The sequence below is a fragment of the Citrus sinensis genome, chromosome 4 (assembly GCF_022201045.2).
Source record: "Citrus sinensis cultivar Valencia sweet orange chromosome 4, DVS_A1.0, whole genome shotgun sequence".
NCBI lineage: Eukaryota > Viridiplantae > Streptophyta > Magnoliopsida > Sapindales > Rutaceae > Citrus > Citrus sinensis.
The window spans coordinates 21392624-21680981 of NC_068559.1; the positions used below are offsets into that span (position 1 = coordinate 21392624).

Sequence of the window (288358 nt, forward strand, 5' to 3'; positions counted from 1 at the left end):
ATTAATATAGGAAGGAAAGTTCCTTCATTTTAATGCCATAATCTCATATTTAATTATGCAACCTTTTGTTTAGTATCTTTTGGTTTCTTCAAACTCTATAAATATTAAGTATTTAAGATTTGTTATGTTTGTTTGTTTTTTTTATTATTTAACCAACATACTATTTAGAAATGTTCTTGTGTTTTTATTTTTTGACTTATTTGAATTTTTAGTATTGTGTGCTTCATGAAATATTCTTTTCTTCATGAGTTGAATATCAAGAAGAATAGAGAATTGATTAGTGTGAACATAATTTTTATTGATAAAAATGTTGTGTACACTTAACTATACACATTAATATATATTTTTAAAGTTAACAAAAAAATAATTAACTTTCATAAATAACATTAGTTTTATAAGGTTGCGTCATTTTTATTAATTCATATTTTTTATCAGTTTCATCAAGTACAAAGTAAAAAAAAAAAAGATAATACTAAATTCTTTTTTTAAAACTGCGCGAAGCGCGGGTCTATTTCCTAGTATATATATAAAGCTGAGACTTGAGGAGATGATGTGGCATCACCATTTCTCATCTTTGTATATTTTCTATTATCTAATAAATAGAAAGCTGAGACTTGAGGAGTTGATGTGGCATCACCATTTTTCATCTTTGTATATTTTCTATTATGTAATAAATAAAGAAATTTTCTTTTAGATTTAATTTTTCATATTCTCATAATTAATTTAATTGTTATTACACTATAACAATTATGTAAAGATTTTAATGAGGCATATTATTTGTAATGAACATCCAAGGGGCAGTGTTATAGTGTTATGAATTTTTAAAATAAATGTAGATGTTCATAACATATATCTTTTAGTCTCCCCACTATCTCTCATTAGCAATATTTAGCTTCCCTATAACTCCCACTATCTCACAAGGAATTATGATCTGTAATTTTTCATTAATTTCATGGAGTGATTATGTAACTATAAAAGGAGAGCTCATCTTTTTGTTTTGTACACACACAATTGGAATGAATAAAATCACTCTATAATATATTTTCTCATTTTTTTCTTTATCTTGCGTTGCTTCTTTATTTGTATTGCTGACTAATAGTTTTTTTTTTTGTTTTTTATAAGATTGCCTCATCTTAAAAAAAATCAATTCATATTTTTTATCAGTTTCATCAAATATAAAGTAAAAAAAAATGATAATACTAAATTTTTTTTTCAAAACCGCGTGAAACGCAATTCTATTTTCTAGGTTTTAATAAGTGAACACTATCAATGAAAAATGGGAACCATTCTCATTCGCTAATTCAGGAAGTAAACACCGTAAGTTTCGTAGCATTTGTCAAGTGTGTTCAATTGTTGTTCGCTTATTATCTTGTAGAGAACAATTGAATCGGGCCTGCCGTTGGCTAGTCCAGCCCGTTTCAATATTTAAACGGCCCAGGCGGACCCATAACTACCTGCCTTAGAAAATGAAAGTAGCAGCAGTTCTCTGCAGCCTCTTCTACACTTCTTAACTAACAATGGCCACCAAGACTCTGATATCGCGTCCGTACATTTTCTCGTCGTCATCGAGAAGCCTTTCTTGTTTCTTTATCCATCCGAAGAGATCCTTCGTTTCTCAAACCAGGACCTTTCTTAATGGAAGCCAAGCACAAACAAGCTCGTCGTTGTTGTCGTCTTGTAATAGCGGCAACAGAACCAAGCTACCAATCCAAAGTGACGGCCAATCGCGGTTTGGACGCGTGGGTCATCGTAGATTCTCCACTGGAGCCACCCATGTCAACGACGCTGGCTCTATTGACCCGTCTCGCATGGCATCCATGGAGAATAAGGTATGAATTTTTTAACTGGGTTAATAACATACATGCCCCTCTTTTTCATAATTTCTAACTTAAGGACCTCCTTTGTACATTTGGTATCGAATAGGTCCCTAATCTTACGTTTTAAATTACAATGTCAGCATTCGATAGTACAACGGTGAATAATAATCCTGTTTAATTTTGAGAATCATATTAACAGTTAAGACTTTGTTGAAGTGAGCTAAGGAATTGTATTTTGTTAATGCAAGTTCTGTTAATTTTATTAAAATAGTAAATAAGAATATGAAAAGAATTTTAGAAGGAAAACAACTTAATATTAAAAACTCGAATGGTTTTCTTATGATGAGATATATTTTTCAAGCTTCCGGTTCCGAACCTTAGTTGGTAAAGAAAATACTTTGGATGTATAGTAATGTTGGAGGAACAGGCTCCAAGCTTATTATCGTTTTTCATGTGCTATCGCATATGGTTTATGTTCTGTAACCTGTTTTTAAGTTCACAATGAAAGAGACCTTTGGTTTGTACTGATACATTATGAGCTCTTTGGTGCTTTTGTTAGCATGACTAAGAAACAAGTTTATCTAGTATAGTGTTTCCTTATTTTAGATAACTAGTTTTATATTGTTGCTAATATATATTGTTAATAGATGTATTTTCTAGGGATCTTTATTTCCCTTAACTAATGTTGAGTAGAAAGAGAATCTGTCTCCAATATGCAATCAGTGGTAGCTTATCTGATGACAGAAAGAGATTTAGATGAAGTTGATCGACGAGCAACCAATGAAATTTGAGGTCGAAAAGCTGTTCTAAACATAATTCCTATATTTGGGGAACAAGTCTTAAGCCTTACTGTTTGTTCTTTTGCATCTTGTCAGACTCACACAGTCCGACCTTCAAGAAAGCAATTAATATAGGGCTTTCATGGTCATGTTTGGGGAATAAATGTAGTGTTTATTTTCATTTCTTTGTGCATTTTGTTTATTAGATGGAGAAACATATTTTGGTTTGAGTAATAAGAAATAGTTGTAGTGCTGATCATTTCTGGCCATGTTTCTCTAGTGGATTGGGAGCACTTCTGTTGATGCCATATTATTGGAATTAAACACTTTTGCTAGTACTTGGATATATGCTCTTATTGAAATGTCTATCCCCTTTGTTATTTTCTTTCAATTTGCTTTAACAGATCAAGGAGCATCTCAATGCAGAGTCAGTAACAGTTAAAGATGCTTATGGGGATGGTCGCCATGTTAGGTGAGCTCGTATTATGTTCTCACAGAGATGTTTGTTCGTAGGTTAAAAATGGAGAAATTTATATTGCCTTCTAGGTTGGTTGTCTTTGTTTTTATTATTTTATCTGTGCTTTCTTCTTTAATAATAAAAAAGAATAGCCTAAATAGATTGTTCGTGATGGTTTTTGTTTATTTCTGTTACCTATATGTCTCATTTCCAAGGTGGGGGTTTGGAGATAAAAATGAGAGATTTTCATAAAGGAGTTTAGAGGCCCCTTGAAGTCATAATTGTTGTAATTTATCTTTTCTGAATCCTTCAAAGAGAAAGAAAGTCTAATGAGTTAAATTAATCTGTCACCCTTAGTGAAGAATGCCTGAATGCATATGGCTCAGGTCATCTTTAAGCATTGGTAGGCAGAAAAAGAATTTATGGGCTATCAAGATGAGATTAAAGCACATTTTGCATTTTTGCTGTTGCAAATGTTGCTGCTACTCTTTTCGACTATTTTATTGCATTTTCGACCTGTAACTGCATCATCCCTTAATATTTTCTTAGACTCAGAATCTATTTAGATGATAATTAGAAATCTTGCTGGACATCCAGGCCACGAATAAATATCTGTGGCATGTTTGGTAGTACTAAGACATGCCCACATTTTTTAGCCTTGTAGTTCTCTAAATTTTGATTCTTGATTGAGACTTTCTGCCACGTGTATTCAGTATTGATGTGATCGCTTCAGCCTTTGAGGGACAATCCGCAGTGAATAGGCAAAGGATGGTGTACAAAGCCATATGGGAGGAGCTTCAAAGTACAGTGCATGCGGTCGACTCGATGACCACCAAGACTCCTGCTGAAGCAGATGTCAAAAAGTGATTAAGCAGTCTTCAATAAGAACACAAACTCCTTTACCTTCTTTGTTCCATGTCTTACTTTTAACCAGTTCTTATCTGTAAGTTTTCTTCCCTCACAAGTATGGCCGGCCATCGGATGTTCGTAATTTATTGTTTGCGTTTTCCTAGAGGAAATGAAAGAAATTTGCCCCATTGCTACATGCTATATATCTGGTTTGATTTGTTGTGTGCGGATTCATCTAAACAATCACAACAGTATGAATTCAGCAAGGCCATAGCTTTCCATTCATGTTGGCTAATCCTATTATGGAATTTATTTCATTTTGACACTACAATAAATTAATAACCTAGAAGAACGTTCCTAATGTTACCAGGAAAGAAGCAGGGTTGTTTTGGAAAACTCGGTTGAGCTCAATTTTGTTTTATTCGTGGGTTCGAGGTTGGGATTTTTTATTCGAAGATTTAAATTAGCTATACCTTTTTCTTTTTTAGTTCTTTCTCCATTGTTAAAAGAACAATGTAAATGGTCGTGTCGTTGAGAAAACACAAGTCTAAAATTTATCTGATTCAGGAAAACTTAAAAAGGAAAAAAAGATAATGATTGAAGGGAGTTTTGCCTTGTTTCTTTAGAACTCTGTTCATTAAGATAAAGTGAAAAAGAAATTGGATACTCGTTGAGCCATTGATTGAAAAGGAATCAATGATCTGGTTGGTCCAAAGCATGAAAAGGGTTGAAAACTAAAAATTCGGACTGTGCTTGCTTGTGCCAAATTAAGGAGCTTCATTTCTTGACTTTGTTACTTTCATTTATAGCACAAATAGATAAAAGTTATCCCTTGTACAAAACGCAACCTAAAATAATTGGCACCTACGTATTCGTGCTTCAATAACTTTTAATATATGTTGAATTACAAATTCATCTAGGCTTAAAAGTTGTTGCAAGTGTTTATCAAATATTATATAGTTGTAACTTTTAAGCTACAACTCTGTAACAATAGTATCAAACAGACGTGAAATCTTGAACACAATCGAGTCGCTCACATAAGAAATGTAAAAGATGAATAAGCAAGAATCAAGTTGAGAGAGGAACATAAAACACAAGGAACTATCATGTCTTCATTTTGTAGGCACCCTAGCAGACCAAAACCCACAATATCTTGCTTCATCACCTCACTTATATATAATCTTATTTGTTCATTCATGGCTAGGCTTTATCACCATCCTTGGCTGAGCCTTCCGGAGCGCCGTGTTTGGAGTGGTTGACGTTGCCTCTTCCCGATGGTCCTGAAGGTGGGATTGGTGCTCCTTTTGTCAGCAGAAAGCCACCCATGTTATGCTTGCTTTTGTAGTGAAGGCTTAAGAAACTATGGCTTCTATAATTTGCTGCAATGCAACGAGCAGGAAGAAGCGGAAGGGAAAGAAACAAGAGGAAAGTGATCAAAATGTTTTTCGGAGCCATGAAGGAAAAGCAAGTTCCAAGAAAATTGTGTTTTCTGTTTGAGCTTTTCTTCTGCTTGGGTTATTATATATAGGATGGATAGTCTCTGGAGTGGAGCGGACGTTTGTTCAGAAAATAAGTTTTAGGTTACATTTTACAAGATTAAGACAGTTTAGTTTATGTATATAATTAAAATTATTTGTTGCTTGTCTCAGGGAAGTCAAAAGAGAGGTTGGCTCATTAATTAGGGTTTTCATTTAATTGGAGGCATGCATGAAGAAAATAATAAGTGAGAGTGAAAAAAAAAGGTAAAGTCATCAAAGAGTAGCACTAATAGACAAGGAGAATGTCAGAGTTGAAGTGTAACGGATGCCTAAAGAGAAATAATATAAGGAAACTGTTTGCGTTAACTGAGTTTTGAGTCCAGTAATAAGAGACAAATTAATGTCGTGCATTAAATCATTGCATGCTCTTTTTCACTTGATGTAAATGACTATTATTACATACTAAATTATTACTATATGCGTATATACTTGTACATTTCTATATATCTATCTTTATATACGTATAGTTACATTTGATATGTGTCGTATGTGTTGTGTTTGATCATTGAAAAGAGGCAACTTGTAAACTCTTTGCTAAAGTTTCCTGTTTCCTTATCCCTGGTGAAGAGCAAAAGCTCTGTTTCTTTTTACTTTAGAATATGGCTACAGCAACTCAGCAAGTTATCAATTTGGGTTTCTTTTATCTACCATCTTTAAAAATTAATTAACATTCTATGTTATATACTTTTGCATTTTCTGTGAAATTAGGAATATCCAAACATGGTTGGCTTATGATATTAGTGTAAAATGTACCCCCAAGCAAAGTTACACTTGGCCGGATTAAGTGCGTAAACTCGACCAGGGTTAAACTATTCTAACTTAAGTGCGCCATTGATTTTTGGAAATCTAATGGTGGATGAATAACCATCATCATTAAATATTATTTTCACTTTTAATATCCACCATTATATTTAGATTTTATGTTAACCTAATCTTGCGGTGAGCAAAATACAAGGTTACGTTCATTCGTGGTTATTAACGTGACTCATCAAATTCGTTATCAAAAGGGAAAAATCCGAATAATCTAAGTGATAAAACAATGCCTTCAAGCAAATAGCCTCAAGCCCGACGGACATGGGAAGGAGATTCAAGCAAGAAAGGCTGGATAATGTACATTTTTTAAAGAGGTCAGGCTATAAATCCCAAAAAGAAAATGAAAAGACTAAAAAAAAAAAAAAATCAATTTAGTTGTGCCAAATTTAGGAGCTTGATTCCGTAACTTGGTAATTGTTCTACCATATATATACATATATAGATCATATATATTTTCCAAAGAGATCATATGGGCTGGCAAGCACAAATGTGTCTGCGTCCCTTGTTTAAGACGCAACTTTTAATATATGGCATATTGGTATTCATCTTAGAGCCAAACGTTGCTTGAAAATATATGTTTGTTTATATTCAGAAAATTTAATTGAGATTTAGATAAATAATAAAACAGAAATGATATGTGTGTATAATGGGGTAAAATAAATAGAAAAAGGACAAGTGTACCTAAAAAATAAAATTAATTAAAGCAAGTAGTTTGCAGTTCTTTCAATTTCGAAAGCAAGAAAATGAAATCTTAGGCACAATTGTATCATGGACGAAGAGAAGATAAGAAAAACTTAATGAGATTATTTTTATATTGAAGGCAAGAAATCATTCCTTCATGATTTAGGTAAAAAATGAATTATATGAGTTGTTTCCATTATAAATGAAGAAAATTTTAAACTAAACAAAATACTTTAAGTACCTTGTTACCAAGCTTATGTTAAGTCAATTTTTTTTTTATTACCAAAACAATCACATGTATCACATATATATAGAATTAAAAAGCTAGGGGGGAAGGGATAAAGTTTTTATGTGGGATTGCAACTTCCAATCGGTGAAAGTTCATCAATTTCACAACACTCCCCCTTGAACTTCATAGTTACCTATCTAAGTGTGCTTAATACTATCTCGTTAAAATCTTCCTAGCAAAATGAAGTGGGACAAAAGCTAATTGAAGGAAAAACAAAAGAGTATATATTTGTCTAATATAGCTGCAAAGACTCTTATCTTCAAAATATGCTCCACTTAATGAAATATCTCCTCAAATGTCATGTATTAATTTGATAATTTTTTTAGTTGACGCATGTCAATATTATGGACTAACTTTTCAAATGTCCATGTGGCAAAACTTTAGTAAAAGATCAACAAAACTATCAGTAGAGCATATTTGCTTGATATCAATTTTTTTTACCTACAATAACTCATGAAGTGTAAAAGAACTTTGAGGAGATATGCTTGGTTTTATCTCCCTTGATGTATCCTCCTCTAATTTGAACAATGTAAGCAGCATTGCCTTTATATATAATTTGTTAGAATATCAATTCCGGAACTTAAATTGCACGTGCTTTAAATAAGATGGATAATACACCGTAGCCAAACACACTCTCTGTTTACTTCATGTAATACATGGATCTCAGAATGATTCGCGGAGGTGGCAAAAAGTCTACTTAGTAGATCGCCATGAACTTATTGTGCCATTGTAATTAAAAACATATCCAGTTTGGAACGGGCCTTGTAGGAATCAGAGATATAGCCTGCGTCTACATAACTGATAAGACCATGATTCTCTATTGGTTGACTTGAATCAAATAACCCCAAGTCCATCGTTCTGCAAAGATATCAAAAGAGATATTTGATGCTATTCCAATGTCGTCATGTTGGTGCTTAGTTAAATCTCACCAACAAATTCACAGAGAATGCAATGTCTGGTTTGGTACACTGAGCTAGATACAATAAATTTAGATATGACACTTATGGACCAAGTATCTTTTTGTCATCCTCTTTGGGTTAGAATGAATTTTTTTTAGGATCGAGAGATCGAACAACCATGGTAGTGCTTAACGAATGAGCATTATCTATGTTCAACCACTTTAAGATTTTTTAAACATAAGATAATTGATGGATAAGCACTTCATTGGTTTTATGTTCGATCTGTAAGCTGAAACGATATTTTATTTTCCCTAAATCTTCATTTCAATTTTTTTTAAATATTAAGCAATTTTTAAGACTTCTTCTAAAGTTCCAATGAACTACTACAATTGAAAATCTAGATTCAAATTTTCTAATGAATATGTATTAATATATTAGATCATTTTTGTACCTTTCTTTAACCAAATATTTACTCAAAGGATTGTACCGCGTGCATCTAGATTGTTCCAATCCATACAAGGACTATTGTAGCTTGATTGAACACAAATATGATCCTTTAATTTAAATGCTTTAGGTATTTTGAATTCTTCAGAGATTTTGATGTAAATATTAGTGTTGAGTGATCCATACAGATAAGTAATCACTACATCCATGAGATGCATGTCAAGATTTATTTTTTTTCAAGATTGCTAAGCTGATTAAAAATCTAAACGTAATAGCATCCATCACTAGAGAATACGTATCCTCATAATCAATACCAAATCCCTATGAGAAACATTGTGCAAGTAGTCAAGCTTTCTATCTAGTGACTTCATCATGCTTTTACGTTTCCTCATGAATACCCATTTGTATTCAACGGGTTTGACATTTTCAAGTCCCTGGAATACATATCTAAAAACTTTACATTTAGCTAGAATAAGTCAATTATGCTTGAATTGCTTTTTTCCATTGAGGCCAGTCATGTCTTTGTCTACATTTATCGACAATTTCAGGCTCAAAATTATTTGTAATTTCATTAGCTACTATGAATAAAATACACTTTGGATGTTTGTTTCAATATGATCCAACATTTCCCTCATATAAGTATAATTTGTAGACTTTTTTCTCATTTTTATGTTTTCGTACCTCTTCAATAGTTACTGTCTCTTTAGGGACCATCAGTTTTTTTGGAACTGGTAATTCAAGTAATTTGGGTACATTTATAACTCAAGCATTATTTTCAACAAGATCTTGATCTTTCATTCTTCTCTTCAATGGAGTAGTCTTTGGAACTAAGTGTTCTATCACATTTTTGACATATAACAGATAACTCATTGGCTGCTTTCGCACTTGATTGTTCAGTAGGAATAACCACCTGAGTTGGTGCATTGGCAGCTGGAATGTGTGCTTAGCTAGCTTTACAGCATCTGTAAATGCATCTTGTAATTGATTTGTAATTTGTTGTACTATTCTTCGTACTTCATTTTCACATTGAATGATATGAGGATTTAAAATGGGACAAGGTGAGAACTTTTCAAGAAAATTTATGCCTTACTATAAAACGCTTTTCATTCTCTAATGATGGAAGAATTGTCTCATAAAAATGATAATATGCAAAATGTGTGGTGAAAAGATCATCAATCAGAGGTTTGAGGTATCTTATAATTAAAGGTGAGTTGAAACCCACATAAATCCCTAAACGATGTTGATGTCTTATCTTTGTATGCTGAGGAGGTGATATAAAAACATGCGTAGCACAACCAGAAGTACCTAGATGAGAGATGTTAGGTTATTGACCAAGTACAAGATATAATGAAGAATATTGATGATAAGCAGTGGGTCTAAGACAAACCAATACCACAATGTGCAAAATAGCATGACCCCGTGCAGATGTTGGTAACTTTGTATGCATAAGTAAAGTTCTTGCAATTATTTACAATTGCTTAATCAACGATTATACCAATTCATTTTGTGTATTTATATGTGTAATTGAATGCTCAAAGTTGATGTCCAATAGTCATCAAATGTTTTAGATATAAACTCATCAGTATTATTTAGACATGTGGTTTTAATTGGATAATTTAGAAATTGTGCCCTTAATCTTATAATTCGGGCAAGTAATCTTGCAAATGCAACATTGGATGTGGACACTAAACAAACATGTGACCACCATGTAGATGCATCATCAAAATCACAAAGTAATGAAATGGTTCAATAAGGGGTGGATTGGTCTATATATTTTTTCTTGAACTCTTTGCAGAAACAATGGAAATTCACGATCAACCTTAGAAGGGGATGGCTTAACCTTATATTTAATGGATGCTTGTGAGAGTTTTCAATAATTCTACGCATCATTGTTGATCCAAGATGTCCAAGGCAATTATGCCACAACATAAACATTTTTGGATCTCTGAACTTATGGTTCATCACTGCTAGCTTTCAATCGCATTTATGATTGTGTAATATAATCCTGATGTGGATGTTGGGAGATTTTCTAATATGTATTTTTTTCCCTAAGACATTTTTAATAATGTAGAGATATTATGCATTATTTTTTTTAAAGTCTCAATATAATATCCATTTCGGCGGATATCTTTAAAGTTAAATAAATTTCTTTTTTATTTTGCTGAATACAAGTATTTTGGATTATTAATTTTATTCCACTTGCCAACAAGAGTATGACTCTTCCAGACCCTTTTATCAGGTCTACAGGATCAGATATAATATTTATTTTTCCTTCAAGTAATTTTATTTTGAACAAATATTTTTTTATCTTGAAGAATAGTATGTATGGTTACATTGTCAACCAAGCATACATCCACATCTTTCATTTCCAAAAAGGATAATTTCTTTCTAAAATTTATAACCTTACATTAAATAAAGGGAAAATATCCACCGTCCACCCATTTTTTACACCTTTTTCAAAAATACACAATTCCTTTATTTTTTGTCTGGAATCCACCTAAAGTTACATTTTTTTTCACTTTTCCACTTCCGTTTGGAATCCGTTAAGAAAACTAACGGAAACTTAAAAAAATGACTATTTTACCCCCAAAACAAAAATTACAATTTCACCTTAAAAATTACAAAAAATAATTAGATTAAATCTAATTATTTTCCCCATCGGTTAATAAATAAATTAATTCCACAACCATCAAATGCAGGTTTTTTTTTAAATATGTCTGTAATTAGAATGCTAAATTATAACAGTAGTATTAAAAATAGCCCAATCTCACAAATCATCAATTGAATTTAAGATAACTAGAATTTTATTATTAATTGAGTTATAATCTCTAGTAGTTAAGATTTTTTTGTACTTCATTAAAGTACCAATAATGATATTCATCATTAAATCTTATTATTTTTGGTATTTTTTAAGGTGAAATTGTAATTTTCGTTTTAGGGGTAAAATGGTCATTTTTTTAAGTTTCCGTTAGTTTTCTTAACGGATTCCAAACGGAAGTGGAAAAGTGAAAAAAAATGTAACTTTAGGTGGATTCCAGCCAAAAAATGAAAGAATTGTGTATTTTTGAAAAAGGTGTAAAAAACGGGTGGACGGTGGATATTTTCCCTTAAATAAAACTTCACTTTAGTCATTAGGATTGGATAAAAACATTAAGTACATAAGATGAAACTACAAAAAAAAAACACACACACAAAAAAAACATATTAATAACTTAATAATTATGGCATAATCTTGAGAGCTTATTAATGTGGATATTTCCATCGCTAACTAAGTGATCTTTTTCCTCTTTGTGTCTTCAAATAAATCAGAGACATCGAGATGAGTTAGATCAAAAGGATATGAGCTATCGATTAAATTAGTCTTAATTTTTCTTTTCCTCTTCCTGGATGCATGGTAGAGGTCTACCAAATATTTGTCCATATCATCTATGTGCTTGTGGCATATTTTAGAAAGTCAAAAGAGAGAATATATTGGATCATTTGGGGCTTGATTTATTTTGGAAATGAACAAAAGAAAGGGCAAAGTAGTCATCTAAGACTATGCATTAATGATGGAGATATGTCAGAGGTTTGAGATGTAACGGATGATGAATTAAAAGAGGAGCATCATTAAAGAAAGAGTTTAATCATCTTATAGAAATCATACATATTAGTTCATAGAGTGGTGATATGGTGCGTAAATGCATGCGTATCAAACTATCATTCATGGGAACGTGAATCTCACAACACAGCTCCACCAATGATAGTGCATTAAGGGTACGTTTGAAATTAAGGTGTTATACTTTTTAAGTTACATCTATTATTAAAAAACAATTATAACAGTTAGTAAAATATAGTAAATGTAAATTTTAAATAATAATTTTAATAAAATTATTAAATATATAATAGATTTTTCAGTATACATGTGAAAAATTATATCAACATAACTTTCAAGTTACAGCAGCTAGTGTTTACCAAACACTTTAGTACTATAATTTTTAAGTTATAACTGTCCAATCTCAATCTCAAACGCACCCTAAATCATTGTTTTTAGATTGTATACAGAAATTATTTGCTGAGTGAGGTCGCCTATATTAGATTAATTAGATGACTTTATGTGATGATAGTATTATACCTTTCATCATAACAAGACCAATATTGCCTACTAATCGTGACTCTGTATACATATACGTGTACGTCGAAAGTGCAAGAAGATCAAGAAACAAAAAGGATTAAGACAGACAATAGCATATCTGATTTATAGAATCAAATAATGAAGACAAGAAATCGTGTCTTCACTTGGTTGACACACTAACATATTCTGCATGCAACAGTACATGTTTAAAATAAGCTGAAAGACTGACACAGCCTACATCTTTTTCTTTCTTTTCGCCTTCGCGCCTCTTATTTATGTATCGTGTCTGCGTTTAGAGTCATGGCTAGGCTATATCACTATCCCTGGCTGAGCCAACCGGACCGCCGACTTTTGGCTGCTTGTCGTGTCCTTTTGATGGTCCTGAAGGTGGAATTGGTGCCCGGTTTGTCAGCAGAAAAGCAGCCATTTTAATCTTATGCTTGTGTTGGCTGTCAAGGCTTGAACTATGGCTTCCATGAATTGCTGCATTGCGATTAGCAGGAAGAAGCTGAAGGGAAATAAACAAGAGAAAAATTATCAGAATGTGTTTTAAAGCGATGAAGTAAAAGAAAATTTCGAATTATCCAAATGGGTTCGTTTGTTTTTTTGTTTTTAATTATTATTATTATTATTTTAGTTTTCCTTTCTGCTTTGGTTATTATATAAACGTTTAGCCTCAAATGAGCCGTTTTTATTTTGTTAGATGAGTGTGACTGCACTTGGAAAAATCTAATCATGTATCATAGAAGTCAGAGGGAGATTGACTCATTTGGGTTTGATTTAATTTTGGGACATGAATCAAAGGAAAAGCTAAGCGAAAGAAAAAGTCACATGAGGACTAAGCATTAATGGATGAAGAAAATGCCTGAGATTCGAAGTGTAACAGATGATAAAATCGGAGGAAAAAGAGAGAGATAAAGATATAGTTTATTTAATTAATAAGTTATTTAGTCTGGTAATTAGATAAGTTATTGCCTTATCGGTTGCATTAATGATAGGCAAGGAGTAGCCAAGAAGAAAACCACTTTTCCAGTTTTTGGTTGAATCTCTCATTGAATTCTTTGTTACTTGATTTGACCAAGTAAACACTACATAATTATTCTCCAATGCGAATGTTTTCTTAAATACTGATGTGTTTACATATTTTTAATGTCACAATCTAATTTCTGTTCTTATAATAAAATATATGTAATCCCACTAATATTTAGTATCTATTCTATTCATATTTGCAAGAGAGATTATTTGTTCCTGTCCAATTAAAAGGAAAATAGAGTCTGAAACCCCAGCCATAAGTTAGGACTCGAACTTACACCCCTCAAGTTTGCCCAGTAGCCCAATATGAATGCTCACCCATTATAAAATTCAGATTTATTCCACACAAATACAAGAGCCATAAATCACTATGAAATTAAATTTAAATGTTATAACATGGAGATATCTGTACTAAAGGAGTTTAATATAATTTTCAAAGATATATAACACAGAATATAATTTTTCAGTATTTGCTCATAATATTATGTAAAATGCAGAACATACCGCCCTGCAAGTAAAGTTACCTTAAGTCTTAATTAAGATTTGGTAGTTTCCTGATCCGAAGAATGTTAAGCTTTCATGTCTACATTAGCTTTCTTACAGAATCAATTCATTCAACAAAATCAATGGTTTCGCATCTAAGAGAGCAGTGAGTTCAAAATATTACTGCAACACTGGTTAATAAACCTCATGACAAGTTGGGAACCTCCCAAATGAACCAAATCATGAGATTAAATCATTCAAGATTAGTTTCCTATGAGATTAACAAAGAAAACACGAACCAAAACCTGAATTCTTATTACACATAATCTGAAGAATTAGCAATGCAATTTTCAGTAGCAAGGATGGCAAATTGCCAAATTTGCAATAGCAGTAAAAATACCTGAGTGGACGCTACATTCTACAATCTTTCAACATTAGTTACAGACAGAGCAATCATTTGAGATTAGCGTATAATATAATTGCAACAATTTTTTTTCTTTTTCATTTGTATCGTATCAAAATCAGAACGTATAATCTGTGTAGTTTATATACAAATCCATATTCGACGGTCAATGCATTTACGAACGACTTTTTTCTGTTGAAAAAATGAAGGTGGGGCTGTACATAAATTGATGCAGAAGCAGATGCTGAGAAGAAAATAGGACAAGAATCTACATTACTGAAGTCCTCCCAAACAATCACTGCCTAAGAAAGAAATAGTAAGTTACCAAATTGATCTGCTTAAGCTTTTGTTAACTGATTGATGGCAACATTGGGTCCATGCCAAGTCCAGATCCACCAAACGAACCAGGTTCGGCATGCTTCACCCTACCAAAATAACGGATATGACGCAAGAGTCTGGCCAGGAAGGTATTGTGGCATATTGTTGAGCTGTCGCACACAACTGCTACATGTTTGCATGCTCTTGTTATGGCAACATTCATTCGCCTACTATCCCCAAGAAAGCCAACAGCTCCCAAAGTGTTTGACCGGACCTTAAAATTGAAAGAAAAAACATTTTACATTGATATATGAAAGTTCAATTAAAGTTAGCAATAATGCAGCAGAATATCAGATGAAACCTGAACTCAAGTACTGAAATTTCAATGAAAACGATTTTACATTGTTGTGCACAAAGTGTAGGATTGAGAATATGTGAGGGTACAGACTCAGAAAAAGTACATGCCTAAGAAACACATTACTTGGTAATTAAATTTTTATGCATGACACAGAAGACTGTATGTGGTGCCCGCACTGAACTACTTTGACTTTGAGCTGTCTTGATTTGTTTTTTTCATCCTTCCTGTTTAGTGAGTATCTGCGTGGTTAACTTCATCTTCAAAAGGGTCTACAGTATGGTTCATATATGATCCCGAAAAATTGTGATAAAAAACCGTCCAGGGGAAGAAAAGTAAGACACTATACAAGAAGAAATAATTTTGTGACTCAGAAGCTGTATACGATGGTAAAGACATTAGTTGGTATGGACTGTTGTGATCAACCAACAAGCCAAAGACCTTCATAAGTAGTTATCGAACAGGTTCTAGTTTTTATATGCTCCAAGAAGCAATTCGTGCCTTTTATAGTACCAATCAGGTATGAAGAACACAAAAAATATTAGGACAGGATTTTCAAGCTTAATGAGAAATATGAGCTGTTATGTGATACATAAAACTGTCAACCTACTGTAGGAACATACCATTGATATAATCACTGCATCAGCCTCCCGGCCTTGAAAGCTATCAATAGTTGCTACCTCAACACCTGCAGCCTCTGGAAGCTCATCAAGCCTTTCTCTCAGGAGTTGTACCTGAGCAACGTAAGGTGATTGCACTGCAATTGCTGATGGGCTGACACCTGCATAGTGGATTTGAAAAGAAAAATGATTACCTACTTTGTCAATTATTGGATTTTGTATGAACTGTAAATTCAACCAATTCTTTTAAGACCGATCCAACTAGACAAGCATAAAATCATTTCTTCTGATAATGGTTTCAAAATGGAAATAATCATATACTGTTACAGGACCCAAACCAATCAAATCGTCACATATCATTACATGAAACAAAATATACAATACATATGGATATACAATATGGTTGTCACTTATGAAAACCCAATTATGTTTGATTGTCAGCATCAAGGTGGCTATCTTTTATCAGTAATTCTTATGACAATAAAGGGGAACCCAATTACTGAGCACAAAAGTATATGAAGCCCACAACAGAAAGTACATACATCATTAATTAATTATGCATCAAGCATGACTTCGGATTCGTGGGGGTTTCTACAACAAGAAGTATGGCACAAAAATTATGCAAAAAGAGGTATTGTTAACATAGCAAAACGAGATTCCTACAGTTTTAATCGATTTAATCAAATTATCCGGTCAAATTGATAGGGTTTTTCTATAATAATAATATATTGCATATAGATGTGTTTGCCATATTTATAATTCTCAAACTCAACTTCTTACTGAAATGCACAGCTTGTGTGTCGAAATTGATTCATGATTCAGTTTAGTTTTTATTAAGACAACAATGAAATTTCAAGAATGAGTTCACACGTAAGTCTATAATTACCTGCACAAATCAAGGAGAAAACATGATGCACAACAATTTCTGCTTCCCCTTCATTGTAGAATGAGCCTGTGCCAGCTAGATCTAGATGCTCTTCACAACCAAGTGATAAACTTCCGTATGGCAGCCTTGTATCAAGCAACAACAATGGGCACTGTGTTATCCATGTGGGCTGCAAAGATCGGCGGGAACTTTTTCAAGTGATGCCTTGACAATCTCAGGTAAGAAGATTAAGATATTATAAACAAAACTAAAGTAGGAAGTAAAGGACTATCTAAACATGCTTCACCGACCCACCCTACCTTGACAAATGGAGTATCAACAAGAAGATGACTAGCAACAGTAGAAGACGAGATTAATGATCCACCATACATCTCTTTTGAGGCCCAGCTTGCAATTGCATCATTCATACGATACTGGGTTGTTAACTTAGTAGCAAGAACCCCTTCATGCAAAGTTGCAGCTCTCTCCAATAGGGATACTCCAAGCCCACCCTCCAAAGCTTTCCTAGAAAGAATCACCGGAGCAAGCTGGCATTGATCACCGGCAAGAATACAGCGTTTTCCCTGCAATATGGGGATCAAGCAAGAAGGTTCAATTGCCTGTGCTGCTTCATCAATAACAACTAGGTCAAATGTATCTAGCCTTCGTATCAATGGATCAGCTGCTCCAGTGTTTGTGGCAAGCACCACCTGAGCACTTGATAGAACTTCCTTCACAGTCTCTTTCTCCTTCTTCTTCAGTGTCTTTCCAAGCTGTTTTAAAAGTTGACGTATGCCAGCAGCTAATGAATCATCCTTCAAACACTGTCTCAGATCTTTTCTAAGATCTGACTTCTTCCTTTCAAACTCAGCCACAAAACTTGCAAGCTTTGACTTGACAATTTCACCCAAAGACTTTGATGCTACAGCTGGAGATATGCGTGCTGGGTTTCCAACCCGCACAATATTTAATCCAACGTCTGAAAGTTTTTCAACCATGTTGTCAACAGCTGCATTTGTAGGCGCTGTTACTAGTACCCTTTCACCTTGTTGGACAGCACGAGCTATAATTTCCTTAAGCAAACCTGTCTTACCGGTACCAGGAGGTCCTTGGATTATCAGCAGTGGCCGCTTCTTATTTAAACCCAAGGCAATAGCCTTTTTCTGCGAGTCATCAAAAGTTTTGCCCATTATTCCATCCAATTTCACTTCAGACCAATCTGCTAAATCATTCTCTTCAAGCCATGTAACATCTTCCTTGTCTCCAAATAATGTAACTACTGCAGCAATAGAAGGATTTCTCTTGTGCAAACCATTCTTTTGAAGGAGCATCAACGCCTCACAATTGCGCTGCAAAAGAGAAACACAACATGTTAGTGATTAAGAAAAGTGCAAAGTCACTATCCAAAGAAAAACCTTAATTGCAACAGCTACAAAACATGTGGCTTTGAGGTCCTATGCCCTACCGTAAGTGGCATAATGATACAACTATACCTATATAACCTTGTATAACCCAGTAAATTAGGAAGTTGATCCAAAGGCAAAAAACTTAACCTGACTCGAGGAATGTCATCTGTACTGCACTGCCTTTATAGCGTGATCCGTTTTATTTTTTACACTACACTAATTTCATCAGGATTAGAGCATGGATGGCTTCAGCTTTAATGCCATTCAACAGAGCATCACTAACATTTTGTGGACTAGGTGGATGTGGTGATTTAGTGAGGTAAATCCAGATAAAATTGAAAAAAGAGGAAAAATGAACTTGCCAAAATGTTTTGAATGGTGCAGGTCTTTTATATTGAGGAATAATTCTTGATTTAATCAACTGTTAGAAGTTCAAATATGAGAACAGGCTGTGGCAAGGAAGACAGAAGTAATTACAACAGGCCATATGGTTTACGAAATGGAATATAGAAATTCTGAAATAAAATGGGAAACTCAATCAAAGTATGATGAGAAATATGCAGAGTGAGAAACTCTCAAAAAAAGGAAAAACAGATGAAGAGTGTCAGTGATTTGATTCAATAAAAGAATGAATTTCCAGCCACTTTCATCCCATTGCCATCTCTACTAGAGGTGAATATTGCACACTTTTATAGCATTCTGAACACAACCAAAAGATAGCAAAATGTGTGCAAATCCAAGATAATGGGAACACGTAAGAATACCCACAAGCAAGGGCTTGGGGTACTCAAGCCGAATTTTGAATGCAACATAAGAAGAACTTGGGCTGCAACACTAAAATATTTGTCCCCATACAATGTATAGCATGATTAATTGAGAAAAATCATTCCCTCCAAAACAAGGATAACTGAAAAGTATCCATACCTCATAAGTTAGAGTGTCCGCCAATCCTTGGATACGGTCAATGCGCACACTCTTGCCAAAGAGCTTAGAGAATGTGGGATCGCCATGGCGAGATTCCAGAGCCACACTGATGGTGCAACCATCCTCCCCAAGATTGTGAACAAACCCCTGTATGCAAGAAGTGGCACATGCACCCCTACTGTCACAAATCCTCACACAAACCATGTCTCCAGGAGAAAGGGTTGTAGGTGGCAGTCGATGATTTCCTTCAACCCTAAACAATACCAAATGCATTCCTCCTAGTCCTGTGGACACATCCCAATCCCAATATATTACTAAACCAAATTGAAATTAAGGAAGGTAACACACAATTCGAAAAAATAAATAAATAAGAGATATCCAAAAAAAATCAAAGGTTAATCAATGTCACATTCAAGAAAACTACTAATCAAGGTGAAGATAAATTGCTACATAACCTGTAGAGGTGCTGACTACAAACAAGTTGCAGATGGTATCACATAGTTCTTGTGGAGCCCGTCCATGGCTAACCAAAAACTCGATCGGCTTCGATGAATCAGAATTCTCGTCAGGGGTTGGAACAGCATTCAACTCCTCCTGAGTGAACTCCAACTCAGCATCCCTCTCTATACGAAGCAATTCTGACATCCGTTGCGTAAACTCATCAAGCCTGCTCTGTATAGTCTTAACCCTTTCCAAATCCATTCCTAAAACACCTTGCACAGGCTTTGGCTGGGTAACCTTGCGCACAATAGCCCGGTGCTGGGCTGCAAATGCACCAAAATCAATTTACAGATTGATTAACTTGTACTATAAGCAAAACTTGTACTATGAACAACCAATAAATGTGGTCTTCAACAATGATTTTCCCCAGAAGATACTGTGCTGTCTTAGAGATCAAATCTCAGTTTGTCTACATGAAAAATGTAATGAAAAACATAGTGTCAGCAAGAGAGAAGAACCTGAATTAGCAAGCTCTTTGAGCAGCTTCCAAGACTCAGTCTCGTGCCAATCTTGAACCAATAATTTCTGCTGCAATTCCTGAAGAACATCACGCAATTCCCTCTGAAAGTGATCAAACAGAGTCGGATAATGAGTGCCTGCCTTCAAACAAACGGCCTCCAGCCCCACCGGCATAGGAATGGCATTCAAATAAGGCTGCGCTTCTATAACAAACGTAAGACCAGGCCCCATCCGCTGCCTCAGCTCAGAAAATTCTCCTTGAATCTCAGCAGAAGCAAAATCTGAAGCCATTGCTCGCATTCCCTGGCATATCCACCTCACAACACCCTTACCAAGTTCTCTTCTACCCAAAGGGTTCCCATTTTGAGACAAAGCTTGCACATTGACTGCATTATCACTCTTCTTAGGCTGCTCCTGTTGCTTCTCACCACTTGATTTCTCAACTACACTGCTAACATTGGCCTTAGTAGAACTGTTAGGACCAGATAAAGTTTTAGTCTTTTGGATTTTGGATTTGGAAAAACCACTGCTTTTTCTTCTAGGCTTTTTCTTAAAGGTAGTACTAGACTTAGTGCTACTGCTGCTGCTGCTGCTATTGTAAGGAACAAATTGCTGGGGTTGAAAAAATTCAAACGAAGAACTTGACTTGTATCCAATAAACAAACAAATGGATCTAACAGATGAACAAACAGAAAACTTCAATGGAGCTGGATGCCAAACACTAGAATTAAACCTTCTGACATTCAAAGCTAAAGTTTTCCTTGTAGTTACAGGCACACTCCGGCTTCCACAGAACACACAAGAGGCAGAGGCAGAGGCAAGGGCAACCCCCACTTCCATTTCAGTAAAAACGACGACAACAACAACCCAGTTCTTGATTTTGACAACAAAACACAAAACGCATTACTTCATCATGACCCAGATGCCAAAAACATTAAAAAAAAAAAAAAAAGAGGTTGCAAATTTGAGCCTCAAATGGTAATCTGAGGCCAGGGGAGAAGTGGGATATTTGTGTATATATTGATAAAATCTTGCATATTAGTCCCAAATTTATATAAGAAAGAATCAGTTTCTGAGTAAGAGAGGCTTTGACACTTGAAAGTGAACAAAAGTCGTTATCGAAGGTTAAAGTGGGGAAGAGGAGATCGACAAGTTGCGTTATGATTGGTTGAGTGAGATTCTGTGGCACGGGATGGTCTGTGCAGTGAGCTACGTGTTCTATTTGCCGTCCAATGATCCTTTTGTTTATGCGACTTCAATTTGTGTGGTCAGTGACGCGTTTTTTAACTACGGCTCTCTGTTGTTTGAGAAAACGTGTTTCGTTTTTGAACATGAAATTACCTATTTTTAATGAAATGAAATTATTAACTTTTTTTTTTTTTTTTTGAGAAGGAAATGAAATTATTAACTTATTATTGTGGGAGAAGGAAGAATTTAGAGTTTAGAAGCTTCCAAGTTCATTCTCAGAAATATCTTAATAATCTTTTTGAGAATAGTATCTTTTGCATTTGGGTGATATCTCTAATACAATATTCGGAACTTCGGTGCATAAAATAATTTCTTTAATTATTACATAAAAGGTATATTATAGTCTAGAGTCTTATAGGGGCTCAATTGGCACCCTCAGTAATTTACTAGCTCGAAAAAGCTATGTCTTGAGCCGTTGAGCGAAGACACCCACCCAGCGTTGAATTTTTAACATAAATTATTTGTTGAATGAGGTCAACTATGCTCTCCCATCAAAAAATTTTGTTTCAAATACAACATACACTATTTTCATTTTATTATGTCACGCGGTTCCTTTCTCGAACTTTTGAAATAATTGGTATAATTTTTTAAATAGAACTTTTATTAATAAAATTTTTATAATTAAAATTTTTACTAAAAGAAAATTTAATTATTTAGTTGTCAATAAGAGTTTTTATTAAAAATTTATAAAATTATTTTAATAGACAAGTTTTTAAATTTTTTTTATTTTAAACCACCAAGTGATGAGAGTTAGACAGGACCCCTATCTGTGATATAAATCAATGATGAAGAAGTACAAAAGGAGGGGGATATAAGTCAAAACCTCTCCAAGTAAATACAAATACATAAGAATATAGAAGGCAAAAGTATAAAGCAGCAACATAATAGAAAAAGCAATCATATCGTCTGATATGAGGAATCTCCTCAGCATCCAAATGAAGAATGCTAGATAGGCCAGTGAGAATATCCCGAGAAGACAAAAAACGTCGGCTAACCTGATGAGTGCAAGCTTAATTAGCCAAAAAATCAGCAGCAGAAGTAGCCTCCCTGAGTACATGTCTTAGCACAATAGGGAACGAAGATGTCAAATCACACACTCTACGCAACGAGTAACCATAGTCCCAACGAACAGGACTCTATGAATGAATCCAAGAAACCATAGTGGTGGAGTCTGACTCTACTTCTAACACAGAATGTCCAAGTTGAACTGTGAGATCTAATCCCTCATAGATAGCCATAAGCTCAGCATAAAGTATTGGTTGGTGACCAAGAAAAGATCCAAAAGCAGCCAAAAATTCCCCCCGATGATCACGGAGAATACCACCTGAGGCAGCCATCCCAGGATTGCCCCTAAAGCAACCATCCACGGTCAGTTTCACAACTCCCAAAGGCAAGTTTTTTAAAGTTATATTATATAAAAAAAAAAGATTATCAAATAACTAGACAATTTATTAGATATTTTAACATTTAAAAAGAGTTTTTTAACCTCTACTTCTAAAAGCGCAAAATTTGAGTTTTTGTTAGTTGAGGTAAAATATCTTATTTGAGCTTTAAAGACTTTATTAGAAAACAATCAAACGAAAAAAAAATTATGATAATAATTTATGAGATAAAATAAACACTTACGGCCATTAAATAAGGCATACCAAACAAGCACTTAGGTGTCATTTATTATTATTATTTTTTGTCTGAAATCTGAATAAACCTGAATTAGTTTGAATTCTAAATAAATCTGAAAGTCTGAATCTGAATAATATGTTTATTTTTTCGTCTGAATCTCGGAAAATAAGTATTAAGTTATTTTTCGTTTAACTTAAAAAGCTGAAAATATATATTTTTACATTTGTATCCTTATTAAATTTGAATGTCAAATAAATAATATATTAAATACCACAATATTTTAACATTTATAAGTAAAACTATATTCAAGTGAATACATAATTATTTTAGAATTTTAATATATAAAATACCATAAATTTCAAATTTTATCGTATATAATAAAGAAAGAAAAAATAAAGATATTTTTATGTGGGGTAAATGTCTATAGGTGAGTTTTGGGATAGACATGAAAAATAAATTATAAAGTATGGATATTTTTTACATTAGTAAGTAATTGATTTAATTCAGATTTCTCCATTAAGTAAAAAGCCAAAAAAAATGGCTTAACTTAATTAATTAAGTTAAGTCACTTTAAGTCATTAAGTTAAAAATCAAACGTCACCTTAGTCTAATCGTAGTCTTGATATAATACTTAGGCTTCGTTTGGTACATCTTTTCAAGTGGTACAACTTTTCAAGTAGAGCTTTTGACAGTAAAACTTTAACAAATAGAACTTTTACCTAAGAAATTTTAGTTGATTGATTTTCAATAAGAGCTTTTATTAAAAATCTAAAAAATTACTTTAATAGGCAAATTTTTTTAAGTTATGTTATGAAAAGAATAAAATAAAATTGTCAAATAAGTAGATGATATTTTAATATTAAAAAAACTTTTTAACCTTTACTCTCAAAAATTCAAAATTTGAGTTTTTTCTAGTAAATGCAAAATAACTTATTTAAACTATAAAAGCTTTACTAAAAAAAACAAACAACAATAAAAATTATGATAAAAGCTTATAAGATTAAATAAGTACTTATGACCATTAGATATGTCATAACAAACAGACACTTATTTTATGTGCTTTTAAAGGCTATGTGTCCCTAAAAGTGCAATCGAATAATTTTTAAGTAGTTCTATTTAGTTAATTAATAGAGTTCAAAATTTAAGAAAGATAAAAGTAGGGGTGGGCATGGTTCGATTCGGATCGAAATAAAACAAAATCGATTTAAATCGATTATTTTATAAAAAGAACCGAATAAGAACTGAGCTCAATAAAAACAGAATATGAACGGATCTTTTCGGATCGGTTCGGTTTTGTTTGGTTTTTTCGATTCTTGGCCTATTGGGCCTCATGAATAGAATAATTTTTTTCATCAATCAATTCATCATATTTTCATTGCAAATTCTAACAATAAACACAAAGTATTCAAAACACATTTATCACTAATGTCTTACTAACTACTAATAAGGTACTCTTAAAATATGAAATATTAAGATTTCAAAATTCAAAACCAAACTCCAATATTTTATCTACATAAACAAAATGTTGTAAAGACAAATAAAAATAACAACAGTTACAACTTACAACACAAAATTAAAAAAAAATTGCAAACAAACGCCCACAATTTTCTCCCATCTTCATCAATATCATGATCAACTTTTGGCATTTTCCAGCTCAATATTTGGATCTATAAAAAAAATTACATAATAAATAATTAAATAAACAATCTATATAACAAGATACTAGTATTTTTTTTCAAAAAAATAAAACAAACTTACTAGTCAAAAACATTAATCAACTATCATTTGCTCCTCAACTACTTGTTGTTGTTGAGATAGCATTGGCCTAAAAAAATCTTTAAGAAATTGAAACAATTATATTAAAATCATTAATTCTAATAAATAAAATGTTATAAGTGAGATCACAAAAATTACATAATAAATAACAATATTACATGTTTCAACTAATTCATAGAATTCAGCTTCCTCCTAACTTGGTTGTATTGTGTGCTCTCTTAATAGAGTTGAACGAAGCCAATTTTAAGTACAGATCAATGACTCGACTGTTTTTTAGTTAAAGAACTCCTAAAAGGATTAAGAATGCGCCCTCATGTGCTAAATTTGATTTAGAAGCCATAATAGACACTAGACTTGTCAAACCATCTTTGGCAATTTGAGACAAAATCATATACCGAGGCCCATTCAATTTCCACTAAGTCAAATATCAAAATAGGGATTACTAGCACTTTCACAAGTCTCTGACAATTATTTTTTAAATCATTTTTTTCACTAATGTCGTCTTTGAACTTTCTTTCCTCTTTCTAAATTGTGTAAAATGATCAAATGACCTATAACTACTATTAGCACCATCATACACAACACTATTTCTCTCACCTCTGTTTGGATTACTCTCACCACTATAGCTTTCAAAAAGCTTCAACAGCAAATCTTTAATGTTAACTCTCAATTCATCAACCTTTATAGTATCATACAAGCTACTAAAACATCGTGTAACAAAGTCAAGTTTGCAACGAGAATCAAACACATTTGCCATAATCAACAACATGTTAACCTTTCCAAAAGAATGACTTCAATATTTGACAAACTTTTACTCCATCTTGCAACCTATTTGATTTAACAAAAAATCATTAGAATCAAAAAGTGACTTCACATGAATATAAACTTTCCACATTTCATTCAAATAATTATTGGAAGTGACAGTTAGAGAATAACTAATTTTTAAAGTCACATGATAAAAAAACTGAAAGACACTTGACTAACCTCTTTGCATTTTCCCAATCCTCGTCAATCAGTGGCCGCACCCTCCTTTTCTCACTCTCATCCTCATCATACCAGTTTGTATAATGGTCATCATCTTCCTTTAGCCTATCAAATGCTTTCTTAAATGCTACCACTTTTCCTAATATTAAATACGTTGAATTTCATAGAGTCGGCACATCTAACATCATAAGCCCTCTACATGAGATTTTCTCCCTATCAACACATGTTTTGAACTTTTGTAATCTTGTCGAGGAGGATCTAACATATTTCGTTGTATTTCAGATACTAGCTATTGATTGATTTACCTGTGACAACCTATCTTGCACAATTAAGTTGATTATATGCGCCAAACACCCCACATGCATATACAAACCATTCAAAACCATCAAATTTCCACTCTAATTTGACAACTTCTTCTTCACATAAGATATTGCAAGTGTATTAGCTCTTACATTATCCATTGTAATTGTGAACAACCTTTCAATCCCCAATCAATCAAACAATTTTCAATTAGCTTCTTTTTTTATGATTAGATATAGGTGTAAAAGTGAGAATACTCTTATGCAAAGCCCACTCTTCGTCAATAAAGTGATCTATAATTATCATAAAGTTTGACATTTGAATTGAAGTCCATGTATTAGTAGTAATACACACTCTCTGTTTATCTGCACTCAAAACACTTTTCAGTAACCCCTTTTTCATTTTAATACATTTCAAGAATATCATTTGTAATTGTTCTTTGAGATGGTACCTCAATCTTCGGACAACAAGTTTCCATGAACTCCAAAAACCATTCAGCCTCTACAAATCTAAAAAGCAACTCATCTTTGATTATCACTTTTACAAATGTCATTCTACAAGACTCTCTATTGAATCATACGTGCATAAGTTTAGCAGTACCATCATCTGTACCTTTACCACGAACTAATGTCTGTTGTTTTGCATCATTTGCAGCCTTCAATTTTTTGCGCACTTTACATCTGTCCAAATGATTCTTCAAACCACTTGCTCTAGAATTAGTACTATGGGCTGCATAACTTTTGCTGCTATAATGACACTTAACTCTTTCTCCTCCAAGTAGCTTCGAAAAATATTTCCACACAAATGATCTCAACATAATTTTTCTTTTTTTACTCTTGCTGATCTCTTATTCATGACTGACTTGTTGTGCTTTATCATTAATTTCTTACACTTCATTTTTAGCCTCTTATACTTCACCAATATTGTCAACCATCCTACAAAATTAGAACAATCATAATGTCAAAATAAAACCTAAATATAGCCATTGTCCAACATATAATCGGAAGCCATATTATAAGGATAAACATCAGTCATATTTGTAAATTAGCAAATTTATAGCCACTGCCCAACATACACTCAGCAGCCATATTAAAAACATAATCGGTAGCCATTTTTGGAAATCATCTAATTTGATTTAAAGCCAGTGGCCAACATTTCTTGCCACATATACATATACATACACACATGTAGATTTATATTATAACTTATATATACATATATACATAAAACTAAATTATGCTTCGAATATAAACAAATCACAGTATCCTCTAAAAACTAAATCATGCATTCAAAACATAAAATAAATGATAGAATCATTTAAGCAAACACCTTGAGATTATATATATTTTCTTACATTTATTAAAACATATAATGATTAAAAAATCATGTATTAATTATAATTGTAGAAAATCGAAGAAGCAAGGCATGCAAAGTATATGTACTATTCCAGACATACCTAGTGGCGCACGGTAGTTGGCGAGTAGAGCAAAAGTTGTCGCATAGTGTTCGGTAAGTAGAGTAGAAACTATTGACGGTGGCCGGCGAGTAGAAACCATCTTGCGGTGAAAAGAAGTTATGGGCTTTCGTACGATGAGAAGAAGCTAATGGATGTCGCACGGTGGAAGAAGATGTTGCACGGTGGGTACAAGCTGTTCAACTGTGACAGTGTCACCGGTGGGCAGTGTCGGCTGTGATTGCAGTGCCTTTGGGTGGGTGATTTGATTTTGATTTTTTGTTTTGGGTGAAATTGTAACATATATATACCTATAATTGTGTGTGTGCATGCCTATTTTAGTTATTTTACACATCCAGTTAAAATTTAACACGTGTCAATTTAAATAAAATCTCAAAAATAACCCAGTTCTTCGGTTTAGTTTTTTTGTTTAGTTGAGTGAACTGAAAACCGAACCGGCATTCTTTTTTTTTACAAATCATATATTTTGGTTATTTTTAAAGATTAAAACCAATCCTAATTGGAACCAAACTGCCGGTTCGATTTGATTTTTTCAAGACCACAGCTTGTTTGCCCAATTCTAGATAAAAGTTAGAAAAAAAAATTAAAACTTTACCTTTCTCAAATTTTTTGTCCCCAAAAAACAATCTCAAATAATGTAATATTCATCGATTGATTAATAAAAAATATAATTAATTTAGTTAAATTTTATAAAAAAATTATTAACTATTTAATTAATAACTCACCATTTAAAATAAAAATTAAGATAAAAATATCTATTATTCCTATTCTATGTACATTTTTCGTCTGATTCACAAATTTTTTAACTCACTGAAACGGCGTGTGTATTCACGATAGCGCCATCTTTAACCAACGTCCATTTGTATTGTTCGAATTGGCTAATAACATCCAAGGTCCCTAAACTTATAAAAAAACGATTAAGGATACAGGTTGCATCGCTTTAGTATTTGAGTGACCTGTTTGCCATGACAAAAAAAATTCAGTAGTGCGGAGCAGAGGCAGAGCAAATGAAGCTATTTGATGCACACTGTCACCTTCAAGACCCAAGAATCTTTCACAAAGCACCTCAATTGATTGCCACCACGGTGAATTCTGGAGTACTTCATTTTGCTGTAAATGGCGTCTCCGAGGTAAGTGCTCATGGGTTTTCTTCTCTTCTTTTTTTCTTTTTTTTGAGGTTCCGGGCGGCGGGGGGGTGTTGGTGGTGGGCGTTGATGGGGTTGCGCTACAACTTATTTCTTATCATTCATTTTATGAATTATTTTCTTGTCATTGCAGGAAGATTGGAACTTGGTTAAAGATATGAGTGAACGCCATCCTTCTGTAATCCCCTGCTTCGGAGTTCATCCATGGTAAGAACTGAGAACACTCCTACTCGTTCTTATTGAGTTCTTGAAATATATTACTGATGGGCTTGATAAATATTTGTATATTATGGATTGGGTTTGTTTCATTTTTAGGTTTGTTCAAGAGAGGACTCCCAACTGGTTTAGTACTCTTAAGGAATTCTTTGAGACCACTCCTGCTGCTGCTGTTGGAGAGGTTAGATTCTTTTAGGTTTTAGGCTGCAATTTTTCTCTTTCCTTTTAATTTTTTTTTTTTTTTTGGGGGTTTCCCAACAATGGGAATATATTTGTACTTCGAACCTTTCTTGAAAACTAGAGTGAAATGTAGTTCCTGTAACTCTGATGGGCGAAATTATCGCATGTTTTTAAGGTTTTTTTTCCCCTTAGTTTCGGGAATTTAAGAAATGAAATGACAAGAAGGAAAATATAAGTGTGTATTCTATGTACTTTTGAAATTTTGGAAATGTGTGAAATTATCATGTTTGAGACCACATCTAACAGAAACATGCATATGAACTTCTGCAGATTGGTTTAGACAAAGGTTCAAAGGGAAGGGAGATTGACTTTATGGATCAGGTTTTACTATCCTTGCCTTTCCTTGCTTGATTTATACGTAACTTGTTACTGCGAACAAGCAACAATAATGATCTTTTTTTCTTTTTTCTTTTTTTGTGGGAATAATTCATTTCAATCTCTGGTGATGTCAAATGGAATTGGAAACCTAAATCTACTTGTTCCACTGCAACCTTAATCTTAGAATTTCTTTAGCATTCGTTATTCTGTTGATTATTTTCCATCATGAAGGCCGCACTGGGAGTATACCAATTTATTTTATATATACACTGAGTTAACTTTTCTTTCGTATGACAATCTTGGTAGTCGAAGCAATGTTCTGACAAGATTGTGTCTTTACACTAAACAAGAATACCTTATGGTTTTGTTATTTCAGTAGTGAGTTCCTTTCTCAATCCTATCACATGTTGCAGTGGCCTTCTTAAATGGCCTAAATCGTATTTTTATAATTCATGTTTTTCTCTTAGACTTTGACCTGTTTGCATATGCCAAAGAAACACATAAATCTAAATAATGTATAAGACATATATCTATGTATAATTAACAATATACTGTTTCTCAAAATATGTAAATAATATACTTTTTTTTTCAATTATTTAATTCTCAGACTTAGATAAATCCTGAATTTTCTTTTGTACACATGGTAAATCCTGAATTTTCTTTTGTACACATGGTGTTTTCTCATTCCAGGTTGGAGTATTCAGGCAACAGCTTGAACTGGCAAAAGAGTTGAAAAGACCAGCATCCATACACTGTGTTCGTGCATTTGGTGATCTGCTTGAGATAATGAAGTATGTTCTTTTTATGTTTCTATTTTCACTTAAATATTTTTATCCCAAAGTATTATAGAATGGACAATTGAAAATTATCCATTCTTGCTTCTTGGTTGAAATGGAAATTTTAGCAAGTTTAATATGGATTTGAATTGTTTTGTGTTCCAGCATTCGTGAATAAGATTGTTCAAAAGGGCTTTAGCCTTTTATTCTTTGTGCTACGCCACATGCTAATACATATAATCATTAAGTCATTCTGTTTATTCTTAGGCAAGCTTCTCTGTGAACCTTTTCAGGCAGCCAAATGTGATCAACCCTGCTATATTCTTAGTTTTTCTAGAGCTTCCCTTTCTAAGTTTGATGTTTTGCACAAATTCTGTGATGCTTATAGTTTCAAACATCTTTGAGAAGCCAGGAAACATGTAGTGCACAAGGTTTCTTTGTTTCTCTGCAGTACTAGTCTTGATGAAGGTTTTATGTGTTGGAGACTATAAATATGTACATATAACAAGATAATCGTATTAAAGTAGATCTTTTGGAGATTATATTGGTGTTCAGTGGGAGGATCATATTTGGAAACAAGTTTTTTCCTTTATAAATACGTCCGGTTGAACAATGGGCCAAGATTTACCACGAGGATTGGAACTCTCTTTCTTGGTGGCAACTGTTCAGTAGATGTTTGTAGTTAACCTGAAAAGCCACAATCTCTTCAAGTCATTGGGTGTGAAGGGATCATGGTTACTTAAACAGACAAGATGAATTAGAGGACCCTCTTAAGTTTTTTTTGACAAGTGAAGCTCCAAAAAAGTTTCCAATTGTCCATGGTTACTAAATCTAAGATGCATGTCACTCTGCTCAGATTTGTAGCTTAAAATGGATTACTCTTGACTCTCCAGATAGAACAACAGAAGAAAACATAGCATCTGTACAACTCTTTTGTTAATTAACCTCAGATGAATGTATCCACTATGCTATCTTCCATAAATAGCATGTTACAGTTCACCATGAAGTATGTGAATCAAGGTCTTTGATTTGCTTTTTGCAAGTATTTCTTTATGGTTTAACATCTCTTTTTCACACCATACCTTTACTACAATTGTGCTACTTGATACTGCCCTCTGGAGTGATGGCAAGAGGGCTAGTTCCCGAAAATGCTCATTCTGCTGTGGTTGGGGCTTACAATTCACCTTGTGTCCTGTTTATTGGATATTTTAAGTTTGGGCCACCACTTGCTTCTTAATGGCTTAATAGGCATGATGTATATTATTTACGTGCATTCTTACTATAACATTTTGTTTCCTCAGATCTGTGGGGCCTTTCCCTGATGGTGTCATTATTCATTCTTACCTGGGTTCTGCCGAGATGGTTCCTGAATTATCAAAGCTTGGCGCATACTTTTCATTCTCTGGATTTCTCATGTCCATGAAAGCACAAAAGGCAAAGAAAATGTTGAAAGTGGTAACATCAGTCACTGTCGGTTGTCTCTAAAATATTTTGAACTCTTTGGCATACTTAATTTCAAGCTTCTATTAGGTGCCTTCAGAAAGGATTCTATTGGAGACAGATGCACCTGATGCATTGCCAAAGGCAGAGTTAAATTCTCTCTTCTTGGTTGATGGAGACCCTTCCCTCCCTCAAGAGCTTTCTGCAAAGGAAGAGCATTCACCAAATGTTGGTAGTGCATCTGATAACCAGTTCCATGCTTCAAAAGATTCATCAACACTGCCAAGAGAAACACTTAATCACCCGGCAAACATCCATAACGTATGTTTCTTTGACTCTTGATCGATATTTCCTTAGCATTACATGAATAAATTTCTGACCTTTTACTTTCTCCACAATGCATTGTTTTGTTATTTTTGCTCTTCCCCTTTTCGACTGTATCTGGGTAATTTTCTCATAATAATTCCCATATCCGTCAGACAGGACACGCTTTTAGATCATGCTGGAGGAATTGTAACTCTATGCTTTAACATGTAACAAATCTTAATGACTTTGGTTTCAGGTTCTTGATTATGTGGCATCCTTGCTTGACATGACTAAAGAAGAACTTGCAGAACTAAGCTACAGAAATGCAATTCGCTTATTCTCTTATGAAGGTTCAAAAATACTAACAGAAAAGTAGTCCATTTCAGCACTCCTGGAAAGAAACTGGAGTTCAATACTTTGGCACCAGCCTTGTATATAAATGAATGCGGAAATGCAAGTCTTGTAATCCTTGTTAACTTCTTGTAGAGTAGCCTGCTACTGTTCTTGAAGATTTTTGTGCCAGAAAAGAATTAGTAAAATATGATGGGTATGGCTACAGCTATCCCTTCATTATCTTACTATACAGGGATCGTTTTTCTGAACGTCAACGATTTGATCATCTGGAGAGATAAAGTTACGATTCAACCATTCTTCGGTTATATTTCCTATAAACATGAGATCATGAGTCAAAACTTCATCATATACAAAAGAATTATATTTCTATTTTTCTTATTGTTATATTTTATTTGTATGAAAAAAGAATATAAAAAAACAAATTGTTACAAAGGACTACATATTAATTCTACATTCATAAATTCTCACTTTTCCATTCGGCAATTTCTTTCTCCATTTGCGTCAAAATAATTTTCTTTTTTAAAGGTTTAAATTGAGTCAAGTTGCGTTTAAAAGAAAAAGAGTTTGTATTTATGGGGTGTCAAAAGGATAAATTATATGAGGTTAAAGTGATATACTATACACAGGTCAATGAAATTTAAATATATATTTTTTTTAATTCAATCAGAATCCTAATTGAGATACGAAAGGAAGGTGGCACAAAAAATCTCATAAAATTAGGAGAATCTGATTTTTTGAACGTTGGTGGTTTTGTTTTGAAAGTTTCACACTGACCTCACTGGTATATCTCACTCTTTATGAGTAAAATGAATTAACAAAAATGACTTTGCGGTCTCTCTGATCCTATCGTGTGAGTTGTCTTCACTTTCTATTACTTACGAACACCCAACTTATTAAAGATCCATGATTATATTGTCATAGTGCTTCTCTGCTTCATTCTTCTTTTATGATATTGATGATCACAGTCACAGTGACAGATTGTTTAATTTGGCATATGTGTATATATATATATATATATATACACACACACACACACGCACACATATATATTTCATCAACAGGTTCTTACCATTATGGAGTGCTCAATTCATTAGTTTAAACTTTTAGAATCTGATTAGTGCCCAACTTAGTTTATATATATATATATATACACACACACACACACACACACACACGCACACATATATATTTCATCAACAGGTTCTTACCATTATGGAGTGCTCAATTCATTAGTTTAAACTTTTAGAATCTGATTAGTGCCGTCTTCTTATCTGTTTGTTTGTTTGTTTAGTGTAACATATGATGCATAAATTTTATCTTTTTAAATGGGGTGACTCCTAAAATTGATATCTTACTGCTGTTTTCTGGCATTATCAGAGTAAGAAACATCAACAGGAGTCGAAATATGGCCAATAGGCAAAGCACAAGGTAATAAACTATTTCTTCCCACACCCTTTTAGTTTTAGATTTTGAAAAGGTTGAGTTGTTTTACAAATTTGCTGGGTCATTTCAGGTTGCCAAAGTCTACAACCTTGACTGATGTGCAGCTCTATGTTAACGGCTTGCCTTTCATTTTGGACAGAGTGAGGAATAAGATTCCCTTCATTTTGTTTGTTTAAGTTGACACTTTGTCGTTTCAAAGTTTAAATATAATTGTTTCACAAATGCGTAGGAACTCCTTGCTTCAAAATCGGCCAAGGTTGCTGCTATACTGGATGAGAATCCCAATCAAGACCTCTCTTATTTCCTCCGAGACATTTCACCTGATACTGAAACTTTTGAGCTTGTTCTAAGATTCTGCCACGGCTTTGAACCCCAGATCTCCACTGAAAATGTGATACCCATCATTGGCCTCGCTGACTACTTGGAGATGACTGAAGCTCACTGCAGAAACAATCTGTTGAGGAGGGCTCTCATCTTCTTTGAACAGGAAGTTCTCCCCAGCTGGAATGAAACCATTAAGGCTCTCCGAGTAGCAGATGATTTCCTTCAACAGGCTGTACAGCTTGGCCTGGTTGATGCCTGTTTTAGGTCTCTCATTGAGAAGGCGGTGGCTGATCCCCACCTTCTCGGGGCTCCGATGAAGAATTTGAGTTGTGATGAAGATAGTGAGGACGCTGATGATGCATATAGGCCAAACGCGAGGAGAAAGCTCTTCGTTATTGATTGGAAATCAGAGGATTTAACCGTACTGTCTCTTCAGCTTTTCGATGCCATCATTCGTTCAATGAATCAGCATGGGGTGCCCCCAGAGTTTGTGGCCTCATCCGTTTGTCAGTACACAAAAAGATGGGTTCTATCAAGCACCGTTGGAGATGAAACAGTGTCAATTTACAAGAGGAAAACTCAGAGGGATGTACTTGAAGCCGTGGAAAAGCTCTTGCCTTATGAAAGAGGACTCGTTCCGTGCACATTGTTGTTTGAAATGCTTCGATACGCAATTGTTTTGGAAGCTAGCTCTGATTGCAGAACTGGATTTGAGATCAGAATTGGGAAACAGCTTGATCAGGCAACAGTAAGAGACCTCCTAATTCCATCTCAAGGCTATGCTAAAGAAGTTCAATATGATATCGAGTGTTTGAGGAGGATTTTGAGGAATTTCTGTGGCAGCTATTCTCCTTCATCTCAGTTTCCAGGATACATCAAAGTGGCAGAGCTGATTGAGAAATTCTTAGCAGAGATTGCGGCTGACATAGATTTGAAGGTGAATACGTTTCTTTCCATTGTGGAAATGTCAGCTGAAGTGCCCACAGTGACACAAAGAAACTCTGATGGAATTTACATGGCTATTGATATATACTTCCACAAGCACAGATACTTAACTGAATCAGAAAGAGAACAAGTATGTAGAGTTTTAGACTGCCGCAAGCTGTCCCTGGAAGCCTGCGAGCACGCGGCAAGAAATGAAAGATTGCCGTTGAGGGTGGTGGTGCAAGCATTGTTTGCGGCACAGTTGCACATAAGAGATACAATCACTAGAGAGGTGGCATTGTTTCCTGATGATAAAATGATCGTCAAGGAAGAAATGGAGGAGGAGGTGGTGGCGGAAGATGAAGCAATGGTGATTAAAGAAATGAAGATAATGAGCAACAAGGTGATGGAGCTTGAAAGAGAGTGCCTTGTGATGAGGAAAGAACTTCAGAAGAGTTGCAGCTTGCAGCAACATAATAATCATAATGATAAAAATAAACAGAAAAATGAGAAGCCTAGCATGTGGAAAGAGATGAAGAGGAAATTTGGGTGCATTACTTCAATTCATGATTGTAATTGTCAAGTCAAGAAGAAGAAGGTGCATCCATGATTTGGAGTTTGAATTTTTATGTTATAATCGTAAATTCGTAATGATTTTGCACCACTTAATTTGATTTTATATATATATGATTTGGCTTGTCTCATTCTTCTAGATTGTTCATTTACATGTCACTCTCAAATCTCAATTCATATGCATTGACGATAAATTTTTCACTTGTAAAAGAGTTGCTTAGTTATATCGACGAATTATTTATGATCAATTAATATTGCGTGATTGTCTTTGGAAAAATATGATAAATAAATATATAACATTGTGTAATATGTTAGCCAATGTTCCACGTAAATTTTTATTATCTATATCATCTTTCTAAATTTAGTGAAAGATGATCTTATTGAATTTTGAAATATTACTTGAGCTATTAGGTAAGCTATCAATAGAGCCAATTAAGATATTGGAGGATATTAAAATTAATAATACAATAATGAGATTTTTTAAAAATGAATTTAATTGTTCTACTAAAAAAATGGTTTTATTATTGGAATGAACGTTTTAAATGGTGTTGCTCGACAATATCTGCTAGTACTTGCTTAATGATGGTACCTAATATGGATTTTGAAGATTGGTATAATTGAGTTAGGGTCCGGCTATGTTGCAACTGTGGTACCGTGCCACAGTTGCAACTAGTCATTGGATTCACTTGGATGAAGGGTGCAATAGTGAATTCAAGTGGATCTAATGGTTGGTTGCAACTGTGGCACGATACCACAATTGCAACATAGCTAAGTCCATTGAGTTAAGAGATGTTTTTTTTATTTATTTAAAATTTTAACTTCTCTTACTCCGCTTGTAGAACTAAGGGGTTCATCTATGTTGCAACGGTTGTACCAAACCTCCGCTTTTGTTTTTTGTGATTTAACTAATGTTAAATTTCATTAAGCACCTTATACTCCCTTTTTATTCATAAGATATCAAGAAATATTATAGTATTTTCCACTCACATACACTGATAAAATTCTATTGAGTCGGCTTACACTCTTTATTTATTATTTTTTATAAATATTAAAGTATTTATTTGTTTACATCCAAGATGTATTAATAACCAAAAACACTAATATAAACAAAAAGACGACAATACCCTTAAATTTCTCTTTCCTCTCACTTTCGTCTCCATCATCATCACTCTTCACCTTCATCTTCCTCCATCATTATCATCTTCTCCTACATCTTCGCATATTTTAAGAAGAAGAAAATATTATTTTACTTTTAGAATTAAAATGCAAAACCCACAAAAAGAAGAAGAATACGATACTATTATGCTTTCGGATCCAAAATCAACAAAATTCCTAAAAAGAAAAAGAAGATACTATTGTATTTTTCGATCCAAAATCAGCAAAATCCCAAAAAAAAAAAAAAAAAACATGATCTTGAGGTTCAAACTAACATCAATAAACCCACTTCATGTTTCTTAACATAAATTATTTCTAGCCTCAAAAAAGCCGCACTACCAAAGAGCTAGCTTTATTCCAAAGTCTACCCATCAAATTCCACTTATCCAATCTCTTTCTCCCTACCTCGACAACAGTGGACTTTGTTTGCTAAAGTTGTTACCCTTCCATTGTTGCCGTGGCTTTTCATGAGCACAAAAGTACTTGAACTCTACACCTCATCAATTTTCTTCAACATTTGTTAGGAAGGATAATTCTGTCCATCTAAGATTTATAAACAAATTGTGAATGAAAAGAGAACAAGGTGCTGAAGTAAATTTGACAGTAGTTAAATCATAAAAGACAAAAGTTGGGGCACTGTATAACTGTTGCAACATAGGCGGATCTAGAACTGAGTTGTTACACAACTAAATTGTTACACAAGTCTTGTGTAACTTCACTATATATATTTTCTTCTTCTCAAAGTGATGGTCAAGTTATTGCATTTATTAAAATGATTACCTCTTTACGAACAATTTGCATAAAATCTTGAGAGCAATGATACAATCACAAATTTTTTTGTACAAATTGATGTAACATCACATATTAGTTGAATGAAAATTACTTATCCTGCATAATTTTTTTTTTTATTTTATATTGTCATCCAATCAATAAGATCATTTTCATATTAGTTTATACAAAATTTCTAACCATCACATTACTCAAAAACATTAATTTTTTGTCTCAAATTACAGCATACCATCGATCAAATTTCTCAAATTACAGAACTTAAATTTGATTAATACTGTCGAGCAGCATTGTGAACCATACGAATCGTAATTGTGAAGCAGTTACTGAGGTCAAGAGTAATTTTCATACAAACTATAGCATGTCACGAGCTCCCAATTTTTTACCATCCAAGTTGTTCGTAATATCCAAAATATGTGCAAACCAAATTTTCTATTAAAGAGTAAATATATGTATAATTTTAAAAGATAAAAAAAAAAACCCACCGTGCGAAATTTAAAAGATGGGAAATGTATTGCCAAATTTAAAGGGATCACACAATACAACAGTTACAAGGGAAAGGGTAGAGCTGTAGGTATCAACTTGTTCAATTGGCCGTACCTCAGAACTAAGAGCACAATTGATCTCAATTTTGAGGGTTAAAAGTAAAGTGTTACGAACATCAATTGCAAATCTGAAAATTCTGAAAATTTCGAACTGTAATTGACATTTGGAAAATACTTCACTTTATCCATTGGAAGCATCTGTTTTCTGATATGGGCTACTATACAGGTTTGTAAAGTGATATAACATTGAAAGAAGTAACAAATCACCATCATTTTGTATCTCATCTTTGGTGAATGAAGCTGCCATTTATATCACTAAAAGATCAGAGGAAAAAAAATGAAGGGAAATGAAAATAACAAGCCAACCTTAGCGAAAGCTTCAAAAAATTTGTGAAAGGACAAACGAGAGCAGCCATTTGCCCCAAGAGATTGTCAATTCAAAACCCAATGCTAATAGGCAACCACCCTCTTCCCTTTAGCTTTTGCCTCACCGTCCTCTTATCACTCATATGCACACACCATCATCACAAGCATAGAACATAGCATCCAACTCAAATCTTAACCAACAGCAGTGACAAACGAAATCGGAAACAAAAAGCTTCTCCTAGACTATTTTTCTCCTAAAAAATCACCAAACCACATCCTAAACCACCACCCAAAAAAAAAAAAAAAGGGGGGGATGGGGGAACAAAGGAAACAAAGAATACACAAAAACCTAAATTGTAACTACAAAATATTGGGAAGCTGGGAATCCAGTCTCTGCTGCAGCTCCTTGACTTTCATCGACAACTCTGTCTTCTGCTCCTTGTAGCTCTGCAACAAGTAGTCTTTCCCGTCTATCACTTCCTTCAATTCGCCGACTTCCTTCCTAAGCATCTCAATTTTTCCCCCATCTCCCCTACCCTTTTCCAGATTATCGTGATTATTCTCACCATCGATGTACCCATTTGCAAGGCCATTTCTTGCCTCAGTTGGCCAAATTGCGTGAGTCAGGGGCTTGTCGTTGGTACCCACATGTCCCACACAATGATCTGCAATAGCTTTCCTCAGCCTCTGGACTTCTCTCTCAGAATCAAACAAGTCTTTGTTTGCAGCATCAAGCTGTGACTGCAAATGAGTAGAGTGCTCAAGCTGAGCATTAAGAGAGTTCTGCAACTCAACAATTTGGTCTTGCATCTCAAGTATCATATCATCTCTCCTCTTCAACTGCTGCCTTAGCTTGCATATAACTTCTCGTTTGCTGAAGATATCGGAGCCAGATTCTGAGACACATGGTGAATCAGAGCAGTTTGAATGATGAAACGGCTTTGGAGGCACCTCAAGACGATCAGGAGATGATGCCCACAAAACCCCATTCTCCTTGCCAAATTCTGGGGCAGGAACTGTCACAAGTGCAAGAGGAACATCAGTTTCAGACAGAAGCGGGCCATTTGGCGGGTGCTTCATCTCCACCATGCCTTCATTTCCTGTTGCAAAACCAAATATCATATAAAACTAAATAAAATATTATAAGAACAACAAATATGTATTATCTTAACAAAGGAGTTCTGTAAAGTAATGCCAAATTAAGCAGGGGAAACAACTGGCATAGCAACAGCCAACTTATCACACACAAGAAATTCTAGCAGGAAAAAGCATATCATTCTGTATTAGCTAAAATCACGATGAGTACAGTAAGAGAGCAGAGCTCAAAACTTTCCGGAAAAATCATGTCCTCACTTGGAAAAATCATCCGTTACAAACTTTCCGGGAAAAAAAAAAAAAAGCACTTACTGTCAACACAAAGCTGAATTCTTAGAACAGCCAGTAACCTCCTGACTAAGAATTATCTGGACCTTGCATTCACACCCCCCCGCCAAAAGTAATTAAGTGGGACAAAAAAAAAAAGAACTATCAATATGTCAAAAAAGCTATTGCAGGAGCACTAACATTTGCTGTGCTTGATACCAGCAACCTTTAATCAATATACAGTTCAAACTACAATAAAACACAGAAGGAATTTCACACCTGAAACGCAGTTGAAGCAACTGCCGTTGTCTTGCGTAAAGGAATACATGTTTGTTTGCAAATGGCGAGCAGGTGACCTCCTCCTGCCAGAATGTGTTCCATTTCCTGCATGTACACAACGTATAAATGTTAAAAAAAAAATTATATTACATACAACTTCTTGATGCAATAAACATTATCTTACAAGACCTTTCAGAGCATTATTAGCATTTGCCTGTTGTTGCCTTGAGTCAAATGTCTGCTTCAGCTTATAACCGAGGCGAATTGATAACGTACTTAATAAGGCACCACCAGCAATAAGAATCCAATTTGGCCCCTCACCCTGTATATGCTTGGTCCTCTGGCCCCTAGATGCCCCATCAGTTCTTGGTATCATTTTAAGATCGAGCAAAATGTTGAAGTGAAAATTTCTGAATAATCCAAATATGACCTACACCGACAACGCACCAAATTTCCATTGCTATCTATATGACAGACAAATTAGATGAAATTACACATTTAACCTATCTCCAACTTCTTTTCAAGAGGGGAAAAAAGAATCAAGGGGGTTCTTTTCATTGTTGAATCTATTATAAACATTAAAATGATTTTTGATATTTTGGCCCATGATTAAGACTGTCTACATCATGTTCAGGATACACACACAAAAAACAAATATGTGGCAGATACAAGCCAGTCAATAACTAAATATTGATACATTTATCCTATAGCAATGTGTTCATGTCACTATAACCTTTCTGACTCCATATCTTTTAACATACATCACGTAATTTAAGGATTGTATATTTCTATCATTGTTGCTTTGGTTATCCATGTCTAAAACTATAAGTGCATTCTCGACAAGAAGTTGAAGGCATACTAGACATTGAAACTTGCACCTTTGCGTATCTCAAGTTGTAGAGTGATCAGGAATATGAAAAAAGTTCTATTTGGAAAGAAATTTTCAACGTGCAACCAGACTGAAAATCCAAAGTTAATAAAAAGTTTATTTTTTTTGTTCACCGGTAACAAAAGAAAATAAAAATATTCTCCATAGATTCATGTTTTTGTCCACATTAATAACTAGATACAGTAAAACCAGACCAAGCTTTCATATGTTTTCGATCTACATTAGGCCCAAAATACTGTTAACCAGGTAACAGAGAGCCTGTCTTGGCATTGAACATTCTAAAGATATAACCAAATGAGTTATGGAATGTTAAAAACGATGAAGACAAAAAGGGTTAGAGGAAGAGCTGTGGAATATTAAAGCCATAACATTTCAAAATTCTAATTATTTAATTTTCATTTGAAATTGGAGTTTAAATATGCCCAGCAGATAGCAACTTAGATAAAAACCCAAATTCATTTGTAAAATGCAAACAATGAATTCAGAGTTGAAGGATTGAATTCAATTTTCCAACTGCAAGCAAACAAAATAGACCTCAAAAAAATTAACACCTTTATCTAATCCCTTACTTTCCCTTATGAAAAAATTTGGGGTCTTCCCCAAAATTCCTACAAACCATGGCCAGGAACAAACGGTAAACAGTCATGGGTAGCCAACAGAAATCTAGGGGTCCCCCAATTAACACAATTATATATGAAGTAATTTAACTGCCAAAGAAGTCTGCTTATTGTACATCTTCCCACAAGAACATTCACATTAAATTCTCATGGAAAAACAATTGTTATAGTTAATTTTCTACCCAAACCACCAATCAGGCAATTAGAAATCAAACAAAATATTCAAGCACTAGTTAATTGAAAATAAAGAGGAGTTCTATCGCTTCACATGCAGCCTTACATATCAAAAACAACTATCTAGAGGGAAAAACGTGTTATCTGACAACAATTTTGCAAGGCCTTTGATTATCCGTTACCTAAACATATCCATAATAAGCATAAAATGAGACTATGAGATTACATTTGATTCCACATCAAAACGATTGCCTCCCCAATAATAACAGCTCAACGCATTCAAAAAGTGAATCCACCTAAAAAGTTAATACCACATAGAAGATTCCAGAACAAGAACGGTTCCAAGGGAAATGCAAATAAAGCCCACGATACAATCTAAAGTCTATTGTTACTACTGTCATAATAATTATTTTCTATAAAAAAGGAATTAATTGTTATTAAACCATAATTATTCATCTGAGAATCTTAATTGCTCTAATCAATACAATTTCCCGGCTAGTTACACAAAATCGATCAACAATATGACACCTTTAATCTTGCCTCAGCGTATTAGTAACTTAAAAATCAATCAACAAAACCAAATCATTTGTCGAACAAAATCACTCGTTATATCACATAAACACTAAACACAACAATCAGTAATAAAAAGACAAAAACCTAATCACCGAACCATCAAAAAGAATCGAAATAAAACGAAAACAACGAGGGATGGATATCGATGAGAACAAAGAAACCGTTTAGAAAAGTAAAGAAAAAACAAACCACATTCAATACTCAGGAATTGGATTCTGCCTCTCTCTCTCACTCTCTCTTTCTCTCCTTAAACTCGGTTACGATGTCGTTTTTGCGCGCGCTCTCTCTCCCTCTCTCTAAAACTGCCTCATTTCCTCCCTCTAAAACTCTGTGTCTCTTTCCTTTGCCTTTGTCTCTTTAAAAAAGACAATAAGGAATCACTCAGTAAAAATAACACCTGAGACGAGCGAAGCCAGGAGAAAAGAGGGTTTTGATGAAATGGCGGCTTTAAAGCTTTTAGCTGTGAGTTTTTATTTTTATAATTTTCTTCGTGGTAAATAAAATATATTAATCCAATAATATCTCTACAAAATAATTTATTTTTTGCCGCCACGTCAGTTGAACACGTGTTAAACATATGCCCTAGATGTAATTTTGGTCTATTGTCTCCTCTAAAGAATTTTTCTTTATTCCTTTTTTAGCAAATATCAAAAAAGGGAAAGTATTTGCCAACAACAGGGCAGTAAGATTTGGCTGCTTTAAGAAAAGAAAAAAAATAATAATTAAAAGAAAAAAAAAAGTAAAAAGAATAGTGTTTACTCATATGCTCTGAACATAAGAATCATGTTGAGGACGTGTTTGGTTGATCATTACTAACGCATTCCTTAACTTCGTTAAGAGCATTGAATAAAGGCCCTGTTATGTATCAAGATTATGCAATTATAATTTAAAAGTTATAATATTAAAGTGTTCAATAAACATTAACGAACTTAGTTCAACCCAAATATATTTTCTAAATACTAAGGCTTGACTTGAGCTTCACCTAAAAAGACGAGCTTGGCTCGAAAGCTTAATATATATATATATATATATATGAAGAAATTTTAGAAATCTAAGGTACCATGTCAGTTATACAACAACCAAATAATGTCATAACATATATATATTTATTTTAAAAAATCATCATGTAAGTGGTAGTTGAATTAAATTTAACTACACATATCAGTCATGCATCAATTAGTTGTAATACATATGAGATATTTTAAAATTTCTCATATATATGAATAGTTTTTCAATCAATGATTCCTGATTTTAATAAAATCAGAGATTAGCTAAAAGACAAAATAAACACATGCTCCAATGCACTGCATTTTGTCATGTAGTATATTAAAATTTAATTTTTTTTCTTTTAACTAATCCCTGACTTTATTAAAGTCGAGGATCCGTGATTAGAAAACTATTAATATATAGAGTGATGATACAGTCACAAACTCTTGTACAAATTGATGTAACATTAATTCATTGGTTGAATAAAAACATAAAATAATAAAAATAAATAATGTAACCCAAGAGATATTTAATTCAACCAATTTTATCATACCACATCAGTTTGTATAAAATAAATTTGTACAAGAGTTCGTGACTATATCATTACTCTAATAAATATATTAGATACACCTTTTAACATAGTTTAACCCACCTATAACATATGCTTCAAATTTTAAATCCTTTAAGCCCAACTTTTAAAACCTAATCTAACCTAAAAAAAATTATTAAAACATAATAAGAAGATATAGAATGTGAAATTAAGACATTTTAGTAACCTAATATTTTGTCATCCCAACACTAGATATTGTGCCTTAAAAGATAAATTGATTTGATCTCATATTTGTATGATAAAAAAAACCTATAATATCATTTTTATTTAAAAATAATATTTATTGCATACTATCTATTTTTTTCATCGATACAACTTTTTTTATTTCTATAGTAACTATAACTTTTAAATTTTAGTTCTACAGTAACTGTAACTTTTAGGTTATAACACCCTAATAATATACATGGTTTGAGTAATAAAATGATAAGGATTGCTTGCTATTGATTTGGGCTTTAATATTATGACAATTGAAGTTTTAATACACGGTTAGTTGAACCTTCGATAATTAGTTGATATTGATTAGTTGAACCGATTTGTTATAAACACTATTACATTACATTTTCAGGAAGGGTCCCGATGGATGCTTTTCTGAAAAGTGTGCTACTAAACAATGTCCTCATCACGGACACATGCTAATAATGTTTATGAATAATTATGACAATCTCAAGCAAAACAAACAGTGAATAATTGTCTGTGAAAATGCCAAGCAGGCTACAATTTCTATGTTGGATGGTTTCTCTGCTATCCCTTATTCACTTCAAGGAATCCACAAAAGAAAAGTAAAGAAAAACGAAAAATGTAAATTTGTGTGTGTGGGAAATACAATCATATTGCTGCTAAGTCCCGCTTATCGCTGCAGCATTCATGCCTCCATCAGTTAACGAGGCTTTCGACATGTAATGATGGCGAATTTAATAAGATTCTTCTGGTATCCTTCGATCATCAATGGCATTGCCAATGCTCCTTTTATGGTTTTTAATCCTGATTAACATGGCATTCAACCCATATCAACAAAATGGAGAAAAAGCCAAGTTTGTACTGATAGCAATCAGAATCTTTCCTTAAGTAAACCAATAGCTTTATCATCAAATCAACTTCCACTTAGTGCATTGGGAAAAACTTCCTCTATATGATTGCAAAATAAAACCTTTCTGCGTGTAAAGATTTCTAGCTTATCCATAAAGTAATGTTCAGCCTTTTTGCAAAAATATCAAGGTAATTATATGAAATCACATATAGGTTCCCGCAGCAAAGAATGCTAAGCTTACCAGTTCGCAGCAGTGATGTGAAGCCCTTCCATGTCAATGCTGAGCGTATCACTGCTGGCCAGAATGGTGCAACATTCTGAGACCAATCCTCTGCCTTTATATCCTGCCACAGCAGTTTGCAAATTCCACAATTAGTTATGTCGCCCAAAAATCAAGCTATTTATACACCAAGATGAAAATTGACAAATTAACTCCCGACTTTAAATATTGATCAGTACGTAAAAATGAAGATACCAATTTTCAAGTGGGTATTTTTCTCAGACAATAAATAACTCAATCTATTAAATCAAACAATAAAACAAATGTTTCACTCTGCTTTAAAAATGTTCAAGCTTAACAATATGAACATGAAGTTTTTACCTCAAGGGAAAGGGACTGAAGTAATTTGACATAATCAGCAGTAGAGCACCAAGCTGGCAGGTAATAAGCATCACATATCTTTTTCAAGAGCTCTTGCTCCCATGGCTGCAAAGACTCTTCGGAAGGTGCAAGATCCCTATGGCACCATGTTACTATTATTATAGTACCTGCTGGGGCAGTAACTCGAGCCAGCTCACTGACAAACTGCCAGTTTGAAGGAGTTAAGTAACAATGAGAACATTCAGGAATACATGCCATTATCCTATAGGATGAACAAGTGAAACTAAAAGAAATGGACCTCAATTGAATCTGAAGAATTTAGAGGAAGAAAAAACCTTTGATTTGTCAGGCATGTGTTCTCCACTCTCCATGGACCAAACTAGATCAAATTGCCCATCAGGAAACGGTTGCTGCAAAGCATCTCCAACTTGAAAGGAAACCTGTGGACATTTCACATTGTCATTTCTAACACTACTCCTTTACGGCAACATAAAAGGAAGCCAGTCCTTCTGAACATTGGCTCGCGCAGAGATAAGAACTATGTTCACCAACTGGATCCGTAAAAGATATCAACAGAGTGCAATTAAAAACAAATAAATAATGACTGGAAAAGATACAAAACAACTAAACACCTCATTTATGATAAATTAAAGAACACGGGAGGCTTTTATTCTATTTGAAAATAAGAAATATGGGCAAGATGTTAAGGTATCACTTCAGCAAATATATTAATGTCAGGAACCCCCATTAATTCATCAAATATAATTTGACTGTCCTAGGGAGCTCAGGAAAGCGGAGGAGTGTTGTGAACTAATATGAGAAACTTGTAATTTCCTTCAATGATGATGAACGAATGCAAAGCTTGAAATTTAAGAAACCAAAAAAATTGGACCAACCTTATCGGCTAAGCCTCGAGCAGCAGCAAGGGCATTAGCCCTCTGTGCTTGGACGGGACTGAGAGTGATGCCTTGGCATTTAGCGCCAAATTTCTTAGCCAAGTATCTAGAGCTGCCTCCTATCCCACAGCCAACATCCACAACATTCTTTGGCCTCTTCGTTGGGGCCTCTGAACCCAATTCACATATTAAAAAAATAATAAATAAATAAATAAATCAGTTGTCAAAAATATTCACCAACACGAAAACACAGTAACATAAATGAAAATAGAGAATTTTACAGTTCAATTATCAAAGCTATTCTGCAAGTTAAAAAAAAAAAAAAAAGAATAGGGTTGGAGATTGTGTCGAAAATAATAATTTTGTTAATAATTTAATTTCACATCGTTCTTATTTGATATTATCATTGTTGTTGTTGTTATTATTAACCCATTCTTATTATTGTTACTGTAGTTATTATCATAGGCTGATATATACAGAGTGAGAAAGAAGCTACATCACTGACCGGAAACGCCGGCGAAACGGAGCGTCTCTTCGATCATGCGGACCTGGGCGGCGCGGTGGTCGGAGACGGAGACGGAGGAATCCGGCTCGTAGAATCCGTGGTGCATGTGGTCGCCCCAAATGTCTTCCCAAAGACTAGACGACTCGTCGTAGAACTCAGCTATTCCTTCTTTCAGCTCACGTGCGGCAGCGTCACTCATCGTCGTCGTCGACGTCGTAGATGACGCTCGAGTTATTAGCTTCCTCGAGAAAGAGCTCACTCCAAAAAGCAGGGAACTTCGCCACGTAGGAGCCGGAGGAGGGGCTGGGAGGAGGGAAGGGCGGAGACACGCGGACATTTCTGATTGGATGTCGGAGAGCCTTTTTTCTTTTTTTATTCCAGAAAGAATGAAGAAGTGCGAGCGGTGGGTACACACTGTAAAGCGCTTACAACTATCGCAAACGTGGTGACTCTTCCAGTTTCGTAGAAAATTTAAAGAGGATTCAGAATCACCGATGTGGACAAATGTACCCTTCATAGTTATCAACTTATTATCATCATTCATTCGTTTACGAACAATTACTTGAATAACAAACAATAATCATATTTCATTTTTAGATATTAAGAGCTCTGGATTAAAGCATGATATAAACACGCTCTAGTGTTTGATTATACATTTTAATATTATAACTTATAAATTATATAATTTTTTAACTATAATACTAAACAAGACCTGAATTTATATTTATATATATATATATAAATATGTTTATGTAATTTTTTGCTTTGTATTCCGAACTTTCTTTTGAATCAAGATTTGTGACTTTTTTTTTGTCAAGTGCCTCAAATCATGTGTCTTTTGTGATTAATTATTTTATAAAAAAAATTGTGGCATGCCGATGATAACTGTTCAACGTTCAAGTCATTTTTTCACTTCATTTTTAGAGATAAAAAATCTAGAGCGAGATGGACAAGTTTTTGTACTCATATTATATATTTTTCATCTTATCTTTAAATGTGGGATGCTTGGCCTTTATATAGGCAACTTGAAGTATAAGGTGGAAGAGTTATTATGGCATATAGCATTATCATTGTGACATTTGTCCACAAAACCCATGCACGAGGACATCTATCAATATGTGTTCAAGACTTGTTCATGACAAGTTTTATGTGGAGACTTGTCTTGATTTTGTGAGAAACCAACGTAAGTGTCGAATTTAAACTCAAACCCATTTGTCTGTAAGCTAATTTTAAAAAGTTTTGCCCATAGCATATTCTGTATAATGTTTGTTAGCTTGTAGTCTCATTTTGTAAAATGTTTGCTATGTCATAAGCTCATTTCATAGAATATTTGTTAGCCCGTGGACTTATTCTAAGGAATGTTTGCTATCCCACATGCTTATTCCATGAAATGTTCTTTTTTTCGTAGGCGCATGCTATAAAATGTTTATTTAGCTCATAGGCTCATTCCATAGAATGTTTGTTTGCCCGTAATCTCATTCTGTTAATCTTATATTTTTTGATATGTGCATTTTCGTAGAATGTATATTTGCTTTTAGGCATATTCTTTTTTGTGAGTACTTAAATCAATTTTTTTTTTTTTGTAAAGAATGAACTTACAATCGTTCTTTATAAAAAGTAGACCTTTGTCATTTTTTGCAAAGAATAGACATAGGTCCTTCTTTATCGAATTATGTCTTTGACACTTTGTCAAAACTCATTCTTTGGGCATTTGAGTTAAGAATATTTTTTAAATATTTATATCATTCTTTATAAGGAATAAACTTATGCTGCGTTTACTAAATTGGAATCGGAATGAGCTGGAATCAAAATGGATAGGAATGAAAATGGGCTGAAATGGGAATAGGGAATGTGAATCAAAATAAGTTGTTTACTTAAACTGTAGGAATCGAAATCGGAATGAGCTAGATTGCCATTAATGTGTTTACTTTGTCTTGAAATCAAAATCACAATGAATTAAATTGTAACAAATTACTAAAAAGTACTTAATGGATTATTGTCATAATAATTATTAATTAATATATTAATTAATTGTAAATTTTTTAATTAGTTATAATAACTATAATAAAAATTATTGTATTAACTAATAATATTAATATTAATTACTTAATTAAAATAATATATTAATTATTGTGATTATTTATTCAAAAATTATAATTATTGTTAATAATATATTAATATATTAATTATTAGTAATAAATATATTATTTAATTAATAATAATATATGAATTAATTATAATAATAATAATTATAATAGTATATTAATTATTATTATTATTATTAATTATTGTGATTATTTATTCAGGAAACAATAATATATTAATTAATAGTAATAATTATATTAATTCATTAATAATAATATATAAATTAATTATATTAATAATTATTATATTAGTACATTAATTAATTAATTAAAATAACAACAATAATAATAAATTAATTATTGTGATTATTTATTCAATAACTATAATTTTTAATAATTATAGTTAATAATATATTTATTAATTAATCATAATATTATATTAATTAATTATAAAAGAGGACAAATTGGGTATTTTTAATTTTGGGGAGGGTAAAATGGTCAATCTCAGGAATGAGAGACTCATTCCCCTTCCCCATAAGAATCAATCTCTCATTCCTCATTCCCAAATAGTGATGGACCCCATCATTCCGATTCCTACTCTATATTTATGAAGTAAACACCATCAAATATTCCGATTCCGGATTTTGATTGCCCAATCCAGTAAGTAAACGCACCATTAAGTCGTTCCTTCTAAATAATAGATTTAGATCTTCTTTTTATATAGAATGAATTTAGGTTTTTCTTTATAAAATCACACCGTCGGTACTTTATTATATTTTGTATTTAAATACTTTACTTAAAATTCTAAATATTTAAGTAATTCTCATAAGGGACAAAAATGAGTTATTTCATGTAAAAAGTTTTTATTTGGGCCCATATTTATTTGGGGTTTTGAACCTTTCATATTAGTGATACGCAGAGAGAGATGCTGTGAAGGACAAAGTCAAAATAATGCAAACTTATAATAGATTATCGGAAGGACACATCACACAACTCCCAAGTCCGATTTATAAGATTAGAGCAAACAAAATTTTCAAGCTGTAAGGAGTGGGCACGTGGAAATCTGTGCCCCACAGATACGGAACCACGCCATGGCATCAAAAGGAAATAATGTAAATGCTAGTTCACTATAAAAACGATAATGGATTATTTAAGGCTAAAACCGAAAAACTTGGCCCAAATCCCCAAAATGCCCAACAACAATGTTCCCCCCGTATAAGATTTTTTTTTTATAATTTTGTGAAGAATGTTTTGAAATGGCTGTAAATAATTATCAGCGGCAGAGCTGGCATGGCAAAATCACACGTATAACGTCGGTGAACATAAAGTAATCTGCCTGGCCCAGCTTGTGAGATCGTGACTTTTGGTAATAGTTAATAGCCGTGCCCATCCGCCTTTTTGCTCACGATAATCTGCTCAACTGGCTTATGCAGTTTTGGCTTGGAGTCAACAATGAGCCATTTAAGGAAATAAATAAACTACATTCGTGCTCCAAATATATATCAGAAATGGGGGGGTGGGGAAGGCGTATGACTATTAACCTCTAGAATCTTGTCATATAGATGTTTTGTTTGTTTAGAGAAAAGGGAAAATGAAAGAAGAAAATAACTATATGACACTAGGCTGTTGTGATGTTGGCAAGTTGAACAGCAGCAAGAAAAATTCATTCCAGAGCAAAATTACTGAAAGCAACACTTAATCTTTGGAACTGAGCAAATTGAAAACCAACATGAATTGAGATGTTTGATTTTGGTTTCAAATGGTTTCCATTGAAGAACTAGAACAGGCTGAAGCTTTGCTTCAAATAGTGAATCAAAATACAGAAGAGGCTAGCAGCTAGCAGAAACTGATGTGATCAATCAGTTCAGTGTCACTAAAAGAATTGCTGCTATATAAATCGAGATGAACCATCAACTCGAAGACAGCAATAAAGAACAAGCAAGGGAATACATATATATATGTGTGTGCCTATATAGATATATATATATATATATATAGCTTTCACTAACTATCAATTGATATGAATTACAAGCGCTAAGGAGTGACAAAGTAAGAATTGACACTTATAAGTGGTTTTTTTAAACAAATTCAACATCACATATATATGTAAGGCATACGTATACCTGGAATGCCTATCTGATAACTACTGCAAAGGAAAATTCGACTCTCAACCAAGGAGTCAATAAATCTAGAATACAATGGTGAAATCAACCAAAAGATAATAGAATGGTAGACTTTACTAATAAAGCTGGACATCAAATACTACTAGTAAGCAGATGATCCTATCTATTTTTCAACTGTCTTGTTAGCTTCATTCTTGTACTCTTCCATCTCCTTCAACCAAAGATCGGCAAACTCACAGTGCTTCCAAGCTTCAAACCATGGCCCCCCACGAGTATAATGTATCGCTTTTGGGAATGTCGTGGGGTCATTCTCAACAACCATGTTGTGACCCTCAAGAAAGTTCCATACAAATGGGATTGACCCAATTTCTTCATCCTCAAGCCACTGGAACCTGTGAAGAAATGCACCTGTCTGCGTGTTCACAACCTCAGGTGTCAGTATCTTGTTCTTCGGATGCCCACAATTGTACAAAACCATAGATGACCAATTCTTCCTCGGGTACACGGTTTGCACCGCCCCGTCCATTTTTGTGGTCTCTTTAGGGGTATAATCATGATGGACACACATAATAGCATACTTATCATCAATCAAGTCACACAACTCCTTAATATCCGCCAAATAAAGAAAATCACAATCAACAAACACAGCCCACCCATCAAAACCAGCTAAGTAAGGGGTCAAGAACCGGGAAAATGAGAACTCAGTGCTCTCAGTTTGGCCTCTTTCACGCCAATAAAGGCCACTCTTGCGAAGATCTGATTGGACAATGGGTGTGATCTTCACAGGGATGGAGGATCTTTTCAAGATGGAACGATGGCAGACCCTATAAGCAAGATCTTCACGCGGATCATAGCCCACAAAGATCTTAAAGGGTTTGTTATCTTTTGTTTCCCTGTTGGCAGTCACCTCGCGCACACACAGAGACATTGCAGCTAGTAATAAATTGTTGAATACAACAGGATCTGCATGGTCATTGGAAAACGGTTAAGAATCAACAGCAAATAATTCAACCTCTTTTTTAGTTCCTATAAAAGAAATGGTAAGTGAAAATGAATCACTTATAAAGAAAGTTTTTTCAGCTCAAATAAGTGAAAAATACCAGATCTAAAATTCTGGGTTGTTATTATTTTTCTTGCCAAATGATATTTCTCTAGATTTATATCTCAACATATTCAAGAATATAACTCCAACAATTAAACAAAAGCAGACGAACAATCAAATGCATCAAATTTCAGTTCCATAATCAAATGAAAACAAGAAAAATTCTAAAATCAAATGTAAAACAATAATAATAATAATAATAAATAACAGATCAGCACCATTACATTGTTATAACTAAATCAAGAAACAGATAACAGAATAAATAAATAAAAAGAATGGTTACGAGAAAGAGAAGAGTACCTGAGCAAAATGAGATGTGGAAGATGAAGAAGAAGAATTATTAGGGCATTAGTAACTAAAAAAGAAAGAATTTTTATTTTTATTATTGTGGGTTTAGGACTTTGGACTTAGTTGGAAAATTATAAGACTAGAATTCAGTGTAAGAGCGAGGATTCAGGATTCAGCGGTGCCTATGACGCGTTGTTTTTGAGCCATAAGAGCCTGCCGTTTTTATAGATTCTATTTCCCATAGAAATAACGGATCCGCCTATGATGCATTATCCGCACCATGCAGCAAAATTCATAACCGCCGTTGGTTTATTATTTGTTACATATTTGGACGGTTGGGATAGCTTCGAAATGGCAAGGGAAAAGAACGGCAACCGGCAACTTGGGTAGTTACACTGGGACTTAGGGGCGTCAAAAAAGCCCGCCCGGACCGGACCCGGCCAATCCGGTCCGGGCAAAACCCGGACCGCATGCATATAAAAATCGGATCCGGGTTCAACACAAAAAACCCAGAACCCGGACCGGGCCCGATTTTTTAATAAATTTTAAAAAAATAAATATATTATATATAAATATATAATTATGAATTTATGATATATTGGATGTTATTTAAATTTATTGTGTAATTATTGTGTTGTTGAATTTAATTAATTTATTTTATATATAGATTGAATGAGTTTAAGTTAGAAATTGGATAAATTTAGGTATTAAAAAGTAGATTGAAATAATTTTTATTTATCATTTGTGTAAAATTTGTATTGTTAATGTGTTATATATTTGTATTTGACTATTTTCTTTTTTAAAATTTGAAATTGAATGAGTTTATTTGATTATTTTCTTTTTAAAAATTTGTATTGTTAGAGAAATTAAAAAAAAATTGAAAAAAAATTAAATTTATCACATGCTGGTTTAAAAAGCCTGGATCAAAACCCGGACCCGGAAGGTGCCGGGCTCAAGCCCGGACCGCACCCGGAAAAACCGGATTTTAACCCGGGTCCGGGTTTGCATTTCTCTCATCCGGTCCGGTCCCGGGCAACACCAAAACCCGGACCGGACCCGGATTTTGCCAAGCCTGCTGGGACTAATATGAAAAGAGTCTGAATAGTTTCAGCGAGGCGGATGTTACCGGAGCAGCAAGTCATCCATTGTAACATGTGTCAGCTCCTCGTCGATTGTCATGGGGAAATCATGTCCGCACGATGAAGATTATGCACCGTAGCGAGACCCACAAATAACAGGTTGCGTCGTTTTTGTTTAAAAAAAACCGCGGTAAATTGGTAATATTCCACTACACGTGACATTATTGAGCTGTGCTTTGCTGGACCAATGATTTTATTTTTTGTTTGACCCTCTCAAAGAACGAACTGCCCCTTATAGTTTATCAAAATTACAATACAAGCGGGAAGTTCCAAATCTGCTGGCTGCAGAAGAAAAGAATCATCAGCTGAAAATTAAAATCCATCTCACACGGGCCAAACACCGGTCCCCAAACATATCAAATAACGTGTGTATGTATTTTTGTCGTGATTGGCGATGTGATTTTTCTGCTGATAATAAAAATAAATCGGGATTGGTTAAGCCATATAATGAGCAACACGTATTACAATTCTGTGTCCTTTTAACAATTATTAATGTTTTCCAGCTTCCCGCCCATCGAGTATCGGCACCACAGGATTTGTGGAACCACAGACTTTTAGGATGTGGATTGTGTACAACTGTACATTCCTGACTCTTTGATGCCCTTTCTTGTGTTAAGAGAACGCGATTAGCTTTCCAAAAATGGGCCAAGCCTACTGTTTTTATTACGACGTTAGGACCCAGATACTCTTCGGCCTTTACAGCAAATATCTTCCACAGTGCCATCTCCCACCGACAGCTCCTTTGCACCTTGATATTCATACATAACGAAAAAGACAGCACATCATCTACTAAAAAGCACTTCAAAAATTAGAAGACAAGGAAAAAGAAAAAAGAAAAATTGACAACCCTGCTTTAAATTTACGTTCTTATTGGCTTGTGTCAAGAAAAATAATTACATTATTGCAGAAAAGATCAAAAATCAATTTGCAATATGCGTACATAAGGGACAGACACAACAGGCTTGACAAATGAATCAGACAGGATATTAAAGGTCATTTGCATTGCTTCATATCACAGACCAAAGGCCACTCTCTGTACAAAATCCGGTCGTCTTTTGGTAGGCATCCGAATCAGCCCCGTAATCTGGAGCTCTGTAACTGCCTTGCAAAACCGCGCTCTGTAGGAGACAAAGGTCAAGGATCTCCTAGAAAGTTCTTTATTTTCAGAAACAATCATTTATAGACACATGAGAATTTTGCCAAAATGCATCAAAGATTTAACAGTTGACAAATCTGCACACGTTATAAAATCAGTAGAGCTTATGATGGTCAATCTTGCAGCTCCACATCATGAAAGATGCCGAAGCTGGAGCAGATCTTTATTATAATAACTGGATGAAAGATAATGAGCTAGGTTGTTAATGAGATGATTTGCAGTCAAGAACAAGCAATATAAAATTAAAGGTTTAAAAAAAAAAAAAAAGAATGGCAAGCAGCAAACTTAAAAAGAATCACAATATGCAGGTATAGATGATACTTATATAGCATTTGAACATGTAAGAATAGCTGCCAGGCAGCAAATAGCTTTGCAGTATGATCTGTGTTTGCCAGAAAGCCAAAAGAATGGCAACTGGGTGAGTCTGGGAAAGATTGAAATTTGTATACTGGCAGCCGGAAAGAGGAGGATAACTCCAGACTTAGTTAATCAGAGATCCTATTTATATTTCCTGAGAAGTCGGAAGTATCTGCATATGATCCCTTCATAGCAATATCTATACCACTATGTTGTACGCCCATATGGACTCAACTTCAAAAATGAAAAGCAGAAAATATGAAGAATGATAAAGAAACCAAAGGATACTGAATTGAAGCTTCACATGGCTTATCAGGTTCATTCATATCTTTTCTTTTCTTTGGTAATGGGGACTGCTTTGATTTGTGTTTTCCTTTACTTCTTGAGCTACAAACTTTCGATTTGAATGACTGGTACCAGTCATGGAGGTTGATATGATCGCCATGTTCTTGAGCTAGGTTATACCTAAAAGTACAGATGATCAACAAACTGTCAACTTTCAAGAAACAGAAACTCTATAGGCATCTACAACTCTTGAAATAAATTCATAATGGATCAAGGTAAGAATGAAATGACAAACTGTTCTCTGCACCTATAGGGCACACTAGTTTCCTTTTAAGATTATATAAATAGATGCATAAGGGAAAACTATAAGCTTAGACATATTAGAAACATTCTGCTATCTCATAATCACACATTTCATCGAGGAGAAAGAAAGGCTCCACTCAAAAGCAGCAGAGAACTGAAATAATAATTACAAATTTCATAAAAATAAAAAACATAAATCAGACCACAGCTACAGTATTCCTAGTACATTTCATGATTTCATCACACCACAATTCTATTAATTCAAGAAGGATCAGGAAATACTTACAGAATTGATGTGTCATGCAATGATGGCAATAGGGAATGTCCACTCCTACTGCAGCAGCTACATCGGAGAATTTTGTAGGATTCCAGAAGATCAATTTGAATCCTTCTTCTAGGGTCTCCAATTAAAGCCTAAATAATTGAGAATATATGAATTACAAAGATAATTGGCAAGAATCAGAGACTTTAAATCTCAAGCTTCAAAAGGGCAATAAAATTACTTTCATGACGAAGAAGGGATAGGCAAAGCTTGGAAAGTTGGGACACAAAAAACGTTTTGTTATGCTAGATTGAAGCATTCCAAATGTTAATGAGCAGTTGGATGTACCTACATAGTAAAAGCAGGCTTTGTCTAATAACATTTTATCTAATACAATCAACAGATGCACCAGAACCGGACACAGAAACAAGATTGATTTCCCCTAGTATAACAAAAATCGCTCCAATTCATTTATTGTTGTCATAACAGGGCCATTATTGTATCCTCTAGTTGTCTTAAAAGATGTATTAATGTATCAAAATTTTACAAAAGAAACGAACTGAAAAAAGAAATTTGGCATGACTGACATTAAATTCCACTGGTAGCTGGAAAACTACATTTGGAAGTTTGAACAGATTATTTGGAATTGGGACCAAGAGCAAGGTTAAGTTACTAATTGTGTAGTCATTGCTTGGTTCAACCCATCCAAGAAAGAAGTAAAAGGTTAAGAAGTCCAGAGACTGTCTATCAAATTTCTCTCAAGTTTTCAGCTTTCGATTAACACCAATCAGAATTGAGAATATCCTTATTCAAAGAGCCAAATCTTCATTAAAAAGCAATCAGTTAGATCACTATCAATTTCGTGGCATAAGATAGTATGATCAAGATGACTAAACTGATGATAGAAAATGACTAGCAGAAATCAATTTTCTTGCTAGAGAACAGTAGAGCTTGTTTAAGTAGATTCATGATGGTACTATTCTTGGGATGCTTACCAATTGAAGTGTTTCAACATTCTTAAAGCAGACAATTTCATGCAAAGGTGAGCACTCAACCGGTTGCATATGATCCCTATTTAATAAATAAAGCATCTCATGTCAGAATAGTTATAGATAACAGTCAAGCATACTAAAGAAACAATAGCAGAAAAGAGGACCAAATTTGTTTACACAATGAATAGAGAAGCATAAAAATCTGGGATAAAACACGTGGTCCTTATTCTCATATGAAGACAAGAATTAAAGCCACTGGGTATATAACGATAGAAGCATGAAAACGGAAGGCAAAGACAGCTAGAATTAAGATGCACAGAATGAATTTCCATACCTAACCATGCACTCTATTAATGAAGCAGCTTTCTCATTGACCGCTCTGGATTCCTTTTCAATATTCAACTGACTCCGTGATACAGGTCTCCTGTCACAAAGATAATCAGATAAAACCACAATCACCTATTTTTCCACCATATCGAACTAAAATAACCACAATCACCTATTTTTCCACCATATTGAACTAAAATTGGATGTTTAGGTTCTGATTTAATAAAAACACAATTTGGAAGATTTTAAAATCACAAGGTATGCATGAAATGTGAAAGTTTACAAAACCAGAAATCAGAAATATTATGTAGTGTTGGAAAACTAGATGAATTCTTCAAAGGAACTTTATTTGAAAAGTAGACATAACATGCAGAGTTAGGTATATTAGATTGACAATAGCATGATAAAAAGGTTCAAGAAATATCCAGAAACTTACTTGGAAGAGTCAGCCATATCTTGTCTTGAACTCCTGCCATTTTCTAATTTTATTACATACAGCAACTCCTTCAATTTTGCATGGATCTGTAGAGAGGAAAAAAACCCAAAAAAAAAAAAAAATTCAGTTATCAATACTTTCATACATAATCAAGGTTTACAGTCATGTAAGGGTAACCAAGGTACCCTACATAATATCAAGCCAAAAGCCCACAAGCAAGCATAGACCAGATAACAGAAGGCTAAAAAGGCAAAGGTGCTGTTTAGGTTTTATGAAATTCAACATTTAGATTACTTAAATGTGACAAGTGTTATTGTTCAGTCCTTATGCAACCAGTGAAGTCCAAAAAAATAAGTCTTAGTGCTGATTGTAGTAAACAAGAATCCACCAAATAGCTAAAATGCTAAATGGGCTCATTTGAGCTTAAATTTGTTTGAAACATCATAAACAACAAATAATTACAGCAAGATCAACGGTCTATCAGTTTTTTATTTTTCTGTGGGTTATTATGGTAAAAAGAACAAAAAACACACACCCAAAGAAAAAAGGTGGGCAAACAAAAGCCTCTGAATATTATCTATTGCACAAGTATATTTTCCAGACAAGGAAGCAAAAATTTGAAGTGTATACTAAATCATGTTTCTCAACAGTTTTCAATAAGTAAAAATAAAGAATAAGGAATACAGCAGGAAATGATACAGAATGTGAAATGAGAAGTTATAGCGATATAATCATAATAAACAAGGATCAATAGTCTTTCCCAATACTTAAATTGTATACCTCATTGATATCCACAGTAAGCTCCTCCCATCTTTTAAGCAACTTATACAGCTGTGCTATTGGAAGATCCCTGATCAAAATTCAAAATTCAGTAGAATAGTGACATGAAATAAAATCATTGACCGAATTATTTATTACAAAAAAGGTGCTTAGAAGTAAGAATACAAGAGTAAGACCTAATAGTTTCTCAGCTTGAAAATTCGCACAGGAAAAGGCAATCATGAAATAGATGTCACAAAGTACAACATTATTAATTCCAAAGTTAACTTCTGGAAATAAACTTTGAGCATGCAAATTCTTTAATTAAAAAGCGTACATAGAACCCTCAAAGGAGGATTGTTGATTATTATATGTTTAAATATTGTCTCAGGTCTGCTGCTTCTTCAGCATTCCTATAAGGACATAAATAACATAAAGAGCGGATTATACATTGCCTCCTTGTGGTTAAGTCATTTTTTAATTTGTAAAGCAACAATTTGCTCCTTGAGATATGATCCCTTATATTTCCATAGAAATTGACAGTTTTTTTAAAATGCAATAAATTTCATACTAGAAAGAGATACCATTTTTGTCCTCAGAAACAAAATAATTAACTCAATTGTAGGAAATGCACATAGGAAAAGGATAAGAAGACCAGTCAGGATTGTAAAAATTGTGCTACTTACCTCACCTTCTGGACTGCCTGACAGATCAAACGACCCTTTCTCATTATAGGATGTTGTTGAACTGGAAAATTATTTGAAGGAGATACACCATGACCTTTGTCTACTTTTGTGCATGTACCCGAAGTCCTAGAGCTGTACAAAGCAGGATTAAGTGCCTCACATAATAAGTCCAATAGTTGAATTCTATGACCCTTTCCTGCTTCATAGAGGCACTGCACAAGATTAGATGAGCATAACAGAAAGATTTAGTTTCATTATATGACTATCAACCTTTCTGAAATTACACCATTCAGCCATCAAAGGAGCTTTAACTTAAAGGTAGAAGCAACAACCGCCGTTATAAATTTCAAAATTACAGCATAAATATATCAATTTTCTAGTGTGTGTGTGTTGGGGGGGGGGAACCCTAGTTATTATATTGGGGTGCAAGATAGAGAGAATTAGGAAACTCCACAAAACTGATGGTGGTAGCAGTTGGGGGGAGGGATGGCGTACTCAGAAGTGTATGCAAAGGGAATTAGAAAAGCCAGGCAATAAAGGCAAACAAATCATGGTAAAAAGACCGAACCTACAAATTTTACTTACTGAAACAGTTCTGGCATAGACAACCAATTCATCAGAGGAAGAATCAATATAAAGGACTTGAACGAACAGAGAAAGAAATACAAGATAGAACATGAAAGCCCTGATGATTGGCATGTAAAGTAAATTAAAAGATTGAAGCCTCACCAAAACCACAGTTCTCCACCGAGTCTGTGATCTCTTCAGTTCTGATAAACAATGAGCAAAGCTTTCAACATTCTCTTCCCCCATTTTATTCCTAGTCAACACATTTCATCACCTAAGTCAGCAAACATATTTCCTGCCAGCATGTTTGTGTACAATGGAGTACAGTTATGGTGAAATTTTCAGGTATTTGAAGTACCTTCCATAAGATGGTAAGTCAAAAGCATGTTTGAACATTGCTTGTAGCAACAATCCATCTTGTAACCCCTGCAACGACAAAACATAAATCAGAAAGAATAAAAGAATATAATAGTGAGCCAATCTGATAGATATAAAGGATGCAACTGCATGCAACTCCTAGCAAGGAAATTGAAAACAACCGATAAAAATATGGATAACCAAAGCTGGAATTAACAAAAACAAAGTTTATTTGCTGGTTGTGAACCTTATGAAATGATAATATGCAATGTAAAGCATATTTCATGCTAAAAGGAGAAAAAATGGCCAACGCAAAAGTAATTGCTACTTGATAGTCTTGCAACTTTGATCACACACTACAAATCCGAAAATCTTAAACTTATGATATGATAAGAATAGTATTTTTATTTAAGGTCCAACTCTTCCTCCCACCAGCAAAGAGGCTTAACTTGCTTTTTTATAATTTAACTACCAGAATTGGGTATTCCGACAAAAGACCTTTGGTAAACTTTGACTTTGAAACCATGTTGATTCACCATTAAACACAAAGCTTAGGCTTATATGCAAGAGCCCAATAATAGGATTTAAGCCCTAAAAATTTTGAACTTTACGCCAATGATTCCTTTTCCTTCTTTTTTCTGAAAGGATCAATGCTTCCCGATATTATAGATAATTAGAGGCAAATGAACTGATCTTCAAACTCAGGTTCTTAAGATAATCAACAAGAAAACATTGGTCTGTCATTCAGCCCTTACAAAGTACAAATCACGAGAAATAGACGTTTTCAATTTTTAGTGCATCAACAATCAAGCAAAGTAATTAAAAACAAATGTCACTGTAACAATAATGTATCATATTATATATGTCGTGCGTACACTGGAAAATGCCTAAAAGCAAATGAAGAGTATAACTGATTCATTGCTGACCTCTATGTTAAACCAAAAAAAAAATGACTAATAGGTTTTTGGAAAGGTAATCTCCAAACTATTAACACAGAATAAGGAAATCCAACCTGTCTATCCTCTTCAAGGAAAAACCCCTTCAGTATAATGCTTAAAGGTTCCATGGAGAAATGTTGAGAACAAGCTATCTGCAAATTACATTTCTGAATTTAACACAAGTACAGATATAATCATGTTCATCTGAAAAAAGCCACAACATTATAACAAGCTGAAAGTAGTTATAAAAATTCAAGGTGAGTTTAAATCACTAACCTTCAGAGCTCTGATAAAAGAGGTTATAGTTCCATCCTGTCTCACGAAGTAGTTTCTCATAAAAACTGCCACTTTGTGGCTAATACTAAACCCAGAACATTGCCTCACAAGAACAGCCTCAATAATGGCATCCATTCTCTCGCTTGGGGTTCCTAAAGTGAACATACAAGGGCACAGGCACTGAAGCACATTTGAAAGCAGTATGTTTCTTGGAGCATCAAGTGTTGTTGTAACTCCCATTATTAAGATAACTGGAATCTTCAGTACCCATTCACTGATAGAAATGAAAAAAGCTACTTACAAGATAAAACTTCATAAACTTCTAAAGCACATAACAAAAAAATTTACTGAGCTTGCTGATTATTCATTTTCTTAAATTGCAAAACTAATATGCAGGCAAACATTTCTCTTTGACTGGTTTGGAAAGCCAGTAGCATTAGGAGATAACTGCCTGGTAACCCGAAGTGTAAAGATAAAACAATTTTTTAAAATATTTGTTTGATTCTGAACGTAATGGGAAATGAAACAGAATACAAATCAGGAGTGGATTTGTCAGTGCTGATAATAGGACAGATCTTGCAGCCTCGTAAGTCTCAGAAATGGGTCAGTAAAACGTTAAGAAGTAGAAATGCTTCATAAGATATCAACTCATTCAAGCTCTTTAGTTTGTTGCATAGGTAGCATACATACAGGTTAAGAGCACAGAAATCTTAATAATAAGCAATAAATATATAAATGAAACAAATGGATGCGAGAGATTACAATGTAGAAATACCTGAACATAAGTATGAAATCAGACAATACAGAACCACAACATCGCTCAATATCATCAACAATTACAACAACTGGGTTATTGTAATTTCCTTGTTCTCTGTACCAAGATGCTAAGATGGATATATCAGCAGCCTGCTCAAAAGCAGCAAACGGAACAAGTAGGAATTACTAAGTTCTTGGAGAAGGAACCAAGTTCAATTTTCAAAGGCGTATTCAGGTTTCAAAACTCACATCCAAAGGAGCCACCAAGAATTGTCTCAACAAACTTCTTAGACAACCACCAATCCCACTCTTGGCCATAAAATCTAGCGAAGAAAGGTTAGCCACATGGCATCCTTGAGATTTTAAATGTCGACCAAGCTCTTCAAACGTCAAAAGATCATCGACAAACTCCATATTTTCTGCCAAATCATTACTTGATCAAGAATAAATTTTGGAGAAAAAGCTATTTATTTAATCTTATGAAAGAAGCTGTATGAGGACAGCCCGAAAAGAAGAAAAAAATACAAAATGAGAGAAAGAGAAGATAACATAGTATACAAAATCCAACCAAGGATGGATCGCTAAAAGCTCAGATACTTTGTTATCTTTAGTATGGAGGGGACTAGGGTTGGTCTGTGAGATAACATTGCCTGGATAAGTTGGAATAAAATGTTCTACCTATTATATGACAAAACAGTTATATTAGGTTTCATAAAAAATTATACCTTTACAGCTGAAATGAGGCCATACTAGCACTTGTCAGAAAATTATAGATTAATGTCAATCAAAAAGTTTGTGGTATAGAAAGGAATATAATCAGCACATAACCATAAAAAATGATGATCCGGTAGTTATTGAGTTTAGATTTTTCTTATTCAGACAGATTGGCTCTATCAACAGAATATTCAATTGAAGGAGCACTTACTGGTTAGAACAAGCCCAGTGAATAGTTGTTTAGATGAAGCATCTGTTACAATGGGAAAAGCTTGAGTTGCTTCACGAAACGTAAGCATCCCAAATGATCTAATTGTACTAAATGAATCACGAACCCATTGATGAATTTCATTGAAGACATTAGCATTGATATCCCTCAAAACATCCTGCAGTCAGGGATAGAAAATCTAAATTCTTTTGCACTTCTGACTCCATTTTGGTTATAGGAAATATGGACGTCAAATTAAACTAGATTTGGCCAAAGGAAACAAACTTTGATAGTTGACTCGATCTTCGACCACACAACCTCAAAAGCGTCCATACGCAGGTTCCCATATCCCTCGTCACCGCCCTCTTTAGCAATCTCAACATCTGGCTTCTCAACATTTTTAAGTTTTGATGGAGAAAAGTCAATCTTTTTCCTGGTTTTCACCGTTCCTGTTGAGGTTCTCTCAGGCTTCCGAGAAGAAGCTTCGTGAAGAACAAAGAATGGCTGTAAAAGAGAAAAACAAAGACATCTAAACCTTTCATTTCATGACTATCAATTAATACAAAATGAGATTATAATGTTGAACTATTAAGCAGGCAACCCATGGGACCTGACCCCCATACACCATATTTTTAACTATGTTAAAAAATGCATAATAAGCATGAAAAATACAAAATAAAATTTGATAAGAAAATTTCTTTATTTTCCAGCAAATTTTGTCGGGAAACAAACATGGTATAAAGTGCGCAAAAGCTACGTAGTAGAAGACAGAAGAGTTAAAACCTGCAGGTGATTCTCCGTGGTTTCCGAACTTGAAGGAGGCGAAGAATCGGCAGCTGCTGCAGATGGCGCCATCATTGAGAAATAGGGAATTAATCAATTTTATTTTGATTTAGGGTTGAGGCTGCTTCTTTTTTCACTCATCGTTCTGTGTCTCTCTTAATTTTGGCGGGAAAATGCTGGCCGCGGTCCCCGTGGATGTAAATTATTGGAGATTCGTCGTCGTGCGAACCTGGCGAGCCGGCCAGACCGAGCCGGACCGAATTGATATTCATTTCTGGCCGTTGGCCCAACTCTGTTTGGGCTTTTAGTCCATTTTCCTTAGCTTCATTCTTTAGTCTTTTGTCGTGAATGAAGCCCACAATTTACTTTATTACTGAAATCGAAGTATTAACTGAAAATTTTATGTGGAAAGGTCTCGTTGGTGGATTCGATCATTATAATTCTCTCATTATCTGACTTACTCTTAAAGTCTTAAATAAGATTCATTATATAATTGATAGTTAATAAATTAAAATATAAAAAGTAATTAAATTTTAATCATTCACTAATAGTAAATGACATGTATTACAAAATTTTTAAAAACTCATGAAAAATTAGATTAAGAGAGGATCTTACTCTCTCACTGGGACCATCCAATAAATACATATCATATGGGTTCATATTATTTTTTCTTTTATGATCGTTCAATTTTAAAATAATCATATTTATATAAAAATGTTACTGGATGGGCACACGAATGATGTGGTGTGTCAGTGTTGTGTAAGGTTTATTACTGGTTGAATAATAGGGATTTGTGTCTTTTTGTTTTTTTTTTTAAATTTACCCTAACGGACAATCCGATCTATTCTCTACCATGTGAGCAAGGATTGAATCACATACCTTTTTTTTTTTTTTAAAAAAAAAAAGAAGTTATCATCTCAATTATATGGCACCCCAAGTTTATGTTAGGCAAACATCATTTTCAAATAGATAAATTTAATGATTTTTAAGGATCCTGTTATGGTGGCGCTTTAACATCATGCCTATATTATGTCCCTTTCATATCATCTATTATTAACCATTAGGTTTAATGTAAAAGTAGTTCAATGACTTCGAAAGATTTACTGGGCTATTAACTTGATTATCTGTACTATTTGCATCCAAATAAAAAAAAATGAAAAAAGTTAGAATATTTTAACACGAAAGTCTAAATTATTTTAAATTTTTACACTTAATTGCATCGACTTAGTTTGACTATTTAAATAACTTATTTTAAATTAGCATTAATATATACTACTAATTAATTGCACATCAAAATAGAATGATATTTGCTGCTACTCCACTCTTGATATTTTGAAAAATCATTAGTCAATCCTCTTCCATTAGATTTCTATTAATTTAACCATTGACCCACTTTCACCATATAAAAATATAATTGCGCTCTTAATTTGCATGTTTAAATGATTGAAAACCCATTTTAGTTAAAAAGTGCCTAATTAATCTATAATAAATAATTTAAATATGTAATAAACTTATATTAAGTTACCAAGAATATTAATTCATTTTTTAAACAACATAAAATTTATTTTATATGCAATAAATAATTTTAAATATGTAATGAAAAATTAATTTACCAATAACATTAATATATGACTAAATAATAATGCCAAAAATTTAATAATAATCAAATATGGTATATAATCCAGCTGTCAATTATAGAAACATATACGACTTAGATATTAGAATTCTAAAGCCTCTAATATTTCAGCCAAAAAAAAAAGGGGGGGGACTGCAGTGTAATTAGTCAAAAACCATAGCTTTGTCCAATTTTTAATAACAATTAGTAATATTTAAATATATTAAAGTAAGTCATTTTTGTTATTTGGACATGGATAGTAATATAACAATTACATCCTAACTTGGTAAAGTAAGTCATTTTTATTATTTGGAAATGGATAGTTAAATTATGTAAAATTTTCAAAATAAAATAAAATTCTTTCCCAATGTGTTAGATAGCGACATTAACATGTTTGGTGGATAGTCAATTCCATGTTTCTTTAAATCAATTTTAATTTCTTTAAACTTGAGTTGGGTTCGAAATTGTTGTCATTTTCTGTACGAAAATTAATTCCTTTATTTGTGTATTGAAATTGTTCATATGAAACTGTTCTCATACTGCTTTTAGTAAGTTAAATCTCTAAAACAATTGCACCAAAATTTATTATACCAAACTCATGAACACAACTCACAACTACACATAAAATATAATAAATAATAATCAATAAACAAAAAAGACCATACACAATTACACCGATCCGGTAGTGAATACAAAAGTTGTCACATTCGTTGGCACAAGTTGCAGTCCCGAAGCTCTTACTATAGTTTTGGCATATTTTGAACCACTTGCCGTGTCACAAGTTGCACCAAATTATGCTTACATTTGGAATAAATGCTTTTCTTTTCTTTATTAAAAAAAAAGCGTAAAAGTACGATTTAGAAGATAAATATTCACCAAATTTAGGATATATGGTGTGTTTGAAAGTAAAGTGCTGTAACTTTTAAACTGCAGTTATTGTGAAATAAAAGTTAGGAAAAAAAAATTTACTAAGTTGTCAAATCCCAACTATAAGTGTTACCAAACACCTTAGTAGCTGAGTTTTGGCAGCCCAACTACCTCACCACACTCCCAAACAGGCTAATAATTAACAAATTATGCATTTAAGTTAATAATATACAAACAAAAGCTACATAAATACATAGTTTGTTAACCAAGTAACTCCAAAAGAAAGTAAATAGTCTATAAACTTTGGATTCTTTCACCTAAATAGATGATTTTAAGTGAATAAAATGTGCTTCATTATTGTTTATTCACATATCCATTTTTATTTTCAGGTTTTTATTAATGTAATATAAACTGAAACAAACAATCGTATATAAAATCAGCGACAAATTATTTTTTAGTTGATTTTTGGAAAATGAGCACCTCTTTATCTCATTTTTTAGAATTGAGATTACAGATTTAAGTATTTTCATATACGTATGAGAACATATATATATTTTTTTCTTAAGTTACTTAGTATTAGATTTTTCAGACCTCAACTTTAATAGATTATGGTAAGTTCTGACAGACATTAGGGTGGACTTAGGTCTGGATGACTTCTTTTGATGTATTTAATTTGTGTTATACTATGTATTGTAATATTAAAAAAATAAATAAATGCCAAAACTGGGGAGGGTATGCGCACTCAAAAGAGATAGGTGAAGGGTGCTAAATTCGAGAAGCATGGTTTTGTTTGTGTCTTGTGGTCCATACAGCTATAAATGACCATTAGGCCCAATAGTCCCACACAATACAATGATCAATTACAAAACCCCAAAATGTGGCAAAAGCTTTGGGCCCCACTCAGTCTCTCTTTTGGCGTTTGCTTTGAATGTGGTCCCCACATCGAATGTCGCCTGCTTTCCGGCAAGCGACCGGTTGCTTTCCCCGTGGATTACCGGCTATAGAAGGTTATTGAGCCCAACGGGCCCAGCCTCAGTCCAGCCCATCATGAGTGGTTGCTGTCAGGTAAATGGGTGGCAGTAGGTGGGTGAGGGGACAAATCAACTATGTCTCTTTTAAGGGCTTTGCTAAAATCACCAAGAGTGTACCAGATTGAAGTTCCCTCAATTATTGGGAATTGACACGTTTTCCGCATAATCCTTTTGGGACAACTGTAACAGACCACGCACGAGTCACGAGTCACCGACCCGATACGAATTTTGCCCCCATTCATTTCATATTAGATTTGTAAATTTGTAATTAATGGCCGTTTGGAATTGCTTTCAAATCTCTTAAAAGTAATTCTTAAAAATTAAAAGTTAATTTTAATAGTTAATGAGTTTTTTAAAAATTATTTTCAGTAAAATTACTCTATCCTATAATAAATTTTAGATAATAGAAAAAGAGTAGTATTTCATAATCTAATTATGAGATCAGTTTTACAATTTTATGTATATCCTCACAAATACTATAAAAATCCAACAGTATTTATTTAATTATAAAATAAAATCATTAAATTTAAAAAGATTATTATTGTCACCCATCATGGTGAGATACTAAATTAAAATAAGTTTAATAAGATGAAAATATTTTTCAACTATCAAATAAATTTTATTCAATATTAACTGTTCATGGGCATTATGGAGCAATCCTTTACGAAGGGGATACATTAGTTACATTTATATATGAAAAATCGAGATCTGGTGATATAACGCAGGGTCTTCCAAAAGTAGAACAGGTGTTAGAAGTGCGTTCGCTTGATTCAATATCGATGAACCTAGAAATGAGTACCCATTTTGGTCATTTATATTTTCATTGTAGTTTAATCAAAAGTTTTTTCAAATACTTATGACTGTTTTTAAACTTACAATACTTTTAAAAATCAAATTTTACCAAATGTTTATGCAATTGTATTTTTTGATTTTATGTAAAATACCTATGGATCAAGATTTAATGTTGTACTAAATTTTTACTGAGCAATGAAGTAATGGTCAAAATTATTTTTATTTTTTCTTACTAAATAATTGATTAAGTATTTAGCAAAAAAATTAACCTATTACTGAATCTTTATCATGCACAAAATTTTCTTCAGATTTGTGTTAAGTTATGAACTATCAATCTTTGCCCCCAAAATAATAATAATAATAAAATCATCAGATTATCAATTGGAATAACCAAATTGTTAAAGGTAGACATTTATTGATAAAGATGTTCTTTGTAGATATATCTCTAGTATAATATTAAACTCATTATTATATTATAGTGCCTATAAACCAATGTTGATTTATTTCTAAATTTTACAATATTGTAATTCGTGTTTGGTGCTTCAAAATATATACCGAGAAATGATAACTATAAATTCATGTACAAATTATTGTCACATAAGTTTATTGGTTAGATGATAATCTAAAATTGTAATTATTATGTGGATTAAGAGGTTGTTAATACAAATAATTGAAACAAACCATAATAATTTATATAAAATAAATTTATACATGAGTGTGTGTGTGTATATATATATGTTTTTTAAATCCTCCCTTTAGATTTTCACATTTTACGGACCTTTGCCCACATTTGATTGGTTGATAAAACACACGCATAACAATCACTTACACTTTGACAAACAACAAAACAACACCACCTCTTTCTCCTACGACAACGAAACACAACTCATGTCGGGCCAGGGCACCCACCAAAGATTTTTAACTTGAGTTGTGTGATACTCTCATTATCATCTGTATTATTATTTATTATTCATAAATATCAAAATACCTCAGAGCTTAAATGACTGTTGCACTTAAATGTAATCCTCACTAATTTAGCCACCCTCATTAATTGCAGCTAAGCAATTTGCATTAATAACTTATGCCAATGTCTTTATAGTCTTTAGCTTCCTTGACAAAATCAGACCAAAGCTGAAACCTTTACCTTGGCTTCGCTTAGCCGCTCATTGGCCTTTGCCTTGCCTCCGCTTTTGGACAACACAAACTGAGGGTTTAACTAATATTTCTGTATGTAAAACACTTAAATACAAAAGCTTCAGACACAATCTGATCCTATGATAATGCTTAGTGTCACTCTAGACCATGCTATTAGGCTATAGAAAAAAACAAGTATTTTTGCTTTTGTTTTGGTTTTTGGGTGGTGTTATAAATAGTAGTGACTGTTAGTACTAGTGGTGGCGGTGGAGATGAATAGCGGCAACGGCGGTGGCGGTGCTGGTGGGGCTGGTGGGTTGGGGATGATGGGAATGAGGGCATCACCTTTTACGGTATCACAATGGCAAGAACTGGAACATCAAGCTTTGATCTTTAAGTACATGGTGGCAGGTTTGCCTGTGCCACCTGATCTTGTACTCCCTATACAAAAGAGCTTTGAGTCTATTTCTCATAGGTTCTTTCATCACCCCACCAGTAAGCCTGCTTACTTCCTCAATCTTTTCTCGCTCTCTCTCTCTCTCTCTCTTTAAAGTGGGTGTGTTTGATTTTGTTTTAAAGAATCCCCTTTTTTTTGTGTTTTGTTGATATGCATAGATTAGCATTTCAGATTTTTTTTCTTCTTCTTTATCTTCTTCATCTTTTTGAGTTGTTGATAATGATGGATTTTGAAGAGATTATTCTTGTACAAAAATAATTTTTTTTTGTAATATTTCCTTTCATTGTTGACCTGAAAAGCAGTTGGGGTTTGTGGATTATGCTTAGTTGATGAGGTTAAATCACATGTCAGTGTCAAAGGTTCAAAATATATTTGTTTAAATTTGTGTAAGGGGAAGGTTTTTCATGCCCAAATTTCTATTTATTTTTTTCTAATAGTCTAATCAGAAACTTTTCTTGCTGACTTCATTGCCTTTCTCTTGGATTTTATTTATTCTTTAATTAGATTGTACAAGTAATTTAATAGTTAAGGATTTTCCTATTATTTCCCTCTGTTTGTGATTGTTTGCGTTTAAAGGCATATATTGCTGATGCCAAATCTTTTCTCCAGTCTTTCTTTGTTCATTCATGTGATGTTGTTAATGTCTTGACGATGAAGTGTTAGATCACTTTTAATAAGGTTTGTTTATTTGGATTCTGATGCTATTGGCTGTAAAGTTCCTTAGCATTCATAGTATAATACATTAGCTTTGTCTCCTTGCTGCAGATGATGCATTATTTTAGTTGAAGAAGCATAATTTAAGCTATATCTTATGTCATGCTTGTTCCATTCTGTAATGAAGAGTGTGATGCCTGATATTTTGGGTATGATTTTGCAGTGGGTTATTGTTCCTTCTATGGGAAAAAAGTTGATCCCGAACCAGGACGGTGCAGGAGGACTGACGGCAAAAAATGGCGGTGTTCCAAAGATGCATACCCAGACTCAAAGTACTGTGAGCGCCACATGCACCGCGGCCGCAACCGTTCAAGAAAGCCTGTGGAATCACAAACCATAACACAGTCATCATCCACTGTGACATCACTGACTGCCACTGGAAGCAGTGGTGGGACTGGAAGCTACCAGAACCTTCCATTACATGCCTTTGCTAATCCCCAAGGCACTACTTCTGGAACCAACCAATCCCATTATCATGTGGACTCCATTTCCTGTGGAATTCCCAACAAAGAATACAGGTATAATATTCCTGTTTCTAAAAGAATAAATTACTGTTGAACAATTTGGTTGCTGGTAAAAAGAATTTGTAAAGAAAAATGATTTTGGTTTTCTTTCTGCTTCAATGATTTGAGACCAGATTATCTTCATTGCATGGATTTTAATCTTTTAGGTGCTCTGCATCTGCTTTGTGATATGAATTTCCTTTTAGCTGCCATACCTGGTGTGAGATCCATAGTCGGTCCCATGATGATGAAACTCTATGGTAAGAACAAATTCGTGGATATCGGCCATGTGCTAACATATATAGTGCAGAAACTTTCCAAGTTTCTGTTCTGTTCAGCTCAGGTTTCTGGGCCCTGGTGTTCTGAAGGATGAACTCCATAGTGTCTTAACATAATTTTTTCTTGGCAGACAGCCTTCTCTTTTGGACCTTCTTTTTTCTCTGCAAAATTTGACATAGAAGTCTGACAACCATTACAAATTGTCATGAACATGTTTGTAGATATAACGATAATGAACTCTCTCCAGTGTGTCTGGTGGTTTAGTATGGGGTTATTGCTGAACTTTTTTTGTCCAACATTTGCCTGAGTCTATGGCGAGAAATGGAGCTGTCATTTTCTTTCTAAATTTGAGCCTCTCATTAGACACTTGCCTGCAGCCCTAACCTTCATCATTGTTCTTGCATCCTGCACCCAATAACCAATCACACTTACCTTTATAGCGGAAGCTTATAGTTTATTCTTCTGCTTAATAACGTTTAACTGCCTATGTTCTATTAAAGTTTCTATGTTCAAGAACATCATTTTTATAAACGAATTTTCAAAAGATTCAGTTAATAAACTTGTCACTGGTTCTATCCATTGTTGGACCCGTTGATGAAAGTGCTAGGTGTTATGTTGGTATACTACTGCCATCAGGGTTATGGATAAGTTGCTAGTTTTAATTTTCTTCAAGATCTATGCTTCTGGGCCCTGATGTCCACGATGATAGTCGTCAAACCCGTCTTTGCAGTCTTGATGTTCGGCTTTTTAGCTTTATGTCTCCTCTGTTAGATTCATTGCAAAAATCTGACAAGCAGCCTGCACTAGTTGTATATTACTGACCCTCAGCTCTCTCTGTCAAAAGGGAAAGGTGAAAACGGTACATAACTATTTACTTGCTGAGTTTGCAGATATGTTATGTTAAAAGGATTAATGCCTGTTAACTTTTGCAGCATGACTGGAGTTATAAGTTCATCCAGAGTTATGTAGTCTTACAGACAGCTGTACTGAGCAAAACACTTTCTGTTTTGCTCAGAGGCCTTGGACATTTTTCTACTGGATATTTTGAGTGAGCAAGCTTGTAGAGAATATACGTGCAGTTATTTTCTGGATGTTTTGACTTCAAGCTTGTAAATTACTTCTTTATCTTCCATTTGCCATCTACATGAAGTTGCATGATTTTGACATTTTTGGACAACTGAAATTTGTTTAGAATAACTTCAGTACCATTGTCATTGCTTTGTGCAAAACCACTCCGTGTGTCTGGTATGGTAATAATTGTCTGTTATTCCTTTTGACTTGTTCGTAGTTGTACTGATTTGCTAACATCAACATTTACTTAAAAGTTTTGGTCTAATTCCCAAAGACTAAATTTATTAAGTGGAACCAAGGGGACAAAAAGGACCACCCAATATGTATATAGATGTAGAAAAACATGCTATAATCAGTGAACTCATTCTAAAGTGTTGTTTAAGAAATTTAATTTAGTGCCCGATGAATAACTTTAAATATTATCTGTTTCCTTTATTCATGTGAACATATAGGTACCTTCAAGTTCAAGGACTTAAACCCGAGGTTGGAGAGCATAGTTTCTTCACTGAAGCTTCAGGAAGCAATAGGGGTCTCCAGATGGACTCACCAATTGACAGTGCATGGCCTCTGATGCAATCTAGAGTCTCCTCGCATCCCCAGTCGAAATCCAGCAACACCTCCATTTTGCAGAATGATTATCCTCAGCATTCACTTTTCAGTAGTGAATTCACCTCGGGTGAGCCTGTAAAACAGGAAGGTCAGTCTCTCCGACCTTTCTTTGATGAGTGGCCTAAGACAAGAGACTCATGGTCTGGTCTTGAAGACAAGAGATCCCACCAGACCTCATTCTCAACAACCAAGCTCTCTATATCCATCCCTATGGCCTCATCCGACTTCTCGGCAACGAGTTCTCGATCTCCTCATGGTGAGTTTCAAACTTAGGTACACTCATGTTCAGCAAATATTGTATTGATCCCCCTCTAAATCTTGCTTGCACTTCTGCTGCAGATAACTGAGAACACGTGTTAAGGATTTCCAGAGCCGGGACCATGCAAGTCACTGACGACGCAAGCTCGTTGACTCCCGTGCTTGAAGAATATCTGAACTGCATATTTATTGTGTAATGTACTGCCATTTCAGGTTCAGGTCATGAAATAAAGCGAAATCTAGCAGGTGCTCATGATTGAGAAGTCCAAAACTCTAAATTTGTATTAAAATGCAAGTGCAACAACTTTCCTGCTTGTTTTTGATCGATTGCCTCTTGGCATTATAAATAAAGTTTCCCTAGTTTCTTGAAACTAAAAGTTTGTGGAATTGTTAGGCCATTGCTGCTCATTCAAATCAATATGCTCTCAGCTCAAGAAATCAATGATGTTTTAAGGCAATTTGGTTTGTTAAATGATATGTCTTAAGACAAAAGGACTAACAATTGGACACCTGCAATTAATTATCATAGCAAAGCTGTACGTGAACTTATTACATGGAGTAATGAGTATGGACCACTCGCACTCTAGCTCATAACACGAGAGTCCGACTTTGATAAGATTCCCAATTAAAGCAGTGCTAGTAAAGCCTTTTTTTTAAATTAAAAAAAAAAAATCAAGGGCAGGACAGGTAAATCTATATTGATTTTTTAATCCGGTGATAAAAAATATATTTGAAAACTATTTAATCTAGCTTTTTAAGTCATTCATTCATTAAATTCCTGAAGAAAAAATAAAATATAATCATATGATTTTTAAAAAATTTACAATTTTTTTCCCAATAAATTTGATTCCAACCTTTTTGGTTTTTCCTTAAATAAAAGCATTATTGTCTATTTTTTTGGGGGGTTAAAGGACAGAGATAATTCGATGTCGGCAAGAGTGCATATTGGGAAAAGCGAGGGAGTGGCGTCATCCTCGTGCGTGGGGCCAACGGTGCCAGGCAGCTGGCGATGAGAGGCTGGGGGCTGTGTGGGGGTCTACCATCAAGTGGTCAGGCGCCTACCGTACACCTTCTTTTTGATATTGGTATTTGGTACTCACCGTTTTCAAATATGTGGCCCCTCCGCTGACGTCATGTTTGACGCCAGGTGCCCGGCTCAATGTTGCTTCCCTCTGTTCCGACAGCTGTATTTCTCCCTGCGAGTAGCGATTTGGAATTATCACTGGAGTTGTGGGCCTCCGGACACAGCTTTTAATATTAGTATTACCACGCGGGCAGCGGTGCACTTAATCGTTGTTATCTATAGGGGTGTGGATAAAAAAAGTTGATTAATCAAAAATTGAACCGAATTATTTGTTTTGATTCGGTTTTTATGTGTTTTTTTATATTTAAAAAATTGAATAAATAATATAATAAAAATAATAAAATTAGTCGGTTTGGTTTTCGGTTTAAAAAAAAAATTAAAAAATCGAACCGAGTATCAAATAAACCGAATAACAATCCGGCAAATCCCTAAAGTCTAAAGTCTAAACTAAACAAAACACCACTTCTGATCTTCGGCCGAAACCGAACTCGTGACCTTCAGCCGTTAGAATCTCGTCCTCGTTGCTCATTGTTGCCGCTGCTCGTCGCTGCTGCTCGTCGCGGCCGCTTGTCTCTACTATTGCCACTATCACTAGGGATGGCAAACAGTGGGCCTGGGCCGGGCTCAGGCTAGGCTTGGGCTTTATTTATTTATTTTAAAATTTTTAAATTATTGTAAATTTGAAATAAATTAATGATCAACAAATTATTACAATCATAGATAAATTAAAGAAAATCAATATTTTAAATTAAAATAATAAATAAAGCAAATAAAACTCACAACTTTAATTTTCTTTAATACTGAATTTTCTAATTCAAACGCTCTCTTAATTAATTGACATAAAAGAGAGAATTTAGTATCATAATTTTAGTTTTTTTTAATCATAATTGATTTATAAGTTAAGAATTTAAGTTTTTTTTTAAATTTTAATTATATTATTCTAATTTATAATTTTTTTTAAAAAAGTAGTGGGCTTGGGCTTTGTTTGAGCTTTTTTTTCTTGGGCCCTTGTCCAGACCCTCATGGGTGAGGGCCGGGCCTAAGCCCGTGGGCCTGGGCTGGGCCCGGGCGGGCTTGGACTGGCCTAGACTTTTTTGCCAACCCCAACTGTCACAAAAAACTCTCAGCAGAACAAAAAATCGAATGAAAAAAGGTTCAATTTTTCGTTTCAGTTTTATGAATTTGGTAGCTTGATTTTGTTATCCACGTCTTGAACTTTTCAAGTTATGATGTGTCAGGATTTGTTGCTAAACCATACAATTATGAAATTTTGCTACTCAATATTGTATTGTTGTATTTCTTTGCTTTCAATTTTCTAGATCAGAACAAACAGCATAAATAAATGATGCTATATTAAAAATAATTAAATTTCACTCGTGAAGAATAAACTTTTATCCATATGCTTTGTTAATGCACAATACTGTTGCAATTTCTTAGCAATTCTTCTCCATTTCTTAATCCTTTTATCCATATGCTTTGTTAATGCACAGTACTGTTGCAATTTCTTAGGCATTGCATCATAAACGAGGTCTGTACATGTGAAGAATAAACTTTGTATTCCTTTTATCAGTTTGTTCGAGATTAAAATTGGAGATAATAAAATGTTGTTTTGATTTCACTTGAGATGTTGTATTTAGCTTGAAACATTGACTTCATGACACTGATTGTGACACTTGATTTTCTGGTCGAATTTGGGAGTTGATTGATGTTTATTGCTTTTGTAGTTTTGTTAAAGTTTAAAAGACTTTTTGCTTATTTATTTTGATTTGAACTTATTATTTGAACATGTTATGTGTTCTTGAACATACTTTGAGACATATTTTGATTTTTTATTTGTTAACTTTTTATGTTTGTGGTAGATTTATTAATTTAAGGTTTTAAATTTAAAAAAGCCCAAAATAGGCCCAATAGGTTCATAATCGAAATAATCGAACCGAATCGAATTGAATTATTTCAATTAATCGAATATTTGATTATTTCGGTAATTTGATTAATCGCGATTATGATTTTAAAATAATCGTAATCAAACGATTATGAAAAATTTAGTAAAAAACCGAACTAAACCGAACCGCGCCCACCCCTAGTTATTTCCCCTTGATGAAAGGTCTAATTTAACTCTTCCTAGATTGTGAGTCTTTAAAATTAAGGTGGTATTTAGTTGGAAGAAGAGAATGAAGGAGAAAAAAGTAATTTGAATTATTATTTTTTATTGTCTAGTTTAACATAATGTATAAAAATTTCATTTTTGTTAGAATTTAATATTTATTATAATGTAGATTTTAAATTTTTTTTTTTGTTGGAAACCAAAACTTCCAAAATGACCCTTTTAGCTTTTTAACATGTTTAATGTTATCAAATAATTATTACTTATAATTTTATTTTATCAATTTAACATGTTCAATAATTTTATATTATTTAAATTTAATAATGATTTATATAGCTTAACAAAAATAAATTTATTTAATTAATTAACATGATAATATAGAAATATATATTTCACAATTGCCGGTGCACCACCGTCGACTCGTCGTCGCCGCTGCCGTCACTGGCCTGTGCAATCTCACCACCAATGCCTTTAAACTTGCTGGCTAACAAACAACATTAACACGTTCTTGCTGAGGTCAAAGTGAACATATGTTGTTCAAATCAAGTTCAATTTATTTGGAAATGTTTTAACTTCTAAAGATATGAACAAATTTCAAATTTTTTGGCTAAATGAGTTGATCAATTACAGAGATCATGAATCTTTGATCGTTTTCATGTCATTCACGAGTCTATACGTTATAGTGTGGTAGCGGCTTGAAACAGCCAGCGGCGATGTCAGATCTGGCGTATGGCGGCTCTATTTATTTTTGTTGATTTCTAAATGAAATTTTAAATTATAATATATTGATTAAGAAGTTATTTATATTATACAATAATTTATTTAGAAATAAATTAAATTAATTATTATTACTTAAATTAAAAACAAAATAAAATTATGTAAAAATTAAAATAAAATTTAATTATAAATATAAGTGTGTTGTTTAAAATAATTTCAAGAAATTATTTATGTAAATAAATTAAATAAATTTATTGTTTAATTTCTTGAATTATATTTATGATAGATATTGAAAGTTCAACAATTAAGGTTAAGATTGTCTAAACTAAAAATTAGAGATTTCTTTTTCTTTTTCTTTTATAATTTTGTAACGAACCAAATATTAGAAAAATATTCTCCTCTTCTCTCCGCTCATTTTCTCTATTTTCCTCCACTTTCTTTTCCTCTCATTTTCTCACATTTCATGAACCAAAACATCACCTAAGAGTGCACGCGACTACAGTACTTCATGAATATTGTACGTTATAATTAGGATATTGTTAAATTTAAAAGTTGATAAGATTAATGTATTACGATGTCCATGAAAAAATTACCATAATCACTCTTAAAATAAATTATATTATTTAGTCTGTATTGTGTCTTATTGCATATGAATTTCAATTTATGCTAATCGTGTAGATGATATTATGAAAGAGTATAAATAAATAAAGTAATTTATAAATCACTGTAGGTAAGGCTTTTGTTAATTTACAACAAAAGTAATTTATTACCTATAAAAAAAAACCATACAAAAACCTGTAGTATTGCAGTAGGTCCCGTAAATTTTTGGGAAATTTACAAAAATAGCCAAAAAAAATTAAGCGTTTTTCAACTTTAACCCCCCTAATTTTTTTCTATCAACATTAGCCAAATCACCAAATTGTGGACGAAATTGCCCTCCTCATTCTCACATTTCCCTCAAGCAAATTCCTCCCCCTCTCACCCAAAATTTCATCACCGGAATCCCGTATACATCGTCGGTGACATAGATCGGCAGCGGAGGAAGTTGTCGGCGGCTGAAACAACCTAAATCACGTTGAAAATCTTCAGAGATCTCCAAAATCAAAGGCAAAAATTGGAAACCCTAGGTAAGTTGTTATTGCCGTTGTTGTTGTTGTTGTTGTTGTTGTTGTTGATGTTGTTGTTGTTGTTGTTGTTTGGGTTGTTGTTGTTGTTGTTGATGGTGTTTAATGGCGGTGGTGGGTGAGATGCATGTGGGAAAGGGAAGAGAAGAGAAAGGGAAGAGAAATGGAAGGGAAAGGGAAGTGAAGGGGAGCATCCCGCATGCGAGGACTCGGCTGTCACGCGCAAGGATCCAGGATGAGCGTGTCGCGCGCATCTCGCATGCGACAGGCGCAGCCTAGCGCGCGAGATGCTCATGTAGCGCGAGCTGGCACTTGGCGCAGCTGTTGTGCAAATTTTATTGGACTCCCAAGTGCACGAATCTATTGTAGAATAGATTAATGGAGACGAGTGTCGATCCCACGAGGAGGTGGATTTTAATTATATGTAGAATTATTTTTCTATGAGAGTGGTTGGATTTATGGTGAAAATGATTTGGATTATCCTAAAATTCGAATTAAAATGGCAAGAGTAAATTGAAGTGAAAATCTATTAAATTGACGTACTTGGGTATCTGGATCCGTATCAACATGCACCATGGGCTAAATATTCCTTATTAATACAAATTAAATCATGAGGGGGGAATCCACACCTCATGAACCACACTCTAATCAATATGGTGCTAAGGGATTATCGTGCCAAATAATAATAACCTTGTACTAAAGAGCCGGTGAAACCAAGGCAGTATCTAGACAAGATTATTATTATTTGTCGACGAGAAGTCAAAATATTCACAAAAACTAGAGGAGAAGAGAAAATAAATTTACCAAATAAAGCCCATGACACATGTTGAGACTTCACCTTCAACCCAAGCTTGAAAGAAAATTAGCTACTCATAATTAAACTAGGGGCAAAACGTAAATTTATTAAAATATGTAGAAAATACAAGATGGAGAGAGAATTACAGAAAATTGAGTCCAAAAATGGATTCAGAGATATCCAATTAGGGGGGGGAGGCCCTTTTTTTATAGATACATTGAGTAAATCTTGGCTATCAGATTAAAAACAGTTTGGACGCTCAGGATTGCGCCACGTCATCAATCAACAGTACGCGGTTTGACCACGTGGGTGAACAGTAACACGGTTTGACCCGGGTTGAACAATGACGCGGTTTGGTTAAAAATAATCCTGTGTAATGCATGTACCGTACGCGAGATTTTTGGTCCACTGATATGTTGCCACGTCATCGATCAACAGTGCATAAGAATTTTAGTCCAACAGGATCGTGACACCTCATCAGTCAATGCCACATCATCGGTCAATGCCACATCATCAATCTGTCTATGTGAACAGTGTCGTGAACAGTAACGTAGACAATACCGTACATGTGAACAGTGTCATTTTCCTTTTATGCTCCTCCTAAGGTTTTCGACCGTCCTGAGTTCAAAAGTGATGTATGTTTTGCCGTCTGATCTCTCGTTCATTGTGAAATGACTATGATGCCCCTAAAATACATAAAATACTTAATTATAATACAACACACATAATTAAATGATAAGAAGTTTAAATACATAAAAGTAAGGGTGTTAGTAAAACTTGAAATGCAAAATGACGATTTTCTCTTTTATAAATATACATTTTCTAATACTCAACACACCCCTCAACCAGCTTATTGCTAGTCCCTAGCAAATAAAGCGAAAACAAAATTCAAAATCCAAAATGATTTTTTTTAAAAAAACAATCATATTTATTCAATCAGACTAATGATAGTAATCAAATAAAAATATAAGCATTATCTCCAGTCTAAAGAAACATCACACCCACATCAACCATCCATATGAATCAACCTAGTAGACTTTGTCACAGCTACTTTCAAGAATGATATGTTAAACCCCAAAATCTCACTGGAAATAGGGACACTCTCACAAAGAAATTAAACCCAATAAAAATAGTCACTCCAATGAATGGTAATTGAGAGAAAATAATAAAGAAGTGATATCACATGCTCTCACCAAAATGAAAGAAATATGCCCGCAGCTTACAAATAATACGATCTCAAGTCAAATAAAAATGCTAGTCAACCCAATTTATTTATTTATTATTTTTATGCACCACAACATCTTTTTAACCCATATAATTAGCTTCTACTTCAGACTATAGTTCCCTAAAATCAAGGACTTTTATTAGGACGTACCGACGTAACGTAGGTTAGGGACATGGCTAACAAAGAAGGGAAATAAGGAAAACAAAGTGTATGTTTGAGAAAATTGTAGAGGAATTTATTTTTTGAAAGTTGCAAGGTGGATTTCACCTATTTTTGTTATTTTTTTCTTTTTTTTAAACAACATTTTTTTTTTGCTTTTGTTGGGCATAACTTCACTATACAAAATATTTATTTACATTTTTCTCAAATATAAATAGGTGATGGAACTTATAAGATATTGGGTAATACTCCAAATCTGAGTGGGTCAAGATGATAAGTTTGACAAAATTTTTTTTTTTTTTTTAAAGGCTCAAAAGGGTTAACTATGGATATTTGATAAAAGGGATGGCTAGAAAGGCTCAAACGGATCAAAGATGACATTTCTATTGTTTTTTAGGGCTCTAAATAATCTTCCATATCTACTAGTTAGATGAGTCTCCATATGTAGCAACACACATTTTTTTTTTATTTTACAATTTTTTTTAAGGGTTAACTCAAAAGAAATCTAGAGATCATGTATACAATAATAAACTGCTAAGCTGTATAAAGAATGGGCAAAAGGGTTACTTTCCAAAAAAAATAATAGGCTCAATAACTCACTTGGTACTTATTATGACATGTTCATTCCTTCAAGCAACTCATATTTGTCTCCGATGTCAACATGTAGAGTAGCAAACATAGTGTAACATCACTTAAGACCAAATATAATACAAATACTAAAATTTGAAATTAATCATGTCATCCAATGTTAAAACAAATCACAATTTTTTTTTAAAACAATATCCTACCCCCCAACCTATTCTAAACATGAAAGGAAAATATGCATGCAGAAATGTGAAAATGATGAAGAAAAACTAATTAGAAAAGTTACACTTAAAATGATAGAAAACGAAAATGATTTTTTTTTATGACTTAAGAAGATGCGTTTCTAGAGGCACTACACTTCATATTCAGCCATCTTCGACTAAAAAAATTGAAAATGTATATTTATAAAGAAGAAATTAAAAAGAAGAAGAAAAATGAACATCAAAACATAATAAAGAAAAAGAAAATATCTGAAATATTTTTTTTCAAACGATGAAGATACGTTTCTAGAGTCACTACACTCCATATTCAGCCATCTTCAACAAAAAAAGTTAATAACAGTTAGTTTCTACAACAAAAAATCAGTAAACACTTAACCAAAATTCAACAATCGTCGACTATTCCCTCCCCCCAACCAAAACAAAACATTGTCCTCAATGTTTGAAAGGAAAGAAATAGAGTTTAGAAGACATCACCTGGGTGGTGCACCACAGAAGAAAATATTTACAAGCAGATAGTTAAATCTAATTTGTACTTCTTACTGCGGCTACTGTTACCATCATTATTCGGACGCTTCAACATAAAGGTCCAGGGGTCTGGCTCTGGTATATAAGCTTATAACAGATCAAGTAGCTTATTAGCAGTGTGAGCACAAATAAAAAGCTTTTTCGCATTGGAAGGAATGAAATAGTTTTTTATTGCATGGTTAAGAAATGCGATGAAGCCATCATAAAAGTTATTGACATTTAACAAACCGATGAGTTTCTGGTGAATGTGCATATGGGCCCAAGATGCTAGTGTGATAAGTGCCTATAGTGTTACAAGATCTCCTGGAAGGAAAATAAAAGCATCAGCATGATTAAGCATTTCAGTTATTCTTTCTTGCATACCTGAGACGACTAACTCTTTTCCAGTTGGTGAGTCAGACAAACTGCCCAAAGGTTTTATAACTCTTGGGATGATGCCTAACACTTGGCTTCCTTTGACAAAAGCAGCTTCTGAGACCAATTTTGATAACCCTCGGTTACCTCCTCCATACACCAAGTGTAATTTTCTCTCTGCAATGCTTCGACCAAGATCTATGGCTGCCTCAACGAACTCTTTATATTTGTCATAGTTAAATCCAGAAAGCACACAAATGTTCTTGAATTGTCTATTGGGAGTAGCTGCCATTGGAATATTTCTCAAAAATAATTTGTGAGTGCTTAACAAAAAGTCATATTTAAGAATCTTGGTGACAGCGAGTCACAGCTGTGTATGAGGTGGCATGTCAGTGTCAAATAACGTGTAAAGTACATGGCTCGTGAGTAAAAAAGAAAACAGTAAAAAAAATTATTAAAGAAAACAGTAAAAAAAAATTATTAAAGAAAATAACAGTGAAGTAAAAGGATATTTACAGGTAGTTGCGACTGTGGCTCACATCTTCCTCTGGTTTTACGTCCAGAAACGACTTGAACGCCCTCTATGGGTCGAGGATAGGCTTCCTATCCAGTTTTCTTATAAACTAGCAAACAAGGTTGTTTATAGTCAGATTCCCGAGACTATATCGTGCATGCTCTTTCTAGAATAATAGCCATAACTGGAGAATCGCTCATTGCACATATCCACTGGGATGCGTTTCAAGAGATAGAATGATATCATCCAATGACTCCTTATTCAAGCCATCCCTAATGAATTGAATCTTATCTTCCTTGTTATCAAACATCATTCCTAAAGAACATGAGTTTTTATCGCAACTCATTCTGGCACACTTATGACAAGCAACAGAAATTCTTCGAGCTCGTCGTTTTCTTGCATAATTTCCTTTACCACAACCAGGCATGTATGCAATAAATTTTAGAGGTAACTCACTTGCCAATCGTACTTTAGCCTCGATTAACCAATGGATGTCAGCATGTATATTATTCCTCATGAGCAATCGCATGCGTTCGGACCGAGCTTTATAGATTGTAAGGAGGGCATTTTGAGGAAGAGGAGGGAATCGATTGTGAAGCTTTCCTAAAATCTCGTTTCTGTCCATACCTTCGCCTTAGAATATCAGTTATTATGGGAAACTGAAGTAACCGACTTGATTGCCACGGAGTACCGTTATCCGCCACTTCACCGGGGTAACAAACTAAAGCACACAAACAGAAAAATAAATTAAAACACATAAAGAAAATTAAAATCATCCTCTTATTGAATTTACCTCAAGCTCCAACTGGATGTTGTAGACACCTCTCTCAATGTCTCTGAGTTGGCTTTCTAAATCCTTAACATAGGATACTAACTCTGGTGGTTGCAGAGCCCAGATACGATGTGTCTTACAAAATCGAATCTACCTTTTGAGATGAGATTTCACACGTTGAAGTGGTTTAAGAATGTTCAAGAGGAACTGTTTAGCTATGACACTCATGATTAACAATGATAAGAGAAAGCTTAATGGTTAAACAAACACACTCATGCAAAAAAAATTTCAATTAGCAAAAGAATAATAAAAAGAAAGAAAAAAAAATCAAATCACCGAAAAGAAAGAAAAACTCAATTCAAATCTGGTGGGTCACTCAAATTTATATCGATATCCTCTCCATGTGGTTGGAACTCTAGATATGGCTTTAATATTTGACGATTAACTTTAAATGTGACACCGTTCTTTAGGTCCTTAATTTCAATTGCCCCATATAGAAAAATAGCGTAAACAATAAAGAGGCCAGACCAACGAGAGCGTAACTTACCTGGGAATATGTGCAACCGAGAATTGAATAAAAGCACTTTCTGACCTGGAGTGAACGATTTTCTCATAATTTACATGTCATGGAAGACTTTCATTCATTGCTTGTAAATCTTGGCATTTTCGTATGCATCATTGCGAATTTCTTCAAGTTCTGCCAGCTGTAATCTTATTTTTGAGCTGATTTGCTACATGTCAAATTTGAATTTCTTGATGGCCCAATATGCACGATGCTCGAGTTCTACCGGTAGGTGGCAAGTTTTTCCATACGCTAGCCTGTAGGGTGACATCCCAATCGGGGTCTTGAAAGCCGTTCTATATGCCCATAATGCATCATCAAGTCTTAATGACCAATCTTTTCTGTCCGGCCTCACCTTCTTTTCTAATATGGGGTTGCCACTTTGTGAGTGATTGAATACTTTATTAAAAGAGCCTTGAATGCTTTATTACAAAAGTGGGCACCACCATCACTAATTATTGCTCGAGGGAATCCAAAGCGTGAAACAATGTTGCTTTTAAAAAATCATATCACCATCTTATGATCATTGGTTCTACATGGAATTGCTTCTACCCATTTTGATACGTAGTCAATAGCAACCAATATGTATTGATGGCCAAAAGAAGGGGGAAATGGTCCCATGAAGTCGATATCTCATACGTAAAAAATCTCAACGACTGAAATTGAATTTTGTGGCATCGTGTTCCTTCGTGTAATGCTCCTCATTCGTTGACACCTATCACATGAAGAACAGAAAGTGTAAGCGTCTCGAAATATAGTTGGCCAATAGAAACCACATTGTAAAACTTTAGTAGCTGTTTTCTTAGCACTGAAATGGCCTCCACAAGCTTGTTCATGGCAAAATGAAAGGATATTCTGAATTTCATTTTCTGGGACACATCGTCTAACAATTTGATTTGCACAATACTTGAACAAATATGGGTCATTCCAAAAGAAATTCTTTATTCTGCAAAGAATTTAGCCTTATCTTTCTTGGTCCAATTCTCTGGAAGTTGACTTGTAACAAGATAATTCACGATGTCAGCATACCACGGTAATACTTCTACACTCATCAATTGTTCATCTGGAAATGACTCATTCAATGGTAATGTTTCCATAATTGTGTCAAAATGGAGACGAGAGAGATGGTCTGCCACAACATTTTCTATACCTTTCTTATCTTTAAATTCAAAGTCAAATTCCTATAAAAGTAACACCCAACGAATTAGTCTAGCTTTTGCATCTTTTTTTGTGAGAAGATATTTAAGAGCAGCATGATCTGTTACTATAATTATTTTACAACCAATGAGATAAGATCGAAATTTTTTCAATGCAAACACTACTGCCAGTATTTCTTTTTCAGTAGTTAAATAGTTCAACTTTGCATCATTCAATGTCATACTAGCATAGTAAATAACATGGGGAATTCGATCAACTTTTTGTCCTAACACTGCTCCTACTGCATAATTAGATGCATCACACATGAGTTCAAATGGTAAGTTCCAGTTTGAGGGCTGAATGATGGGTGATGATGTCAACAACTGCTTTAATTTTTCAAATTCCACAAGACATGAATCATCAAAGAAAAAAGGTACATCCTTAGCAAGTAGATTGCATAAGTGTCTAGAAACTTTGCTAAAATCTTTAATGAAATGTCTATAAAAACCAACATGCCCAACGAAAGATCTTACTTCTCTGACTGTTTTGGGTGGAGGAAGATTAGAAATGAGATCCACCTTGACTTTGTCAACCTCAATACCTTTGCTCGAAATGATGTGACCGAGAACAATACCTTGTTTTACCATAAAATGACACTTCTCCCAATTTAAGACCAAGTTCTTTTCGATACATCTCTGCAGAACTAGTGTTAAATGATGTAAATATTGATTAAATGAATCACCAAAGATAGAAAAATCATCCATAAAGATTTCAAGGAATCGTTCAACCATATCAGAAAAAATGTTTAACATGCATCGTTGAAATGTGGCAGGTGCATTATATAATCCAAATGGCATCCTCCTATATGCAAAAGTGCTAAAAGGGCAAGTGAAAGTGGTTTCTCTTGATCTTTTGGTGCTATAGGAATCTGATTATATCCTGAGTAGCCATCTAAAAAGCAATAAAATTCATGACCTGCCAATCTATCAAGCATTTGGTCGATAAATAGTAAAAGGAAAATGGTCTTTACGTGTGACAGAATTCAACTTTCTATAATCAATGCATACACGTCATCCTGTAGTCACTCTAGTGGGTATCAATTCAATATCGGCATTCGTAACTACTATGACTTCTGACTTTTTGGGGACAACTTGTACAAGACTGACCCATTAACTATCAGAAATTGGGTAAATGATACATGCGTCTAATAACTTAAAGACTTAAGTTCTAACAACTTCTTTCATGTTAGGATTTAACCGACGTTGCATTTCCCTAGTAGATTTAGCATTTTCATTAAGGTGAATGTAATGTGTGCAGTCTACTGGGTTTATACCTTTAATGTCTGCTATGGTCCATCCTAATGCTCCTTTGTGCTCTTTTAAAACATCCAACAACTTACTTTTTTGTTCGTCATTTAGGGATGATGAGATGATTGCCGGTAGAGTACTTTCTTCTCTCAAAAATGCATATTCCAAAGTGTTGGGTAATGGTTTGAGCTCGAGTTTCGGTGGTGATTCTGATGATGGGATGAGTTTCTTTTCTAATGGTGCTAGTTGTTCAACTTTTGACTTCCATTTATTAGTGTCCATGGATGATGCTGAGTCAAGTAGGGCGTTGACCTCATCGACTGATCTGTCAATATCAAAATCCAAACCAAAGTGAGTTAAATATGTTTGTAAAGGGTCATCACTAAGGTTTGAAAGAAAAATGTCATCAATTAATACTTCAATTAAATCTACATAACAATTCCATTATATAGATTATGAGGTTGTTTGGCAATGTTGAAGATGTTCAACTCCATAGTCATGTTGCCAAATGAAAACTGCATATTTCCAATCCTGCATTGAATGTGAGCATCCGCAGTTGCCAAGAAAGGTCGGCCTAGAATAATGGGGATGTGCTTCCTTGAATCCTGTATTGGTTGAGTGTCAATAACAATGAAATCAACAGGAAAATAAAACTTGTCTATCTGGAAAAGCACATTCTCCATAATACCACAAGGTATTTTCGTGGACCGATCTGCAAGCTGTAACACTACTGGAGTTGGATGTAATTTCCCAAGTCCAAGTTTCACAAATACTAAATAAGGCAATAGATTTACACTAGCTCCTAAATCCAACAAAGCATTCTCAATTGTGTGGTTCCCTATACTACATGAGATAGTGAGGGAGCTTGGGTCTTTGTAATTTAGATGAATTTTATGTTGGAGGATAAAACTAACGTTTTCTGTTAAAAATGCCTTTTTTTGAACATGAATGTTTCTCTTTTTAGTACAAAGGTCTTTAAGAAACTTGGCATAAGATGGAACTTGTTTAATAGCATCAAGCAAAAGGATGTTAACACTTACCTGTTTGAAGATTTCAAAAATCTCACCTGCGGATTTTCCTTTCTTTCCTTTAGCTAACCTCTGAGGAAATGGGGCTTTGGGAATATATTCTCGTGGGTTAGTTTCTTCTTTCTCCTTCGATGGTGAGTCCTCAACATTCACAGGTACAATTTAATTTTCTTTTGTCACCGGCATCTCCACTTCGTTGTCGACTTTTTTGCCTTTTCACAAGGTCATGACTGCTTTGACCTTTCCATGCTGCTGTGGTGAACTGGTACTTGCTTCATGTACTCCTTTAGGATTAGGCACTTGTTAACTTGGAAACTTGCCTTTCTCAACAGTCATTGCCAAGGTCTGAATTGAAGAAGCAAGTTGTCCCACTATCTTCTCGAGGCTTGAAACTGATTGGGCATGTGAGTTGAAACATGCTCTTAACTCATTTCGTAGTCCATCAATGGTGCGGTTCTGTTACTCAATCGTGGAGTGAGTAAGATTCTTGAAATTCTGGAATGCATCCTCCCATGCTCTGAGTTAAGAGTAGTTCTGGTTCTGATTGTATGGTCTAAATGATGGCTGAGAGGCTTGAGGAACTTGAGGAATTGGTTGCATTGATGGAGCTGGAGTTGCTGGTCCATTTTGTTGGAATCCTTGAGACCATGAAAAATTGGGGTGATCTCTCCATCTAGGGTTATATGTGTTGGAGTATGGGTTGTAATTTGATGGTTTTCTCATTACACCTATGACATTGGCTTGATCTGAGTATGAGTCATGATCATGTGGCTCTGTTGATTTAGCAGTTGATAACGATGCTATTTATCGAGAGAGACCTTCAATTATCGCTTTGACTTCTTTAATTTCTGAACTTGACTCGCCAATGTGAACCTCATTCACTCCCTTAATTCTTCTAGTATTCCTGAGTGATCGACTCCGTTGTTGGGAATTATCCGCTTGTTGCTGGAAGAATTCCCAAATCTCTGATGCACTTTTTGACATTAACTCTCCTCCACTTGTTGCCATTAGCCATTCTTGCACATTCGACAATAATCCCTCCAGAAAGTATTGGCATTGGTGCCATTTCTCGTATCCATGATGTGGACACTTCAAGAGTAGCCCATTAAATCGCTTCTATGTTTCGAAAAATTGTTCGTCTTCTCTCTGGGTAAATTCTGAAATTTCCCTGCAAATAACATTGGTTTTATGCACCGGGAAATATTTATTCAAAAATTTCGTAACCATTTGTTCCCACGATGTAATGCTATTAGCAAGCAATGTATTGAGCCATGAACGAGCTCTATTTTTTAAAGAAAATGGGAATAGTCTAAGCTTAACACCATCATCTGAAAAATTCTCATATCTACATATTTGACAAACAGCATGAAAATCATTCAAATGATTATATGGGTCCTCATTTTCTAGGCCATAAAATGTTGGGAGACAATTTAGCACATTAGGTTTTAGTTCAAAACTCCTAACAACTACATTTGGGTATCTTATGCATGATGTGCTCAAATTAGCTAAAGGACTGAAGTAGTCCTTAAATGGCCTCTCATGTGGTTGCAAATCCATTTTATTTGTGTGTGCAAAGTATTTTCTCAAGTTCAAGGCCTATAGGTTCATGATTAGGTAATAATGACCTACGACCATGCATGCAAAAGAACAAAAAAAAAAAATGGGAACAAAACAAATAAAAAAAAAATGAGAAATTATAATACTAACCTTATTGCGCTATTACAACCTTATTATAAAAACACACAAAAATACGTAACTAAAAAAAAATTAGTAAGATAAACAAAAATTACAAAGAAGGAAAAAAAATAACTTGAAAATTAAATTACAGAATTTTAAAGAAGAAAAAAAGAAAAGACATACTAACCTCTAAATGTCGATTCACTTTTTTTTCTTTTTTTTATAAGAAAAAAATACAAGAAAACAAATAAAAGAAATTATTCTAAAAAATTAATTCTACAAATTAAAATAACTTACCTCTCCGGTAATGGTGCCAAAAACTTGTTGTGCAAATTTTATTGAACTCGCAAGTGCACAAATCTATTGTAGAATAGATTAATGGAGACGAGTGTCTATCCCACGAGGAGGTAGATTTTAACTATATGTAGAATTAATTTTCTATGAGGGTGGTTAGATTTATGGTGAAAATGATTTGGATTATCCTAAAATTTGAATTAAAATGGCAAGAGAAAATTGAAGTGAAAATCTATTAAATTGACGTACTTTGGTATCTGGATCTGTATCAACATGCACCATGGGCTAAATATTCTTTATTAATACCAATTAAATCATAAGGGGGGAATCCACACCTCATGAACCACACTCTAATCAATATGGTGCTAAGGGCTTATTGTGCCAAATAATAATAACATTGTACTAAAGAGCCGGTGAAACCAAGGCAATATCTAGACAAGATTATTATTATTTGTCGACGAAAAGTCAAAATATCCACAAAAACTAAAGGGGAAGAGAAAATAAATTTACCACATAAAGCCCATGACACATGTTGAGACTTCACCTTCAACCCAAGTTTGAAAGAAAATTAGCTACTCATAATTGAACTAGGGGCAAAAAGAAAATTTATTAAAATACATAGAAAATACAAGATGGAGAAGGAATTACAGAAAATTGAGTCCAAAAATGAATTCAGAGATATCCAATTAGGGGGGGAGGCCCCTTTTTTATAGATACATTGAGTAAATTGTGGCCATTAGATTAAAAATAGTTTGGACGCTCAGGATTGCGCCACGTCATCAGTCAACAGTACGCGGTTTGACCACGCGGGTGAACAGTAACACAGTTTGACTCGGGTTGAACAGTGACGCGGTTTGGTTGAAAATAATCCTGTGTAATGCATGTACCGTACGCGAGATTTTTGGTCCACTGATATGCTGTCACGTCATCGATTAACAGTGCATCGATTAACAGTGCATAAGAATTTTAGTCCAATAGGATCATGACACCTCATCAGTCAATGCCACATCATCAGTCAATGCCACGTCATCAATCCATCTATGTGAACAGTGTCGTGAACAGTAACATAGACAGTACCGTACATGTGAATAGTACCGTATATGTGAACAGTGCCATTTTCTTTTTATGCTCCTCCTAAGGTTTTCGACCGTCCTGATAAAAAAAGCGATGTCCGTTTTGCTATTTGATCTCTCGTTCATTGTGAAATGACTATGATGCCCCTAAAATACATAAAATACTTAATTATAATACAACACATATAATTAAATGACAAGAAGTTTAAATACATAAAAGTAAGGGTGTTAGTAAAACTTGAAATGTAAAATGACAATTTTCTCCTTTATAAATATACATTTTCTAACACTCAACAACAGCCTCTTGGTGTGACAGGCACCCCGTCGCACCAAGAGACAGCGCGATGTTTGGTGCTGCCTTTTTTGTGCTTTTGTTCATAATTTATTAACATATAATACTTTTAACTTGTACCAGATAATTGGGAAAATCAAAAATAGCATTGCATAACCCACCCGGACTGATGAAAGAACTGGGAATGATGAAGATACCTTATGCTAATCACTTTCCCGGGCGTATCACGAGTATGTGCAAATTAGATGTCGTTGTTAATGCCATCCGAGAAAAATTAATAATGCAACAGTTGCAACTGTTCAAAGACAATATATTTGGGCATTTCCTACAGTGCCGAAGCTATCCGTTCAGAGGCGTAATTGTACACAATATATTGTTTCGGCAAGTGTCCCATGACGCTGGAAATGAAAAGAATGAGTTATGGTTTCAAGTTGGCAACCATTTGATACGGCTATCGATTGGAGAGTGATGCCCAGTAATAGGACTTTTCTATAGCAAAAATGTCTTTTTGACGAAGCATAAAACAAGTCATTGGTTATTTAAAAAGTACTTTGGAGGCAGGAATCCCGGTATAAATCTTGGCCAGTTCGAGGAAATATTTATGAACTTAGACTTCAAGACTATGGATGACACCGATGCGCTAAAAATCGCCATGTTTTACTTTGCTGATAGAGTGCTAAATGGAAGAAAAGATCATTGTCAAATCAATTTCAAGTTGCTTAATGAGGTAGATGACATAAATCACTTTCAAAGTTGTCCGTGTGGTCGTTTGTCATGGGAAACAATATATAAAAGCATTGATAATGCATTGAACGGCAAAGCCAATAAATTTAAGAGGGCAAGCGCAGAAAATCCCTTGCATAGAATTGAGAAATACAATTTTTACGGCTTTATGTCTGCAATGTATGTGAGTGAAGAATTTTTTTTATAACTTAGTTTTATTATAATAATTATTTAAATGACACATTTTTTTACTTCGTATCTTTCCTTGTTGAAGGCATGGATTTTTGAAGCGATTGGAGGACTACCATCACAGTGGGCGGTGAAAATTAGGAGGAATAGTCCTCGGATCGTACGATGGAAGCCCGTGGCTTCTTCAAATATAAACTTCGGCGAAGTCTATTCATACCTCAATGAGCGTCTTGTAAGTCATTTATATGTATGTCTGTATATCGCTGTTAAATAATAGATGGTTATACTAATAGAAAATTTGGTATTCTTTATGACAGGATGGCACCATTTTTCAAACCCTCAAACCATATGCAAAGGAGAGAGCCACAAATTATTAGAAGAGTGTCGAGGATTACGTGCCATATTTGCCAAGTTGGGTCCGTAATGTGGGTATCCTTTACAGTATGATTGAAAACCGAATGCAAAGTCATTTATATGTTTGTTATTTTTTGTATTTACTGTTTTCTGTTTTAATTGGTGCAGCACCAGCCTTCAATCAACGTGCCATCCATTACAGGGCCAAACGAGGCGGATCATGACACCACGAACCAAATAGAACTACAGCAGAGTCCTGTTGAGGATGATTATGCTGCCGACGACCATTATGAATCCACACACGATTCAGATGGTAGAAATGAGCTGGAGGTAATTTATGTCGTCCTGAACATTTTGTTTCATCACATATACCTAATTTCAACACTTTGTCATTACTTTCTTATTTTGTAATAATAGGCAAGGACTAAGTTCCGCAATGATTATTTCGTTCAACGACTGGACAAAATAAAGTCTTCCATTCATGAGTTGAGGTCGGAACTTCATGCTGGACACAGTTCCATTAACGAACTTAAGTCAGAACTTCTTGAAGAACGCAGAGAAGCACAACAATATAAAGAAGCGGTCATGGGGTTTATGGCTTCGTTTGGCGCGGGTTCTTCAAAGGGCGCGTACGATGATTCTCTGTTTGGCCCCTCGCACACGGTGAGCAAGTTTCATATGCTTTTGTTATGTTATTATGATTTCAAACCCGAAATTATTTTAATATGTTCATCTCCTCGAAACAACAGGCCCCAGATGGCTCTGGTCTGAACGTTGATGCTGGCTACAGTACACTTACTTATGCTGGTAATGACGACGAGCACGCCCCCATGTCGTTGTACAGTCTATATGGGGACATAAGTGGTGACAATGTACAGATATTCACGGAGGCACCTCCCGGCATTAGTAAGTTTGGCCGTCCGTACCGACCGTCGTATATCTTTGGTAGTCCTTACTTCATTCCTCCTTTCAAGAGAGTTAGGAATGTCAGGCCTCTACCCGCACTCAATATTACGGACTATGAAATTGATGAAAGATCAAGTGTGGATATGAATCCGCTTAGGGGACTAGAAGATTCAAGGCTATGTGAGGAGTTTGATCAGTGGTTTACCGATAAATTTTTCGTGGATCGGCCCGTCCAACAGTCCCGAAATTTCTTTGAAATACTCGTGGGCAAAACTTCGATGAGGTGGCTTGGTGACGAGGTAAGTGTGTTTAATGGTCAGTACATTACAATATTGTTCATATTCCCGCTGGCATGGATTATGTTCTAAATTTTCTTGGTCTAATCCCTTCACAGCATATTCACACGTATTACTGCTTGATCAGCGAGAAGCAACGGCGGTTTCCAAACGCACTACCGCAGCGCGTCGCGCATACAGATATATACTTTTGGGCATGTTTACGAACTCTATAATCATTAACTATAATTTCGATGTTTTAAATATCTCGAAATGTTATTAATTTTCTACTCATCATGTAATAAGTGTTCCTAAAGTAATTATAGAACAATGGTAGTTGTGATATCTATTCATTACAATATGGCAGTAATTTGAACTGCTATATTGATGGGCGAGAAGATATCATGTCCAAACCGTTTACGGACGTCGATATGGTAAGAATTGTCACTCAATCTTATGGTAATTATGTATTAAATATACTAATTTAGCATTTTTTTATGGAGATATTCATCCTTGTGAATTTGGGAGGTGATCATTGGGTACTAGCTCGAGCGGACCTTTGCGCGAAGAGGGTGCGAATTTACGACTCGTTGGTTACCTTTCGCGATGGCAAAACATATTTGTATAAATTCAAACCTCTTCAGGTCGTCTTCCTTCAATTGCTTCAAAATGTTTGATTCTACAACATCCGACATGAGCTGCAGAGTGCCAACCCTTGGAAAGTAAGAATCGTTAAGGATGTGCCCCAACAAGAACCTAGAAGTGGTGATTGCGGTGTATTTATGTTGATGTTTACAATGTATTTGATGTTCAGGCTAAAACTTGATTTTGATAGTAGCCACGGGCATTACTTCAGGAAGAAAATTGCTGTAGATATATTCACGGGCAATATTGCCTTGTAAGTCATTATATTGTGTTCAGACTTGATGTATGGATGTAGATTATTTTTCTAATAGATATAAACTTTTGATATATTCATATATTTAGCTATAAGTAATTGTTGATCTACTTTAGTACTCATTATGCAAATGAATATAAAATAATATACCTTATTACATATAATTGTAAAATAAATTATAATAAGAGTTCAGAATCCATAATTAGTTACAATGATACAGTCAGTTTGGATTCGACACAATGAGATTTTTATATCTCTTGCGGTTATGACCTGGTTGGTTGCATCGACCGCATCTCACAGTTCTTCGGTTAACATCCTCACCGATAGAATGAATTCTTAACTCTGGACGACGACCAGGTGGTGGTGCTTCGATCGGTGGGTTAACTCTGATTTCTTGGATTTCTTCTGAAATGTCCCAATCTGTCATGTCACCAACCAGCTCCACTGGTTCTGCATATGCCATGACCAATGAATCTTTAGAGTAATAATAAAAGCAAAGACTTATGTAATCCACACGGACGATCAGACAAGCAGCAATTGCATGCGCACAAACAAGTTGATCGAGTTAGAATACTCTACAGGAGCAAGTTCTTTCATGAATGTCAATTATCTCTTCTTTCATACCTCCACCCAAAACATGAAATCGATGCTGAGACACAGGCCGAACGGTCATTCTTTCGGCACAAATTCTCCTTTCGCTGACTATTTCATCTACCTACGTCGTTAGCCGAGTGCTCATCGATTCAGCCATAATTTTCCTGTCATAAACCCATTGCTGTAGTGTTTTTCTAAAGTGATCAACAAGATAAGTTACATGTTCCACAGTTCCCTTGTTGAGTGTTAGAAAATGCATATTTATAAAGGAAAAAACTATCATTTTACATTTCAAGTTTTACTAACAACCCTTACTTTTATGTATTTAACATTCTTGTGATTTAATTACGTGTATTTTATTTTAATTAAGTAATTTATGTATTTTAGGGGCATTATAGTCATTTCACAATAAAGGAGAGATCAGACGGCAAAACGGACATCACTTTTGAACTCAGGACGGTCGAAAACCTTAGGAGGAGCATAAAAGGAAAAATGATACTATTCACATGTACAGTACTATTCACGGATACGATACTGTCTACGTTACTGTTCATGACACTGTTCACATAGACGGATCGATGACGTGGCATTGACCGATGACGTGGCATTGACTGATGAGGTGTCACGATCCTGTTGGACTAAAATTCTTATATACTGTTGATGGTGACGTGGCGGCATATTAGTGGACGAAAAATCTCGCGTACGGTGCATGCATCACACAGGATTATTTTCAATCAAACCGCGTTACTGTTCATCCGGGTCAAACCGTGTTACTATTCATCCGCGTGGTCAAACCGTGGACTGTTGACTGATGACATGGCGCAATCCTGAGCGTCCACACTGTTTTTAATCCGATGGCCATGATTTACTCCATGTATTTATAAAAAGGGGGTCTTTCCCCCCTAATTTGATATCTCTGAATCCATTTTTGGGATCCATTTTCTGTAATTCCTTTTCCATCTTGTATTTTCTTCGTATTTTAATAAATTTCCATTTTGCCCCTAGTTCAATTATGAGTGGCTAATTTTCTTTCAAGCTTGGGTTGAAGGTGAAGTCTCAACATGTGTCATGGGCTTAATTTGGTAAATTTATTTTCTCTTCCCCTCTAGTTTTTGTGGATGTTTTGACTTTTCGTCGACAAATAATACTAATCTTGTCTAGTACCGCCTTGGTTTCACCGGCCCTCTAGTACAAGGTTATTATTATTTGGCACGATAAGCCCTTAGCACCATATTGATTAGAGCGTGTTTCATGAGGTGTGGATTCCCCCCTCATGATTTAATTGGCATTAATAAGGAATATTTAGCCCATGATGCATGTTGATGCAGATCCTAATACTCAAGTACGTCATTTCAATAAAATTATCTTCAATTTATTATCGCCATTGCAATTCCAATTTTAGAATCTCAATTCCAATTTTAGGATAATTTAAATCACTTCCACCATAATTTCAACCACCCATTTACAAAATTAATTCTACATATAATTAAAATCCACCTCCTCGTGGGATCGACACTCGTCACCATTGATCTATACTACAATAGATTCGTGCGCTTGCGAGTACATTAAAATTTACACAACATCCCTCATTAAAGAATTCACGCTTTCCGCAATGTTGGTGGTAAGTATGATGTATCTCCTACCTTCAAATTCAGACCTTGCCCAATTACATGTACCCACATTATTCTCTAAGTAATCAGCCACGTCCGAGTAGAGCATCCACAACCCTTCAAGTTGTCTTTTAAATTCTTCGTGTCCATATGTCTTTGCTGCATTAATAAAGGCTGATTCAAATTGATCCCAAATAGCTTTAGACATCATGAATTTAGACTTAATATTGCCTTTGACATGGTAAAAACAAACTCCATGAGCAGCAATGTGAAATGCTTTTAAAACGGCTCTCTTGATGGCAGTGCATCGATCAGAGATAAATACTAACTTTGGCATATCGTTAATCACTCCATGTAACTTCGTCATAAACCATTCCCAAGCATAATTGTTTTCTGAATCCATGACCCCAATAGCTAACGGATACAATTGATTATTACCATCCAGACATGTTGCTACAAACATGCTTCCACGATATAGCCCCTTTAAATGAGTGTCATCTACAGCGATCACAAACCTAATGTACTGCGTGAAGCCCTTGATGGAAGATCCAAGCGCAACAAAGTAGTATAGGAAATTATTATCTCCATCCCACTGGAGGTGTGTCACGGTACCCTCATTTGCTTTGGTCAAAACGTGAGAGTATTTGGGAAGTAAGTTGTATGACTCAGCAGGGTTCCCTCGTACTATTTCAAGACCGACTTCTTTAGCCCGATATGCTTGCTGATATGTTAACTGGACCCCGTATTCTTACTGCATGTCTGCTCTAATGTCATTCGACTTGTATATCCGTTTATCCTGAATAAATTTATCCGCAATAAGATGGCCAACAACCCGACTCCTAACTTGACGGAGGCCACTAGGCAAAACCTCATTAGAGCATGTATGAACATTGTCCACTCTTCTCACTACCCAAGGAACATTCAGCTCATCTGAACCTCTCATTGCGCGAAGACACCAATTACATGATTCCGAAAGAACAGTGAGCCTCAAAGCGTGTCGTTGTGGACCATGCAATCTTGAAATCAAACTTTTCCCACAAGGCCACTTTGCACAATTCCAGTATTAACTCATTCTTCTCAGCGAACAACTTTTCCACACCAATGTCAGCAGAATTACAGTTTCTAGCTAAGTCTAGAGCAATCAAGTTTGAAGGCAAAACTGGAGCAAGACTCACTAAGGGATTAACTGTTGTCCTCCTCCTCGAACGGGCCATCGGAGGAATATGTCGGTTGTCTCTATTGTTAATAGGAATATCATACTGATGGTCATCCTCATCATTGATAGGAATATCGGAATTACCAATGCCCCTATCATCAACTTCAGTATTGGAGTTCTTGCCTTGCACACTATTGAACGGTTCCAAATAAGCATTATCAGCTTCTGTGTTGTTGGTGTCATAACCAGGATCATCATAACTGCGGAACTCATTATTGTGAAATGGAGAGTAATGTTGCTCTAACGATGTCCCTAATGGTAACACATTTTCTTCAACATCTGCTAACGTAATGCCATTATCATCAATAGTGTCATTGTTTTCATTGACTGGTGTGTAATGTTGCTGGAACGACATTTGTTGTAGTAACACCTCTTCCCCAATATCGGGGACAGACTCGGTTGCTCTAAATAAAGTTTCACTTTCCACAAGTGGCTCAGGATTTTTGGCTGGAACTCAAGGATATGTGGTGACAAATATAGGGAGGCATCCATAATTGACCACATCAGAGGCCATGTGCAGCACAACATTAACCATTTCATCATTAAATATGTCCATAGGTAGTGAACATGCACGATACATTGTGTTACTAGACCTCAAAATTGTCTTCATCGTCAAACCATATTAATTAGGATTTATCTGTAAAATTTCATACACCCTTGCCAGAAATTGCTCAAACATACAATTTTTCTGAACTAAAAATGTTGTATTCTTCACATTCACGTACTCCATACGACCATCTGCTAACGTCTCCCACCAACCGTCGTAACATAATTGAAGTACAACGGAATCCATTAAACCTAAAAATTATTAAAAAAAAACAAAAGAGATAAGATTCCACACTACAAAATCTAGTAAAGTGAATATACAGTACATTTATGTTGATGAAATGAAGTATACAATTTTGGGTTTGCTTCGTCTCATTGTAAGTTTCGAAACGATATATTATATGCCTAAAATGAACACATGTAGCCTAAGTTATTACTTTTGAAAAATAGCTCAAATTTAGTAAGACAGACAGTATGACAGGTGTCTGTCTCACATAAAACCAGTGGGAACAAGTGAGACAGGCACCTGTCCAATTTGCCTGTCTCACATAAAACCAGTGGGTTTATATGTGCGACAGGCGCCTGTCCCACTTGCCTGTCGCACATATTTTGGTGAGACAGGCAAGTGGGATAGGTGCATGTCTCACATAAATCTGCTGGTTTTATGTGAGACTGACGCTTGTCTCACTTGTTCTGGGTTTCTATTTTGCTCGATTTTTCAAGGGTTTCAATTATTGATTTTCATTTCTCAACTCAAACTAACTACTTTAACAAGTCACATTATTTTGTTAATGAAAAATAACAATGTTTGCAATAAAAACTCACTTCAATTTCGAACTCAAATGATAAAATCAATAGATTAAAAGTTAAGGTTATGGTAAGAATATAAACTAACCTTAAGAAGTTCTCCAATTGATAATTATATCTTCAATTATGTAATACTTGTTTGATGAAATTTGTTAATTTATTTAGAGTGATGAAGTTTGTTGAGTGATGGAGTTTGTTGAGTGATGGAGTTTGTTAAGTTGAAAAGAGAAAAATGGTGGAAGTGCAGGAATTGCTGGAATTGAAAAGGGAAAAGTGGCATGCTTTTGTAAATTTGATGAAAGTGATGAGGGTAATGTAGTCCAAGAATAGAGTGTTTGGCTAGTTATAATAGAAAAATTTTTGAAGGATTAAAGTTGAAAAACGCTTAATTTTTTTTGGCTATTTTTATAAATTTCCGTAAATTTTTGTATTCGCTGTAAGTAACTTTTATTGTAACTTGGCAGGATCATTTTTTATTATGAACTACTGAAAACTTGAGCGCACTATAGCGTGCATGGGTGCTACACCACTAAAATAGGCATATTTGTTCCAGAGTTAGGGAAGGTCACGACATTCAAATCATGGCAAATGCTATGTTACAATTAATGTAACATACACACTCAACAACAACCACACAAATTGTGTGGGTCCATTATTTGTGTGGTTGTTGTTGAGTGTGTATGTTACATTAATTGTAACATAGGGGCTCCCTCAAATCATTCCTAAATTGATGACGTTGTACTGAACTATTGGTGGGCTCTTTCTAAGATAGTTGAAAATGCTACGTGGCAAAAAGGCAGTGGTCCACTTAAGCAACAATGAAAGCTTATTGTGACTCACACGCCACCAATCCATTATAATCTGACAGCTGGACCGGGGCCAAAAGCCTGACGTGCACTTTAAGATGTTGGATTTATTTCTTAGGGATCAGCATTATTTGTTCTGATTATGTTATATTTCATAAGATTAATACGTGAGAAACTTCAAAATATTAAGGTGCAATCTTAATAAAGTCATTTATTAAATAATTAAATATTATATTAATGAGACTATATTTATATTGTTTTAATTTATATTGAGAAGATAATTTTATAGCAACACATAAAAGATTCATACATTCTGCCACAACATTTAAATAACTCTATTATGAATTTACTGTTCACAAAATTGGCACTAGCCAAGAATGTAGAGCACCGGCTCTCTCCCTCCCACTCTAGTTCTTGTGCTGGCGATGTGTATGAATGTGCGGTGGCTTCAAAGCCTGGTTTGCAGCGGTGATTTGTAGAGATCGGATCAAGGCAGCAGCGGCAGCAGCTAGTAGAAGCTTCAAAGTAAGCTTGAAAGCAGAGCCATGGCTAACCAAAGTAAAGACCCGAACTCATTTCCTTCCTCAAGCACGTGTTTAATGGGATTTGCAAAATCATATAGGCTTAGAATTATATTCAGCATAAGATGCTCGTTTCAAATTTCTCATATATAGCCTTTTGTTTTCACCAGCGCTTTTTTTAAATATTACATTACAAATAGACTAATATGACAATATCTATCCTAAATTTATTGATACATTCTAAATCAACTTTATAAGGATGCAATGTGAATATTTGGGTTCACAATGAAAATTACACAATTATAATAATTTGATAAATAAAATTAGGTAGTGGTTACAGTAGAGTTGTTTCATCGTAGAGTATTAATGATAACCGTTACATCATAACAATAAGTGCAGATTTAATATTTATCTTTATGATCTTATAATTATCATCAGTGCTCCACCGTGAAGCAATTCTAATATAACCAAACTTATAAAATTATAATTGAAGAAGTGAATGTAACACCTTTATCAAGAAGATAAATAAATAAATAAAAGCAACACAATACTCTTGGTCGCTAAGTTATATAATAATGTAATTTACAACCAAAAAAAAGTTTTTCCAAACAAGCCAAATGTAATTTACCTATTAACCACCTTTGGATTATTGGGCACATGGATGACTACTTTACAGATTCTATGAGATACGCCCACCCAAAATAAGTGAAATGGAGGTGGGCTCAAGTGAGCCATTCATAAGGATTAGAAACATATATGGCTTAAGGAATATGTAAGGTACCAAGCTCCTATTCGGCACAACTCGTGAATTGATATAAGTTACATTATTATATAACTCAAGGGTCATATTTGTAGATGCTATAGTGCTTTTTGACAAGACAACCTCATTTTTAGAGCATGGATTTGAATCTAATAATTGTTGAGACTCATTTTTTCTCCTAATTTAATTGTGTAGGGATGGATATCTCCTCTAATATAGGTCTTGTTATAATAAATTTGATCTAAATTATTCTCAATAAAGATTACAAATTGTAAAATTAAATATACTTTAAATTATAATATACATATGTATAAATAAAATCCCAATACATATGTCCCTTCTCTTGTAGACCTATTGGCAAGTAATGAAGTTGGGGCAGAGTCAATAATCGTAATTATTACTTTATTGACTACTTATTTTAATTATGGCTAAGGGCTTTACTATTAGTGCAAATTCGTCTCGCTTGCAGGGCTCAGCGGTTTTCTCATGCTTTTGAAGTTCAGCCCAACGCCCACCGCCCAGCTCGAACACTCCTTTTAGGTAGTGTTTATTTTCTGGAGTGGGAGTGTGGAGTGTGGATTTCTCCCACTCCAGTGTTTACTTACCTTAAAAAAGGGAGGAGTGAGAGTGGAAATCCGTGAGTCCCACTCAATTTTGGAGTGGGGAGTGGGATTCCCACTCCCATGGGGGGAGGTGGGAGTGGGAATCCACTCCCCCCTCTTCCCATTTTATTCTTATAAAAATAAATAAATAAATAATATTTAATAAAATAAATAATATCATATTTAATAAAATAAATAATATCATATTTATTAAAAATAATAATTATATCATATTTATTTTATTAAATTTAATAAAATAAAAATAAATAAATATTATATTTAAATTAATAATATTAAACATTAATATTATTAAAATATTAATTAATTATTTAATAATAATAAATATTTTATTCTAAAAAAATATTAATTTTGTACTATATTATCAATAATAATATTTCATTTGTGTTGCTATTATTAATAATTTTTATTCACATAATTTAAATTTAAATTAATAAAAAATTACGATTTACATAATTAAGAATATTAGTAATTATTATTAATTTATAAATATAATAAAATATTTATTTTATTTTCCAAATATATTTTTTATTAATTTTTTAATTACAAATTAGAATTCTATACATAAAGATAAAATTGTAATTTAAAACAATTTACTCCCAATCCAAGACAAAGTAAACAAATAATTAAGATTCTAATTGACAATCCATACTTTCATTTAGTCTAAGTAAACACCTTACTCTCACTCCCACTCCACACTCCTAATCCAAGGATTCTCACTCCAATCCAAAAAGTAAACGCAGCATTAATGTCTCATGACACCTACTTTTTCTTTTCATTTAGACTTCAAGTTTTTTAATACCATAAATACCCTTTGCTCTTAAGCCCTATCTACTATTAGTTCTTTTTCTTTTAAAGATTTCTCACTCATAAAACAAAATAAATTTCTCTTACAGTCTTGTTTATCTACCCTCCATACAACAAAATTTTCTGGCTAATAACTCCTATAATGCTAATCGTTAATTTAAAATAAACATATTTATATTTTAGTCTAAAAGTAGATTTTAATATGAGGATAATTAATTTTCTAAAAAAATAATGAAAGAAACAAAAATTATTTCAATAGAGCAATTAGATAGATGAAGATTGAAGACTCATAAACAGAAAAATAAATAATGACTTGTTGATATATTTAAAGAGAGAGGATTTGTGAAGAAAACCAATAATATATGGTGGGTTTTGAGGGGGGGGGGGGAAGAGAGAAAGAGTAAAAATATTTAATTAGAATTATATATTTATCGAGTTGGACTATTAACACTCCTCCAAAATCTTATTAAAATCCCATATTCAATTATACTAAATTTAATGCCAAAAGCATCAATCCCATATTCAATTATACTAAATTTAATGCCAAAAACACCCTGCTTTTTAAGAAACACAATTAATTTATGTATTTTAATTTTCTATTATCTTCTTGCTCCTAAAATTATTTTATAGTCTTATTACCTCAGCCTCCACACACAATTTCTATGCATGATAAACTTTTTAATACAAATCAATGAATTAAATTGAATATCTTTGAGATTATTGTTAAGAAGGTTTTAATATGAATATAAAATAAAAATCATATAATTAATTTGTCAAACCGGAGTTTGTTAATAATCAATAGATTGAATCAATTATTGAAGAAAGAAAAATATAGAGAACTTAAGAAAAAAAAATTGCAAAAGAGAGAGAGAGAAAGAAAACATACGTGATTTATAGTAGAGTTTTCGTCCCTAAATGTAATTATAATAGGAGAGGAAATTTAAGAGAATTTTGGAGAAGTGCCAACAGTTCAAGTTATAACTCATATCTATTTTTAGATGTAATTACATTGGGAAATGGGTGTTATAAGGATAATGAAGGTGTATATATATATATATATATATTATAATTAGAGCTCTACAAATATTTACAACGAAAACTACCCTTATTAAAATTAAAAAATAAAAAAAATTATTTTTTTTCCGGACGTCACCAATCCACCATCACGGTTTTGTTGCATTAGATGCTATCCATTGGTGGGGGGGGAATGGTGAAGAAACAATTAAGACTTGATGAGGTTGATTTTCATTTGGGTAATTTTTAAAAACCTCCCCTGAGGTTTGGGCTTGTTGCAAGTAGATGGCGAGAATTTGTTTATTTGTAAAAAACCCCCTACCGTCAGTTAATTTTAACATTAACCGTTAGTTGACCGTGCAAAGACAATATTACCCTTAACAATAGTTTGTAGACGGAAATAACTAAAAAAAAAATTAAAATTGTTGGCGCGAAAAGCACAAACCCTATTTTTTGACAATTTTATCCTTATCAATTCCAAAGATTTATAATATCATAGGTAAAGATTATAACTATTTCATTTTCAAGTTTTTAATTTTATCTTTTTTGTAAGAACTTTAAGAAAATATTAATAATTTAAAGAGGATTTTTTAAATTTTAAATTTTATTTTTTTGTAGGAACTTTAAGAAAATATCAATAATTTAAAGAGGGTAAAATAGCCAACAATTTTAATTTTTTTTTTAGTTATTTCCGTCTACAAACTATTGTTAAGGGTAATATTATCTTTGCACAGTCAACTAACGGTCAATGTTAAAGTTAACTGACAGTAGGGGGTTTTTTACAAATAAATAAATTCTCGTCATCTACTTGCAACAAGCCCAAACTTCAGGGGAGGTTTTTAAAAATTACCCATTTTCATTTTGTGTAATAATGATTGGCTTCTGATTCAGAAGCTGTCGTTTTCACTCATGAAAAAAGCTTTTGATTTACAAATAAAAGACGGCGAGGAGCGGCGACAATAGCAACGGTGAATGGCCGTGACTGCAGCGGTTGGTTTGAAGGTCACTAGGTGTTGATGTGGCTAGGTCTAGGTGAAGACTAAGAGCTACAATGGTGGATAACGCCTATCTTCATGAACGAATTAAGTATAAACTATATAACTTGAATGAATGTTCGAGAGAGAGAGAGAGAGAGAGCACTGATGAGAAATGAAAAAAAAGTTATTTTTAATTAAATTTTTATATTTAGTAAGAGCATATTTCAAAATAAATGAAACTAATTAGAAAGTGGGGACTGATGAGATAAATTGAGGATCAAAATATTAATTCTTATAACAACTCCGTATAATTTGTAAAAAACAAATTCATATATTAAAATTAACAATCTTCACATAAATTTTCACTCTAAAAACCGGTAGTTTTTTTAAGCTTTTATTATAAAATACATATAAATCTTAAAATTTTAAATTATTTTTTTTGTTAGATAATTTCTATCTCCATAATTCTAAACTCTTATAATTTTATTAAAAGAAATATTTTAATTGAAATTGAAATATAAATATAAATTATGAAATGGGTGTGTAAAAATTTTGTTAAAAAAATAATAAATTTAATTATTTAATTAAATTTTCATTCAAAAAGAAATGAATTAATTTACTTTTAGTTATTTAAATAATTTCAATTGAAAAAGAGATTTATGAGGAATTTTGAGGGGTGTCAAAAGCTTTACTCTTTTTATTTTTCAGTTACTTCGTGCAAGTCCCCTCTGTTTCTCACCCATCTCAAGTTTGGCCCAACTCACTGTAAGATGGTCTCAGAAGTTGGACTGTTTGGTTTTTGCATTTTGAGGCCCAAGTTTCATTTGCACTTTTACTCGAAAGGGTAGTTGATGTTGCAGTAGTTTTTATTTATTTATTATTATTATTATTATTATTATTATTATTATTATTATGTCTTAATTAAGTAATTCTTTTAACACTTTGTATACTTGAGGTTAGAGAAAAGAAAAAAGGAAAAAAGGTAGGAGTGGACAATTTAATCTTATCCTATTGTCAATATTACACTTAAAAAATGTCACATGAAGAAAAGGAAGAAAACAAAAATTATAAAGTAAAACTGTAAGAGCAAACATAAAACCTAAAAATTACTGACCACTCAACCCACGGATGGTTTGCTAATTTGTATTAAGTTATTAGATTATTGAAATAAAATAAATATAAGTTTATTTATTTTGCATTAGTAAATAACATTAAATTATTGTAAATTTATAATATTAAATTGGTAAGTAGTATCATTGAATTTTAAATATATAAATTATTATTCGGAAAAAAATAATTAAATGAAAATGATTTCAAATGTATTTAGGGGAAAAGAAAATCTTCATTATCTACATTTTAAAGCAGACCAAATGAAAAATGGGTTAATTTTGTCCTGCACCCAACTGTTTCAACATTTTTTGCCACGCACCCATATGTTTCGAAAATATTCACTCCACACCCAATTCCGTTAATTTGACCGTTTATTCTAACGGTCAAAGGGTAAATTTGGAAATTCATATCCTAAATATTATTTGATGTGATAAATTAAATTTATTTGATAATTTAATTGATGAAATTATTATTAATTACCTTTAAATAAAATTTTTTAATGTAAACATTAATTATTAAATTAACATTTTATCTCATTTTATTTTTCTCTAATTCAAGATAAGGGGTATTTCGGACATTTACTTAAATTTCAAATAGCTCCGTTAAACATAACGGTCAAATTAACGGAATTGGGTGTGGAGTGAGTATTTTCGAAACATATGGATGCGTGGTGAAAAATGTTGAAACAGTTGGGGGCAGGACAAAATTAACCCATGAAAAATATTTATTCGACTTCATTGGAGAACAAATTTATTAAAAAATGAAATAAAAGAAAGAAGAAGTAGAAGAAAAGAATTAATTATACTTAAAAAAAAAAAAAAAAAGGAGAGAAGAAGAAGAAGAAAAGAAAAACGTTTCATGAAAGCAACTGCCGAGATCACGAACAAAACCGTGACAACGCCACTGCAGAGAGATAGAGAGGGACACTGTAGAGATACAGCTAAACGTTTCGTTACTGTTGTTTTGTTGAAGAACCTTAAAAAGAAAATAAATAAAAAGGAAAAAGAAAATCAATGGGGTGGGGAATTGCGATCTACGAAGGAACGGTGGTGACTGGATCGTTGATACTATTGGGATGGGCAGGTCTCTGGTTCTTGAACATAAGATTATACAAAGAGTACGAAGAGAAGAGAGCGTTGGTTCAGATCATTTTCAGTGTCGTTTTTGCTTTCTCTTGCAATCTTCTCCAGCTCGTTCTCTTCGAAATCATCCCTATTCTCTCCAAAGAGTAAGCAACCTCTTCACCTTTCACTTGAGACTTTTTTATTTAGCTTCAGATCATTTGCTGTTTGGCAGCTGAGAAACGTGAAGAAATTAGATTTTGAATTTATTGATTCGGTAGCAGATATTAGGGGTTACTTTGAGTTGAGGGAGTGAGGTCGAGTCCGGGTACATTCGAGCTGTGGCTTTTAAGATATTAAAAATGTGGAATATATGTGTATTCTCCTTCACGTTTAATCAGGATACGTGATCATTTTTGTTCCTTCTTTAATGCATTTGGTCTGATATGGTTTTAGTTAACTCTGGATGTAGGGCAAGAGTGGTGAACTGGAAGGTGGACTTGTTTTGTTTGATATTGCTATTGGTTTTCATGCTCCCTTACTATCACTGCTACTTGATGCTTTGTAACAGCGGTATGTTGTTGTCTATATCAAGTCTCGTTAATCCATCGCTGTCCCTCTCTTGTGCTCCATTTTCTTGATTGACTATTTTGTTTTGGATTTCACATCGGGCCTCATTTTTAGGGCCAAACACATTATAACATCTCTACTGTTTCTCTTTCTTTTTTTGTCTACCTGTTGAGATATGACTGTAATTTCAGGTGTAAGGAAGGAGCGGGCTGCACTTGGAGCCATCCTGTTCTTGCTGGCATTTCTTTATGCTTTCTGGCGCATGGGCATTCACTTTCCTATGCCATCACCTGAAAAAGGTTTTGCTTTTCTGTTTGTTCTTTTGCATAACATGTGTCTTTTCTCGTGTAATTTTCTTTTGAAGCATTTCAAAAATCGTGTATTTAACCTTCTCATGATTTTGTTTTGCAGGTTTTTTCACCATCCCTCAGTTGGTTAGTAGAATTGGAGTCATTGGTGTCACTGTAATGGCTGTGCTAGCCGGTTTTGGAGCTGTAAATTTGCCATACAGTTATTTATCACTTTTCATCAGGTAATTGAATGATACTGTTTCATTATGTTTAAACTTATGACTGATAGGATAAGAATTTGCTTGATCCATAATTGTCGGTACCTTCTTTGAACTTGTTTCATCATTACACTTGATACGCATGACCCTGCACCCACATAATCCTAAACACTGGTATTTCCGTGTTTTTCATGAGATTATATCCAAAGAATATCCAGAAACTGCAATTCTTAGGTTATGGAGAATCATTATCAAAATCACATACCAAAAACCTCCTAAGTTTCTTTGCCATGTTTTGATTTCTGATTTCCTACTTTCTTATTACGATAGAGAGATTGATGAATCAGAAATCAAGGCCTTGGAAAGACAGCTGATGCAATCGATTGAGACTTGTATTGCCAAGAAAAAGAAGATCATTCTTTGTCAAATGGAGATGGATCGAATTCAAGGATCAGAAGAGGTTTGCTTTGTATTGCCATATTTATTATCCTGTTGTTTCCAAAACTAATATTGCTTTAGTCCTCAACCGTCATGGGGAAAGCTTTTAGAGGCAGCTGGTTCTTTATACTTGAGAGATTTGTTTGTGCAAGTAATTCATTGAGGTTTTAAATTCAAAGGTTCTGTGATCTCATTTTGAGCTTGTTTCTCTTTACTGCTTAGTATTTGGAATCCATATCTTGATATGTTAACTGGTTATTCTTAAAGCCAACACCTCCAAATTTAATCATTTCACATTTTCCTTTACTGTTGGATGTTTTCAAACCCAAATTGTTGTATACTTTGCAAATCTTTAGGACTAACTGTGCTTTCATCTCCCTTGGTGCTCATTAAAAGCTGTCTTTTTCAGAAACTAAAGGCTAGATCTTTTTTCAAGCGGATTGTGGGCACAGTTGTACGATCTGTTCAAGACGACCAAAAGGAGCAAGGTCATTATTTTCCCCGTGTTTCTTTGCAATTATGTTATTTTATATTTTAGCCTTTGCTTTCCTCAAATGATATCCTTTGATATGGTTTTTGTCTATTAAGATATTAAAATCATGGAAGCTGAGGTACAAGCTTTAGAGGAGCTCTCAAAGCAGTTATTCCTGGAAATCTATGAGCTTCGCCAGGCTAAGGTTCATTCTTTAAGATATTTTTTCAATCCTGCTATTTACTTAATTGGATTTTTGGAGCTACTATGCCCTTTTCAAATGTTGCCCTATGGATATCTTATTCTTAGTGATATACTCGGTCTTATTCTTATTTTGCAGGAGGCTGCTGCTTATTCTCGTACCTGGAGAGGCCACATGCAGAATCTGCTTGGCTACGCATTGTCTATCTATTGTGTTTATAAAATGATCAAGGTATGGCTGAGTTTCTTTTGATGGATTGTGTAAAGATTATTATTTTTTGTTTTGTTTATTCAAGTTTCGCTTGTAGTACAACTAATTAACCAGTTACTGGTAAGGTTCTATATTATATTGTCGTAAAAATTTCAAATTAAAATCAGGTTGCTTGTGTTTGGGGAACTGAAGTTGGGGTTTGGATTTCATCCCACAAACCTGACTTTCCAGTTTGACTAGGGTTTTAAACCTGATTCTGATTAGAAAATGTTTACAATCTAAATCCAAAATCTGTAGTAGTGTGCATTGTTATTGCTTTAATCCTTATTATGATGGATTTTAAGATTGAATAGGTTATTCAATTGTTAGTTTTCATCTGTCTGCGTAACTAATAGCTTTCTTGTCTTTTGTTGTTTCTGTTGATCTCTCTCCAATTCAGTGCCCGTAAACAACAGATTTTTTGTTCTTGTGTGGTCATTTCTTATAGTTTCAGTCATGAAGTATTATATAAATTTCATGGACTTTTATGCCACTCTAATATTTTATACTCATCAATTTTAACCTCTGTATCCATGCTAAACTCTTCCCAATTTAATTATGGGTGCTTAGAGAATCCAATTTTGACAGGAAGTTAAAAGATCATGATTAGACGTAAATGTTTTTGCTTTTTATTCACAATATTCAATTTTATCCTGAAATCTGACATTAAAAAAATAATAATAAAAATTAGAAAGAAAAATCCTGAAATCTGATATAGAATTTAGAGCTTTAAATTCCAAATTAACCATTAAGGCAATGGATTAGATTCTAAAAAATTTTCGATCGTGGTTTCTCCCTGTGTTTGGAAAAGTTACTTTCTGGAATATTGTGAACAATTTTGGGAATTCATGGCTCAGAAATCTTTTTTGATACCATTAGTTTAAATGATTTTCATTCAGCATTTAAGTTTTGATGAATTGAAACTTAGGTCTCTGATCAATCTAATTGTTATGTGCAGTCTTTACAGAGTGTTGTTTTCAAGGAGGTAACTTCTCTCTTGCTTAATGATCCTTTTCATTGATATGCTTATTTTTTGTTGATATGGTTTCAAATTTCAGAACCACTTTGCTTTGTCTTCTGAACACATTTACCTTCTCTTCTTTTACAGGCTGGTTCAGTTGATCCTGTGACAATGACAATTAGCATATTCTTGCAGTTCTTTGATATAGGAATCAATGCTCAATTATTATCACAGGTTAGTTGTCAATCCTGGCTACCTCAATCTGATGACAGATCTCATAATTTATGGTCCTTTAACTTTCCACCTTTTTCGGTGATTTAAAAGTGAACGATTGTTTCTCCTGTGTTTAATAAAATTTAACAACTTCCTGTCTTGTTAAAATCTTTGATATTTCTTATGAATAATCTTGTTTGTGAAACACAAAAGGTACTGAAATCTTTTGGGTTTTATATTTCACTTGTGCCGAACTTCTATGGACCTTGTAGGATGTAAAAATCAAATGGACTATAAAGTGCATAACTGCTAAAATTGTTACCTGCTTTGATAAATCTGTTGCTTGGGCTGACTGCTATCATCTATCTAATGCTGTTTATAATAGTTCTGCAGTATATCTCCCTTTTGTTTATTGGGATGCTGATCGTTATGTCGGTACGGGGTTTCTTAATGAACGTAATGAAGGTATTCCTGCGCTTTCCTTAGTTATTCGTGGTTAATCGTTTTGCTTATGCATGTTATGGAGGAATTATATATCAACTTGGTGATTGTCCTTAATTTTGAGCCTAAACCCTTGAAAAAATGCCCTATTGAGCATCACCATTCTGTATAGTCATTGAACTAGGAGCTTCTAACAACTCTCAAGTATCTAAACTTAAATTCTTCGTTTTGTATGGATAATCATACTGGTGGTTTTCTCATTCTTTTCAGATAGTTCTGGCATGGGCTTTGCATTTTAAAATGTCCAGGGTTGGTGCATGTCTAGGGCAGTGGATTAATAATCAGTATAAAATTTCCTTAGGAAGAAAGTGGCAAAGGCTTGATGGAATAGTTGTCCTAATTGCTTCGCTTACCCTACAGCTTAACTTCAAATTTTTTTGGCTGTGTGCAGTTTTTCTTTGCAGTCTCCAGAGTAGGGAGTGGATCTTCCAGCAATGTTGTACTTTTCCTGTCTGAAATTATGGGAATGTATTTTGTCTCTTCAATTCTTTTGATAAGAAAAAGTCTTGCCATTGAATACAGGTAAGCTTATTGTCGACGTATGATTTATGCATTTTATGTCAGATATTACAATAGGTACATTTTTGTGATTAAGAAGCAACTTACTGAAATGGTGATCAAGTGACAATAAGTGTTAATGTTTTATGCACTGCATAGTTTTGTGCCGCAAATCCTTTTTTCCGGTCAAGTTTTCATGTGAAATTTTCCTTCAAAATATGGATAGAAGATTTATAACTTTTTGAAGCCTTTCTGAACAGCTTGGAGCCATTATGAATTCTGAAATCAGCACATATTTTGATATGCATTGAATAGTGCGGCAGCTCCATGTATTTGTTTTTTGCCACGTTCATATGGTATTAGAACCCTGTTGGAGTTTCATGGCTGGTAATTCTTTGCAGGATTATCATAACAGAGGTATTGGGTGGGGAAATTCAATTTGACTTTTACCATCGGTGGTTTGATGCAATCTTTGTAGCCAGTGCTTTCCTCTCTCTTCTCTTGCTTTCTGCACATTATACATCTCGCCAGGCTGATAAGCACCCAATTGATTAACGTGTTCATATGTAAGTATGTGTTTAGTGACTCATTAATTATGAGTCGTTCTCAACAATTAGACATCCACTGATAGGATTCTTTCTTGTTCTGCAACAATTCACCTGCAGTATGTCTCATTAATCGCACATTAGGTTTCTGCAAACTATTCTCAATAATAGTTAGATTATTGGATGACTCGTTTGCTGCTTGCATTATTTATTTCTTGTTTTTCTATGAAAATGAATATTTCTTGCAAATTGCAGGTTTCAAATTACATAAATTACAGCGGTTTGTTGAAAGAAGATATTAAATACCTCCAGGCAAGAAATTGTTAACTCAGTTCTTGTACATGGAAGAAAAAATTAGTCAATGCTGTACGTGCAAGATTTTTTTGAACAAAATATCTCACTTGTAAGATTGGATTTTGTTAATTGATTAATTAAATTTACCATTCTTTGACCAGGTGCTACATCGTAGTCATAGAGCTATGAAATTATTTCTTACATTTGTTCCTTTTTTCTTTTGTTTCAAAAAGTCTTCAGTAATTGTGTTTCAACAGCAACCTCGCATGAGAAAGCAAAACGAAAAAAATCAGTGAACTGTTACTTCTAACATTCATGTTTTAACCGTCCATGCACTTCAAATTAACTCCAGTTTCTACCTTTATTCCCATTGATATTTGTTTCCCACAGCAATGCACACAATTTACCTTCACCCGAAGCCAAATCAACTGAGAATGAGTTATACACAGTAAGAAGACCATCAACAATCATCCTCAATCGCAAAGTAAACATAACTTCGTGTTCCTAACAAAATTCTCTGAGCATTCATGCTATCCTCGCAACAAATCACCAGGTAATGGAGAAATTGGGAGGAAGGAAGATGACACAATGCCAAATACTCAATTTCAAGCTACAGCATGTTTCTTCTTCTAGTACCACATGCTGGACCAGGCAAACTTACAATGATAAAACACAGCATATCATTAAAATATGTCTGCAGATAAATAGGGGCACAATCTCATCTCCTATTAATAGGCTTTCCAGGTTCTTAGACCTACTTGTTAAATTGTATTATTTCTATTGTAGGAGCCCTAGGATCATTTGTTTGTCTTGGGTATCAGTAAGAAAGCAGTAGCTTCTGAGGACTCTACGCATATTATTCTTTCACATGTATCAGATAGTGCACAGCAGGACATGAGAGAACATCCAAACCAAGTATTGGGGCCGAGAAATAGTAGATCAGTTGTGATCTTCTAAAAGCCCTAGAGACAAATAAGCACAACAAAATTTGGAAACAGAATTGTTACACGCTAACATATAAACTTTCACATAAATGATAACAGGAAAATTAATGTTGCCTCCAAATCAATGAAGCATTTTATTTGCCCCACTGGTGGATGGTTTGCACCAAAGACAAACAAGCCAAATCATTAACAACCCATTACCGCACAGTTGTATACAAAAGCGCCTGCTCGCTCCCTGACTGCAAGTTCATTCCATTGTGCTTCTCCGCTGTTTCCATCTGTTGGATCCCATGAGTGCAGAACAATTATTTCACCTTGAAGCTCTCTATGCCCTCCGATTACCAGTAAAGAGTTACCACATGCTTTAAATGCTAATCCCCATCCATTAAAAGAGTTAGCCCTCACTGGCAACCTCTTCACAACAGTCCATGAGTTATTAGTCTTATTATATTTCTTAACTACATTTGTCGCTTGATCAGCAGAATAAAGCTGATTATTTACAACAGCAACCAGAGGAGGTGAGCTCATTGCAGGATTAGATTGCGTACCTACATTGGAAGGGTACATGTTCTCTATTCTCTTCCATGTCCTTGTCTCAAGGTTATACTCTTCACCACAGGTTAAAGGGTCGGTGGGGCTTGACATGCCCCCAATGATATAAAATTTACCATCCATGAAGAAACCTGAACATAGCTTGCGCGGCAAGTTCATATCGGGCAAGGTTTCCCAAGTACCCAGTTCAGAGTTATAAAGCTCAGCAGATTTTAAAATACAGCCATTCTTGTCAGTTCCCCCAGCAACAATAGCAACTTCCCCAAGGCTGCTTGAGCCAAACAAACAACGAGGCAAGTTCATCTGAGGGCATTTAGACCAGCAATTTGCGATCAGGCTATACATCCAAATTGCAAAGCCTGACAGCTCACGACCAAAAACAAGCAGCTGAGTCCCAACCGCTAGAGACTCCTTGTCAGCAGAAGTAAAACATTCATCGCATTGCATCCTAGGTAATCTCATCCACCTCTGTCTTAGGGGATCGAAGGCTTCCCAAGGCATTAAAATACAGGCCAAATAAACCCAGTGTTCAACCATTCCAAGCTGACGCCTCAGCTTATATAAATATCCACTGGCGATTAAAGATTTAAATTTTCTGTTCAAACAAGATAGCGTTGGATAATCTGACCTACTACTCCAGGCCAGGATATCTAATGTTGCATCATCATGAAGACCTGGTAAGAAACTGTCATCTGATGCTTGACAATTATGTTTGTCTCCATTTTTTGTGATGACCACAGGGCATTTGTTCTTCAATCCTGCACGGTCTAAATTAGATATAAGCATCTCTTTGCTTATCAAATCTTCAATACCATCTTTTAAGCTGTTTCTCCTAGTGGAGAGAATATGAACCAACATCTGCAATTTTTCCTTTACGAATTTCAAGTCTTGACCAAAGTGTTTGGAAACATCTGTAATGACATGGTTTTGGAAATCAAACATGACAGATGATTCACAATCCCCTACCCCTCCGATCCTGGGCTCTTCTAAGGAATCTCTGAACACCATTTTGAATGAGAAGTGCAGTCCAGACACTATTTGATGATAGACAGCGGATAAAAGAAACAAAATCTGTCAATAAGTGATTTAGAGACTGTAGAACAAACAGTGCTGACAAGCAATTTAAAATGATACAATAATTTGAACAATGTAACGGTACACTTGCGATAGAGGTGCTGTGGCTTTTAATCGAGAACTGCTGTGGGATGAAATTATTACAATCACATACAAGTGATTGGGCGGTTAGTAAGAATTAGCTGGCAAGTGGAACTGTGAAAGCGAGTGTTTACCAAAAACTTTAGCTGTGCTTTCAAAATTAAGCCTCACGACAGTTACATCTGTATCCTACTTTTGACTTCAAGTCTTTGAAACAATATTGAAACACAACAAAATAATTTTTAACAGTAGATTCAATTTACCACTCATGATGTTTTGACAGAGATACAGCTTAATTAATCAGAAACCCCAGCTGAAATTCTGAAAGCTGACTAAATTTCCCCTAAAATTCAAAAAATAAGCAGTAAAAAGTAACATGTAATGTAAGCATTTTACGCCTTTACTTGAATTTCAAGACATTCACCGAAGACAATTAAAAATTCAAGTAATTGTTCATTGCAACAAGCCAAATCATGGACCTTTCAGTTCTCAGTTTCACACTTCAAAATTAGTAAAGCTATTTCTGTTTGTTCATTACACTCTCATACGAAAATTTGTAAAGCATTGGCAGCTCCAAATTAACCCCCTACCCCCCCCCCCCCCCAAACCACCCACAACAAAAGAAAAAAACAGAAGAAGAAGAAAACAAATTAATTCTTCAGCTGAAAAAACGAAACTTTTGTCAACCAATGAATTATTAATATAATTTTTTATTCAACGAACAAATCAAACCTAATAATAAGACCTAAAATCATGGCGTGATTTTCAGACAATGACAACAAAAGACAGACAGTACCTCAAAATCTCAAATCAATCACGGCCGTCGATTTCTAGAGAATGAATCAGATCACATGCAGATCGGGAAAGAGAGAGATAGCGTACTCCTTTCACCTCAGATCATAAAAAGGACATTTTTTTTGTTCACTGTCTTTGCATTTTCCTTCTTTCTTTTTTTATTTGGTTATAAAAAAAAATAATAATTCTTTTGTTATGTTTTTGTGCGTTCTGTAGCCATTAAATTTGATACAGTAATTTATTTATTTATTTATTTATTTATACACCGTTATATGTATTTTTAATTGTTTTTTTTTTTTCTCTCTGTTTGGCTAAAGTCAGTTTCTTTCTTCCTCCTTCTAAGTCTAAAGATTAGCATTCCTTTCGAGGCTTTAGCTGCTAGTTTCGTGTGACTCCTCGTGAACGCCACGTGCTTTTCGCTTTTGCATGCTTGTTTATCTTTTTCTTTCTCCAGAATACAGAAGGGTGCCTTTGTTATATGTAACTAAAGCTCTAACTAGAAGCAGTACCTACAAATATTGAGAAAAAACCCTTTTCATTCTTATAATTTTATGTAATAGTTTATTTTATTTTTATTTTTTAAATAATAGTTCAAAATATCCTTCCGTGAACTCACCGTTAGTTGAATATCATTTGCTAGTAATTCATTAAGGGTAAAAATTGATTTTCCATCAAAGAGAAAATCAAAAAAATAAATAAAAGTTGACATATAAATAAAAATAATTTTATCCAAACCCACTAAATAGAAAATACGGAAAAAATGAAAAACTTCTATTTCAAGCAATTATTTTTCACTTCTTTTTTTTTTACTTCTTTCTATTTTGACGGCATGAAATCCCTATAAACCCTAAATCTAAGTACCAAAAATATCACAATTTTCTTATTCATATAAGTATACTCTCTAAGTGCATTGTAAAATGACTTGAATTGAGTTGAAGATAAAGAAGATATTCAGCACATACATGCACATAAAAACTAGTGGTATTTTTGAGTTTTTCTTCCAATAATTTAAAGATATTGTGTAAATTACAATTTGTTCCTTATAGTAATTATTCAATGGCTATATCAAACTATATCATCGTTGATTTCATTTAAGAAAAAATTAATGAATTTTGCATACTTTATAATGTTATTTAATTGTGTAAAAAAATTATTTTAATATAGTTTGTATCACTTTAATGAAAAATCATATTTTGCTATCAATGAATTACTAGGTAACGACTTTACACTAATGGTGAGTTAACGAAAGGATATTTTAGACTATTGTTTGAAAAGTATGGATTAAATGAGCTATTGCATTAAACCCTAGGGATAAAAAGTGTTTTTTTCCCTACAAATATTTATTTGTATAGATATTTTGATTTGGCAAACAATTTAATGAACTACTGCCGCATATATAAATGATCAAGTAATACTAACAATTTAGTAAACAATCTTTATTTAGAATTCATCTTGTAAGAATATGTTCATGTAATCTATGAAATCATAGCTCCAAAGCATTAAAGTTTTTGGATCGTTTATATTGATCTCACTCTATGATAACTCAAATATATAATTCATGGCCACATGGCCTTTGGCCAAGTGGTGAACCACTACTCTCAAAATTAAGCACGACTATGAGGATAGTGGTTCGAGTTTCTATGGACTCAACCTCCCTAAATTAAGTATAATTGTGTGCAGATTATTTGTAAATCTTTATCCTTGCGAAATGTGAGTGAAGCAGATATATCCCCTGTCTTAATTGTCTATGATGGTTATTTGTTTGTGCATGTACTTTCATAGAATTTAATATAATAATGTAAGTCCCTGTTATATATCTAATTATAAATATTAGTATAATGATCTGCTGTCATAACAATTGTAAATATCTGTACAATACAGTAATATGATGTGTAATCAGTATTCAATATATATATATATATATATATATATATATATATATATATATATATATATTTATGTATGTATGTATGTATGTATGTATATATATATAAAATTCATGAATGTAAACTCATTACTTGCTAAGAAATAAGATTGATAGATAGCTTGTTAAGATTTTTGCGAACTATGATTAATAACATTTGTTAAACTGTTTCACAATAGTTTCGATATATATATGTATGTATATATATACTATAGAGGTAGAACATCTTATATAATGAAATGCTGGTTTTATTGATGAACGTAAACTATATTTTATTTATAAATAACTTGTGATTTATATATGTTTCAGAATTGACTCTTATGCCAAATACAAAATCGAATACTTTAATTATTTGCACAAAATAATTAATAAATAAATAAACTTCAGTTCACAAAAATAATATTTAATGGCATGCTTTTAGGTCATAAAAATAATAATAATAAGTCCAACAAGACCTACGTTTGGTGGGCCTCCACGTTGGAAAAAAAAAATCTTAAGACGCCGCAAATTAATATTTTAGCTCATTTATTCGAAATGTTTTTTTTTTGCCCCTTGTAATTTGCACAGGTTCGATTTTGGCCTCCTTAACTTTGTAATTTCTTCATTTAGGCCCCCATTAAATCAAAACCTTAATGATATTGTTACTATCGCTTCGTTATAGTTTGTGCGGAGGTTGCTTCGATCAGTTACAGGGTGGCCAGCGGATAGCTCCGATTCTAACTCTTGGCTCCCTTCGGCTCATGCTAAGTTACGATTGCAGTAACTTTCAGATGACCCCACCATATTTACCTGTATTAGGCTGCTATGCCATAAGTGACAATAACTATAACTTAGCAAAGCATTTACTTAAATGTTGTTTGTTGTTTTATTCATTTGTATAATTGTATTTCTTTGAATAGAAATCCAACAATGACTAATAATCAATAAAAAAAAAAACTAGAAAAGGAATTGCGTGATGCAATTTGATTGCGTGATAAAATTTAAATGTCATAATCAAATTATTTTAAAACATTTATCGTTATAAAATTTAGATTTTCTCCAATTCAATGTGTTTCACAACATCACAAATATTTTTTTGTATTTTTACAAAGCCTTAAATTAAAAAAATTAAAAACTGCATGATTTATTTTTATTATTTATATTTTCAATCGATCGCGATATGTTGTATAAGTTTAAATAAATTATTTATACAAATATTTATGGCTCGAGAATATTCTTCTAAATTAGGAACAAGTCTCATGAAAATTGCAAGATATGTGTTCCCCTTACAATAGGTTAATATTTTATCGTAAGTTGCTATTTATAATTTATAATTTATTTTTAATATTTATATAATTCGACTTCGATAATGATGGTGGCCGAACCCTAGTCCAGTACTCCACGATAGAGGATGCAATACGCCCAGGGGGCAAGATAGTAGTCATATCATACCGATAATCCATGTGTAAATTGCCTCACACGTGTAACATCACTCACCACGCTATTGTTGCCATAACCGCGTGTGTAAAGAGACACGCTCCTTATTGGCTTATATTCTCCGCAGCTTTTAACCAAAAAAAAGAAAAAGAAAAATAATAAATATAAAAAAAAAAGATAACAGAGAAAAAAAATATATAACAAAATAGCCTCAGAAATTAGAACACCTGACTCAAACTTGAATATAAAAGCCCAAATTTCGCAGAAAAATTAAAAAAATAAAAATAAAGAGTGAGAAAGCAAGAAAGATTTTTCTCTAATTCTAGAGAGAGAAACAGGTAATCAAGAGGCTTTACAAGCCAAGATTTTATTAGATCACAGAGAGAGAAACTGGGAAATTATATATTTATGTTTCCATCTGATATGCTGTTTGTGTTTTTGGAAATGACAAATAATTGTATCGAATTGAATCTGTGAAGCGCATGAAACTTGATATGAGAGTGACAATCTAGAGAGAGGAAGTTAGGGATTTTGTGATTGTAAAAATTAGGGCTAAATTTGGGGAGTTGAGGAGTTTGATGTTAGGGTTTGGTGGCGATCGAGTGGGAGCCAAGCGGAAGGAACGGGGGGTGGATGAGCTGTATAATGCAACGGATACAATTGATGAAGCAGAGGCAAGATGGATTTTTAATTAGGGTTTTTGTTTGTTTGATGATTAAGTAATTTTATTTTTATGTTTATACGTGTATTGGTTTCTTTAAGATTTGATTTTTAATTAAGTTTATTCTTGGATGGGTGGAAATTAATTTTTATGGTTTGGTATCAAGGTCTTTTTGATAGGATAATTTGTTAATTTTATTACTATGAGATTGGAATTTGATTGTTTGTTTGAAATTAGGGTTTTGTGTATTGCTGAAATGTTTCTACATTTTTTTTTTTTTTTTGGCTTTGGTGATGTTTCTTTTGATATATGCATCAGTTTCTCAGTAGCTGTGTTGGAGATAGTAATTCGCTATACTTCCACTAATTGATGTAATTTTTTTTTTTTTGGTGTCTTTTAGATCACATCAGTTTTGAGTGGGAGTTGTCACATGCAAGGACCGGCGGAGGAAAGAAATCTTGATACCCGGAAGAATATGGTGAGATAACAGGGTAATTTACATTTCGTGTTCCTATCTTTGAACCTTCCTTTTGTTTTCTTATAGGTTTTTCCTTTTTTTTTTTTATGTGGAAGAAATAAAAAACAAGTTTGTTCAGTATGTGTACATGTTTCGTATGATAAAAATGACGAGACTACTGTGATGTCTCCTTTTAGACAATAGTAGTATCAGTTCTATGCATGATGAATTGATGATATGGGACTGAATGTTTTTAGTGACCAGAAAACCTAGTCCCCCCCAACCCCCACATCTACATATTTTGTTTTGCCTTCTTTTTGGTATAGGAATATACAATTTTTCTTTTTCTTTTTCAAAACTTAAAGTAAAGATACTGAAATTATGTAAAGATTTTTTGTGCAGTTATAATATACCACAGTAACTAAACTTCCAAGAAATCCTAGAATTTAGGGAGGCTTCTAAGAAGTTGAAACAGACATCTCAGAAGTCTTTCATTATATATTGATATAAATGCTCATAGTTTTTATCCAAGAATAAAAAAAAAGGCTTTATTAAAAGTTTGGGATATCTTTTAGGAGAGGATGTAAAAAATGTCATGATGCACATAACTTCCACAAGTTCTGAACCTTACAGTGTAATGTTTTCTGAATCTCTTTGATTGTGAGACTTTTGCATGTGACTATTTGGCTGGTTTCTGCTTGTCATTTATTTTAGTGTTCTAAATTGCTGGAAAATATCATCTTGAGACTTGGTGACAGAGTCTGAGGCTTCATAACATGCTGCACCCACCTAACCGGTGTGAAAGGATATTGGGTTCAATTGATATGGGAAAATGATTCAGAATATTGTGCATTGTGAAAATATTAAAAGTAACATATCTATGCTGACAAATAAATATGATAGGAACAGGAATAGTAGTGGATTGGAGATAGAGGTGTTTAGAAATGATAATTTTTTTTTTGGCAGTATTTTGAGCTGAATATATTTGTAGCTTTGTGCTCAAGCCACGTGCTTTGTATTTAAGATGTTCTTAATTTCCATGTAAGGAAAGATGTAGTTCGGAGTCTGTTAACAGAATTGGGAGGCAAACTTAAGTTTCTGATGGCCTATGTTTATGGAATCTTTCAAGGAAGACCCACACATCAACTCTTGTGTATGCACTAAATAGGATTTGGACAAGCAATCTAAATTCATCATGGAGTCATTCTCTTGTAGCAATATAAGGGCGAAGGAATCTGAACACCATACTTTACATTTGGGCAATAGATAGTTTTTGGTTGATATTAAATTTGGCTTCAGTTGTGATCTTGGATTTTCATATTGAGGGTCTACTGATTTTATATCTAAGAACGCATGAATATAAATGAACAATTTCGAAGCATACTGAATTAGATGCTTTTTGGCTGAAGCTCAGTTTGACTATAGTATGTATACTTATATGGGCGCACCGGGCGTAAAATGAAAATTGCTTTTTGTAGATGATGAGGATGGGTCATATCAGTTGTAATGCATATTTTGAATGCTCTGTTTATGGATTGAGAACTGGAATCTTATGCTAAATAATATTACTACTTGCAAAAGGCCATTTCTATTGAGAGGTACTATAGTACTCAGAATGCGGGACCCAATTAAAGGGGAGGCATCTTAATGATGTGAATTTTGATGCTTGTATCAGATGTGTACTGTTATGATGCTTCGAAAGAAGCCTGGTCAATAAACTTACGGGTAGGTCATTGAGCGTATCATCTATGACATAGGAAGTTAAATAGGCAGTTGAAATTGAGGACCAAGTGGTGATGTGGTTGCAACTGTGCTTCCGTCCCATGAATGACGATAGGTGGAGGTTATTTCACAGTGTGAGACAGGATGCGGAGTTAGATTAACAGTTGTTGTGAATCTATCATTTCCCGAGCCAAATGATTGATTAGATTTTCTATTGACAATCAAATGGGTGGATAGATTTTCTTTTGATGAATAAATGAGTGGTTAAATATCTGGACAACAAAATGAACTGGAGGTTACTTTTTAGTTTCCTATTGTGATTGTTGGTTTGAGGATCTGGTTTTGTTTGAACATCTTTCAAAAGGTAAATTCATCTTTTGATAGTCCGTTTGAATGCACTGTTGCTTGGTGATTCCTTTTAAATTGTTTTATCACTTCATCCAATATTAAAGTTGTCTTTCTTGGTACGGCAGTGTTGCTAACTCACGATTTACTACAAGTTTTTGGGGATGGCGGAAGTAAATAATCTGTTATCTGGAAAGTGTTGTAGATTTTTCTGCTCTTGCCTGCTTATTAACTTTTGCTTTATGTTTAGTAGGTAACATCCCAGTCTGAAAGAAGATTTGGTAAGCGTTCCATGAGTCGAAAAAATCGTATGAGAGCAGAATCGGGGACTTGTAACGTGTGCTTCGCTCCTTGTTCATCTTGCATGCATCTTAACCTAGCTCTCATGGGATCCAAGACTGAGGAATTCTCTGATGAAACCTGTCGTGAGACTACTGGTAGTCAATATTCCATCAATGAAGCTGATGATTTACGTTCGTTTAAGCGTGGACCTTGTAACAAACTTCAACAAACAGCCAGTGAAGCAAGTAACCCGCTCAGCGTCAATTCAAGTCATGATTCTTTTTCCGTAAATGCTGAAAGTAAAGTAACTTTAAGGTCTTCTGAGATATCTGATGCTTCGGAAGATTTTGAGATTCATCCAAAGTTTTCTTCTAGGGGAGGTACTGCAGAGGGTCAGATATCTCCAAAACTAGAGATTGGTTTGGATCAGAGAATCTCCTTGAATAAGTATGACGATCCAAAAGGTGCAGAAGGCCTCGATGACAACATATCTTGTGTTAGTAGAGCCAATGATACAAGTACAGCTCTCAGTGAAAACAACAGAAACATGGACATTAAGAATTTATCTCATAGTTCAGCGTCAGTTTGTAGTTTAGGTCCAGAAGGCTTGGAGAAAGCACAATCTTCTGAGAAATTAGAGTTGTCTGAGATTCCTTCAGTAGAAAAGGTTGGTGCAAGTTGTGGCTCTCCAAAGGTGCGAAGTCCAGTGCCTGATTCTCAGAGTGATAAGCGTCTTGTTGAAAGCAGTTCTGATGTCTTGACTAAAGTCCATCAAAAGTCAGAAGCAGAAACTGACGGGGATAATGGGGAACCACCTGACGAAGCCTTAAAATGTTTAGATAAAGATAAAGAAGAATTGACGTCCACTCAGTTGGCTGAGTTGCCTGACGTACAACGTTTTCCAGCTGCATCGGGTGATGAAACTGATGAGTCAGACATCATGGAACAAGATGTAAGTAATTTGTTGTTGTTCTTCTTATTAATTTATGTTATATAGATAAGATATCTGAAAGCATTTACCGTTAACAGTAAGCTCATGATTCTTTTACTCTTATGTGTTAGAACTTATAATTGTTCACTAAATGTTCTCTGGTTGCCTTCAAATGTCTCTTGGTATAGTTTAAGGGTGGGAGTTACAACAAAGATTTGTTGTCTTTTTTTGGCTAAGAGGTCTTCTGTCTCAACTTGAGAGTTGATGGGACTATATGCTTATCTGTTTAGTATTATTCCTTTTCATTCTTTTGCAGGGATCCTTCTCTTTCCCCATGTATTTTTTTATTATTATAAATCTCAGTTTCTTATCTGGAGAATGAAAAATGCTTGCTGAGTACTTCCTTGGTATGAAACAGGTAAAAGTATGTGACATTTGTGGGGATGCAGGGCGGGAGGATTTGCTTGCAATTTGTAGCAGATGTAGTGATGGTGCAGAGCACACGTAAGACTATATAACCTCCTATCCAAGTGGCAAGGTTTTAGATTTTATGTTATTTTGTCAATATTCAGTGCGAGTCTTTGACATTGTTATTGGTCTTCATCACAGCTATTGCATGAAAGAAATGCTTCAAAAAGTTCCTGAAGGTGATTGGCTGTGTGAAGAATGCAAGTTTGCTGAGGAAACTGAAAAGCAAAAGCAAGGTAGGTAAAATGTTTGGGTGTGTTCTGTATGCCTATGTGCTTACACGCTAATGATTTTGGGACATTTTATTTTGAAGGCTCAGATATAGAGGGTAAACGAACAAACAAACAAAGTACAAGCACGCAAAGCTCAGGTAAGAGGCATGCAGAAAATCTGGACGCTGCACCAGCAGCAAAAAGGCAGGCCATTGAAACAAGCCCGGGGTATCCAAAACCATTGAGCCCCAGCAAAGCAGCTGCATTATCACGCGATAGTTCATTCAAGAGCTTAGATAAAGGAAAAGTAAGGCCAGTAACTTTTGGTAATAATTCCAGCAATGATGTTGTGGAAACTGCACGTTCTCCTGGTGGTCTGCTGCCTCAAACAACAAAGGGTATGTAGCTTTTCTGTTGGCTAAATCTGTTTTCTCCTATATCTGTCACTCCTTCCCATTTTATTTTTTTCTCACTACATGTACAAAAGTCAATGATGCTCTTTCTGCGGTGATCTGTTGGGTGTTATTTGAGCAACCAATCATTCTTTTTCTTTGATCAGGTACTCTATTAAAATCCAGTTCATTCAGCACCTTGAATTCCAAAGCAAAGGTGAAACTTGTTGATGAAGTTGTTCCTCAAAAGCAGAAAGCGACCAGAGACCAAGCATCCCTTGATGTAAAGGAAGGGCCTAGCAGAGTAATGGGCAAATCTATGTCATTCAAATCCACAAGTTCTGGACGTTCAAGTGCTGGTGAATCAAAACTTAGAGCACTTTCGCCTAGACCTTCCCGTCTTCACGATCTAAAAGGATTAAAACAAGTGAAAGAGCGAAATGCATTTGAGAGGAAAAGTTTATCTAGGTTGGATAGGTCTCTCACTGTTTCATCAATGGCAACCCCTGCCTCAACACCTAAGGCTGATCAGAAGCTCACACCTCGTGGTGAAGCTGTGTCGTTTTCATCCGCAAGCAACAACCGGGAGGCAAAGGTTGTGAAATCTGAAGGCAAAGGAAGTACCTTAACAAAATCAAACAGCACTCTACCTCGTAAAGGTTTAGAAGTTTCAGGGACTCCAGGTATGGCACTACTTAACAAAGTCAAACACATCAATGGTATTTATCTTGCTTTCATGCTCAATTGTACCATTTTTTGCTTGGCTAGATGTTTGTTACTTTTTCTTCTGCATTTGGGTCGAGTGAATCATGAGATTGTTTGTCTGTTTGAACAATGCAGTTGGAGCTTTGTCTACCAGTGCAATGTGCAGTTCGTCAGTTGAACAGAAGCCAAACCTTGTTAGCCCTAAAGAAGAGCCTTCTTCCAGTTCTTCTGAGAAGCCGTCTACTATTGTTAATGAACTTGTGCAAGATGGTTTACCTCGATCAGTGGAATCAACAAATCAGGGTGAAAAATCCAGTTCTTGTCGTTCAAGGCCTACTCTCACTGCAGGCTCAAAAGGTGTTTTATGTCAAAAATGTAAAGAAGTGGGTCATGATGTAGAAAGTTGCCCCCTTGGTAGTACGCAGGTTTCTGGTATTGATGTATCTGCTGGAAGGAACTGTAGGGAGGGGATGATCAAAGGTAATAAATTGAAAGCTGCAATTGAGGCAGCAATGCATAAGTTGCCTGGAACATATGGGAGGAACAAAGTAAATGATCAATTGGATGGATTGGGCATCACAAACATGGATTTGAATTGCGAGAGATCTTCTCAAGATCAATTTTCAGTCTCTAATAAAATGAAAGGAGCACAGGAAGTGCTAATAAATAAACAAACCACTATAAATCAGTTGAAGCCTGCCCTTTTGAAGATTTCAGCCGTCCCAGAGCATGAATACATCTGGCAGTAGGATTCTTTTCTTAGTAGTCTTTCTTCCTTTTGAGATTTTGCATTTTTATTCCCTTTTTACTTTCACAAGTTTCAGCTGGTGGCTGTGTCCTGTATCTGGATATTTCTTTAGTTTTGCTCACAATGCTTACATGCAGGGGTGGTTTTGAGGTGCATAGAGGGGAAAAACTTCCAAACTTATGTGATGGAATTCAAGCGCATCTATCTTCTTGTGCATCGTCTAAAGTTCTTGAAGTGGTGAGCAAGTTTCCCCAGAGAATTCGCTTAAAGGAAGTACCTCGAGTAAGCACATGGCCGACAATGTTTCATGAAAGCGGTGCTAAAGAAGAAAACATTGCTCTTTACTTCTTTGCCAAAGATTTTGAGAGGTTAAGAGATGCATACTTATTTTCAAAATGATAGCCATCTTCCTGAAGCATATACCGTTAACTGCTTTCTAATTCTATATTCTTTCTGGTATTACAGTTATGGGAGAAACTACAAGATTCTGGTAGACAGCATGATGAAAAATGATTTAGCACTGATGGGAAACCTGGATGGCATCGAACTCCTGATTTTCCCATCCAACCAGCTTCCTGAGAACTGTCAGCGTAAGCGCTAGTCTTAAGATTCTTAGAAATAGTAATAATATACCTTTCACAGCTTTTGATAGCATTTTTTGACTTACACATCCTGACTGTTACCCTTGGATGAGGCCTTAATGATTTCTGGTGCAATACTAATATTGTGGAGCTAACTCCATAGAATTTGTCTATCTGGACACCTATATGGTACGTTTAGCAGATAATCAACCTATTTAGTTGTTGTCTACAATCTACATCATCCATGATATCAAATTTAAAGTACTCTAGCTTACATTGCAATGAAGATTATGAGCAATGATCGGCAAAGTAGAATTGGAAAGATGACTTCAGGAGATTGATGTTCATTTATGTGTGTGTGTTCTGTGCTGTTCGTCGAGGGTGAAAAGATGCTAAATGGGAGCTGAAACTTTTCCCTATCTGTTTATGTACTGGTTTGATGATAATGCCTCTTTGTAATCGCATTATCTTTTAGTTTACGCAGAATTGTTAAGAGTAATTCTCATAGTTGTACCAGATTAGATCTCAGCATTCTCATAGTTGTACTAAATTAAATGTCAGCTGTATGAGAGTTGGAACTTCTGGCCAATATAAGTACTGTAAATTATATTTGAGTTTTTACTAATTGCTAAAATTGTGTTTATCTGTAATTTGCAGGATGGAATTTGCTATTTTTCTTATGGGGTGTGTTCAGGGTAAGGAAAGTGAATTGTTCCAATTCCACAAAGCATTCATGTTTTGCCGGTTCAAAAATGGTGCCCCTTGACAGTCTCATTACCACGGATAATCTATCTTTGTCTCAGAACATATTGCCCAAGCATGCAGATAAAGATTCAGCTGCATGTGATACTTCTCATAACATTGTCCCAGGATCATATGGTCCTGACGGGACATGTGTCACGCTGAATGAGAATTGTGATAACAAGGCATCCTCTGTTCAACAGACATCTTTGGGTTCTCAATCTAATTCGATACAACATGATGGTAGATTTGACTCCAGATTATTGTCAAGGGCTGCAATGACTGTTCCACTGTTGTCTGGAGAAATAAGATGTGCAAGGCCTCCCCTGGTAATGTTAACTTCCATATGGATGTTTCTGTTTTTGGTTTTTGTTTTATAGAGCATTTTTTGGTTTTTGTGTTTTCTAATTGGATTCCTAATTTGATATTGGGTTGGGATTTGTTTTCCTGTTTTGTCTGCACAGGAAGCTTGTCCCTTACCATGTATATAATTCTTATTTTCCTATATAAATTGTTCATTCAAATTTGTTGTAAAACAAAATTATAAAAAAAAAAAAAAGAACCCTGATTTGGGACATGTTTGTATATTAGAAAACCAATGTGTCAAGCGCATCATGGTTGTTTCATTAAGCAATTACTAGGTTTCTATATATTCATGCCCTCATGCATAGTAAATGATCATACCAACCTATCTGGTCTGTTGATTGTGTTCTTATATCTGTAGGAATTATCTGAAATATATAGTTAACAACTACAGGAATTATATCTTTAGGAATTATCTGAAATATATAGTTAACAACTACAGGAATTAAACGCGATAGTTTGTACATTTTCTACCTTTCAATCTTAGAAATCAATCTATGCTTCTAATTACTCGGCCGATCTGACAGATAAATTTTCAAATTCAACTGCTGGCTGCCCTCAGGTTGGCCGTTTGTAATGTTTATTTGCTTTGCGTGATGTTTGGAGCTCCATGCGATCGTTTGCAGATCCTATTTACTATTCTATCTGGTAGTATGTATGAATTTGTGGTCCAAATGTTTTGCACTGTTTTCTGACAGATTCTTTGTTGCTTATTCTCCTTGTTATTGACCTGGTTTCAAATGTTTTATTTTGTTCACTTTGAAGTGTTATGGTTACAAGTCTTTACTAAACACATTGATATTTTATCAATTACTTTGCAGGAAGAATGTAATCTTGCAGAGGGTGGACTAGGCACAGAGGTCAAATCTTCTCTTCAAGCAACTAGAACCAGCATCAGTTGTAGCAAAGGTGGGACGTCAGAAATGAATGGAGATGCTTCACTTGGAGAAGATAGTTCATCATTGAAGAATTTCCCTGTTGGCAATGAAGGTGCTCATGATGAGGGGAGTGTTGATTCTGGAAAAGTGCCAGTTATAATGAAATGTGGTAGAGGTCAAATTAACCTTGAGGAAGATTTGAATGAGGGAAGTTTTGATGTTGAAAAAGTGCCCGACATAATGGAAAGTGGCAGAGATCAAATTAACCTTGAAAGGGACTTGAACAAGGGGACTTTTGATGCTGACAAAATTCCAGTCATAACAAAAAGTGGAAGAGATCAAATTAACCTTGAAAGAGACTTGAACGAGAGTATCGTTGATGGCAAAATAGTGCCTGATAAAATTAAAAGTGGCAGAGATCAAATTAACCTTGAAAGAGACTTGAACGAGGGGAGTGTTGATACAAAAAATGTGATGATGGATATAGTTAAAAGAGTCAGAGCTCGATTTAACCTAGTTAGGGACTTAAACGATAGGGGTGTCGCTGCTGAGAAATTGCCAGATATAGTGAAAAGTGATAGAGATCAAATTGACCTTGGAAGAGACTTGAAAGAGGGTAGGTATATGAACGCAGAAACTTCCTTAGACAGAAACCTGAACTTTAAAGGGTTGAACCATCAGCAGTTCCATCACGGGAACTCTCCGCACTTGGATCTTACGGAGACAGCAGCAGCAAGTTCTTGTGGCACTAGTCAAAAGATGCCATGGAATGAGGCATTTCTAGATGGTGAAAGTAGTAGTAAGAAGCTGAAGACAGGTTTTGCTGGACCATATGAATGTAGCAGTTCTAGAGATGGTGATTCTTGTAGTGACGGTTTTTCATCACGAAGAGATGATCTGTGTCCTAGTTCCTCAAATCAGGAGAAGATAAGTGAGGAATTATTGGACAGAAAAGTTATACTCAAGGACTTGGAATCTCCTGAGAGGTACTTTTTTCATGTGGATTCACATCGTGAAAATGATTGCCGGTTGGGGGCCAACTCCATGCCTTGGAAAGAGCTCTCATCAAAGGATGAGGATGAACTCCCTGACACGGTTCCAAATCTGAATCTGGCCTTGGGGGCTGATACAAAACAACCAAGCAAGGGAATGCTGCCTTTCTTTGTTGGACCTTTAGAGAAAAATAATAACCAGGATAGGCCTCCGGATAAGGGGGCTGATAAGGGAGTGGAGGAGGATATCTCCGCCTCCCTTTCACTTTCTCTTTCATTTCCGTTCCCTGACAAAGAACAAACAAGTGTCAAACCTGCTTCAAAAACAGAGCAGCTCCTGCCCGAAAGGCGTCATGTGAATACCTCGCTGCTCCTCTTTGGAGGCTTCTTGGATAAATAGAGACCAACAGGGAATGTCTGTCACAGTTTGTACATTAGTGCCTGATGAGGATGTATACCAACCAAGATCATGTTCTTGTAAAATGATCATCCATGGGCTTTATAGGAGGTCTACTTGTCCATCTGTTCATAACCCATACAGGACTTTTACTAAATAACTATTCCTTATTAATGTTATGTTAGATTTTCTTGTTCTTTTTGGGTGCATAGTTACGGCTGATTGTATATAAAGAGAATCAAAGCCGGCACAGTTTTAAATGCTACAAGAAATTTCCAGACCAATGTGGTGTTGAAGAAGAATTTTTGCTTTCGCTTTTATTAGTATTATTTTTTTTTTGCTGTGTGTCTGATTTTTCTAATTGCTGTAGGCGCAGTTTTCAAATTTGAACTGTTCGTTGCCAGGATGTAGAATTTGAGACACACGATCGTTTTTGATTTCGGAGGGTTGCATGAAAAATGCAGGGCCTGGACTGCCCTTTTATCTCTTAATTTAGAGGCTTTGGTGATGTTATAATAATGAAGGATCATGAAATATAGAGAGTTATAGCAAAGCTTGGTGTCGTTGTCACCGGTGAGCCTGCCGGAGAAGGTGTTTTCAGAAATCTTAACATTCTTGTCTTGGCATCACACTGGAAGATGCCGGAGCTAATTGAGAGGCAGGTTGAACTTTTCTGTATTACTATTGCTCGTTAGTTTGTATTTATATAGCCGACTGTTGGTGTCTGATTTGATTGCTTACCCTCCTTTTTATTCACAAAATAAAAGAATGAAGGATTCTTGCATGTGAAATTGGGCGATTCAATTTTGATTTTATACTTTTTCAGATACCCTTGAGCCGAGCAGCAATATGTTAGCTAACACATTCTACACCTCCAAGATGACATAATATTGGGTTAATTTTGGATTATTCATTTCGTAAATTATTATCTTTAAATTACTTCTGTTACTTTTAAAAATCTTAATTTTGTTAAGAAAATACAAGAATTTTCATCAACTGACCTTCATTTTTTCTTAGAAAAAAAAATTTGAGGTTTTCAAAAAATAAGGAAGCAATTTGAAGATAACTGATTTACGAGGAGAGTGATTTGAAATTTACTGTATTACATACTTGGTAATATTCATTTAACTTTATGCCTCCACAATTGTTCAATATAATAATTAATAAAAAACAAAAATGAAACAAAATAAAATATTACAAATTTATTCATCCTTACTATAGTTGAAGTTTTAAACATGCTATGTCTCTGGATAAATGTATCAATGAACTCAAATTCAGATGGATTCAATTCGTTACTCAGCTAATTTAATTGAATTTAACAAATTTATTTAACGATTTCTTTTTATAATGAACCAATTTTTTTAAATACATATATAAATCTACTTAATTCGAATTAAATCGAATTCAATAAATCTTGACCCAAATTATCACCAAGGTGATTGATGGTCATATTATTTTGTCCTCAGAAAAGACAACACTGTGCGTTGATTAATTTAATTTTAAGGGGGAAAAAATTAAAAAAAGGCAATAAGAAATCTTTTCACATTTAATTAATTAAAATATATTGTGTAGCTTAAATAGTGACACCGTGAACCGCATCCGTCCATTACGACAGTTTTGGCTGTTCATTAGCGTTGGGCGGGTAAACCAAAGCCACCACTGCTCTGTGCTTAACGACTGCGTAAGAGCGTATCCTCGCCACCTGCTTAGTCATTTCCAATAATGCCCTCGTCAAAACCAAAAAAAAAAAACGCAATTTAATTTTCTCTGTTAGGTTTCATTTCCTTCTCATTCTCTCGTATTCTCTCACTCTCTATCTTCTCCGGCTTCGCTCGCTCACTCTCTCTGAAACTAACATCAGTTTGTTTCTCTCTCTATCATGGCGTACTGTTTGGCTCCTGTATCAATCTCAGGTATCTTGCGTTTATTGTTTCTGATTTTTCTTTTGGATTTGAAATTTCAATTTTATTTTATATCCAAAGATTAAATTTTGTGATTTCTCGATTAAGAATCGGATTCAGATTTGGCAACTTGACGTGTCGAATTTCAAAGTTTGTTTTTGATCTAATTTTAAGTTTGAAATACTGGTGGAAATATTTTTACAGAAGGGAAGAATTGTTTGTATCTGATCATTTGCTTTTCGGTTCTGTGAAAGGCGGATCGCATCTCAAGGCGCGTGAGTTGTCGTCCGCAAAATCTGCTACGTTTGGGAAAACGCCGAAGCTGATTGTTCAGAGGAAAAGCAACCAACTGGAAACCAACCACAAATTTTCAATTCGTGCTGAGTACGGGTAACAATTTTTATTTTTTTCGTGAAACGAACTTATATGAAGCATTGGCCATCCTCGTTTTAGAAGTAAAATCATATGTCTCTGTGAGTGTGGGTGTGGGTGTGGACTCCAAATTTTCTGAAAATGGGGACCACACAGCTCCTTCTGAAGTTTTACTAAACGTCAAAAAAGTTTTGCAAACAGTTTATATGGAATTTGAGGTTTTTTTTATTTGGGGTGGGGTGTCTTCTTTAGCAACTTTGTATGAATTTGGTCGGAATGTGCCTGAGATTTTTCTGTTTATATAATATAATAACAGCGTAGTAGGTGACATTGTTCACCATATCTTATGTATATGGTTCTTCTTTAGTGAGGACAAAAGAGTTCTTAACTTCTTATTACAAAGAGTTGGAGCGGAAATTTTGTATTTTTGTAATTCTTTGTACAAAGAATTCAGGTTGTTATTAAACAAATAATGATATAATATTTACACACATCCTCCCATCAGGAAAACCTTAAGTTTTGTAACATGCGGACTTGCATTGGTAGTTGTTGGATCATGATATATAATTTGACAAATGAATAATTGGCCATTGCTTATTAATCTTACTGTTATGGAGCATTAATATTTAATGCTCCTTAATAAGCTTTGATATGAAAAGTCAAAAGTACATTGATCCAATGAATTTAGAGTTTGATGGGATCTAGTTTCAATATTCACTTTTACTATATCTTCTTCTGTTGTTTTATGCATAAGTTGTTCAAATAAATGATCTATTTATCAGCACTTATCTTTCATTACACTTTGTAATATATGCAGTGAAGGAAGTCAGAGGGGAGGCGGTGATTTCATTGCCGGATTTCTTGTAGGAGGTGCTGTGTTTGGAACTTTAGCCTATGTCTTTGCCCCTCAGGTGATTGGATTTCTCCCTTAAGCTTTATTTGTCATGTCCTGCTATTATTATATCAGCATATCTAATGAATGACAACTATTGAAAGTTCATTTGCTGACCAGGGAAATTTTTTCATGTCCAATTCTGTTACGTGGATGGGCATACATAGCATGTCCAAGTTGCTGCATAATTTTCACCCAATCTAATTTCTACATTCGACAGATAAAAGGATCTGGAATTCTAATTGTGAGGATATAAAACATCCAAGTAATGGTCCTCGTGTGCATAGACAGTGTCAGAGAAACAAGCAAATAACTATGACTTGCCATCTTTTATGTGCAGGCAATTACTGTTCTTTTTGAAGATTAGGTAATCTATGTGCATGATTAAGTTGTCCTAATTGTCATTCCCTGCTCGCCACTCACTCTGTAACATGAATTTATATCTTTCCTATTATAGATTAAGTTGTCCTGTGCCATTCCCATATTGTGAAATAGTGTTGTGCGGACCTATAAAAACTTCTATTGAAAATAGGATGAGTGGTGAGTTGTGAATGTTGCAAATGAATTTGGTGAACATCATTTGTAAATGGGGTTGATCTAAACCTGAAAAATTTTTAAATTTCCCTGGTGAATGCTGTTATGGACTAAATTGATTTGATAAATTTCAGTTGTCATATGCATCATTATCTCCATTTATAAAATTATGGACAATATTTTTCCTCAGTTTTTAGAAACCAGTTTGCAACATTCCCGGGTTATGGAGTTAAATACTGGATAATCTGTGTTTTGTTCTTTTTATTACTATTAAGTCTTAAATACTACTGTTTGACTCTTCTCTGTGAGTTTAAACTCTTGGAATTAATAGTTTGTCAACGTGATATGAGAGCAAGAGGTCTTGTGCATTAATTCCTTCGTTGGATTTGTTCAACTAGAATTCCTAATATAATGGGGGACTATGTTTGGATTTATGTATGTGATAAAATCCACATTTTTGTTTGTTTTTGTTCTGGATCAATGTTTTCTGTCTGGTTTGATGTGTTTATTTGTGTGCATTTGGATCAGCGTAACAAACCAGTTAATTATTTTCTTACATTGCATGTCAGACAGTTTTAATACTATTGTTGAGCTGTTTCCTATAACCTTAAGCCTTTGGGATTAATGGTTTTTCAGTAATTGTTTTTTTCAATTTTCTTTATTTGTCATTTTTTATTTCCCAGCTTTTGTGGGCTTTAGAGATGACTGATAACTTTCAATAAAATCTTGACTGTAATCCATCATATTTGCTGCATAGAGCAACAGACTCATTTTCTTATCCTTCCTTCGAAGCTTCTGACTTATTTGTTGTTTGTGTTTATTAGATCAGGAGATCCCTGCTGAATGAAGATGAGTATGGTTTTCGGAGGGCCAAGCGACCAATTTATTATGATGAAGGTTTAGAGGTAACCATTATTCACTCTTACTTGGAACATGAGGTTATATTGTTCCTTCTCTTCAAACTTTGAATTGTATTCCCTTTCCTCTGAAGCAGAGGACCAGGCAGACCTTGAACGCCAAAATCAGCCAACTTAATAATGCTATTGACAATGTATCTTCACGTTTGAGAGGTGGCAATAGTGCTCCTAAAGTGCCAGTGGAAATTGACCCTGAAGTAGAAGCTACCATGTAAGGATTTGTTTCCAAAGTTCTAAAGATACCTACTGTACTTTGCATAACAATTTCCAATTTACTGCAAATCGCATAATGCCTGAAAATCAGATGTGTAGAAATCTCAGATGTGTTCATGGTTTTTTATATTGGTTTGAGGTTCCTTTTAATGTTTACATTTTGTACTTAAAAGTGCAATGTTCAAACTTAAGCTAAATCTGCAAAAACTCCGTTCTTTCTTTATTACAAATTAGAGGTTTGGTGATGAGATTAGGAGTGAACATAAATAGAAGGGATCTCAAGAGCAGATCTTAAGATTTTGATCTCGAATTTAACACAAGGAGAGCATAGGATAAAACCTATCAAATCGTGATCAGGACCTTGACACAATCAGGTTGCTTCAACAGCTGAATTGCCTTGTCGATCTCTTCCAATTTAACATGATGGGTCAAGAGTTGATGAAGTTTAAATTCCTTGTTCTTGCATTTGTCAAGCAGAGTCGGAAGGTCGGATTTTGTTTTGATCCCACCAAAAGTGGTACCTTTCAAAATCCGGCCACCACATGCAAGAGCGATTACGTTCAGTGGCACCATCGCATCAACTCCTACCCCAATTACTATCACTTTTCCTTTTCCCTGTTCCCCATTTAAAAAAGAGTGTCAGTAATTTCTTTTTTTTTTTTCTTTAGAGTTACATATCCCAAGTGTTGCAAGATTTTTAACTTACCACTTTTGTGGTTTCAAGTGCTTCAGAAAGTAAAGATGGAACCCCAGTGCACTCGAAGCAATAATCCACACCCATTCCATGAGTTATCCCCTTCACCAGTTCTGAAATTGACTTGTTTGGTTCATCATCAGGGTTTATGAAATCTGTCATTCCAAAAGCTTTCCCCTTTTCTTTTTTCCATGGGTTCTTGTCTATCCCAATTATCTTAGCTGCCCCGTGCATCCTGGCTCCATCAACAGCCTGCAATTACAAATTACAACAATCACAACATTGCTTTTGACAACACTAAAATTGTTTTTCCCCATTTTGTACATAACATACCCCTAATCCAACAGTACCAAGCCCTAAAACAGCAACACTAGATCCTTTTTCAACTTTGGCTTCCTTCCAAGCCGCCCCATAACCAGTTGTAAATCCACATGAAAGGAAGCTAGCATCCGAGGGATCAATGCTTGGATCAACTTTGACTACATAATTGGCATCGATGACCATATATTCAGACCAAGTGGAGCATGAAAAAATGTGATACAATTTTTGGCCTCTTACGGACATTCTTGAAGTGCCATCAAGCATTAAACCGTTCAGTGCTATTGGATATTTTAGGCATAAATTGGTCATTTCTGATGTGCAATTTTCACATTCTTTACATTCTCCAATATAAGTTGGAATCACAATATCTCCTTCTTTCACTTCTTTCACTTCATCCCCAGCACTCTCCACCACCCTACGAATTGCATTAAAAAACAAAAAAAAATTCCAAAATTAACTTCTTAGTTTTATGTATATAGATGAAGTGATACATTGGTGCAATTGTGTATATAATACATACATAACAAGGAAATCAGTACTTACCCGACACCTTCGTGCCCGAGAACACGAGGATAAAGAGGCTGAAAAAAATAAAATAAAAGAACAAAACAGATTAAATTATTAACCAAGATTTATGTGATATAGTTGATACTGCATATACTAACCGCTGGGAATCCTTCAGAGCAAAGGATATCAGTGTGACAAACACTGGCATAAAGCATCTTAACCCTAACTTCAGTTGATTTCGGAGGCTCTACTTGTATCTCCTCTACCTTTAATGGCTCTCCTAAACCCCAACATACCACAGCTGCAGCAAAAACATATCCAAAAATTTTCCCATCAAAACGACACAAAAATCTAACAACAAACAAACCAACCCAGTTCGTATAACTTGTTTCTAAATTTTACGCAATAATTGGATTAATAGCCTTTTTCATACCTTTGCACGTTATGGCTTGTGAATTGCTCATTGTTAGTATTGCTGTAGATTTTGCAGCCTCGAATTTCAAACTGTCGATAAGGAGATGAGCTCTGCATAAGGCCACTTCAATGAAACCGTTGACTGAAATAAATTTTTTAACCAGTCGTGCCACCGATGAGCTGTCGGCTCACTGAACCGCAAAAGTTGAGCGAGTTTCTTAAGATAGGCGTGGGCCCAGATTCTATTGGACAATTTTCAATAATTTGTCATCTTTTAAGGTTATATTACCAATCATGAGTCACTCACTTTATTTATTTGGTGTCATGATCTTCTCTGACGTCTGAACTGGCAAATAAATAGTGAAGTTTTAACGGTGATCAACTAGCTAGGGCTAGTACACTGTGCACTGTTCTTGTGTCTGGCGTAAGTTACGGGAAATTTAGCCAAAATTTTCTTAATGTAGCCAAAGTTTTCTTAATTATATAATAACTAGAAAATAAAACCGCGCTTCGCGCGGCTTTAGAAAATGAATTTAGTATTATTAATTTTTCTTTCTTTACATTTGATAAAACTAATAAAAAATATAAATTAATTTTTTAAAAATAAGGCAGCCTTATAAAACTAATGTTATTTATGAAAATTAACTATTTTTTTGTTAACTTTAAAAATATATATTAACGTATATAGTTTAAGTGTACAGACCTTATACTTTTTGTAGTTGATAAGTTCCAAATTAAATTTTGTAATTGAGGATCCTTAGCGTTGAATTATAAAAGAAATAAGTAAAATACATGTAAAGACTTTTGTAAGTTATTTCGCATCGTTTGTAGCTGCGTAGGTGAGCAGTTGTTTATATCAAGCTTGCAGCTATGGCAAGTTCCAATGGGGATCAGCAACACCTAGTGCCAAAATGTTATTTATCTGTATATAAACCATGTCTCCATGGATTAGAGAGAATGAAAGGAGAAACAGTTGATGTAAAAAAGAATACTTCTTCACGTACTATGTTCTTTGGCAATTAAATCCTCCATAACAGCTTGGAAAACTCAACCAAACAGTCCAAACTACCATTTTGCTGTCTCGATAGTTCCTTTGATTTATCCATTTGTCTACTGAATAATTAAAACACATAATAAAAATCATTATTATAAGGTGAAGTAAGAGCTTGCAATGTATAAATTAAATTTTAAAATATAATCTAAAAATGTGATACCTTGATTTTGCGAGCTGATGTGTGAATATTTTGAAATACTTCTTTGTAGACAATGTTTTTTATGAAGGTTCGGTCTTCTACCTCTTGATCGGCATTTAGTATGGTCAATCCTTCTCTTGTGGTAACTCAAGACACGACGACATATAATTGACCATGTGTGAATACTTGCTTAGGGAGATACAAGCCAACATGTTTAAGAGATTGTCCTTGGCTTTTGTTGATCGTCATGGCAAAACATGGTGCCAAAGGAAGTTGTCGTCTGTTAAGCTTGAATGGCCATCTTGATTCATTAGGAGACATAATAATTCTTGGAATTCTGACATTTTGTCCAATATTTGTTCCAGAAATGATGTCACCTTTAATGGACCATTTACCAAGACGAGTGACAATCAATTTTGTGCCGTTGCATAGGTCTTCTATTTGATTTAGATTTTTGAGAAGCATTACGGGAGCACCTTCCTTAAGTCGTATGTCATGATTAGGGATGCCATTGAATTTCAAACTATTCAAAAATTCAGTTGGATACAAAACATCTTCATCATTTGTGTTTGCGCTTGCTTTGCATATACTGTCTGAGCTAAAATAGGTTCTCCCTTGACCAGGTATTATATTCATAATCATCTCGTTCAATTCATGCACCATTTCATTTTTTGGCGTTAATATTGCTCTTTCTTTCAAATATGCTGGATCACTGTAGTTATGCCGAATTGATGGGTAGATAGTGTCGACTATTGATTTCATTAGATTTTCTGATGGTTTCTTACAGATATCAGAAGGTAGTTTAACTAAATCTCTATCAATGTCATCATATAATGAACCATCTCCAATCTGCAACAACCATTTGTCAAAAAAAGCTATTTTAGCAGCCTCAGAGCCACTCACGCTTCCATTATAGAGCCTTATATTTTGTTTGAGCTCATAAATTTTAAAAAATGGCCATAAGTAAGATGAGTTAAATAAAGCATCAACAATGTCTGCTCTTGTCCCCTTTGGTACAACTGGCAATATTTGTCGAAAATCGCCACCACATACTATTGTAAGTCCTCCAAAAGGTTTGATAGAACTATTTTCATACCTTATTCTTAGAATATCTCTCAAGGTCTTATCCAAAGCTTCAAAGCAGAACTTATGTGCCATAGGCGCTTCATCCCAAATGATCAAAGAAGTTTTCATAAGAAGTCCAGCTAATAAGATGCCTTGTCGGATTTCACAAGTGGACTCTACTGTCACATCCAAAGGAATATGAAATCGCGAATGAGCTGTCTTACCATTAGGCAATAACAAAGTTGCTATACCTGAAGTTGCAACAGGCAAGACTATTTTAGAATGTGATCTGAGTTTTGCAATAATTGTATTCTACAAAAATGTTTTACTAGTACCACCGTGTCCATTGATAAAAAATAAATGCCCTTCTTCATTCTCAACAAAATGCATTATTGCTTCATAAGCTGATTTTTGGCAAACATTTCGAGCAGCAGTTGCTGATACCTTTCCCCAAACCTTGCCAACTTGTTATGGTTCCCGTTTATGGAAATCTATTGGCGCAGTTTGGAGTGATGTTCTTGCTTGCCGGTGATGGTGCTTGTGTAATGGGGAATCTGTTCGGTTTTGGTGGGATTTCTGGGTTACTAAAGATTTACCGCTTGCTGCTTATGCCATTGGAAATGTCACTGCTCATATTCTTGACTGCAAAGTGGCTGATTTTTGCAAGGCTGATGGTTCTTGGTGGTGGGATCAATTTGAGCAATTCCTCCCAAATCTTATCATTCTTCAGATTACGGCCTTACACCCTCCATCTCTTTCTTGTGGTTTGGATACTAGTTTTTGGGCCCATTCAAAAACAAGGGAGTTGACTACAAAGTCAGCTTATTTATCTATTAATGGTTCTCTCTCGACAACTGAAGACCATCGCTGGAGGTCCGTTTGGAGGTGGAAAGGGCCCCAAAGTGTTAAAATTTTTTTGTGGCAAGTTCTGCATGATCGCTTGAAGACCAAGTCTAAATTAGCTTGGTGTCACCTTCCCATTCCGATGAATTGTGATCGTTGTGGTGCTTTTAAGGAGGATGCCTTACATGTTCCTCGTGACTGTGTGGATACAAAGGTTTTTTGGCTAAACGTTCTCTCGGCTGTCAAGAGGCAAGCGTTCTTTTCTTCTAATCTCACTAACTGGCTTTGCATGAATATTGAAGACAAAATTGAGGTTAATAACATATCCAACTGGTCCATGTTCTTTGGTATTAGACTCTGGAGGATTTGGTATTGGAGAAACCAATTTTTCTTTAATCAAATCTCTACGGGCTCTGGAGCTTTGATGGCGGATATCTCCTTATGCGCGGCTGAGATATGTAAGATTTATAACCATACTCTAGTCACGGGGAAGACTAGGGCAGCTCAATGGATTAGATGGATCCCTCCTGCATGGCCTTGGTGTACTTTGAATACAGACAGGGCTCTTAAGGCTAATGAAGTCTCGACAGCGGGTGGGGTGATTCGCGATTTCTCCGGTCGTTGGCTCTCAGGCTTTGGAATGATGATTGGCTCTTATTATATTATGTTGGCTGAGCTTTGGGGCTTATATCAAGGCATCCTCCTTGCTTGGAACCTTGGCATCAGACGGCTCAAGATTGAAACGGATAGTTTGTGTGCCACTCAAATGTTGGCCAAATAGTTAGTGCTCACTAATGAGTTTTCCTTTCTTATTTCTGCTATTAAGGAGTATCTCAATAAGGATTGCCAGGTTTCTATCTCCCACATATACAGAGTGGCGAACTCTGTATCGGATTATATGGCGAACCTTGTTTTTTCTTTGCCTATTGGCCTTACTTTGTACCCTAGTCCTCCGATTGGGGCTAGTTCCATTCTTCTGTATGACGCTTACAGGGTTTCCACCCCCCGGTCTGTTGTTCTCTAGCTCTTAATTGAGCCCCAGTTTTTTTTAAAAAAAGATTAAGTAAAGTTGGGAACGTGAATGATTAACATATAAGTTTAACCCCTAATTACAAAATATAAAAATTTAATTATTAAAAAAAGACATATTACATTTAATTATGCTGATATATTGGAACCTTAATTTTCTAGGGGACATCATCAAGTTGCCTAAGCTGCTAAAATTTTGAGCCACCTCGTTTCTACTTAATTAGATCAGTATAGTTGTTGGGCAACCAATCGAAAAAGACTTACTTAAGATTCATCTATCAATAGCCAACCACTATTATTAAAAGGAGTATTGTACCCGCACGAGGATTCATTGGTAATTAGTGCCGACGTGGCAGGCAAAAGGTTTTACATGATATTAGTAGATACTGAAAGTTTGGTAGATGTCTTATTCAAGTCAACCTCGGATTAAATAGGGATTACGGGCTTGAGATTGGAGAACACAAGCACATCTCTGAAGGGATTTGGTTGGGGAAGATTAACTCCATTTGGTGTGGTCGAGTTGCCTGTTACAATAGGCACTAGCTCATTTCAGCAAACCATGATGTTAGATTTTGTGGTGGTTGATGAGGTTAGCCCATATTAGATAATTCTGGAAAGACCCTTTTTGAGGATTAGCAAGGCGGTGGTATCCAACTATTACCTGGCTTTGAAGTACCAGATGAATGGCGTTGTGGGAGTTGTAGAAGAAGACCAATGAATTCTACTTTAGCATCTATAAAAATTTAATATTAAAAATTATGAGTCTTGCAATGGGATCCACACCTCTACCATCTAGTGATACTATATTAGTGGCTTCCTGTAAGTCAATCCTACATAAGTTTTTTTTTTCTCCCTCCAATTAACCCTCCCTAGGTAATGTATCAAAATTCTAACTTACACTAAATATAGTTGTTTCACAATAAAACGTTTAAAATGCCACATTATGAATTAATCCTCTAGATCTAGATCCCCTGATTAGAAAGTATAAGATTAGGGTTGACCTTAATTTTTAATAGCTTCTCAATCCCACAAATTAGGCTTATTTATTTATTTATTTATTTTATTATAATTATAATTATAATTATAATTATTATTATAATTATAATTATAATTATTATTATAATTATTATAGAGGAATCTCATTACTCATAATTGTGCTTTACTAAATTTATCTTTTAACAAGACTTCTAGACTTTGTCATTTTCACCTCAATATTTTGAGGTTCCATTTTGTAGACTTCTCTCTATAGTTGTTACGGGGTGTCAAAAAAGGCCGCTCGGACCGAACCTGGGCAATCCGGTCCGGGCAAAACCCAAACTGCATACACAAAAAAACTCGACCATTTCAAACCCGGACATTTCCGGGTTCGGGCTCAACACCAAAAACCCATCACCCGGACCCGGTTTCTTAATAAATTAAAAATATATATAAATATATAATTATGAATTTATGATATGTTGGATGTTATTTAGATTTATTGTTTGATTATTGTGTTGTTGAATTTAATTTTTTTTTTATATAGATTGAATGAGTTTAGATTAGAAATTAGATGAATTTAGGTATTAGAAAGTAAATTGAAATAATTTTTATTTATTATTTTGTGTAAAATTTGCATTGTTAGTATGTTATATATTTGTATTTGACTATTTTCTTTTTTAAAGCTTGAGATTGAATGAGTTTATTTGACTATCTTTTTTAAAATTTGCATTGTTAGTGAAATGAAAGAAAAAAATTGAAGAAAAAAAATTGAAGTTATCACATGCGGGCTTAGAAACCCGGATAAAAAACCCAGGCCCTGGGGTGCCGGGCTCCCGCACCCAGAAAAATTGAGTTTAGACCCGGGTCCGGTCTTGCGTTTACTCGTCCGATTCCGGGCAACACCAAAACCCGAACCGGACCCGGGTTTTGCCAAGCCTATATTAGTGTTTCTTTTACAAAACATTAGTATTTTCATTGGCATAGTAATACGGAATTAATATCTTTGCTGTGCTTCAAATTTAAGAGACCAAGAGAAATATTTTCGCCTATGGCCCCTATTAAATATGAAGTTATTGGATAAAAAATAGGATATAATTTATCGTAATCTTACGGTACTATATCATGTATGCGCAACATAAAATTATAAAACATAAGTACAACTCAATTAGCATTTAATCTAAATTACTTACGAGCCATATTTAGAATCTAAGTTGTTATCTAAAAAAAAAAGTGGGAAATAGACAATAAAGAGAGCGAGAGAGAGAGAGAGAGAGTGTGTGTGTGTGTGTGTATAAACACATACATACATACATACATACATACATGTACACACATTCTTTCTCTATTATGGATGCTCTTATTTTTTTCATGCAGACAAGTTGTTAATAAGGTGGTTGAATAGTGTGTCCACATTAAAAAAATAAGAGCGTCAGCACCATAGAAAGAAAAGGAAGAAGCTGAAGGTGGGAAAAAGATAAATTGAGAGGAAAAGTTACAGAAAATATAATTGGACAGTTAGATTAATATTTAGTAAACTAGTGGGTAATAGATTTATAAAGTTTGAGCAATTATGTTATAGTTTACATGATACATATAAGTTTTTATATTAGTTCTAATGGTTAATTTTTTAATCATGTATTTTAGGAGGAACTTGAGAATCCGGGAACTTACAAGAGCCCCAACGAACCCCGAAGTGAAATATGATCTGTGAGTGGATATTATTATTACTATTATGTATTCCGTGAAGCATTTATGTTTGATAATATGATTTAAGATCATGTTATGATTACATGTACTCATATTATGTGTTTGATTGAGTCATGAGATGTGATTGCAAGTCACCATATATGTACCCTTCCTCGTAAACTCTGCACATGAGCATTGAGAGTTAGGTTACTCTACATGTGCGACGTAGCTAAATTCCGTCGGCTATTGAGAGGTTTTTCATCCCTAGGCAACTTAAGTGCTTCGATAAGGTCCCGTTATATCTATCATCTGATGGACTCACAAAAACTTTTGTGTATGTTCTTAAGCGTATTAAAGATATCATTATTTTTTTACATTTTTAAATATAGATCATTTCTATGTAATAAAAGGCTTAATTGCCGTTAAATATTATTAGGATTAATATTCTTTTGATTTACTACTATTTTAGTAAACGTTATACTACTTAGAATTGTTATACTATTTTTTTTATATACCTATAAATGTTTTTGCTTTATATAAAAAAAAAATCCTATCCACGTTGTTATTTTTTTATTTTTTGAATGGTTTTTTTCTTTAATACTGAACGAAGAACCATTTGCGGTCAATGCCCACTGCTTATGAAATTATATTTGACTTTTAACAAAGACTTGCCACCTCAATTTTTCAAGGTTCCATTTTTTAGACTTCCCTTCTTAGTGTTATTAGTATTTCCATTGGCATAGAAATAGAGAATTGACATCCTTGCTTGGCTTCAAATGTAAGAGACTAATAGAAATATTTTCGCATAAGGCCCCAATTATATAATTCAGCCGCTCTTGATTGTGATGCTTAGCTATTAGATAAAAAATAATATGTAATTAATATTAATTGTACATTATTCCAAAATAAATGACACGACCCGCCCCGACTTACATGTCTAATTTGAGGCGAATCGTGAGGACTAATAACTAAAACTTGTGGCACAGATTTAATTCATGATAATATGGCATTTCTTATAAACACATAACAACCTCTGTGCGTTTTTTGAAGCCATATATGAATTCAAACTTGCATAACTTATGTCTCATTGTACATACTGACATTACATGAATGTTTACATATAAAACATAAGCAACATAAATGTGCTCAAAAAGCAAGACATGCGGCAATGCGTCTCGTGACCCAATCTCAATTAACTAGAATTGATCTGCATGAAATCCTGGGAGGAAAGAGGTAAATAGGAAAATAGTGAGCTTGCAGCTCAGTGAGTGGATGTAATTATATATATTAAAATAATAATAATAATATAGTGTACTACTGCTTATGCATAATTATGTGACATAACTCCACATTGAATATCATACATCAGCAAACATGGAATTCATACATACATACATAAAAAACTGCACCAAATAGTACTCAGGGGAAATAACTCTCCATACTCGTCGGGATCATCATCACACGAGTAGAGTGGGGGAAAAACCTCTCAATACCCGGCGGAATTTAGCTACATCGCTCGGATAGAGTAACCTAACTCTCAATACGCATGCACAAAGTCTACGGGGACGGGTACATATATGGTGACTAGCAATCACGTCTCATGACTCAATCAAACATATAATATGCGTACATATAATCATAACATGATATTAAATCATGATATCAAACATAAATGCTTCATGGAATACATAATAGTAATAATAGTATCCACTCACATATCTTGTTTCACTCTAGGGTTCGTTGGGGCTCTTGTAGGTTCATGGATTCTCAAGTTTCTCCTAAAATATAGTGTTCGAAAACTAACTGTTAGAACTAATATAATAACTTATATGTATCATGCAAACTGTAACATAATTGCTCAAATTTCATAAATCTATTACCCACTGGTTCAACTGGATTTAATCTAACTTTCCAGTTCTAATTTTCGTATTATTTTCTTTTAATTCCACTTTATTTCTCACACTGAGTTTCTTTATGTTGAAAAGTCAAAGAATGGCTTGCAAATTTCAAAAGACAAAGTTGGTGGGCTTGCCAATTTCAAAAGGCAAGGTTGGTGGCACGATTTTGTTGAAGTTGCATGGAGAAAAAATGTGATGGTTTTCTAGAAGCCAATTGATTTTTTCAAAATTGTTGATTTTTTTGCCCACCAAATTGATTTTCCATTCTAAATTCAATTTGTCAATTTGGCAAGTTATAGCCAAATTGAAAGTGGTAGGTGAGCCACAGTTCCTATAAATAGAAGGGCCATTGTTCATTTGTAATCATCCCAATTTCATTTGTAATTATCCCAATTTGAGAGAAGTAGAGAGCAATTGAAAGTGAGATTTTTGAGAGAATTTGAGAGAGCTTCCACTTGAGTGTTCTAATGAGGTTCCATTTGGGTGTATTGGGGTTGTGGGTTTTGTGAGTTTTTTCCACTTTTGTAAATTTCCATTGTTAGTAAAATTATCTTTCAGTCTTTGCTTGTGGACGTAGACATTACGCCGAACCACGTAAATCATTGTGTTCTATTTTCTTTGCATTTGTTTATCACCACATTTATATTTCTCCATAAGTCACAGTATTAGTAATTGCTCAACCCGCGTTTCCGTAACAAGTGGTATCAGAGCCGACGGTTCGTACTTAGGGGAATACGGTATTGTTCACGTATACGATACTATTCACATATATGGTACTGTTCACAAATACGGTGGAGACGACCATTTATACTTGGAGACAGTCTATTGTAAGTAGTGTGTATTTTTGCATGTCTAGGAAAGTTATGTCAACAAGGTGATAAGAGTCCAGGGATTCTGGTTTTTAATTGGGACCGAGTTCCCGTCCAGTCTCCTAGAAACTTTCCTAGTGCATTTATTCATGCGAAATAAACATCATAGAGGCTGTTTTTTTTTAAAGTGTAAATAGTTGTTGAAGAAACTGATCATTTGAGATAAAAAGGATGGCAAAGGCATCGTCGTTGTCTTCATCAGCGAGGACTACTGTGACTAATGTAATGTTTGAAGTGGAGAAATTCGATGGTACCAATAATTTTGGTATGTGGCAATGTGAGGTGTTGGATGTCTTATGTCAGCAAGAGTTGGACGTTGCTTTTGAAGAAAAGCCTAACATGATGGATGACAAGGAGTGGATAAAGATCAACAAACAAGCATCTGGTACTATTCACCTATATTTGGCTAAAGAACAGAAATACTTTGTCATGAGGGAGACATCGGCAAAGAAATTGTAGGAGACACTAGAAGAAAAGTATATGAAGAAAAGCCTTGAAAATAGGCTTTATATGAAAAAGAAACTCTATCATTTCGCATATACACATGGCATGTCAATGAATGACCATGTGAACTCATTCAACAAAATATTAGCAGATTTGCTAAATTTGGATGAGCAATTTGAAGATGAAGATAAGTCACTATTGTTGTTGAATTCCCTTCCTAATGAATATGATCATCTCACCACTACTTTGCTTCATGGGAGGGACAATGTCACATTCGATGCTGTATGCAGTTCATTGTACAACTCTGAGACCAGAAAGAAGACAAAAAGGATCACAGAGATGCAGTAGCAGAAGCATTGACAGCAAGAGGTCGTTCGCAAAGCCACAAATCTGGAAAAAAAAGCAAGTCTAAAAGGAGACCTGCCAAAGATGAATGTGCTTTTTGTCGCGAAAAAGGGCATTGGAAAAAGAATTGTCCTAAGTTACAAAAGGGCAAAGCTACTTCTGATGCATGTGTAGCAGAACATGATGAGGAGTCAAACGTTAGTCTGGTTGGCATGACATTGATATGTCACTCAGATGAGTGGATTTTAGATTCGGGTTGTACTTATCATATGTGTCCTAACAAGGGCTGGTTTTCTAGCTTCAAAGAGCTAGACGGTGGAGTTGTTTTTATGGGCAATGACAATGCTTGTAAAATCATGGGAATAAGTACAATTCAATTAAAGAATTATGATGACTCAATCTAAGTTTTGACAGATGTTCGCTACGTACCAAGCTTGAAGAAAAATCTCATCTCATTAGGAGTCCTAGAATCTAAAGGGCTCACAATCACTTTAAGAGATAGATTATTGAAGGTACTAGCTGGGGCGCTGACAATGATGAAAGGTACAAGAAGGAATTACTTGTATTATTTCCAAGAAAGTACAGTTATTGGATCAGCATCAATAGTTTCTGGAAAATATGCAGATTCAGAAGCAACCAAGTTATGGCATATGCGTTTAGGACATGCTGGTGAAAAAACTTTGCAGACTTTGGCGAAGCAAGGCTTATTGAAAGGTACAAATTCTTGCAAATTAGTCAAGTACATTGTACAATGCAGTCAAGAACAACTTAAACATTTAGTTAAACCTTTTCTATTTGTTTATTTCCACAAAACACCAAATATCCAGATTGACACTGGATCCTCCGAGTCAAATATAACTAGTTCACGTTCAGAAAAGACCCGCCTCTTTTAATTGTACCTCCTGCATGCGAATTATATAACAATTAAATAAAACTACACCAGAGATTAATTAGAATAAATATAAACACGAGCTAAAACATGTGTCTACTAATAATTCTTAAACGGGTCTAAGCTTTCAAAGTTTGCATTGAAAAATTAAAGTGAAAATCTTCAATACCTCCACGTGTAAATCGCATAAATTAGACAACCAAAGATTATTCAAAGATTTTTCTTTCTTACCTTATGCTTTTTTGCAAACAAGTAGATAGCAACAATTGTAAAGACAAGTGAGTAGTAATCTGTTAAAATAAAGTAATCTGGTGTTAATGAAAATAAGAACAACATATTGTGTTTAAAACTAAGTTTTCATAATAATGAAATCGAGTAAACTTATTCGATAAGGATAAACAAATAGAACGCATTGACAAATTGGCATCAAATTAAATTGATCCAAAGAAATTGAGATGCTAAAATTTGATTACGTACACATTGATTTTCAAATAATTAATCCACACATTGTTTTATTCTTCAAACATCTTTAAACACAGGAGCCAACACTTTCACTCTTATATATTACTGCCATAGTAACTTGAACTTGGTGATCAGCTTTTTAATTGATTTGCAGTAGCTCACAATTAATTAAGCTTGATCATCAGTAGCTAGTATTGATCATAAAAATATTTGTTTAATTTACAATCTAAAGTTACGCTCCATACTCTATATATGTGAATTATATATTTGCATCATCAACATTAACATTATAAAATAATCTGTGCAATAGGATGCTCTTGGAGTATTTTATTTTCATCACAAAATATATTAAAATTATATTAGACAGAGAATATATCTAACACTTTCTAAACACTAATATATAATAGTTTCTACAAAATTATGAAATATATGTACTAAAATACCAAAATATAAATATATATAGCCTAATTGGAATCAATAATCAAACTTCAAACATGTCATACTCTAAAGAAATTAAAGCATGATAGTCTGTGTGTTTGACATATTCAACTAAATGTTTGATGAGAATGTGTGATTGTTAACAACCAATAATGGTTTCTTTAGCAACTCAACTCAACTCAGCAAAACCACAACCAATTACATTTACCAACTCAACTCCTCGCTTCCCCAATTTCCAACATTCTCTTCACATTTACAAATGGTAGGTGGTCCTATAAATCCCATTCAAGAATGAACAATTTTTTTTAGTTCCTAGTAGGTGAAGTTTCTTCCACATTTACAGAAATTTCGACAGCTTATCCCCATAGTTCTCCAAGTACATGACCTAGATTTATGCATTCATCTAGTATGTACCCAGAGAACATGAGGAGCAGCTATCGAAATTTCCTTTTACGTGAAACAAAACTTCACCTACTTGGAACTAAAAAAAATTATGCATTCCCAAACTGTCCAAGTCAGGACAATTCAATAATTATTAATAGACATATGATCCTCTTGTCATCCTAAGATGACACTGATAAAACATGTGTCTACTAATAATTCTTAAACGGGTCTAAGCTTTCAAAGCATGGATTGAAAAAAAAAATGTAAATCAATATATATATATATATATATATATATATATATATATATATATATATATATATATATATAGTTGAGTTTATTAACATTACCTGGGTTTAGCGGAGAAAATATGAAAAAGAAGAAGTAGTTTGGGCAAAAATCAAAGGGTTTTGATTTTCATTATTGATCAATTGAAATAGTAGAGTAGTGGACTTTCTCAGCTAGTTCCCTGGATGTTAATAAATCTAAAATTTGTTAGCACTTAACATTTGCTAAAGAAACCGTCTTAAGTTTCAATTCTTTAAATTAATGTTAATTAGATTTGACATTGAAGATTAATTATTCACTAAGGCTTATCATATTTTAAAAAAACAAATATAAAAGGTTACATAATTAAATATGGGATTATGACATTAAAATTAGACCCTAGTAATGGCATTTGTGAGGGAAGATGAAAGAATTCCTTCCTATATTAATTAGTTGATGTATTTTAAGCCACTAAAGTTTAATTGTTGGCTTAATAAAATAAATGAATGTTTCAAGACTTATAATTAATTATTATTAATGGTTATATATTGTTGAATTTAAATAGAAATTGGAAAAGACATGTAATCTTTTGTAATCTAATAATCATTTTCTATTTATTTTCTATTTTTAATAATTTGTAATGTAATTATTTTTTAATTTAAGCTAATATATTATATATTAGAGAATATAAAGAGGTGAGAAATAATGATGCCACAAATGTTAAATACTTAATATTTATAGAATTTGAAGAAGCCAAAAAGTACTAAACAAAAGGTTGCATAATTAAATATGAAATTATGACATTAAAATTAGGCCCTAGTGGCATTGTTGAGGGAAGATGAAGGAAGCTTCCTTTCTATATTAATTAATTGATGTTTTTTAAAGCCAGTAAAATTTAATTGTTGGCATAATAAAATAAATGAATGTTTCAAGACTTATAATTAATTATTATTAATGGTTACGTATTGTTGAATTTAAATAGAAAGAGGAAAAGACATGTAATCTTTTGTAACCTAATAATTATATTCTATTTTTAATATTTTATAATGTAATTATTTTTTAATCTCAACCAATATATTAGATAATAGAGAATATAAGAAGATGTAAAATAGTGATGTCACATCACCTCTTGTAGTCAAGGCTTATAATTAATTAAGAGACATGGATAACAACGTGAGTGCTGTTATAGTATTGATTTCTCAACCAAATCTTCTGTCTTTTACCCGACTTTCATTTTTCTATTAACGGTAGCTAACTATTGTTTTCTTATTATTTCTTTTATCTAGGTTTAAATTTTATGAGAAATTTGTCAATTTTCAATTATTGGGTGAAATTGGTACGCAAATGATGTGTTTTATAGCAATTTGCGTCTTTCTCATCTTCAAGACTATCATTAGTCGATAATGTTGCTATTACCTCAAGCTCTCGTGAGTCTAAACGTTTTCTAATTAATTGAAAATGATATAATGATTAATTAGTTGTTGATAATAAAACCAATTTAATACGACGTCTCCCCATTTCTTTCTTTATTTCTGTTAAACCTCAATCATTGTCAAAACCGTTAATGGGTTGCAATTAAACACTTAACAAATCTTAAACTTGTTGTTAGCGATTAACATTTGCTAAAGGAACCGTCTTAAGTTTCAATTCTTTAAATTAATGTTAATTAGATTTAAGACGAAAATTAATTATTCTCTAAGACTTATCTATAAATAAAAAAGTAGATACAAAATGTTGTATAATTAAATATGAGATTATGACGTTAAAATTAGGCCTTGGTAGTGGCATTGTTGATGGAAGATAAAAAAACCTTCATTCCTATATTAATTAAATTATATGTTATGACGTGAAAAAATAAACAGTCCATTTTTGTGTTTTGTATTTTGTGAAGATTTGAAACAATGTGCTTTCTTTTCGGAGTGATAATAATTGGATCCATTGCTTTTTCCTTTTAATGTTTTATAAACATATATTGTCTATTTGCATCGAGTAAGTCCCAATCTCTTTTACAATCACTAATAAAACACCTTTCAATTATTAAACTATAAATATGTGTCATTCAAAATCCAATTTTGTTGAATCTAGATTAAGTGTTAATCTTTTTTATTTATTTTTTGATATGTGTATATTTATAATAATATATGATTAAAATTTAGTTGTATCTATATTGTTATTTAAAAACTATTAATCAAACGACAAACCTTTATAAAATTCATCACAAAAATTAGATCAACATTGAATCTTTATTCAATCTCGGTTAGGAGCCTATTTGATATAAATTGATAAACAATATCCTTATTTGATAAAATATAGGGACATTGATATTATTATTATCTAGATTTCCTTTTGGCTCTTTTTCAATGCTATTTTTAGATTTTATACATTATCATCTTTTCTTAACTTTTTTATTCTTGAATACAGCAACTGTCAAAAACCAACAGTTCAAATGAGCTTTTTTTGTGTTTGAATTTTCAAAGTTCCCACTTATTTTATTTATTATTGTAGGACAATAATGTTTTCTTAGGCAACTAAAATGTAAATTAAGTAAAACATTCCTCCCAAATTAGTTTTGGGTAACTTTGGAATTTAAGGCTAGGAACATGTTGGACGTTAATATATCAAAAACAGTGCAAAACACAGAGTTTTCAGGTGCCCAATTCATTAGTTTCATCATTTAAGTCCTCGTGCGGGGACTTGAGTCACTTAATTTGACCAAGTTGATGGCTGGTTAAAATGGTTAGAAAGAGCAAGAGAGGGCAACAAATGAACGAAAAAAAGATTTTCGGTTTTGCATTACAAACTTTAAGTTTATAAAGCCGATCAACAACAAACTTCGGGAGATTGATTATTTGTGATGGAAGATAGAGAATTTAGGGAGGGTTTCTTCTCTGAAGAGTTAAAAAAAATTGAAATTTAAAAATTTTCAATAAATACAAATATAATACGAATAGTTTCATTTGTTCAGTAGACTAATCATATTAAAATAATGTTAGTAAGGAAAATAATTTAAAAAATATTCGTAATTAAAATAATTTAAAAAATGTAAATTACCTCTCTCCCCTCATTTTTTAAGCAAAAATAAAAATAACTTGAAGTTTTTAAAAATAATGAAGTAATTTAAAAATAATCAATTTGGAATAATTCAAAATTTACCCAAGAGATTATTCACAATATCAATCCATGAATTAGAAACATTATGTGTTAAGTGGTATAAGCATACATATAACTATTATTTTTAACTTATTGATCTCAATCTTGAGCGTTCGGATTAGATCTTTGGGGTTTCATTTTTCAGATTTCGGTGATTGAAAGTCTGAAACTTAAAGTAACAAAAATTAAATTTATAATTTATCGCAAGTGAAGTGTAGAGATTAATCCAATTATTTGCGTCTAGCGTTTCTTTTTGTTGCTATCACTCTTGTTGATGATGATAAGTCTTTTTTTGCATTGTCACTACCAATTTATTATCTACATTCATCTATAGAACGGAGCAAGATGCCAAGAAAGAAATATAACACAAGAAAAATAAGTTCTCTCAATCGTTCAAAACAAATACATACATAGACAGAAAAATAAGACATATCATATCACACTTAAATATTACCACTCTAAAAAGAAAAAAAAGGTCAAAAGACTAACACACATGTAAAAAGACGACCAACAACAACACTAAACATGTTTTGTGTATTGATTACTTCCACCATCACTAACTTCATCATCATCAATAATTTGGTTTTTTCTCTTTTTATTCTTACCAGCATTAGTAACATGAAAATCTCCCACAGAATCTTCCAAATTATTTGATAAGATATCATGAGGATCCTGTATTTTTTAATCAAGGAAATTATAATTATGAGTAAACTGAACATGCTAATTTTAATCATAAAGGAAAACAACTGGGAAATTAGAGTAAATAAAATTACCATTTCTTGGGAATATCCTTCCTTTCTTTCATATATTTCCACATTTTCATGATCTATATTGTTTTTTTCCTACAAAAAACAACAATTAAATATTTTTTTTAACATTACATATATTGCCTACAAATTGAACCTAGCATAGGTAGATAATACCTTTTTGTCCTTCTTCAATTCTTGTTCTAGCTCCAATTTCTCATCAAGGGTGAAAAGCTTTAACACAGTAAAATTCTCAAGTCCTTCTTTCAAATTGTAATAATTCAATTTCAGTTTGTAAACAAAATCTTTTCCACAAAGGCTTTGAATTTCTGCAGGGACATCCTTACTATATAAAGGTAGTCTATTAAACAACTTGTGGGCTGATGTATCAAGTAACTTCTCAGCTACATGATTGAATAAGACAAAAGTTGTCTCTGTCGTTTTATCCATGACTTTTATATGTATTTTGTACCTACATTAGAATAATGAATTAGAATGAAAAACTAACAACATAATAAGCAATTTAAAAAAATAATATTATTTTTCTTACATCACAAGAGGATATTCACATTCCTTTTTGCAAGTGCCACACATATAAATACCATTTGTAGGTATGACCTTTTTTATGCATGTTTTGCTGGAAACATAGTACCATCCAAAGGAGTTGTCTATTTCACTAATCTTGCCCCGCACAGTAACAATATATTCCTACAATTAAACAATAAACATTTACAAAAATAATAAGGACATTCGAATATTTAGGAATAAATAACACAAATGGATGAGAAGGAAAAAAAATAGAAAAATCACCTCACTTGAGAACTCCAATCAGCCCCCAACAGTTCTTTAATGCTCATCCTGTTAAGGAACATCTCTTCCTCAAAAGTAATCTTATTCACATTCGAACTTTCAATAACTTGCACAACGTTGGAGACGGTGGAAAATCTTTCAATTAATGATGCTACATAATTTATTTGACGATTTATGTAGATTTTGTTTGCACTTGTGGTAGAGAAATTAACCTCACCTATTTAGAGCAAATGTAACGTAAAACGAAACTTGAACAAAATCTAAATTTGTGTATAATATTAAAATAGCCACATTGCATTTGAAAATGTTAATGGTTGTAGAAGGAACTATCACAATACAAGGACCCTCGTCTTTCTTGTACAAGTTTGGATCAAACATCTCCCTTAACTTTCCCCATAAAATAATCTTTATTGTTACCGAGCTATCCATAAAAATTAACAAAAGTTAATAATGTAAAGAGAACCAATAACTAAAAAATAACATAAATAACTAAAAAATATAAAGTCATAGTTTTCTTGATTATATTCAACTTACTAATCCGTTAGAATTTTTATATCTCTTTTTTTCCAACCAGCTCCAACGATCTCAATATCACCCACACCACATAAACTTCTTATAACATCTGTAATATTATGGAAAAATAACATAAACATGTTAAAACATAAAGATTAATAATTTCTAATATACACTTAAAGATTAACAAACATTAATAACTAAAAAAATACCTGAGAGGATTGTGTTATCATTCACACGTAAATCAATCAAATTCGGAGATAAGAAATGAAATCCATTAATCGGAATCTTAACAGTTCCTTCTTCTAACCTTTTAAGAGAAGTTATAACCAAGAAAATAATCTTATACTGATTTGAAAGTGGTCTGTACTCGCCTGTAGTTGAAACAACTTTTAAATTCTTGACATTGTACAAAGAACCCTCACTCAACATGTGCTTAAACCTTGTCACTAAAGTTTTCCTGATTGTTGGATGCATTAGATTTTCCTACGAAAAAAAAAACACATACTACATTAAGTGTGAAACAATTGGGAAAAAAATTAGAGAAAACAATGGGAGAATGGATTTTTTATACAACCTTTTCATCAATAAAAATCATATCAACACTAATCAATTCTCCATTTTTTTTAGTATTAGTAGACTCCCACATCCTACAAAGCCTAACCCTTATCATCCAACTATCTTTATCATTGTTCAACTCATGAAGAAAAGAGTACTCCATGAAGCACACAATACCAAAAATTCAAATAAATCAAACAATAAAAATACAAGTAGTTTTCTAAAGAGGGTGTTGATTAAATAAATAAATAAACCCTAAACATAACAAATCTTAAATATTTAGTGTTTATAGAGCTTGAAGAAGCCAAAAGGCTCTAAACAAAAGGTTGCATAATTAAATATGAGATTATGTCATTAAAATTAGGCTCTAGTGGCATTGTTGATGGAAGATGAAAGAACCTCTCTTCCTATGTTAATTTATTGATGTATTTTAAGCCACTAAAGTTTAATTACTAGCATAATAAAATTTGAAGGAGCCAAAAGACACTCAATAAAAGGTTGCATAATTAAATATATGATTATGACATTGAAATTAGGCCCTAGTGGCATTGTTGAGGGAAGATGAAAGAACCTCTCTTCCTATATTAATTAATTCATGTATTTTAAGCCACTAAAGTTTAATTGCTAGCATAATAAAATAAATGAATGCATCAAAATAATTATAATTAATTATTATTAATGGTTACATATTGTTGGATTTAAATAGAAAGAGAAAAAAGTACAAAGAATATCCACTAATATTTTAGATATTTTAGATAATAGAAAATATAAAAAGATGAGGTTGAGGGAAGATGAAAGAACCTCTCTTCCTATGTTAATTAGTTGATGTATTTTAAGGCATTAAAGTTTAATTGCTAGCATAATAAAATTTGAAGAAGCCAAAAGGCACTCAACAAAAGGTTGCATAATTAAATATGAGATTATGGTATTAAAATTAGGCCCTAGTGGCATTGTTGAGGGAAGATGAAATAACCTCTCTTCCTATGTTAATTAATTCATGTATTTTAAGCCACTAAAGTTTAATTGCTAGCATAAAAAAATAAATGAATGTTTCAAAAGACTTATAATTAATTATTATTAATGGTTACATATTGTTGGATTTAAATAGAAAGAGGAAGAAATATGTACAAAGAATATCCACCAATATTTTAGATAATAGAGAATATAAAAAGATGAGATCGAGGGAAGATAAAAGAACCTCTCTTCCTATGTTAATTAGGTGATGTATTTTAAGGCACTAAAGTTTAATTGATAGCATAATAAATTTTTAAGAAGTCAAAGACACTCAACAAAATGTTGCATAATTAAATATGAGATTATGGCATTAAAATTAGGCCTTAGTGGCATTGTTGAGGAAAAATGAAAGAACCTCTCTTCCTATGTTAATTAATTCATGTATTTTAATCCACTAAAGTTTAATTGCTAGCATAATAAAATAAATAAATATTTCAAAAGACTTATAATTAATTATTATTAATGATTACATATTGTTGAATTTAAATAAAAAGAGAAAAAAAGTACAAAGAATATCCACCAATATTTTAGATATTTTAGATAATAGAAAATATAAAAAGATGAGGAATGATATATATTAATAAAGTTACTATTTATTAAATGAGTTAAATACAATCAAATTAATTATGAGAAGATGAAAAACCAAATCTAAAAAATAAAATCTTTATTTATTAGATAATAGAGAATATACAAAGAAGCAAAATGGTGATGCCACATCACCTTCTCAAGTCTTAGCTTTATATATATATATGAATAATGATACAGCCACAAATTCTTGTACAAACTTATTTTGTACAAACTAACGTGGCATTAATTCATTGGTTAAATGAAATATCACTTGGCCCACATGATTTGTTTTTATTAATTTATATTTTCATTCAACCAATGAATTAATGCCACGTCAGTTTGTACAAAATAAGTTTGTACAAGAGTTTGTGGCTGTATCATTACTCATATATATATAGATGTGTAATTGAGTAAAGGGAGGAATAGCTTTCTCCTTCATTAATTTGCGGGCAGAATAGTTTCAGCTTCAAATTTTAGGCTATGATTAGTAGAATTGATTTAGATAGTTTCAATAGAATTTTGAACAATAAATTTTTGTATAAATTTATTTTGTACAAACTGATGTGATATAGTAAAATTAGTTAAATTAAATATTTATTGGCCCACATGATGTATTTTTATTATTTTATATTTTCATTCAACCAATGAATTAATGTCACGTTAATTTGTACAAGAGTTTGTGGCTGTATCACCACTCAAAAGAAAAATGAGAGAGTTAATTTGTGAATTAATGCCCCATCAATTTGTATAAGATAAGTTTGTACAATAGTTTGTGACTGTATCATCACTCAAAAGAAAAATGGAAGGGTTAATTTGTGAAAGAGACTTCACCATCAGATTAAGGAAATTAACTATAGTTAGGCATGCAGGATTAGTCAAAGGCAATTGGGTACGTGATTTTGGAAGGGATTATGATCCTCTCTTGATCTGAGCATTCTTGATCTTTTACAGATTTTGTGCCACCTGTGTTTTAGTGTTAGTGGATGATTAAAATTTAACTACTTTTTCTTTTTAATTTATTAACCATCAATCATATTAATAGAATTTTCTTAGATGAAGATCAGATTAGGAGAGGATCCTGATCCTTTTGGAAGACACATCGCCTGGCTGTCGGGGAAAGTCAAACGATTCTATAGTCGAACAATTTACTCGAGGGGTAAACATCTTTTTTAACCCCAATTAATAATAATGTTTAATTTACCTTCTAAAAATATGTAAATATTAATTTACTTATTGTCATTTAAAACATGAAAATAAGTGGGGAGCATGTAGATGTATTTATATTTTATTTTCGTAATAGTAAATAAGAATAAATTGATATTTTCAAAATCTTTAAGCATAAATTGAAAATTGTCATTTTAAGTAGGGTAAAATCTAAAGTTACCCTTATCCAAATAATTGTTTTTACCAAAATAATCTTTTGATATCATATTATTTTTGTACACACTTATTTGTACGTGACATAAATCTTCTCATTATCTAAACTTATTTGAGTTTTGAAAGATCTTTTGACACGTCGTGTGCTTTTTAATTTATATATGATCAAGATTTATTTCTTTATAATGTTTCAATATAATAATTACTAACCACATAATTTTATTTGCTCATAAAAAAAAAGAAGAAAATTCTTGTCAAGTTTGTACAAAGTATTTATAACTGTATTATTTTTTAATTCCAATATAAATAGGCCTGATTATTGTCTCGTAAACTATATACAATATTGAAAGAAAATATTACTCTTTCCTCACACATTTTCTTAAACATGGTTATGATTCTTCATATTTTGATCCAACACAAATAAATTAATATTACTTCAAAAGGAACCACAGACGACCGTTTTCGAATATTTCAAATTGGTTTCAGAATTTATAATGTCGTAGATTGTCCAGTTTTTATATCTTCGTTTATAGCATCAGAATGCTTTTCAAAAAGCAATCAATTTTTTTTTTGAAAATCTTTTACAATCTATACATATATGACAACATAGAATTTACCAAGATTTTAAAGACACGAACTTTTGTCTTGTTTAATATTGAGGGGTTGTTCTTTGAAAGTTATAGTTGCTATAGAATGAAAATTGTAATTATGAAATCAAAGTTAATAATGTATGATAAATATGATTTTAGAAAATAATTTTGATAGAAATAGTAAATATATTATATGTTTTTTTTATCATACTTGTGTGAGATAAAATTAATTTAGTTTACGAACTACATCAACAAGTGGAGCTAAATACTTTAGTGTTATAACTTAAAAGTTAGATTTTCCCAAACAATATATAAAATTTTTAACTTGTGAGGTTGCTTCTGGAGCTTGTGTCACAAATGCCTAGTCCTAAAAGTTCTAAAAGTTAATTACATATCAACTATGCACTCATATTAGTAGATATGTGGCACAAAATTTTTAAAAATTTAAGATCTTAGTACTCGAATCATCAAAGGATTCTTATTTGTTAAAAACGAAAAAAAAATCAAATGAGGCAATTTCTCGGAAGAAAATTTTGTTCAAATGTAGTGAAAGTAAATATCATCTCTATCAATGCAAAAATTTTGATTTCAGGGTTTTGACGCCCTAACTTCGCCGCCATCTTTATTTATTTAGGGTAAAAGCTTGTTTAGTCCCCATATTATGAGGTTAGTGTCCATTTAGTCCCTGTATTTTTAAAAACACCTCAAAACATCCCTGCTACTAAATATTGACACTTATGCCATTATTTTTTATTATTTTTAACTTACTTTTACAATATTACATTTTTACAATAATGTTTCTTTTTGGATATTAATAAAAAATTAAATTATCAAATTAAACTCAAAAATAAAATAAAAACAAAAAAGGTATATATTAATTTTTGTGGAAGCTCACGTATGTCTAAAAAATTAATATCGTAAAAAATTACATTATCAATTTTTTTAGAAAAATTAATATTTTAACTCAAGAGTGTGTTCCACAAAAATTAATATATATATATTTTTTATTTTATTTTTTGGTGTTAAACTGGTAATTTATTTTTTTCTTTTTAATAATTTCTAAAAAACATATTATAATAGGGTTATTTTTTTGAGTTTTAATAATGTCTAAAAAATTATTATAATAGGGCAATATTATAAAAATAAGTTAAAATGAATAAAAGATAATGACAAAAGTGTCAATATTTAATGGTAGGGATAATTTGAGATATTTTTAAAAATATAGGGACTAAACGGACACTAACTTCAAAATATAGGGACTAAACGAGCTTTTACCCATTTATTTATTCATCAATTCTTTTTCACGCCATCTTTATTTATTTATTCATCAATTCGTTTTCAATCTTTATTATTTATGTGACATTATATGCATCAGAATATTACACAACTATGACAATTGACAAGTTTCTAAATGTGACTCTATCAATCTTTTATTTTTTGGGCTGAATCCCATAATTTAATTTTGGTTGTGTACTATACATTTTTTTAATACAACTTTTTTAGTAGAACCTATCATTAATTACAAGACATGTAAAACAAAAATTGTGAGGTGCAAAAAAAATTACTCGAAAAGTATGAGACAATGAAATGTTAAGTATCGAATGGGGAAAAGGAAAAGTGAAGTTAATTGGTATAGGTGGCCGGACTTTGAAGGCTACCGTTTTCGGGGGGATCAAAACAAAATCTGCCTTCCGATACTGCTTGACAAATGCAAGAACAAGGAACTTAAACTTCATCAACTTTTGAACCATCATGTTAAATTGGAAGAGATTGGCGAGGCAATTCAGTTATTGAAGCAACCTGATTGTGTCAAGGTCCTTATTAGGATTTGAATGGTGTTACCCTTTAAAAATTGAGATCAAAATCTTGTAAGCCTCATTTGCTTTTGTTTCTTACACATACTTCTATCTTCTTGTCTCTTTCTTCTTTTGCTGTTAGCTTTTAATAATCGAATTGGAGACAATACTTACCTCATTATTATCTTTTAATAATTTTATGTCACATGCATTCCTTGTACGTATAATAACTATCATACAAGCATTCCTTGTCTATATAACAACTATCAATCACAGCTTTGTAAAAAAATTCAGTACAAAAATAAGAGTAGCGCTCTATTTGGTTTAATGAGATGAAAGAAGTATATTTATATATTTTAGCTTATATTTTATAAAATAAGTAATGGGAGTGTAGTTAGTAGTCAGGAGAGTGTATAAAAAAATTATTATTATTATTTAATTTCATTGTTAGACTTAAGCTTGCGGGTCAAGGACCCTTTCCCTTCTTCAAAATTTGATTCACATTCTTCATAAAGAAATCTCTAATCAACGAAGAATAAGATCCTTTTTATGGAATTTTATAATTGATTTACTACTTCCTTAAAAACATGGTTGGATAGCCAAAACATTAAACAAAAACATGATCAAGTAAGAGAATACTCTTTCAAAAAATTAAGAGAATCGTAGTTAATATGTCATGAATAATGATACAACCAAAAATATTTGTACAAATAATATTATAGAAGCTGATATGACATAATTGCATATTCTTATTATTTGAATGAGATATTATTTGAATGAGAAATATAGTAGGAACGTATGATTTATTTTTATGAACCGATCTTATGACAATATTAGATTTAGAATCCAAAGTTAGAAGAAGATGGATAACAAAAATATTTAAAAAGAAAAATTAAATGTAATGAAGTTTCCAATATAATTCTAAAATTGCCCACATTTATCTTTTTTTTTGCAAAGTTCACCTTATAAGGAAAAAGAAAATGAATTTAGCCTTAATCTATACAGTTGTGGCATTTTGAAGCTCATCGTCTTCTCATATTAACTTAAAAAATCCACCATATTTTTTTCCTTCATCAATATCAATTAAAATTATTTTACCTAAAAGAAAAAATCTGCTAAATCAAACAACAAAGTTTCTGGTTCTTGGAATCAAATGAAGTTTGTTGTAAACAAAACTCTGTTTACTCAAAATCTAGAATTTCTAATTTGTTCTATCTTATGCGCGTCCTATATCATTCTGCCTCTTTTTCCTCATTTTCTAGAGCTTGAGTAAGTTTACCTTTTTTAAAAAAAATTATGTGTGTGTGTTTATTGTTTAACTTAATGGCAACTTAATTCCCCTCTCCGTTTATTCATTGTATTTATTCCAATCTAAGATCTTGATTTTGTTAACGTTCGAAAAAAAAAAACTTTTAAACCATATGACTTAATAGTGTAATTGTATTATACTATTAAACCATACGGTTTAATAGCTTTTCATGACTTTAATAAGGTCTAGGATGCTGGATCAGATTAGCGCGCGCGCGTACACACACACATATATATGAGAAATGTTCCAATCAAGGATCCCTTACCATATTAAATCAAGGATAAGCTAACAAACAAAAAATAATAGACTCCATCGCAATGTATTTTGTCCTGTAGTGTATTAAAATATGTGTTTTTTGGTATTTTAGTTCATTTCTGACTTTAATATGGTAAGGAAATCCCAAATTAAAAACCCACTTTATATGCACAGAATTATAGAATTGTATCATGAAATTAAGAGGTTAATTTTGAATTTTTTTTAATGAAATTCCAGGTTGGTGGAGAGCGTCGGTTATGAAGTGGATGAATTTGAAGAACGAGATATTATGATTCCAACAGTGAAAGAATTTAAAGGAGATATTGTGATTCCAACTTACAATGGAAAATGAAAAAATTATGAAACTTGCACATCGGAAATGGTCAATTTATGCCAAAAATATCCATTCATTGCGGGTGGAGGGCCCTTCCCCTTCTTCAAAATATGATTCGTATTCTTCATAAAAAAATCTCTAATCAACGAAGAATAAGATCCTTTTTATGGAATTTTATAATTGATTTAGTAATTCTTAAAAAAATGGTTAGATAGCCAAAACATTAAATAAAAACATGATCAAGTAAGAGAATACTCTTTCAAAAAAATTAAGGGAATCATAGTTAATACGTTATGAATAATGATACAACCAAAAATATTTTTTTGTACAAACAATGTTATGGAAGTTGATATGACAAAATTGCATACTATTATTATTTGAATTCGAAATATAGTAGGACCATATGATTTATTTATATCAACCAATCTTATGACAATAGTAGATTTAGAATCCACAGTTAGAAGAAGATGGATAACAAAAAATATTTAAAAAGAAAGAGGAAATATAATAAAGTTTCCAATATAATCCTAAAATTACCCACATTTATCTTTATCCTTGTAAAATTCACCTTATAAGGAAAAAGAAAATGAATTTAAGCTTAATCTACACAGATGTGGCATTTTGAAGCTCATCGTCTTCTCATATTAACTTAAAAAATCCACCACATTTTTTTCCCTTCATCAATATCAATCAAAGTTAATTTATCTAAAAGAAAAAAATTTGTTGAATCAAACAATAAACTTAATGGGTTCTTGGAATCAAATGAAGTTTGTTATAAATAAAACTATGTTCTAAGGTTTTGTTTGAAATTGAGGTACTGAAACTTTTAAATTATAACTATTGTAAAAAAAAGTTGTAATTATGAAACAAAAGTTAATAATATATAGTAGACATAAATTTTAAATAATAATTTTGACAAAATTATTAAAGATATAATAGATTTTTCATCATATAAGTGAAAAATCAAATCAACATAACTTGAAAAATACAACAGCTAGTGTCTACCAAATATTTTAGTGTTATATCTTTTAAGTTACAGTTGCCCAACTTCAATTTCAAACGCATCTTAAGTATTAAAAATTAGTGGAAAAAAACGTTATTTTGATGGAAAAAAATTTAGAATATCTATATGATCTTTAAAGTTATAACAAATTTAAAATATTGAAACAAGCAAGACCTGTTATCTTTTTTATCAACAAACATCAAGAACTGCAATTCAACGAAACCATTTTTTTTTCATAACTTTTGATTTCCAGAAAAAAGACAAAACTTAAGTAGATACTACCAAACGATACCAACCTAATTTAATTTGGTCAATATAGTTGTCGGCCATATCAATATTGTCCGCCAATTAATCGAGGAAGACTTGTATTGGACTAGCATATCAAAAGCAAGCTACAAATTTTTAAAACTTACAAAAATTTAGTATTATGAGCACTGGTATTTAAATAAATAGTTTTGATAGAGCAAATAGAATTTATGATAAACTTATATCGCATTAAAAGAAAAGGGTAAATAATTAATTAACACTGTAACATTACATATCGTGTTCAGTTTCTTCGATACTAAATAAGAGTGGGTTCTATAATGAACCCCACTATTCTGCCTTTTAGCGAACTAATGCCTGAATTGGTCTCCCCAGGTAATGTACGAAAATTCAACTTTTGGTGCAAAAATTAGAGGTGTAAAGAAACAGGTAATGCACACCTAAAACTAGTTTTCCACAAACCCTGAATTGTTTGAGTAGCAATAATTGGAGGTGCAAAGAAACAAGTTTTTGGGTGGTTGTTTGTTACAGCTAATGTAACATAGCAATGTCTCTTTGGTTTTAATAGTAAAAAATAAACAAAACATTTAAAATGCAAAAATAAAAATAAAAAATGTGTATGAATCCTCCAGATCTAGAACCCGATTGAAAAATACAAAATTGAGGTCGACGTTAATTTTTTATGAAATGATATTCTTATTTTAATTTCTTGGGGAGAAGAAGAGCATATGCTAAAGAAAATATGGAAAAAAAGTTCAATTTAGTATGAAACTTTTTAATATTCTGGTTAAGAACGACTCATCCCTAGGCAACTTAAGTGTTTCCCTAAGGTCCCATTATTTATGTGATATGATGCACTCACAAAAACTTTTGGCTATGTTCTTAAAAATATCATTATTTCTTTTACATATTAAAAAATATATAATTTCTATGTAATAAGTGGCTTATAATTCCTGTTAAATATTATTAGGATTAATATTCTTTTGATTGACTACTGCTTTGATACATGTTATACTACTTATACATTCCTTCTAAACTTCTACAAAGGCCTCAAATGTTTTTATACACTTATAATGTTTTTGCTTTATATATATATATAATATAAGACCCTATCACGTTGTTATTTTATTTTATTTTATTTTTTGAACGGTTTTCTTCTTTGTCTAACAGTGAACAGAGAGTTATCCATGCTCAATAGCGTGAAGGTTAATAAGTCAAATAACTACAATTATATGAGAGTGTGAAAGCATGAGGACATGAGAGCTCTCTAACAGGAAGCTTAATAAGTCAAATAAATACAGCTACATGAGAGCGTGAGAGCAAGAAAGTATAAGAGCATTCAAACTCAGTAGGAAGCTTAATAAGTCAGTTACACATAACTACATGAGAGCACAAGAGTATGAGGGCATGTAAACTCAGTAGGAAGCTTGATAAATCAATTAAGCACATCTACATGAGAGCATGAAAACATGCAAGCTTAATAGTTAAGTACAGCCGCATGAGATTAATAAGTAGAACACATCTACAGGCGACCATGATAGCATGATAGCACTGCTAAGATAAGTTTAATTAAATATGCCCAGCTGGTGCATCCAACATCTAGGGTCTAGTGATTAGAAGCATTATCTACGTCCAGTAGAAGAATCTAAAAGCTCCCAAATCACAGTGAGTCTAAGAAGGAGATAAATGTCAAAGATAAACATTGACATCTGATAAAGCTCGATTTATGAATGAGATAAATATTGACATCAAATAAAATTCTAAATTAAATGATAAAGATGACTAGAATAAGGAGTTATCAAAGACTCGAGATACTTAAATTGTATTATAAATAGAGAACTCTTGATGTATAGAGGGGCACTAGCAAATAGCTATACATTGGGGAAAAAATTCATTGTAATTCTTATTCGATAGTGAAAATTTGCTCTTTCTATACCCATGGATGCAAGTTAAGTGCTGAACCACGTATTTTTTTGGACTTTTCTCTTTAGTATTATTAGTGTTTCTTTCACAAAATATTAATATTTTGGTAGTGTCGTCAGGGTGCACTAAATTTAAAACTTTACTACTAGTATAAATAATTAGTACAAAGCGAGTAAGGATCGATCCCACAGAGACTATGCTAGCTGTATTTATTATCAACTCTAAAACATGGCTTAAAATAAAATAATAATAGAAATAATTAATATAAATTAGTCTAACTAAAGAAAATGTCAATTATAAATAAAAGGGGGGGGGTTTGAATTTTTCACTAGATTGCAAGAAATAAAGAAATTAAACTATGAATTTTTTTTAATAAAAACTCTAATTAAAGGAGAAAGAAATAACAATAAAAAAAATTTGCTTAAAGGATCATTTGCCACCACCAAACATGCACATAATATATCAATTTTTATCATCAATTTATATTGAAACTATCAACCGTAGACAACAACAAGCTCTATTAGTTTCAATATTTCATTAGTGTGTCGTTAGGCAAAACAAGATCTTCACCTAATCTCTAACCATTAAATAATTTAAAACAAGCTCTTTAAATTTAAGATAATGGAAGCATTAAACATAGAAAGAAATTATGTTGATCTAGGCAATAAACACACAAGCTCGGATTACTTAACCTAGGTTATGTTCTCCAATCGAAATCACTGATTCCAACCTGCTACTAATGATTAATATCAAGACAATTACGGATCAAGAATTTTAATCTAGCAATACAATTTATTCAAGTTCTATCTAATTGGTCACTCAAACAAGACGAGAATAAAATCATAAACATTAATTATATAAGAACATAAACAATATCAATTAAATAAATTAAATGATAGAAATTAAAAATTAATCATATGACATGTTTGGGGTTTTGAATTCACCTTCAACCAAATAGAAAATCTAGCATAACATAATTAAATTGGGAATAAGAGAATTGATAAAACCAATCATGGAGATTAATTCAAACGGTTGCCTTTTTCTTCAATTCCCTTAGGCTGCTGATTTTTTTTCTTCTCCTTTGCAGATGCAAATTGTTTTGTATGTGTGGCTGCCGGATATCCCTTTTGTGTTGCTTCTGCTTGATCCTTTTATAATGCTTCGATTGCGGCTTTTAAATCCTTGCATGGAAAGAATTAAATCCAAAGCCAAAACCGCCCATGCCATAACGTGCTTGCCATTTAAAGCCATGCAAAATATTTGCTTTCTTTAATTTTCCATGCACATGCCATTTCAATGATTTATTTCCAATGCTTTGTCTACCAATTGCTTAGGCAATTCACGTGCATGAAATATGACCATTTCCTTTTTTGTTCAATTTGCTTCCCATATTAACCATTGAGCAAGCCAACGCCACTTTAATGCTTGCACATGTAATTACCCTTTAAGATTCTTAATTCCAATTAATGAAGCCACCAAATTGAATTAAATTCAATTCCCTCTTTAATCTCCACGTGATGGTCATACTCTTCTGAATATGCATGAATTAATTTTGTTGGCTTCGGTTTTCTTGGTTTCCAAAAATCTCTAATTATTTTCTCTTTCTAATTCTTTCAAGCAGATTTCTTCTTAAATGTTCCGATTTAATTTCTTTTTAATCTCAGAATGCACCTAAAATAATAAAATAAAATAAAAATTAAGATAAAAATTAACACAATAAAAATATAATTTACTAAATTAAAAATTAACTAAAATAACTAGAATATTTAAGATCAAAACAAGAAAAAGATGGAGAAATTAATAGCAAAATATATGAAAAATATGCACTTATCATATTTTCATTGGCATAGCAATACAGAATTAACATCTTCACTTTGCTTCAAATCTAAGAGACTAACCAATATATTTTCACGCAAGGCCGCGATTATATAATTGAGCCGCCTTTAATTGTGATGCTTAGTTATTGGATCAAAAATAATATGTAATTAATCTTCATTGCACATTATTCTAAAACCTTAAGTTTTGTAACATGCGGACTTGCATTGGTAGATGTTGGATCATGATATATAATTTGACAAATGAATAATTGGCCATTGCTTATTAATCTCACTGTTATGGAGCATTAATATTTAATGCTCCTTAATAAGCTTTGACATGAAAAGTCAAAAGTACATTGATCCAATGAATTTAGAGTTCGATGGGATCTAGTTTCAATATTCACTTTTACTATATCTTCTTCTGTTGTTTTATGCATAAGTTGTTCAAATAAGTGATCTATTTATCAGTACTTATCTTTCATTACACTTTGTAATATATGCAGGGAAGGAAGTCAGAGGGGAGGCGGTGATTTCATTGCCGGTTTTCTTGTAAGCGGTGATTTAATCCTTAGTTATTGGATAAAAAATAATATGTAATTAATCTTCATTGCACATTATTCGAAAATACAAGTATGGCAAAACGTTCGAAAATATCAGCACAATTCAATATTTTAGGAGTGGGAGAAATTTTAGAATATATTAGAGACACCGTGTCAGCCATACAAGTAAATGATATTATGAGATGTGTGCATTTATTTTAGAATACATAAGAGAAATTCTAGAATTTCGCTAGGAGTGGATCCAAATTGAAGAAAACAATTCAAAGTACACCATGGTATACTAAAAACTTTAACTTACAAGATGAGTTCGTAACACTATATAAAGGCCTGATTCAAAGCTTAACTCTATCGATTAGTTTGAACTTTGAAGCTGTAAAATCAACGAGTCTCCAGCAATAAAGATGAGCATATCGCCAGCCATGACATGCAAAGGTATGTAAAAGGTTTTAATATAATTAATTCACAGATTGTTATGAACTGTTATTTTCATATAAGTTTTTTGAAAATTTATTATGCTGCAGCTGTTGTATGCTGGGGTGAAGGAGAACCATGGAAAGTAGAAGAGATACAGGTGGAGCCTCCAAAAGCAACAGAAGTTAGATTTAAAATGCTTTATGCTAGCATTTGTCACACTGATGTCTTATCCTCCAAAGGGTTCCCATTGGTTAGTATCACGTCACTTGCATAACTAATGAAGACTAATACATAACTTTTTCAATACTTTATTTTCTTATAAATTACTTGATTTTACAGTCAATGAATATTTCTGATTTGGTTATTTTTATTTTCAGCCCCTTTTCCCTCGTGTTCTTGGTCATGAAGGTGTCGGGTAAGTACATTCGTTGTTTATTATGTTTGTATATATTTTTGAATTGTTTAATTTGACGGCAACCCAATTCTTTTCTCCGTTTCTTCATAATTGCACAAACTTATCATAAAATTAAGGGATTAATTTTTTTTTTTTAATGAAACTGGAGGATGGTGGAGAGTATCGGTGATGAAGTGAAAGAATTAAAGGAAGGAGATATTGTGATTCCAACATTTATTGGAGAATGTAGAGAATGTGAAAATTGCACATCAGAGATGGCCAATCTATGCCTAAAATATCCATTCACCTTCCATGGGTTAATGCCGGATGGCAGTTCAAGAATGTCCATAAGAGGCCAGAAATTGTATCACATATTTACATGCTCCACAATGACCGAATATATGGTGGTTGATGCCAATTATGTTGTGAAAGTTGATCCAAGTATAGATCTTTCACTTGCTGGCTTCCTTTCATGTGGATACTCATCAGGATTTGGTGCAGCTTGGAAGGAATTCAAAGTTGAAAAAGGATCAAGTGTTGCTGTTTTTGGCCTTGGTGCTGTTGGATTAGGGGTGTGTAACTACATGTACAAAATGAGAAACACCTATCTCTAGTTTCCTGACTATAATTTTAACAAATATTGTAATTTCTAATTGCAGGTTATGGATAGAGCCAGAATCCAAGGGGCAGCTAAAATAATTGGGATAGACAAGAATCCATGCAGAAAAGACAAGGGAGAAGCTTTTGGAATGACAGATTTTATAAATCCTGATGACGAACCAAATAAATCAATTTCAGAATTGGTTAAGGAAATGACTCATGGAACGGGTGTGGATTATGGCTTTGAGTGCACTGGGGTTGCATCTTTAATTTCGGAATCCCTTGAAGCCACCAAGTTGGTATGTTTCTTTACTAAAACCGGAGGAATTAGCATTTCCAGCAGGCTTAAAATCTATTATTAATAATTTTTCAGACAAGCTATCAAACACATTCTTACTAGTTTCATTTCAAATACTATTTTTTTAAAACAAATTACCAAATTGGCTTTTATGTATCCTGTTCAGGATGACGAATGATGTTAGGAGTGTTGTTATATTTGAAATGGTGAACAGGGCAAAGGAAAAGTGATGGCAATTGGAGCAGCAAATGAAGCCAAAGTGCCACTGAACTTTCCGGCGATTGCCTTAGGAAGGAACTTGAAGGGCACCATCTTTGGAGGGATCAAAACAAAATCAGAGTTACCCATTATCCTTGACAAATGCAAAAATAAGCAACTTCAAGTTGACCAACTTTTGACTCATCAGGTTATGTTGGAAGATTTGGACAAAGCAATTAAGCTGTTGAAGCAACCTGATTGTGTCAAGGTCCTAATCAAGATTTAAGCTTTTTGTATTTTATTCAATAAATATGGCTATAACTCATTTTCTTTTGTTTCTTACATATTTCAGCCTTCTTTTCTCTTTCTTCTTTGGTTAAAAGTTTTTAATAATGAATTCATATGTCTATTTGTATATGTAATATGTCGCACATATTTTTATTACAGTTTCACACATATGTCACACATATTTCCAGTTAAAATTTACTATTTGTATATTCTTATATGATAACTGTCAATCATAGCTTCATATAAGAATATATACAAAAATAAGGAAGACACTTATTTACTATTTCTTTTTTTTTATGAAATAAATTTAGGGCATTCCTTTACGTGTAATCTTGGAGGTCTCTGATGAATAATTTATAGTAGTTTCAATTTAAAAAGAAACCAAAGTTGGTTGGTGTGAGTGGTTCGGCACTCTCACTCCTTAAGAGAGGTCAGGGGTTCAAACCCCGCTCTCGTATGGAGTCACCGCTTTGGCAGCACTTTACCCCTTATAGGCCGACCCGGTGCGAGCGGGGATTAATTTAGGTTGTGGCATGAGATTAAAGGTGTCTCCCACAGTTGGGGCCCACTCAGGACCACCTCGTGGTTCAGACAAAAAAAAAAAAAACATAATGCTTAAGACATGCAAGTCGAATGTTGTTTTTGGAGAGCTAGGCAGAAGGACAAGAGGTTCCTAGCTAAAGGTAGCTAAAGTGGCGAACAGGTGCGTAATGCGTGGGAATCTGCCGAACAGTTTAGCATATCGGTCACAACCATCAAAGATGCGAAGCAACCTTGAGCTGCAGTAGAAGGAGCTTACTTTTTACTTATTGATGGCAAAAGAATCAGAACAACTCAAAGTTACCATGATAAATCTGAAAAAAAATAATAATAATGGACAATGTGAAATGGTATTTGTTGATGCCGAAATTCGGATGAGTTGGTTAAATCTCAGATCCCTGCATCATCATTAAATTCGTTTGGTGGAAAGCCGCTGATTAGTTAGCACCATGAACAGATTTTCTATGAGCAGACAACCCACGAGCAGATAATCCATGAGCAGACGATCCATGAGCAGACGATCCATGAGCAGACAATCCATGAGCAGACAACCCATGAGCAGACAATCCATGAGCAGATGCCATGAGCAGAGAACCCATGAGCAGACGATCCATGAGCAGAGAACTCATGAGCAGACAATCCATGAGTAGACGATCCATGAGCAAACAATCCATGAGCAGATAACCTGTAAGCATGTGAACACAACCAACAGTCAGGAGGTGCCGGAAGTTTTTCCGGGGAGAACCCTCCGACGCTCAAGTCAGCGATTTGGGTCTTACTTGGAAAAACCCATACGACAATTCATGTGGCTTAATTATGAGTGCTTTAAACAAAAAAAACTTTAAAGTAAATTTAAAGGAAAATAATTGAGAATAATTAATCTTAAAGAAATCATAAGCGAAAGAGAAATTTTCCAGTGGTAGAGATAAAAAGGTCCAATGGGTTCAGTTACCTAGAGAGGGAAAGAGAGAAATGAGCCTCTTATTTCCTTCCCCTTTCTAGGGTTTTTATAGGAAATTATAGCGGTTTTTATCCTCTCCTCTAGAATTCTCAAGAAAACTACTAATTTTCAGCCCACTAAGAATATGGTCCCTAATATTTCGGAGAAAATGTTTTGACAGAATCGTGCTTCCTGGTAACTTCCTAGTCGAGGTGACCAATAACATCCTGGTCGAGGTAATGTGCTCGAGGTCACCACATATTATTCTGGTCGAGGTGATCAATAACATCATGGTCGAGGTGATGTGCTCAAGGTCACCATATATTATTCTGGTCGAGGTGACCAATAATATCCTGGTCGAGGTGATATGCTCGAGGTCACCACATATTATTCTGGTCGAGGTGACCAACAACATCTTGGTCGATGTGATGTGCTCGAGTTCACCACATATTATTCTGGTCGAGATGATCTGCTCAACTATTTGCTCACTTTTACTTTGAGGAGAGCACGATAATGTATGAGCAAACACCTTTATCTTGGTCACCCTATTTCATTCCCTAAACACCAGTCCCCTAGTTTCTAGTGTTGAAAGTGAAACGAATCAAGACTGGAAACTTTGGTGGTCTGCTCGCCTTCGCTTGGTCGAGCAGATCCTGGCATGCTTGGCTTCTTGTCTCGACATAAAACAGGCTTTGAGACTTTGGAGCCTTTGCACGCCTTAGAAAATTTTTGAAACTTTGGTGGTCTGCTCGCCTTCGCTTGGTCGAGCAGATCCTGGCATGCTTGGCTTCCTGTCTCACTATAAAACAAGCTTTGAGACTTTGGAGCCTTTGCACGCCTTAGAAACTTTTTAGAACTTTGGTGGTCTGCTCACCCTCGCTTGATCGAATAGATTCTGGCATGCTTGGCTTCTTGTCTCACCATAAAACATACTTTGAGACTTTGGAGCCTTTGCATGCCTTAGTAGTAAACTTTGATTGGCCTCTCAACACTAGCCTAGCTCTCCCTTCTTAAATCATTCTCATATTGAGTAACTTTCAAGAAATCAAGTTAACTAAGTTACACCATCAGCCCTAATATGAGCACAATCAATTTAATGAATATAAGGTATCCTCATCTCACATAGCAGGATTTAGAGAAATAATTAAATGTTCATGAAACATTTGCTTGTAAATAAAAATTTAACTTCTGACCTATTCTGATTTTTACAAACATGTGCCTTCAATGTACTCTCATTTAAGGTTTTTGCTTCCTTGTTTAAGCAAGCTCATTCATTTATGCACTGTAACATTCTGATTTGCTTCGACTAGATGAAAATTGATAGAGACAAAAAATTGACTTCTCGTACTGATTCCCACAGACGGCGCCAAATGTTGATGCCGAAATCTGGATGAGTTGGTTAAATCTTAGATCCCTACATCATCATTAAATTTTTTTGGTGGAAAGCCACTAATTAGTTAGCACCATGACCAGATTTTCTGTGAGCAGACAACCCATGGGCAGATAATCCATGAGCAGATAATCCATGAGCAGAAAATCCATGAGCAAACAACCCATGAGCAGACAATCCATGAGCAAACAATCCATGAGTAGATGATCCATGAGCAGATGCCATGAGCAGACAACCCATGAGCAGACAACCCATAAGCAGATAATCCATGAGTAGAGAACTCATGAGCAGACAATCTATGAGCAGACAATCCATAAGCAGAGAACTCATGAGCAGACAATCAATGAGCAGACAATCCATGAGTAGATAACCTGTGAGCCTGTGAGCACAACCAACAGTCAGAAAGTGCCGAAAGTTTTTCTGGCAAGAACCCTCCGATGCTCAAGTCAGCGATTTGGGTCTTACTTGGAAAAATCCATACCACAATTCATGTGGCTTAATTATGAGTGCTTTAAACAAAAAAGCTTTTAAGTAATTTTAAAGGAAAATAATTGAGAATAATTAATCTTAAAGAAATCATAAGCGAAAGAGAAATTTCCCAGTGGTAGAGAGAAAAAGGTCCAATGGATTCAGTTGCCTAGAGAGGGACAGAGAGAAATGAGCATCATATTTCCTTCCTCTTCCTAGGGTTTTTATAGGAAACTATAACGGTTTTTATCCTCTCCCTTAGAATTCTCAAGAAAACTACTAATTTTCAACCCACTAAGAATATGATCCCTAATATTTTAGAGAAAATGTTTTGACTGAATCATGCTTCCTGGTAACTTCTTGGTCGAGGTGACCAATAACATCCTGGTCGAGGTGATGTGCTCAAGGTCACCATATATTATTTTGGGCGAGGTGACCAATAATATCCTGATCGAGGTGATGTGCTCGAGGTCACCACATATTATTCTGGTCGAGGTGACCAATAACATTCTGGTCGAGGTGATGTGCTCGAGGTCACCACATATTATTCTGGTCGAGATGATCTGCTCAACCATTTGCTCACTTTTACTTTGAGGAGAGCACGATAATGTATGAGCAAATACCTTTATCTTGGTCACCCTATTTCATTCCCTAAACAGTATTAATAGAACATTAGGTTGTAATATTAACTATAATTATGGCAATATGCAAAACTGTAAATAAAATCTTGACAGCGACACCTTCATTCTATTTTTCGTTTAATCGTAAGTAGAGGTAGTGTTGATAGAATATAACTAATATATGAAAGAATAAGTTCACAGGCGAAAAAAATTAAGTTTCAATTTGACTTTTGATTAGAATTAAAGTAAGAAAAATTAATAATAATAATAATAAACACTGAATGCGTTAACTCAAAGATTATGGAAAGTTAACTGAATAAGGAAATATTGATAAATAATAATAATAATAATAATAAAACATTGAATGCATCCTTTGCACGTAGCCCAAATGATACCCCCTTATCCATGCAAGGTATGCACATTTACTCTAAATCTGCAACTCCCACGCACGTCCCCATAACTTTAAACCCTAGTCACCACAGTGTTGTCTCTTTCCCTAAGCTTCCTAAACCTCCCAATTTAACGTCCGATCCTTTCTCATCTCGGTAAAACCCTAGTTCTTCTCTTGCGAAGAGGAATAATAATTATCTGGTGGGGACCCTCCTGATAATGGTGTGAATGAGAGGGTAGATCATGTAATGAATGTGAAAGTCTCCAATAATTGTCATATTGTAGACAGAACCGAGGATTCTTTGTCTGATGAAGATGTGTCAGTTGTGGTTGACTCTGCTATGGAGTTTGATTCAGAGTCTTTGGAGCGCTCTCAGTAAAGATCTGATGTCCTCTTTTATCTATTTTATGTGTATACAAACCATGTAATGGAATACTCAGGGTGCTGCGTCCCCCTCCTTTTGTAGCACTTTTGCTACTTTGGTTAAGAATTACAAGCCTGCTATGGCTATCCTGATGGAACCGCGTATCAGCGGTCCTAAAGCAGATGTTTTTATCATAAATAGTGGCTTTGATAAGTCTCATAGAGTGGAGGCTGAAGGGTTTTCAGGAGGAATTTGGGTCTTGTTGAAAGATATTTTTGAGGTGGAGATCATCTGGAATCATTCTCAATTCATTCATCTTAGGGTCTTGAGGAATAATAATCTGATTTCTTGGATAACTGCCATCTATGCGAGCCATAATCCAAGTATCCATAAGTATATGTGGAGTGAGCTGGATTTCTTGGTCTCTTCGGTGCATGGTCCTTGACTGTTGGGTGGCGATTTCAATATTATTTTGTATGATTCAGAGAAAAAAATGGGGTCTCCAAATGGATTGGGTGCCTGCAAGTAGTTTCAGGCCTGGTTCCATACCCATTACATGCATGACCTTTACTTCCATGGGCCTCGCTTTACGTGGTCAAGGGACAACCTTCTTAAAAGACTGGATAAAGTTATTTGTAATGATGATTGGGTTCAGAGATTTGCAGACTATAATGTCCTCCATCTTTTTAAATTCTCCTCTGATCATAGGCCTATCATGGTGAATTGCAATAATCCGGCTCTAGGGAATGTGGGTAACCGTCCGTTTCGATTTCAAGCGGTTTGGCTTACGAATAATAGTTTCAAGTAGTTTGTTAATGAAGCTTGGAATCAAGAAGTCAATTATATGGAGGCTGTCAATGCTTTCACGACTAAAGTCTCAGCGTGGAATAAAGACGTGTTTGGTAATATATTTTGGAAGAAAAGGCGTCTTTTAGCTAGGCTGGGTGGTATTCAGAAGGCGTTAAAATATTATTCTTCGCATGGGCTTCTTGATCTTGAAAAGCAACTTATAGTAGAACTAGAAGAGGTTTTGAGTCAGGAAGAAATTTTATGGCTTTAGAAGTCTCGTCATGATTGGTTGCTTATCAGGGATAGAAATACCTATTATTTCCACCAGAAAACCCTCTCCCGAATGAGACGTAATAATATTGCTGCAATCCAAGACAGTTCAGAGATTTGGATTTATGAGAATGATAAGATTAAAGACCATACTATACAATTTTTTTTCTATTCTTTATTCTTGTGAGCATCGGGAGTTTAGGCCTTATCACCATTCGAATTGTTTCCCTTTAGTTGATAATGTTCTGCTTGCTATGCTTAAGGATACAGTGGACGATGCTAAAATTAAAAGAATTGTCTTTGATATGCATCCCCTAAAGGCCCTTGTCCCGATGGCTTCCATGCAATTTTCTATCAAACCCAATGGGACACAGTGGGCCTTTCTTTCTATAAGCTAGTTAAGGATGTCTTCAAGAACAGAAATATCTCTGGTGATTTAAACTTCACGCTTTTAGTTCTTATTCCTAAACTTGAGAACCCCACGTTATTAAGAACGTATCGGCCTATTTCATTATGTAATGTTACTTATAAGACAATCACAAAAATCATTGCAAACAGAATCCAAACCATTCTTCCTCAGTTGGTCGGGCCTCATCAAACAAACTTCGTCCCTGGAAGACACATTACAGAGAATATTGTGGTTGCTCAAGAGATTGTCCATTCAATGTATAAAAAGACTAGTCCTAGGGGTTTTCTGGCCATCAAAGTCGATCTTGAGAAAGCGTATGATCGCCTTAGTTGGGAGTTTATCAATGAGACTCTGTGTGAAGCTCGCACTCCGCCGGATTTAATTCAAGTCATTATGGATTGCATCATGTCAGCTTCCATGCGAGTTCTCTGGAATGGGGAAACCACTGATGCTTTTACTCCTTTAAAAGGGATCCGTCAGAGTGATCCTTTGTCACCTTACCTCTTTATGCTTTGCATTGAGCGTCTAAGCCATGGTATCCTCAATGCGGTTGACGTTGGGAAGTGGTGGCCTATTACCCTTGCCCGTAATGGTATTCCTTTATCCCATCTTTTTTTCACTGACGATCTTCTTTACTTACTGAAGCTTTTGTTGAGCAGGCTCAAGTTATCTCTTCCGTTTTGGACTCATTTTGCTATAGCTCTTATTTGAAGTTCAATAAGAATAAAACCTTTCTTTATTTCTCCAAGAATGTGGATGCTAGTAAGGTTGTTGTTATCTCGAGTTTGCTAGGATTTTCGGTCACTGAGGATCTTGGTAAATATCTCGGCATTCCTTTACAACATTTCAGGGTGTCTAATAGCAGGTATAATGAGCTTGTTGATAAGGTTGAGAAAAGGCTTCCGGGTTGGACAGCTTCGCATCTATCTCGGGCTGGTCATATTACTTTAGCTCAATCTGTCCTGCAGGCCATTCCTATCTATGTTATGTAAACAGTGATGCTTCCGGGTGGAGTACGAGATAAAATTGATAGAGCTTGTAGGCGTTTTATTTGAAGTGGAGCTTCCTCACAATATAAAATTAGTATGATCAGTTGGAACACCATTTGCAAACTTAAAGAAAATAACAGTCTTGGCTTTAAATCTCTCTCTATGATAAACAAAGCTTTGCATATGAAGCTTGCATGGGGGCTAATTTCCTTGCTTGACAGGCTATAGGTTAAAGTTCTGAGAACTAAGTATGGTGTTGCTGCTGATACCTTTCCCCAAACCTTGCCAACTTGTTATGGTTCCCGTCTATGGAAATCTATTGGCGTGGTTTGGAGTGATGTTCTTGCTTACCGGCGATGGTGCTTGTGTAATGGGGAATCTGTTCGATTTTGGTGGGATCTCTGGGTTACTAAAGATTTACCGCTTCTTACTTATGCCATTGGAAATGTCCCTGCTCATATTCTTGACTGCAAAGTGGCTGATTTTCGCAAGGCTGATGGTTCTTGGTGGTGGGATCAATTTGAGCAATTCCTCCCAAATCTTATCATTCTTTAGATTGTGGCCTTACACCCTCCATCTCTTTCTTGTGGTTTGGATACTAGTTTTTGGGCCCATTCAAAAACAAGGGAGTTGACTACAAAGTCAGCTTATTTATCTATTACTGGTTCTCTCTCGGCTACTGAAGACCATCGCTGGAAGTCCGTTTGGAGGTGGAAAGGGCCCCATAGTGTTAAAAAATTTTTGTGGCAAGTTCTGCATTATTGCTTGAAGACCAAGTCTAAATTAGCTCGGCGTCACCTTCTCATTCCGATGAATTGTGATCGTTGTGGTGCTTTTAAGGAGGATGCTTTACATGTTCCTCGTGACTGTGTCGATACAAAGGTTTTTTGGCTAAACGTTCTCTCGGCTGTCAAGAGGCAAGCGTTCTTTTCTTCTAATCTCACTAACTGGCTTTGCATGAATATTGAAGACAAAAGTGAGGTTAATAACATATCCAACTGGTCCATGTTCTTTGGTATTGGACTCTGGAGGATTTGGTATTGGAGAAACTAATTTTTCTTTAATCAAATCTCTACGGGCTCTGGAGCTTTGATGGCGGATATCTCCTTGTGCGCAACTGAGATATGTAAGATTCATAACCATACTCTAGTCACGAGGAAGACTAGGGCAGCTCAGTGGATTATATGGATCCCTTCTGCATGGCCTTTATGTACTTTGAATACAGGCAGGGCTCTTAAGGCTAATGAAGTCTCGACAGCGGGTGGGGTGATTCGTGATTTCTCTGGTCGTTGGCTCTCAGGCTTTGGAATGATGATTGGCTCTTGTTCTGTTATGTTGGCTGAGCTGTGGGGCTTATATCAGGGCATCCTCCTTGCTTGGAACCTTGGCATCAGATGGCTCAAGATTGAAACGGATAGTTTGTGTGCCACTCAAATGTTTGCCAAACAGTTAGTGCTCACCAATGAGTTTTCCTTTCTTATTTCTGCTATTAAGGAGTATCTCAATAAGGATTGCCAGGTTTCTATCTCCCACGTATACAGAGTGGCGAACTCTGTATCGAATTATATGGCGAACCTTATTTTTTCTTTGCCTATTGGCCTTACTTTGTACCCTAGTCCTCCGATTGGGGCTAGTTCCCTTCTTCTGTATGACGCTTACAGGGTTTCCACCCCCCGGTCTGTTGTTCTCTAGCTCTTAATTGAGCCCAGTTTATAAAAAAAAAAGATTAAGTAAAGTTGGGAACGTGAATGATTAACATATAAGTTTAACCCCTAATTACAAAATATAAAAATTTAATTATTAAAAAAAGACATATTACATTTAATTATGCTGATATATTGGAACCTTAATTTTCTAGGGGACATCATCAAGTTGCCTAAGCTGCTAAAATTTTGAGCCACCTCGTTTCTACTTAATTAGATCAGTATAGTTGTTGGGCAACCAATTGAAAAAGACTTACTTAAGACCCATCTATCAATAGCCAACCACTATTATTAAAAGGAGTATTGTACCTGCACGAGGATGCATTGGTAATTAGTGCCGACGTGGCAGGGAAAAGGTTTGACATGATATTAGTAGATACTAGAAGTTCGGTAGATGTCTTATTCAAGTCAACCTTGGATTAAATAGGGATTACGGGCTTGAGATTGTAGAACACAAGCACATCTCTGAAGGGATTTGGTTGGGGAAGATTAACTCCATTTGGTGTGGTCGAGTTGCCCGTTACAATAGGCACTAGCTCATTTCAGCAAACCATGATGTTAGATTTTGTGGTGGTTGATGAGGTTAGCCCATATTAGATAATTCTGGGAAGACCCTTTTTGAGGATTAGCAAGGCGGTGGTATCCAACTATTACTTGGCTTTGAAGTACCGGATGAATGGCGTCGTGGGAGTTGTAGAAGAAGACCAATGAATTATACTTTAGCATCTATAAAACTTTAATATTAAAAAATTATGAGTCCTGCAATGGGATCCACACCTCTACCATCTGGTGATACTATATTAGTGGCTTCCTGTAAGTCAATCCTACATAAGTTTTTTTTTTCTCCCTCCAACTAACCCTCCCTAGGTAATGTATGAAAATTCTAACTTACACTAAATATAGTTGTTTCACAATAAAACGTTTAAAATGCCACATTATGAATTAATCCTCTAGATCTAGATCCCCTTATTAGAAAGTATAAGATTAGGGTTGACCTTAATTTTTAATAGCTTCTCAATCCCACAAATTAGGCTTATTTATTTATTTATTTTATTGTTATTATTATAATAATAATAATAATTATTATTATTATTATAGAGGAATCTCATTACTCATAATTGTGCTTTACTAAATTTATCTTTTAACAAGACTTCTAAACTTTGTCATTTTCACCTCAATTTTTTGAGGTTCCATTTTGTAGACTTCTCTCTATAGTTGTTACGGGGTGTCAAAAAAGGCCGCTCGGACCGAACCCGGGCAATCCGGTCCGGACAAAACCCGAACCGCATACACAAAAAAACTGGACCATTTCAAACCCGGACATTTCCGGGTTCGGGCTCAACACTAAAAATCCGGAACCCGGACCCGGTTTCTTAATAAATTAAAAATATATATAATTATAAATTTATGATATGTTGGATGTTATTTAGATTTATTGAGTGATTATTGAGTTGTTGAATTTAAATTTTTTTTATATATAGATTGAATGAGTTTAGATTAGAAAATAGATGAATTTAGGTATTAGAAAGTAGATTGAAACAATTTTTATTTATTATTTTGTGTAAAATTTGCATTGTTAGTATGTTATATATTTGTATTTGACTATAGTTTTCATATTAGTTCTAACGGTTATTTTTTTAATCATGTATTTTAGGAGGAACTCGAGAATCCGGGAACCCACAAGAGCCCCAATGAACCCCGAAGTGAAATATGATCTGTGGTGGAAATTATTATTACTATTATGTATTCCGTGAAGCATTTATGTTTGATAATATGATTTAAGATCATGTTATGATTACATGTACTCATATTATGTGTTTGATTGAGTCATGAGATGTGATTGCAAGTCACCTTATATGTACCCTTCCTCATAAACTCTGCGCATGAGCATTGACAGTTAGGTTACTCTACATGTGCGACGTAGCTAAATTCCGTCGGCTATTGAGAGGTTTTTCATCCCTAGGCAACTTAAGTGCTTCCATAAGGTCCCGTTATATCTATCATCTGATGGACTCACAAAAACTTTTGTGTATGTTCTTAAGCGTATTAAAGATATCGTTATTTTTTTTACATTTTTAAATATAGATCATTTCTATGTAATAAAAGGCTTAATTGCCGTTAAATATTATTAGGATTAATATTCTTTTGATTTACTACTATTTTAGTAAACGTTATACTACTTATAATTCGTTATACTATTTTTTTTATATACCTATAAATGTTTTTGCTTTATATAAAAAAAAAATCCTATCCACGTTGTTATTTTTTTATTTTTTGAATGGTTTTTTTCTTTAATACTGAACGAAGAACCATCTGCGGTCAATGCCCACTGCTTATGAAAATATATTTGACTTTTAACAAAGACTTGCCACCTCAATTTTTCAAGGTTCCATTTTTTAGACTTCCCTTCTTAGTGTTATTAGTATTTCCATTGGCATAGAAATAGAGAATTGACATCCTTGTTTGGCTTCAAATGTAAGAGACTAACAGAAATATTTTCGCATAAGGCCCCAATTATATAATTCAGCCGCTCTTGATTGTGATGCTTAGCTATTAGATAAAAAATAATATGTAATTAATATTAATTGTACATTATTCCAAAATAAATGACACGACCCGCCCCGACTTACATGTCTAATTTGAGGCGAATCGTGCGGACTAATAACTAAAACTTGTGGCACAGATTTAATTCATGATAATATGGCCTTTCCTATAAACACATAACAACCTCTGTGCTTTTTTTGAAGCCATATATGAATTCAAACTTGCATAACTTATGTCTCATTGTACATACTGACATTACATGAATGTTTACATATAAAACATAAGCAACATAAACGTGCTCAAAATGCACGACATGCAGCAATGCGTCTCGTGACCCAATCTCAATTAACTAGAATTGATCTGCATGAAATCCTGGGAGGAAAGAGGTAAATAGGAAAATAGTGAACTTGCAGCTCAGTGAGTGGATGTAATTATATATATTAAAATAATAATAATAATATAGTGTACTAGTGCTTATGCATAATTATGTGACATAACTCCACATTGAATATCATACATCAGCAAACATGGAATTCATACATACATACATCACAAACTACACCAAATAGTACCCAGGGGAAATAACTCTCAATACTCGTCGGGATCATCATCGCACGAGTAGAGCGGGGGAAAAACCTCTCAATACCCGGCGGAATTTAGCTACATCGCTCGGATAGAGTAACCTAACTCTCAATACACATGCGCAGAGTCTACGAGGACGGGTACATATATAGTGACTAGCAATCACGTCTCATGACTCAATCAAACATATAATATGCGTACATATAATCATAACATGATATTAAATCATAATATCAAACATAAATGCTTCATAGAATACATAATAGTAATAATAGTATCCACTCACAGATCCAGTTTCACTCTGGGGTTCGTTGGGGCTCTTGTAGGTTCCTGGATTCTCAAGTTTCTCCTAAAATACAGTGTTCAAAAACTAACTGTTAGAACTAATATAATAACTTATATGTATCATGCAAACTGTAACATAATTGCTCAAATTTCATAAATCTATTACCCACTGGTTCACTGGATTTAATCTAACTTTCTAGTTCTAATTTCCGTATTATTTTCTCTTAATTCCACTTTATTTCTCACACTGAGTTTCTTTCTGTTGAAAAGTCAAAGAATGGCTTGCAAATTTCAAAAGACAAAGTTGGTGGGCTTGCCAATTTTAAAAGGCAAGGTTGGTGGCACGATTTTGTTGAAGTTGCATGGAGAAAAAATGTGATGGTTTTCTAGAAGCCAATTGATTTTTTCAAAATTATTGATTTTTTTGCCCACCAAATTGATTTTCCATTCTAAATTCAATTTGTCAATTTGGCAAGTTGTAGCCAAATTGAAAGTGGTAGGTGAGCTACGATTCCTATAAATAGAAAGGTCATTATTCATTTGTAATCATCCCAATTTGAGAGAAGTAGAGAGCAATTGCAAGTGAGTTCTTTGAGAGAATTTGAAAGAGCTTCCACTTGAGTGTTCTAGTGAGGTTCCATTTGGGTGTATTGGGGTTGTGGGTTTTGTGAGTTTTTTCCACTTTTGTAAATTTCCATTGTTAGTAAAATTATCTTTCAGTCTTTGCCTGTGGACGTAGGCATTACGCCGAACCATGTAAATCATTGTGTTCTATTTTCTTTGCATTTGTTTATCACTACGTTTATATTTCTCCAGAAGTCGCAGTATTAATAATTGCTCAACCCGCGTTTCCGTAACAAGTGGTATCAGAGCCGACGGTTCGTACTTAGGGGAATACGGTATTCTTCACGTATACGATACTATTCACATATACGGTACTGTTCACAAATACGGTGGAGACGGCCATTTATACTTGGAGACAGTCTATTGTAAGTAGTGTGTATTTTTGCATGTCTAGGAAAGTTCTGTCAACAAGGCGATAAGAGTCTAAGGATTCTGGTTTTTAATTAGGACCGAGTTCCCGTCCAGTCTCCTGGAAACTTTTCTGATACATTTATTCACGCGAAATAAACATCATAGAGGCTGTTTTGTTTTCTTAAGTGTAAATAGTTGTTGAAGAAACTGATCATTTGAGATAAAAAGGATGGCAGAGGCATCGTCATCGTCTTCATCAGCGAGGACTACTGTGACTAATGCAATGTTTGAAGTGGAGAAATTCGATGGTACCAATAATTTGGTATGTGGCAATGTGAGGTGTTGGATGTCTTATGTTAGCAAGAGTTGGACGTTGCTCTTGAAGAAAAGCCTGATATGATGGATGACAATGAGTGGATAAAGATCAACAGACAAGCATGTGGTACTATTCACCTTTGTTTGGCTAAAGATCAGAAATACTCTGTCATGAGGGAGACATCGGCAAAGAAATTGTAGAAGACACTAGAAGAAAAGTATATGAAGAAAAGCCTTGAAAATAGGCTTTATATGAAAAAGAAACTCTATCGTTTCACATATACACCTGGCATGTCAATGAATGACTATGTGAACTCATTCAACAAAATATTAGCAGATTTGCTAAATTTAGATGAGCAATTTGAAGATGAAGATAAGGCACTATTGTTGTTGAATTCATTTCCTGATGAATATGATCATCTAACCACTATTTTGCTTCATGGGAGGGACAGTGTCACATTCGATGTTGTATGTAGTTCATTGTACAACTCTGAGACCAGAAAGAAAGACAGAAAGGATCACAGAGATACAGTAGCAGAAGCATTGACAGCAAGAGGTCGTTCGCAAAGCCGCAAATCTGGAAAAAGGAGCAAGTCTAAAGGGAGACCTGCCAAAGATGAATGTGCTTTTTGTCGCGAGAAAGGGTATTGGAAAAAGAATTATCCTAAGTTACAAAAGGGCAAAGCTACTTCTGATGCATGTGTAGCAGAACATAATAAGGAGTCAGACTTTAGTCTAGTTGGCATGACATTGATATGTCACTCAGATGAGTGGATTTTAGATTCGGGTTGTACTTATCATATGTGTCCTAACAAGGGCTGGTTTTCTAACTTCAAGGAGCTAGACGGTGGAGTTGTTTTTATGGGCAATGGTAATGCTTGTAAAATCATGGGAATAAGTACAATCCAATTAAAGAATCATGATGACTCAATCCAAGTTTTGACAGATGTTCGCTATGTACCAAGCTTGAAGAAAAATCTCATCTCATTAGGAGTCCTAGAATCTAAAGGGCTCACAATTACTTTAAGAGATGGATTGTTGAAGGTAGTAGCTGGGGCGCTGACGGTGATGAAAGGTACAAGAATAAATAACTTGTCCTATTTCCAAAGAAGTACATTTATTGGATCAACATCAATAGTTTATGGAAAATATGCAGATTCAGAAGCAACCAAGTTATGGCATATGCGTTTGGGACATGCTGGTGAAAAAACTTTGCAGACTTTGGCGAAGCAAGGCTTATTGAAAGGTACAAATTCTTGCAAATTAGAATTTTGTGAACATTGTGTTATGGGCAAGCAGACAAGGGTAAAGTTTGATTCAGCAATTCATGATACAAAAGGAATTCTGGACTATGTTCACAGTGATGCGTGGGGACCCACCAAAATAGCTTCTTTGGGAGATATGCACTATTTTGTTACTTTTGTTGATGATTATTCAAGAAAAGTGTGGGTGTATTTAATGAAGAATAAGAATGAAGTTTTGAGCATATTTCCTAAATGAAAGAAAATGGCCGAGACTCAGACTGGTCGAAATGTCAAAAGACTTCGCTCAGACAATGGTGGTGAGTACAAGAATGATCCATTTCTTCAAATATGCCAAGATGATGGTATTGTGCGACACTTCACTGTTCGAGATACACCACAATAGAATGGGGTGGCAGAACGAATGAACCAGACTATACTGGAGAAAGTTCAGTGTATGTTGTCCAATGCTGGATTGGGCAAAGAGTTTTAGACTGAGGCAGTTGTATATGCATGCCATCTGATCAACCGTTTGCCATCAATTACAATTGAGGGCAGAACACCCATGGAGATGTGGACTGGTAAACCTGCTACTGATTATGATTCTTTACATGTTTTTGGTTCCACTCCTTATTATCATGTAAAGGAATCTAAGTTAGACCCAAGAGCAAATAAAACATTGTTCATGGGTATAACTGGTGGAGTAAAAGGATACCTGTTACGAAGAAGATTATTTTCAGCAGAGATGTAACTTTTGATAAATCAGCCATGTTGAAACAAAAATATTCTCAAGAGGATGACAAGACCAGTAGCACTTTGCAGCAGGTGGAGTTTGAAAAAGTTAAAACTGATCCAGCTGGTATCGATAAGATGGATAGTGATTCTCTGTCGACCAATGATGATAAAGATGTTCTGACCCAGGAACCTTCACAGTAACAAGATTCAATTGCATATAGAAGGCCACGCAGAGAGATTCGCAGACCTGCTCGTTTTGTTGATATGGTGGCCTATGCACTTCAAATTATAGATGATGATGTTGCTTCCACTTACAGAGAAGCAGTAAGTAACCCAGAAAGTATACAGTGGAAGAAAGCAATGAACGAAGAAATGTAATCTCTTTACAAAAATGAAACTTGGGAGTTAGTTACATTGCCCAAGGAAAAGAAGGCAATTGGGTGCAAATGGGTATATGCAAAAAATGAAGGATTTCCTCGTAAAAATGAAATTTGATACAAGGCTAGATTGGTAGCGAAGGGTTACGCTCATAAGGAAAGAATAGACTACAATGAGGTATTTTCTCCAGTTGTGAAGCACTCGTCTATTCGAATTTTGCTAGTCATAGTTGCGCAATTTGATCTTGAACTAGTTCAACTTGATGTAAAAACTGCATTTTTACACGGTGATGTGGAAAAGGAAATCTACATGACTCAACCAGATGGATTTAAGGTTGCCGGAAAAGAAAATTGGGTTTGCAAATTGACAAAGTCGCTTTATGAGTTGAAACAATCTTCGAAGCAGTGGTACAAGCGATTTGAGTGATTTATGAAAGGGCAAAGGTACACAAGAAACAAATTTAATCATTGTGTGTATTTTCGCAAGCTACAAGAAGAATCTTTCATTTATTTGTTATTGTATGTCGATGATATACTAATAGTATCAAAGAGTAAAGATGAGATTGAGAAGTTGAAGACTCAACTCAATCAAGAATTTGAAATGAAAGATTTAGGTGAAGCTAAGAAGATTCTTGGCATGGAGATATGCAGAGATAAAGCTCGTGGCAAAGTAAGCTTGTCTCAGAAGCAATATTTGAAAAAGGTACTACAGCAGTTTGGCATGACTGAGCAGACAAAACCTGTAAGTTCCCCATTGGCTTCTTATTTCAAGCTTTCTGCACAATTATCTCCTTCAACAAATGTGGAAGGAGAATACATGTTACAAGTTCCGTATTCAAATGCAGTGGGTAGCTTGATGTATGCAATGGTGTGTACAAGACCTGACATTTCACATGCAGTTGGTATAGTGAGCAGATATATGCATAATCCTGGTAAAGGACATTGGCAAGCTGTGAAATGGATTCTATGGTACATTCAGAAGACCGTGGATGTTGGTTTACTGTTTGAGAGAGATGATACACTTAGTCAAGATGTGATCGGGTACGTTGATTCTGATTATGTTGGTGATTTAGACAAATGACGGTCAATTACCGGATATGTATTTACTTTTGCTGGAGGGCCAATTAGTTGGAAGTCAACACTACAATCTACAGTTGCATTGTCGACCACAGAGGCCGAGTGCATGGCAATTACAGAGGCTATTAAAGAGGCTATTTGGTTACAAGCCTTGCTTGAAAACTTGGGATTGGCACAGGAGCACATTAATGTGTATTGCGACAGTCAGAGTGCTATTCATTTAACAAAAAATCAAGTTTATCATGGGTGTACGAAGCACATCAATGCACGATTTCACTTTGTGCGGGAAATTATTGATGAGGGGAAGATTCTTCTTCAGAAAATTAAGACTGCAGATAATCCCGCAGATATGTTGACCAAGGTAGTGACAGCGATCAAGTTTGAGCATTGTCTAAACTTGATCAATATCCTACAAGTTTGAAAGCAGCATGAGAAGGCAGAGATTGGAGGATGATTTGATATACTGGGAGTTTAGTATTCGGCTCAGAATTGAATAAATCTTCGCTAAGGTGGAGAATTGTTGAAAAGTCAAAGAATGACTTGCAAATTTCAAAAAACAAAGTTGGTGGGCTTGCCAATTTCAAAAGCCAAGGTTGGTGGCACGATTTTGTTGAAGTTGCATAGAGAAAAAATGTGATGGTTTTCTAGAAGCCAAATGATTTTTTCAAAATTATTGATTTTGTTGCCCACCAAATTGATTTTCCATTCTAAATTCAATTTATCAATTTGGCAAGTTGTAGCCAAATTGAAAGTGGTAGGTGAGCTACGGTTCCTATAAATAGAAGGGCCATTGTTCATTTGTAATCATCCCAATTTGAGAGAAGTAGAGAGCAATTGCAAGTGAGTTCTTTGAGAGAATTTGATAGAGTTTCCACTTGAGTGTTCTAGTGAGGTTCCATTTGGGTGTATTGGGGTTGTAGGTTTTGTGAGTTTTTCCCACTTTTGTAAATTTCCATTGTTAGTAAAATTATCTTTCAGTCTTTGCCCGTGGACGTAGGCATTACGCCGAACCACGTAAATCATTGTGTTCTATTTTCTTTGCATTTGTTTATCACTACATTTATATTTCTCCAGAAGTCGCAGTATTAGTAATTGCTCAACCCGCGTTTCCGTAACACTTTTTATTTCTTTTCTTCTTTTCTTTTCTTTTTCCTTCTCTCGGTTTTGATTTCACTTCGAAAATGGAAACACAAATGAGAGCTGCTTTCAATTATTTCAAATTATATATACATGGCCACCAACTCACGAGTGGACCATGTTGGGAAAATATACTCTTTAAAAGCATATGTGTTTATTTAATTGTAATAAATAAATTTTCTAATTAATAAAATAAATGAGGTATTTTATTCAAATATCTTAATTGCATTAATATTTTTATTAAAGTCCATTTAATCATATTATATGTATTTATAAATACAAGTTATCTTATGATTAAATAAATTTAGTTCGCAGTTGATAAATAAAGTTGGACGCTTTATTTAGGTATAGACTGTAATAAATTCATTGAATGATTTGTCTTAATCATGTATGAATTTATTAATGTAGTACGACTACATTGAACAGGATCACATATGAGATTTAATTAACTTTATAATAACTGTCAGACTTATTAAATCTCATAGGCATTGATTTTATTGTAATCTTAATCTTGAGTTAATTATGATTTCATGATTGTAATCGTTATTCCATTTGAGTTACCAATGGGCATGACACATACTTGTAGTCTAGATTATCCGGTATCTTGGTGGGAGCATTTATTAGTATTGGAGTTATAAATTAACAATATAGAATTTGTACAACACATCTCTTGATGGGTTTTCGGCACTTGATCATAGAATTCTCTGGCCAGAGTGTGTCAATATATTTAGTATGTTGAAAATGATCATTAGAGAAAACCAGTAAGTATCAAGGAATAAGATGTAATTAAATCGATTGGACAGTTGAGATGTCAATTTAATTAACGATGTGGTACAAAGGACTATGCAGTAAAGAAATCAATGTGGCTTGGGACGAATTATTATTCGAGCATACAATTATGGAGGTCAGTTCCAATCTTTTAGTGGAGTAGATTTGGAATTAAATAATTGGGCTAGTTTAATTACAAGCCTAATTATTATAGCCACTATTGTATGTTCCTAAATTATCCCCGTGTTAGCTCATTTAATTGACTGCATCACTACTGGATTAATAAACAAGATAACTAGCTATTTGGGTCAAAAGCCTAAATATATCATTTAGTGGGAGGCTCCATTTAATATGCTTGTATGTAAGGGGCTTTATGTTATTTTACAAGATGGGCCCCCTATAGAAAAAGCAAGTAACGTGGCTTTTGATTTTCACTATTTGGAGTTTAGGGTTTTCACTAAAGAGATATATAAAAAGGCTTATTTTCTTTAAAAGAAATAGAGCAGCCACTTTATACAGATCAGAGAAAAAGATTTTTCTCTCTATTGTTGAGAGAAACATTTTCTCGTTCTAGTTACTTTAGTGGTGATAAAAGCGTCCACATGTCAAGTGCAGATCAAACCTGAGTCATAACCTAGAAGATCATTGGTGACAGTTCATAATCTAACAAGCGTGGTGGTGACGGATCATGATCTAAAAGGAATTGTGGTGACGGATCGTGATCTGGAACCCTAAATCACTTCAGCGAAAAAAGCCAAATCGAATTTTCATGGTACGATTTCTAGATTACAAATTCTTATATATTGTATGAGAGTGATTTTAAAAGGTTTTATAAAAATTTAAAAAATTGATTTTTCTCCAATAGACCATGCATATGAAATATGCATGTGGCAAGCAAGGAGTGAACTTGGCATGTGGAGAAGTGGTGAAGCATGTTAGGAAATTGGTGGGTGAAGCAGACACGCAGCTAAAATAAAATTGGAAGAAAATAAAAAACAAGCACAATAGAGGACACCATAAATTATGTTGTTCGGCTTTTAGCCTACGTCTACGAGCGAAAACAGAAGGAAATATTTTACTAGTGAAAATGAGTTACAATTATTGTAGTATTCTAGCTCATTTCCCAAAATCTCAATACACCCAAACTCTCAGAACACTAATCACTCAAGAGTTTATTAAACTTTTAATACTCACAACTCTAAAGGAAGGCAATGCTTCTCTCTTGATGGAATTGGATGCCAAATGAAATGGGAAGCTCTCCCTTTTATAGCCAAAAAATGGCTATTAAATTAATAATAATTTTTTTCTTGTCAAAACCGTGTTCCTCATTTTCTTCTTTAAACTGCTTCTTTTTCCATTTTCCTCTTCAAGCATTTCCGCCCATTTTCAACATTTTTAGAAGGTGCCTCATATTCAACATTTCTCCCACTTGGAGATTTGACTGAGAACCAATCAATCTCCACACCATCTTTTCTGTTTCGCTATTGTCATGTTGCCTGCGTTTCTGTTAGGCCACAAGATGATCTACTACAGATAAACTTGTCAGTATTTATCAGCTTGGTCAAAACATCTGCTAGGTTCTCCTTCATATGGATTTTCTGTAAATCCACACTTCCGTCTTCCACTACTTCTCGAATGAAGTGATACTGAACTCCTATGTGCTTTGTCCTGGAATGAAAGGTTGGATTCCTTGCAATGTGCAAGGCACTCTGACTGTCACAATACATAGAAATTTTTTTCTTGTTTGTGCCCGAGCTCCTCCAATAACCTTTGTATCCAAATAGCTTCCTTGCAAGCTTGTGTAGCTGCCATGTACTCTGCTTCTGTTGTAGATAAAGTCACAACGGTCTGCAGTTTTGAAACCCAGCTTACAGTTGCTCCCACAAGTGTAAACACATAACCAGTAGTGGATTTTCTTTTATCAAGATCTCCTGCAAAATCTGAATCCACATAGCCACTGACAGTAAACTCTGATCCTTCATAACATAATGCAACATCTGAGGTTCCTCTGATGTATCTCAGAATCCTCTTCACAGCTATCCAATGCTCTCCACTGGGATTCGTCATGTATCGACTGACTACTCCCACTGCTTTTGCAATATCTGATCTTGTACATATCATAGCGAACATCAAACTTCTCACTGTTGATGCATACGGTACTCGAGACATCTCTTTCCTCTCTACTTCATTGCTAGGACACATACTTGAGGATAATTTGAAATTAACAGGAAGTGGGGTAGAAATTGACTTACAATCTTGCATGTTGAAGCGCCGCAAGATTTTCTTCAAGTAATTCTTCTGTGAAAGCCAAATCTTCCTGTTATTTCTGTCTCGGTGAATTTGCATCCCTGGAATCTTGTTTGCTGGTCCCAGGTCCTTCATTTCAAACTCCCTAGCCAACTGTGCCTTCAATTCTTAGACTCGATCTTTGTTGGGGTCTGCTACCAACATGTCATCCACGTACAACAGTAAAATGATGAAATCATTATCTTCAAACCTCTTGTAATATGCACAATGGTCTGAACTGAGTCTGTTGTATCCAAGGCTCATGATGAAGGAATCAAATCTCTTATACCAACACCTTGGCGCCTGTTTGAGACCGTAAAGAGATTTGTTCAACCTGCAAACCAAGTTCTCCTTTCCTGTTTCCGCAAAACCTTCTGGTTGGAGCATATATATTTCTTCTTCAAGTTCTCCATGAAGAAATGCAGTTTTCACATCTAACTGCTCAAGATGTAAGTCAAGTGTAGCACATATCGCCAAGACTCCTCTGACTGTTGTGAGTCGAACCACTGGAGAAAATATCTCGTTGAAGTCAATACCTTCTTTCTGAACATATCCTTTCACCACCAATCTTGCACGATACCGCTCCACTTGGTCATTGTCATCACGCTTGATCTTGTAGACCTATTTGTTTCCAATGGCTTTTCTTCTGTGTGGTAGTGGTACAAGTTCCCATGTCTTGTTCTTGTGTAGAGCTTCAATTTCTTCATGTATTGCTGTCATCCACAAAGTAACATCTGAGCTGTTTAAAGCTTCATGGAAAGTTGAAGGCTCTCCATCCTCTGTTAGAAGACAGCATGCAACGTTGATTTCTGTGACATACTCCGAGTGCCACATTGGCGGTCGTCTCTCACGAGTTGACCGACGAACTTCTGGAGCCTCGGACTCGACTGGTTCTTGTTCCTCGTGCTCTGGTGCTGCTTCAGAAGAATGTGAATCTTTTGGATTATTTTCCACATATACCGGTATAGTCTCTGACTTTTCTTTTACACTGCTATCATCATTATCTCTCATTTGCAGTTGATCTTCTATAAAGATAACATCTCTGCTGATGACGATCTTGTGGGCAGTGGGGTCCCACAGACGATACCCCTTTACTCCATCAGCATACCCTAAGAAGATACATCTTCTAGATTTTGAATCCAGCTTTGTTCTTTCTTAGGCATTATACATCACGTACACAGGACATCCAAATGCATGTAGGTATGAATAATCAGTTGGCTTTCCAGTCCACATCTCCATCGTTGTCTTCAGCCCAATAGCTGAAGATGGCGATCGATTTACTATACAACAGGCAGTTTTGACTGCTTCTACCCAGAATGAATTGGGTAGACCAGCAGTCCTCAATATAGATCTTATCCGTTCTGTAAGAGTTCTATTCATCCGCTCTGCCACTCCATTTCATTGAGGAGTGTATGCCACCGTGAACTACCTCTGAATACCTTCTTGCTTAGAGAAAGCAAGAAACTCGTTGTCTGTATACTCTTCACCATTATCTGTCCTCAAGCACTTGATCTTTTTACCAGATTCAATTTCCACCCGCGCTTTGTATTCTTTAAACACTAGAAATACATCTGACTTTTTCTTAATTGGATACACCCAACATCTCCTGGAATAATCATCAATGAAAGTCACCATGTACTTTGCACCTCCCATGGATATCCGGTGATTCCCAAACATCAGAATGAATCAAGCCTAAAATGCATTTACTTCTAGCAATAGATCTACTGAATTTTAATCTGTGTTGTTTACTTGTAACACAATGCTCGCAAAATGGTAAACTTACCGATTTGAGCCCCGGAAGTAATTTTCGCTCAGATAGAATCTTCAAACCTTGTTCTGACATGTGGCCAAGTTTGAGATGCCACATCATCGTTGACTCTTCTCTATTTGACGCGACACACGCATCAGCCTCCTGTAGTATTTCTCCTTTAAGCATGAATAGATTAGCACTGATCTTTTTTGCCTTCATCAATACAAGCGCACCTTTAACAATCTTCATAATTCCATTCTCCACATGAGTTTTATACCCATGACTATCCATTTGTCCCAAAGACAATAGATTTTTCTTTAGGCCATTGACATGTCGTACCTCCCCAATTGTGCGAATTGTACCATCAAACATTTTTATTTTGATAGTACCACTACCAACGATCTCCAAGGCATGATCATCTCCCATATATACAGATCCTCCTGAGATATGTTTATATGAGTGGAACAATTTTCTTCGAGAAGTCATATGCCAGGTAGCTCCTAAGTCTATAAGCCAGACATCAGATAGTCATTTTCTGCCTTCTAAAACAATTGTTGCCTCGCTGTAGAGAATTTCGTCATCATCTAAGGTACTTGCTACACACCCCTGAGCATTCGATACCTCAGGTTCTTTGCCCTCTTCTCTTCTGATTACTCCAACATTCTTTCTTAACGTGCCCTTTCTTGCCATAGTTGTAGCATTTAATATTTTTCTTACTTCTGAATTTTGATCTACCATGATTGTGACTCCTACTGGGGCCACGTTCCATTGATCTCCCTCTCGTCACCGATAGCGCCTCCGCTTGCTGCGAACTTACTTGTATGTTTTCCTTATTTTTTCGCCTGCTCTCCTCATTTAATACGGAGGCTACAACATCATCGAAAACTAGACTGTCTGCTAGATTGTTGTTTGTCAGGTTGATGATGAGTTGATTATACGAATCTGGTAGACTTTGAAGTAGAAGTTCTGCACATTCATTTTCCTCTATATTATGACCCAACGTTGTAAGTTGTGAAAATAGAGTCTTCAAGGTGTTGATGTGGTCGGTCATCATTGTAGATTCCGCCATTCGAAGAGTATAAAGTTCCTCTTCAAGAAGATTTTGTTGTGTAGTGACTTGGCCTCGTACAATTTTGTAAGAGTATCCCAAATTTCCTTCGCTGTATTTTTCTCTGCCACACTAGATAATACTCCGTCTACAAGTGTCAAGTGTAGATCAGAAATGGCGTTGCCATCTATCTCGTTCCACTTGTCATCAGTTATCTCCAAGGGCCTTTCTCCAATTGCTGCCAAACAATTATTTTTCCTCAATACAGCTTTCATCTTCATTTTCCACAACGAAAAATTATTTTCGTTAAATTTCTCAATTTCATACTTTGCCGCCATTTTGTTGATAAATACCGCACACAAGCTAGTGTACCACCTTGAATAGTTGTGAGTATGTGTGAGAATGCACCCCAGAAACGTTCCCAAGAAAGACTGGAGGGGTCACAATGGTCTCACTTAAAACCCAGACTCTTTAAGCTCTTATCGCCTTTGTGACAGAATTTTTCTAGACATGTACAAAACCACACAGTTGTTTTACTCACACCATTATTCCCTGCTTTGCAACGCAAAATTCTTGGATCACTCCCACCGTTTCACGTGAATAGTACCGTATATGTGAATAGTACCGTATACGTGAATAGTACCGTATACGTGAATAGTGCCGTATACGTGAATAGTACCGACTCCAAAAAATACAACCAATAGCTCTGATACCACTGTTAGTAAATTGGTGGGTGAAGCAGACACGCAGCTAAAATGAAATTGTAAGAAAATAAAGAACAAGCACAATAGAGGACACCAGAAATTATGTAGTTCGGCTTTTAGCCTACGTCCACGGGCGAAAACAAAAGGAAATATTTTACTAGTGAAAAGGAGTTACAAGTATTGTAGTATTCTAGCTCATTCCCAAAATCTCAATATACCCAAACTCTCAGAACATTAATCACTCAAGAGTTTATTAAACTCTTAATACTCTCAACTCTAAAGGAAGGCAATGCTTCTCTCTTGATGGAATTGGATGCCAAATGAAATGGGGAGCTCTCCCTTTTATAGCCAAAAAATGGCTATTAAATTAATAATAATTTTTTTCTTGTCAAAACCATATTCCTCATTTTCTTCTTCAAACTGCTTCTTTTTGCATTTTCCTCTTCAAGCATGTCGGCCCATTTTCAACATTTCTAGAAGGTGCCCCATATTCAACAAAGCAGGCAGCTGGCTGTTGCTTTTGAAATCAGCCACGTTTGGCTCTTTTTTTTTTTCTTTTTCCTCCAAGCGGTGCATGACAATAAAAGTGTGGCAAAAAGATATAAAATATCAGCACAACTCAATATTTCATTGGTAGATACAAACTGAAGAGAAAAATTCAAAGTCAATTATGGTATGTGAAAAATATCAGCTTACAAGATGAATTCGTAACACTATATAAAGGCCTGATTCAAAGCTTAACTCTATAGATTAGTTTGAACTTTGAAGTTGTAAAATCAACGAGTCTCCAGCAATAAAGATGAGCATATCGCCAGCCATGACATGCAAAGGTATGTAAAAGGTTTTAATATAATTAATTCACAGATTGTTATGAACTGTTATTTTCATATAAGTTTTTTGAAAATTTATTATGCTGCAGCTGTTGTATGCTGGGGTGAAGGAGAACCATGGAAAGTAGAAGAGATACAGGTGGAGCCTCCAAAAGCAACAGAAGTTAGAGTCAAAATGCTTTATGCTAGCATTTGTCACACTGATATCTTATCCTCTAAAGGGTTCCCATTGGTTAGTATCACGTAAATTGTATAACTAATGAAGACTAATACATAACTTTTTCAATACTTTATTTTGTTATAAATTACTTGATTTTACAGTCAATGAATATTTCTGATTTGGTTATTTTTATTTTCAGCCCCTTTTCCCTCGTGTTCTTGGTCATGAAGGTGTCGGGTAAGTACATTCGTTGTTTATTATGTTTGTATATTTTTTTGAATTGTTTAATTTGACCGCAACTCAATTCTCCTCTCCGTTTCTTAATTATATCCGTATATATAATTGCACAAACGTATCATAAAATTAAGAGATTAATTTTTTTTTTTTCACGAAACTGGAGGATGGTGGAGAGTATCGGTGATGAAGTGAAAGAATTAAAGGAAGGAGATATTGTGATTCCAACATTTATTGGAGAATGTAGAGAATGTGAAAATTGCACATCAGAGATGGCCAATCTATGCCTAAAATATCCATTCACCTTCCATGGGTTAATGCCGGATGGCAGTTCAAGAATGTCCATAAGAGGCCAGAAATTGTATCACATATTTACATGCTCCACAATGACCGAATATATGGTGGTTGATGCCAATTATGTTGTGAAAGTTGATCCAAGTATAGATCTTTCACTTGCTAGCTTCCTTTCATGTGGATACTCATCAGGATTTGGTGCAGCTTGGAAGGAATTCAAAGTTGAAAAAGGATCAAGTGTTGCTGTTTTTGGCCTTGGTGCTGTTGGATTAGGGGTGTGTAACTACATGTACAAAATGAGAAACACCTATCTCTAGTTTCCTGACTATAATTTTAACAAATATTGTAATTTCTAATTGCAGGTTATGGATGGAGCCAGAATCCAAGGGGCAGCTAAAATAATTGGGATAGACAAGAATCCATGTAGAAAAGACAAGGGAGAAGCTTTTGGAATGACAGATTTTATAAATCCTGATGACGAACCAAATAAATCAATTTCAGAATTGGTCAAGGAAATGACTCATGGAACGGGTGTGGATTATGGCTTTGAGTGCACTGGGGTTGCATCTTTAATTTCGGAAGCCCTTGAAGCCACCAAGTTGGTATGTTTCTTTACTAAAACCGGAGGAATTAGCATTTCCAGCAGGCTTAAAATCTATTATTAATAATTTTTCAGACAAGCTGTCAAACACATTCTTACTAGTTTCATTTCAAATACTATTTTTTTAAAACAAACTACCAAATTGGCTTTTATGTATCCTGTTCAGGATGACGAATGATGTTAGGAGTGTTGTTATATTTGAAATGGTGAACAGGGCAAAGGAAAAGTGATGGCAATTGGAGCAGCAAATGAAGCCAAAGTGCCACTGAACTTTCCGGCGATTGCCTTAGGAAGGAACTTGAAGGGCACCATCTTTGGAGGGATCAAAACAAAATCAGGGTTACCCATTATCCTTGACAAATGCAAAAATAAGCAACTTCAAGTTGACCAACTTTTGACTCATCAGGTTATGTTGGAAGATTTGGACGAAGCAATTAAGCTGTTGAAGCAACCTGATTGCGTCAAGGTTCTAATCAAGATTTAAGTCATTTTGTATTTTATTGAATAAAGATGGCTGATAAGCCTCATTTTCCTTGTGTCTCTTACATATTTCAGCCTTCTTTTCTCTTTTTTCTTTGTTTTCTCTGGTTACAAGCTTTTAATAATGAATTTGCATATGTCAGACATATATTTATTTCGATGTCCAGTTAAAACTTAACTATTTATATAGTCTTATATAATAACTATCAATCATAGCTTCATATAAAAACTATATAAAAACTTTTACAAAAACGAGACAAACACTTATTCTTTATTTCTTTTTTATTTTATGAAATAAATTCGGGCCGTTAGTATTGTCTAAACATGTTTCTTTTTTTAAAAAAATTGAAACTGTTATAAATTATATTATCCAAAACCTCAAATATTACAAGTAAAATAGAACGGAAAATTTTCCATCCTTAAAAAAGAATTTGAACAACTGAAAATTACCATAATAAATCTGAAAATCCTGCCTTAGTGCCATGCATAACAAATCTAACTTTTCGTCTATTGAAGATAAACAATATTACTAACAAGCAGTAAGTCAAAGCACAAGACAACTGTTTCACGAAAATTAATATCATTCAAATAATTCCTCTAATGAACATCAGTGTGAAATCATCACAAAAACTACAAAAATAGGTAAACAAGAAAATTTTAAAAAAAATTACAAATGAAAATAAAAATACAAAAATGAAAAACCACACATCACCCCTACAAAGTTCCTCTTAGTGAACCTACACAAAGACCACTGCTACAAGGCCATTGAAATCTCTATGCACTAGTGTTAAAGTTGATGCAAGAACCTCCAATGCAAATATATTCTCACAGTTCAAATATTAGAATAGTCCTATCATGAAATTCATCAGAAAAAAGCCTTGTTGCGTTCAAGAAAAAATTTTAAAAAAAAAACTTGAAAATGAAAAGTGGCCGAGAGGGGAACTTCCTCTCCTGCTAGAAACGGTGGTTGGATCTGAGCGGTAGAGGATGGAAAAGATGAGAACTTTTGTTGATAGATTTTGCTGATCGAAGCGGCTAGGAATTCGGAATTGAAGATCTATTTTCGGATAATGTGAAATCACGACATATATTTCTAAAAGCACTAAAGCTACGTCTAATATTTCAAACGAGGCAAATTCTTGGGAGAAAAATTTGTTCAAGTGTATTGAAATTAATTACAATCTCTATTAATACAAAAGTTTGACTTCTCAGTTTTGACACCCTAACTTTGCCGCCATCTTTATTTATTTATTCTTTTTCAGTCTATATTATGTGCTTTAGAATGTTACATTATGACAAGTTTCCGAATGTTACTGTTTGGGTGGGATTTTCCTAACACTACGGATAAGAATAATTTAGCTTGACTGGGTTTGCTCCCCAATTCGAGTCCTAGGGAAGTCGTCTTTGTTGGGAAAACTTGTGCCTCCCGGTTCGAGCGGGGACTTCTAATCTGAATTGTAGTGCAGGCTTAAAGTTGTCTTCCGGTTCGAGCGGATACTTCTAATCTGAGTTGTGGTACAGATTTAAAATTGTTTCCCGCAGTTGGGGTCCTCCCCAAAATACCTCGTGGTTAAGACAAAAAAAAAAAAGCCAACCACTTCCTTTATTAAATGACTGAGCTGCAAGTCTCATTATTAAAAAAATTTATTATTGAAAAATCATGGGTCCTGCAATGAAATCTATCTCTACCATCTGAGAGCATATTCGTTGACCCCAAGTCAATCTTACACAACTTTTTTTGTTTTGTTTTGTTTTTTTACTAATCCTCCCCAGTGAGTAATGTATGAAAATTCCAACTTTCTTACATTATTAGATATTGTTGTTTTACAATAAAACATTTAAAATGCAATATTTTGAATGAATCGTGTAGATCTAGATCTAGACCCTATATGTATATATAGCTTTTAATGACTTTCAGACTTTGTCATTTTCACGTCTATTTTTCGAGGTCCCATTTTTTAGACTTTTCTCTGAAGTTGTTACTAGTTCTTTTATTTTCTTTTCTTTTTTTATTACAAAATATTTGTATTTTGATTGGCATAGCAATAGGGAACTAATATCTTTACTTTGCTTCAAATTTGAGAGACTAACTTAAATATTTTCACCTATGGGCCCTGTTATATATGAAGTTATTGGATAAAAAATAGGTATAATTAATCTTAATCTTATAAAATGTATGCACAGCAGAAAATTATAAAACATCAGTGTACAACTCAATTAGCACTGAATCTAAATTACTATGACCCATGTTTATAATCTAAATTATTATTTTAAAAAAAGGTGGGTTTAAAGAGTATATTTATGAGTTTAAATAGACAACAAAGAGTAGTTTCTTTTTCTTTTTCTTTTTCTTTTTTTCCACATGCGTCATCTTCTTCGTTGGTTATAATTCTAATTTTATGTTTAGATTTCTTCCTATAGATAAGTAGATTTTGTTCTTCCTTTTAATAAATTATGTTTAATTCATGTTTAAAGAAAGATATGATTTTTGCAATATTATCATGTATTTTAGTCAATTACTATGCGATATTTTGGTAACAAACATTTTTATGAAAAAGTGGGTGCCAAAGAGTTTTGTGTGTGTGTGTATAATTACCAAACAGGACATGTTCATTATTTGGTCATCTATTCTTAGTAGTGGTAAATTAAAATATTTACATACATAAATTATTACTTGTATTTTATGTTGTTTCAAAAAAAAAAAAAGATTTTGCGTAACAAAGAAATGTTTTTAGCAGGTTATTGTCCTTATACTATCATTAATTTTAACAATCAAATTAAGTTAATCGACCAAAGTTTAAAATTTTGAAACAATTCAAAAATATGTATCAAATTTTAAAACTATTGACATTTTTTATTTTCAGAAAACAACAGGGACATCAGTGTTGAGAACCTGAATGGAAAACAATGCATCCACGCCGTTGAAACAACTTGTGTTTCAGATCTAATGGTCAACGCGTATATGGAAAATATGGAAGGTACATATACTAGGTGGCAGGTGCACAGACCGCACTGTAAATTAAATCGGCCTGCTCCAACGCTCAACTCTACAGATTAGGTTGAACTCTCGAGGCTGTAAAATCAACAAGTCTCCACCTATCAAAAAAAAAAAGTCTCCAGCAATAAAGATGAGCATTTCACGAGCCATAACATGCAAAGGTATGTAAAAAGGTTTTAATTAATATAGTAAATTCACAGACTAAAATCAATTTTTATGAACTGTTATTTTCTATGGGAAAATTTTTTGAATCTCTATGCGTTTTGCAGCTGTTGTATGTTGGGGTAAAGGAGAGCCATGGAAAGTGGAAGAGATCCAAGTAGAGCCTCCAAAAGCAACTGAAGTCAGAGTTAAAATGCTTTATGTCTGATCTAATGCTGAATGAAGATGAGTATGGTTTTCGGAGGGCCAAGCGACCAATTTATTATGATGAAGGTTTAGAGGTAACCATTATTCACTATTACTTGGAACATGAGGTTATATTGTTCCTTCTCTTCAAACTTTGAATTGTATTCCCTTTCCTCTGAAGCAGAGGACCAGGCAGACCTTGAACGCGAAAATCAGCCAACTTAATAATGCTATTGACAATGTATCTTCACGTTTGAGAGGTGGCAATAGTGCTCCTAAAGTGCCAGTGGAAATTGACCCTGAAGTAGAAGCTACCATGTAAGGATTTGTTTCCAAAGTTCTAAAGATACCTACTGTACTTTGCATAACAATTTCCAATTTACTGCAAATCGCATAATGCCTGAAAATCAGATGTGTAGAAATCTCAGATGTGTTCATGGTTTTTTATATTGGTTTGAGGTTCCTTTTAATGTTTACATTTTGTACTTAAAAGTGCAATGTTCAAACTTAAGCTAAATCTGCAAAAACTCCGTTCTTTCTTTATTACAAATTAGAGGTTTGGTGATGAGATTAGGAGTGAACATAAATAGAAGGGATCTCAAGAGCAGATCTTAAGATTTTGATCTCGAATTTAACACAAGGAGAGCATAGGATAAAACCTATCAAATCGTGATCAGGACCTTGACACAATCAGGTTGCTTCAACAGCTGAATTGCCTTGTCGATCTCTTCCAATTTAACATGATGGGTCAAGAGTTGATGAAGTTTAAATTCCTTGTTCTTGCATTTGTCAAGCAGTGTCGGAAGGTCGGATTTTGTTTTGATCCCACCAAAAGTGGTACCTTTCAAAGTCCGGCCACCACATGCAAGAGCGATTACGTTCAGTGGCACCATCGCATCAACTCCTACCCCAATTACTATCACTTTTCCTTTTCCCTGTTGCCCATTTAAAAAAGAGTGTCAGTAATTTCTTTTTTTTTTTTTTCTTTAGAGTTACATATCCCAAGTGTTGCAAGATTTTTAACTTACCACTTTTGTGGTTTCAAGTGCTTCAGAAAGTAAAGATGGAACCCCAGTGCACTCGAAGCAATAATCCACACCCATTCCATGAGTTATCCCCTTCACCAGTTCTGAAATTGACTTGTTTGGTTCATCATCAGGGTTTATGAAATCTGTCATTCCAAAAGCTTTCCCCTTTTCTTTTTTCCATGGGTTCTTGTCTATCCCAATTATCTTAGCTGCCCCTTGCATCCTGGCTCCATCAACAGCCTGCAATTACCAATTACAACAATCACAACATTGCTTTTGACAACACTAAAATTGTTTTTCCCCATTTTGTACATAACATACCCCTAATCCAACAGTACCAAGCCCTAAAACAGCAACACTAGATCCTTTTTCAACTTTGGCTTCCTTCCAAGCCGCCCCATAACCAGTTGTAAATCCACATGAAAGGAAGCTAGCATCCGAGGGATCAATGCTTGGATCAACTTTGACTACATAATTGGCATCGATGACCATATATTCAGACCAAGTGGAGCATGAAAAAATGTGATACAATTTTTGGCCTCTTACGGACATTCTTGAAGTGCTATCAAGCATTAAACCGTTCAGTGCTATTGGATATTTTAGGCATAAATTGGTCATTTCTGATGTGCAATTTTCACATTCTTTACATTCTCCAATATAAGTTGGAATCACAATATCTCCTTCTTTCACTTCTTTCACTTCATCCCCAGCACTCTCCACCACCCTACGAATTGCATTAAAAAACAAAAAAAAAATTTCCAAAATTAACTTCTTAGTTTTATGTATATAGATGAAGTGATACATTGGTGCAATTGTGTATATAATACATACATAACAAGGAAATCAGTACTTACCCGACACCTTCGTGCCCGAGAACACGAGGATAAAGAGGCTGAAAAAAATAAAATAAAAGAACAAAACAGATTAAATTATTAACCAAGATTTATGTGATATAGTTGATACTGCATATACTAACCGCTGGGAATCCTTCAGAGCAAAGGATATCAGTGTGACAAACACTGGCATAAAGCATCTTAACCCTAACTTCAGTTGATTTCGGAGGCTCTACTTGTATCTCCTCTACCTTTAATGGCTCTCCTAAACCCCAACATACCACAGCTGCAGCAAAAACATATCCAAAACTTTTCCCATCAAAACGACACAAAAATCTAACAACAAACAAACCAACCCAGTTCGTATAACTTGTTTCTAAATTTTACGCAATAATTGGATTAATAGCCTTTTTCATACCTTTGCACGTTATGGCTTGTGAATTGCTCATTGTTAGTATTGCTGTAGATTTTGCAGCCTCGAATTTCAAACTGTCGATAAGGAGATGAGCTCTGCATAAGGCCACTTCAATGAAACCGTTGACTCAAATAAATTTTTTAACCAGTCGTGCCACCGATGAGCTGTCGGCTCACTGAACCGCAAACGTTGAGCGAGTTTCTTAAGATAGGCGTGGGCCCAGATTCTATTGGACAATTTCAATAATTTGTCATCTTTTAAGGTTATATTATCAACCATGAGTCACTCACTTTATTTATTTGGTGTCATGATCTTCTCTGACGTCTGAACTGACAAATAAATAGTGAAGTTTTAACGGTGATCACCTAGCTAGGGCTAGCCCACTGTGCACTGTTGCGTCTGGCGTAAGATATGTTAAACGTAACTTAGTCAAAACTTTCTTAATTTAGCCGAAGCTTTCTTAATTGGGAGTCATTATGTTACGTGTAATGTAACATACACAACCCACAAGAATCACACAAATTATGGGACCTATATAATTATGTGGTTCTTGTGGGTTGTGTATGTTACATCAGATGTAACATAACAAAATCCTTCTTAATTATATAATAATGTATAATTGAGTACAGGGAGGAATAGCTTTCTCCTTCATTAATTTGCGGGCAGAATAGTTTCAGCTTCAAATTTTAGGCTGTGATTAGTAGAATTGATTTAGATAGTTTCAATAGAATTCTGAACCATAAATTTTTGTATAAATTTATTTTATACAAACTGATGTGATATAGTAAAATTAATTAAATTAAATATTTATTGGCCCACATGATTTATTTTTATTATTTTATATTTTCATTCAACCAATGAATTAATGTCACATCACTTTGTACAAGATAAGTTTGTACAAGAGTTTGTTGTTGTATCACCACTAAAAAAAAATGGGAGAGTTAATTTGTGAATTAATGCCACATCAATTTGTACAAGATAAGTTTATACAAGAGTTTGTGACTATATCATCACTCAAAAGAAAAATAGAAGAGTTAATTTGTGAAAGAGACTTCACCATCAGACTAAGGAAATTAACTATAGTTAGGCATGCATGATTAGTCAAACGCAATTGGGTACGTGATTTTAAAAGGGATCATGATCCTCTCTTGATTTGAGCACTCCTGATCTTTTACATATTTTGTGCCACATGTGTTTTAGTGTTAGTAGATGATTAAGATTTAATTACTTTTTATTTTTAATTTATTAACCACCAATCATATTAATAGAATTTTCTTAGATGAAAATCAGATTAGGAGAGGATCCTGATCCTTTTGGAAGACACATCGCATGGCTGTCGGGGAAAGTCAAACGATTCTACAGTCGAACAATTTATTCGAGGGGTAAACATCTTTTTTAACCCCAAATAATAATAATGTTTAATTTACCTTCTAAAAATATGAAAATATTAATTTACTTATTTTCATTTAAAACATGAAAATAAGTGGGGGCATGTAGATGTATTTATATTTTATTTTCTTAATAGTAAATAAGAATAAATTGATATTTTCAAAATCTTTAAGCATAAGTTGAAAATTGTCATTTTAAGTAGGGTAAAATCTAAAGTTACCCTTTGTTGTGCAAATTTTAATGTACTCGCAAGCGCACGAATCTATTGTAGTATAGATCAATGGTGACGAGTGTCGATCCCACGAGGAGGTGGATTTTAATTATATGTAGAATTAATTTTGTAAATGGGTGGTTGAAATTGTGGTGGAAGTGATTTAAATTATCCTAAAATTGGAATTGAGATGGCGATAATAAATTCTAAAATTAGAATTGCAATGGCGAGAATAAATTGAAGCGAAATCTATTGAAATGACGTACTTAGGTATCTGGATCCGTATCAACATGCATCATGGGCTAAATAATCCGTATTAATGCCAATTAAATCATGAGGGGGGAATCCACACCTCATGAACCACGCTCTAATCAATATGATGCTAAGGGCTTATCGTGTCAAATAATAATAACCTTGTACTTGAGGACCGGTGAAACCAAGGCGGTACTAGACAAGAATATTATTATTTGTCGACGAGAAGTCAAAACATCCACAAAAACTAGAGGGGAAGAGAAAATAAATTTACCAAATTAAGCCCATGACACATGTTGAGACTTCACCTTCAACCCAAGCTTGAAAAAAAATTAGCCACTCATAATTGAACTAGAGGCAAAATGGGAATTTATTAAAATACGAAGAAAATACAAGATGGAGAAGGAATTATAGAAAATGGATCCCAAAAATAGATTTAGAGATATCAAATTAGGGGGGAGAGGCCCCCTTTTTATAGATACATCAAGTAAATCATGGCCATCATATTAAAAACAGTTTGGACGCTCAGGATTGCGCTATGTCATCAGTCAACAGTACGCGGTTTGACCACGCGGATGAACAGTAACACGGTTTGACCCGGATGAACAGTAACGCGGTTTGACTCGGATGAACAGTAACGCGGTTTGGTTGAAAATAATCCTGTGTGATGCATGTACCGTACGCAAGATTTTTCGTCCACTGATATGCTGCCATGTCACCATCAACAGTATATAAGAATTTTAGCCCAACAGGATCGTGACACCTCATCAGTCAATGCCACATCATCGACCCGTCTATATGAACAGTGTCGTGAACAGTAACATAGACAGTACCGTACACGTGAATAGTACCGTACATGTGAATAGTGTCATTTTTCCTTTTATGCTCCTCCTAAGGTTTTCGACCGTCCTGAGTTAAAAAGTGATGTCCGTTTTACCGTCTAATCTCTCCTTTATTGTGAAATTACTATAATGCCCCTAAAATACATAAAATACTTAATTAAAATAAAACACGTGTAATTAAATCACAAGAAAGTTAAATACATAAAAGTAAAGGTTGTTAGTAAGACTTGAAATGTAAAATGACGGTTTTCTCCTTTATAAATATGCATTTTCTAACACTCAACACCCTTATCCGAATAATTGTTTTTACCAAAATAATCTTTTGATATCATATTATTTTTGTACACACTTATTTGTACGCGACATAAATCCTCTCATTATCTAAACTTATTTGAGTTTTGAAAGATCTTTTGACACGTCGTATGCTTTTTAATTTATATATGATCAAGATTTATTTCTTTATAATGTTTCAATATAATAATTACTAACCACATTTTATTTGCTCATAAAAAAAAAAAGAAATTTCTTGTCAAGTTTGTACAAAGTATTTATGACTGTATTATTTTTTAATTCCAATATAAATAGGCCTGATTAGTGTCTCGTAAACTATATACAATATTGAAAGAAAATATTACTCTTTCCTCGCACATTTTCTTAAACATGGTTATGATTCTTCATATTTTAATCCAACACAAATAAATTAATATTACTTCAAAAGGAACCACAAACGATCGTTTTCGAATATTTCAAATTGGTTTCAGAATTTATAATGTCGTAGATTGTCCAATTTTTATATCTTCGTTTATTGCATCAGAATGCTTTTCAAAAAGCAATCAATTTTTTTTTTTTGAAAATCTTTTACAACCTATACATATACGACAACATGGAATTTACCAGGATTTTAAAGACACGAACTTTTGTCTTGTTCAATATTGAGGGGTTGTGCTTTGAAAGTTATAGTTGCTATAGAATAAAAATTGTAATTATGAAATCAAAGTTCATAATGTATGGTAAATATGATTTTAGAAAATAATTTTGATAGAAATAGTAAATATATTATATGTTTTTTTTTATCATACTTGTGTGAGATAAAATCAATTTAGTTTACGAACTACATCAACAAGTAGAGCTAAATACTTTAGTGTTATAACTTAAAAGTTAGATTTTCCCAAACAATATATAAAATTTTTAACTTGTGAGGTTGCTTCCGGAGCTTGTGTCACAAATGCCTAGTCCTAAAAGTTCTAAAAGTTAATTACATATCAACTATGCACTCATATTAGTAGATATGTGGCACACATTTTTTAAAAGTTTAAGATCTTAGCACTCGAATCATCAAAGGATTCTTATTTGTTAAAAACGAAAAAAAAAATCAAATGAGGCAATTTCTCGGAAGAAAATTTTGTTCAAATGTAGTGAAAGTAAATATCATCTCTATCAATGCAAAAATTTTGATTTCAGGGTTTTGACGCCCTAACTTCGCCGCCATCTTTATTTATTTATTCATCAATTCTTTTTCAATCTGTATTATTTATGTGACATTATAAGCATCAGAATATTACACAACTATGACAAGTTTCTGAATGTGACTCTATCAATCTTTTATTTTTTGGGCTGAATCCCATAATTTAATTTTGGTTGTGCAGTATACATTTTTTTAATACAACTTTTTTATTAGAAACTATCATTAATTACAAGACATGTAAAACAAAAATTGTGAGGTGCAAAAAAAATTACTCGAAAAGTATGAGACAATGTAATGTTAAGTATCGAATGGGGAAAAGGAAAAGTGAAGTTAATTGGTATAGGTGGCCGGACTTTGAAGGCTACCGTTTTCGGGGGGATCAAAACAAAATCTGCCTTCCGATACTGCTTGACAAATGCAAGAACAAGGAACTTAAACTTCATCAACTTTTGAACCATCATGTTAAATTGGAAGAGATTGGCGAGGCAATTCAGCTGTTGAAGCAACCTGATTGTGTCAAGGTCCTTATCAGGATTTGAATGGTGTTGCCCTTTAAAAATTGAGTTCGAAATCTTATAAGCCTCATTTGCTTTTGTTTCTTACACATATCTCTGTCTTCTTTTCTCTTTCTTCTTTTATTGTCAGCTTTTACTAATCGAATTGGATTCAATACTTATCTCATTATTATCTTTTAATAATTTTATGTCACATGCATTTCTTGTACCTATAATAACTATCATACAAGCACTTCTTGTATATATAACCAGTGGCTGATCTAGAAAAATAATTTACTGGGGGCTAAATTAAATAACGACAAGACATAAAAACTGAAAACTTGAATATATAAACTTGAATATAACTTTTTTGGTTTAACGAAATCTCTAATTAAAATGTGGCACTCACGATCTAATAATTATGAATTATAAATATTTTGAGATGTGGGCTTTGATTTTAAGTTAAAGTATAACTTTTGTAATTAATAAAATAATAATTTAAATTTAAAGGATGTGGCTAACTAATAATTTGACAGGGGTTATTTAGAAATATGATAATTTTTCTTTATCAAATAGAGGTATTTTCTTTTTCCAGTGGAGGCTTGAGCCCCCACTTGTTCTACAGTGAATCCGCCACTGTATATAACAACTATCAATCACGGCTTCATGAAATAATTCAGTACAAATGTAAGACTAGCACTATTTGGTTTACTGAGATGAAAGAAGTATATTTATATTGTTGGACCAAGACCAGCAAAGAACCGATCTTAATCCCCCAAGATCCACTCGACTTAGCCTTAATCAAAGAACTAATTACGATCAACCAATGCTATGTGAAACCACTTATTGAAATCAACAGATATCAAACAAAAGAAAACAGAGAAATAATCACACACTAACACAAAAGGGTTAAGTGGTTCAGCCACCAAGTGACCTACATCCACTGTGAAAAAGAGAAAGAGCTTTCACTGATTTAGAGTTTACAAGATACAAGATGCCTGAGAAACTATTACGAACTTCAGCACTACAGCAATGAAAAGAAGAAGACTTATATACACGCCTGAATTTCTCTAGAAACAACCCCCAGAAACCAACTCACCAGGCCTGGGTTTGTTGGTAACAAACCCAGAAATTTCCCGCTTATCTTAACAGCATTAATAGCCGTTCAAACTAGCTTCAATACACGTGTAGAATCTTCACTCAAAACGCAGCCTTCTTCAGTCGTTTAGAATAAGTAAAGCATGTGCAATATCACGTGCTTAACTTATTCATTTGGCTGATCCACCAAGCTTGTCATACGACTCACTTGTGTCACATAACCGACATATCATCCAGTCCTGAAACTCAAGACTGACATGTCATACTCAACTACAAATATAGATTTGCAGTTCACTTCTCAACATTCTCCACCTTGAACCAAATCTGTTACTCCTCTTTTTCTCCATCATCATATCCTCTGCAGCTTAGATCCTACAGACTCCAGCTAAGTTCACACAGAACTCAAACTTGGCACCAGGTAAAGCTTTGGTTAACATGTCTGTCACATTGTCATCAGTGTGTATTTTCACCAGTTTTACCACTCCTTTTGACACTTCCAGCCTGACAAAATGAAGCTTGATGTCAATGTGTTTAGTCTTCTCATGGTGTATCTGATTTTTGCTTAAACAGATAGCACTCTGACTATTACAATGAACTGTTATTTGCCTCTGTTTATACCCCAGATCAGTCACCATTCCTTTAAGCCAAATAGCTTCTTTTATTGCATCAGCTGCAGCAGTGTACTCGGCTTCAGTTGTTGACAAAGCAACAACATTTTGCAAAGAAGCTTTCCAACTTATAGTGCAACCACTCAGTTTGAACAGATATCCAGTCAATGACCTCCTTAATTACATAATTAATGAACAGTAATACATAACTCTTTCAATACTTATATTTTTTGTTTAAATTACTTGGTTTGACCACCAGTGAATTTTTCTTATTTTGATCTTTTTATTTTCAGGCCCTTTTCCCTCGCGTTCTTGGCCATGAAGGTGTTGGGTAAGTACACATGTTTCTTAATTATATATAGTTTAGCCTAACGGCAATCCCATTCCCCTCTCCATTTCTTCATTATGTATGTATACATAATTGCACAAAATGCATCATAAAATTAAAAGAATAGTTTTGGTTTTTTTTTTAAAAAAAATAATGAAATGCAGGGTGGTGGAGAGTGTTGGTGATGAAGTGAAAGAATTTAAAGAAGGAGATATTGTGATTCCAACTTACATCGGAGAATGTAAAAAATGTGAAAATTGCACATCAGAAATGGCCAATTTATGCCTGAAACATCCATTCACCATCAATGGGTTGATGCCAGACGGCAGTTCAAGAATGTCCATAAGAGGCCAAAAATTGTATCACCTATTTACATGCTCCACAATGGCCGAATATACGGTGGTTGATGCCAATTATGCTGTGAAAGTTGATCCAGGTATAGATCTTTCACTTGCTGGCTTCCTTTCATGTGGATACTCGTCTGGATTTGGCGCAGCTTGGAAGGAATTCAAAGTTGAAAAGGGATCAAGTGTTGCTGTTTTTGGCCTTGGTGCTGTTGGATTAGGGGTGTGTAACTACATGTACAAAATGAGAAACACCATTCTCTAGTTCCTTGAAAATAATTTTAGTAGTTATCGTAATTTCTAACTGCAGGTGGTCGATGGAGCCAGAATCCAAGGGGCAGCTAAAATAATTGGGATAGACAAGAACCCATGTAGAAAAGACAAGGGAGAAGCTTTTGGAATGACGGATTTTATAAATCCTGCTGATGAACCAAATAAATGAATTTCAGAATTAGTCAAGGAAATGACTCATGGAACGGGTGTGGATTATGGCTTTGAGTGCACTGGGGTTACATCTTTACTTTCGGAAGCCCTTGAAGCCACCAAGTTGGTATGTTTCTTCACTAAAACCCAAGGAATTAGCATTTCCGGCAGGCTTTAAATCTATTTTTAGTAATTTTTCAGACAAACTATCGAACACATTTTTAATGATTTCATTTTCAAATTCTGTATTTTAAAAACAAACTAAGAAAAATAAAATATTTGATCTTTGACTTGTTCTGTAACTGTCAATCGAAGCTTCATTAAAAAATAAAATAAACCAACACGGCATCCAGATTCCAGTCTAATAAGATTAAAGATATTAAAATAAGTAAATATCTTCACATATTTAAGAACATTTATATATTTTTTTTCTATTAAAATAAATAATGGGGGCGCAGTTAGTGGTCAAGGGGTATATAAAACTCTTTTGTTTTTTTATTTGATTGCCGGACCGGGGCTTCTTGGTGCAAGCCTGGGCCCAGGCCTAGTAAATTATTACCCCTGTTGACAAACTGAAGTAATTAAGCAAAATTTTACTTTATTAAAAGTATTTATTATAATTACATTCTTTTTTTAAAAAAAAAAAAAAAGGAAAAATAAGATTAATCTCTCTAGACTCTGAACCCAAGTTCCGTCCCGTCATTTCTGCTAATTAAACATTTTTGGATAAAAATATGTAGGGGCAGAAGTTAATGGATAGATTCAGTTTTTCTAAAAACGCATCTGCTATATATACAAAAATTGGTGGATAACCAAACATTAAATGAATATGAACATGAATCAAATTAATAATAATACTAATAATAAACAAATAAGCCATTAAATTTTCTAATTAATTCACTACTTTTTAAATATATTGGTGGGTAACTGCCAAAACATTAATAAAAAACATAAACAATTAAGAGAATATCTTTTTAAAAAATTAATTACCTATTGGGTATGATTTATTTAATAGTCATAAGTGTTTATTTTATTATAAAATTTCTTTTTAAATTTTTTATTATTTTTTAATTCTATTTTGATAGAATATTTTTTAACTAAATAAACTATTTTGCTGTCAGAGAGCTTTTTTTAAAATGTCCATCATTTATTTTAAAAGTTCTTTTTTAATATGTCCATTATTTATTTTACATTCTTATTTCACATTTTTACAACATAACTTTAAAAACTAGTCTACTAAAATAATTTTTTAATTTTTTAATAAAGGCTCTCACACAATCAAACAACTATTTTTTTTAATAAAAAACTTTGCTTAAATAAATTATATTTAAAAAATTATACTAAATGAAGCATAAGAAAATCACAATTAATATGTTATGAATAATGATACATAAACAATTTTTTTATATAGTCAATATTTTACTAACTGATATGACATATTATCATTAGTTGAATTCAAAACATAATAGAATCATGATTTTTTTTTAAATATTTTTGTCGGTCAATCTTTTCTTATCACATTCATAGTTTTCTTGTTTGTTGAACATTTGGAAGTCTATAATTTTATTAATTTTAAATCTTTTTCAAAATTTATTTGTTTTTTTTATGAGTTATATCTATTTTTCAAATTTTTATATCTAAATAAAAAAAAAGTAAATTTTTGTAATTTTAATATGAATAAAAAAATCTAAATAGAAAATAAATAATATATTCTAAAAATATCATCATTAAATATAGGGAGATTACCAATTTCCCCCCTACAGTAATCAACATATACCATTTTTCCCCCTGTTGTTTTTATAATGGTCAAAAACTCCCATGATAGCATAAGTTTACAATATTACCCTTATTTTCAACTACTCTTTTATTTATATTTATTATAAATTAAATAAATAGCATGAATATAAACTAAATAAAAAATTAAGCATTAAAACAAGAAATAAATGTTTTGATATGAGAAAAAAATTAATAATAAAATTTTTTTCTTGTACTTATTTATTTTGTGCAAATTTTCTTATAATAAATATATAAGAAAGTTATTATAAAATGATAAAAAAATTATAATAAGAAAATTTGAATGACAAATAAAAATTTATTATAAGATAAATAATAAAATATTTTGCCTATACTTTTTACATTTAATTTTAAAATATTACAAAATGTTTATTATAAGAAAATGTTCACAAAATAAATAATTACAAAAAAATTATTATTAATTTTTTTGCTCATATCAAAACATATATTTCTTGTTTTTAATACTTAATTTTTTATTTAGGTTTTATTCATGTAATTTATTTAATTTATAATAAATGTAAATAAAAGAATAATTAAAAATAAGGGTAATATTGTAAACTTATATTATCAGGGGAGTTTTTAACTATTATAAAAACAGAAATGGAGTAAATGGTATATGTTAATTAATGTAAGGGGGAAAGTGGCAATCCCCCTTAAATATATTTATTTCGTAAATAATGAAGCTTAATTTCTTTTTTTGTTTTGATTTATAGGAACATAAATATTAAATAACTATATTTAAGATTTATAAAAATAAATAAAATATTACTTATATTTAAATATTAAAAAAATACACCTATGGTTTAAAAATTTGTATTTAAATCTATTCATGACTTTAAAAATATATATATACCCATTAAAATTTCTAATAAAAAAGTAAACACTACCTCAAAAATAAAAAAAAATTGAGGAAGATGGATAAGAAAAATATTTAGAAAGAAAAAAAAAAGAAAATGTAATTAAGTTTCCCATATTACGCACTTTTATCCTTTTCTTTGCTTAATTTATCCTGAATCTGTACAGTTGTGGCGTTTTGATGCTCATCTTCTTCTCATATTAACTTCAAAAATCCACCACAAAAAGTCGATTTTTATTTTTTTTCCTTCAGCTATATCTATCGAAATTATTTTTTCTTAAAAAAAGAAAGAAAGAAAATCTGCTGAATCAAACAACAAACTTTCTGGGTTCTTGGAATCAAATGAAGTTTGTTGTAAATAAACCTCTGTTCTTCACAAACCCAGATGGAAGGCAATGATAATAACACTCAAAAGGTGCTCGAAGCGTCTATGCTATCTCTTTTTCTTTTTTCTTTTTAATTGCTTTTGAACTTTCTGTTTCTGTTGAAATTAGTTGTTATTTTACAAGAACTCTTAGTTTTTCTTATACCCTTTTGCCTTTTGAGTTTTCTTGGTTTTGTTTTTGTCTGGTTAGCTTACAATGGTAGGAAAAAGATTATAAAGAAGTAAAATTTGACTTGTAGATTTTAAACGGAATTCAGGAATAGAATGCATTTGGCATTTTGGCTTATTTGAATTAGTTTACTGTAACGCTGCATTTGGTGTAATGATTTTTCTGGGTTCAATAGTATAATTGATATTAATGGTTGTTATTTGACAATAAGGAGGCAAAAATTTGAAAGAATGCAGAGGATATGGGCATAATTTGGTTGCTCAAATAGCGAGTACTTTTTCTTTTTTTTTTTTGGGGGGGGCGGGGGGAAGGCAAATTGTGTGTACTCAACTAAGTGTTTTTTGACATATTTGTTTGGCATAATTTTATATTGAGTTCAGCTTTTGGAAGAGATTAAAACATTAATCTAGTGTACACTCTGTCATGAATGATTCCAGGAGAAAATGGGTGCTTCACGTGAGAGCAGATCAAATATGGAGTTCCAAGTGTGTTGTTTTACTGCTTTATATTGGTTGATGAACCATGCTTTTGGTGCCTAATTTTCAATTTATGTTAGCTGGCTCATAATTTTTAGTTTTGCTTATTTGTTGCTTGCATTTATTTATTAACAAACTAATATGGTTATGTCCAAGTTAGGGGTAGAAATGATATAACAAGTTGCACACCAAGTGTTTCACCAGTCCTGGTTTTGCTCCCCTTTTTCTCTACCCCACTAATGGATGAATTCCTTTTGGAACTGTATTTTCTTTTATCATGATTGCAATGGTTCCAATATATCGCTAATTTGCTCCTCGTGAACTTTATAATGTAATTTACAGTGGTTACAACTTAATATCGTGTCAACAGATGAACTTGCATCACTTAAGGTCTTCAAGGGGCCCTTTTACAGTTTATTTGCTGGCTGCTAATCTAGAAGCCATTTATTCTAAATTCATGTTTATCTGACACAAACTTGCAGCATTATCACAAGTATTTGAGATTTCTGTTTTATTTCACTGTATAGAGTACAACTTTACCTTGATGCATATGCAATGCTGAATTATCATTCTATTTCAGGACTATTACAAGATTTTAGAAGTTGATTATGATGCAACAGATGAGAAGATCCGATTGAATTACAGAAAACTTGCGCTGGTTAGTATCTTTCTATTTTCTCCTCCAGGAGCTTTTTGCATGGGCTTTTACACTTACTGGTTTGTAATCATTTGTAATCGTTTGGTCCATTGGATAAAAGATATTGGCTGACATTTTCTTGATATTACTGTCTATTTATAGAAGTGGCATCCTGATAAGCACAATGGTGATAGTGCTGTTACTGCTAAATTTCAAGAGATTAATGAAGCCTACACAGGTAACACTTATGGTTGAAAGCCCAAAAATCCACATCTGCATGTGTACAACCTCTCCATGCATAAATCCAAGAGATGTCTTTGTAGAGTTCATTAGATTGATATTGCCTTTTTGTTTATCAACAAAATATTCTTTTCACCTGAAGCAACTTCAAGAGGATGAAGTAAATAATGAAAATACTTTCAAGTGCTTGCAAACATTAATTTTTGGATTTGTTATTGGGATTTGAATGTTTCAGTATGAACTAGTGAACACCTGATTGATCGAATATGTGGTTGAAGTTCTAAGAATGGTTTTGTGCCTAAAGTCATATGTTAATGATAGTTTCTTCAATACTGAGGTGCTGCTTCTTCTCTGTAGAATAGGATTTCTCTCTTTTTTTAGTAAAACTTATGTTACAGAAGTATCTACACATATTGACATCCAGCAACTTGTAGTTCACGGTATACTCTTCATTGCATTAGGCGTACAATAGCATGACCTTTTTTAATTCTGCTCATGTCTCCTATATATTTTTATTAAATTCTTTTGCAGTATTGAGTGATCCTGATAAACGTCTTGACTATGATTTCACTGGAATTTATGAGATTGATAAGTATACTTTGCGGGTAAGGACATTCTTTTATCTATTCTCTTTATCTTTTTATTTTGATGAATCAAACCATTTATGATATGATTAGGTCTATAACTATCAAATTATGCTTCTTTTAGCTGAAGAGGACCAACCAATAAATTGGTATAGTTTATAGATTATCTGAGACATTCTGCCACTGCAATACAGGAATATCTTGCCAGATTTAAAGGAATGATACTAACTTGTAATGGGCTTGGCATCAGTCACACATCAATGTGGTAATCCTTTTGTCACTCAACTATTTTCTGTTCAAACCTTTCTCTTGAATCACTGCTATAAGCAATGAACTGTCATACATTTCGATTTATGTGGTTAGCATGAAGATTGGTCAACTCGGTCCTCCAGTACCTTGGTCAAATTGTAATGCATTAGTTACTACAGGCATGTGAGAGAACTTTAAGAAAACTTTTAAATGGAATCTGCCTCCTCTACAAATTGAGCACTCAGCCACTCCCAACGAGTGAATTAGTTGCCAACCAGGACACTGCCTCTGGCATGATTAACATTTATTTCAATACTAATTCCAGAGTCATCTTTCTAACAACGGCTCCCTCATTCTTTTCAAAATGAAGAGCAAGATAAAAGACAGAAAATCACGACCTCCAATGTGCAATAGGCGAAACACTGCATTGGAGCATGTATTTTTAGTCTTTTACTGTGGTCCCTCACTTTAATAAAATGACTAATTTGATGAGTTATGAGTTGTTTGTAGCTGTTATTAGAGCTCCTATTTGCTCACGAGCATAGCATATTTCTAGTTCGTTCTTTGTCGGATACTTTCTTTTCCCAATTTTATTTGTACTTTCTTTTTCACGGGGATGTTACAAATTCCCATTGTTTACCGGCTTAGAAAATCACTGAATTACACTTGGCTTCAGTTTATTGTGGCTTCAAATCTTCTATCAAGAAAGGACCGTACTTCTTATTTGCAATGTTACTAATAACCTTGATATTAATGCAGGAGCCAGCAACTGACAGAAACCGATGACTTTGCTGATAAATAAGGTCTTCCCATATTATGCATTACAAACAATATATGCTTGATCTCTTAAGAATTTTCTGATATCAAATGATCGACAGGTTTACTGTACCTGTAGAAGCTGGAATATAGAGATGTTAAAAGTTTGTACCATATTTCTGGAGCAGCTGGAGATGGAACTGATCAGTTTGTAAAGCACTTCATAAATACATTACAGATCCGGATCAGTAAGTAAAGACGAGCCTTTCGAGTAAAAAGCCCTTTGATATGGGGCTGTGAGATATATTTATACATTGAAATATGTATCTGTTCAGTTCAGCATTACTCTGCACCATGGTATCCTTCTAAAAATCCAGATGCTCATAGAGTTGCTGTCAAGTTCTCTCTTTTAAATAATTCCAATTTCACTGCCTCGCAATCATCTTTGTGAACAAACTGCACTTGGGTTTCGGTCCTACTTAACGTAAAGCAATTGACATGCACGTAGATGTAGTTTTGTGTTATAACTTGCAAACTTATAATTAAACATTTATAAACTGTAACATGGCATAATTCTTTTTTATTATTATAATTTATAACTTGCAAACTTTAAGTTCGATGTTGCAAATTTAAGGTTTCATGTTTCGATTACTTTCCACATTTATATCAATAATCTAATCTCTCATTTTATCACTATTTTTGTATCTCCCCATTAGGAAAATGGCTGAAATTAGAGACAAAAACAATGTCAAATTGTCAATGGACGATTTTTTTTTTTTTTAATTTGGCCCCCACCCCCAGAAAGTGAAGAGACTATTTATGACTGGGATGCAAAACCACCCGCATGAATTATATTTATTTGCTTATTGTGTAATCCATCTATTTGGACAATTCTGCCGACCCACTAAGCCTGATTTGAATATTCAAGTTGTATAATGATATTTTTGGTTTCGTGAAAATCATAAAACGTTGTTGAATGATTTGATTGCAGATTATATTTTATCATAAAAAAGGTTGCATGAATGTATTCCAACCACTGTCTCTTCAAGAATCTTGAATCCCATGCGACGACGAAAGGTGGTATGAATGAAGATAAAGATTGTGGTATGTGACTGACTACATAAAAATTTAAAAAAATTAAAAAAAAAGTCCAATGACGACAAATTTTAGAGAACTTTTTTTTTTGGTTTCATACATTATTAAATAATCGAATAATTTTTAAGTAATTTTATTTATTTAATCACTTGAATTTAAAATTTAAATAAAATTAAAAAATAAAAAATAAATTTTAATTTTAATTTTATTTATCCCACTATATTTTAGGAAATAAAAAAAGATTATTAAATAACAATAAGAATTAAAAGAATAGGGTGAGAATATTTAAACTTAGCACCAAGTAAAAATACTATTTTGTGCGTAAAGTTAAATGTTAAAGCGCTTCGTTTTGATCGGAAAGTCCGGCCCGGACAATACTTCCTAGGGAAAGTAGCACGCAGTAGATATTTTTTTTATTGCAATCTTTATCTTACATGCATGTAAGATAGAGGGACCCTTTTTTGATATATACAAAATCAAAATCATTATTATGAATTTTATGGACATAACCGAATGAATTTCGAATGATCTTATTTAGTTGATCAGTTAAAGTTAAAATCCTCAAAGAGATAAAAGGTTAAAAATTGATTTGGGATTTGGCGATTATTCATCATCTTTCATTAGATTTTAGAGCCACGGAATGGATGAATAACCTTCCTTACACCAAAAACCTTCAGTTGGTCGTCCTGAACTTGGAACGGTTGGGAAGGGGGTCGGTCAATTCTAGCTTTCCTGGCTATAAAAAAGCTTCGAATGGGGCCTCAAAAGTTTTGACTCCGTCCGCGAAATCAGTTCTTTTATTTATTTTCCCTTGTATTATTATTAAAGAATAACAAACATCTACTACAAACTCACGTTAACAAAACCTTCAATGGGGGATGGAATGGAATCCACAAATAAAATTATTTCACTAATAGATAGACCCAAGCTTTAATGAAACTTTTTGAGAATCGAAGGGGCTGCTACAAAATGATTATCTTAATCATCATCATCATCCTCTAAACAGCTAATTAACAACAAAATTATAGATTTAAAAAAAAAAAGTATAGACCACCAGAGCACTAACTAATAAGGATTAAAATTATAACATGACGGATAATAAATATAATAAGAATCATTGATCGGTAGAGGATGATGAAAGAAAGATGCGAATATGTTCCAGGAAAGAGAGATTCTGGGGGCGATCTTTCCTCTTAACGTAGCCTTTGGCTTCTTTTTCGCCATACCAACGAAACCCTAACTTTCCGCTCTTCTTCCACAGCTCCATTTCGTAGCTCCTGTCCGCAAAATAAGCCTCAGCCTCAGCCTCAGCTTCATCGTCGGAGTCATCGTCGGCCTCCGCCGCCACCGCCGCCCTGGTTACTCTGATGGGGCCGAGCCTTTGGTAGTGGCCGCGGGAGGTGCCTTCGAGCTCGTCCATCCTGGATAGGCCGTAGGCGGAGACGGCGTAGAGCTCGCCGGTGACGGGGTGGCCGGAGCCGGGGATGTTGAGGAGGAAAGGGACCCGGTAGGGCCCGCAGACGAGAGGGAAGCTCTCGGAGGTGGTGTAGGCGCCTCTGAAAACGGCGTCTCCGGTGAGCACTAGATCTTGGATCAGGTTGTGGTTCGAGAAACCCCGCTTCAGCGTCCCGTACGTGAATATCAGAGCCCTACACTTCTTCTTCGGCTCTTCTTCCGCTGCCACTTCCATTCCCATTTTTGTTCGACAAAACTGAATTGTATTCGACTGACGCCGAATGAATGAATGATACAATATAATATCTGGGGGAAGCGATCGATAAAGCTGAAGAAGAAGAAGAAGAAGAACGAGTCTTTTTCTCTATTTATATAACTGTTTTTTTGGGCCTTACAGGGCTTGCTTTACGTTTCAATCTACCTATCTGTCTATCTATCTTGTTTTATTAGTTTGGTTTTTCCCGAGGAACGTCCTTGAGATATATTTTTCACTTAAATTTTTTTGTAATAATAAAATATCATTAACATAGTAATGACTAATGATATTAGTGATGATTTTAGGGGGAAAAAAATCAAAAAAATATTTTAAATGATTTTTATTTTGTTAAAACATTTCTTTTAACTTAAAGCTACATTTACAAATTTATATTATTACAAAATAGTAATATTAAAAAATATTAAATCTTTTATATAAGTAGTACAATATTTATAATGACAATTACCTCGAGAATCCGTCACTTAATCAAAATTTTACCGACTTTCTAGCCATTTAAAATGTGAGAAAGAGAGCGGTTTTGTTTATTAACTATCAGCGAGCAACTTTTCTAGGGCTACGAGAATGGCTGGCAAGCACCTCCTCCTTGCCTTCTTTGTGCAGAAGGCCAGAAACTGACGGTTGGGTCAGAGAAAATGCCAAAAGTACGAGCCGGACCGCACCGTACGGGTGATGACAAAACGCACCTACTTTCGAACAAACGTGTTCACGCTTTCAGTCTCTTAGCCGTACTTACTTGCAACTTGCTGCAACAAAACACTTGTCTTTCGGTGGGGAAAGTATGATGGCGAGCCCCAGTGAAATAAATATTAGTGATGACTTAAAACATTGCTAGCTGTTCCCAGCATACTAGCTAAGATTTAAATAAGAGAAAACAAAAAGAAACTAGCGACGTCTGATCATACTAAATCATAAACTGATCTTATGATTAAAATAAAAGGGCATTAATGCTTAAAAAGTCTGACCTCTTAAACTAAGGGTCGGGTCATGGTCCTGAACCGATCAATATTTTTTTTTTTACTGTTTTATTTTTTTAGTTTTGCTTTTAGAATAGAATTCTTATTCTTCATTCTTTATTCATAATATTGTAATATATTTATTCAACTTTTATGTTGAGTTTATTTGAACGGAATATAATAAATTATTTTTTACTTAAATTTAACGATAATACAACATATAACGATCTAACCAAATGAACAGATTAACCAAACTAAGAATAAATAAATAATTTGAATACAAAATAACTAAACTAATCTAAAATAGAGGCAAGTATATTTAAGGTGCATTTTGTGACCGCCTGTTTGGGGTGTGTTTGTGTTTTAATAACTTTTAAATGTTGTATTTTTTATTTTAAAAATTGAGCTAGGGATTAATCGTATCTAAATTTTTTTTATAAGACCCCAACTCTAATCCGAATATAATCAAACTCTAATTCCTCAAATTATGACCGACCTTTAACCTTTTAAATTAAAGTTAAAACTTTAAAAATTAAAAATAGGTCTATCAGATTAAAAGCCGAATCGAACTTTTTTGTCGTCCCTTATTATAAATTTAAGGCCGAGTGGTTAGAACTCTTCCCTCACAATTGTGAAAGAATGAGTTCGAGCCTCCATAACACATTGTGAGAGTTTAATTTTTTTTCTCAATTTAAGTGAAAATAATATTTTTCTTTTAAAACGTGAGTGAAATAAATGTTTTTTATATATTAAAAAAAGTAAAAACTTAGACAGTGTTATATAAAATTTATAAATTTTAAAATAATTTCATGACATATAAATTATATTTTGAATAATAGTCTTGTATAATTAAAATAAAAAAAAAGTACAAATCTCGTCAATCAGCTCAATTGGTTGCTTGTTTTTAACACATTAGAGTCGCATATTCTTTATTCTTTTTGTAAAAAATAGTTTGAACATTGTACCTATTTCACTCTTTCCAGTGGACCCAGCATTATCATTTTACTAGTGGACTCCTTCTCAGTTCTCATCATCAACTCCTCAGTTCCTTTCCGAAATTTTTATTATGAGAAAAATTGTGACCACATAAGAAAAAGCATTGAGCCTGTCTTTGCCATCCAATCCAACAACCCACTTGCCTTGTCCATGCTGCCTTGCTTTCATCTAAGCACTTTGTTTTTGTTTCTCTTCTTTTTTTTTTTTTAAAAAAAAAAGAAATCTATGCTCACTTTTGTTGTGCCAAAAAATAAAAACCAATCGATTAAGATTCTCTTATAGAAAGATAAAAGATTTTCTTAATATATAGTTCTACTTTAGCTATGCCCAAATAATTAAAAATTTTCAATACATTGTGAAATGCCACTTTTATTCCGTAAAGTTCTTATATATATGATTAGTGTTTTGGTTTATTGTGTTTTCCCGGACATTCTCGCACTTTAAAATTCTAGACTTGAATATATATATATATATATATATATATATCATTTCAATAGAATATAAAGTTATTTAGATAAATGACAAAATCTACTTTGAATTTGAACTTTATCATTCTAAACACAATAATTTCATTTCTTAAAATGAAAAATTGCTAGTCTTATAATATAATACGTCTATGCTTGTGCTTATCCAATGAAAGTTGTTGGGCATATTTGGCAAAACAAGATATGATGTGGACCTTCGGCCCAATAAATAACTACAAGAACAGTATTTCTGAAAGGTCAAAGGTGCATACATTTTTGCAACTTTATCACTTTACGTAATGTATTTCAAAGTATTAAGAAATTTAAAAATTTAGAAACCACTCTTTGATTGGGCGGTTCTAGTTTCATTCTTAAAGTTAAGAGTTTGAGTCTTCTTATGAAGAATGTGGAAGTTAATTTTTTTTTAAAATAATAATTGAAAATAGATTGAATTCGCTTTGAATCTAAAAATCCCATACATAAATTTCTTGTTATATATATCAGTAGAAATAATTTAAAGAATTAAGAAAATTTTCAAACTAAGGTAATGGAAAAAAAAAATTGAAACATTTTTATTTAGATTACCACAACATCATTCCTCAAAGACCAGTCAAATTTGGGCTTTAAACTGAAACGTTTGAACGGTAAGGGGCTTGGAGTCCATAGTTCAAGCTCGGCCTAATATGAACATACGATCTTTTTTATTTTTATAGCGGCATCTGTCAACAAATCCAAATTCGTCAAAAGGCGTATCCCAAGTGCTGCTTTTAAAACCAATTTCTGCTTCTCAAAGAAGATCTTCTGGTGCAAGAATGACTAAAAAGGCAACTTAATCTCCAAGATTCAATAACGACTGCCGTGAAGGTGCACTCTGAACACGATAGTTTGAACATCAAAAAAAAAAAAAAAAAAATTGATGAAAGATAATATGCGACAGAAGTAGAGAGCAACTAATCAGAATAGTTGAATTATTCTCTTCTATTCTTGTTTTGTAGTAAATCATACATTAAAAATTTTGTACGTCTCCCTTATATAGAGAAATCTTCTATATGATTTTCCCTAATTCAATTTGAATTAATCACCTGCTTTTCTTATTTAATTTGATTCCATTGTGTCTCATAATTTCTTATTTGACTCCTATAAATTTCGTGTTCGAAATTGTGATTAATTTATTCGTAACAAAGAATCGATTTATTACATTTAGGTGTTGTATTGGATATGAATCATTTCGGATCAATTTGGATTGATTGACTGCCTCCACTATGGTGGTGTTGATGGGTCCTATTAACGTGTAATTATTGGTAAAAAGGGAATAGAGAAACATTGCACGTACATTATCACGAATAGGCACAGGAGTCAAATTCACATTCAGATCTTTAGATGTGAGCTCAAGTATGAGCAGAATCTAACATCTTTTTTATCAAATTCACATGATTATGCTCATAAAGTTGCTCTCTATTAATGTGAAAATCCACAAAGGCACATCTTGCACTATTGTATTTACCTCTTTAATAATAATTAAAGAAAAAAAAAAGCGTCGCTTTCAATGAACTTCCTTCACAAATCCCTCAACCAAGCTGATTTAATTTTAATTATTTAATAGCACTGCGGGAGTGTCTTTCCACTTTCATCGAAATTGATTTACATGCAATTACTACTATGAATGAACCCTCAAATCAAGTGGAGGAAAATGGATTTTATTTTTTTTTCACAATAAAAAAATGGCTTTATTTGTAGGTGGGGTGACATAAGAATCCAATTACAAAGAGCTTGCTTGTTGCCGTGAAGTCTGGGCACAGCAATTTCTTCTTCATTTCAGTCAACAACTACCACAAGCAACTCTCCCTTTTGCATACATCAATAATTGCATTATTTGGATTAATCAATCACGCATCTTCGGTTAAAATTTCTCCCAATAGATTTCATAATTTTAATAGATGTATAGATCATACCATAATAATTATCTTTTGATACATAACGCTACCGAGACCAATTCACGACACATGGTTAATTAACATTAAGCGTTATAATTTATAAATATGATTTGTGTTTTTTTTTTAATATATATAAATATGGAGATCTTGATAGTGTTACTCGAAAGAAATAACTTGTAAACATGTGATTAGTGTTTCTTAAAGATTAAAAAAAGGGAAATTTACAACCGTCCACCTGTTTGTTTTGTCTTTTTCAAAATTACACAAACACTTTTTTTTTTTCTCCGCGCCACCTGAAGTTCACTTTTTGTTGCATTCTTCCACTTCCGTCTAATTTCCGTTAGCAAATTTAACGAAATGACCTTTTTACCCCTCAAAATTACAATTTAACCTAAAATAAATAGAAATTGGAGATAAATTGGATGTATTTAAATTTTTTCAAAGGTGGATGCTAGAAATTGGAGGAAAATAGTGTTTGTTGCTTGCTAAATTTAGAAAATTTGTATTTATTTTTTTGGAGGAAAATAGTGTTTGTTACTTGCTAGATTTAGAAATTTTGTATTTATTTTTTCTCTTTCAAAAAAATAAATACAAATTTTCTAAATTTAACAAGCAGCAAACACTATTTTCCTCCAATTTCTAGCATCCACCTTTAAAAAAATTAAATACATCCAATTTATCTCCAATTTCTATTTATTTTAGGTTAAATTATAATTTTGAGGGGTAAAAAGGTCATTTCGTTAACATTCCGTTAAATCTACTAACGGAAATTAGACGGAAGTGGAAAAATGCAACAAAAAGCAAACTTCAGGTGGCGCACTGAAACAAAAAAAAAATATTTATGTATTTTTGAAAAAGACAAAATAAACAGGTGGATGAGTGTAAATTTCCCTTAAAAAAATGATTCTCCAATCTATCATTATGATTTATGAGATGAAAGTATTGGGCCAAATGAATAGTTTATGTTAATGGGTTCCCTGTGTTTTGTTTCTAAACTAATTTATATAACAGTCAAATTAGGGCGACAAAGTTAGTTAACAATTACTATTAATATTAGTTAAATTAATTGATTCCCAAGTCTAGGCTGTGTGTTCATCACTCACTTCAAAAAAAAAAAAAAAGATTCCATATCGACAATAAATATATATTTTTTCGGGATACAGTGGAATAAGTTCATAAGTTTGATTCTTTAGTGTGATTCTGTGAGGTTGGAAAGTTGGAATAAAATTAATTTATAACTGCTCACAAAATATCAAGAATATGTTCTATTTTGCATCTTTTATATATTTAGGGAGAAAAAAACAAGCCAATTAATTTTTTTAAAAAAAATGAATACTTTATATTTATTAAAAAAAATTATTTTTTTTAGATTTTTTTTGGGAAGGGGGGCGAAAAACACTAATAAAAATATCTTGACCAGATGGAATTACAACCAGATATAAAATTAAATAGCAGTGACCATTTGCCAATTTAATAAAATTCTTATAGGATAAAATTCTATAATAACTTCAATAAAAATTGATGACATATAACTCTCAAGAAGTCTTAATCATAAGAAATTTTATCTAAAATAATAATCTCACATTTGGCTTGATGCATGTATCGTTTTATTGTGGTTGACAATAAGTCAATAACCCTAGGAGCTTGCTATTCAACAGGTTTTATTTTTTTGTTCATCAATACTGTTTGCATGATTTCGATGTTGATAATAATAATAATAATAATAAATAACATAAATAATAATAATAATGATAATAATCTGGTTACGTTGGAGTTCCTCCAACATAGAGCCAACAAATATAACTGTGTGATCAAAGCCTAGAGAAGCTGGTGTCTATCGTCGCACGGTTATATTTGTTGGCTTTACGTTGGAGTTGCTCCAACATAACGGGAGCCTAATATATATATATATATATATATATATATATATATATATATATAGATATCTAAATCAAAAGTGATTAATAATAAACAATGTGAATATGAAGACAAGTTGTTTTATTATAAAAGAATAACATAATGTTAAACATCAAATTAAACCACTTGAGCAAGGCTTGATCGGCCGTGAATGGGCTTCGCTGTTAAACTGAACGTTTTAAGTAAAAATACTTTTTTCATGCCCAAAATAAAACCAACATTCATGGTGTAAAAGTAAGTAAAAATACTTTTTTCATGCCCAAAATAAAACCAACATTCATGGTGTAAAAGTTACGAGCAAAATAGAAAGAGGGAAACACATTATGTTGTACTAAGGGGGTCCAATTATCAACTAATCACCATTCTCTCAATAGAAAGTGGTATGCATTAATGAAATTTGATTTTTCTCATCTTCATTGTTTGACAATTCTCAGGCTACACGCTTATTTTGACTCGTCCAAAACTTGCTTGAATGCGGGCATTCATAAATAGAATAATGGCGAGACTTTCCCGATTGCTTATGTCCCCAAATTTGACTTGTATTTTGCAATCTATCACAATAATAATGATAAAAAAAATCAACGAACAAAGATTATTTTTTTAAAAAAAAATCTCAAGATATCTAGGGTTACAAGTGGGTGAATGAAAGTAGTATTTATTTATCTTTTATTTATTTTTTTATTTTTTATTTTTTGACTGTACAATACCTAACTCAGAGGGTTCCAAGAGGCAATTTTCAGGCGGCACTTTCCCAAGGCCCAATATCCCTGATCTGACCATCCAAATTAATTAAAAAACTTTTCAATAAATATTTATTTTATTATTTGCCATTTTGTTCCCACCACACGGCATTTTGTTCATCATCCCAATACTGGCTGACTCACCATTTTTCCACGTGGCAAAATCCACTGCCTCCACGTGTCACGCAACCGAACTCACCACCATGATCGCAAAAATCCAAACCTTTGCCCAACTGATAGATGCCTACCATGTCCAAGCGAAATCACCCCCCCCCCCCCTTTTTTAACAATTTTCATAAAATAATTGTAATTACACGCCAGAATTAAAATCAGGTTTTGTATTTAATTAAAAAAAAAAATTAAGTGCCTTGAGAAAAACGCATTGTTAGGCACGGGATCAGGTTCGGAGCGAGGTTCGGCGGAAGACTTTTAAGGCCCGAGATAAGCACTCGCCACAATTGCATCCACCACCCACCACTACAAAAGTACCCCACCCACTTTTTTTCCCTCTCACTTTCTCGAGAAAATTAAGTCTTTTCTTCCCAGAAGAAAGTTTCATTTTTCTTTCTTTCTTTCTTTCTTTCCTTATTTCTCCATTAATCATGATGATGATCAATAGCAGCAATCGTGATCATCAAGAACTGCTCACTGTAAGAGAATTCAAGCCCAAGAACCGAAGAATCATGGTCAGTAGTACAAGTACTATCCATACTGCACTTGCAGCATACATACATATGTATATGTGTATATAAAGATATAAGCTTTTTATTTAATTGTGGTTATGATGAATAGGGAGGAGGAGGGCCGGAAGAAGAAGACGAAGAAATGAGCAATAAGTGGCCGCCGTGGCTGAGGCCTCTGCTACAAACGAGCTTCTTCGTTCAATGCAAGCTCCATGCCGATGCTCACAAAAGTGAATGTAACATGTACTGCTTAGACTGTATGAATGGTGCCCTCTGCTCGCTATGTCTCTCACTTCACAGAGACCACAGAGCAATCCAGGTAACTAACTCAAACAACATTCGTTAATTAATGACTTTTAATTTCAATTAATTTATCAAATTAATGGGGTGGGGGGGGGATTTTATGACAGATAAGGAGATCATCATACCACGATGTGATCAGGGTCTCGGAGATTCAGAAGTACCTGGATATAACAGGAGTTCAAACCTACATCATAAACAGCGCAAGAATTGTCTTCTTGAACGAAAGACCTCAGCCCAGGCCTGGTAAAGGCGTCACAAATACTTGTCTTGTTTGCGAGCGCAGCCTCCTTGATTCCTTCACTTTCTGCTCCCTTGGCTGCAAGGTAAATCAATTTTGAATTTTTCTTCATTTTCCTTTTTTTTTTTTTTTTTAATAATTGATTTTTTTTTTCAATACCCATTTGGTCATTTATTCAGCATTAGATGCTCTGACAAGACAATGTATGTACAACAAGTAGCTAGTTGACAAGATGTGTATGTGTACATATATACAGTTAAACTTTTTTAATAACTTGATTAATCACTTTTTTTGTACATGCGTAAATGTGGTTAATTAATTGATTGATTGATTGATTGATTGGTTGATTGGTCGGTTGATTAATTTCAGATTGCGGGAACATCAAAGAATTTCAAGAAAAGGAAAATGTGCAAGGAAATGGATCAAGGATCGGATGCTGAGATTAGCAGCAATAACGGGAGTTCAAAGAGCAGGACACAGAGTTTTTCGCCGTCGACGCCGCCGCCGACGGCCGTGAGTTTCAGGACTGCCAAGAGGAGAAAGGGGGTTCCTCATAGAGCTCCAATGGGAGGTTTACTCATTGAATACTAGAATAGTAGTTAAAATTAAAAAAAAAAAATTAAAAAAAATTAAAAATGAAAATTGGGGTTTTTCTTTTTCTCTCTCTCTCTCTCTCTCTCTAAATTAACAATTAATTAGAAAATATTCCACTGTGTGTTTTGTAGTCTCATCAACATCTGAGCCTTGTCATCCGCGTAGGCCGGTGTTGAAATCAAATTAAAGTTACTTATAGGTCTGTGTCTGTACATAGAAGCAAAGGAAAAGATAGAAAATAAGGAAAATATATATATATTTTCAAGAAAAAAAAAATATGGGGTTGTAAAATAGTTGTTATATATATTATGCTTTTAGGGTTTTGATAATGTAAGTTATTCATAAAGTTTATTATATGAATATATATTGTAGAATGTGTGTTTTCAATTGTACATAAAAATATGGAATTGAAGTTTTACTGCTCTGTACAAATATGAATGGTGACCCTACATATATATTTCAAGAGATTTGTTAGAATTTAGATATTTCTTTTTTGGAAGCTTTCACTCTCTCATCAGTTAAAATCTATGCCTTCGCTGCTAAGTCTTGGTGATTTAATGTGCAAAAGGAGGCTAACACACACTTGGATAACGCATTATGCTTTGTGCATATCTTGAGTTTTAACATTCGCACATTTATTTCGAGTCTTAAAACGTGCAAAGAATCTTTTAGCTAAGGTTCAATGTGTATGCACTGGGGGTTACGTAAGTCACTAGAAGAAAAGGAAAAAATAGAAATTTTCAATCATCAAATGAAGAAGAGAACAGGGTTTTGGCTCTAAATTCAATTGATTCCATCTTGATTCATATAAATTTGGTCATTACTCCAAAATGGCAAAACGAATTGGACATAATTTTGAGTAGCTAATAACATTTTTCTTTCTTTAAAATATTGTTATGATTCCTGAATTGAATATAATTTTATTTCTTTTGAAAAAAAAAAAAAATTAGTATGATTCCTTAGCTGAGTATGGGTTAATTTTATGTAACATTGGAAATAATTTATTTTCCAAAATAAAAAAATGATATTTTTTTTGAAACCTCTATTTTCAATCAATAATTTTTAAGTATCTGGATTCTTTTACACGTCCCATAAAAAAATTCCAATGTGGTATGTCGATATATATGCAAAAGTCTACCAAAAATATATCAATCAATAAACAAAAACGTATAAAGACACCATTGAGTTAGACACAATGCGGCGCCGTTTGAGAAATGAAATGAAGATAAGTTTTAGACCTATGCAATTTCTAGAAGCTCGTGATGTAGACGTATCAATTTTTAATTGGCGACACTTGTAAATTAAATTAAAGATAATCCCCTACCCATCTTGCTTTTTTTTTATAATAATTTTATTTACACATTATATTATTTTATTATACAAATATTTATAATATTATTTACAACTGTTATTAAAACAAATATTAACAAACATTATACTAATATTTACAATCAAATATATAACTTAAGATTTATATTATTATATTAATTTTGTAAAGTACATGTCCAAACATATGACCCTCACATATGAGAAATGTTTCGTCTCCATACACATTTCGTAATGAAAAAAAAACTTATAAATTAACCCTATATAATTTTTGCTTAATTGAGAGAGATTGAATTTATGAAAACTCAAAATCATTACTCTTACAATTCTTTTTAATTTTGAGAGCAGTGGTTCACACTGAGTTAAATTGGTCGCTCATGTTTATAGACATATTAATTATGTAGGATTTATCTTCTGGGGAAAATAAAAAAAAGGACAAGCCAAACACAAACGAATAGAGGGTTTAAATACTAAATTAAACTCTTTAATTAATTTGTTTATTTTATTAAAAGAACTCACAACTTGAGGCACTTGAAAATTTCCGTCCGGTACAGGCCGCTTTCGTAAGCTTACGCAACGCCACGTGTTCCATTAACTCCAATAATTGCGGTTCCGTTGCTTCTCAGCCGTCCATTTGCATCATTCATCGCAAACAATGATGTTCGCCGTACTCGTTGAAATTAAAAAGCAATTGAAAGAATATTTTCACGGAGGTCCTCGATCTTTTATTTATTTCACTTAACACGAGTCCTTCAGAAATTTTTTTTTTTTTTTAAACTGCTCTCATGAATAGGGGGTTTTTTTTAAGTAGAAAGTCCACAGCTAGAATATGTCCAGATGCAAGATGTGGGCACAGGCTGAGTCTAGCTCATAAATGTAATGGTAAATAAGATAAGAAATAAAGAAAATCTAATCTCAAAAAAAAAAAAAAATAGTGGAAAGAGAAGAGAAGAGAAGATTATTAATTTAAATAATAAGATGAAAAAGTTTGAACTACTAAACTAATTAGTGATTTATAAATAAAGTATACACACTATGCGCAGTATTTAAATAAACTGTGAGGTAGGCAGGCTGCCATAAATTTTGTGCAATCGCCAGTCGCCAATCAATTCCAGTGGGACATATGAATTAATTTTAATTTTAATTTTTCTTTCTGGGAAATATGCTACGTGCTCTATGTGTCATCACATGGATTCTAGTAATAACTGTAATATGTTCCATTTTGTTTGTTTAGCTCCACTTGCTCCACCATCCGAAACTAATTCATGGACATTGGATAGGGTTGGGTCCCACCCCTTGATGGGACTCGCCGAAGTGATCAATTGGGCGGCTGTTAAGTTACCCCTAAATTATTATTTTTTAATTATTGAAAAAACTAATTTAAAATTAATGTAAATTATAAATAATATGACTTAACAAGACCCGATCAATTAATAATTGATTAAATTTCATCAAAAATTTCTCCCGTCGCATTTATTAAATTATTTTTGCATTGCGGATATTAATTTATCAATGATGTAGAGAAGATAAAACTTTGATGTCTCTTACAATTATTTTTAATTTCTTGACTTCTCATTGATTGGGTTTAAGTCTTAATGTTAGGTTACCCACATCACCAACCTCTAAATCAAATAGTGAAAAGTTTAATTCAACATATGTTTCACACATGCAAACGAATATAACACTTGTTGCACAATAAGGGTCGCAGCATCCATTCATTGCCCATATGGACTCCCAAACTCCACATCTTTTTTTTTATAATTCTTGTAGCTCTTCAGATGCAAAAAGAGGTTTCTCGAAATCAATTGATAATGGCATATTGTGTTCATCCGAGGCGATACGATGAATTTTTGAACTAATTTAAAACCCCAATTACCTGCTTATAACAATTGAGATGCCGCCCAATTTTATTCTTATGGGGTTTGTTTGGTACCGTTCGTTACATGGGGCAGCGATGCAGTCCTATGTTCGGGGTACCAAATTGCAGCAACTTAAGTGGCGTTTGTTTTTTTATCTGAAATCTGAATAGACCTGAATTAGTCTGAATTTTGAATAGGTCTGAATATCTGAATCTGAATAATATGTTTGTTTTTTCGTCTAAATCTCGAAAAATAAGTATTAAGTTGTTTGTTTTTTTCAACTTAAAAAGCTGAAAATATGTACTTTTACATTTGTATCCTTATTAAATTTGAATGTCAAATAAATAATATATTAAATACCACAATATTTTAACATTTATAAGTAAAACTATATTCAAGTGAATACATAATTATTTTAGAATTTTAATATATAAAATACCATAAATTTCAAATTTTATCGTATATAATATAAGAAAAAAAATAGAGATATTTTTATGTGGGGTAAATATCTATGGGTGAGTTTTAGGATAGACATGAAAAATAAATTATACAACAGGGATATTTTTGACATTAGCCAGTAATTGACTTGATTCAGATTTATCCATTAAGTAAAAAGTCAAAAAAATTAGCTTATTTTATTAAGTCAAAATTATCTAAAAATTCTCATTAAGTTATAAAAACAAACACCTCTAATTAACTTAATTAATTAAGTTAAGTCACTTTAAGTTATTAAGTTAAAAAACAAACGCCACCTTAGTGTATTAATTGAAGTCGGATTTAGTTAATATGACGATTACTTATCGTTTTTTTAATTTTTTAATAAAAATAAATAATTTAAAATTTATTATTCAATAATATTATTTTATATTTTAATTTTTATTATATTAAAAATATATCTAAATAATGTATTATTTAATTATATTATAATAATTAATATATAAAATTGATTAATCTTCAATAAGTTAGTATAACTAATAATCAATACTTAAATAATATAATATTACATTATTTAATTATATTAATTAAATTACTTATTTTTAAATAATTAAATATAACTAATAATAATTAGTTAAATCTGAATAAAAATTAATAATATAAATAATTACTGGATTATTTAGCACAATTAATTTTGTTAGTGAAATGTTACGACGATTCTAACACTTTATTATTTTGTAATTATCTTGTAGTATGTATAAACTTTTATTATGTCATCCTAAAATGATTTTTGAACTAATCTTGAAGATTTTAACTATTTATTTATGTTGTTAAATTATTTAAAAATTATTTGTTTCGATCTTTATTTCATAGGTTATATATTTAGAAAATACTAAAAGAAAGGCTACAAGCTTCTATCTTCATGGAGAATTAGGATTTTTTAACATTCTTATTAAAAAATATTAAATTTGTAAAATTTAAGACTTTTATATTTAGTATTTTTTAAGTTATAATAAAGATTATTTTTAAATATATAATTTAAATTAATAAAAAAATAATATAATACGGTACAACACTAAATATAATATAATTAAAAATTAATACAGTACAATGTATCACCAAATAATATATAACATAATCATAATACAATATTAATACAACACAATATAATATAATATATTGTGTCAAACGCACAATATATATATATACACACGCATGCACACACGCACCTATAGGGTCAACCAAGTCGATCAAGGTCAAGGGTCTTTGGTCTTTTTATTATGCATAAATGTCTACAAACTTGAGAAAATTTCAAAAGAGTAGAACAAGACCCAAGTTGGAATGTTGAACTTTTAAAGATCTCCATTAAAGTGCTCACAACCATTCAATCTGTGGACTTTTTGTCCAATAGCTTTATGAAGCTTCTACGTTAAAAGACTCTGGATTTTCCAACTTCCACAATGGGTTTGATGGAAAAGTTTCAATAACATGTGAAAGCTTTTTGTTGATAATATTGTTGGATGGCAACATCTGTCTAAATATATACAACTATAAGCTAGTTTGAGGTCTGTCAGAGTATAATGAAAAAAATCTATATTAATAAAAGTTAAATGATCGATTCCTCTTATAATTATTCACAAGAAATGTCATTAAATTAAGATGAATAAACTCTTATTTAGATAGAATTATAATTTTTCCTTAATCTAAACTCTCGTGAATTTTACAAGATATTGTGTCACGCGTATAATTATAAAAGTCTATAATAAAGATCTGATTACTTTTTACATCCATATATTTTAACCACTAATCACCAATTTATATTTTACCAAAGACTCTTGAAGAAAGTAAAATCAAATAAGAATTCTAATCATCTTACCCAAAGCAAAAGAAAAACTTTTCAGAAAATAAAATATAGATGATTGAAACTAACATGTTCTTGAACTAGCAGATTAAAAACTTGAAACCCATTTGATATAGATCCCACCCTAATACTGCTATCCCAACCTGTATCAGTCAGTTAATTACGGCCAACAGAATCGAAGCCTTAATTTTCTAATAATGTACCATTGGAATATTGAATAATGAGACCAACTGCCATATTATTGCCAAATGATGAGGCGTTATAAGCAAATTTAATGCAATCATACGGTATGTTCCATCTATTAACTATTATCACTATCAATAATTCTAGATGTGTATAAAATTGTAAGCTATTACGGAGCATGACATGACGCCATGATAAATCTCGAATACACCTCGTTTTCCCAAGTCATCTTCTCATTTGGGTATGTTATTTTGACATTTGAATGAACGTCAAAATTGAAGCAAGACTTGGCAGATTTAAAAATACAAAGTAATGTATTATATCATAATGTACAGTGTTACAAAGCTATTAACAATGAATAATGCCTAACAAAAGAATTAGGAAGTCACCCCGGTGAATCCTGGGAGCTTCATTACAAGCTCGAAATATGGTCAGAACTGATATCTGATCCGACCGTCGAACTCTTGATTCGGTATGCAAATGACTCGGCCAGTTCACTGGCGTGCCTAACGCTAAGGCGTGTTCCCTGTTGCCCAACAACTGTGGCTGCTATTCTAGCTGCTAATGCACCCATTCCTTTTAGGTCTGATACACCTCGTAATATACCGTACAAAATACCAGATGCGTATGCATCACCAGCACCACAAGTGTCCACAGGGACACATGGAGAAGGAGGAATATATACAGCTTCTCCTTTGACACCTATGTAAGAGCCTCTTGCCCCATCTGTGACTGAAACTAAGGGAACAAAGTGGCTTAAGTACCTTGTGGTTGACTCTGGGCTTTCCTTTGAAGAGAAGTGGCAAAAAGCTCTGGCTTCGTCACTGTTTGCAAACACGATGTCGGCATAGTTTCCAACAATTTCCCTGAGTGAAATCAGGACAAAAAAAATATTTAGCATATATTATATCTGATGAATGAAACCAAAGGAACTTCATAGTATTGAGATCCTTCATTTCCTTCATATTGATAAACACAAGTCATCATCACATTGAATCAATTTAACATGCGCATCAAATACCTGGTATAAATGAATTACACAAACAGGACTATTCTGAAGGGAATGAAATTCAACTATATCAATACTCTCAAAACGTATATTGACATCTACCTTGACTGAATCTTGTTCCACCTCAATGCTATTAAGCCAAAAATATAGAATTGAGGATGTAAAAGGAAGTCCGAGGGATGAAGACACAATGGCCAAATGAAATGGAAACTGAGTCGTTTCACATTCCCTATGCATGTTTTTCTCTCTAAGACATGCAGTTTTTACTTTTTCTCTCACCTTATTCAGGGACGAGTCTCTAAGACAAGAAAACATTAAGATTCTGAAAAAGAAAGCCGCTCCATTGTTCTTCTTTATACACTTCTATTACCTAATGCTTGGACAAATGTGACATGAAGTTTCCTAGTAAATCAGAAAATCTACTTTGTTTGACGCAGCTGTTTTTGATAGCTTATTTAACTTCACGGATTCTATTAAAAACAAAATTTACCTTGGGGATATCAAAAACTCACATTGAAACAATTTTATGGAGGATACAAATTCAGTTAAACTCAAGTACAACAATCAAAACCATGTAATATTCATACCAGAAGTCATCATAATGTCTCTCAATGCACGTCACATCTGATGCTGTTACTGCAACCAGAGCGCCACTTCTGTGAGCTACTTCACAAGCTTTTGTAATTGTTCTAATTGTATCAGGAAGTTCAAACAAATAGCCTTCAACAATAAATATATTTGTCTTGGAAATAAGGTTAACCAAGCAGGGATCATAGTTGATAGTCGATGATGTACCCTGACACATTCAAAGAGCCAAATATATTAATATCTGATAGTACTAACATCATACACCATATAAGCATGCTACACAGAAGTATTAATTAGTACAAGAACTCATTGTTATTTATGTGGAAAAATTGCTAAGTGCCCTTAAAAAGTAGCAAATAGTTTACAATTTTCACAGACAACTAATGTAATTTACTTTATCACCAGCTCATTGGTGATGTAGGTAAGATGTTAAAAGAACATATTAGGGAAGAGAGATACCACAGAAGTTAAGAATAAATACTAACACCAAGTAGGACTGTATAGTGTTTATAGATATATATATATATATATATATCTAAGTGTTAGTGGGTCCTTTCCCCACAAGAAGTAAAATTCCTTTGAACTTTGTGAGCTTCTTGTTACTCAAAAGCCCCTAACAAATTACAAACCAAACAGTTTATCAACAGAGAGCTTATGCAAGCCTACTACACAATAAAGAATCCAACTTCAATTAATAATTCTTATGTGGAAGGGAAAAATAATATTAAATAATGAAGAAGTACCAGATGCTATTGTCATTCGACATAAAAGCAAAGAAAATTATGCATGAAGTCATAAACCAATAGTTCTGCAAAAATCTAACTAGTTAAGGTTTGATAGCACCCATGAAATATAAATGTTGCTTAACTTGTTCTCTTCATAAAGATAATGTTTAAGAAAAGTGCAAATTTTAAACATGAAAAGACATTAATTTTTATTTCTAATACTTCTTTGAAAGCTGACCTGGTATGCAAGCATCGCGCGTTGAGCATCTGGAGTAGTGAGAACTATCACTGTTCCTGTTGTGCCGTCCTTGATGGGTTCAGAGCAAAATGCCACATTCGCCCGACGCAATTTTGCCCTGTAAAACAAATTAAAGACAGTAGATTTTAAGCTAAATCACAGAACTGCAGTAGCAATGAAAGAAAAGGAAAAATAAAGAAAAGAAGAATATCAATTCTAAAGGATCAAATAGTTCAATGTTTAATACTAAACACGAATGTTAAATCAAACAAAGAAATGTTTTAGGACCCAGATGGAGTTACAACACCAGTATCGTAACAGGAAGACTTTTAATTAATTGGGAATCAGTATAAAATGATAGATCATTTCGAGTCTCAAGCATCAATTAACTGAATGATTACTTTTTCAGCTTGATTCCCTCTTTAGCCTTATTAGAACTTCAAAAAAATTCTTCTCAGTAATTATCAATTGGAAGTTTTTTGCTTTGTTTCCCTTTGCAGAGGGCACCATATTTTAGAACCATTTTTTGTTCTCAATAATCCTCATGAGCTAGGAATTTCTATTGGCAAAAATTGGCAGAGCTTAGTATTGTCTTCTGTTCAAATTATTATTCTAGCAAGAGAGAAAAAGCAAGGGAAGAATAGTGAACTCTGCATCAAACTCAGTCTGGCATTGAGTTCAGATTATAAGTTGAAGTTACAGCTAAAAACAGCAAAATATATAGCATAACATAACTAGTTGACAACCAAATAGTTATAGTGGCAAGAGCAACCTAAGATCATGAGTGGAGGGCGGCAAATTTATGCCCCCCTAATATTTACAACACACAATGAAATTGCATAGCCCCAAAAGAGTTGCCCAAGCTACCAAACAATGGGTTTGTCAAGCTTTGCAAAATCATGCATCAATTTCCAGATGTATTTCTTATTCTTTTGAAAACCATACCTCTAATGCCTAAACAGAAAATTTCCTATTCTTTAGAACACAGTAGATGCCTAACAGTACTTCAGTCTTCCATTCAAGATTGAACTACCACCAACTATTTCTTTCTTAATCATGATTCCGTACCAAGAAAATTCTTTTAAACCTGCACAAGCCACTTTAATAAAGACATTATATATACACAATGGCGACTGCTACTACCATCTTGAATCCCCAGATTCTGGCATTGCCATAAGCATGGCATCCTGATAAAGGGAATAATAACATTGGACTCTACAAGCCATCTAAAGATGCGAATGAAAAAAATTACTTGTTATTTCTCTAGGCTGATGAGTAACCACAAAACACAAAAGATAAACATCGACCAGATGAGGTTATGAAAGTCAAACTGCAAATGCTTTATCTTAATTGCTCCTGACACAACTATAACTCTGAAGGTATCCAATACAAATTTATTCAAACTGAAGGGACTCTGAATCCCTTATTAACATCTTTCCTAAGAAGAAATTAAACCGCCACAACCTCACTACAGAAAGAAGTTTTCCACAAGCTCTTGTAATTAAGTTTTTTAAATAAAAAAAAATCACCAATTCAGCATATTCAAAACAATGCCTAACCTGTAGAAGCCACCCAATGGATCGCTCCCGACGCTGCCCGTCATGGCTACATTTAAAGCTGGGCCACCAATGGGCTTTCCCCCAAGCCTTGCCAAGGCCACCAGACTGTTGGAAAGAGATCCACCAGCAGCAGCCTTATAGCTGCAACCATCCATAGCACGCAAAACCCTGCCCCTCTCTTCATGATTTACAAGCTTCCTCGTTCCCTTCTCTAATCCCAGTCTCTCCAAAAAATCATTGTCAACCATGCCAGAAAAATCTACCTAAAAATACCAGTACAGACACGGAATGCCAAGATAAAATGATTATTATGTATAATACTATAACATCACATGTATATGTATCAAAGTTGGAGATAATTCTCCAATAAATGTGGGAACTATTCAACGGGTATAAGAAATATTGGCACAGAGCCTTCTGGTGAACTGCAACATTTTTATCTCATGCGGCATTTACATCAGCATCAAATAAAAATAACATGAATTTCTGGACCAATTAAACACCTGAGAATCAAACAGTTACAACCCCAAAGAAAAAAATGACAATTCCTTCACATGAATGGAGGTACTACTACAAAAATCAACCATTTTAATGTAAACAAGCACATTCCATGCATAAGATTCTAATAATAAAACCTTCTCGTGAACCCCATCATTATCTTAAACTTAGAACACCCCGGTTTGATATCCGTACTCTACACAAAGTTACTCACAAATGAATCATACCCAAACTATACCACTTAATATCCAAAATGCTCAATGTAGCAACTCAATTCAAATGATGACTCCAAAGACCAATTGTAATGCGAAATCAGCAACCCTTCGCCCATACCACATGGGGGAAAAAAAAAAAATAGAAAGCTTACCAAAGGCGCGAATATAAGAAGAACCAAGATTTGTAATTTGTAAACTTTATAAATATTCTAAATAGCTAGAGCATATAATATTTTTCACAAACAATTTGATTATTATACAGAACTAACAATCCAGCACAAAAGTTCAAAATTTTTATCTGTTATGTAGTACAATTTCTCCTACACGAATTCAAACGAAAATCCAAGCTTTTCATTTGACAAGAAACAAGATTCAAACTTCATAAAAAAAAAAAAAAGAAGCAAAATTACCATAGCCTGGCCCAGGCCTAAGACATCCCATCTCTCAGGCAAGACAGAAGCAGACCCACTGATCTCTTCATCATATTCGTCTCCATCATCATCAGCCTCGCTCTCATCTCCAGCTTCATCATCTTCCTCATAATTATCTCTCCCCAAATCCCCTCCCCCACCATTACTAGCCCAACAAACGGATAAAGACGACGACGAAGACGACGGCGACACCCATAAAAACCCACCTCCCTTTTTCCCCATAAAGCCACCCCTCACCCGTTCTTTGCCAAGAGAAAATTTTCGAAAGACTAGTGCTTGGAGCTTTGTGCGGTGAGGATGGTGGTGATATAAAGAAGAGGGAGGATGATGAAGAGGGAATGTAGGAGAGGAAACAGGAAGAAGAGAGAGAGCCATTTTAGTGATTCTTCTGCGAAGTATTCTTGGATGTAGATTTCGTGTGCGTTATACGTTTGATGATTGACTGCTTCTTTTGGCTTCTCGCTTATGGTGGAGAAGCGTGCATGCCCATCCACAAAAACTTAACGTTCAGTTTGAGCCTTGAGAACCAAAAACAGAAACTACACGCCCTCTCTGTTTTGCGGCATTGAATTTTCAAATGGAGGAAAGGAGGAGGATAACGAAACTCTCTCTCTCTCTCTCTCTCTTTCGCTTCCTTAGCATAAATCAATGCGGTCTATACGTGCCGGCTATTTATATTCTATTTTTCATTTTTTGGGAGAAAAAAAAAAAAAGACAAGAATAAGGTGAAAATTAAGATGAAGAATTTTAATTTACCGGATTTATTTATTTATTTGCTAGTTAATAGGATATATTTTATTTCAGGTGGATTTATTTATTTATTAAAAAATACTGGATTTTTTTCATTTTATTTTTTATTCTTTGAATCGAAACAAATTTAAGTTTTTAAGTCTCTATAATGTTTGCAAAGTAAAATATTTTCAGAAACAAGTAAATCATTTTTTGATGTCCTGCATGGATTCATCAACATCTTTTTCTTTCCTTTATTTTTTATTTTTATCAACATAGTCTCTTTTCTTAGGTAGCGTTAATTTTTTTTTATCTAAAATCTAACTAAACCGGAATTAATTTGAATTCTGAATAAAATTAAATGTCTGAATCTAAATAACATGTTCTTTTTTTGTCTGAATCACTAAAAATATGTATGAATTTTTTTTTAATTTAACAAAATTTGAAAACTACTATTTTTACGTCTATACCCTTATAAATTATAATTGTCAAACAATTGATAACATCTCAAATAACATAAATAATATTTTCATAACATAATCATGCTCAATTGAATATAGCCTTTTAATATTTTAAATTAGTATATGTCAATCAATTCTATTGTTGTTTATGATGTTTTATCTGAAAAATATTCATTAAAAATTATAAAGATAAATAATACTAATTTGAAAAAAAAAATATTCTAGCACTATATTATCATGAGTTATAAAGATGAGTAATAATGCTAATTACTAAACTTATTTGGGTATAGATGAAACTTAATTAATAAAATAATGATATTTTAGAGAATAAATTTTAATGATGTTATTTAAATTTTTTAGATTAAGAAAAAAGCTAAATATATTAGCTTAATAACTCAATAATTTAATTATTGAAAATTTTCGTTAAGTTGAAAAAAATTAATGAATTTACTAACTTAACTGATTATAATTAAGTTATTAAGTCAGACAAAATAAATAGCCCCTTAGTATCTACTTACTGAATGCCTTTTGCTTATTTTTATTCTTTTTCTACTGATTGTTGGAAATTTATTGTATTGTATTCCTAAAGCAGAGTGTATGTATATATTGTGAAGAAACTATTTGACTTTCCTACTCTTTATTTTTTCAATACAAATTAGAGAATATCACTATTACCATATCTAAATATCATAGAATTTATCACTAGTTTTTTTATTCTATCAGATTATAGTCAAATTAGAATCAAATTCGACTATACCTAGATGCTAAGCATATGTTAAGGAAGCAGGGAATATCGAATATATATATATATATATATATATGAGGAGCATGGGGTTTTAGAGGAATTTATTCATCATACTTTTCTTCGGCACCAATTGAAATAATAAGGATTCTTAATTTCATTCATCAAAGATACTTAATTGAAGTTTATATATATATATATATATATATATTTAAAGTTTGTCAGAACTCTTTTTAGATTTCTATTAAGTAGTAGTAAAATAGAAAAAGAAATAGTTGTTATTGAACAGATAAAACTTCTCCCATGAACTTCGAAAATAATTTGAAATTGATGAGATACTTAAATAACTAGAATAAAATTATATTAGTATAAAAGGATTTTGATGATATTTGCTCTACAAAAATTTATATATAAGTGGATTAATTTCTTATAATTTTTTTGTGTGAGTTTATTTTCTTATAAATTTTTGTGCTGGACTTTTGATTTTAAGCTTCTTCATTGAGCTTTAATCGTAAATTTATGTTAACATAAACTTTGAAAAGAACTTTCATTAGAGGTTTTTTGAAAAGTCAAATAGATTTTTTAATTAAAATTATTTTTTAGTTAAATGCTAATTATTTCTTCTCCTTACCCTTGAAAGATGGGATGATCGTGAGTTTTCTCACTTTTATCGTATATTACGACATGACATTTTTAATATATTTATGCACTTAATTTTAATTGTGAGTTTATGACATGATATATATTTCTATAATATTAAAAGAAAACATATTTCACATTTTTAGTCGCAATAAATAGAAATAAGTTTAAAGTAGAAAATTAGTATATGTAGCTAATTTGGATTTATCAAGGTAACTTGACTTTTTCCTTTTCTCGATTGGAAAGGAGATCAGATAATTAAAAAGAAAAGAAAATTAGAAAATAAAAAAGGAAAAGGCACGAAGCAACCCATGGCGATGGGAATGGAACTTGGACACATCACCGCCACAAATCACCGGGCAATCTAAGCCGTCGCTTATACCGAGAAGACTTTTCTTGATTATTTATTTATTATTAAACTTTGTAATGAAAGCTTCACCAAAAAATAAAAAAAAAATAGATGGTGACAATTTGATTCTTCGCCGTCGCACTAAATAGAGGAGAAAATTAATTTTTTTTCTTCGTTTTTATAATTTATTAAAAAACGAGAGTTGATTAACTGTGACAAGTTAACTAAAGAAATCTTCCTTTAGTAAATCATTTATTAAGAAAAATTGACTGAAAGTGAAAAATAATAATAATAACTTAACCCACACACATACCATTATACCTACAATAATCAATCATATTATTGGTATTCTATAATAGGTCGTATGGTAAGATATAAATTGGGTGAATTTGTGGCTATTGTTAATTTATGTAGACATGTAAAAAATAATAATAGATCCCATCTGTTAATGAAGTGAATATAAATTCATTTGTAAGAGGTGATACTTATGATAAAAGAAAATAAAGAAGGTAGAAATATCTGCTTTAGCCTTTTGGTAGGTTAGGTTAATATATAAGAATGTCTGCTCGCAAAGCTTGGACGGTAATTGATGGGCTTGGTGGACTCTTTCGTATCCTGACCGGATCATTTAAGCCCGTAGCAGCTAGTGGACCCACGTGGCTCCCCTTGAATGGCCCACTTGTGCATATATGTTCTCGACCATGCCTCCCAACAAATCGTGATCTTGCTAATGTATTTACGATTCTGAAGAAGCTTCCTCATCTCTTCCCCACCTAGGCTAATATTTTAAAAAGATTTCATTTTGTAAGGAAAAAAAAAAAAACCTAAAATAACAAAATTGTTACTTTTTATTTTATTTATTTTCTTAAAATATGGAGGGGTGAGCAAAGACCCATCAATATTTAACCTCCTATTTCATTTAGAAGTTAAGATTCGAATTCCTTAAAATTTTAACCAACTAAATAAAAGTACTTAATTAAATATCAAGGATGAGAAAATTAATTTTAAATTAACTGGAGGCTTGGCCGTAAAGTTAATAACGTACTTATGAGTACTATTGCGGTGCTAAGAAAACATTAAAATTTGATTGCTTCTGGTTAATCGATGTGGATTTAATGACAAATTAGGATAAATTACTGTTGATTTTATTCTATCAACGAAAATATTGATCTTAACCCACAAATTTTCACTATCACACATAAATATATTAGAGATACTCTATTAATCATACAATAAGAAATTATATTATGATAAATATAAATTTATTTTAAAAAATTATTATATAAATAGTGATGATATTAAATTTAATTCGGCTTATCGTATATATATTAATTAATTATATTATCTCGGATATAATATAAAATTATTTTTGTCACGCAACTCACACCCGTACCTCCCCATCATCCCAAGCCACATGTACGTTCTAGATTCAAAAAACTGCGACACAGCAATACATAGAGCTCACCCAATACAAACTGACCAATCAAAATCTGTATTGTTTTCATTTGATTCAAAGCTCTTCACGAGCACTGTCTTCTCGCCAGAATTAACGAGACAGTGGTGGAAGAAAGAGAAATAAACAAAATTCAGGTGCGCGATCGATCGCAGCTCTATAAATTTTTATATTAATTTTTGCTTCGTCATTTTGTGTTTTACTAAATCTGAAAACTTATTCTTATTTCTCTCGTTTTATTTTGTTCCACTATTTTTACAGAATTTTGGAGGTAATTCGCATTACATTTGTAAGAGCTGTATTGTGAATTTCTGTAAAATCTAATGAATTATGAGTTATTTTTTTGAAATTTTATTTAAAACTGTAAAATTCTGTGGAACTTTTACTGCTATTGAAGTAGATTTGAGCCGTTTGATCCCTTCTTGCTGATTGTTCGGAAGCTGTGAATAAAATCTCGTTTCTTTTATTATTATTATTTTTTCTGAGGTGAAGTAAGTAAGTCTCGAATTAGATTCACTTGAATTTGACTTGTTTGAGTTTATTATGGTTATTTTATTTTTCTCCTATTTGCAGGTATTTGAATTGGAGTAATTTTGTGAGGTTTTGAGTATTTTAGCATCAATGGACCATGCTGAACTTACCACAGAGCAGGTTAGTGATGTGATTTAATCTGTTGATTTGCTTGCTTTATTATCGTCAATGATTGCACATTACCATACTATAGGCATTTACATTTTTTATGTGTTCTGATTTTGTCAGAACGAACCAAATGTGCTCTTTTTTTTTCTAATTATAACATTTTATCTACACTCTTGTGAAATCAAATTATCAGCTGTCTAGTACAAGTGAGTAGGTGATTGACAAACGTTAGTCACCAATTTAAAGTGGGTACGTACCGAACAGTTTAGTTGTTGTGCTTTCAGATAAGCAGAAGCACAAAAAGGCTTCTTTATAAAAGGAAAGCGTGAGTAACAAGTAAGAGATGGTTTGTAGTTGTGTTCATTACAAACTGTTTTCTGTTATGCCGCTGGTGAGCACACCGAACAGCAAGGTTTCCACACTTTTCAAGCAAGTGCAAGCTCCCAGAATTTTAAAGAAACGAGTGAATGGCAAGAGAGAATAGAGAGAAAATTTCAGAGAAGAAGAAGAAACTGAGTCCAGAATTTTATATATCCCCCATCAAATACAACCATGGAAATACTTATAGCAGCAAGAATATGCTCACAGCTGTCAAAACTAAATAACAACCTCTCTCTATAACAAAAAATTATTCTCTAAATAGCTAAAGCCGTTAGAAACCGAATCCTCTGCTCATATATGCTCAGTGTGTGTAATCCTTGAACCATTTGGGAGGCTTCCTTACGCGACTTGGCTTGATGTTATCTTGGGGTCGGTTTTGGATAGCCTCACTTGAGTTTGCCTGGGCCTTTTCCTCGCTATTGATAGAGCTAGCTGAGTTGGGCTTGTCTAACTGTAATATTGGGGTTGTATCACCCTCCACTCCTTGAGGAATCACCTTGTCCTCAAGGTGAAAATTCGGGTACTGCTTAGTGAATTCAGAAAGAGCTTCCCATGTTGCATTCTCAGGAGCACAATCCTGCCACTGCACTAAAATTTGGGATTGTGGGATGCCATGAACCAACACTTGACGTTGAGCACAAATAGCAATGGGAATAGACATAGGCTGGTTATTGTAAGACTCGCTAGGTAGTGAATGAACTTGTGAGGCATCCTGACCATGAAACGGTTTAAGAAGTGAGATGTGAAAGACTGGATGAATCTTAGAGTCAGGAGGTAAATCCAAGCGATAGGCACAGCGCCAATACGCTCCGTTACTCGAAAAGGACCATAATATCGCTTCGCTAGCTTGTTGGATAATTTGTTTGCAACTGATATTTGCCGATAAGGCTGCAACTTAACCAAAACTTGATCCCCGACCTGAAGCTCTAGCTCACGGCGATGAGCATTAGCCTTTTGCTGCATTCTATGTTGAGCTGCTCGCAAGTTGGTTTTCAAGGCTGTTAGAAGGGCATCACGTTCCAGCAGCAATTCATCAAGTGCTTGGATTGAAGTAGAGCTCCCGGTATCGGAAGGGATTACAGGTGGCTCACGACCATACAAGGCCTTAAAAGGAGACATTTGGATGCTTGTATGAAAGCTAGTGTTGTAAGAAAACTCAGCCCAGCCTAAATAATCGAACCACAATGTCAGTTTCGCTTGTGTGAATACTCGCAAATACTGCTCGAGTCCTCGATTAACAACCTCTGACTGGCCATCCGTTTGAGGATGATATGCTGTACTATGCTTCAATGTGGTACCCTTAACTCAAAGAGTTTCTTCCAAAAGCTACTAAGAAAGATAGAGTCACGATCTGAAATTATGGTACGGGGAAAACCATGGTGCCTAACAACCATATCAGTGAATAAAACGGCTGTTTTGCTTGCTGTAAAGTGTGTGGGTAGAGCACCAAAATGAGCTGATTTTGTCAATCGGTCAACAACAACTAAGATAACAGTGAACCCATGGGAAAATGGTAAACCTGTAATGAAATCCATGGTAACTTCCTCCCAAACTAGTGAAGGTATAGGCAAGGGTTGAAGGAGTCCAGCTGGTGCCTGAGTAGAGTATTTTGTTTGCTGACACAATAAACAAGAGGCAACAAATAACTCCACATCCTTGCGCATATTTGGCCAATAAAAGAGAGTGGATAGACGAACTAATGTCCGCTTGACTCCGGCATGACCTGCGACTGGTGTGGCATGAAATTCTTGTAATAAAGAAGGCTTCAAAACAGAGTGAGAGCTGATGAAGAACCTGTTTTTGAACCGTAGGATTCCATCCGAGACCGAATATGGATACATTACAGAACCAGAGGAATACTTCTGATGGAGAGCTAAGAGATCCGGTAAGGACTGATTTTCCGCACGAAGAATAAAGAGGAATTCAGGAATAGGGCAGCTAGCAAGTAACATAGTAGCAGGATAATGGTCATATAATTCAGGGACATCAACTTGATGTACTCTGGATAAGGCATCAGCTGCACTATTAGTTCGACCCGGCTTATATTCAACCCTGAAATGATACCCCAGTAATTTACGAACATAAAATTGTTGCTCTGGAGTTTGGATAACCTGCTGAAGGAGCTCTCGAATACTTTTCTGGTCAGTTCGGATAATAAAGAAATGGCCTAACAAGTATTGTCTCCACTTATGTACTGCTTCGGCAATGGCATGAAGTTCTTTGATATAAGTAGAAGCGACAAGCATGCGAGGACCCAATTTTCGGCTAAAATAAGCAATAGGATGATCAGCTTGCATCAGTACGGCTCCAATACCAACATTCGAGGCATCCGTCTCAATAACAAAATCCAATTGAAAATCTGGCAAGCGAAGGACTGGTGCTGCACTCATGGCTTGTTTTAAGGCAGCAAAGGCCGTGTCAGCTGCGGAGGACCAATGGAAACAATCCTTCCGCAATAAATCTGTGAGAGGGGCAGCAATGGAAGCATATCCTTTAATAAAGCGACGATAGTAGCCTGTGAGACCCAAGAATCCTCGCAATTGTTTTGTGGTAGACGGCGTAGGCCAATTAGACATGACCACCAACTTGTGAGGATCAGCCTTAACTCCAGAAGAGGAAACAATATGGCCGAGATATTCAATGTTATCTTGGCAAAAAAAACACTTTGAGAGCTTCACAAAAAAATGATTAGTATGAAGACAATCAAATACTCTATGTAAATGCTCAAAATGGTCTTCTAAAGAAGTGCTGTACACTAAGATATCGTCAAAGAAAACGATCACAAACTTACGGAGATAAGGAGCAAAGAGCCTATTCATTGTCGCTTGAAATGTGGAAGGGGCATTAGAGAGTCCAAAAGGCATAACAAGGAACTCAAAATGCCCATCATGAGTCCGAAAGGCTGTTTTATAAATATCTCTGTCACATACTCGTATTTGATGGTACCCCGCTCGCAAATCCAGCTTACTAAAAATACAAGCACCACCAAGCTCGTCTAATAACTCATCAGTAGTTGGTATCGGAAATTTGTCTTTAATTGTTACCGCGTTCAAGGCTCGGTAATCTACACAAAAACGATAGGAGCCATCTTTCTTTTTAACCAGCAACACAGGTGAAGAGAATGGGCTCTGACTTGGGCGAATAATGCCTTGATCAAGCATTTCTGTAATTAGTCTCTCCATTTCGGCTTTTTGGAAGTGAGGATAACGGTATGGGCGAACATTGACAGGTTTAGTATTTGGGAGAAGATGAATGTGATGGTCAATAAGTCTATGAGGAGGTAGGGAAGATGGAGTGTGAAATAATTGCTCATATTGATGAAGAAGGGCAAGTACAGGAGATGGCAAATCGGGTGGGAAGTCAAACTTAGCAGCAGTGGTTGGAACAGAGAGGGTATCCTGCGCGTCTGTGGTAGTATGCAACTGGAAAAATTCAAAGAGGCCGTGGATTTGATCATGGGACATGAGGGCTTGTAATTGATGAAAAGAAATCGGTCTTGGAGACAAGGAGAGATCACCTCGCAGGAAGACAGGAGAGCCATTATAGAAAAATTCCATTGACAATGCCGCATAGTCATGAGAGACTTTGCCAAGTAGCTGTAACCATTGAATTCCGAGGACAATATCCGGTCCCTCAATAGGAAGAACATAAAGGTCGATGTAGAAAACATGGCCTTGCATAGATAAGGCGACTTGGGAACAAACATATCGACAAACTAAAGAATCACCATTACCGATATATACCCGGAATGTGGTAGTGTCTTGTACTGCTAACCCCAAAACTTCAGCCACAGCGGGTTTAATAAAATTATGAGTGCTACCACTATCGATAAGTACTTGCACGGGCTGTTGATTAATTTCACCAAGGAGTCGTAGAGAGCGAGGAGTATTTTGGCCCGCTAATGCATTTAAACTGGAGATATCACCAGTTATAATAGTTTCCTCAACAACATCGGAGATCTCAGAATTAATTGGTGGACCCATCGCCTCGTCAACATCCTCTGTTCCTAATAGAAGCAGAAACTTACTACGGCATCTATGAGAGTTGCTCCACTTCTGGTCGCAATTGTAGCAGAGTCCTTTCTCCCTTTTTTCACGAAGTTCTTAAGGAGAAAGACGCTTAATAGGTAGAGATGGCGTTGGTAAAAGTGGAGGTAAAGTGGACGGGGCAGGTTGAGGTGGGTTGATGGCAGGGGCACTTGCAGGGCTGTGATTGGTTGTAGTAGGGTGAAAGGATGGTGTGGTGGTTTTGTGGGTCCACTTAGACCAAGGTCTGGACGTAACTTTACTCTCATCTCCACGTGCTTCAAACATACGAGCTAGTGCAAATGCCTCCATCAACGAGGAAGGCCGTGACAGCAACAGCTCGCGACGAATATCCACTCGCAACCCCGTGATAAAAAATGAGATAAGGAGAGGCTCGGAAATACCTGTGACTTTATTCATGAGGTCCTCAAACTCAGTTTGAAATTCTGCCACACTTGATTTCTGAGTAAGTTTTGATAGATTGCCTTGGTGGTCCTCGTACAGGGAAGCTCCGAAACGAAACTTCAGATTTTGAAGAAAATCCTTCCAACTGGTAAGAAGATCATTCGCCTTCATCCATTGGTACCAAGCCGAAGCGCGACCTTCCAAATGAAAAGACACGATGCGGAGACGAAGAGCTTCGGATGTGCCATGGAAATCAAAATACTCATTGATGCGAAAAGCCCAACCGTTTGGGTCAGTTCCATCAAATTTTGGGACCTCGAGTTTCATTGTTCGCAAGAGAGGATTGGAGTCATGGGTGCCCGATGAACCATCAGATATATGTGGAAACGGGGGTGGATTCGAAAGTCCATTTGTTGGACCGGAAGGTAACCCCTTGATCTGAGAACGCAAGTCCTCCAAGCGAGAATCCACGGTAAGCATGTATTGTTGCAGCGTGTGATGAACTGCGACCGTTTGACTATCAAGTTTTGTTTGTAAAGCTTTAATGGCATCTAGAATCTCCGAATCAGCCATGATGAGCAAATAGCAATGAAAGCACCAATGTTATGCCGCTGGTGAGCACACCGAACAGCAAGGTTTCCACACTTTTCAAGCAAGTGCAAGCTCCCAGAATTTTAAAGAAACGAGTGAATGGCAAGAGAGAATAGAGAGAAAATTTCAGAGAAGAAGAAGAAACTGAGTCCAGAATTTTATATATCCCCCATCAAATACAACCATGGAAATACTTATAGCAGCAAGAATATGCTCACAGCTGTCAAAACTAAATAACAACCTCTCTCTATAACAAAAAATTATTCTCTAAATAGCTAAAGCCGTTAGAAACCAAATCCTCTGCTCATATATGCTCAGTGTGTGTAATCCTTGAACCATTTGGGAGGCTTCCTTACGCGACTTGGCTTGATGTTATCTTGGGGTCGGTTTTGGATAGCCTCACTTGAGTTTGCCTGGGCCTTTTCCTCGCTATTGATAGAGCTAGCTGAGTTGGGCTTGTCTAACTGTAATATTGGGGTTGTATCATTTTCTTTCTGGGAACATGAAGTATTGGAAGTTGGCTTAATCTGGTAAATGTATTTGTTGTTGTTACTAGTTAGTTTTAGTTGGTGTTTGTTCAGAAATGAAAGTGAAAGGAAATGGTAGATTAGTCCTGCTCAATAATGCTAGTGTGTTTACTTGATGATGGCTAATGTAGCCGGATTCTATTTGCCGCTATGTTTAGTTTTTCTTGACTTTTGATGATTGTATTTTTGTTGAAATATTGTGTGATTTTGAAAAAAAAAATGTTTTCTTGTTACAACGGATTTAATTTAGTCAATCTGGATTTTGGTTAACATCTTCTTTTGTTCCATAGGTTCTGAAGAGGGACATCCCATGGGAGACCTACATGACAACGAAGCTGATTTCAGGAACAGGGCTTCAGCTGTTAAGACGATATGATAACAGATCAGAAAGTCACCGGGCTCAATTGCTGGATGATGTAATGTTGCATGGCTCTTATATGTTCCATTCGTTTAAAATGTACCAGAAAGCTAATTTTGATGCCTGTTACAACTTTAGTAGAAGATTGATATGACTTACCATTTTAAATAGTCAGTAATGTTATTGACGAGTTAATTGACTCTTACAGGATGGTCCATCTTATGTCCGGGTGTTTGTTAGCATTTTAAGAGACATATATAAGGAAGAAACAGTGGAATATGTTCTGGCTTTAATTGATGAGATGCTGACAGGTAAGCGGAATGATTATGGTCTTTTGGATAGAATATGTACACTAGACAATTTACCTCTTTTCATTTCCTTTGTCAGCCAATCCAAAGAGAGCCAGATTATTCCATGATAAATCTCTTGCAAGTGAAGATACTTACGAACCTTTCTTAAGTTAAGTACTTATGCAAAATTGTTAGAATTTGAAATCATTGATCCTTTTACAGTTTATATCTTATCTTCTTTTCTTAACTAAAACGATATGTTATCTTTTCCAATTTCAGATTGCTGTGGAAAGGTAATTGGTTCATACAAGAAAAGAGCTGTAAGATATTAGCTTCGATTGTAAGGTACTTAAAACATGATCCATTTGCTCAAAGGTGCAATAGTTTGGAGGTTGGTATATTTTGTTACATTCAGTTACTGATTGTGCAATATTTTCCGTAATCATAGTGCTAGGCCAAAACCACAGGATCGCTTTTTTGCTAATGGGGAAGCCTCAAATTCAAAAAGCAAATCCACTACCATTGATGATGTTTTAAAATTATTGGTTGAATGGCTTTGTGCACAGGTTAGTATGTGGCTAGTTCCATACTTTGTCTTTCCTTCTCTCTTTCTTTCTTTCTGAAAAATTTGGGCCTCGGTTAGTGTTGGTTAAGGAACTATCAGGAAATTGAAAGCCTTCTTTAATGATGCATAAAAGAAGTTTGACGGAAAAATTGACTTAGTGTGCAAAAAAATTGAACATAAGGTTTTTAAATTCTTTATGGTGTTTATTTGGAACCTTCACCAGTAACTTGCCTTTTTAATAATATTATGTTGCATAGCCTTTCCAGACACTAGTTTTCTTTTCAATTTTCCATTTTTTGTTTTGTTTTGTTTAGTAGTTAGGGGCATTCTCAGGCTTGGTATGGACTTTACAGAAATCACTGGGTCTTTAAGAATAGGAGAACAAGAATTTTATACACGTTGATATAGTGCTCGAAATTTGAGTGGTATAGATGTTCAGATTCTGAGCTCATTTAGGATCTTCTAATAATCCTGATCCTAGGTGTGATATTGAGAGTCTATCTTTCCTCTTTTTTTTTTCCTTAGCCTTTCGCATCAAGTTTTTGCTCTTAAATATCAAATTGATCATGGACAAACCTTAATTCAACAGTCCTATCTTTCTGCCAAATCTTGTTTTTTCCTTCTTAATTGATGTTGGAATATCAATCCTAAAGTCAGGTTTAATTGCCTGCATATTTCTTCTTGTTTTCAGCTCTTTGATTCTCATATTCTACATCTATTATCCCTAGCCCATTGAATGGTTGTTGTATTTTTGCTGGAACCGTTGCACTCTTTTATTTATTTATTTTTCTCTAATTAAAGTAATGTTGATATTTTACCACTCTTTTATAACTCTGGACTAGGTGAGAAATGCTTTTCTACGTAGAGTGCTTTGAAGTCTTGCATTTTCCTTTTAATGAATGCTCCATTTGTGTTTTTGCAATTACATTTTCAATATCAGTTGGTAGGTACGTTTTTCTGTGATGGTATTGTCATACATGATAGTCCTGATGCCCTACATTGTGTGTAGCTGAAGAAGCCTTCCCATCCTAGTCGTGGCGTTCCAGTTGCTATCAATTGCCTTGCAGCATTACTGAAGGAACCTATGGTGAGATCTTCGTTCGTTCAAGCAGATGGGGTGAAGTTGTTGACCCCTTTAATTTCACCTGCATCCACGCAGCAATCTATCCAGGTAATATTTCATATTCTAGATAGCTAATTTATATGTAGTTCAACACATAAGTGGGCACCCAATCCTGCAATTTTTTTTTTTGTTTTTGGTGGGGGGGGGGGGGGGGGGTTCAATTGCCGACCCTGCTAGTTAGCAGGTGCCATGCTGGGTTAGAATTTTGGTAAAACTCAGCATTTTTGTCCTGCAACCTTTTACTTCTGAACTCATAAATGAAATTCTCATTTCACTTGGTGAGCAAAACATTAATTGAATAACGGAATTATGTTATTGACATCTTTTTTTTTTCCTCCTTGTAACAGCTTCTTTATGAAACATGTCTCTGCGTCTGGCTCTTGTCTTACTATGAACCTGCAGTGGAGTACTTGGCAACTACTAGAACCCTGCCACGACTAATAGATGTTGTTAAGAGTTCCACAAAGGAGAAGGTGAGATCTAGTTTCTTGGTAGTATTTAATGTTAGTAAAGGCTCACTGCTGCACAAGATGAGTGTCATCCACTTGAATACTATTAACTTGTTATGCATACATATATATAAATATATATATTGGCTTGTGGTAGAAGTAGGCTATTTTCTTATCCAAAAGAATTCGTTCCTTTGTTCATATGGTTATTGAGATAGGCTTATCCTGCTAGGTTGTCAGGGTGGTGGTCTTGATCCTTAGGAACTTGCTTCCCAAAGGTAATTTTGCTGCTCAGATGATAGACCTTGGACTACCTCAAGTTGTTCAAAGTTTAAAAGCACAAGCATGGAGTGATGAGGTAAGAGAAGTTGCTCGCTGTTTAGTTTTTCTTTTTCGGCTGATTGCATAATTATTTAGTTAATAGATCGAGTAAAATTAAGGGAGTTGATGGCGCTGTTTGCTACTGATTGGTGCATTTGGTAATCATTTTATATGGATTTAAAATTTACTTCAGCTTCTGTGAAGTATGGTGTGGTAGAATAGTCAGTTGCTTGTGTGATGACAAAAACTACTGTTATGTTTGTTCATTATATGAATATTAGTGTTGTTTTGGTGCATAATTGATGATAGAAGGTATGCTTACCAGAGTCTTTTTACCCCATACTTGGGATCGGCTAGTCAATTATGATTTTGATACCATTACGCCCTATTATTCCTTTGTTCAGCATGGAATAATTTTGTTGCAATCCACACTTTGATTGAAGCTCTGGCCGGCGAAAGTGGTGGCTACTATTGCACGGACCTACACTATCTTTGACAACTTAACACATTTATCCTAGGACAATGTTACCTCTAATGGCTGACAAATGCCTGCTTTATTTAATTCTCAAGCACCTGTCATCTGAGCAATGTTAACTCAATTAATTGTGCCTTTTTTATTACCACATTTTCTTTGGCCTTGAACCATTCAATTTTGCCAAGGCTTGACTCTTTTTCCTCATGATGAACTGAAGCTGTATACTGCTTTTGTGGAATCTTGGTATCCAACACAAAATGAAGATTTGAGCCTTCAAACTTATAATGGAAGATATTAGATTGAGTTTGGGTGGCTCCTGAATAATGCCAAAAAGAATTGAGTCTTGACCACCATTGCTGAATTTTGTTTAACCTTTAACACAATGATGACATCATCTTGCCACATTTACATATAATAGATTTCAATATCTTCTTAGGATTTACTAGAGGGTCTGAATCAACTGGAAGAAGGTTTGAAGGACAATATTAAGAGATTGAGTTCTTTCGACAAGTACAAGCAAGAAGTCCTCCTTGGCCATCTCGACTGGTCCCCCATGCACAAAGATCCCCTATTCTGGCGTGATAATATCACAAACTTTGAAGAAAATGATTTCCAGGTATATCTTTTCCCCATGGACAGTGTTTCTAGTTTTTATTTTTCATTTTTCTGCTTTAACTTCACTGAGTGACTCGGCATCATTTTGTATACAGAAATACAAAGTTTCTGTAATACTAATGGATAATCTTCTCTCTCAGATTCTAAGGGTTCTCTTAACAATTTTGGATACATCCAGTGATCCACGAGCTCTTGCTGTCGCTTGCTTTGATCTGTCACAGTTTATCCAGTACCATCCAGCTGGGCGGGTCATTGTGACGGACCTCAAAGCCAAGGAACGGGTGATGAAATTGATGAACCATGAGAATACCGAGGTTACCAAGAGCGCCTTACTCTGCATCCAAAGGCTTTTCCTAGGCGCAAAGTACGCGAGCTTTTTGCAGGCCTGAATTCTCTTTCTATGGGGTCCAGAATTGTTTACAAAGGAAATGCTTGTAATGATTTGATTCCAGTTTGGCTGTGCTTAGGTTGTTTATTTATTTATCAATCATTGGAGGAATTTATGAATCAGGGGAACTCGTCTGTTGGATTTTTTTAAGTACTGTGAAGAATTAGTTGATTTTTTACCATATTTTGGAAATTTATTTTGTTTTTGAGACGAGGAATAAATTGATACCATCTGTACTGACCTTTGATATGAAAACTACTCGAGCGCATGATATATATCTGTTTTTGTTCATTTCTGTATCTAGCTGCTGACTGAAGCTGGATTTTCAGGCTCGTCATTATCATCTATTCTTTTGAAGTTGCAAAATGAATTCTCAATATTTTCAGGGGAAATGCTTATAATTAGCGCGGAATTAAACATTGATTGTGTACTGTATACTTCCAAAAGGCAATTTATTTCCATTGATTTGAGTAAACTAAATCTCCGTGATGGTAGCACTTTTTTAATCACTTATTAAAGAATTCTTTGAAAATTTGATGATTGTTGTTGAAAACATTTACTAATTGTAAATGCGTTAAAAATTATTTGATTCATTTAGTATCACTAATAGTGATTTAATTTTTCATCTTGATTGAACGATGAATTTTGTATTAATCCGGAAAAGTGCAACTGTTACTCCAACCACGCGTCGCTTAAAGGTTCATCTAATTTGAGACGACTTGTCGTCTATGTTTTATTCCGGACCGGTTCAGGCAAACTTTAAAGCTTTCGAGTACTCGCGGAGCGGCGATCGCAAATCGCTCAAAAGAAGACACACAAGGAATGGAGACTGAGAAAATAAAGGACAAGGAGAAGGAGAAAGTGTGCAAGAGGTGTAAGCAAACGTACACAGCTTCATCAAACAGCTCTTCTTCTTGCCGCTTTCACCCTTCCTTCTTCGTTTGCCGTCGTCACGACGACCAGAAAAGGTACCCACCCTGCTCCCTCTTTCGATCATCATTTCGCATACCCTTTTCTTCGATTTGATTTGATTTTTTATTTCATTTATCCTTGCGATTCTTTTGCATTTTTTATTGGATGTTATTAATTATTATAAAAAAAAATTGTAAAAAATAAATAAAATTCACGGCAGCTAGGAGTTGAACGAAACTCTGAGTCCAGTCCTGTTTGGTAGGATTCTTTGATTTACAAAGCATCGAGTAATCAGATTCGCTGGGTATTCATTTTGTTTTGTTATTTTTCCATGTATCAATTTTCATTTAATTTGGGTTTGTTTATGTTTGGATGACTTAGAAATCCTAATGTACAACGGCAATAATTAGATGCCGTTAAATAATTATTCCATTAGCCAGCTGGTTAATTGTTTCAGGAGTTCATGCTGAGACTTGTTTTACCACGCCATCCGTACAATAATCTAATGAAGTCCGGCCACTTACATATTTATTTTTGAAAACTGCCGGACAAGTTGATAATTACATTTAATACATGCATCCACAATGTCTTCATATGGTTGTACAACAACTGGAGTACTATTGCTGTTATACAGAGGTGCTAAACTGCTAATCTCAAAACGTCATTTGCCACAAGCACCGCAACTACTGATGGCATATCATGTATTACTTACAAATCAACTGATTTTGTATTAATCTTCTGTTTTTCTTATAGTATGAGTATACCGTGGGTGGTACTATTGTTTGCATATTGAAGAAAGCTCACTTATGGTAGGATTTGTAATTTGTTTTGTGTGGCAAAAGCACCTCTTTGTTTGCCTTCAAATATCTGGGTTGACAGGGACAGAATTTTAAGAAGTGGAACTGTTGATAACAAAGCTAAAAGCTGAAAGTTTCTCATTCTTGTTTCCTGGATTTTTCAGTTTATACAAAATCTACTTTTTGAGTTTCACTATTCATTTCCTTTAATTTTTCGTAATTAGGTTTCTACTGCATTGTAATGCTGTACACGAGGTTAGACTCCTTGCAAGACATTTCTATTCACTTACTCCTTTCATGTGTGTGTGTGTTGGGGGGGTGGGGGTGGGAGTACATTTATGGACTCTTTTTGATATTGTGGGATTTGTGTCTGGGTGTGAGTGCACACATTCTGATCGGTAGCTAACTAATGGATGTCATTGCTTGCAGTTTAAAATGTAGAAAAATAATTTGTGTCTGAGTGTGAGTGCACAAATTTTGATCTGTAACTAATTAATGGATATCATTGTCTAAAATGTGGAAAAATTAGTTTATTCTATGCTAGCTTTTCATATCACGCTTTTCATAACATGAGTTGGACTGAGCTCAGTCAGTTGATGCTCCATGTTTTTGATTCATTGAAGGTACTATGAATTGGGACCTGATGATCCACCATATGCTGCCAAGTTTTACGACTGCTGCGGGGCCGAGGATGCGGATGCCTCTGGTTGTATCACTGGCTTCCATGTCTCTTATGATGATGATTAACATCATTTTTACCTCCTAATCACCTGTAACTATAGATTAAATTTATAGAAATCTCCGTGTCTCCTCCTGTGACCCACATCATTTCCACTGTTCTACCACTGTATAATTCAGGTCTTTCATCAGTTTATCTCTTCATTTCTCAACATTTTTCTTTTTTCTTTTTTTTCCTGGGGTTGATCTGGGATGAATTCGACATGTGCTGCTATGGCCAACTTTCGAGGGATGATGGTAAATCTTAACCCCTTTGCATAAACTTCTGGAATTAGTTGGTCTAGGGAATTTGAAGAGCATATACTGGAAGCCATTGCCTTCCCACATCTTAAGTAAAGAGTAATGCTACTTTGACAGAAATAGGTTTACAAAATTTTGACATACTTATGAAATACTAAATTACCTTTCAGTTTATTTACCGATAGCGAATTGGGCTTTTTACATAGTTTTGTAAAACTACTAGACAACTGAGCTAAAATTATCAATTTTATTTTGTATTAGTAAATAATCAAAGAATCAACCTAAACTTATATTCAGGAAAGAAATAACTACAGAGGAGAAAAAATTAATGAGGCGATTGAAAATTACGCCAAAATTAATAGTAAGGCATTTGAGATTGCAGTACAACTTCTCAATAATCATATTATTAGGATCAATTCATTTTGTTATTATAAGGAGGTTAAAACTTTGTAGAGGTTCAAAATTACTATCTTGACTTCATTACTCTTAGTGTAAGTAAGATAATTAATAATTAATTAATGGAGCAATGGAGCGTGTCAATTGTATGAAGCTTCAAACATGCTTGAATATTTCAAAATATTTTGTCTTCAACAAAAAGGTGTGTATATTATCGAATTATTTTTGTAATATACAAATAACTATTATTATGTGGAGGCAATTTTAAAGATGTGATAACAATTTTAAAGAATAAATCATTATCTCAAATAATTTTAAAAAATATTTTTTTTCTATACTAAATCTTTTAAAGTAACAAATATGTTTTGCAATACACATATAATTATTATTATGTGGAGGCAAATTACTAAAGTCGGGATCTAAAACACTTATTACAATTAGAGTTAATTCTTATTTATAATTTACCTAAATTAAAGTTAAAATTTTTTATGACTATAAAAGAGTTATTTCTATATAGATAATCACTATAAATATAGAGTATCACTATAAAAAGGTTTTACGATCAATCATCCGTCATAATGAGCACAAGAATGACAAGTTTTGAGTCTCAAATAAATTCTATAAAACACAACCATGGATTAAGATGGTCGGGAAATGGGAATGCAATACAAAGTAATTAATGACACAGTCACAGTGTTTCACTTACACGTGAAGCAAGCGAAACAAGAAGAATCTTAAGAAAAAACACTCACCAGAACGCAAGGTTCAATCCCGGTTTACTACATCAACCTCCATTGCTCAAAGAGGTTGGAAACAGAGACGAAAAGCAATTTGAGTGGCTTCATCCTCCCATTGAAGCCTCAAAACTCATAAAGGTCATGTCCAGCACCTCCAATTCTCAAAAGAGGTTGGAAACAGAGACGAAAAGCATTTTGAGTGGCTTCATCCTCCCATTGAAGCCTTCTCCACCAGTCTTCAACTCCACGAATAAGAATTCTGCGCCCATTTGCACTATTTGAATCGAGTGGAAGCTTTTTAAGCGAATCGCAACCCCAAACTTGCAATACTTTCAGACGTGGGAGAGGCAAGGGCTTCCAGTAAATGCTCTTCAAACGGACCAGTCCCCATAACTCAAGACGCTGGAGTTTTGCAAAAGGGCTGTTTATTATTCCCGTCATCTCAGGAATGTCATCAAACTCTCCAGCACTGATTATTTCTTCCATGTCATCGCAATAGCGTACGGAAATAGACTTGAGGTTTGGAGCAAAAACGAGGAATGTCAAGTGTCTCAAATTTCTGCAAAAGCGTACGGTAACTTTCTCAAGGCTGCGGAAAACATAAGGTTGGCGCGATTTTTGTACCATATCATTGCAGTCAATCTTCAGTCCCTTAATACAACCACAACCATAAAAGTCTAATGTATTGAGCTGCTCTAGATCGGCTAAATCTGCAACATCGATCGACTCCTCCCTATCGAAGCGATGGAGCAAGAGAGCATGAGTACAACTTCGTAACTTCTGTGAGCTCAAAAATGTTTGGTAAGCCTCAAAACTCCTGAAGGAGATCTCCAGTACCTCTAAATATTTCAAACCGAGCAATTCCTCTGCTACATTCTCATGCCAAGAGCTAAGTAAAAAACCAGTAGCAAACATTCTCAACACACGTAACCTTGAAAAATTAGATAACAGTTGCTGTGGAACTACAACTAACTCTTTTGCCCAGACCAAATTCAAACATTTAAGATTTACCAACGCTTTTAAGTCTTCGGGTAACTCTGTAACGCTTGTATTTGAAATATCAAGGAGTTGTAGTGAAACCAACTTTGAGATCCCCATTGGCAACTGCCGTAGCATTATATTATCTGACATCTTCAAAACTGTTAGACAAGACATAGACTGGAAGAAGCCACCGGTGATCGTCCTCAACGGATTACGGTTAAGAAACAAAGTAAGAAGATGAGGGCATGTCGGAACAGTTGGTAGATTTTCAATTGAATTTTTCATCAATGATAATCTTCTCACCATTTCCCATCCTCTGACATCTGCAGGTGCCTTCGTTAATCCGGAACCTGCATAAACCAAAAAGCCCTCCTTCTCCTTCTCAATCTCACAAGTTATCCACAATGCCATATCGCGGACAACGTCATGCATTTTTACCTGATCATCTTCTACCTCTTCCAATAAACACGCATGAACAAGAGTGCCCACGATGTAGTATCCTTGGTTTTGTGTGCCAAACTTGTCTCCTTCCAAAAACCCCTCGCACATCCAGCAATCAATCAAGTCTCTTTTATCTATGCTGAAATCTTCCGGATATAAACAACAATATAAGAAACAAGATCTGATTGCATCGTTCGGCAAGCAATCATAGCTGAATTTTAAAAGAGGATATACCTCCTTTCCCAAACCTGCAAATTCGGAAGCTGATCTTCTTAAAACTTCAATCGCATATCTCCATTCTTCAGGAGTCTTTTTGTAGGCCATGGCTCGACCAATAGTAATAAGCGCGAGCGGCAATCCACGGCACTCCTTTGCCACAGTTTGAGCTAGTTCAGGAAGACTATGATGACTCTCAATAGTTTCTTCCCCAACTTTCTCTCGAAATAGCTCCCAAGCATCCTCATCAGATAAGCATGCCACTTTAAACATCCTACGAGCTTCCATACCACCACAAACATCAACGAAACGGGTTGTAAATACCACTGCACTATTTTTTGGAAGAGGGACACCAATCTTCTTTAGATCAACCCGCTCCCATAGATCATCCAACAACAAAGCAAACTTCTTCTTGCTTAAAGTCTTGAAGATGTCATGAGCTTTCTCTTCGAGACTTTTGTTCTTCCATGAATCATTACATAGACCTATCTTTTTCCCGATAGTTTCTTGAATTTTTTCAAGCTGTAGGTCTTTGGACACCACAACCCAAATCACATAATCAAAATCTTTTGGATTATCAACAAATTTATTATTGATTTGGGTTAACAGTGTAGTTTTACCGACACCGCCCATGCCGTATAGGCCAATTATACCAGCTGCAGGTTCTTGTACAAGACATCTCCAAACTTGTTCAAGTTGTGATTGCAAGCCTACCACCGTTGGCTCAGTAGGTCTTTCATCTGCCGCAGATATTAATTCTGGATCTGGCGCGGCCACCTCTTCAAAAACTCCTTCGCCCTTTAAGGCCTTCACATCTCGCAGCCTTTTAACAACTTTTCTACCAAACTTGTAGCTTGACTTGCAGTTCCTGGAGCAGTAGCCTCCAAGACACAATTTGTCAATTTCCTGAGAGCCACCATCTCTTCCCATGAGTTCATCAACTTCAGTTTTAAGAGTCTCCACCCTCGAAAGCCAAACCTGCACTTGGTTCAGCCTCTTCATTTTGTGTTGGTGTTCGGCATTGCGGACCCTCGTCATCACATCGTTCTTTGCAGCGATTAGTTGTTCCAATTCAGTCGTCAAGGCAACAACATTATCTTTGAGGTCAGTTATATATGCCGCTTTGCCAAGAGCGCAGTCTGGGCAACGATTGAACATTGCGCCAACATCGCAAGAGATTTGCAAAATGTTACCCATAATGGATCTCACTTGTATGTATGAATTCAACCAAGAGAGAAACAAAGGAATTTAACTTCACCAGTTTGATGAACAGAAGCTGCTGTCGCGGATTAATTGAGATAGAACATTAGTTATTGAATAATGTAATCAGCTCTGTTTGTACCCAACTTACTAAAAAAGTAACAAAAAGGAAAATTTTGCAGCTGGCAAAGGAAAAATCAAAGGGCATGCTTCCCACATCAAGATGGTGGTGGTGGTACCATCTTTGTGTTTCCTTGACCTTATCCAATATTCATCATTTTTGGTCCCACCCCATGTGCTTGACAGTTGTTTCGATTTTATCTCTTTTTATTCCCCCCTTTCTTTCTTTCTTTCTTTCAGATCAGCATTTTTGTCTTGATTCTTGAATATTTGAATATGTATGTGTGTGTGGGCAAATAAATATATAATATATAGTACTTCGATTTTGTTTAATTTTCTATTGTTAACTTGATTATTTGTGGCATTAATTTAATATGATTTACATCTTTTTGGTTGTAGTGTTGATGAGGTTCCTTTATATGATGACCCAATTTTTTTTTTTTTTTTGGTCTTCATTTGTTTAATTATGAGAAAAATAAAATAGTAATTAGATTGGTCAATTCGGGTAAACAATTAATGAACTAATGGAGTATATCTCAATCTCACTCCCCTAGCATATCATAAATTTCTAAAATTTGTCTTCAATCGATTAAACATTAAATTTCAAAATTCTTTAAAAAAAAATTCGCCAGTACCAATCCTTTAAAACATCCAAAAAGGGCAACAAAAAAAAAAAAAAAAAAAACAAACTCATTTATGGGCATATGGTAAAAGCATAGTTCGATTAAAGTTGGGACATGACATGTGGTAGACATGTGGATCGATTGCATATGTTATTTGAGTCGTTGTATCATCGGCTTCACATTATTAATAAGCTTTTTTTTTCCCCAAATTCTTCTAAGAATTATGCGTATATTTTTTAGCATAATTGTTGGCTGATCAGAAACTCTCGAAAGCTGGCCTATAATTTAGATTAAACCAACAATTAACACGAGAAGTTAGGCTGGCAGGACAATGGGAACCAACTCAAATCTGGTTCCATTAGCAAGCAGCAGCCAAATTCCGAGATTTTCAACAATTTTGAACCAATCCCAAAGGGAGATTTAGTTGACTATACAAGATTTCTCTTTGTCACTAGCCGTGCATGCCGCTTCTTAATAATTAAGATCTACATAAATGACTTTTAATTTTGTATGATGATCTCTTCCTCTTTGGAACAGATACTCAAATTTTATTCATCGTGACTGTGCTGATCAAAACCGATATTAACCAATCTTGTATTCAAGTACACTCAACCAATTCTGTTTTCTTACTGAATTGTTTAGAAATAAAGAACTATAATTACCTCCAAAAGCAAACAAATAATAATCAATATGTTATATTTTTTTCATTGATTTTTTCCCCTTTAAATAATGGAGTCCATAGTGCAGTTCTGACTGGCACACATGTACTGAGATATGAAAGTTAATGTACAAAATGGAAGAATAATAATATTCTGTCCGAAATTATTAATTCTCAGGTGCAACCTAAATTTAGATGTATCGTTAAAGGAGTAAAAAAAAAAAAAAAGAGTCAATCATTGATAGAGCTTCAAGAACTTTGAGATTTTATTAGTTTATTTTATTAGAAAAATTATCATTTGTATACCCTTAGTTTACTTCATTATAAAAAATACTACAACACTTTGAGGGTGTATCAATCGTCCATCCAAAGTTGATAAAATGTATCAACTGACTACCAAACCGTTAGTTGCCGTTTAAATATGATGACACTAGGAGAGTAATTTGGTCTTTTCATATGATACAAGTGATAATTTAAGGGTATACAAGTGACAAAAAGAGAAATTAAGGGTATACAAGTGATAATTTTTAAGAGTAAAATCATCAATTTACTGTAATGCTGTTAACTTTCAAACGACAACTAATGGTTTGGTGGTCGGCTAATACATTTTATCAACTAAGGGTAGACGATTGATACACCCTCAAAATGTTGTAGTATTTTTGATAACAGAATAAATATAGGGTATACGAATGATAATTTCCCATTTTATTATTAGTATTTGGCTTTTTTCGCTTGCAGGATAGTCGCAACAAATAGATTCTTGAAAATCATATGAGAAAGACAAGCAGCCCAAAAATAAAGTGCCTATATCTTTAAATTTATTAATTTTTATTTTTTAAAAAAAAATTGCTCTACCTTTTTTTTTTTCAAAACCTTAACTAAAATACTAAAATTGCAAAAATTAGGAACCTGTTCAGGATGATATTCTGAGTCCCATTTTCATTTTTATTTACTGAAAATAAGTTGAACAACTATTCGGTATAATGTTCTAATAAAATGAATTATGAAATAAAAAATAAAGATTTTATTTTTGTTTAGTCAATAAGTTGAAGAATGACCTTTTTATGGTTTTGTTGAATTTCAAGAATGGAAGCCATTCTCTCATCTTTATCTTAGTTTAGCGTCCATGGTAATTAAAATGGTTTTTGTATCAAATTGATAAGATTGAAACATCTAATGCTGCAATGGCTTTTGTGATTATTTTAAATTTGAAGTTAAAATTTGATAAAATTAATAAGTTTTATTGAGCAGAAGATGAGTGGAAGGACTTTTTCTTTGATTTTTAGCCGAACAAAAAGATAAAATAAAATGTTCAAGGACTTATAAAAAAAAAAAAAGTCCTCATATTTTGCTTGTACCAATGAAACAGTAGTTGTGAAAAAGGATTAAAATAATTAAAATAACTTTTTCAAATGAGATTTTTCTCTATACTTTATCATACCTTTTATTTGAAAATCTTTTTTCGTAAATAAGTTTACTGAAAATTTTTATTATTAAATGTAATGAACAATAAAATTTTTTTATAAGTGTTTACTGTGTGATACCAAAAAATAAATTGACTCTATATAATTCATTGACATAAATATAAACTATATGTTTAAGGTAAAAAAAAAAGTTTCAATCCAATGCTATCGAACAAATATTACAGTTTTTATATTTAAAATATAAGTTTCAAAAACTCATACCGAACACATACTTATAGTCTTATATTTAGAATACTGGTTTCAAAAACATCATTTTTATTTTTATTTTTGTTCTATAAAAACATCAATTGACAATAACAAAGACAAATAATTGAAAATTTTAATAAGAATTAATCTAACTACTCTCTTTAAAAGGAAAAAAAATATCTAACTACACTCACTTTCTAAAAATATAAATACATATAATTACACTAAAACTCGTATAAATTTTTATTTTATCAAGTAAATATGTGATTAATATTTATTTATAAAATAAATATTAATTTTATAATCTCAACTCAATGGTCATACCAAGAGCATATTTAATTATTTTATTTTTAATCTACAATTGAGACGTCACACCCTAGAGTTAAAGCGGCTTTTATCATTTTGTTTTTTTTATTTAATTTCTATTTTTAAAATAATTTTAGACCCTGTGAGCATCCAACGAATGATTTGCCAGTTTGGAGGAGTCCATGCATATGGGGCCCACTAGTTGTTTGACGATTGATTACGTCACATGATTCCTGCCACATACGATTTTTATTGATTATCCACTCTTTACCCCTTTTTTTTATTTAGTAAATAATCCTCTTTACCCAACTACTCAGGCCTTTCTCGAGTGGCCAACGGTTCAAGCCCCGAGATGTATATAGAGATTTTCTTTTAATTATAGTATATAATTAAGTGAATATTATGTTTTATCTTTTAAAAAATGAGTAGAATAAATATTTTTTGAATAGTAATAAATTAGTTTCAGTAATTGACTGATTATAAATATCAGCTGTAATTTCATACAATATGAATTATAATTTGAGTGTTAATATCATATAATTAAAAATAAAAAATAATCTTCTTTACTTATTTCACTTCCAATTTCATGTTGATGCCCTTACATTATTGATTTATCTATATTTTTTTTATTTTACACATCTTTTTGGACTCTTCCTTTTGCTTTTTCTTTCTATAATGTTCCCAAATTTAATAGAGAAACAAAGCTATAAATGATCAACTTATTAGTTTGATAATTTACAAAGTCGCAATAGATGGTACTCATTTTCATCCCTAGATGAATGCAACATGGTCACGGACAAAATACATCGAGGTTCGGAAAGAATGTGGGCCTAAGGTATTTTTAGAAAGATTAGGGATTTAACTGAAATTCAATTCCTTTAAAATGTGAAGTTTACATTTTGCACCCTTTGAATTTACAGTTTTTATTTATGGCATCTCAATTTGGCTTCTCCCGAATATGGTCCACGTTAAACCAAAATTATAATTGCACTACTAAATGTGATAGTGATGAAAAACTATTTGAAGTGGAAGGTTTGTGAGTTTCTATATTTTTTTAAGGATATATTTTAAGTATTATATAGATAAAAATTAACAATCTACCTAAGTAATCAAGCGAGCAATTTACACTTCAGATCTCTTTTACATCAACGATTTATGTTTGGCAGTCTCAATTTGTCAATAACTAGATATATGTTATTACAGACTCAATTTGGGGCATATTCTAGGGTAAGGAAACTGAAAATACCTATTTTCGAAGTTGAGGATGCCTATGAATGAGTGTATAGGGTAGAGCGCTATTTCTCCATCAATGGACTCTAAGAAAGGGAAAAATTGATGGCGGCGGCGTTATGTTTGGAGGGAAAGGCCCTTGTGCGGTTTCAATGGCGAGAACAACGATATCGTTAAGGTCATGAGGTGAGTATAAGGATTGGCTATTGGATAGGTTTTGGGCCACTCAAGAGGGAGATTTGTATGAATAGTTTTTTACTCTGACCTAGGATAGAACGATTATAGTTTGAGTTGCTATCAGGGCATTGAAGGGGAATTCCATAGGTGGTATTGAAAGGCAATTTTATGAAGGGACTGAAGCCAGAAATCCGAGCCTTACTACGCTTGATAAGGCCGAGAGGGTTAGGGGAGTCAATGCAGTTGGCACAAATGGCTAAGGATAAGAACACAGTAGAACATGTTAATAGGAGCAATTCAATCGATTTTTCATACCAAAACAGCATGCCATTGGTAGGATAGAAAACCCAGACTTTAGGGTTTAAACGAGAGCTCCAAAGTACACCACTGGGAGACCAGAAAATGCAAATGGTGGATTTAAAGAGAGATTCCCAAAGGGATCGGGATAGTGGGGCACGACATGGGGTGACTTTCAAACGCCTCATGGAGACAGAGATTCAGGATAAGAGGGTGAAGGGGTTGTGTTTTGATGTAATGAGAAATTTTCACAAGGGCATCGATGTAAGGATAAATCACTACAAGTCCTAACTGTGTGTGATGAGGAAGAAGGCCGGGAAGAAGCCGAGGAAGAAGACGCAACAGTTTCCAAGATTTCACCTTGAGGACGAGGTGTCTTTTTGAGAGGGGAGTAATGTTAGACCAAAGAAAACTAAGGTGCAATTACAAGGAGGCAGGGGCACTTTAGTAATCTTAGGGGCATAGACAGTTTAATAATTTTATTATTAATTAGGGTTCAGGTATAAATAAGAGATAATGGAGTCACTTAAGATTTATGTTGGGTTTTGTCTAGTGTTAAGAATAATTAAGAGTTTGGGAGAGATTGACTTACCTCTTGTAGGTCAAGATTGTTATTTATTTTTATCAATCAATAAAAAATCAACCCTAATTTAACTCTAAGTCATATCATAACGGAATTTGTGCTATTGACCTCTTCTTTTTTCCCTTTTCCTTCTTCTTGTAACAACTTCTTTACGAAACATGTCTCTGCGTCTGGCTCTTGTCTTACTATGAACCTGCAGTGGAGTACTTGGCAACTAATAGAACCCTACCACGACTAATAGATGTTGTTAATGTTAAGAGTTCCACAAAGGAGAAGGTGAGATCTGGTTTCTTGGTAGTATTTAATGTTAGCAAAGGCTCACTGCTGCACAAGATGAGTGTCATCCACTTGAATACTATTAACTTGTTATACATACGTATATTTAAATATATTTATATTGGCTTGTGCTAGAAATACGCTATTTTCTTATCCAAAAGAATACGTTCTTTTGTTCATATGGTTATTAAGATAGGCATATCCTGCTAGGTTGTCAGGGTGGTGGTCTTGATCCTTAGAAACTTGCTTCCCAAAGGTAATTTTGCTGCTCAGATGATAGACCTTGGACTACCTCAAGTTGTTCAAAGTTTAAAAGCACAAGCATGGAGTGATGAGGTAAGAGAAGTTGCTCGCTGTTTAGTTTTTCTTTTTCGGCTGATTGCATAATTATTTAGTTAATAGATTGAGTAAAATTAGGGGAGCTGATGGCGCTGTTTGCTACTGATTGGTGCATTTGGTGATCATTTTATATGGATTAAAATTTTACCTCGGCTTCTGTTAAGTATAGTGTGGTAGAATAGTCAGTTGCTTGTGTGATGACAAAAACTACTGTTATTTTGTTCATTATATGAATATTAGTGTTATTTTGGTGATAATTGATGATAGAAGGTATGCTTACCTGAGTCTTTTTACCCCATACTTGGGATCGGCTAGTCAATTATGATTTTGATACCGTTACGCCCTATTATTCCTTTGTTCAGCATGGAATAATTTTGTTTCAATCCACACTTTGATTGAAGCTCTGGCCGGCGAAAGTGCTGACTACTATTGCACGGACCTACACTATCTTTGACAACTTTAAGACATTTATCCTAGGACAATGTTACCTATAATGGCTGACAAATGCCTGCTTTATTTAATTCTCAAGCACCTGTCATCTGAGCAATGTTAAATCAATTAATTGTGCCTTTTTTATTACCACATATTTTCTTTGGCCTTGAACCATCCAATTTTGCCAAGGGTTGACTCTTTTTCCTCATGATGAACTGAAGCTGTATATTGCTTTTGTGGAATCTTGGCATCCAACACTAAATTAAGATTTCAGCCTTCAAACTTATAATGCAAGATATTAGATTGTGTTTGGGTGGCTCCTGAATAGTGCCAAAAAGAATGAGTCTTGGCCACCATTGCTGAATTTTGTTTAACCTTTAACACAATGATGACTTCATCTTGCTACATTTACATATAATAGATTTCATTATCTTCTTAGGATTTACTGGAGGGTCTGAATCAACTGGAAGAAGGTTTGAAGGATAATACTAAGAGATTGAGTTCTTTGGACAAGTAAATGCAAGAAGTCCTCCTTGGCCATCTCGACTGGTTCCCCATGCACAAAGATCCCCTATTCTGGCGTGATAATATCACAAACTTCGAAGAAAATGATTTCCAGGTATTTCTTTTCCCCATGGACGGTGTTTCTAGTTTTTATTTTTCATTTTTTCTGCTTTAACTTCACTGAATGACTCCTGCTAATATCTGTATCGTCTCGTTCAGCATCATTTTGTATAAATAACTACAAAGTTTCTGTAATACTAATGGATAATCTTCTCTCTCAGATTCTAAGGGTCCTCTTAACAATTTTGCATACATCCAGTGATCCACGAGCTCTTGCTGTCGCTTGCTTTGATCTGTCACAGTTTATCCAGTACCATCCAGCTGGGCGGGTCATTGTGACGGACCTCAAAGCCAAGGAACGGGTGATGAAATTGATGAACCATGAGAACACCGAGGTTACCAAGAGCGCCTTACTCTGCATCCAAAGGCTTTTCCTAGGCGCAAAGTACGCGAGCTTTTTGCAGGCCTGAATTCTCTTTCTATGGGGTCCAGTATTGTTTACAAAGGAAATGCTTGTAATGATTTGATTCCAGTTTGGCTGGTTAGGTTTATTTATTTATCAATCATTGGAGGAGTTTATGAATCAGGGGAACTCGTCTGTTGGATTTTTTTAAGTACTGTGAAGAATTAGTTGATTTTTTACCATATTTTGGAAATTTATTTTGTTTTTGAGACGAGGAATAAATTGATACCATCTGTACTGACCTTTGATATGAAAACTACTCGAGCGCATGATATATATCTGTTTTTGTTCATTTCTGTATCTTGCTGCTGACTGAAGCTGGATTTTCAGGCTCGTTATTATCATCTATTCTTTTGAAGTTGCAAAATGAATTCTCAATATTTTCAGGGGAAATGCTTATAATTAGCGCGGAATTAAACATTGGTTGTGAACTGTATACTTCCAAAAGGCAATTTATTTCCATTGATTTGAGTAAACTAAGGGTACGTTTGGGATTGAGGTGCTGTAGCTTTTAATCTACAGCTGCTATGAAAAAAAAACTGTAATTATGAAACAAAAGTTAATTATATATACTAAATATAAATTTTAAATAATAATTTTGATAAAATTATTAAAGATATAATAAATTTTGTATTATACAAGTGAAAAATCATATCAATATAGCTTAAAAGCTACATTGGTTAGTGTTTACCAAACACTTTAGTGCTGTAGCTTTTAAGCTACAACTGCCCAACTTCAATCCCAAACGCACCCTAAATCTCCGTGATGGTAGCACTTATTTAATCACTTATTAAAGAATTCTGTGAAAATTTGATGATTGCTGTTGAAAACATTTACTAATTGTAAATGCGTTAAAAATTAATACAATATTGAGAATTCAAACAGCTCATCTTCTTGCCGCTTTCACCCTTCCTTCTTCGTTTGCCGTCATTTCGCATACACTTTTCTTCAATTTAATTTTTTTATTTTTTTCTCATGTACCCTTGTGATTCTTTTGCATTCTTTATTGGATGTTATTAATTATTATAAAAAAAATTCTAAAAAATAAATAAAATTCACGGCAGCTAGGAGTTGAACGAAACTCTGAGTCCAGTCCTGTTTGGTAGGATTCTTTGATTTACAAAGCATCGAGTAATCAGATTTGCTGGGCATTCATTTTGCTTTGTTATGTTTCCATGTATCAATTTTCATTTAATTTGGGTTTGTTTATTTTTGGATGACTTAGAAATCCTAATGTACAACGGCAATAATTAGATGCCGTTAAATAATTATTCCATTAGCCAGCTGGTTAATTGTTTCAGGAGTTCATGCTGAGACTTGTTTTACCACGCCATCCGTACAATAATCTAATGAAGTCCGGCCACTTACATATTTATTTTTGAAAACTACCGGACAAGTTGATAATTACATTTAATACATGCATCCATAATGTCTTCAGTTTGGCTGTACAATAATTGGACAAGTTGATAATTACACATGCACCGCAACTACTGATGGCATACCATTACCATGTATTACTAACAAATCAACTGATTTTGTATTAATCTTCTGTTTTTCTTATAGTATGAGTAAACCGTAGGTGGTAGTATTGTTTGCATATTGAAGAAAGCTCATTTATGGTAGGATTTGTAATTGTTTTGTGTGGCAAATGGTCCTTTTTGTCTGCCTTCAAATATCTGGGTTGAAGGGGACAGAATTTTAAGAAGTGGAACTGTTGATAACAAAGCTAAAAGCTGAAAGTTTCTCATTCTTGTTTCCTGGATTTTTCAGTTCATACCAAATCTACTTTTTGAGGTTCATTATTCATTTCCTTTAATTTTTCGTCATTAGGTTTCTACTGCATTGTAATGCTGCACACAAGGTTAGACTCCTTGCAAGGCACTCTATTCACTTACTAATTTCGCCCTGGGGGCTGTTTTTTGTGTTGGGGCGGGGGGTGGTGTGGGGGGGTGTTGTGGAGGTTCGTTTATGGACGCTTTTTGATATTGTGGGATCTGTGTCTGGGTGTGATTGCACAAAATTTGTAGATATCTCCATGTCTCCTCCATTGACACACATCATTCCCCACTGTTCTACCATTATATAATTCAGGTCTTTCATCAGTTTATCTCCTCAATTTTGAACATTTATTATTATTATTATTATTTTTTCCTGGGGTTGATCTGGCATGAATCAGACAAGTGCTGCTATGGCCAAACTTTCCCGGGATGGTAAATCTCAACCCTTTTGCAGAACTCTTAACTTCTGAAATTAGTAGGTCTATGAAATTTGAAGAGCATATGCTGGAAGCCATTGCCTTCCCACATCTGAAGTAAAGAGTAATGCTACTTTGACAGAAATTGGTTTACAAAATTTTGACAAACTTATGAAAGACTAAATTACCTTTCAGTTTATTTATAAATTGCGGATGATAATAAAACAGGGGATGATGATTTAGGGTTTTACATATTTTTGTCAAACTGCTAGACAACTAAGCTAAAATTATCAATTTTATGTTGTGTTAGTAAATAATCAATAATGATTTTTGCAATACGAAATAATTAATATTTTGTTTAGGCAATTTTAAAAATGTGATAACAATTTTAAAGAATAAATAATTATCTCAAATAACTAAAAAATATATATTAAATCCTTAAATTAACAAATATATTTTTGTAAAAAACTTATAAATATTTTTATGTGGAGCCAAGACCAAGTTATTTAAGTTGGGAACTAAAAATTTTATTATAATATAAAGTTTATTCTTATTTATAATTTGTCCAAATTAAAGTTAAATTTTTTTTATAACTATGAAAGAGTTATTTCTATATAGATTATCACTATAAATATAGAGTCACTATAAACAAGATTTTACGATATTGATTCATAATCAATCATCCCTCATAATAAGCACAAGAATGACAAGTTTTGAGTCTCAAATAAATTCAACCACTTACACGTGAAGCAAACGAAACAAGAAGAATCTTAAGAAAAAAACACTCACCAGCACGCAAGGTTCAATCCGGGCTTAGCCCCTCTAACCACAGTTCGTCAAGAGATTGGAAACAGAGACGAAAAGCATTTTGAGTGGCTTCATCCTTCCATTGAAGCCCTCTCCACCAGTATTCACCTCCACGAATAAGAATTCTACGCCCATTTGCACTATTTGAATCGAGTGGAAGCTTCTTAAGCGAATCGCAACCCCGAAATTCCAATTCTTTCAGACGTGGGAGAGGCAAGGGCTTCCAGTAAATGCTCTTCAAATTGCGCAGTCGCTCTAACCGAAGACGCTGGAGTTTTGCAAAAGGGCTGCTTATTATTCCCGTCATCTCAGGAATGTCATCAAACTCTCCAGCACTGATTATTTCTTCCATGTCATTGCAATAGCGTACGGAAATAGACTTGAGGTTTGGAGCAAAAACGAGGAATGTCAAGTGTTTCAAATTTCTGCAACTGTCTACGGTAACTTCCTCAAGGCTGCGGAAAACATAAGGTTGGCGCGATTTTTGTACCATATCTTTGTAGTCAATCCTCAGTCCCCCAGGCCAATCACAACCAACAAAGGATAATGTATTGAGCTGCTCTAGATCTGCTAAATCTGCAACATCGATCGACTCCTCCCTATCGAACTCATCGAGCAAGAGAGCTTGGGTACAACTTCGTAACTTCTGTGAGCTCAAAAATGTTTGGTAAGCCTTAAAACTCCTGAAGGTGATCTCCAGTACCTCTAAATATTTCAAACCGAGCAATTCCTCTGCTACATTCTCATGCCAAGAGCTAGACAGTCCGTAAGGTGATCTAACACCAATAGCAAACATTCTCAACACACGTAACCTTGAAAAATTAGATAACAGTTGCTGTGGAACTACAACTAACTCTTTTGCCCAGTCCAAATTCAAACATTTAAGATTTACCAACGCTTTTAACTCTTCTGGTAACTCTACAACGCTTGTTTTTGAAATATCAAGGAGTTGTAGTGAAACCAACTTTGAGATCCCCATTGGTAACTGCCGTAGCGTTTCATTATCTGACATCTTCAAAACTGTTAGACAAGACATAGACTGGAAGAAGCCACCGGTGATCGTCCTCAACGGATTACGGTTAAGAAACAAAGTAAGAAGATGAGGGCATGTCGGAACAGTTGGTAGATTATCAATTGAATTTCTCATCAATGATAATCTTCTCACAATTTCCCATCCTCTGACATCTGCAGGTGCCTCCGTTAATCCGGAACCTGCATAAACCAAAAAGCCCTCCTTCTCCTTCTCAATCTCACAAGTTATCCACAATGCCATATCGCGGACGACGTCATGCATTTTTACTTGATCATCTTCTACCTCTTCCAATAAACATGCATGAACAAGAGTGCCCACGATATAGTATCCTCGGTTTTGTGTGCCAAACTTGTCTTCTTCCAAAAACCCCTCGCACATCCAGCAATCAATCAAGTCTCTTTTATCTATGCCGTAATCTTCCGGATATAAACAACAATATAAGAAACAAGATCTGATTGCATCGCTTGGCAAGCAATCATAACTGAATTTTAAAAGAGGATATACCTCCTTTCCCAAACCTGCAAATTCGGAAGCTGATCTTCTTAAAACTTCAATCGCATATCTCCATTCTTCAGGAGTCTTTTTGTAGGCCATGGCTCGACCAATAGTAATAAGCGCGAGCGGCAATCCACCGCACTCATTTGCCACAGTTTGAGCTAGTTCAGGAATACTATGATGACTCTCAATAGTTTCTTCCCCAACTTTCTCTCGAAATAGCTCCCAAGCATCCTCATCGGATAAGCATTCCACTTTGAACTTCCTTCGAGCTTCCATACCGCCACAAACATCAACGAAACGGGTTGTAAATACCACTGCACTATTTTTTGGAAGAGGGACGCCTACCTTCTTTAGATCAACCCGCTCCCATAGATCATCCAACAACAAAACAAACTTCTTCTTGCTTAAAGTCTTGAAGATGTCCTGAGCTTTCTCTTCGAGACTTCTGTCCTTCCATGAATCAGTATATAGACCTATCTTTTTCCCGATAGTTTCTTGAATTTTTTCAAGCTGCAGGTCTTTTGACACCACAACCCAAATCACAGAATCAAAATCTGTTGGATTATCAACAAATTTATTATTGATTTGGGTTAACAGTGTAGTTTTACCGACACCGCCCATGCCGTATAGGCCAATTATACCAGCTGCAGGTTCTTGTACAAGACATCTCCAAACTTGTTCAAGTTGTGATTGCAAGCCTACCACCGTTGGCTCAGTAGGTCTTTCATCTGCAACAGATATTAATTCTGGAGCTGCCGCGGCCACCTCTTCAAAAACTCCTTCGCCCTTTAAGGCCTTCACATCTCGCAGCATTTTAGCAACTTTTCTACCAAACTTGTAGCTTGACTTGCAGTTCCTGGAGCAGTAGCCTCCAAGACACAATTTGTCAATTTCCTGAGAGACACCATCTCTTCCCATGAGTTCATCAACTTCAGTTTTAAGAGTCTCCACCCTCGAAAGCCAAACCTGCACTTGGTTCAGCCTCTTCATTTTGTGTTGGTGTTCAGAATTGAGGACCCTCGTCATCACATCATTCTTTGCAGCGATTAGTTGTTCCAATTCAGTCTCCAAGGCAACAACATTATCTTTGAGGTCAGTTATATAAGCAGCTTTGCCGAGAGTGCAGTCTAGGCAACGATTGAACATTGCGCCAACATCGCAAGAGATTTGCAAAATGTTACCCATAATGGATCTCACTTGTATGTATGAATTCAACCAAGAGAGAAACAAAGAAATTTAACTTAACCAGTTTGATGAACAGAAGCTGCTGTCGCGGATTAATTGAGATAGAACATTAGTTATTGAATAATGTAATCACCTCTGTTTGCACCCTACTTGCTAAAAAAGTAACAAAAAGGAAAATTTTAAAAGAACTAGGAATGTCCAATGCGTTTTAACAAAGTATTCTAAACTTAAACTTGTAGCTTAGTTAAAGAATTCTTGAAACTTGAGGAAAGAATCCTGGTCGTTTTGCTTTGGTACAAGGGCTTTTTCACTCTTTTATGTTTTTTGTTGGCGCTTGTAACTGAATATTAGAACTTTAAAGTGCCGCTGGGCGCTGGCGTTTAAAAACGAATAATTATACTTTTCTGTCCAAAGTTTCGAGGGCTAATCATGATAATTGAGAAATACTGGAATACCATAATGTCTTCCCTACTCCTGGAGCACTAGTGATTCGGTGCTCTCCCAGCCAATGAACATGAGCCACATTATTTTGTGCAGTTCAAGCGAAACAAATTATCCTATTTATTATCATATGTATGCTTCAATCGATGTAGTAATATTCGTACACACATAACAAATTATCCTATTTCGTAATTCAAAATTAACCAAAATCTCTTGCTGAACAAAACCTATATCTCTATTTTCTTTTTCTTTTTCTTCCGATTTTGTTGCACAATGATTTTCACCGGCCTAAATTTTACTAATTCTCATGTATACTTAAATTTTTGGCCTTACAAAATTGTAAATTTTGCAATTGCTCAGGGCCTTATATAACATAACTGCTTGCATGAGTTTGACATATAAGCAAAAATGTGAAGGAAGAATGAGGTGCAAGAAGCAGTTCAATCGGGTTTATTTAGCAAGCCGCAGCCGAATCCCAATATTCTCAACAAAGGAAGAATGAGGTTGCAAGAAGCAGTTCAATCGGGTTCATTTAGCAAGCCGCAGCCGAATCCCAATATTCTCAACAATTTTGAACCAATCCCATATGATGGTAATTAGTTTAATAAACAAGACTTTTCTTTGTCATTAACTGTGGATGCCTTGGCCGAAGTGGTGGGCTGCTGCCCTCACAGGCATTGTGAGGGCAGCGGTTCTAGCCCCCACAAAAGCATTGTGGGGGCTAAATGTTCTTTATATCCTTCTCCCTTGCGAAATGCAAGTGGAGTATGAACATCCTCTCCTTTGAGGGGTTATTTGTATTGGGCATGTACTTCATAGAATTCATTGTAATAATGTAAGTCCCAATCATAATCTGACTTATTATATATATTGCGTGCGCGTGTTTTCTTTGGTTTGACTAGAATAAATCATATATTCTTGATTGTAAATTTATAATACTTATTAAAGATTTCTTTAAAAATTTAAAGATTATAGTTATAAACATTTATTAATTACGAGTTTAAAATTATTTAATTCATATAGTATTAGTGCTATAAACTTTCATTTTCATTAAAAGGAATTTTAAAAAATAGTTAAATCTTGATTAAACCTAAGATGGTATAGATAAATTTTCTGTTAAACGATGTCGTTTGAAGTTTAATATATTTAGCAGATATAGCTTGCTCAAACAGCTCCTCTTCATGCCGCTTCCAATGCTTTCTTCTTCATTTGCCGTCGTCGCGACTACCAAAAAGGTACCCATCCCTCTTTTGATCGTCATTTTGCATACCCTTTTCTTCAATCTGATTCTTTCTCTTAGTGTTTTTTTTTTAAATAATAATTTCATATACCCTTTTGATTCTTTTGGATTGTTTTTGTGGATTCATTTACTTTGTTAATTTTCATTTGGGTTGGTTATTATTGGATGATTTAGAAATGCTAATGTACTATGGCAATAATCAGATGCTGTTCATTGTGCCATTAGCCTGCTGCTGATTAAGTTTTCAGGAGTTCATGCTGAGATTCATCCGTCTGGTCATGTTTATATTTATTTTGAAAACAGTTAGACAAATTGATAATTACAATAAAATGAATACACACATGTTGCACAACAATGGAGGAGTGTAGTTTGAAGACTATCAGACAAATTGATAGTCACACCAAACGAATACACACATCGCATAATATCATTGTATGGTTGCTCCATTGTGGTTATGGTGGTTTTAATCGCAGAAAGCTATTTGCCACAAGCACCACGACTATTGATGGCATTTCGTTTTGTACTGTTAATAAGTCAACAGATTTTTGCATTAATCTTCTGTTTCTACTTTTTTTTTTTTTAAATGTATAACACACGCACACTAGTGAGACTCGAATCCATGACCTGAGTTTTAAGAAGACTGTTCCTTAACATTCAGATATCATTTTGTACCCTAGAATTTGGTCCATTATTTTCTCTGTTTAGAGTCTCTCAGGTCTTGTCTGTAAGATGGTTAGGGATGGCAAAAATCCCCACGGGGACGGGTATCCTCGGGGATTTTCCCCATTCGGGGAGGATATGGGGATAATTTCATACCCAATTTCTTATTCGGGGAGGGGACGGGGATGAGGTGGAATCTCCATCCCCTACCCATTTCCCCATTTTAATTTTTAATTTAATTTTAATTTTTTAAAATTACTAGTAAATAAATTATAAAATTATAAATATTTGTAAAAATAAAAAATATCAAAATATTTATATTATTAAACTTTTAGTCCTAATTAGCTAATTAAAGTTCTAAATTTTTATTTAGGACATTAAAAAGACCGAGTAGATTCTATTAGCCAAACATTTTTTTTAATTTTGATATTCTTTAAATATTTTAAACTTAAATCTATTTTTTATTTAATTTTAGATGTTATAATTGTCCACAACGAATCACAATTTTAATATCTAATCTAATCTAATCTAATCTAATATTTACTTTTAATTTGCTCCGATTTAACTATTGTGTTGTAAAGGGAATAGTCCACATTTATAAAGTGCCCACGCCACCATTGAAAAAGTTAATTTTGAATCTAAATTCGATTTTATTTGTAACAATTTTGTATTAGACTATTAATTTGTTCATGATAGTTTGTAAAATAAGTTTGTATCCCTTGCATGTTGCGTTACTTACTAATTTAATGTATGTGACTTTTGTAATAAATATTAATGTAAGATATATTTCGAACTTTATTTTTATTTGAATTTTTTATTTTAATATGATTAACTCAAAATCGAAAAAAAATGTATTAGTTATTCGGGGATCGGGGACCCTCGGGGATCCCCTGTTATTATTCGGGGAGGGGATGGGGATTCTCTCAAGTAATTCTGACGGGGACGGGGAGGGGATAGGGACATACGCAAAATATCGGGGATGGGTACGGGGAGATCGGTCCCCTCCCCTCCCCTCTCCATTGCCATCCCTAAAGATGGTGCATGGTTGTACTGTTTGCATGTTGAAGAAACCTCAATAGGTAGGTTGGATGAATAATTGTATTGCCCAGTTAAAGCAACTCTTTTTTTGAGTTAGACTGTTGATAACACATTTGAAAGCTGGAATTTTCTACTTGTTTCCTAAGTTTTCAGTCTACTTTCTGAGGTTTATTATTATTTCACATCCTCTATTAGGTCTTTTTTTGCATTATAAAGCTGTATTAGAGTCCTTGCAATCAATGTACCTTACATTGATTGTAAGGTAGCAAAATCCTTACTACTTTTGGACTCCCCTTGATATTGCAGAGTTTGTGTGTCAGTGTCCCCCCTCCCCTTTTTGGGTTGGTTGTTGAAGAGTCTGAACAAAATCAGTGTTTTGTTCTGTTAGGATCCCCTCCGGATGCTATATCCGAGACCCAGTCCTTGGTCCAGCCAATGTAGTTAATTTCCCAGTTGGGCTATGAAAACCACTGCACATATGATGCGTTGCTCCAAGATAGGGAGTGTGAGACTGGTAGAAATACTAAAAGTGTGCCCCAGCCCTACAATTGTCATAGTTTTAGACATTTTGAAGAAATGAATACTGCGGTTTTAATTATTTAATAGTGATATGGAAACAAACTACTGTACTGAACCATGTAGTCGACAATCTTTCTACATCGATACACATTACTGTAACTGAATTTTAAGAAGTCTTTGGAGAGCTCAAGGGAGTGCATCCTATATATTCTATAGCATCTAGGGATGTCTGCAGATTGTTGACTTGATCTTGTCATAGTGTCTTATAGTCAATAAGATGTGCTAGTAATTAAATAAATTGTTCATTTTTAAGACCATTGTTTCGGTTAAAGAAATTATTGAAATGAGTTAGGAGTTTTGGTAAAATTGACATGCTGTAGAGCAAGCGTGAAATAATCAGTGCCCCGTCAAGAGCAATATTGTTGGGTTGATTACAAATTGAGAATAAATGACGGCGGTCTTCTTGTTTTAATGGAAAAATGGAAACAAAACTAGGATGAGGGAGAAAAACCTACAAATAATCCATGAGGAGAAGGAGAGAGAGAGAGAGAGAGAGATGCACTGCAAATTTTCCATATGGAGATCTATTTTTGGGTTATTTACCCCTTATTTGTGATTGTTGTTGTTGAAGAAAAACTTATTGGCAAACATTAATTGCAGAAACTTCCAGACAATTTGAAATATTGATTGGTAAACTAATTAATGAATGTCATTGCTTGCAATTTCCCTGTCCCTTAAAATGAAAAAAACGTTTCCTTGCAAGTGGATTCTGAGACTATCTGTTCATATATGCTTTTCATCACACTGAGTGTTGGACAGAGCTCAGTCGGTTGATGTTTAATTTCATGCTTTTGATTCATGACCTGCCTTATGCTGCCAAGTTTTACGACTGCTGTGGGGCCAAGGATCCTGATGCCTCTGGTTGCGCCACCAGCTTCCATGTCTCTTATGATGATGATTGGTGTAATATTCTCTTCCTAATCACCTATATCTCGAACGTTCATTAAATTTGTAGATATCCCCATGTCTCCTCTCTCGACACACATCATTCCCTGCTGTTCTCCTGTTATATAATTCCAGTCTTCATCTCTTAAACTTTCAACTTTCATCTTTTGTTTTTTTCCCCCTGGGTTGATCTGACATGAATTTCAAATGATGATCTGAGAGGTATGAACCCTTAGTCACATATTACATTCATGCTACCGAGTCGTTTTTGGAGCCAAAAATAGGTCATGTGCCTGCAATTGGCCAAATCCATAACTGTTTGCATGAGTTTGATATGCGAAAATGTGAAAGGTAGAATGCAGCTGGCAAAGGAAAAATCAAAGGGCATGCTTCCCACATCAAGATGGTGGTAGTGGTACATCTTTATGTTTCCTTGACCTTATCCAATATTCATCATTTTTGGTTACTCTGCAATTTTCCGCTGTACATTTTGATCCCACACCATGTGCTTGACAGTTGTTTCGATTTTATCTCTTTTTTTTTTTTTTTTCCTTTCTATCTTTCAGATCAGCATTTTTGTCTTGATTCTTGAATAGTTGAATATGTATGTGTGGGTGGGTATATATAGTACTTAGATTTTGTTTAATTTTCTATTGCTAACTTGATCATTTGTGGCATTAACTTAATATGATTTACATCTTTTTGGTTGTAGTGTTGATGAGTTGCCTTTATATGATGACCCAATTTTATTCTTTATTTTTTTTGTCTTCATTGGTTTAACCATAGAAAAATAAAATAGTAATAAGATTGGTCATTTTGGCTAAACAATTAATGAACTAATGGAGTATATCTCACTCCCCTAGTATATCATAAATTTCCAAAATTTGTCTTCAATCAATTAAACATAAATTTCAAAATTCTTTTTTTAAAAAAACAAAAAACAAAAAAGCCAGTACGGATCCTTTAAAAAAAAAAGAAAAAGAGTCATCTATTAGCATACGATAAAAGCATAATTCGACTAAAGTTGGGACATGGCATGTGGTAGACATGTGGATTGATTGCATATGTTATTGAGTCGTTATATCATCGGCTTCACATTATCAATAAGCTTCCCCCCCCCCCCCCCCCCCCCCAAAAAAAATCTTCTAAGAATTATGTGTATATTTTTTAGCATAATTGTTGGCTGATCAGAAACTCTTGTCAAGTAAGTAGGCCTATAATTTAGATTAAACCAGCAATTAACATGAGAAGTTAGGCTGGCTGGCGGGACAAATGGGACAAACTCAAATCTGGTTCAATCAATTAGCAAGCAGCAGCCAAATTCCAAGATTCTCAACAATTTTGCCATTAAACTCAAATCTGGTTCAAAACTTATATTTGGAAAAACTCATGTTGAACAGATACTTATATTTGGAATACTAGTTTTGTTAAAACACCAATTGGACAACAATAAAGACAAAGAATAGGGAGATTTAATAAGAATTAATCTAACTACTCTCTCTAAGAAGAAAAAAAAAAGAAAAAGAAAACATCTAACTACACTCATTTTCTAAAAATATAAATATATATAATTACACTAGAACCCGTATAAATTTTTATTTTGTCAAGCAATTACGTGATTAATATTAATTTTATGACCTCAACTCAATGGTCATATCAAGGGCATATTTAATTATTTTATTTTTAATCAACAATTGAGATGTTACGCCCTGGAGTTAAACCGGCTGTTATCATTTTGTTTTCTGATTTAATTTCCATTTTAAAAATAATTTTAGACCCCGTGAGCAATGCAACGAATGATTCGCGAGTTTGGAGGAGTCCATGCATATGGGGCCCACTGGTTGTTTGATGATTGATTATGTCACACGATTCCTGCCACATACGATTATTATCCACCCTTTATCTCCTTTTTTTTTTTACTCATTTCACTTCTAATTTCATGTTCATGCCCTTACACTATTGATTTATCTATTTTTTATTTTGCACATTTTTTTTTTACTCTTCCTCATGTTATTGTCCCTTTCTTTTTCTTTTCTTTTTCCTTAGCAGTAATGTTCCAAATTTAATTGAGAAACAAAGTTATAAATGATAAAACTTATTAGTTCGATAATTTATAAACTCGTAATAGATGGTACTCATTTTTATTCCTAGATGAATGCAACACGACCGCGTACAGAATACGTCGAGGTTTGGAAAAAACGTGGTCCTAAGACATTTTTAGTAAGATTAGGGGTTTAACTGATATTTAATTCCTTTAAAACGTGAAGTTTACATTTTGCACCCTTTGAATTTACAGTTTCTTATGTTTGGCATCTCAATTTGGCATCTCTCTAATATGGTCCACATTATACCAAAATTATATTTCCACCACTAAATGTGACAGTATTGAAAAACTATTTGAAGTCGGAAAGTTAAGTGAATTTCGATTTATTTTTTAGGATAGTTTTAAAGTATTATATAGATGAAAATTAACTATCTACCTAACTAATCAAGCGAGCAATTTAAACTTTAAAGCTCTTGAATATCAATGGGTTTTCCTCATCTAATTGAAAAGATGTTGAAATAAATGATTCTATTATATGCGCCATAAAAATGATACTCTCTTTATGAAAAAAAAATGGTAAGAAAACAAAAGAAGAAGAATATTCAAGCACACTATCGTTTCTCTAGGGTGCATGTAATAGAATGATTAGTATAGAAAGAGAGAAGTTAATTGTCCAACTTGCCGTGAGAATTTGGCTATCAATTCAAATAAATAGTAATTAAATTTGTCAGTTTAGTTAATTACTTCTACTTGTAAATGTCCCATCTCAAAAAGATATATTTTATCGGTTAATACATATTGTCAATGCAACCGTCCCTTAAACTAGAAACGTTGAGAGTGATTACTTCATTGCTACTTTGAATGTTTCTTACTATTAGCCTTAATAGTTAGTGATACATATGTTGCTTTCAAATTTTACGTATCAAATTGATAAGATTAAGACCTTTAGTTTTTTAATTTTAAATACTTGAGAGCAAATACATTTTCTTTTGAAATGGGAAAATTTTCTTTTAAATATATTGCGAGTCAATTCGTTTTGTTAAACTCAAATATTTAAGGCAGCTTTCAGGCAATAACATAAGTATCTAAATATAATTTGTTCGATTATTTTATTATAATTAAAAATATGTTATCACCTGAACTACCTAATATCAACATTAGGGATGGCAATGGGGAGGGGAGGGGAGGGGACCAATCTCCCCATACCCATCCCCGATGTTTTGCATATGTCCCCGTCCCCTCCCCGTCCCCGTCAAAATTGCTTGAGAGAATCCCCATCCCCTCCCCTCCCCGAATAATAACAGGGGATCCCCGAGGGTCCCCGGTCCCCGAATAATTAATAGTCTAATACATTTTTTTTATTTTCGATTTTAAATTAATCATATTAAAATAAACTCATACCGCTATTGTAAGCTCGTAACCAACTTTGACAGCACATTAAGGCCTCTAATGTGCTTGGATGAAGTTTGTTATGGTATGAGCTCATAACTCTACCACTAGTGTTAAAAGCTGATTCAGAAGCAACTGTTGTAATTGGAATTGCCAAAATATCTCTAGCAATTCGAGCTAATGTAGGATACCTATTAGCATTTGTCTTCCACCAACTCAAAATATTAAAATCTTCCATCCGAGATATAACTTTCTCATCCAAATATGAATCTAATTCATCTGCAACAACTGCACAATCTCCATTGTTTACATAATCATCAAAACTTGTCATCCATTTGGTTGCTTTCTTATAAGAATCCCCTGTAGATCTAGTAGAAGAACTACTACCAGTATAATCAAAGCAATAAACAGTTGGTGAAAACTTCAATTAATACTCTTCAACTAATTCCCGGCAAAGAGTGACCACTTTCCCAACATACAACTATTTTGATATTTATTATTTTTAACAATATTTATAATTTTGTTATTTATTTATTAGTAATTTTAAAAATAAAAATAAAATTAAAAATTAAAATGGGGAAATGGGTAGGGGATGGGGATTCCACCTCATCCCCGTCCCCTCCCCGAATAAAAAGTTGGGTAAAAAATTTTCCCCGTCCCCTCCCCGAAAAAAAAATTGGGTATAAAATTATCCCCATACCCTCCCCGAATGGGGAAAATCCCCGAGAGTACCCATCCCCGTGGGGATTTTTGCCATCCCTAATCAACATTATAGAGTTTTGTTGGCCTAAGCTCAAGCAACATATCGAATTTAGTAATGAATGTACGAGAGTAGATTATTAACTTTGACAATGAGATAAATCCATATGGTAGCTAGATAGATATAACTATTCCAAAAGATAAGAGAGTGAGCTGCCAAATCCCATTAAGCATGCATGAACAAGTTACATATAAATCATTATTACTATTAAGATTTTTGTTCAATCTCTCTATTTAGGGTAAGTCCCACCTAACACCAAATGATGGCTATTGAAATCGCTACAACTGGAAGAAATATGCTAGAAGGTTTGTTGGTTGCTAGTCAGCTTCTCACCTTACCCAAAAAAATATTTGTTACACTACTAATTCTTTTTCCATGTCCAATTAGAAATAAAAATTGCTTGTTACGCCAGGTAAAGCAAATGGGATTCACCCACATCATCTGCCGTATAAGTTATGGCTTTTGTTAATGTCGACTTTATTAATAAATAATTAAATTTGCACTGAGGTCGAATTTTGGGGCTCCAAAGCTGATCGTACACTTAAATCTCGTCTATTAAGAGTAGGGCTTTGTTTTCTTATATCTATGGAATAATGTCGAAAATCTTTTTTTGTTTTTTTTTTTTTTGACCTTTTAATCATGTACTGTTAGATCACCGGCGGCAATGATGACTTTAAAGTGGATCACTACTTCAAAAATTCTCCCTAATATTTCTGTTTCACTTTTATCCATCAATTTAATTCGTGAAAAAATTATTAACATTTTTGTAAAATCATGTAATCCTGACAATAAGTTTAAGAATTTGTCCATGTCACAGTTATTTTTGATGTTCTAAGCGATGCGGATTAATATAGTTTGGGGTGTAACCCAGGATGATTAAATTAAAGGAGTAATTAATCTAACATTTAAGCTAATTAATAGAATAATTAATGATATGTTTCAACTGAAAAAACGAAAGCAAGTAGAACGCAGGGTGTGTGCTTTTTTCATTCTTTTTATTTTTTTGGTGTATTTGAAAAAAATGAGAAACTTTAGTTTAATCAGTTAATTTTTTTTTTGATACTTCGTCATAAAGACTATATAGTATGAAGGGAATGTCCAAGTTTCGATTTCATTGTAAATTTGATGAGTTTGTATGTGATATTACTATCATCACGATGCAAGTAATAATTTATATTCAGTGCTACATTTTTTTTTTTTTATACATAGGAATTTCTCAAAGGGAGTTAAGATAAGACAAATCGAAGGTAAAATATTCTAAAAAATCGTATGCTAATATCTTAAATTTGTACTTAATAAAATGAACTTGTTTAATATATTACAACCGTCACAAATTTTTATGACATATTCTCTGCTGTAAACATAAAATGAAATTGCCATAACATAATTAAAAAAGAAAAGGAAATTTATAAGAAGTGTGTAACTTGTAAGATAACACTTTCTTTGTAAAACATGTAACACTGTATTAGATAAGAAGAAAAGGGTGATTCAAATAGAGAAAGAGGGCACATGTTTACATGGAAACAGCCATGTGTCTTCGCCCTTTTCCTTCCTCAAAAGCAGGGTGGTGCCCTAAGAAGGTAGAAATGCACACCTCTCAGTCTCTAATTGTCTCTGAAAAAGTTATGCCAATTTGCCTTTGTCAGTGTATAACTATAAATAAAGAACTACTCAGGGGCATTCTTGTACTTTCACCGCCTCATTGCTCCCTGCACTCCACCTTAAAAATAACACTCTGATTAAAAGAATTTAAAAAAAAAATATCTATGCTCAGAGAGAGAAAGAGAGAGAGTGACTATAGTGTGTTGTACATACAATAACTGCAACCTTTGTTGTGTTGTGTCTGTGGTCAGCCACTTCAAAGACAGAAACACCAACCAAAATAATTTGGTTTTTTCTTTTTTCCTTTCTCTATGCTGTAAATTTCTTTCTTTGTTTTTTTGTTTTTGGGCTCACTCACCTCACTTAACTGCTTCAGAGTCTTCAACTTTATTGTTGTGTTTGCTTTTGTTATTGCACAAAACAAAATTTTTGAATCTTTTATCATAATCCCATGATCTGAAAATACAAAAACTGAAACTTGGAACTCCCAATCCCGCATCCACATTTACATTAAATCCTTATATTCTCTTACAAAAATGTCAGCATTTTAGCAGTAGCCATACACAGCCACTCTCACATTTTACACATTTTTAAAGTTCTCTCTTTCCTCTTTATCTGCTTACCTATCTCATCACCTCAGTCATGGCAACCAAATCCAAGTAAGTATACTCACTGTTTCTGTCTGGATCTGTTTCTTTTTTTTTTTTTCTTTTTGAATTTCTTTATCTGGGTTGTGTTCATTTTTGGTCTATTTTTGTTCAAAAAGAAAAAAAAAAATTGTTCTTAATTTGTTTATGATCTGTAGGTTAGGATTTTTTTTTTCTGTTAAAGTTACAATTTTGCTTCAGTTTTATTTGTGATCAGTCTATTATCTTAAACTCTGGAACAAATTTTGATTTTGATTTTTTTTTTGTCTATATGAGTTTCCCTTAATTTGCTTAACTTTTTATCCTAATTTTAATTTGTGTTCTTTTTGTGATTCCCTTAATGGGTTGGATCTGTTCTTGAAAAAGATGTGTTGTTCTTTCAAATTATGACACTAGAATTGTATGCAAAGTTTCTATTTTTGGCATATACTGCTTGGATTCTGTTTTGAGTTTTGGCAAGAGTTATATTTACATATATGGCATTACAAATTCTATGTAATGGTTTCTGATTTGGTAGACAAGTGACAAAATTTTGAACTTGATCAGATCTGCTTTATCTGAAACTCCTAGCAAAGCTTCCCCAGCTACTCCAAGAGCGAGTAAAGTTGGAAAGGGAGTGACTAAGCCAGAAACTGATTCACATTCTCCCCTGCAAAATTCTCGGCTTTCTATTGATAGATCCCCGCGGTCTATTAACTCGAAGCCCTCAATTGAACGTCGATCCCCCAAGGTTGCTTCAACCCCACCTGCTAAGGTTGCTATTACCCCATCAGCTAAGGCCGCTACACCACCAGTGAAGGCTGCTACCCCACCTGAAGTAAGTTTTAGGAATTGATAATAAAGTTTGGTGCCTTTGTTTTTCAATATTTGGAGTTTGTTTGGTTTGTTTTGAAAAGTGCCATTTTGGAAATTCCCATAAAGTTTGAAAATGAAGTTAAAGTCTTTGGGATTGCCGTGACTAAATATGATCTATTTGTATGGAATACGACCATTAAGCTGCTTTGGTCACTGGAAATTGATATTCTAGCATGAAATGGTTGTCTTTTGAACAAAGCTCTTGTGCTTGTCAGTGTGAGAGTTTTGATGTCACATGAATTGAAAATGAAAATCAGAAGGAAAAGAGAGCTCTGAAGTGTATTTTCTTTAACATAATTTGGTTTTGTCGGACATGAAAGATTGTCCTTAGGAATAGAAGCAAACATGTCTTTATACTGAAATTTATGCAAATTTTGATCTGCATTATTATTTGGTTTTGATTTTCAGAAGTCCCAATCACGGCTTGTAAAGGGATCGGAATTGCAGGCTCAATTGAATCTTGTTCAGGAAGATCTTAAGAAAGCAAAAGAAAAGATAGAATTAATTGAGAAAGAGAAGGTGCAAGCTATTGATGAGCTAAAAGAAGCACAGAGAGTCGCTGAAGAGGCAAATGAGAAACTGCAAGAGGCTTTGATGGCTCAAAAGCGTGCCGAGGAGAATTCTGAAATTGAGAAGTTCCGGGCTGTTGAAATGGAACAGGCAGGAATTGAGGCATCCCAGAAAAAGGAAGAAGAATGGCAAAAAGAGATTGAAGCAGTGAGGAACCAACATGCTTTGGATGTAGCTTCTCTCTTGTCTACTACGCAGGAGCTTCAGAGGATTAAGCAAGAACTGGCAATGACAACTGACGCAAAGAACCAGGCATTGAGCCATGCCGATGATGCCACTAAGATTGCTGAGCTTCATGTTGAAAAGGTGGAGATTCTCTCATCTGAGTTGACCCGGTTGAAGGCTTTGCTTGATTCACAGCGTGAAACAGAGTCCATTAAGAATAGGGAGCTGGTTTTGAAGCTTGAGGAGGAGATAGATACTTTAAAGGAAGAACTTGAGAAATCTAGAACTATCAAAAAAAAATTAATGGAAAGAGAAGCTTCTATTGAACAGCTTAACATCGAGCTAGAGGCTGCAAAGATGGCTGAATCTTATGCTCGTAATTTAGTGGAGGAGTGGAAAATCAGGGTGGAGGAATTAGAAATGCAGGCTGAGGAAGCACATAAGTTGAAGAGATCTGCTTCAGAGTCCTTGGATGCAGTCATGAGACAGCTGGAGGGTAACAATGATAAATTGCATGATGCAGAATCTGAAATTGCTGCTCTTAAAGAGAAAGTGGGATTGTTGGAAATGACAATTGGAAGACAGAAAGCGGATCTTGATGAATCAGAGCGTAAGCATAGTATGGCTAAGAATGAAACTTCTGAAATGGCAAAAACGGTTGAGTCTTTGAAGTTTGAGCTGGAGACTGTGAAGGAGGAAAAAGCTCAGGCTTTGAACAATGAGAAGCTTGCAGCATCTAGTGTTCAAAACCTATTGGAAGAGAAACACAAACTCATAAATGAATTGGAAAATTCCAGGGAAGAAGAGGAGAAGAGCAAGAAGGCAATGGAAAGCTTAGCTTCTGCCTTACATGAA

General features: G+C 33.9%; 26 protein-coding genes, 1 long non-coding RNA gene and 2 pseudogenes across 56 annotated transcripts in view; 15 read left to right on the forward strand and 14 right to left on the reverse strand.

Annotated features, from left to right (window-relative positions):
- Positions 1–1455: 1455 nt before the first annotated feature.
- LOC102630469 (protein BOLA4, chloroplastic/mitochondrial) lies at positions 1456–4105 on the forward strand. The gene is made up of 3 exons (XM_006484630.4): positions 1456–1829; positions 3001–3068; positions 3767–4105. The coding sequence occupies exons 1-3, from the start codon at positions 1518–1520 to the stop codon at positions 3918–3920; spliced, it is 534 nt and encodes a 177-aa protein (XP_006484693.1). The 5' UTR covers positions 1456–1517; the 3' UTR covers positions 3921–4105.
- Positions 4106–12777: 8672 nt separating this feature from the next.
- LOC102630173 (uncharacterized) lies at positions 12778–21129 on the reverse strand. Of its 3 annotated transcripts, XM_052439651.1 has the most exons (8): positions 20046–21121; positions 19542–19850; positions 19087–19370; positions 17077–18105; positions 16778–16946; positions 15895–16052; positions 14924–15190; positions 12778–13188 (listed from the first exon to the last, which is right to left on the reverse strand). In XM_052439651.1, the coding sequence occupies exons 1-7, from the start codon at positions 20884–20886 to the stop codon at positions 14948–14950; spliced, it is 3033 nt and encodes a 1010-aa protein (XP_052295611.1). In that variant the 5' UTR covers positions 20887–21121; the 3' UTR covers positions 12778–13188; positions 14924–14947. The 3 variants fall into 3 exon arrangements, 2 of the variants coding, with proteins under 2 accessions (XP_052295611.1, XP_006484692.1); XM_006484629.4 differs by lacking the exon at positions 12778–13188 and having other exon boundaries at positions 14667–15190; positions 20046–21120; XR_003066293.2 differs by lacking the exons at positions 12778–13188; positions 14924–15190 and having other exon boundaries at positions 15904–16052; positions 16778–16902; positions 20046–21129.
- Positions 21130–24363: 3234 nt separating this feature from the next.
- LOC102629967 (uncharacterized) lies at positions 24364–27722 on the reverse strand. Of its 3 annotated transcripts, none has more exons than XR_001508710.3 (3): positions 27431–27722; positions 24673–26909; positions 24364–24581 (listed from the first exon to the last, which is right to left on the reverse strand). It is a non-coding gene; the product is annotated as an uncharacterized LOC102629967 (long non-coding RNA). The 3 variants fall into 3 exon arrangements; XR_008054348.1 differs by having other exon boundaries at positions 24364–25518; positions 25675–26909; positions 27431–27721; XR_008054349.1 differs by having other exon boundaries at positions 24364–24749; positions 25466–26909; positions 27431–27721.
- Positions 27723–28399: 677 nt separating this feature from the next.
- Positions 28400–32537, forward strand: LOC102629696 (uncharacterized). Of its 2 annotated transcripts, none has more exons than XM_052440247.1 (8): positions 28400–28578; positions 28727–28800; positions 28909–28990; positions 29320–29370; positions 30058–30158; positions 31445–31577; positions 31674–31904; positions 32146–32537. In XM_052440247.1, the coding sequence occupies exons 1-8, from the start codon at positions 28456–28458 to the stop codon at positions 32263–32265; spliced, it is 915 nt and encodes a 304-aa protein (XP_052296207.1). In that variant the 5' UTR covers positions 28400–28455; the 3' UTR covers positions 32266–32537. The 2 variants fall into 2 exon arrangements, with proteins under 2 accessions (XP_052296207.1, XP_006484691.1); XM_006484628.3 differs by having other exon boundaries at positions 28404–28578; positions 31445–31598.
- A 320-nt stretch (positions 32538–32857) lies between these two features.
- Positions 32858–35624, forward strand: LOC102628652 (BTB/POZ domain-containing protein At5g17580). The gene is made up of 4 exons (XM_006484709.3): positions 32858–33093; positions 33621–33671; positions 33757–33826; positions 33916–35624. Exons 2-4 carry the CDS (start codon positions 33649–33651, stop codon positions 35542–35544), a joined length of 1722 nt encoding a protein of 573 aa, XP_006484772.1. The 5' UTR covers positions 32858–33093; positions 33621–33648; the 3' UTR covers positions 35545–35624.
- Positions 35625–38341: 2717 nt separating this feature from the next.
- Positions 38342–42718, reverse strand: LOC102629026 (uncharacterized). Of its 3 annotated transcripts, none has more exons than XM_006484627.4 (4): positions 42443–42718; positions 40190–40347; positions 40001–40105; positions 38342–39459 (listed from the first exon to the last, which is right to left on the reverse strand). In XM_006484627.4, exons 1-4 carry the CDS (start codon positions 42445–42447, stop codon positions 38720–38722), a joined length of 1008 nt encoding a protein of 335 aa, XP_006484690.1. In that variant the 5' UTR covers positions 42448–42718; the 3' UTR covers positions 38342–38719. The 3 variants fall into 3 exon arrangements, with proteins under 3 accessions (XP_006484690.1, XP_006484689.1, XP_006484688.1); XM_006484626.4 differs by having other exon boundaries at positions 40190–40430; XM_006484625.4 differs by having other exon boundaries at positions 40190–40464.
- Positions 42719–44513: 1795 nt separating this feature from the next.
- Positions 44514–47346, reverse strand: LOC102628754 (probable tocopherol O-methyltransferase, chloroplastic). The gene is made up of 6 exons (XM_006484624.4): positions 46880–47346; positions 46375–46544; positions 45814–45918; positions 45479–45682; positions 45119–45221; positions 44514–44831 (listed from the first exon to the last, which is right to left on the reverse strand). The coding sequence occupies exons 1-6, from the start codon at positions 47214–47216 to the stop codon at positions 44728–44730; spliced, it is 1023 nt and encodes a 340-aa protein (XP_006484687.1). The 5' UTR covers positions 47217–47346; the 3' UTR covers positions 44514–44727.
- A 3659-nt stretch (positions 47347–51005) lies between these two features.
- Positions 51006–52679, reverse strand: LOC102628453 (hypothetical protein). The gene is made up of 2 exons (XM_006484623.4): positions 52489–52679; positions 51006–52049 (listed from the first exon to the last, which is right to left on the reverse strand). The coding sequence occupies exon 2, from the start codon at positions 52012–52014 to the stop codon at positions 51250–51252; it is 765 nt and encodes a 254-aa protein (XP_006484686.1). The 5' UTR covers positions 52015–52049; positions 52489–52679; the 3' UTR covers positions 51006–51249.
- A 1785-nt stretch (positions 52680–54464) lies between these two features.
- LOC102628160 (origin of replication complex subunit 3) lies at positions 54465–64041 on the reverse strand. 2 transcript variants are annotated; one of them, XM_025100653.2, is made up of 17 exons: positions 63778–64041; positions 63280–63498; positions 62998–63172; positions 62322–62491; positions 62092–62222; positions 61317–61590; positions 61115–61192; positions 60104–60171; positions 59908–59998; positions 59179–59390; positions 58514–58583; positions 57734–57819; positions 57305–57391; positions 56974–57049; positions 56003–56130; positions 55417–55593; positions 54465–54733 (listed from the first exon to the last, which is right to left on the reverse strand). In XM_025100653.2, exons 1-17 carry the CDS (start codon positions 63850–63852, stop codon positions 54628–54630), a joined length of 2223 nt encoding a protein of 740 aa, XP_024956421.1. In that variant the 5' UTR covers positions 63853–64041; the 3' UTR covers positions 54465–54627. The 2 variants fall into 2 exon arrangements, with proteins under 2 accessions (XP_024956421.1, XP_006484685.1); XM_006484622.4 differs by having other exon boundaries at positions 57305–57394; positions 63778–64035.
- Positions 64042–69004: 4963 nt separating this feature from the next.
- LOC102627866 (growth-regulating factor 4-like) lies at positions 69005–73484 on the forward strand. Its single transcript, XM_006484621.4, has 4 exons — positions 69005–69711; positions 70551–70905; positions 72693–73105; positions 73189–73484. The coding sequence occupies exons 1-4, from the start codon at positions 69489–69491 to the stop codon at positions 73194–73196; spliced, it is 999 nt and encodes a 332-aa protein (XP_006484684.1). The 5' UTR covers positions 69005–69488; the 3' UTR covers positions 73197–73484.
- A 22684-nt stretch (positions 73485–96168) lies between these two features.
- Positions 96169–97149, reverse strand: LOC107175086 (uncharacterized). Its single transcript, XM_015526429.1, has 2 exons — positions 97051–97149; positions 96169–96939 (listed from the first exon to the last, which is right to left on the reverse strand). Exons 1-2 carry the CDS (start codon positions 97147–97149, stop codon positions 96169–96171), a joined length of 870 nt encoding a protein of 289 aa, XP_015381915.1.
- Positions 97150–106193: 9044 nt separating this feature from the next.
- Positions 106194–112059, forward strand: LOC102624398 (GPCR-type G protein COLD1). 2 transcript variants are annotated; one of them, XM_006494877.4, is made up of 14 exons: positions 106195–106618; positions 106924–107024; positions 107213–107320; positions 107433–107553; positions 107860–107989; positions 108377–108455; positions 108556–108644; positions 108780–108872; positions 109849–109875; positions 109999–110085; positions 110458–110529; positions 110957–111087; positions 111465–111629; positions 111864–112059. In XM_006494877.4, exons 1-13 carry the CDS (start codon positions 106404–106406, stop codon positions 111616–111618), a joined length of 1407 nt encoding a protein of 468 aa, XP_006494940.1. In that variant the 5' UTR covers positions 106195–106403; the 3' UTR covers positions 111619–111629; positions 111864–112059. The 2 variants fall into 2 exon arrangements, with proteins under 2 accessions (XP_052295662.1, XP_006494940.1); XM_052439702.1 differs by lacking the exon at positions 111864–112059 and having other exon boundaries at positions 106194–106618; positions 111465–111792.
- Positions 112060–112820: 761 nt separating this feature from the next.
- Positions 112821–115684, reverse strand: LOC102624109 (F-box/kelch-repeat protein At5g60570). 2 transcript variants are annotated; one of them, XM_025094278.2, is made up of 2 exons: positions 115350–115684; positions 112821–114469 (listed from the first exon to the last, which is right to left on the reverse strand). In XM_025094278.2, the coding sequence occupies exon 2, from the start codon at positions 114404–114406 to the stop codon at positions 113033–113035; it is 1374 nt and encodes a 457-aa protein (XP_024950046.1). In that variant the 5' UTR covers positions 114407–114469; positions 115350–115684; the 3' UTR covers positions 112821–113032. The 2 variants fall into 2 exon arrangements, with proteins under 2 accessions (XP_024950046.1, XP_006494939.1); XM_006494876.4 differs by having other exon boundaries at positions 112821–114432; positions 115350–115680.
- Positions 115685–118869: 3185 nt separating this feature from the next.
- LOC102623421 (uncharacterized) lies at positions 118870–129881 on the forward strand. 8 transcript variants are annotated; one of them, XM_006494874.4, is made up of 12 exons: positions 118870–119026; positions 119750–119827; positions 122127–123107; positions 123505–123590; positions 123696–123790; positions 123868–124164; positions 124326–124841; positions 124999–125608; positions 125749–125979; positions 126077–126201; positions 126850–127262; positions 128118–129881. In XM_006494874.4, exons 2-12 carry the CDS (start codon positions 119780–119782, stop codon positions 129564–129566), a joined length of 4851 nt encoding a protein of 1616 aa, XP_006494937.1. In that variant the 5' UTR covers positions 118870–119026; positions 119750–119779; the 3' UTR covers positions 129567–129881. The 8 variants fall into 8 exon arrangements, with proteins under 8 accessions (XP_006494937.1, XP_006494936.1, XP_015381918.1 ...); XM_006494873.4 differs by having other exon boundaries at positions 118882–119362; XM_015526432.3 differs by having other exon boundaries at positions 118893–119026; positions 119750–119840; positions 122124–123107.
- A 1295-nt stretch (positions 129882–131176) lies between these two features.
- On the forward strand, positions 131177–201014 carry LOC102628651 (uncharacterized). 7 transcript variants are annotated; one of them, XM_052439250.1, is made up of 5 exons: positions 131177–131476; positions 131719–131854; positions 132654–132747; positions 134087–134200; positions 200667–201014. In XM_052439250.1, the coding sequence occupies exons 1-5, from the start codon at positions 131443–131445 to the stop codon at positions 200694–200696; spliced, it is 408 nt and encodes a 135-aa protein (XP_052295210.1). In that variant the 5' UTR covers positions 131177–131442; the 3' UTR covers positions 200697–201014. The 7 variants fall into 7 exon arrangements, with proteins under 7 accessions (XP_052295210.1, XP_052295204.1, XP_052295206.1 ...); XM_052439244.1 differs by having other exon boundaries at positions 134087–134167; positions 200720–201014; XM_052439246.1 differs by having other exon boundaries at positions 134087–134167; positions 200723–201014.
- Positions 134592–136527, reverse strand: LOC102623145 (alcohol dehydrogenase 1-like). The gene is made up of 6 exons (XM_006494872.4): positions 136348–136527; positions 136073–136215; positions 135951–135988; positions 135420–135822; positions 135099–135338; positions 134592–135007 (listed from the first exon to the last, which is right to left on the reverse strand). Exons 1-6 carry the CDS (start codon positions 136376–136378, stop codon positions 134735–134737), a joined length of 1128 nt encoding a protein of 375 aa, XP_006494935.2. The 5' UTR covers positions 136379–136527; the 3' UTR covers positions 134592–134734.
- On the forward strand, positions 167923–197339 carry LOC112498952 (alcohol dehydrogenase 1-like). 3 transcript variants are annotated; one of them, XM_006494869.3, is made up of 7 exons: positions 167951–168136; positions 168226–168368; positions 168496–168533; positions 168682–169084; positions 169172–169411; positions 169625–169816; positions 197119–197339. In XM_006494869.3, exons 1-7 carry the CDS (start codon positions 168106–168108, stop codon positions 197194–197196), a joined length of 1125 nt encoding a protein of 374 aa, XP_006494932.2. In that variant the 5' UTR covers positions 167951–168105; the 3' UTR covers positions 197197–197339. The 3 variants fall into 3 exon arrangements, with proteins under 3 accessions (XP_024950042.2, XP_006494932.2, XP_052295202.1); XM_025094274.2 differs by lacking the exon at positions 197119–197339 and having other exon boundaries at positions 167923–168136; positions 169577–169686; XM_052439242.1 differs by lacking the exons at positions 167951–168136; positions 168226–168368; positions 168496–168533; ... (1 more) ...; positions 169172–169411; positions 169625–169816 and adding exons at positions 195265–195423; positions 195513–195655; positions 195783–195820; positions 195984–196386; positions 196474–196713 and having other exon boundaries at positions 196927–197339.
- Positions 201015–201057: 43 nt separating the features above from the next.
- Positions 201058–202987, reverse strand: LOC102628355 (alcohol dehydrogenase 1-like). The gene is made up of 6 exons (XM_052439240.1): positions 202818–202987; positions 202543–202685; positions 202421–202458; positions 201888–202290; positions 201567–201806; positions 201058–201473 (listed from the first exon to the last, which is right to left on the reverse strand). Exons 1-6 carry the CDS (start codon positions 202846–202848, stop codon positions 201201–201203), a joined length of 1128 nt encoding a protein of 375 aa, XP_052295200.1. The 5' UTR covers positions 202849–202987; the 3' UTR covers positions 201058–201200.
- Positions 202988–207281: 4294 nt separating this feature from the next.
- On the forward strand, positions 207282–210477 carry LOC102623660 (CYP enzymes assisting alcohol dehydrogenase-like; annotated as a pseudogene).
- A 2495-nt stretch (positions 210478–212972) lies between these two features.
- On the forward strand, positions 212973–216853 carry LOC102629116 (uncharacterized). Of its 3 annotated transcripts, none has more exons than XM_025101587.2 (8): positions 212973–213333; positions 213910–213957; positions 214529–214606; positions 214748–214823; positions 215357–215430; positions 215604–215674; positions 216418–216461; positions 216554–216853. In XM_025101587.2, the coding sequence occupies exons 1-7, from the start codon at positions 213304–213306 to the stop codon at positions 216458–216460; spliced, it is 420 nt and encodes a 139-aa protein (XP_024957355.1). In that variant the 5' UTR covers positions 212973–213303; the 3' UTR covers position 216461; positions 216554–216853. The 3 variants fall into 3 exon arrangements, with proteins under 3 accessions (XP_024957355.1, XP_006484599.1, XP_006484600.1); XM_006484536.4 differs by having other exon boundaries at positions 212978–213333; positions 216537–216853; XM_006484537.4 differs by lacking the exon at positions 213910–213957 and having other exon boundaries at positions 212985–213333; positions 216537–216853.
- A 1542-nt stretch (positions 216854–218395) lies between these two features.
- LOC102629598 (putative gamma-glutamylcyclotransferase At3g02910) lies at positions 218396–219368 on the reverse strand. Its single transcript, XM_006484538.4, has one exon. It carries the CDS (start codon positions 219203–219205, stop codon positions 218624–218626), a length of 582 nt encoding a protein of 193 aa, XP_006484601.1. The 5' UTR covers positions 219206–219368; the 3' UTR covers positions 218396–218623.
- Positions 219369–226697: 7329 nt separating this feature from the next.
- LOC102629881 (hypothetical protein) lies at positions 226698–228481 on the forward strand. The gene is made up of 4 exons (XM_006484539.4): positions 226698–226931; positions 227038–227247; positions 227339–227554; positions 227839–228481. The coding sequence occupies exons 1-4, from the start codon at positions 226848–226850 to the stop codon at positions 228058–228060; spliced, it is 732 nt and encodes a 243-aa protein (XP_006484602.1). The 5' UTR covers positions 226698–226847; the 3' UTR covers positions 228061–228481.
- Positions 228482–234022: 5541 nt separating this feature from the next.
- Positions 234023–239638, reverse strand: LOC102630172 (uncharacterized). Its single transcript, XM_006484540.4, has 5 exons — positions 238970–239638; positions 237847–238109; positions 236288–236405; positions 235324–235532; positions 234023–234593 (listed from the first exon to the last, which is right to left on the reverse strand). Exons 1-5 carry the CDS (start codon positions 239363–239365, stop codon positions 234140–234142), a joined length of 1440 nt encoding a protein of 479 aa, XP_006484603.1. The 5' UTR covers positions 239366–239638; the 3' UTR covers positions 234023–234139.
- A 3698-nt stretch (positions 239639–243336) lies between these two features.
- LOC102631270 (V-type proton ATPase subunit H) lies at positions 243337–254806 on the forward strand. Of its 2 annotated transcripts, XM_052440082.1 has the most exons (13): positions 243362–243500; positions 243625–243634; positions 243937–244014; positions 250222–250347; positions 250498–250600; positions 250677–250747; positions 250857–250924; positions 251028–251145; positions 252154–252315; positions 252615–252740; positions 252949–253074; positions 253949–254128; positions 254268–254806. In XM_052440082.1, the coding sequence occupies exons 3-13, from the start codon at positions 243985–243987 to the stop codon at positions 254514–254516; spliced, it is 1359 nt and encodes a 452-aa protein (XP_052296042.1). In that variant the 5' UTR covers positions 243362–243500; positions 243625–243634; positions 243937–243984; the 3' UTR covers positions 254517–254806. The 2 variants fall into 2 exon arrangements, with proteins under 2 accessions (XP_052296041.1, XP_052296042.1); XM_052440081.1 differs by lacking the exon at positions 243625–243634 and having other exon boundaries at positions 243337–243500.
- A 443-nt stretch (positions 254807–255249) lies between these two features.
- Positions 255250–257116, forward strand: LOC102630968 (uncharacterized). Its single transcript, XM_006484543.4, has 2 exons — positions 255250–255483; positions 256848–257116. Exons 1-2 carry the CDS (start codon positions 255338–255340, stop codon positions 256969–256971), a joined length of 270 nt encoding a protein of 89 aa, XP_006484606.1. The 5' UTR covers positions 255250–255337; the 3' UTR covers positions 256972–257116.
- Positions 257117–258189: 1073 nt separating this feature from the next.
- LOC102630468 (disease resistance protein SUMM2) lies at positions 258190–261486 on the reverse strand. 2 transcript variants are annotated; one of them, XM_052440080.1, is made up of 2 exons: positions 258506–261486; positions 258190–258404 (listed from the first exon to the last, which is right to left on the reverse strand). In XM_052440080.1, the coding sequence occupies exons 1-2, from the start codon at positions 261168–261170 to the stop codon at positions 258397–258399; spliced, it is 2673 nt and encodes an 890-aa protein (XP_052296040.1). In that variant the 5' UTR covers positions 261171–261486; the 3' UTR covers positions 258190–258396. The 2 variants fall into 2 exon arrangements, with proteins under 2 accessions (XP_052296040.1, XP_006484605.2); XM_006484542.4 differs by having other exon boundaries at positions 258190–261483.
- Positions 261487–266365: 4879 nt separating this feature from the next.
- Positions 266366–269203, forward strand: LOC107177745 (V-type proton ATPase subunit H-like; annotated as a pseudogene).
- Positions 269204–271907: 2704 nt separating this feature from the next.
- Positions 271908–274628, reverse strand: LOC127898588 (probable disease resistance protein At5g63020). Its single transcript, XM_006484541.4, has one exon. It carries the CDS (start codon positions 274626–274628, stop codon positions 271908–271910), a length of 2721 nt encoding a protein of 906 aa, XP_006484604.1.
- A 10810-nt stretch (positions 274629–285438) lies between these two features.
- Positions 285439–288358, forward strand: part of LOC102606891 (WEB family protein At3g02930, chloroplastic-like) — a 4365-nt gene continuing 1445 nt past the window's right edge. Inside the window, exons 1-3 of the mRNA XM_006484546.4 lie at positions 285439–285925; positions 286460–286730; positions 287177–288358. The exon at positions 287177–288358 is cut by the window's right edge and continues 1445 nt beyond it. Of these exons, the coding sequence (XP_006484609.1) occupies positions 285909–285925; positions 286460–286730; positions 287177–288358 (1470 nt within the window). The 5' untranslated portion in view covers positions 285439–285908. The remainder of the gene's footprint in view (positions 285926–286459; positions 286731–287176) is intronic.

Coding starts and splice junctions, on each gene's coding strand:
- LOC102623145 (XM_006494872.4), bottom strand. CDS start 136,378: ATGAGCAATTCACAAGCCATAACGTGCAAAG. Junction 135,989..136,072: donor GCTCTGAAGGATTCCCAGCG/GTTAGTATATGC, acceptor TATTTTTTTCAG/CCTCTTTATCCTCGTGTTCT. Junction 135,008..135,098: donor CACTTGAAACCACAAAAGTG/GTAAGTTAAAAA, acceptor AATGGGGAACAG/GGAAAAGGAAAAGTGATAGT.
- LOC102628652 (XM_006484709.3), top strand. CDS start 33,649: ATGGCCAATAGGCAAAGCACAAG. Junction 33,672..33,756: donor GCCAATAGGCAAAGCACAAG/GTAATAAACTAT, acceptor GGGTCATTTCAG/GTTGCCAAAGTCTACAACCT. Junction 33,827..33,915: donor TGCCTTTCATTTTGGACAGA/GTGAGGAATAAG, acceptor ACAAATGCGTAG/GAACTCCTTGCTTCAAAATC.
- LOC102630469 (XM_006484630.4), top strand. CDS start 1,518: ATGGCCACCAAGACTCTGATATCGCGTCCGTACATTTTCTCGTCGTCA. Junction 1,830..3,000: donor TGGCATCCATGGAGAATAAG/GTATGAATTTTT, acceptor TTGCTTTAACAG/ATCAAGGAGCATCTCAATGC. Junction 3,069..3,766: donor GGGGATGGTCGCCATGTTAG/GTGAGCTCGTAT, acceptor ACGTGTATTCAG/TATTGATGTGATCGCTTCAG.
- LOC102628651 (XM_052439244.1), top strand. CDS start 131,443: ATGGCGTACTGTTTGGCTCCTGTATCAATCTCAG. Junction 131,477..131,718: donor GGCTCCTGTATCAATCTCAG/GTATCTTGCGTT, acceptor GTTCTGTGAAAG/GCGGATCGCATCTCAAGGCG. Junction 134,168..200,719: donor ATTATGATGAAGGTTTAGAG/GTAACCATTATT, acceptor TTTCCTCTGAAG/CAGAGGACCAGGCAGACCTT.
- LOC102629696 (XM_006484628.3), top strand. CDS start 28,456: ATGAAGCTATTTGATGCACACTGTCACCTTCAAGACCCAAGAATCTTT. Junction 30,159..31,444: donor GATCTGCTTGAGATAATGAA/GTATGTTCTTTT, acceptor TTGTTTCCTCAG/ATCTGTGGGGCCTTTCCCTG. Junction 31,599..31,673: donor CAAAGAAAATGTTGAAAGTG/GTAACATCAGTC, acceptor AGCTTCTATTAG/GTGCCTTCAGAAAGGATTCT.
- LOC102629598 (XM_006484538.4), bottom strand. CDS start 219,205: ATGGGAATGGAAGTGGCAGCGGAAGAAGAGCCGAAGAAGAAGTGTAGG.
- LOC102630173 (XM_052439651.1), bottom strand. CDS start 20,886: ATGGAAGTGGGGGTTGCCCTTGCCTCTGCCTCTGCCTCTTGTGTGTTC. Junction 16,053..16,777: donor TTTCTCCTTGATTTGTGCAG/GTAATTATAGAC, acceptor TCCACTATGCAG/GTGTCAGCCCATCAGCAATT. Junction 15,191..15,894: donor ATGCAGTGATTATATCAATG/GTATGTTCCTAC, acceptor TTCAATTTTAAG/GTCCGGTCAAACACTTTGGG.
- LOC102628453 (XM_006484623.4), bottom strand. CDS start 52,014: ATGTCTCTGTGTGTGCGCGAGGTGACTGCCAACAGGGAAACAAAAGAT.
- LOC102629881 (XM_006484539.4), top strand. CDS start 226,848: ATGATGATGATCAATAGCAGCAATCGTGATCATCAAGAACTGCTCACT. Junction 227,248..227,338: donor GAGACCACAGAGCAATCCAG/GTAACTAACTCA, acceptor ATTTTATGACAG/ATAAGGAGATCATCATACCA. Junction 227,555..227,838: donor TCTGCTCCCTTGGCTGCAAG/GTAAATCAATTT, acceptor GATTAATTTCAG/ATTGCGGGAACATCAAAGAA.
- LOC102624398 (XM_052439702.1), top strand. CDS start 106,404: ATGGGGTGGGGAATTGCGATCTACGAAGGAACGGTGGTGACTGGATCG. Junction 106,619..106,923: donor ATCCCTATTCTCTCCAAAGA/GTAAGCAACCTC, acceptor CTCTGGATGTAG/GGCAAGAGTGGTGAACTGGA. Junction 107,025..107,212: donor CTTGATGCTTTGTAACAGCG/GTATGTTGTTGT, acceptor CTGTAATTTCAG/GTGTAAGGAAGGAGCGGGCT.
- LOC102629116 (XM_025101587.2), top strand. CDS start 213,304: ATGGAAGGCAATGATAATAACACTCAAAAG. Junction 213,958..214,528: donor GATCAAATATGGAGTTCCAA/GTGTGTTGTTTT, acceptor ATTCTATTTCAG/GACTATTACAAGATTTTAGA. Junction 214,607..214,747: donor ATTACAGAAAACTTGCGCTG/GTTAGTATCTTT, acceptor GTCTATTTATAG/AAGTGGCATCCTGATAAGCA.
- LOC102631270 (XM_052440081.1), top strand. CDS start 243,985: ATGGACCATGCTGAACTTACCACAGAGCAG. Junction 244,015..250,221: donor CTGAACTTACCACAGAGCAG/GTTAGTGATGTG, acceptor TTTGTTCCATAG/GTTCTGAAGAGGGACATCCC. Junction 250,748..250,856: donor ATACTTACGAACCTTTCTTA/AGTTAAGTACTT, acceptor TTTTCCAATTTC/AGATTGCTGTGGAAAGGTAA.
- LOC102630172 (XM_006484540.4), bottom strand. CDS start 239,365: ATGGCTCTCTCTCTTCTTCCTGTTTCCTCTCCTACATTCCCTCTTCAT. Junction 238,110..238,969: donor TAGGCCTGGGCCAGGCTATG/GTAATTTTGCTT, acceptor TGGTATTTTTAG/GTAGATTTTTCTGGCATGGT. Junction 234,594..235,323: donor AGACATTATGATGACTTCTG/GTATGAATATTA, acceptor GATTTCACTCAG/GGAAATTGTTGGAAACTATG.
- LOC112498952 (XM_006494869.3), top strand. CDS start 168,106: ATGAGCATATCGCCAGCCATGACATGCAAAG. Junction 169,085..169,171: donor TTGGTGCTGTTGGATTAGGG/GTGTGTAACTAC, acceptor TTCTAATTGCAG/GTTATGGATAGAGCCAGAAT. Junction 169,817..197,118: donor ACCAACTTTTGACTCATCAG/GTTATGTTGGAA, acceptor TTGACTCATCAG/GTTATGTTGGAAGATTTGGA.
- LOC102628355 (XM_052439240.1), bottom strand. CDS start 202,848: ATGAGCAATTCACAAGCCATAACGTGCAAAG. Junction 202,686..202,817: donor ACAAGCCATAACGTGCAAAG/GTATGAAAAAGG, acceptor TTTTTGCTGCAG/CTGTGGTATGTTGGGGTTTA. Junction 201,807..201,887: donor TTGGTACTGTTGGATTAGGG/GTATGTTATGTA, acceptor TGGTAATTGCAG/GCTGTTGATGGAGCCAGGAT.
- LOC102630968 (XM_006484543.4), top strand. CDS start 255,338: ATGGAGACTGAGAAAATAAAGGACAAGGAGAAGGAGAAAGTGTGCAAG. Junction 255,484..256,847: donor CGTCACGACGACCAGAAAAG/GTACCCACCCTG, acceptor GATTCATTGAAG/GTACTATGAATTGGGACCTG.
- LOC102630468 (XM_006484542.4), bottom strand. CDS start 261,170: ATGGGTAACATTTTGCAAATCTCTTGCGATGTTGGCGCAATGTTCAAT.
- LOC102629026 (XM_006484626.4), bottom strand. CDS start 40,376: ATGATACCAAGAACTGATGGGGCATCTAGGGGCCAGAGGACCAAGCAT. Junction 40,106..40,189: donor TGCTAATAATGCTCTGAAAG/GTCTTGTAAGAT, acceptor GTGTACATGCAG/GAAATGGAACACATTCTGGC. Junction 39,460..40,000: donor TTGCTTCAACTGCGTTTCAG/GTGTGAAATTCC, acceptor GTTTTGCAACAG/GAAATGAAGGCATGGTGGAG.
- LOC102627866 (XM_006484621.4), top strand. CDS start 69,489: ATGAATAGCGGCAACGGCGGTGGCGGTGCTGGTGGGGCTGGTGGGTTG. Junction 69,712..70,550: donor GTTCTTTCATCACCCCACCA/GTAAGCCTGCTT, acceptor ATGATTTTGCAG/TGGGTTATTGTTCCTTCTAT. Junction 70,906..72,692: donor ATTCCCAACAAAGAATACAG/GTATAATATTCC, acceptor GTGAACATATAG/GTACCTTCAAGTTCAAGGAC.
- LOC102628160 (XM_006484622.4), bottom strand. CDS start 63,852: ATGATGGCGCCATCTGCAGCAGCTGCCGATTCTTCGCCTCCTTCAAGT. Junction 61,591..62,091: donor GATTTCATACTTATGTTCAG/GTATTTCTACAT, acceptor CATTTCTATCAG/TGAATGGGTACTGAAGATTC. Junction 55,594..56,002: donor TTGCATGACACATCAATTCT/GTAAGTATTTCC, acceptor CTGTACTTTTAG/GTATAACCTAGCTCAAGAAC.
- LOC107175086 (XM_015526429.1), bottom strand. CDS start 97,149: ATGAGAGGTTCAGATGAGCTGAATGTTCCTTGGGTAGTGAGAAGAGTG. Junction 96,940..97,050: donor TGCCTAGTGGCCTCCGTCAA/GTTAGGAGTCGG, acceptor TACGGGGTCCAG/TTAACATATCAGCAAGCATA.
- LOC102628754 (XM_006484624.4), bottom strand. CDS start 47,216: ATGTCCGCGTGTCTCCGCCCTTCCCTCCTCCCAGCCCCTCCTCCGGCT. Junction 45,919..46,374: donor CTCGAGGCTTAGCCGATAAG/GTTGGTCCAATT, acceptor AAATGTCCACAG/GTTTCCTTTCAAGTTGGAGA. Junction 45,683..45,813: donor ACATGCCTGACAAATCAAAG/GTTTTTTCTTCC, acceptor TCAAACTGGCAG/TTTGTCAGTGAGCTGGCTCG.
- LOC102624109 (XM_025094278.2), bottom strand. CDS start 114,406: ATGGTGTTCAGAGATTCCTTAGAAGAGCCCAGGATCGGAGGGGTAGGG.
- LOC102623421 (XM_006494873.4), top strand. CDS start 119,267: ATGTTAGGGTTTGGTGGCGATCGAGTGGGAGCCAAGCGGAAGGAACGG. Junction 123,108..123,504: donor CAGACATCATGGAACAAGAT/GTAAGTAATTTG, acceptor GGTATGAAACAG/GTAAAAGTATGTGACATTTG. Junction 124,165..124,325: donor GCTGCCTCAAACAACAAAGG/GTATGTAGCTTT, acceptor TTCTTTGATCAG/GTACTCTATTAAAATCCAGT.
- LOC127898588 (XM_006484541.4), bottom strand. CDS start 274,628: ATGGGTAACATTTTGCAAATCTCTTGCGATGTTGGCGCAATGTTCAAT.